The sequence below is a fragment of the Podarcis filfolensis genome, assembly GCF_964270895.1.
Source record: "Podarcis filfolensis genome assembly, chromosome: 16".
In the NCBI taxonomy this organism is placed as follows: domain Eukaryota; kingdom Metazoa; phylum Chordata; class Lepidosauria; order Squamata; family Lacertidae; genus Podarcis; species Podarcis filfolensis.
This window is the reverse complement of record NC_139620.1, coordinates 37,035,400-37,319,487: the sequence shown is the minus strand read 5'-3', so window position 1 is coordinate 37,319,487 and position 284,088 is coordinate 37,035,400. Positions and strand designations below refer to the sequence as shown.

Genomic DNA, 284,088 nt, shown 5'->3' with positions numbered 1-284,088 from the left:
GTGAGCAAGGCTTTGGCCAAGCAAGGCTTTGGCAGCGGCAGCGTGCAGTCCCTGCACAGGGCGGCACCTTCCTGTTTCACCTCGCGTGGCAAAACAAGACAGGCTGCCCCTGTCATAATTGATGAAAACATCCAGAACGTTACAACATGAATATTAAGACTGTAGCCCATTAAATAAATCTTAGTTGATTAAGCATGTGGGTTTCAGTCAAACGAATTAATTGTACTTTGTTTTTGCAATGTTTGTAAAAACAATTGATTCCAAAACAAGATTCATGCATACTTTAGTTTTTAGATATATTCACACAGTGCTTTTTTCTGGGGGTACACATACCCCTAAACATTTTGTGAATCTTTGTACTTTTGTCCATTTACTATATTTATTTTTCCCTACTGTATTTGAACTATAAAATGGTGATTTTCTTGAGTCAAAATGAGAGTACCCCTAAACATTTTTTTTAGAAAAAACACATATGTTGTGATTAGCATCTTTCTTAGAAGAGGGTCCTTTGATGTGGCAAACATCCCCCACCCCCACAAGGCCTCTTGAGAAAATGCTTGCTACTGGTAGTGTTTTAAAGTTTTTTTAAATTTTAAATTAAAACACCTCCCTGCTTAAGTAGGGACACATTTTAAAGAGTTCAGTTGTGTCCATGGTCCTAAACCTACTTACTGGGGAGTAAGCCTATCTGAATTCAATATGATTTTCTTCTGAATATATTATTGGGATTGCATTGTTACTAGGGCCACAGTGGAATTTGCTTCTCAGTAAATGTGCAGAGGATTCTGTTGTAAATGCTGCAGCCCTAAAGACAGTGGTGCAGTAAGAACTCTGGACTTAATTACTTCAGGGTTACCTGAGGCTGCAGTGTGTGTCACCTCACTTCAAATGATGATGCGCAAGCCCTGCAGTGCCATTCTGCTGATTGGGGTCCCGAATAAACTGGCCCAGGATCTTGCTCAGGCGGCATCACCGGCCACGTGGGGAGCCCTCGCCTTCCGCAGAGCAGCCGCCCCCAAGGATGGTCGCTGGGAGCTCCAGACAGGCAATTAAACCTGTTCCAGCAGCTTTTGCTCCCGCTGAACTCGTTCCCCATTCTGCCACAGGGTAAGAATGAAGGGTCGGCTTGCCCTCCCCGGCCACCAGCTGAGCGGGGGGCGAGAAAGTAGCAGCTCATTAAAATCTCCAGTGCGTGCCGTAGCCATGGTTTTCGGAGCCCGCGTTTCTTCACAATCCCAGCACTATGCCAAATGGAGAGGGAAATGTGAAAGAGCTCCATTTGTATGCCGGCTCCTCTTTCATTTTGCAAGAGTCTGTAAAAGGCAACGAGAAGCGTTGAACAACGAAAAATAGCTTTCCCCGCGGATTCCTATAGGGGCTCCCCCTCCCCTTTTTAAAAAGTCTAAAATAAATGACACATGTCAGTCATTGGGGCTTTTTCTCGGATGGCACCGCGGCCAGGATATGCACTCGCCCCAACCCTCTGCCGCGTCCTGAAATACCATAATTGCACCTAGAAATCTTAATCGGGCATAGGTGCGGCAAATTCATGGAGGAGAGCTGGGCTGAATGCCAGTGAGCCATGTTGCCTAAATGGAACATCCATGTTCAGAGGCAGTGTACCCGACGGGGAAGAGAATCGGGCGCCCTTCTTTGCGCGCATTCGGTCGGCCACGGGGAGAGCCCGTTCCGCTCCCTCTCAGCCTTTGCCAGCCTGACTAGTTGGCTGGCTGGTGCCGATGAGAGCTGTAGTCCAGCACATCTGGAGGGCGCCAGGTTGACTACCACTACCTGCTCCCCGAGGGAGGCCGCTTCACTACAACTCCCATGACTCCTGTGCCCCGACTGGGGTTGATGGGAGGTCAGAGCACTGCGACCTGGAGAGAGCCGCGCTGCCCCTCAACCCTGGACTCCTTGGATCCGACCCAACAGGGCAGGCCGGCTAAATGGAGCCTCCCTGTACAGTCGCATCTCGCTGCAGAGGGCCTGCCGCTAATGCCCCAGAAGGGGCCGAGGGCCGGTGCTTTCCTGCGCTGCCTGACACTGGCCCTCGCGCGCCCGGGCGCATCTCGGTGCGTAAAAGGCTCCCTGGCGCCGGCAGGCCGGTTGGCTGCCAGGCGGCCCTTCGCTCCCTCCCTCCCTCCCTCCGTGCAGGAGGGGCCTGCGAGGGGAACTTGGCAGCAGCGGGCCGCATCCGGTCTTGGCCCAGCCCCGGAGGGAGGCGCTGCGGAGAGGCAGCCGGGGCGCAGCGAGGCGGAGTGACGGACGGAGGCGCGCCTAGCCGGGCGCCATGGGGGGCTGCTGAGGCGCGCGCGGCGGGGGCCCGGCGAGGGCGAGCGGGGCGAAGCAGCAGCCGGAGGAGGCCGAGCAGCCGCCGGAGGTCCGCGTTGCGCGCCGCGCCCCGCCGGAGCTCCCCATGAGCCTCAACGAGCACTCCATGCAGGCGCTGTCCTGGCGGAAGCTCTACCTCAGCCGGGCCAAGCTCAAAGCCTCCAGCCGCACCTCGGCGCTGCTCTCCGGCTTCGCCATGGTGAGCGCTCCCCCACCCGCCCTGGACCGCCCTCTTTCCCTGCCCCTGACCGGAGGGGAGCTCCTTTGGGGGCGCCCTCCGGCGGAGAACCGCTGCCTGCCCCCTTCCGCTCTGCGAACGTGTGAATGCTCTGCTCCGAGTTCGGTTCAGGGCCGCGCGCGAGTGGTGCCGGCGGAGGAAGCTGAGAGCGCAGTAGGTGCTTTCGACAAACTGCTCAGTCTCTCTGCCCTGGCATCCTCTTCCCTCCTGGAGAGGACAACGCCCGGCCTACCTTTGTGCGAGGAGGGCAATTAGCTTGGAGCTTTATGCCAGCCCGTTAACCGGGAATTAAACCGTGCAAGGCCGGCCAAGAGTTTTGCTCCCCAGTTGCCCCAGCTTCCCTTCCGCAACTTTTGAATTTGTGCAAATGCTTGTTAGACCGATCCCGAGTTAACTGATAGCGCTGCGGTGAGGCTTATACCTCCAAGGGGTCGAAATCGCCCCCCTCCAAAAAGTATATATTTGAGGAACCCCCACCCCCAGTTGATGCACATTACCATTCCAATTGGGTGTGTGTGTGTGTGATCGATTATGCAGAGTAGGGCTTACCTGCCCGCCCCCCAATGTTTTATTCAGGTTGGCACCCCAATATAGAATCGGGCCATTTATCCACAGAGCTCCATATTGCCTGCTCTGAACAGCAGCCACTCTTAGGCCTTCTTCCCCTGCCTGGAGATGTCTGGGAGAGAAGGGGGGGTGCAGATGCTCTGGCACCAAGCTGCAGCCCTCCCATAGGAGTCAAGGGCAGGACTAGGTACCTGTATGTATGAACACCCAGCCACTCTCCTAGTCTGTTGATCTATGCCAGTTCCAGATACCCGCCTTGCAAAACTATCCACATTTACACAGCAGTAAATTCCACTGAACTTATTTAGACTTCTCAGTAATCGTGCAGGGGGGTATTGTACAATTTGCACTTCAGTGTGAGCAAAAGGCCGAACCCAGGAGGAAAGTGTGCATGTAGGAATGCGGTTGGTTCTTCATGATGCCACAAGAGAGGAAGATTTGCATCTCCTTGAACTTTCCTCCCATAGTAGGAGTGAACTGTTGCCAGCCTTGTTTTGAGTGTAGCTGCAGAGACACCATTACCCACAGGGACAGAAGTGGACCCCTACTCCACCCCCACCTTTCCCAATGAGGATGTGTGTTTTGGGGGAAGGGCTCAGTGGCAGAGACCTGCTTTGCATGTAGAAGGCCTTGGGTTCAGTTCCTTGGCATCTGGTTCGGTTCCTAGGGCTGCAAGTGCCTCCTGCCTGAAACCCTGGGAGCTGTTGCCAGTCAGTACCAGCATGACTGAACTAGATGGACCAAGTGTCTGACTTGATATAAGGCAACTTTCTAGGTTTCCTGTGCTAATAATAATAATAATTATTCATAACTTATGCTGCACGTTTCTTAATGTGTAGAGTGCACCATTTTGTAAGTGAAGCTGCTTTGAGTGATAGAGATAAATTCTTTGTCAATGTTACTGGTGTTGTCCTGGTGTGGATTGATTTGTAGTTGTATTGTTACAGATTCTGCCTTAAGTGCCCAGATGTTGCTGGGCTACAGCTCCCATCATCCCTGACTGTTGGTTAAGCTGCTGGAAGGGGGGGGGCGTGCGTCCAACAGCGTCTGTGACCCAAAGTAGCCAAGACTGTTAGCGTAATCTTCCAACCTTGGGGCATTGCGCCCTGTGGGATCAATGAGCAAGTAAATGCACAAAAGTGTTTGCCTGCTGCGCCGTTATCTGCAGTGTGAATAAGCCTCCAGGATGACAAGTTAACTGCGCCATGCACACCCTTCTTTTCTAAACTGTTGTGCTTTGTGAACTCTGGAAAATGGGCAGAGGGACATGGACAGCCATCATGTTAAATGGTTGCCCAACTTCCTCTAACCTTGAGGTCTTGCATCTGCAGTAGCTGCATTTATACTGCTTTAATTAAAGCCTGTGCATTTCCACCCCAGTGGCCCTGAAGTAAAACCAAAGCATGCTGCTAAAATTCAGCCCAAGCTGCTGCAATTGAGTTGTACAGCAGTTTACATTTGCTGTCTAAAAAATAAAACAGATCATAACAAACATTTTGTCTCTGGGAGGGAATTCCACAAATGAGGCATATTAATGAGACTGCAAATGGTCAGTTATTACTTAGGTCTGTACTTAAACCTTCTCTTTCCATAACTTTCTTTGTACTACCCACTTGGCTGTGGCGAGTCAGAATCTCTTCCAGATAACATAATGGGGAAGGGTTTGTAGCTAAGAGCCCATTGCTTGTTCCCAGTTCACAATGAAAAGCAGGCAGCTTTGACTTATTGTGACTTGCCAATGTGCCTGTAGCATTCAAAGTACTTGCTGTTCATTACCCCAGTATGCTACGCCCCCCCCCATTGCAGAAGATGAAGAAGAGGGGCTGGCCTCTGCCCACCAAATCAGTTCATGGCAGTTGCAGTCCAAAATATTTAAAGAGCACCAGTTGATGAAGGCTGACTTTGGCGTAATTTGAACTGGGGTCTTAGCATATATTATGTCTCATGGGAGCTTCTGCTGACTAAATCTCCCCGCAAAGAATTCCAAAAAGTGGGGCTGGGGGGGGCACAAAGTACATCTACTGTTTTGCACCATTGGCTAAGGTGGGTGGTGTATAAACCCTTGGCATCCGTTTGTGTGATTAGGAAGGGGATAATGGACCAAACCAGGGCCAATTTGTTCTGCCAGCAACTATTCCGGACAAATCTCAGACACAAAAGCAGTTAGAGCAAAAAGATGTTTTGATTTTCGTTTGTCACCCCTGAAACGCAGAGGCGTAAGATTTGGGCTGCAGCCCCAGGGAATTAGCCCCACAGAAGTCAAATTGGCAAGGCATCGTAGCTAAGAGGATGAACTAATCGAATCTCATCCTTGCTGCAAAGTCAGTGCACTATTTTAGGCAGGGCTCTCCTGCACGCTTTCTGTTAGCTTCAGCCTCCCATTTGCTGTATGAGGATAAAAATACTGACCTGCCTTCAGTAATGTGGGTGGAAAATTTTCCAGGGCTTAATTTTTCTGCAGAAAACGTTCCTTTATTTCATCAGCAGCGATGAGTGCCTGCCAACAGCAAATGCAACATCAGGCGAGGCTGGCAGCTCCAGAGTTTTAGCTTTGTTTACTAAATTCAGGTAAAATAAAAATGGGAAACTAGATCGCTCTCTAGGGGAGCATTTTTTAAGCTGCAGGGTGGCATTCCCTTCTGGGCACCTTTCCAGGGATACATGGGGAGCCAGTGGTCTGTGGGGCCAGAGGCAAAAATGGGCAGATTGAGACCCTTTTCAGAGGCCCCCTCCCTCAAGGCAAACAAAGAAACATTATCCCCATTCAGAACATACCAGCCAGGTAGAAGGCCCAGATCAGAGCCAGAGAGAGGGGGAGAGAATCCCAAAGGCTCAACAGGGAGCGGAAACCGTGAGCTGCGTTTGCCGCCCCCCCCCCCCGCTCCACCCTCCCCCACCTGAGGTTCTCAACTCCTGCTCTTGGGCACCAGAAGGTTTCCTGTGCAAACTGAACAATTTCCAGTGCAATTTCTTTGAGCATATAACTCAAATTTGCACAGGACCCCCCCCCCCAAAAAAGCTCACATCACTACCCAACCTTAGAAGGCTGCTGTGCAGGTGGTGTGAGATAATGAATTCAAATTCAATCTGCTATGTTAGGTTTAGTTGGCTAATTGCACCTATTGACTAGTTTTTAGGTTTGCTGTAGCAGAAACCCAGTGGATGGTATTGTGGGCCGCTGTGCCTTGTTTAGCAAACTGCCTTCAAAAATGAAAGGGGGGGGGAAGCTTGTCAGCTCTTCACACTTCTTGTTCTGTTTTTAAAATACTGTGCAGGCTTTTTATTTTTTTTAAGGGGGTTTGAATTGCAACTTACTGACTTTAGAAAAAAGAAAATACTGCAACTCTCAAAACGGGAAGAAAACACATGAGGATGCTGTTTCACAGCACAGCCTCCTCTGCATGGCAGACTGCTACTGTCCAGATAAATGTCAGTTGTTCTTCAGCTAAAAACAGGTTGTGGCTCTTGAAGGGTCTTTGCAGAAGGCTGGCGTCTGCTTGATTGACGGGTGACTTGTGTTGCCTTGGGAGCCGCAAGCTGAACATGTGATGCCTCTGGAGCAAAGCATTTTAATTTCACAGCTGTGCAACCATTTAAAAACCCCTTCGCTCCAAGTGTTGCACGAGAGCTCTTTCCCGGATGCATGTTTTATAAGGGCAGGCGAGGAGCAAGGGAAAGGGCAATGGATCTGGGCTGTGCTTTCCCCCCCTTACCTGATGTTCTAGCACAGGGATGGGCAGAAGGTAGATGAGGATCTACCTGTAGATCTCTCGGTGATTTGCAATAAGTAGATCACCAAAGGCATCTTGACTCCCAGTTGTTTAAATGACTTTTTCCACCAAAATCGAGAAAAGGAACTGGGAGGTGGACTTTTGTGTAAAGGCAGGATTGTGATCTCAATTCAGTTCCAGTACCAGAGACAAACATCTAGGCTCAGAATGTTCACAGAGCCCCCTGTTCTTTGGATGAAGGGTGGTATGCAAATAATAATAATAACAACAACAACAATAATAATAATAATTCTATCTCTGACTGGCAGAAGTTGCAGCTGATGGTTTTTTTGTTTTACTAAAACCCCATCAAGGCTGACCCCTGATATAATTCGTTTGGCACATAGGTGGTTGTTGCAGAGATTACTCTGCCCCAGGAGATGTGCTGTGCCTGAGAAAGTGGCCTAAAAGACTCAACCTGGGGGACTCCCCCCTCCCCAGAACCTGATTTTAAACTGCAAAGGCAGAGATTGACCATGGAACCTTCTTTCTTCAAATGATGTGCTTCCCCACTGAACTGTTTAGTTGCAGGCTGGAGTTCAGCGGTAGAGCAGCATGCAGAACATCCCAGATGCAATTCCCAACATCTCCAGTTGGGAAGCATGTGCGTGCACATGCTGTGCTCTGAACCTCTAGAGAATTGCTGCCATTCAACGTAGACTGTACTGCGCCGGATGAGTATGTGCCATGTTATGAAAGGGACTAGAGGCTATTTAATGAACTCAAGTTATATCTGTGAAAAGACTCTCATAGTGCAATTGATGAATGCTTTTGGCCTAATTGGAAGGTATGGGCCATTCCAAATGGTCAAAATGAAGGGAACATGTCCCACCACCACCATAAGTTCTCACACACATGTGTGCACACACCGTGTTCCCCCATTGGTTAACCCCTCTGCTCACTTGAAGGCACTCTTCCCATACAATTGCAGTCATGAACAGGAAGTTCATGACCGCAACACTAAGGACTCAGCTACATTAGTCAAAATGTGTTATAAACATGTAACACCAGATGGCACTGTTGAGCACAAAACTTTTCTGTACGATTTTACATAGGGTATTTTTCTTTAGTCATAACGATTTAATTTATGACATATTTATAGTGTTTTCCCTGTTTGTAGATCCACCCTAAGCACTCTTGCAGGAAACCTAACTGCATCAAAATCAGGCAGAACTTACTTCAGAGAAAATGTGCTTAGGATGGGAACATTAATGTGAAATTATTTCTGCTTCAGAAAACCGAACAATAATACAACGTTAAAACTGTGGAGTTGCAGTTTTTTAAAAAAACAAACCCTGCAGCAGTGTTAAAGATCTGGAAGATTTGCACAAAAAAGAACTTGGGAGAACATGAAATTCAGTCACAGGCAAGCCTTCCTGGAGAAACCATGAAAAAGGATAAATGGTGCTGCTACTCAAAGCACCCTGTTCCTGATAAGATATTCCTGGTCCAAGGGATTTTGCTGCTTGAGACAGAGAACAGTCAAGGTGTGTATTGCCCAAGGCCAGGTTCATGCGGGAGAAAGTAGAGCTTTGGACACCCAGGACCCCCAAGCGCTGGAGGGCTTTGGTGGTTAATTGACTTTGATGGCCATTGACTTGCTCCCGAGTCCTGCAGCAGGGAGCCAAGGGGCAAGTGGGACCCAGAATGTAACTTTGGTTTCTGATTAACTTTGTTGTCAGTTGGCTGGCTTCTTCTTTTCCAAGTAAATGCCTCTCCCTTAAAGCTGGTTTCGAGAAGTTTCAGTTGGTGAATTGCCTGCCTTCTGACTGATGAGTTGCTTAGTTAGTCTGTTTAGATTTAAATGTCCACAGCAAAATCTCCGTCTTGTTCCCCCTGGAGTTTTGTTTTTGTTCATTTTGCTTCTGAGATGTGGAAGGAAGTGGGAGGCATTTTTGTGTTTCAGAAACCAAAGCAGCCGCTCGTTGTTGGAAAGAGAAGCTGTCTTCCATTGATTTTTTCATCCCCTGAAGCAGCAGCATTAAAAGATCCCTGGGGGAGTGGGGGGACCCATCGATTAAACCAGCTAAAAGCTTTATTTGTCTTCTGATTGAAATCATTAGCAGCTTACAACTCTGCTCCCCATTCAAGCGAGATGTGGGCAGACTTGATAAAGTAGCAGTCTATGTCTGTTTTCTTTGCCCTAAACTAGTATCCTTCAGCTTTTTGCATCCTAGATGCACCCAGACATGCACTGGGGGCCTTAATTCTATTTTTATTAATCGTATATTTGTATAGCTGTATTGCTGCTGTTGTGATTTGCCTTAGATCAGGTCACAGCCCAGTAGAGCAGACAACAGGAGTTGCCTCTCTCCACTTACCACGGGCCAACTTTTACAGGTGAGCAGGGCCACCCTCCTGTCAGTCACCTGACTTCACATGTTGCCAGGTGACCTGTTTTGAGACTTGCACAGCACTGCGTATGGAGCTATGTAAGCCCCAACAAAGCTAATCTTTGAGTGTTGTATGGTGCCCCGTTCAGGTCCCTTTGGTCCACCGCATATAGGACATTGGGACGCAGGTGGCGCTGTGGGTTAAACCACTGAGCCTAGGACTTGCCGATCAGAAGGTTGGTGGTTCGAATCCCCGCGACGGGGTGAGCTCTCGTTGCTTGGTCTCTGCTCCTGCCAACCTAGCAGTTCGAAAGCACATCAAAGGGCAAGTAGATAAATAGGTGCCGCTCTGGCGGGAAGGTAAACGACATTTCCGTGTGCTGCTCTGGTTCGCCAGAAGCGGCTTAGTCCTGCTGGCCACATGACCTGGAAGCTGTACGCCGGCTCCCTCGGCCAGTAAAGCGAGATGAGCGCGACAACCCCAGAGTCGGTCACGACTGGACCTAATGGTCAGGGGTCCCTTTACCTAGCTTGGCCAAAATGGCCCTGTGAGCCAAAAGGGGACAACTGAGGGGGGCTTAATCTGGCCTGCAGCCTGGATGTTCTGCCCCGCACCCTGCAGTAGAAGATCCTTTCCCACCAGTCAAAGACCATTGGCTTAAGCCAGCCAGGTAACCTCATTCTGTGGAGTACAGAGTTATCCAGCCTCTGGGAATGAGGCCTACTTGGGTTCTTCCAAATCACCAAAGAGCTTGTTGGTTTTTCTCAGCAGAAACAACGGAAGCATCTGCCTGCGTCAGTTTTGGGAGGTTTCAGTTTCCTGTGCTTTTTACTCTGCGCAGCCAATTATTGTCTGTGGTTGGAAATGGTCTCTGCCTGCTTCCCGGAGGGCGCACTTGTGATAAGTGCGTCACATCCCAAACCCCTCTCCAAGCAAAGTGACACTGGCTTTTGTCCAAGGCACCAGCAAACGCTTGTGCCCAAAAGCGTCCTTAAGAAGTGTTTTCTACTTTCTCAGCTGGCGCTGCTGGTTGAGAGGCCCTGTTGATGCCAACTGGAGGGTTTCATTGTATAATACTTGTTGTTCCACATGGAAGTGAGCGTGAGTCGCTGGCAAGGAGTCCTGTAAGAGGGAGAAATGGTTGCTGTTTAGCCAACTGGAGGCTGGCCTTGTTTTGTTTTTAAAAAGGATGTGCGCTATGATACAGCCCCCCCCCCATATCCTATATTCTTCCTTCCTCCAATAAAATATAGAACATTTTAAAGGAACCAAATGTGATTCATTGAAGCATAGAATTCTAGAGCAGGAAGGTGACGCAGAGGTAATATAATCCCACTCCCTAAATCATTGATTGCCACAAAGGCAGGCACCCTCCTTCTGGGCATTTTAACCATTTTAACATTACGTTAATGGTTTCAATATCAACTACCTTGTCCTCAGTTTATTTGGTGGCGATTGGGTTTTGGGGCTCTAGAGGGCTTCTTATATTCTCTAGCTCTGTAGTACTTGGACTCCGCTGTGTTTTATTAAAAGATGTATTTGCTGTTTCATGTTTTGCTCAGTGTTTTGTCTATGTCACCTGGTAGTTTCGGCACATGGCAACTAATAAATTTTAATCCCCTATATATTTTGGAAAGCGATTTGTTTCTCTGCTCACGATGCGTTTGGACAACTCCTGAGGTTTTCCATGATAAACCATGATGGGAGGTGCAACTTCAGTTTCAAGCTCCAGATCAGAGGTTGTTTAAAAAATTTTCTTTTTTTCTTTTTCTTTTTTTTAATAATTTTTTATTGATTTTCCAACATATATTAAAACACAATACAACTAACAACTAACAACACATAAACAAACCAACATATAAACACGTATAATTTCTTAACCTCTTTTTCTTAGACCTTGTTTCAACGACTTCCCCATACCTCCCTTTTCTGCATCCCTGTTTTAAACTCTTCCAGCAACCCCTAATTTCAATTACTTATAATTCAATTTCTTTAATCTTTTTCCTCTTACCCAAATATTTATCACTGCAATTCTGTTTTACATTACCCATGACATTTTAGCACTCATTAATTTTACAACAGTTCTTAAGATAAACTTTAAATTTCTTCCAATCTTCTTCCACCGTCTCTTTCCCTTGGTCACGGATTCTGCCAGTCATCTCAGCCAGTCCCATATAGTCTATCACCTTCGTCTGCCACTCTTCCAGCGTGGGTAGTTCTTGTGTCTTCCAATACTTTGCTAAAAGAACTCTTGCTGCTGTTGTAGCATACATAAAGAACGTCCTATCTTTCCTTGCCACCAATTGGCCTACCATGCCCAGGAGAAAGGCCTCTGGTTTCTTATGGAAGGTACACTTAAGTACCTTCTTGATTTCATTATAGATCATTTCCCAGAAGACCTTGATCCTTGGGCATGTCCACCAAAGGTGGTAGAAAGTACCTTCAGTTTCATTACACTTCCAACATTTATTATTGGGCAAATGATAGATTTTTGCAAGCTTGACTGGGGTCATGTACCACCTATAAATCATTTTCATAATGTTCTCTCTTAAGGCATTACATGCCATAAACTTTATACCGGTAGTCCATAACTGTTCCCAGTCAGCAAACATAATGTCATGACCAATGTCTTGTGCCCATTTAATCATAGCTGATTTAACCATCTCATCCTGTGTATTCCATTTCAACAGCAAGTTATACATTCTTGACAAATTCTTAGTATTGGGTTCCAACAGTTCTGTTTCTAGTTTTGATCTCTCCACCTGGAAACCAATTTTCCTGTCCTGTTTGAAAACTTCGTTTATCTGGTAATAATGAAGCCAGTCTCTTACTTTTGACTTCAGTTTCTCATAGCTCTGCAATTTCACTTTTCCCTCCTCTTGTTCTATAATTTAAAAATATTCTTTTTTTCTCCCTATAACAAGTTATATTTGTTAACTCAAAAATTATATTCCTATTCAACAAAACTAGTGACTTCCTGCTCATCCAACATCAATATTTATTACCCAAATTACATACAGTTGCCTTTTAAGGTTCCGTCTTATCTAATTTCATCCTTTTTAACACGTTTCTTAATATATTGTTATTTTCTTACACTCCAAATCCCGTTTCCAGTCTTGTTTAAAAGATTTTATCAGTGCCATCACTTTTGCTCTCTGCACGTTCCAAGATTTTCACCAGCCATGCTTCTTTTGAAGGTGTTCTCTCCTTCCATTTCTGTGCATAGTGAATCCTTGCCACTGTAGGCTCATACATAAATACCGTTGAGGCTTTCTTTGGGATTTCGCTGTCTGGTATCCCCAGCAAGGAGGATTCTGACCTCACTTTTTAAAAAATCTTATTTCATTATATATCATGTCCCAAAAGGCCTTTGCTTTCCTGCAGGTCCACCTCATATCATAGAATGACCCCTCACAGTCCTTACATTTCCAACACCTGTTTGATCCATTTTTGTACATATGAGCTAGCTTCTTTGGGGTTAACTACCACCTAGATATCATCTTGCAATAGTTTTCTTTTAAGGCATAACATGCGGGAAATTTCATTCCTCTTTTCCAAAGCTTTTCCCAGGCAAAAATCCAAAAATACTGGAGGAAAGTTTTTGAGGAGTTACCTACAACAACTTCACAAGTGGTTATCCTGTTTGCAGAATTGGCCCTTCTGCGTCTGTTCAAAGACTGGAATAGAGAACCGAAACACCATGAGCAGATTTTGCATTTCCTTTTGGCTGCAAGGGCCACCGTTGCACATTTTTGGAGCAAGTTTAAAACCAGAATCTGAAGTATTGGTATCAGCAGATCTACAGAAATTGTTTGTTTGTCTAGGCTTAGCTGTTACAAAATACATAAAACAGAATAAAAACCGGAATAGAATATATGACACAGTTAAAATAATTATTCAAACCAGACATTCTGCCAGATAGGTTTGCTCCCCTGAAGAATTTAACTTGTCATCCCCACAAGTTTTCTCCTTCCAAACTGCCACTCTAGAAGCAAAACAGACCACTTTTTCAGAGGTATAGGGCGACTTGTCCCCTAATAAAAAGTTAAATCAAATATCCAATCTGTCTCTCAACTGAGAGATGTAAATCTTTAAACAAGACTGCTCTTAAGTGCTCATAGATCGGACAAACCAGTAAGTAGTGGGGTAAATCTTCAGGCACATTACCCCATGTGGGCAAACTCTCTCTTCATAGGGCACCTGGCGATAGCGTGGAACCACAGAGCTGTAAAGGCTTTCCTCCATTTCGCATTTGAGATGCTGATTACCGTATTTTTTGCTCTATAAGACTCACTTTTTCCCTCCTAAAAAGTAAGGGGAAATTTGTGTGCATCTTATGGAGCGAATGCAGGCTGCGCAGCTATCCCAGAAGCCAGAACAGCAAGAGGGATTGGTGCTTTCACTGCGCAGCGATCCCTCTTGCTGTTCTGGCTTCTGAGATTCAGAATATTTTTTTTCTTGTTTTCCTCCTCCAAAAACTAGGTGCGTCTTGTGGTCTGGTGCGTCTTATAGAGGGAAAAATACGGTACATAGTGAGGGGACTGAGGGCAAAGGATCTGAATGGGTAGTTTGGCATACAAAGCACATTTGGAGAAGCTCGCATACTAAAATGAAGGTATTGTGCAAGCAAAGGGAACATGGCCCATTTCTGTCAATATGGGCAGTGGTGTAGCGTGAGTTGCCAGCACCCTGGGCCGCACGGAGGTGGAGGTGGGAGGGAGGGAACCAGACAGAGTACACATGCGCATTCAACTGTCTAATGGTGTCCATGTCCCCCAGGAGATTGTAGCCACAGAGATGGGGGGGCTGTTCTGTTGTCTGGAGAAGTCACTTTCTGGTTTGCATGGAAAAGAGAATTGACTTTGATTCAGGATCGGGAGGGGGGGGCACTTAGTTTTGAAATACTTTGAGCCTGGCTGGTGCTCTTGTGGTATTTTGCAAATAAAAACTTAATAAAGATCATTTATATGTATGTATAAAAGTTTTCGCATGATAGTTCCTGAAATCAAAGAGCAGATTTTGGAAGATGTTTGGGTAAAACTGGGTGCCATTTTGAATCGCCCTGAAATCTTTTGATGAAGGGTGGTATATAAATCAAACAAACAAATAGGAAGTATTAATTTTAAAGGCAATTTTTTAAAAAGGGCAACTGATTACTGCTCAACTCAAGAACGTAATTATGTTGGGAAACGCCTTGGATGAAAAAGGTTTCCACTTGCTGCTTGAAAGCCAGTTGGGAGGATGGCAAGTAAACTTCCCTGGGCAGGGAGTTCCATAGTTCCAAGAAGGCTCCCGATTTGTTTTGCTACCTTCTTACACTTCTGGCAGTGGTATTCCATAAATGAGCAATCTCCTGGCATTTACTTAAGGTTTCCAGGCTGTTTGGAAGTCCAGGAGATGCCGTGCTAGAAACTTACAAAGCAAACCTTGCCCCCTCCTGTTCCACCCTCCACCAGGACCTCCCTGCCTTGCTGGATGGGCAGGAGGGGCCCTTGTGGAATGCCAAATATTCCCTCTCTGCACTGGGAGGGGCACTTCCTTTCATAAACCCAGCTTCTGTGCCAGCTGTGGCGAAAGAGACAATTCTTAGCCCTTCACTGTGGAGCTTTCAAAGCAGACGGAGGTTGTGTTGATGGATGATGGGAAAGTATTCCTTAAGTTTGCTTGATGTGTGGCTTCCTTTGCAGAAAGCAGCCTTTGCCAACCTGGTGCCCTCCAGATGTTTTGGGACTGCAGCTGTGCTGGCTGGTGGGAGTTGTAGTCCAGGCTGGCAAATGCAGTTGGGCATGAGAGAAAGTACATGGCGTGGAAGATGGTTGGGTGTGGTATCTTCCGAGGTGCAGTGTAAGACACGTGTGAGAGCCTCTTTCAACTATGTAAATATCCTCCTTTCTGTCAACTCAAAGGGGAGGGTTAGGGCTAGGGTTAGTCCCAACAGTCTTCTCTCCTGCCACTGGCCAAACTGCAGCCTCTTTGGAACATGGCATGCCTCCACGCCAGGCTCTGGCACAGCCCAGGTTTCATGCTGTGGCCTGGATGTGGCCCTTGAGGCCCCTTTTCTTGGCCCTCCAGACTCCCTGCAGGCCACGCCCTTTGCTAGCTCTGCACTGGACCTTCCTTGAGTGCTTCTCCCAGGCTGGAGTGTGTCTTCGAGCTCTGGCAATTCCTCTCGCTTGCCCGAATGGACAGAGGCATGCGTGGAAGCTGGCCTGCTGGACAAAGGTAGGGTCGGCCCAAGACATGCTGGCGCCTGAGGCAAACCACCAAATGCCTTCCTCCCCAGGAAGAAGAGGTGAGGGAAGATGTACATCAGGAACAAGGGAGGAATAAAGATGTACACCGTGAACATGGGTGGGAGGAGACCAGCAGCGCCTCTTATTGGCCAAGAGGCTTCTGTAGAGGCAGCATGGCGGGGGTTGCAGAGTAGGCAGCCAACCAGTTTCCAAAGTCTTTTTATTTATTTTTCCAAATTTTACGAAATCAGCCACAAATTTAATACAATTTTTCCAAAAATTGGTCTCCCACACTCCGTTCCTGGTGCATCCAAGGTTTCCTCTTGTTGCTGCTTTATTCTCCTAGTTGTTTCTAGTACACATTCCATTATATTACCATCTTTTCTTTTTTTTAAAAAAACCCTTATTTATCCTTAATCATCAGCTATCTCCACAACATATTGTTGTGAACAGGGATTTTGGGAATGATTCGTGTTCTTCTATCCTTTCCGGATGTCTCATGACCATATTATAAAGTTGTTGTGTTCCATGTTACAAACCAAGCACAGCCAGGAGTTGCATCTTTCTGTTTCCCAATGCCTTCCTTAGCAATAAAACAATTCAGTGTGGCGCAAGCAAATTGTTAGCCTGAAATCGCACCCCAGAGAAAAATGTTTGAGAACCTCTGGCTTAGGTCCAAGGGCTGAACTGCTGTCAGGATGCTCTGTGACCTGTTGCCTTTTCTCTCCCCTGCCTCCCAGGTGGCCATGGTGGAAGTCCAGCTGGATGCTGAGCACGACTACCCACCAGGGCTCCTGATCGCCTTCAGTGCCTGCACGACGGTGCTGGTGGCCGTCCACCTCTTCGCCCTGATGGTCAGCACCTGCATCCTCCCAAACATCGAGGCCGTCAGCAACGTCCACAACCTCAACTCGGTCAAGGAGTCCCCCCACGAGCGCATGCACCGCCACATCGAGCTAGCCTGGGCTTTCTCCACCGTCATTGGGACTCTGCTTTTCCTGGCCGAGGTGGTCCTCCTCTGCTGGGTCAAGTTCCACCCGTTGAAGAAGAAGAGCCCCGTCGAAGGCGGGAAGCCCAGCAACGTCACTGAGAGCTTCTCTGCCGGCGAGGCTGCCGCCATCACCTCGACCTCCATCATGGTTCCCTTCGGGCTGATTTTCATAGTGTTTGCGGTCCACTTCTACCGGTCCTTGGTAACTCACAAGACAGACCGCCAGTTCCAGGAACTGAACGAACTGGCCGAGTTTGCGCGTCTCCAGGATCAGCTGGACCACAGAGGCGACACCCTCCCGCCTCCGGGCAGCCATTTTGCGTAGATACTCAAACTATGAAAGTTTTTTGTTGTTTTGTTTTTTAAAGCCAGCCCAAATGTTTCTACTGTGCTCTCTTGACTCCCTTCTTTGTGAACTTGGCTGGCCTGGAAAGACAGATTAGTAGTACTGCATCCTAGCTCTCTAGTGCTTTTAAAAAATAACAGCAATGATTCAATGTGCTGTTCTTGCAGTGTTTTGAAGGATTGGCACCCGGAGGTTCAGGTGCTGGAGAGAGGAATTCGGAATCTCTCCTCCTGCCGCCTCCCGTCCTGTGGTCCACATCCTTGTCTTTCGACGCTGATTCATCATGAGGGGAAATGGGTGTTCTGTGCTGTCAGGTTGGGGGGTGGGCCTGTGGGGAGAAGGGAGGAAGTTAACAGGTTTGTAAGGAAGTGCAGCATTTTACTTTGAAATGTCTAGTAACTAGCATTTGAGGGGGGGATTGTTTGCTTGTCAGATTCATGTTGCAACAGCCTGAATTCAAACCTGCTTGAGAGAATCGAGCAATCTTTAGTTTTTGGCGTGATCCTGGGTTTCTTAAAACCCCAGGAGACAAGTAAGACGTGGACACAGAGCTGTGTAGGCAACATCTCCCTGGAGGACAGAAAAGCTCTTAGCCAGAAAATTCAGTTTCCAAGTACCATGACTTTAGAGAGAGAAAGAGAGAGAGAGAGAGAGAGATTTCTAGGCTGCAGGATGAGCACCCCTGTTTAACTCTTCAGTTCACTTGTGTTGAAGCAGAATTGAATAGGAGAAACTGAGCACATTGGCTTTAAGTTAGCAGGATTTATACAGAATTTGGCCTTCTTTCCTGAAAAACATGGGTCATCTTTGAACACATTTTGGCTTTTGTTTGTTTTAAATATATCCAGCTCATTTATATTCCAGGCCAGCACATCCTAACCGTACTTACCTTTGAGTGAGCCTCTTTGAACATAATGAGTTTACTTGCACATAAGCATAGAAGATTGTAGAACAGGGGTGGAGAGACCTGGCCCTCTGGCTGCTTATTGGGTTCCAGTTCCCATCATCCTCAGGCAGCACGGCCCAATGGTCAGGAAGGATGATGGGAGTGGGAGTCCAGTGACATCATCAGGACCCCCCCCCCGGCTCCCACCCTACCCCTGGGTTATTGAGGAAAGTAAGAGTGATCCTCCCCCCACCCCCACCCCAGTGTTAGAATGGAGAATACCATGGCAGCAAGAGCGCTGTCCCTGGGGCAGAAGTTAATTGTTCCCTTCATTAAGGCATTTGCATTTTGGAAGTGCCCCAAATTCCTTTTGAGTCTTGTTGCTTGGAGGTTTTGTTATGCTAGAACTTTTATACAGGACGCTTGCAGTGGCAGCTAGTAATGGCATCACTTGACCACCACGGCAGCTGCGCTGCAAATAGCAACCATTTTCACTGCCTTGGTTAAAATAGCTTTGGCAAACTGGTTTCTTTTTCTGTAGTGTGTGCAGACCCTTGGTCCTGTGCTTCCCACCCGTAGACCCAAGGCCCTTGTTTTACTTTGGGAGAAAGTGTGTTTGGCTTTCTTCTGCCTGTTCCCGAGGGCCAGGTTCAGCTCCCAGCATGGCTTCCCTAGGAACACTATAACCCAGAATTGAACACTGTTGTTGTGAGTCATGTTGGGGATTTGAAATGCAGTGTTTAATTTAAAGCAAAGAAATAAATGCAGGAAACTACCTTGTCACTGGGCAGAGTAGTTTTCAGTTTATCCCAGTATTGCTCTCTCTTCCTGGCAGCAGCTCTCCAGAGTCCCAGGGTTTCAAACAGAAGTCTGTGCCAGTCCCAGATGGCGGGGATTGATGCTCTGCCACTGAGCTAAGGTCATTGGACCTCTATACATGGTGCTTTAGAGAGCCCTGGGGGGGCAGGCCCCTTTGCCACGGGGCTTTTCAGCCCAAAACAGGCACAGGGAAACAGCAAGGAGGCCATGGCAAACAGGAAGAAAATATGAATATGTGATTCTTTCAGTTGCACATACTTGGTTACGGCAGGTGTTGTGGGTTGTTCCCAAAGGTTTGACTTAACCCCCTGATGACCCACAGCAACCTTCGCTAACATCTGGTGCCTTCCAGATGTTGTTGGACTGACATCTGGGGGTGGCTCCAGGTGTGGGTGGAGGCTGCCTGTACAGGATGGGTCCCTTGTCAAATTCTGCCTAAAGCAATTTCTTGAAACCTTTTTTCCAGAGGGACCCATGTTCATGTATTGGCAGCAAAGCAACAAACAGTGTTGTGGCTGCCTAAAGCAACCAACACATTTATTAGGACAGAAGCTTCCAGGAACTGCAGTCGGCTTACTCAGATGCAAACCTGGTGTTTGCTTTGGTGTGCTGTGCCCTTTGAGGGCAGGAGGGAAGAAAGACAGTGGATGAGCTTTGTCCTCTCTCTCTCTCCCTCTCTCTCTCTCTCTCCCCCCCCCCCCCATTTACTGCTGGACTTAACAGGGTTTGCACTTTGAAGTGGAAGGTTTGGTGTTAAAATTACTGCTGGACTATCTGGGACTAATTAACTGCTGTTTATTTCTGCCTGGGATGCTTGAAAGACAGTTCTAAGTGGGTCTGGAGCAGCTTGTCAGCGTTGCTGTCATCCAGTTTGAAGAAATCGGGGAGTTCCACTTTTTGTTTTGGGTCTGTTTTTTCTTCTCTTCCAGAGTGCCTTGCATTTCCCCTCAGCACCTGAGGATACAGGGTGGCTCTTGCTGTGGCAGTTTATTCTGGCAGCAGGTTAACCTGCAGAAGTGAAGCACTTTTACTACTGAAGTGAACGCTGGAGTGAAGCTGCCCTCCTGAGACTGTTGGACTACAGTCGGGGATAATGGGAACTGTAGTATCTAGAAGGCGTCAGGTTGAGGGAGGAAGTCTGCTGTAACCACAGATGTTTCTAGACCATTCACTTGGCTCCAGAAGTGAATATATATTATTTTTTTAAATATCTTGTGGAAATGGTTCCGAAATGAGAGTACCTAATTTATATATCATTTATATGCCACTCTTTAAAATAAAAATAATAACGAACGAATCAGATTCTAATCTGTAATTTGGCGAAGGAAATCTGGCCCTCTAGATGCTGCTTGACTACAGCTGCCCTGGCCATTGGGCATTCTGGCAGGAGTTGGAGTGCATCAGCATCTGGAGGGCCACATGCTCCCCTTCCCTGCAGTAAGGGCCGTGGTTGGAATCTGAAAGCTACTAGCTGTATTTTTTTCCCCTTCCTTATGCAACCTCTTCTGTGGTGTCTTGGAAAATATTTTCAGGTTCTTTAGGAACATTAATCTTTTGGAACTGATGTGCGTTTACTTCTGGCACGTTGAAGTCTCTCTGTATAGACGTGTTTATCAAGAAGGCTTTGAAGTGTATTTTTGTGTTCTATTTTTATTTTATTCTTAAGGGGCAATCCTCATTGCTTCATTTTTGGAGTGTCAAAACACTGCTGTGCTCAGAGTTCTTCTCTGGGCAAATGTCTTCAGTGCTTGTGATGGGAGCCTGGAATGCGGGATGTGTTTGAATTGGAGGGTTATTTCAGGATGTGTGCGTGTGTTATCAAAGTACTGTGTTCTTTGTGTGACGGTGTTGCGTCTAGAAAAGGGGCGAGGAACCAGAAGCCCTCCAGATGTTGCTAAGCTACAGCTCCCATCATTCCTGACCCTTGGCTGTGCTGACTCGCTTACATATTCTTTTTTTTTTTAAAGTCTCTAGCCCTCATCGTTAACCATATTTTTTTCACAAACAAAATGGCCCTCGTCACGATGCGAGAGATATTGGAAAATGCAAGAGTCGGATTTAGATAAAAGGTCCCCACCTGTACTAAAAAGGAGACGCCCTGTATTACAGTATGTGCATCTTCACTGAGCAAGTAAACTTCCCTATACAGGGCTGGGAAAATACTTGAAATCAGTAGGTGCCAGCATCAGTTTTTTATGTACTCAAGTAGGGGAGGGGCCTTAGCTCTGTGGAAGAATACTTGCCTTGCATGCAGAAGGCTGCAGCTTCAATCCCTGACACCTCCAGGCGTTGCTGCTTAAAACCCCAGAGATCCTCTCCTGGGCAGCGTAGATCAGGGGTTCGCAGACTCTGTTCAGGTGGTTCTGCAGCATGACTGTGGCTTTGTGACTAAAGACAGGAGGCGTCGCACTGAATATGTATTTTTATGGCTGCTTTTATTTCTTATATACTGCATTTTTTTGTATTACAATTTGCATTCTTTGGAATCGAATTGCAATACCATTAAATACAATATATAAGGGCAGGGAAAGAGGCAATAAAAATGCAAGTAAAACTCTTACAGCATTTAGCACAGTGCATTATGATTGCTACAACAGGCAGAAAAATCATGTCAAGATGTTCCGCAATCTTCAAGGGAGCGGGGGGGGGGGGCGAGACCACTGATGTAGACAATACAGAGCTAGTTGAAGTGACTCTTTCTATGTTCTTTTAGAAGCCACCTGAACTCATTTTTATTTTTTGCCTTCATGACAATTTACCAACGAAGGCTGTTGTAGAATGTGGCTGTGGATCTTGCACATTCCTCTCCTAGGCTGGGTTTTGCAGAGAGAGCAAAAAGGGAGGAGATGAGCCCAGGAGGAGAAACCTTCCCCAGCAGAGCATCTGAGGGACGCTGCAGGTCTCTTCCTACTCCCCAGACTCCCGTTACCCAAAAGGAGAAGCAGGTGCCCTTTTTTTTTGCTAAACTTGCTGGTCGCCTGGCCCGTCCCTTTTAGCAGCAATGAGAAATTGCAACAATGACCAGGAAACAGACCCCTCTTCCTTCCTTCAATCTGTGCGGGGGTTTTTTAATCCTAGCTCTGTATCATCTGTGTAGCTGGGGGTTGAAGGAGTTTGGACAGTGTTATATATGCATTTTTTAGCTTCCTAAAGAGCTTAGGAGGAGCCATGTTAGCCTGCAGCAAACACAACCAAACGAGCAAGTTCACAGGACACACAGCCCAGGAGGGGAGTTTGCACCCGCTTTGCCCTTCCCTGTCCTTTGTGCTGCCACGCCTTGAGCCAAGCCCAGGTTTGGCTGAGCATGTCACCCACACGGAGCCTTGGGGTTCAGCCCTCTTCTTGCTAACCATGACCTCTAGCCGAGAGCAGTAGGTCTGCAGCGAAATGTACCAGGGAGGAGGAAAGTGGCTGCTGGCTTCTTTCCAGGACGGAGAGACCTGCACGGTCTTGCCAAGCCAGCCAACAGCAGCCAGGTAGCTTAGAGATCTTTCAGACTACAGCTCTCACCAACTGCCAAGCCAACATGGCCAAGCGATGTCTTCACTGGTGCGAGTTGTGGTCCGAAAAATCTGGAGGGCAGCAAGTTGGGAAGGCTGTGCTCTGTACGACGCACTGCACCTTTTGAATCAGGTCACAGCCCTGTATCGTAAAATGTTTGACAGTTTAGTTTTGGCAGAAGCACAAACCTGATGTTTGAAGAGACAGATGCAGAGGGAAGAAATATATAATCTTTCTTCAGAGAGAGTCGAGGCAAAACAAGTGATGGATGGGGTTGTCTGGTACACATCTGTCCTCTGAAAAGGGATACGGCAGGGGGCTGTGGCCAGCAGTGTGTCGGTCTTTTGGCTTCACTTTAAAATAGTGATTAACTCCTGCTTTCCTTCTGCATGCAACGTATGTGTACCTACCTACCTACCTACCTACCTAGCCTTTTCATACACCTGTTAACTTTGAAGGTGCTGCCAGGGACTTCTGTTGATTTCAGGAAGCCCCTTTCCCTCTTTCATGATGAATATTGGAGGGTGGGGGACAAAAAAGACTCTGATTTCAAGATGCTGTATGAGCTCCCTTTTACACTGCAAGAGACCGGTGAGCCAATATGGGGTGTATTTTGAAGGTGTTGAGATCATCTTAATGAGCTCTGCCTTTCAGATTAAGGCTGTAACCTTTTTTAAAAAAGAAATGCAGGGTGTTTGGAATGCAGACTTCCAACACAAAATCATAGTAGTTCTGTTGCTGTTCTTCATGCCATGTAGCAATGTTTTAACGGCTTATTTGCACAACTGGGTGATGGTAAGCCGCTTTGGAGCTGAAATCCAACAGCAAAGCGAGTTACAAAGAGCCCCAAGATAACTGGAGACTCTTGATTCTCCCCTTTGTTCACCTTGAGGTTGTTGCTGAATATATTGATAGTCAGCGGAACCTGGAATTTGCCTCAGGTGCTTGGCACCCGAAGATGCTGCACCAAAGGGGTGATGCAAAAGTTGCTGCTTTATACAAGGCCAGCAATACACACAGCACCTGGGAACCTAGCTGCCTGGACATGCCTTGTTTTGAGTCAGACCTTTGGTCCATCTAGCCCAATATTGCCTGCTCTGGCTGGCAGTGGCTCTCTTTGCCAACCACCTGGCCTTTCTCCTGGTAATCTTTTAATTGGAGGCGCTGGTGATTGGACCTGTGACTTTGCCTATTCAAAGCCTGAGCTTGACAACAGCTATAATCAATATTTCTTCTACAAAAGGCTGGACCTTCCTCTACTGAGAGCCATGCCCCCCCCCCCCCGCATCCCTTTTGGCCCAGTGACTGCTCACATCAAGAGCCAGCTGCCCGTCGGTGATGGAGGTCCTCTGCTATTATTATTATTATTATTATTATTATTATTATTATTATTATTATTATTATTAAATTAATTAAAGTTGTATGCTGCCCTTCATCCGAAGATCCCAGGGTGGTTCACAACAGAAAAATGCAAAATGAGAATGCAAAATACATAATAAAACAACAAAACAAACAGATTGAAAAAGCCCTAGAACGTTAATCAGCCAAATGCCTTGTTGAGGAGAAATGTTTTTGTCTGGCGCCTAAAAATATGTAGTGAAGATGCCAGGCCAGCCTCCCTGGGGAGAGCGTCCCACAAGCAGAACTGCTACCCTCTGTACCTCTCGACGAGGCACGTGAAAAAGGGCCTCCCTGAATCCTGACCTAGTTCACCTGAAATTTATTTTGCACGGAGTTTCTCACACACACCAGGCACCCACTGGGTCACCCTTACTCCCAAGGCGGGGGATCTCTACACCAGGCCAGGCAGCCAAGACATTGCAGCATTCGTGGCGCAGGGGTGGTTTAAAGCCCGTCTGCTGCAGCTGCAATCCTGACCCCACTTACATGGGAGCACGCTCGAAAGATTTCACTGGGACTCAACTTCTGAGCAGATCTGGTTAGCAAACTGACATCACTAAATCCCGAATGAAGAGTACCTTGAAATCCTGTGTTGGAAGGACTGAGGCGGCAATCCTAAACACTTGCCTGAGGCCAGATGACTTGGGGTCGTGCTGTAAGCTGTCCTGAAATGTAATGCAAAATCTGGGGTGGGGGAGTCTGGGGTGTTCCAGATATTGGACTCCAAGTCCCATCAGCCCCAGTCAGCAAGGCCAGTGGTCAGGGGTGATGGGAGTTGTAGTCCAGCAACAGCTGGAGGACCACAGGCTCCCTGTCCCTGGTTCACAAGGTCAAAGCGGTGGCTCTGGTGGTGGTTTTTAATAAGTCCTCCTCTTGGGGTATAGGACTGGAATGTGGACCTCTCTCATTTCCCCAGAAGCTGTGCAAAATGTGCCTGGGCAATCTGGGCCAGGAGGGGGCAGAATCGGGTCCAGGGGCCAAAGGTGGGCTTCCAGAACAGGCTGTGTGGGCTCATCACAGGCCCCACTCCTCACCCACCCTGCTGTGCTTCTGCCTGGCTGGAATATGTCCTTGAATATGGTGAGAAAGCACCTTTGTTTGTTTGTTTGTTTTGTTTGTTTGTTTGCATGGATGGATGGATGGATGGATGGGAGGGAGGGAGCGGACAGGGGTGTCCATGAGGAACTGCACTGCTTGGATTGGAAAGGTTTCTCCACTCCTGGTCTAGACAAACACACACAGAGTTCTAGCCCTAATTAATCAATTAATTAATGAGTCATTATGATGGTAACTTATTCATAAATGTAACTCTTTTTACATGAGTGTATAGATGTGTTAGCAACGGGGGGGGGAGAGATTTTTCAAATGTGCAAATTTTTATGAGTTGATGGTTTTGCCAAAGATGGGGGGGGGGCGTTCCTTTGCAAGTTCAGTGGGATTTTGTCAGCAATTTATCGCCATGTGCACAAATATTATTTGATGTATCTTGGGAAGGACAGAGTTGACAACTGTCATAATAAGTAGACTTGGCTCTGCGATGCGTACTACCTGGTTTGGGTGGGCTGGTTGCTTGTTTTTTAATCACTTTTCTGTTGAAGGATTTTTACCTATTCTAGTTTGAAAATAATTGCTAAGATGACTAAAAATGAAACTAGAAAATTAAAATTATTTTTCCAGTTTACTCTCTGTGCATTTTGTATGCAGTCTCTTTCTTCTGGGGAGGAATATTTGTATTTTTTTTCCTTTTTGGGGCTCATAATGTCTAGTGCTTTGCAGCTCAACAAAGGAGGAAGAATTCCTGCTGCTTTGTACATCACCATCAACTGTGCAGGGTGCTTGCAAATTAACTAAACGGGTATTAGAAGTCACCCCAGGACTGGCCCTACTGAACACCTTCCAAGATTGTAATGGCCACTCAAATTACACAGAGCTCATAACCCACCTACTCTCAGCAGCTAGAAGCCTCATAGCCAGACACTGAGGAGACCTGTCAGGAGTAAGCATGGACCAATGGTACCAAATTGTATGGGAAACAGCCTTACCAGAAAAATTAACCAACAAACTGAAGCTGACACAGGAACAAATAGAAGAGGATGCCTTCACCCCAGTATGGCTCCTCTTTATCGCACACACAGCCCAACAAGACAACTATAGGAACCCACCGACAGTATACGAATCAATCTGGCTTACCTCACCCAACAAGCCCCCCCCCAATGCAAATAAACCCCACTGCAACCAACCACACCCTGGGGCTCCAATCCCTCTCACTACCAACAAAATGTAATACAGTGGTACCTCGGGTTACATAAGCTTCAGGTTACAGACTCTGCTAACCCAGAAATAGTACCTCGGGTTAAGAACTTTGCTTCAGGATGAGAACAGAAATCGCGCAGCGGCAGCAGGAGGCCCCATTAGCTAAAGTGGTGCTTCAGGTTAAGAACAGTTTCAGCTTAAGAACAGACCTCCGGAACAAATTAAGTTCTTAACATGAGGTACCACTGTAAACAAATAGAAAGAGAACCTACCCAGTTGACCCTAACACAAAACCCCACATGCACACTATATAAAGCATGGGTAGGCAAACTAAGGCCTGGGGGCCAGATCCGGCCCAATCGCCTTCTCAATCCGGCCCGCGGGTGGTCCGGGAATCAGTGTGTTTTTACATGAGTAGAATGTGGTCTTTTATTTTAAATGCATCTCTGGGTTATTTGTGGGGCATAGGAATTCGTTCATACATTTTTTCCCCTTCAAAATATAGTCCGGCCCCCCACAAGGTCTGAGGGACAGTGGACAGGCCCCCTGCTGAAAAAGTTTGCTGACCCCTGATATAAAAGAATAAGCCTCCCCCCTCTTCTTCCCCGACCTTATACTTTACACTAATGTCTCACAACAAATGTAACTTATTTGTAAGAAAGACTGTACAACCTGGAAAAAAGAGACAAGGCATGTACTTTTGTAAACCAATAAAAACTTTAATTAAAATAAATTAAACATACATTTTTTAAAAAAAAACCTGTGCGGGGTGCTTTAAACTGGGATCAAAACCCAAGGCTGAACAGTCTGATTCAGACATCATGGCAGGCCAGGGATTCATTCTAAATTTCGTTCCTGGTTTCTCAGGATCACAAACCAGTTTGCCAGTTTTGACAAGCATATGACTTGCCTCAAACCAGGTGTGGTGGCAGAGTTGGGGTCCAGGAGGGGAGGGGAGAAAGAAGCCCACCATTCCCTTGAAAGCTCATTCTTGTAACACTAGATCATGGCTTGTTGTTTCTGCATGAACCAAGCGAGTGTTAGTTTACATCAGGCAAAAGGGGAGGAAAGTGTGGCAGGTCTCTGCCCTGAGGAGATTACATTAAGGAGTTATATTTCCAGACCCTCCAAGTGTCCCTTGGCATTACATTAAGGAGTTATATTTCCAGACCCTCCAAGTGTCCCTATTTTCCAGGGACAGTCCTGGATTTATAGAAGCCACCCCAGTTTCTGATTTGATCCTGGAATGTCCCGCTTTTCCTTAGGATGTTCCTATTTTCATCAGAGAGACGCTCGAGGGTATGGAGTTATGTGACCCCTTCAGAATAATTTGCAGCAACGGCTGGTTTAACTAGTAGAATAAGAGACCAGGAAGAAAAAGCTTTTAAGGAATATTGGAAAAAAATTGTAAATATTTGAAAAAACTATTGTAAACAAATCAGGATGTTAGCAAGATTAGAGTAAATTCAGCAGTATAAAGTAGATTGAGATAAAACGGGGGGGGGGATATGGAATAACCACAATATGCAGCAGTAAAAGGTAATTAAAATGAACCATGGAAGAGAGGTGGGAGGGAAGTTGATGTTAGATGTGTGGTTTGTGATTTGGTAAATGTTAATGTTCACATTTTGTAAAATTGAAAACGATAAATAAAACTTTTTTTAAATAGCAACAGCCTCACACGAAAAGACAGGTGTGTGTATTATGACTCCATTTGACATTTTAGGTTAGCAGTGGGCAGGTTGTTGACCAAGGGAGAAGAGTCTGTGCCCCTCCTGATGTTGGGCTGAGGAGAGCTGTAGTCCAAAACATATGAGGGGGGCACCAGGTTGGGGGAAAATTCTCTTGCTAACATTGTGCTAACAGCAGGGGCTTGGGGAAGATGTCTTGCTGGTGCCAGTACCATTCTGATGGAGCCTACAGCTGTATCTGCTGCTTGGTGTAAACCTGCACACTAGCAAATTACCGTATTTTTCGCTCTATAGGATGCACTTTTTCCCCTCCAAAAATTAAGGGGAAATGTGTGTGCATCCTATGGAGCGAATGCAGGCTCCTTGGCTTCAGCGATATCAACGCGAAGCCTCCAATGCACAGAGGGAGCGCTCCCTCCGCGCTCCGGGGCCTACGCGTTCCTTTCGCTGAAGCCGGGAGAGCAAGACTCTCCTGGCTTCAGCAGAGAGGGAGAGCTGCGCAGCGCCCCTTCAGCGAAGCGGGGGGAGAAATGGAAGGGGCTCCGTTTCTCCTGCCGCTTTCCTGAAGGGGCACTGAGCAGAGAGGGGGATAATTTTTTTTCTTGTTCTTCTCCCCCTCTAAAACAAGGTGCGTCCTATGGTCGGGTGCGTCCTATGGAGTGAAAAATACGGTAAGCAAGTTCATTTGCTTCTAATGAAGATACATCATTGGCTTCCGAAGATTTCTCTCTCTTTTTCCTTCTTCCTTTTCTGTGAAGGTTTCCTTACTTGGAGAAGGGAGAACGTGATACTATGAATAGCTTTGGTTCAAAATGTGTATTTTAGAGAGTCTTGAAATAAGAAGCAATCATGATGGAGAGAATCTATGAGGGACTCTTTTAGACTCCTTGACAACACAATTTGTGCCTTATGTGGCTGTCACTCTCTTTGCCACCCCCACCCCACCCCCCTGCTGTGGTGGGTTACAGGCTACAGTGTCAATCATATTTATCCCAGTTTCAAAGTCTCTCTCCTTGATGGTACAAAAAGGTGGTTCAAAATAAGACAGAAACTTTTCTGAATTCAGGAAGAGGAGAGAATTGCAGCCATCGCCCCAAATCTTCCCTTTGCTTTGTATCCCCACCTTGTGCCAGAGCTTCACTCAGGAAGGAATTATAGACCCTCCTTCCTTGGAGGTATTCAAGCCCCTCTCCACCCCTCAGCACCTGCCATCTGAGGTGTGTGCCACTAACATCAGGGCTGGCTCTGGGAGGTGCAAAGGGCAAGTCGCTGCTTCAAGAACCCAGAGCAAGCAACTTGCAAAGAAATGTGCGGTATCTTGTATTTTTGAACTCACAAGGTCTCTACCATGTCCCTCTTCCCTGTTTTTCTGCAGCTGCTAAACTAGTGAGCAAAGGGCATAACCAGGAACAGAGAAGGGATCGGAATGGGAATACTTGGGAATCTCTTGGGAAAGAACTCTTTGTACATTGCTGCTCAGCCTTCAACGGGAAGGAACCCCAGCTTTGGAGGGCAGGATTGTCAGCCGTCATCGTTCCTTCTGAGGCTGAGAATTCGCTTCTTCAGCATTTTCTAGCAACACAATAGCATTTTCCAACACACCCTCTGGGTCCGCTAGTTCAACCTGAAAGAAACATTGGGAGGGGGGTTTGCAATTTAATACATTGCCAAAAAACAAACAAAAAGGGAGACAGATTTGCATAAAACTTTCATATGCTAATTTAAATATACAGATGCCAACTTAGAAATAGTTAGGTAAAGGTAAAGGGACACATGACCGTTAAGTCCAGTCGCGGACGACTCTGGAGTTGTGGCGCTCATCTCGCTTTATTGGCCGAGGGAGCCAGTGTACAGCTTCCAGGTCATGTGGCCAGCATGACTAAGCTGCTTCTGGAGAACCAGAGCTGCGCACGGAAGCGCTGTTTACCTCCCCGCCGTAGCAGTACCTATTTATCTACTTGCACTTTGACGTGCTTTCGAACTGCTAGGTTGGCAGGAGCTGGGACCGAGCACCAGGAGCTCAGCCTGTCGTGGGGATTCGAACCGCCGACCTTCTGATCAGCAAGCCCTAGGCTCTGTGGTTTAGACCATAGTAAAAAAATAATTACTACTGAAATAATAAAATAAAATAAAATAATTAGGCCACAGTAATAAAATAATTACTGCACTCTCAATAGAAATAGCAATGCCTTTCTGCATAGTGGGGAAGGCTGTGGCTGGGAGAGGCGGGCCAGTCTGCTCTCTGATGACGGGACCCTGGGGCTCCATAGTAATTGCTGCCTTTAAACTGGACTTAGACTGAGCAACCCTTCAAACAGAGGGTAACTCCAAATACAGGACAGTCCTCTTACTGCTCCTCAAACAGAATGAGGGTGGGAAATGTCAGGGGGAGAAAGAGGGGATAGCCTATGGAAGTCCTCCTGGCCAATACTTAAACTGGCAACATTCCAGCTCCCCACATAGTCTTTTAAGCCCCATTCCAGGGATGGGGAATCAGTTTCAGCCACAAGGCCAGACTGAAAACTGGCCACCTTCTGGGAGCTGCACAGCAATGGTTTGCAGAGCAAAAGCGGGTGTGGCAAAATAGCAATAAAACACACACACACCTGGCAAAAGGGGTGGGGGAATTGCACACCCCTCTATTCCCCCACCTCACCCCATTGTTACTAACACAAACACATGCACCACACAGGGTTACAGCACACTCTCCCTGTCTTTCACACACACATATAGATTGTTACAGGTTTTTTGGGGGGGAGGGGGTCAGTCAGGATGACTCCTGTGGGTCCCTTCCATGCCCGTGGGAGGCTAGTTTTGTGTATTGAGTCAAAGGATTTTATATCTGTATTATTATTGTCTGTATTTGCATTAGGGTAAAGTAACTGCCTTTTGGTTCCAGAGGGTCCAGCTACTATTGGTTCATTTAAGCTGCTGTATTTGGATCCTCTGTCTTATTGGTTTCCTCCAAAAGGCAGGACTGTGATTGCCTGATATTGTTCCCTCCAAAATGTATCCTTTCTAGCTAGTTCCCTGTCCCTATAAATGTAGCTCTCCCCTCCTCAGTTCTCAGTCTTGTTTGCTGTAATAAAGAAGCGTTACTACAGAACTGTCTCCAGCATATTATGTCAAGAGAGCTGAAATCACAAACCCCACGTCACAACAGCTAGAATCTATAGGAGGACGCTTGCTGCACTGGACAGCCCAGTTCTTTTGTTAAGGTAGTGGCCTTATCCGCCATTCGCATCTTCAAAAAGTGAGTTCTGTTGCTATAGAAACTAATGGGATGGGTCCTTCCCCACTTCGTTCCTTCATTCATTTACAGCACTTATATACTGCCTTACAAAGTGATTTACATAAGATTATTACACGAATAAGCATCAGATTCTGATCTTTGTTTGTTTTTAAAAAATCAATAGACTGGAAAAGACAATTAGTTTGTTTAGAAAAAGCTGCTTCTCTGCTCCCTTTGGGTCATCCTGCCGTACCTGGCTGCAGACTCCCATCTACTTTGCTTCTGACCCAGCCTACTTTTGGCTCCCACCATTAGCTGACTTTTCCTGTGGGTCAACCGCCCTTCATCAGAAAAGCTTCCCCACATCCAGCTATTTGCACTCTCCATGCTTAAGAGGCCAAAGGAGCTGAGGTGGGCAAGTCCTGGGGGCAGCTGGAGCAGAGGCGGAAATTGCTCTTCCCTCTCTGCTCAGGTGTTGGCTTGCAGGAAGAGACAGTGGAATCCACCCTTACGCACGTTCTGGCCTTTGGGCCTGTGGGGAGCCTGTAACCTAGAGATTACCTTTGGGATGGGATACTGAGTTGGTGCAGGGGCTTCGTCGCGGCCAAAATCAATCATGGTTCCGCAACGGGGAATGTCTGCCACCCAGTAGCCTTCATAAAGTTGCCCCGTGTCCAAGTAGATGAACTTCCCTGGACCATGCCTCTTCCCGTCCTTCCAGGAGCCTTCATAACGGTTTTCATTTTCTGCAAGCGACACAGAGATTTTTGTGGGATTGATGCTTTTTAAACACACACACACACACACACACAGAGAGAGAGAGAGGCTGGCTTGTGTTTTCACAAGGCCCTGCAGCATCTCCTAACAAATGGTTCTATCATGGTCTAGTTTGCCCCCCACTCCCCGGTCATTGTGGCTGTAGACTTTGCCCCTGAAGCACTCCGTGCCTGGCTTCCAAATTGAAAATGCACAGAAAAGCTCAAGGTACACGTTGATCTACCCACACATAGTTGTTATCCCTGAGAAACGTAGAAAATAACCGGATATATTTATCCAAAAGTCTTCAAACTTACACAACCCTTTAAAAATTAGCTGATGAAGGTGAATACATCGAAACAGGGCCCTGTCGGCCTGAGTTCTTGGTGTGCTTTTTTCTTGGAAGTAAATGCCCCACTGAAATGGACAGAACGGAACCTGCTTCTGACTCAATGGTCAGGAGGCAACTCAGATTGCAGAGAAGTCCTTTTGCTCACACGCTCCTAGGTATGGTGGAATTCTGGATGGGGCAGTTCTGAGAACAGACTGGAGAGCAGGAGCTCCCTCCCTCTTTGCTTATTCGGAAAGATTCATATACAGTACTGCTCTTTGGTGATGCTTCCAAGACAGTTTATGAAAACATTAAGAGTGGAGAAAGAATAGCATTTGCCTGGTACCGAAAATATATTCATGTGGGTGCCAGGCAAATTTATGTGGGGAAGGAATTCCATCAATGGGGCAGCACATGTCCGTCGCAAGGGCCCCACCAAGCTGTGCCCTTCACAGTTTGGATGCTGTGGCTAACTCTCTTAAATCCTTTTGCAAGAAAGGGAGGAGCCAGCAAAACTGCATGAATCCTACGTTTCAGTTTACCCTTTCTGGGCAAGAAGCCAGTATCAGCTATTTGATCTTGGATGGTTGTCCATCGCGAACCTAACAGAAGGCGCATTTACCCCCTGCCTTGCAAAATTTCCAGTTACAGAGCTGACTATATTAAACCCGCAGGCACAGGAAAATAATAATCTATTAATTAGCTAATTTTAACCTTAGGAAAAATCCAGCCCGTTCATGATCAATTGGGCAATGTCTCTGGAGGACCAATTATTCAATTTGTGGTGGTGGCAGTGGTGATTTAAAATCCATCATATCCTTAACAGCCAGAACATCCCAGCAGGTATTAATTTTAACCCCATAATCTTCTTTTCAATGCCTCGCCTCAGTTTTGGAATAGGTGATATTACAACAAGAGCACCTCTGAGCACATGCAAAGTGAATTTGCACCTCTGCTGAGGAAGTGTCACCTTCAGGTAAAGTGATATCAGGTCTGAATCCTCTTGAAATCTGTCAAGTCACAGTCATTACCTGTCCTTTTAGAAACTAAAGACATTTCTAGATAACCACCAAGACTCTAAATCTCAGCAATTTCCTGATGCTGGAAGTTAGATACAAACAGATCCTGGACAGCAGTGTAATTAAGTGTACCTGGCCTCGGCATAACCTGGGCAGGACTTCCAAACTGTTGCTTTAACAGTTCGTGTAAATATACTGTCAGCTATTAAAACAGCAGTATATTATGTGATTGCTCAGCATGGCACAATAATAATTTTTAAGGACATTTTAATCCTCCCTTTCCTCTCAGTAAAGCATATATGGGTCTGTCCCACATTTTACCTGCACAACAACCCTGAGAGACGGGGTCAGGATGAAAAGGAGCAATCGACTCAGAGTTCCCAAGCTACCTTTGTTATGACTTAGTGGGATTTGACCCCAGGTCTTGATGGCTCTAATTAGTCCAGCCTGCTAACCCCAGCACCACATTGGCTCAGCCAAGCACAGCATGCTTTCAAGGCGGTAGCGCAGGGCTTGCAACGTCTGGCCCAGGAGACCAATGCGCCTCTCCAGGCCTTGATCTTTTGCCCTTGGGATTCTCCCCAGGCCTTGCCCCCTCACTGGCCCCAAACCTTTTTGCCTGGCTGGAATACATCCATGAACTCCGGCCTCCCTGGATGGAAGAGCAGCTGGAGAAACTGGCCTACTGTGCAAAGGCAAAAACCTACATTTGTCGCTCTGCCCACTTTGCCCTGTGACCCTCAGGATGCCACCCAGAAGGGGGGTAGTGTGACCCCCAGACTGGAAAAGTTCTCCCATCAGAGCCTTAGCCAGAATGGCATGGCAAGGAGAGTTTGGGTTTTACGGGTGTCTCCCTGCCACTGACATTTGATCAACACACGTGTGACTGCATATACACAAGGGGACAGGAAACTTAAACATAAATTTCTCCAGAGCCTGAAGAGGGTGTCAGTTCAGTGAGGGTGGAGGAAGCCCCAAAGAGAGTGGGGGCTCAGCAGGGTTGTGGTTGTTGTTTTTTACACTGATGTGTGGGGTAGCACAGCCATCGCCCCCACTTTTATGCGCATCCTCCAGGGTGCTCCCAACTTATGTGATTTTTGCTTCTGTGCGCAGGGGCCCTGAAACCACTAAAACCCATTAAGTCTTCAAAAGACTACTGGTGTGAGCTGAGGCAGGGTAAATGGAGATATGTGGCACGGACAGCAACAAACCGTTGCGTTGTTGTCATTGCGCAGGCCACCTTTTGAGCAGCAGCGGCAGCAGCAGTCTATCTGAGCAAAGGGAGCTGAGAATGTCGGCGGCGGCACCATCTGGCCAGCCTTAACGTGCCCCAAGTTCTGTTCTGGGGGGTGGGAAGGGCTGGGGCCCGTTCTAACCACTGCCCAAAGGCATAGAGGACCAGACCTCTCAAGCATCATGGACGCAGCAGGGAGGTACTTACTCAAGCGGAACATGCCTTGCCCGCTTGGCTTGTCCTCAGACCACTGGCCTTCATAGATGGAGCCGTCCTTGTAGTACATCCGGCCCCAGCCGCTTCTCTTCCCAACGGCCCATTCCCCTTCGTAATACTCCATATCTGAGTAAAATTTTATTCCGTATCCCTAAAATCAAAAGATATTCGTGTGGATGATCACAACAGCAAGCTTTCTCTTTAAAATGTTTAACTTTTATGTTAATTTTCTTTCTTTAAAAACTCAATACAGTGGTACCTTGGGTTACATACGCTTCAGGTTACATACGCTTCAGGTTACAGACTCCACTAACCCAGAAATAGTACCTCATGTTAAGAACTTTGCTTCAGGATGAGAACAGAAATCGTGCTCCGGCGGCGCGGCAGCAGCAGGAGGCCCCATTAGCTAAAGTGGTGCTTCAGGTTAAGAACAGTTTCAGGTTAAGAATGGACCTCCGGAACGAATTAAGTACTTAACCCGAGGTACCATTGTACTTGTTGCTGATGCCCATTTGATTTGCTCCCCACCCCCACCCCACTTCTGGAAGCAGGACAAATCTGTCAATTTATGTTTTCTCTCAGCTTCTCATTTCTCCGTGGTTGTTGTTTTTTTAATGTCCTCATAAAACTCACCAGAGTTTTAGTGTGAATTTCTCCTTTTTGTATTCAAGTTTGCCTAACAAATATTTTTTTTCTTGCTATAATGCTGTCTTCACCAATAGACGCATCTTTACGCACACAAGTATATGTGTGTTTGTGGACATTACTGGGCTGGAGAACTTCACTGCAACGTTAGGGGAAGTGCAGATTTTGAAGGACGCCTGGGTTGTGGTTCAACAAATTGTTTTGGAAAGTGCAAGCTAGCTGGGTTCACCTTTAAATCCGAAATGGTTTGAATTTCTGAGCACCACAATTGAAGGAGGATATTGACAAGATGGAACGTATGCAGAGTAGGGTGATCAAGGGTCTGGAAATCAAGTCTCATGAGGAACAGAAAGAGCTGGGTCTGTTTAGCCTGGAAAAGAGGAGGCTGAGAGGAGATAGGATAGCCTTCTTCACGTATCTAAAGGGCTGCCCTGTTCCAGAGGCTAGGACAGAAACCAAAGGCTTCAAGTTACAAGAAAGTATATTCTGATGGTAATGGTAAGAACCATTCAGCAGTGGAATGGGCTCCCTCAGAAGGTGTTGGACTCTCCTACCTGGGAGGTTTTCCAGCAGAGGTTGGATGGTCGTCTGCCAAGGATGCTTTAGTTGAGATTCCAGCATTGCTGAGGGTTGGACTAGATGAACTTGGGGTGCCTTCCATCTATGATTCTATGAATTTCTCCTCCACCCCTACTTTCTGGGCTGAATCCACACCACCTCCCAAAGTGTGAGGACAAAGTATGGTGAGGTACCTGGCTGTGTTCACTCCCCTCATGGCTTGCCCTCTTCCTGACACTCAGAGACGGGAACAGAATTAAGGAAGCCACGAGGCTCCTGGAATTAAAACCGGGTGTGCCAACTTAAATAAAATATTGGGGGAGGTTGTTAAGCTGCGCCCCACATAATCCATCACATGACGCAGTGCGCACACACCATTTGAAGAGGGGAGGCAACAGAGCTTTAAATTTTCACCTCAGAAAAAGGAACAAGGCACTTAGTGAATTTCAGCAGTCTATTGTAACAGGCCGAAGAATGCAGCAGCTCAGAGCTTTGGCAATTCCACCCCACCCCCACCCCTTATTTCTGATATTAATGCTGATCAGATTCTGGCCCTTGGCTCACTTTTAAAGGCATACATTCGCATACACCATTGCAAAAGAGCACGACTTACCCACATTTTGTCATTCTTCCACCAACCCGAGTACACTTTCTTGTAGTCTTTTGTGATGGGATCAGGGAGGCTGTATGTCCCATATCCATCCCGTTTTCCAAATTTCCAGTCTCCGCTGTAGATGGCCCCTGTCCTCTTCCATGTCTGCGTGCCCTTGCCTGGCCATGGGGACAAAAGGCAGGAACTGGTAGCACAGACTTTCTCTCGTGACCAATAAAACTGCCCGTGCATTATGGTTTTAATTTACTTGAGCCAATCGTTTCCAAACTAGATAAATGAATAGTTCTCTAGTTCTGAGAGAAGTGCATGAAGCAAATCCATGGAAGACTCCTGTGAGCCCAAATCGTGCACCTACAGAGGAGGTTGTCCTCAGCATCGCTGCATGATATTTATTTATTCATTCATTCATTCGTTCGTTCGTTCATTCATTTCATAAAATTTATATGCCGCTTGATTGTAAAAAGAAAAAGAAAAATGATTTACAAAGGCACCGCCCTGTACTGTACAGTGGTACCTTGGGTTACAGACGCTTCAGGTTACAGACGCTTCAGGTTACAGACTCCGCTAACACGGAAATAGTACCTTGGGTTAAGAACTTTGCTTCAGGATGAGAACAGAAATCGTGCTCCGGTGGCGCAGCAGCAGCGGCAGGCCCCATTAACTAAAGTGGTGCTTCAGGTTAAGAACAGTTTCAGGTTAAGAAGAAACCTCTGGAACGAATTAAGTACGTAACCCGAGGTACCACTGTACTGTTCTGGACATAGACAAGGGTTCACCAGCGCAGTGTCCCAGGAGTGTGATGGCGCCCTTGAGGTCTTCTTCGCCTGCACCGTGGTTCTCAAAGGGAGCAATGCACGGCACTGGTGTGGCAGGAGAGGGTGGCAAGTGTGGCTGGAAGATTCCAGGACAAGCAAATGAACATTCAAGAATTTCAGTGTCGCATAGTACAGTATCAACTTGTTATTTTATTTATTTGCAGAATATGGACAGATATCTTTTCAAAACGAGAGCGAGATCAGCAAGTGATACGGCAAAGTTACACCTTTCATTGAGTTAGTGCACATATTTAAGGTATGTATATAAGAGGCTCGTTTATAATTGTATTTTGGGAATGATTCATGTTTTATATTTTCTGCGTGCCTCGTGATCATTTTATAACGCAGTTGTGCTCTGTGCACTCCTAGCACTGCTAGAAGTTGTTTCTTTTTGTTTTCCATGGTATATCTTATCAATAAAAAGATTGGTGTGCCACGAGTAAATTTTTATTCTGAAAGTGTGGTCCAGAGAAAAAAATTTGAGAGCTGCTACCCTGACACCTGCTAAGCTTTTGAGCCTATCTTGCTGCCCCCTTGGCCTCAAGGTGGTTGAAGGTAGCTTTCTCTCTCTTGAAAAGTTACCTAGTGCTGAAGGAGGAAGTTGGAAGAGCGTCTCTCTTCCACACTTCCTCTTTCCGTTCTATGTGCTCTTCAGGGGTCAGATCGATTCTACTGCTCTGTTTACATCTATCCCTTGGGAAAGCAAAGTGTGCGCGCACAAGCGTATATGTTCCTTTGCCTCTCAGTCAGGAAAGGGGAGTGAGGCAAGCGAGAGGAAAGAGAAGTTGCTTGCGGGGATGGCACCTACAGCACACGCTCAGAGCTAAAAAGACTGATGACTCCCTGCTAGGTCTATCAGCAGCTAGGAAAGCTTTTAATGTTTGATGCATTACTGTATTTTAATACAGTGGAACCTCGGGTTAAGTACTTAATTCGTTCCAGAGGTCCGTTCTTAACCTGAAACTGTTCTTAACCTGAAGCACCACTTTAGCTAATGGGGCCTCCTGCTGCTGCTGCGCCGCCAGAGCACGATTTCTGTTCTCATCCTGAAGCAAAGTTCTTAACCTGAAGCACTATTTCTGGGTTAGCAGAGTGTGTAACCTGAAGCGTATGTAACCCAAGGTACCACTGTATTTTGTTGGAAGTCGCCCAGAGTGGCTGGGGAAGCCCAGCCAGAAGGCCGGGGTATAAATAATAAATTATTATTATTATTATTATTATTAGCCATGGCAGTTAATCACATCCTCCTTTTCAGAAGCAATTTACCTGTTGTGAATAGCCGATTGCAAGTGAGGGGGGTTGTTTTCATGTTCTGGCTTTACTCATTTAAAGGTTGATCTCTTTACATCTCTTCTCCCAAGCAGTGGTGGAACAAGCTGATCGGGCACCTGGGGAGGCACCTGCGCCCTGCGCAAAGGGGCGAGGCCAGCCGCCCGCAGGGGGGCCAGCCGGGGCAGGATGCTCCGCGGGGCCTCCAAGGAGTCTGCCTACCTCCTCCCACTCAGCTGCCCTACAGCTGAGGGGGGAGACATTAGGCGGACCGTTTGGGGCAACACGGAGCCTGCGGGCGCCCAAGCCACTGCGTCACTCCCAGGAGAGTCGCATGGCTCGGGCGCGCTGCAAGGCCCCGCAGTAAGTGCCGCCCAGTATTTTGTCACCCCCTCAGTGGTGACACCCGGGGCTGCCCACCCACACCGCACCCCCCTTCCTCCGCCCCTGCTCACAAGGGACCTGCTTGCCTCAACATGCATTGGAGAGGGATCCAACCTGAGGATAGTTTTTACGTTTTCAAAATATGGAGGAACAGCCTTGATGTTTTTCTCCCAGGTGCCCTAGCAGCCTCCTGAAATAGTTTGTGTGGATACTAATTAAGTCCTCTTGCATGCAACTGTAGACTTTTTTATTTGAGGGAATCACTGGGCCTCTCCAGGCTGCTGTTTTGTTGCCTGCAATATCCTGCAACATATTCTATTATTCTTGCTCTGGATTGTCCTTACCGTGTTTTAGGTTGTCCAGCCATTCGCCGGTGTACCGATCGCCATTGACAGCGTAAACGGTGTGTCTTAATCCGCATTTCTGGGCCTTCCTATCCCATTCATACCAAAGAGGGTCAACTGTCCTGGGATACTTAACAATGGGCATACTTTCCTTGCCTGGAAGGGGACAAATAAAAAACTTAGGGATATCTGAAATACAATTAGAGAGACAGTTTTCGTAGCCATGGGTTCTGCAAGATGACTGACTGACTTTCCTCTTTTACAAGCAGTGTTTTTATCACCTGCGTCATCTGGTTGCTGATCTGAGAGTGGAGCTTCTCATAAATTAAATACCAGGCTAAACAAGCAAAGGTAATAAAAGGGAAAATTAAAGCAACAATAACTGCACAGCAACCAAGTTATAAAAAATGGAATAAAGAAGTCGGACAGTTGGAGCAATGAAGAGAGCAAGCTGACTGACTGCAGGTGAAATGAGTTCACAGGAAACATATTATTTCCCTGCGCCCGATAAATGCTTTAAAACTTGTCAGAAGAAAACACCTCTGAGCATGTGCAGAGTTCTCTTCCATCACCCAACACCCATCAGCAGGCACACACATTTAGGACTGGAGGGCAAGGTTTCCAAGGCAGAAAGTATACATTCCAGACAACTTTAAATCTCTCTCTCTCCTTGCAAATTCTACTGTCAGAGTAAACCTCTACCTTATTGTGGAAAATACTAGGTGTGACTATTTTAAGGATACGATGACGTCGCACCTGTTTCCTGTGTCACTGCACCCAGGTGGTAATGCACCTGATTTGCATGCGCCTGATTTGCATGAAATCTGATTTGCATGAAATTCACCTGATTTGCATGAAATCCCCCTTCCTGAAACTCTGGGGAGTTGCTACTGGTCAGTGTAGACAATCCTGAGGTAGATGCAGGATAAGGGCTGCATCTGAAGGGAAGCAACAAATCACACACACAACACCAATTCAAGGTGCACAGTGTCCAAAGCCATTCAAGTTAAGTTTGCACCCAAGGCAGAAAATCCTACAAGTGCTTCTTCCACTAACAACGTGCTGCCCTTTTGTGAACCGTAAAACCAGCTGCCTGAGGCACCCTAATGGTAGGGCCGGCTCTGGCTAGATGAGTATAAGGCAGCTTTTAAAGAACCTATTCTGTGCAATAGATTATTGTAGTAATGGGAAGCGATAGACCTAAACATTGTCCCCCTTTACTATGAGTTGGAGCCAAGTCTCTACCCTTTCAGCTTGCCTTGGTAGTTACTTTCCTTTTCCTGTGGATTTGTTTGTTAACTTGTTCTTCGGTAAACAGCCTCTTCTTCTGGGCCTACAAAGCAGCTAAGCCTGCCCTATATTAAATAAGAGCTTAACAATGACCTCGCCCCTACCTCACATGAGCCACCTTGGAAACATATTTCAATTGTGGTATATGCATTTTTCAAACAATAAATGAGTTACCTTAATAGTCCTATTCCTATGGCCAGATAGCAGGCGGAAGTTCACATTGATGTTATTCTCTCGGACAGCCCTGTTGGTCCACTGCCTCTTCCACCTGCCTCTGTTCCTTGAAGCATCCTTTGGCTAAGCTATTTTGCCCAGACTTTATAAGGTCACGGTGACATCACGGGTGACATCAAGGGCAAGGGTGTCCATATTGTGAGGCACCAATTGCCCAGGAGATCTTGCCAATTTCCCTCTTGGTCTCTGCTCTGTGTATTTTGTTAGCCAGCAGTGGAACAGGGTGCAAGACTCCGGGGCTGGCAAACCATGAAGTTGTGTGTAGATTTAACAGTTAGAGGCCCCCCAAAAAGAAGCTGAACCCTGAAGAACGAGCCTCTTAGCAACTCCTAAGACCAGAAGAGCCCTGCAGCTGAATCAGACCAAAGACTAATTGAGTCCCGTCAGGGAATAAGGCAGGGTAGAAAGAAATACAGAATAATAATAATCTAGCATCTTGTATCCTACATTGGCCGTACAGATGCCCCTGGAAAAGGCCAGCCCTACCATTAGGCCAAGTGAAGCAGCTGCCTCAGGCATCAAGATGTTGGATGACAGAACTGCAGGCATCCCCTGTGCACATGTGCACAATTGTGCAAACGTGCACATAGCCGGACCCTTAAAGTGACCCTGAAACGTCATAAAAGATGTCACTAAAAGGGTGGAACGGGGGCTGGGCAGGGACAGAATGGGGTGTTTCAACTGCACACAATTTCACACAAAGTGGTGGGCTCTGCAGCCTGAGGCACACCCACTAGGTAAGTCTCACTGCCATCCAGCATCCCATCACCATGGTTAATGTAAGATTCAGCTGCCCGTCCAACGGGACTGCCATCTTATCCTCAGGCGGAAAAATACCTTGGTTCAGCCCATAAACTGGGTGTGAAGGCAGTAGCTTCTACCCACGACTGGCATTTGAAGGTATTAATTACACTTTTCCATCGTAAGTTATCCTCCATTAATTTGTCTAATCCCCTTTCATTTGATAATCAATCCCTCTTCCCAGGGTATTCTGATAATTGTAGCTTCATGAGGAGAATAAGCGTCCTCTAACAAATCTCAACACGCTTAGCAAGCTCTAGTTCTCAGGATGGCGGAAGCAGCAACGGGTAAAGTGGTATCCTGGTGCTTTAAATGCATTGTTATTATTGTTATTATTTAATAAGTTTGTATACCACCTTTCATCCAAATAACACAGGGTGGCTTACATCAAAAAAACCCGAAATGAGAATGCCAAATACCGTATTTTCCCGTCTATAAGATGCCCCCATGTATAAGACGCCCCCTATTTTGGGGGACTCTGATTTAAGAAAATGGGGGGAGATGGCCCCTGCGTATAAGACACCCCCAAATTTAGGACATTAATTTTTAGGGAAAAAACCTAGTCTTATACCCAGAAAAATATGGTATATAACAAAGACAAATGAGAACAAACCGATAGCCCTGCCGCACACATTTAAAAGGCCACGGATTGATTGATAAGCCTGGTTACAGATAAACGTTTTCACCAGGCGCCTAAAGATATATAAAAGGAAGGTGCCCACTGAGCCTCCCTGGCGAGAGCATTCCACAAATGGGAGCCACCACAGAAAGGTCCGTGTTTGGTGTGGATGTGGCCTTACTCTCTAGAACGTGCGCATGGGACTGCAGCGTCTGCCACTGGATTACAATGGGCCCCTCCTGGGCTGCCCCTCCACAGGGCTGGTGATGGTTCAAGCTGCAACTTGTGGCATTCCAGATGTTGCTTGTCTTCAACTCCCATCAGCATGGCCAACAGCTGGGGATGATCGAAGTTGTAGTCCAACAACATCTGGAGGGCCTCAGGATCCTCATCCCTGGTTTAAAGGTGAGAATGAAGCTCTGTGTTTGGCACTGCATTTAATCCGCCTGAACCATTGTTCTTCTGGCGTTAAGAAGATGAGCAGGGAGATGGATTACGGATTGTGATCCTCTCCGTCCCCTCACCTGTACACCTGTATCTAATGTCCTCCTCCTCCTTCTCCCCACCTTGATATGCTTCCTCTACTCAAATACTCACCCATGGTTGAATGAATTCAATGCTGGAAACTCTCTATAGAATTATATAGATGAACATCTGCAGAATTTGGCCTGTAATAGAGACAAATGCTTTGTTTTTCCGGTTGCAAAACAAAAACAAAATATAAATGCCAATCAATTTTTTTTATTTTTTTTTTAAACCCAAGTTGTGATGTGAAATACTGATTCTTATCTATATCAGCCTTTGCCAACCTGACGCCCTCCAGATGTTCTGGGTTACAACAGCTGTCCTGGCTGAGGCTGATGGAAAGGCATCAGGTCAACGAAAGCTGATTGGTAATGTGCTTAATTAACTGTGCCACGTGATGCTGAGGCAGTGTGCCCAAAGCATTTTGAATGTGTTTTGGTTCTGCTTCCATTCACTTGGGTTATGGTTGGCTCCAGAGCCCAAGGAGGTGCTATTCCTCCTAGCATCTTACATCCTCAGAGACCAGGCAGCCCACAAACAGGAAGGTGGAGGGCCAGTTTAGTAGCAACTAACCACCAGAGGTAAACTGCCTCAAAACCTAGATATATAACTGTCATAGCTAATAGTCACTCATCAAGCCATCACCCTCTGGGAATGTGCCTGATTTTAGAGCCAGTGTTGTTAGTAGGCACTGACAGACTTATCTTCCATCAATATAGATTTACTCCACCTCCCACAAACTCACATTGCTGAATTTACATGTAGTTTGTAACTGAATCCCTTCCCAAAGGCACCTGGGGCAATGCCAAGATCAAAACCTATGTATACTAAAATTCATTCTGATCCTAAATTTTAAGCAAACATGGCCTCATAATCAAATGCCGTCTCATATACACTTTAAAGCAGCCAAGCTCCAGATCTGTCTATCTAAGGGGGCTCCTTGCTCATGGGGTTGGGGGAGAAGTTCAATTCTATTTGGTTTCACACAACATGCAAACTGAAACACAGATATTGTCGAAAATTCACGCTTCTCTGAATTCTGCAATGCAAAAATCATGCATAGAAAAATGCACAAACAGAGGCAACTTGCACATAACAATGCATGTAGCCATAGAAACAACATACAAAATGCACTGTATTAAGGGAAAGAATGGTGCATATTATGGGAAATTCACGCTAAGACACTGATGAATTTTCTAGAGGATTTTTTTAAAAAAAGAACAAGCATTCAGAAACAGATTTGGAAGTGCAGGGAAATGAATTTAAGTTTGGTACAATGAGAAACTGGGCAAGAGAAACCAAAACAGACGGATTTGCCTATCCCTGCTCACACTCCCCCCCCCTACAAGTCCTGCAGGAAACACTCCCACAGAGGTGTCTTCTGGGACCCTTCAAATAGGAGACCAGGTTTCCTCTCTCTTCCCCTTCCATAATTTAACGCAATTAAAGACTGACCTCAGATCCACCGCTCTAGGTCTGGACTGTCTTGGGAAACCAGAAGCGCTGCCCAAAAGCAACTGAGGGGGGTTGTGGGGTTGGCATTGGAGAGTAGGCTGGTCACATCAGCTTGCAATGTGGCAGGGTAGCCATAGCAACACGGGCAAGCCTCTGCAGGAGAGCAAGCCCAGAGACGGACTCCAAGGGTGCCCTGCCCTCCTGAGGACTGTCTGATGAATAGAAGTTGGTCAAATCCATCGGAATCTGTTCACAGGGAACTGCCTCTCTTTTGGGGGGCGACGCATATGCAGCTAAAGTGTGGGGAGGAGTCGACACAGTGGCCCACTGCCCCTCCTCACACTGGAATTTGGCTTTTTTTCTGGGTTTGTTTGTTTGTTTGTTTTGCAGAAATAAGTATATGTTTAGCATCAAGAAACAACTGAATAAAATTTATATACTACTTAATTCTTAGGGTGCTTAGGTGTTGTTGTTGGGGGGTGTTGCTGTTTTGTTTGTGGCTTTTTGTTTGCATTTTTATTATTATGATGTGGAAATTGTTCAAGTTGGTTGTGTACTTTTTGATGTTTTATTTATTGTTTATGTGTTTTGAATTGTGTATTTTCCCCCATGTTGTAAGACAACTTGAGCATGGTTTTAACTGTGGAAGGCAACATAAAAAGAAAATGATGTATTTATGTATGTATGTATGTATGTATGTATGTTGACTGTAGCAAAGCTGCTAAGCAATTTACAATAAATATTAAAACTATCATTAAAACAGTTAAAAACAATTTAAATCATTTTAGAAACAATATCAACAACAAGCTAAAAAGAGGTTAGAACATGTCAGCATTTATTATTTTATTTTATTTAACAAAATTTATAAATAATGTATCATTATCCATTTATACACACATGCACACTCAAAATAATAAACTGCTTATTTTATATTGTTGCAGCTTTGGGGGCAGAGGGGTATCAGTCTACGTAATGCCTCTGAGTCCAAGGTACAAGACCAAGCTCACCAAACCAGTGCCGTTATCTAGGGAATTGTAAAACAATTAGCCAGTCACATAAGGACCATGATTGGCATAACCAAAGAAGTTGCTTGATGCCACGGGGCAAATGGGTGGGCCCTTCCCCATCCCTGGCTGGTAGTTAGGAATACAAGAGCTAGAGCTGTGGTGTGTGATGTGAGCAGCAAGAAAGCAGTCTGCAAAGCTGGACACAGAGCCATGCTTGATTTCTGCTGGAATCTAAGACTGACTAAGGGAGAAGTGAGACCTTTTGGAGTGTTAATGCTGTGGGCACCTCATTCTTGGCTCAGTTGTGTGTGTGTACGTGCACACACATACATACATACATAAAAAGGTAAAGGTAAAGGACCCCTGACAGTTAAGTCCAGTCGCAAATGACTCTGGGGTTGCGGCACTCATCTCGTTTTACTGGCCGAGGGAGTAGACATTTGTCTGCAGACAGTTTTTCCGGGTCATGCGGCCAGAATGACTAAGCCTCTTCTGGCGCAACAGAACACCGAAACCAGAGCAGCACACGGAAACGCCGTTTTACCTTCCCGCCAGAGTGGTACCTATTTATCTACTTGCACTTTTTGGGGTGCTTTCGAACTGCTAGGTTGGCAGGAGTTGGGACCGAGCAACGGGAGCTCACCCCATCACGGTAATTCGAACCGCCGATCTTCTGATTGGCAAGCCCAAGAGGCTCAGTGGTTTAGAACACAGCGCCACCTGCATCCCTATACATACACACACACACACACACACACACACACACACACTATTACCCTAAAGACATCACAGTCTCTGTTGACTCTCAGTCCCAGGAAACCAGGCTCTTGGTAAACACCTGGAACCCCTGGAATATCTCACCACTAGGAGATTGGGTTGGTGTGCAACACTGGTGTTAGAAGTGGGATTCACGTTTCCTGCAGGAGGACCTCTGAGTGTTGTGTGTCTGAGGTGGAATGGAGGGAGGAATAGCAATAGCAAACAGGTGGAGTTGATGATGGAAAAACAGAGCCAGTGATTTGACAAAATGGAACAGTGGTTTGATGGTGAAATGCAGCAGCAGAGCCAGCAGTTTAATGGAGCAGTTGCAAACAGAGATGGCAAAAAACATACTTGGAGCAAAAAGGTGACTCCATGCAAGGTGAGAACCCTGCCTGATCAGATGCTACTAGAAAAGGTTGAAAGTGACCCATACCTGCTAACTTCCAGGTGTCTGAATAAAACTGTTTTATTCCAGGAAGCTTTTCCGGGATATACAGTATCTAGCCTCATATAACCAACACGCTTAAATCTAATTAATGTTGAAGGGGTTAAGACCATAGAGCAAGCTGTCCTGCCAGGCTTAGCTAGGTGACATACCCTCACCTTGGGAGGAAGGGTTACCAAACACTCTTTCCACCAGGTGAACCAACCAGTAAGAATGTCTGGGCTGGTTGCTCCAAGCCCAGACCACATGGCTTTAGCAAGCCATCTTGTTTCTATGCAAATAATTTAGAAACATTTAGAAACCAATTTTGAAATTAAGTTGTACCACCTGTCTTTTATTGCTGCTGTATGGAAAAGGACATGAATATGATATTTGAGGAGTTTGTAAGTAAACCATTTTTTACTTACCAAATGTGTGGTCTCTTTCTATGTTGAGGGGAAGTGGGAAATTTTGGAAGAAACTTAGAAGGGAATAGTATAAACTAACAGCCTATATTTCCACACTCTACTTTGCTGCAAGTTTTGCGATTTTAAATCTCTGCTGGGGCTCTCTCACCAAACCTGGATCTATGCATCCAAGGAATTCTCATTTTATTCTTTTACCAAATTACTCAGAAACCAACAGTCTTTGCATCTCCAATGTTTTGATCTCTGCTGTTTAATTTATGCTTTAAATGTTGTATTCGGCATAGATATATTTAAATAAATAAGCAATGCCAGACTGGCAGGGGCTTTCCAGGCAGAGACAGAAATTCTTTCCCTGCAATTGCGTCTTTCAGCTGGAGATTCCGGAGACTGAATTTGGGACCTTCTGCGTGCAAAACAGGTGCTCTCAGCCTTGGCCTAAGCTTCCCTCCTTGATTTTGTTGGTTACAGAGTGAAAATCTGGAGACAGACAACTGGGTGGAGGCTCAGCAAACCTGTAAAGACTGTGTGCAGTGCTGCCATCTGGAGGCCATAAATAATAATACCTCTTCTGATTTTAGTTGTAGAGTTATGATTACAACAAATATTATCTTAGATTGTGTGAATTCTCAGACTTCTGCCACAGTGTTTTATCAAGCTGACTTCTGCTTGTGTTTTATCAAGCTGAAACTAACAGCAGAAGAGCAAGCCGTATATTATCAGAGCAAGTCAGATGGTACATTTTGGAGAATGGGTTGGAGAGGTGGTGGGGGCAGACGTAACCCCGCCCCCCGGCTTGTCTACATTTTAACATTATCTAGCTGTTAATCCCATTCAGATTAGACCAGAGTAGTCCACACTCACACATATTTCGTATACTAGGAGCAACTCTGGTATTTCCCATTTATACCAGCAGGGGTTTTCTTTCCTTCCTGGACCTGCCTTCTAAATTGTTGACTCCATTATGCTACAAATCCACCTAACAGTTACCTCGTTCAACCCACATTTTATCAGTTTCTCTGTAAGAAGATAATGGGGGACTTTGTCAAAAGCCTCACTGAGATCAAGATACACTATATCCCCAGCATTCCCCTGATCCACCAAGCTGGTTTCCCCATCAAAAAAGAAATGAGGTTTGTCTGACATGACTTAGTCTTAATAATCACAGCTTCCTTTTCGAAGGGCTCTTAAGTTTGTTTGTTGTTTAATGATTTTATTAAGTTTTTCAATTTTATCATATTTCACACAAAAGGGGGGGAAATAGAATATAAATCCCCAAATCCCCCCATGACTTCCCTCAACTACCTTTTCTGGTGCTTTATGTCACCCTGCTTATTGGTTCTTTCTTATTCTTTAAGATAATTATTACTCTTTTCTTATCATTCTAACCTCATATTTCTATTTCTACATTTATTTTATTAGTTTGTTTTGTTGGGTGCAAGTGTTTAATCAAACCCTGCAAGTGTGTCCACTTCTTTACATTGATTCTGTAGCTATAATAATAATAATAATAATAATAATAATAATAATAATAATAATAATAATTTATACCCTGCCCATCTGGCTGAGTTTCCCCAGCCACTCTGGGCGGCTCCCAATCGAGTGTTAAAAACAATACAGCATTAAATATTAAAAACTTCCCTAAACAGGGCTGCTTCAGATGTCTTTTAAAAATAGGATAGCTGTTTATTTCCTTGTCATCTGATGTGCATAAATGGTTCCCAGTCCTTCTTAAAATCTCTTAAGCTTTTGATAGCATTGACATGTTATCCTCCTGAGGTGGGACTTGGAGGTGCTGTGTTACCATGGTTCTGGTCCTACCTCTGAGACTGAGTCCAGAGAGTAGCATTGGGAGAATGCTTTCCAGTCCCCTGGAGGTGACGTTATGGGGTGCCACAGGGCACTCCCTTATTCCCAAGGCTATTGAATATTTATATGAAGCTGCTGGGAGTAGCCATTAGGAGTTTTGGGGCAAGGTCTGATGCGTATGCTGATGACACTCAGCTCTATTTTTCCATCTGACTCAGGAGAGGAAAGACAAGCTGAGCTTGAATCCTGACAAGATGGAGGCCCAGTAGATGAGTGGCTCCTGTGTCCAAGAAACTGCTCAGTTGCCTCTCTTGTGTGGGGTTGCTCCCCTGAAGGTGCAGGTACACAGTCTGCGGGTGCTTTGTCCCTGGAGGTCCAGGCAGCCTCAGTGGCTAGAAGTGCCTTTCTATCAGCTACGACCATTCCTGGACTGGAAAATCTTGGCCACAGGAGTCCGCGCACTGGTTACTTCCAGACTTGCTGCAATGCACTCCTTATAGGGCATTTCTTGTTCTTGATCTGGATGTTGCAGTTAGTGCATAATGCTGTGGAACAATTGCTGACAGGAGTGAGACCCCCATCAGCATATTACTGCTCACAGACCTCCACTGCTTGCCAATTTGCTACCAGGCCAAGTTCAGTGTGGTACTATTAGTACATAAAGCCTTCAACAGCTTGGGACCAGTTTACTTGCAAGATCTATGCCCACTTGACTGCTTCACTCTGCAGAACTTGCACTGTTGTGGTTGGCATCCTTCTGTCTTGGAATACTCGCTTTGCATCTGTAAGAAACATAGCTGTCAACTTACAGATTTGAAAATAAGGGACTAGCAGCCTCGAAAATAAGGGATCAGCAGCCAAAATAAGGGATGTTCCGAACACAGGTATGTTCAACTTCTGAGCCCCTCCGAGCCAAAGGCAGAAAGCCCAGCCAGCAGCCAAACGAAGCCTCAAGCGGTGGTTCCCACAGCGCAGCAACCCGGCAAAGGGGATGCAGCAAGGAAAACCACCGTCACCTCTCTGCTGGGAAGCACTGAGCAAAGGCGAGTCCCCAGGCAACGCGGCTGATTTGATCGGCACAAGGCATGCAAGCTCCACCCCCCAGTCGTTCTTAGACTCCTTATTGGGTGAGCAACGCAGCCAAGCACCACAGTTGGAGCCTCCCTCCTCCCTGGCTGGCAGGGAGGGAGGGAGAGGAGCTGCTTCCTTTGAAACCCGGGAAATCTAAGGGACATCATCAATAAGGGACAGCAGCGGGACATGGTGCTAGGATAAGGGACTGTCCCGCCAAATAAGGGACGCTTGACAGCTATGGTAAGAAATCAGTTTTTTTGTGTGACAGCATCCACACTTCGGAACTCCCTGCCTATTGACACCAGAGATGTCTTCACTGTACTCTTTTTGGTGCCTGCTGAAAACAGTTTTGTTTAGGTTAGGCAAGCCTGTCTGGACGTGTAGAATGTTGACATGTGCTTTAATCTGAGTTTTAGCTTAGGACTGATTTTAATTATGTTTTGAATGTTTTAAACAGTTGATTTCACAGCTTTCTACTGATTATTAGTCTTATGCTTTTTGTAAACCACTTTGAGGTTTTATTACAATCAAGCAGTATCTACATCTTTTGAAATAAAAAAATAAATCCACATAGAACCAAAATTACGTTTTAAATAACTTCCTGTCCCCACACTGTTGTTGGGGGGTGGGGATATCCCAACTGATGTTGCAAAATCTGCTGTTGAAACTGTAAGAGAGGCTGGGCAGCCCTTGCTGGCAATTGTAATTCTTGCGTTTTATTATAATGTAAGCTCCCCTGGAATCCTTGGAAGAAAGGCAGGTTAGAAATTCGCTCATGAATAAAAATTGCAGTGGGAGACTTAAAAAGCATTAGTTAGCAAGCTGGGAGCAGACGTCTGCCCAAGGAAGTTGCTTGTTTGTGTGCAGGTGTCATTCGGAATAAATAACAAGATGAAAGATCTTTTTTAATAATTCCAGTAATTTAACTTTAGTATGTATAATGGGACATGAATCCAATATCTCCATTCAGTTCAGGTCTCTCCGTAGTTTTTAGTTTGGTAATGAGTTGTAATTCAGCAACTTCTCCTTCAAGTGTATTTCTAAAATTCTTCTGCAATAAGACAGCTACTTTAAGATCCTGTATAGAATGCAATTAGAAGCTAATTTTGGTCATCTATCCCTTTAAGAATCCCTTGCCCTTCCCTGTGGAACCAACTGGCCATAACATTCCTCAACAGTTATAAGGCTGAAGTATCTGACAAAGTGTGTATTACACACGAAAGCTCATACCTTGAAAACTTATATTGAGTTGATCTTTAAGGTGCTACTGGAATTATGAAAAAAGATCTTTTCATCTTGTTATTTATTATGACCATGACAGATCAACATGGCCTTCCACCTGAATCTGGTGTCATTCGTAGCTGACCTCTCCCACGCACACTGTCTTAGGCGACTTATTCCGGTTTTCAACTTCGGCTTTTGATCTCAAAACATTCTGTTTATCACAGCTGATTCCTCTGTTCGTCTTGATTGGAATCGGAGGGACCGGCCTGCGCACCATGCGCCTTGCTCTTCGCAACCCTGATGGTGCTGACAACTGCCATCCCTGCAAAACCACGTCACGTGCTCCCCAAATCCCAGTGGCCCCTGGGTGTCCTTCACTGATGGATGCCAGGCAGCGCTTTTGAATGGGACCTCAGCTGGACTCCCATCCGTGGCAGCTGCCCACTGTTATGATATGAGTGCTCAGCAGCTGCGAAGAAGCAATTCGATGTTTACATCACATGATGGGTCTAAGCGTGGGACAGTGTTATGTACTGAGTTGAATAGGATCCAAACTGCAGCAGTCTGATTGGTCCTAGAACAATAGGATCCAAAAGGCAGCAGTCTGATTGGTCCTAGAACAATACAGCAGTATGATTGGTTGGCAGGAACCACCCAATCATGGTCCAGATAGAAGTGAATCCACAACCTGATTGGCTTAAAGTAGAATTCCGGAATTAGCCAATCATGTGCAGCCCATTGTGTAAATAATGTATATAAAGCAGATACTTTGAGGGGACATTCATTCATTCCTCCTCACCACTATGAGCTGAATAAAGAGCATGAAATCACTTTGCGACTCTGAGTATATTTCAGACAGGAAGTTCCAAGCTATTCTCAGTGTTGTGTTCTCAGTGTAACATGAAACCTTCCTGTTGTTTGTGTCTGGGAGGAGTCAGTGAGTTGCTCGGAGGATTCTGAGTGAGAAGTCATGCTTTTGTACAGTGTATAGTCAGGAATAAAAGTAGCAATGAAATAGACTACTTTCTGACTGTTTTCTTTCTCCTGCTGCTATGCAAGGGGGAAGGGAGCGTGCACCTTTCATGAGGGAGGTGTCACTTATCCAAGACCTTCCTGGTCTGTCTGGATGCCAGCCAGGGTAGGTCACCGGCAACAGGCCCCAAGAGCCTGGGAAGAGGAGCCAGTCTTTCCCGATGGGGCCAGTTTCCAACTCCCACTACTTTACGCAACTCAGAATTAATCACAGGGATCCATGGCCTGAGAGGATGGGAATGAGCTTGGCTTCTTTTCAGAAGCGACACTGCCACTGAAGAGCGTCTGGGGACCCAGTGGCAGGGACTGGTGGCCTGGCTGGGCCAGGCTGATAAACACCCTTCCAAGCTCCTTGGGGGCAGAGCTTTTGCCACTTCTTTAAGTGTTGCATCTTAAAGCGCAACCTGACTAAAATATGACCTGCTGTGCTCCAGAGGCAGTATAATAATAATAATAATAATAATAATAATAATAATAGTTATAAAACAAATTATAAAACTACAGTAAAACATGAGCGTCAGCTTCTTAGCTTTAGAGTAAGAAAACCAACCATATAAGCATTGCCATTCCTCAGCCGAGTTGTATCCAAGGCATTGCAATGAGCGGTACAGCATAGCTAAAAGAGTATTTGGGAAGAGAGTAAAGCCAATGAACTGTCTGAGCAGAAAGCACAAAGTCTATCAGGAACCTGTCATGGAGAAAGTGTAGGATTGGGTTGCCGGCATCGAGTTCTGTCCAGCACTGCCTCACAAACTTGCTGCTGTCTCTGGTGCAAGGCCCTTGCATTTATGTAACTGTGTGTTAACTGGCTTTAAAGGGCTTTTACAAATACTTGTGGTACATTGGCGTTTTTTTACATCCCACATTATAAAAGAAGTGTGCTCCTCTGGTGGCACTGAGGAGGCCATGATTGTTAAATTTGGTGGGAACCATGTGCCAAGAGTTGGGCAGAGCGTTACGCTTTATGCTGTATGTTTTTCTTCTTCTTCTTCCAAAGATGTACTCCTTGCTGTCTGCCTCTTGTCACGTTTCTCTGCCTGGCTGGGACAAAAAGAGCAACCCAGAGCCTTGGAACAAGCTGTGACCCAACGACCAGTACAAGGTATGCTAGGAAATACTTAACTAGGTTATGATGCTGGTTATCCTATAGGCCAGGGATGGGGAGCCTGGTGTCCAGCAGAGATTGGTGGGACTCCAACTCCCATCAGCCCCATCCCTGAAATCTACGGAAGATGGGCTAATAATAATAATAATAATGGCCATTTGGTGGGAGGAATAATAAGCTTCAGCTTTGGAAGACCTGGTCTGTGTGATCACAGCATTTGGGGTTGGACTAGATGACCCCTGGGTTCATTCTATGATTCTTCATTCTCCTCTCCAGTTTAGTCTTCTAAACTCTGACTGAATAAGCAGGATAGATCTCTGAATTTCTGGCATTGACAAAATTGCTTTTAAGTCCAATAAAGTTGAATGATTAGAGATCCTTTCCTTCCACTTCCGAGTCACCTTCAATGGTAGCCCCACGTAGAGCGCATGGTAGTAGTCCAAGCTGGAGATAACGCTTAACCGTGCTGCCCTCTTTCAGTTCTATGTGGTGAATGCAGACTATGACAAGCTGAAAAAAGGAGCACCCAGATATCTGAAGAGCAAATGAATCTGGGAGCTGTAGTTTGGGTCTTTGGGTTTGATGCTTTTGTAACTGGATCTGTAATGGCTTTTACTCAAATACAATAAATGATTGATTTATTGATTGACTGATTGGTGAAAAAGTGCTTTTTTACTGAGATGCTAACTTTGTCTCTCCATGCCATTCCTTGAACAGCAAAGATAAGGCTTGCTTTCATTTCTCTGTTCATTTGTGCATTTGACTAGTGTTATGTGGAGGGAAATGCAGCCCCTGGGCTGAAAAATGTCCCCCTCCTGCCCCCTTGGGTGTCCGGTGTGGCCTTCACAGATATAGACACAACTTGGGGAAGGGTGTTTTGGCTGCTGAGCTGCGCCCCCCCCCCATTGTGAGGGCTGAGGGTGTGATGGTGATGCCTCCCCAGCTGCTGCCATTGTCTGTGATGCCACAAACACATTTGGCAGCTGAGCAGGTATAAATGTGGGCCAAGGCCATCTGCTGCATTGCAAGTGATGGGGCAGTGGGGAGAGAGAAGAAAATGAGGGAGGAAACATTAGGCCACATTAGGCGCACCATCCATTGGAAGTGCTATGAAGACGCTTTGAACAGGAATGGCTTCCCCTCAGGGATTCTGGGAACTGTAGGTGGTTAAGGGGACAGAGAGTTTTTAGGCGGGTTAGGCTTAGGCTTAGGGATAGGGATAGGGATAGGGTTAGGGTTAGGGTAGGGGTAGGGGTAGGGGTAGGGGTAGGGGTAGGGGTAGGGCTAGGGGTAGGGCTAGGAGTTGGGTAGGGTAGGGTAGGGTAGGGGTAGGGGTAGGGTTGAGTTGGGGTAGTGTTAGGGTTAGGGTTCCCTTCTTGTCAGGGAACTTTGGGAATTGTAGCTCTAGTTAAGGGTTAAGGGTTAGCGTTAGGCTTAGAGTTAGGGTTAGCGTCAGGGGTAGGGGTAGAAGTAGGGTTCCCTTCTTGCCAGGGAACTCTGGGAATTGTAGCTCTTGGAGGGGAACAGGGGGTCTCCTAACAACTCCCTGCACCCTTTTCAAACTATAGCTCCCAGATTCTTTGGGGGAAGAAGCCATGAGTGTTTAAAGCAGCTTCATAGCACATGAAATGGAGCGGATGCGGCCCTCGCCTCCCTCACCCCACTGCCCCTTATTATTGAGGAATCAAAAAGATTTCCCCTGCAAATCTCTCGGAAACAATGTATTTCATCTGGAAAACTATTTAATAAAGATTACTTGTTATTAAAACCGTTGAATGTGTTTGAATGCCTCTTAAAATACCTGTGCAGACCACTTTCTCAGGCAGGTTTGTCAGCAGCGCTGTGTTTCTGCCAGCACCTCCTCAATTTTGCTAGCCCCCGCTGCCAAAAGATACCCAGCAAAGAGCCTTATAGCAGCCGTCCCCAACTTGGTGCCTTCCAGATGTTGTTGGCCCAACTCCTATCATCTCTGACCGCTGGCTATGCCAATGGGAGTTGGATTCCAACAGCATCTGCATTGCTATCCTGTGCAAACGAACCTGTTTGCCTGGGATTTTTGGGTGGGCAGGAAGGTGAAGGGAATTTTGTTGCTGCTGCTGCAGATGAAAGTCCAGGTGGTTCATGGAGCGTGCTCTGCTTTTATCTGTTTTGTATAAGCAATGTTGGATCGGTTTTATTATGGTATATTATGCACATAATTAACCAGTGCAGCAACCTGAAAGCACACATTATACTCTGTATGAACATTCTAGGTTGGTCTTAATAAATTATGTTTCCTTCTGGCCTTGTGAGTTTTGTTCTCATGGGCTGAAACATGCAGTTCTTTCCCTGAGTTGCAAATCAGGAAAATCCAAGTTTGCATCTTGCCTCTGCTCTGCCACGTGGACTAAACTTCTCCATCTGCAAAATGAATATTTTAATACTGACACCTCTGTAAACATTGCAACAGATTGTGTATGTGAAACCCTTTGAACAGTTAAAAAAATGCTATGTAAATATTAGAAGTTTTTATAGTTTTGGTCTGAAAAAAGAGTCCTGGAGAACTTGAAAGCTCGTTTGCTATTTTGCCAGATTTTCATAGGTCCTCAGCTCCTGGAAGCAGGGAACTTTCCTCTTATGCTCTACACAGGACTAGGCACACAGAAGCTGCTTAATATATAATAAAGATCATTCTACCGTGGCTTCCTATTTTCACTAGAATGGCAAGATAAAAATTATCTAACAAATAATAATAATAAATCCATATACAGTAAATACAGCCATGCTAATTTTGCAGGTTGCTTTGCTTCCCCTGCCATTTATAAAGATTTTTAATTGATCTATTGAGATTAAAAAGAAATAACAAACAAAAGGGTTATCCAGAGGAAAGAAAATGGTAATATTTGTTACATCACATCACAATACGTTATTCTTGCGTTTCTAATGGCTTCCTGCCACCCCATCATGCACCTACCATTTAGTCTATCTAGCGTACTATTTATTTCCGTTTTCTTTTGTTAATTTTCATCAATATTATATTCTCTTATAATTATCCATCATACCACAGAAGTCATTCAAGGCCTGCCACTGACATCATGTACAAAAAATACCTTAAGGATTACTGTAATAACATGATGTCACTGCCATTTATAAATAAATGTGTGTGTATATATAATTTACATGATTTACATTTTACCCTTCCAGAGGGAATTCAGGGTGGAAGACATGGCAAAGAGAGGGTATTAAAAACAGTTCAAGACATTCTCCACCAGCGACCTCAAGTCTGCCAGGAACGATGCTTCCTCCTTTCTGCCGCCAAAAGCCTGAGTAAACAGGGATGTTTCAAAGTCAGGGAGGCAGATGGAGCTCACTAGCGAGGGCATTGCGCAAACACCCCGTCGCGGGTCACCAACAAAAGGGCAGTGCCCGGCGGTGCCACCACCACCAAGGCCTCGCCGGCTGTCTGCGGGGTCTGAGAGGGGGTGGCCCAAACCGGCAGGCAGGCAGGCAGTCAGGCAAGCTGAACCAGGAGGCGTCGCGATCCCGCCACTGCCCGCCAGGGGCTGCTGCGCTCCTCAGGCATTTCTGAGTCGGGCGCAGCCGGGCAAGAACGGGTTAACTGAAAGCGCAGCCGGGCGGGGGAGGGCGAGATTTGGGGGGGGCGGAGCCTCCGAAGAGGCCAGGCTCGGCTTCGTCCAATGGGAGGCGAGGAGGCGATGGCCAGAGCGGGCAGGGCGCGCGCGCAACCGGCGGGGATCGATGCGCTCCCGTCTGCGGCGCCTGCCAATGGCCCGGGAGGGGGGCCGCCTCCGCCGCCGCCGCCTCTGCCCGGTCGGGTCTCCGCCCGAGGCGCCGCCGTAGCTGCCGGCTTCCCGCGGGGGCCGCCTGCCCAGCGCCGAGGCTCCTCGGGAGGAAGCGCGCGGGAAGCCGGAGTCGGATTCCGGCCCCGGTGACGTCAGGCGCGCACGTGGGACCGGGACCGGGGGGGGGGCGGATCTCGCTCGGCTTCGTCGCGCGCTCGCCCGGGCGGCAGCAGCGGGAGCGGGAGCGGGAGGAGTGCGCGCTGGGCCCGGGCGCCATGGCGCAGCCCCTGCAGAAGTGCCGCGCGGAGTGGCAAGCCCTGGAGGAGGAATTCCAGCAGCTCCAGGTAAGGCCGCGTTCTTTGGGGGAAGGGGCGGCCCTTCGCGGGGGCTGTTCCTCCCGCTGCGCTTTTGCGGCGATCTCCGCTGCTGCGTAATCCGGACGGGGCGGGATCCCCGGGGAAGCCTCGCCGGGGAGTTTGGAGCCCCTCCTCCGGTGCGGCGGCAGAAGGGGCGCCGTCTCCGCCCCTGCGTAACTTCCCGGGGGGGCCAGGGCAAGCCACTGCCGGGCGGCGGAAGGGAGCCGGGTTCGACGGAATGACCCCCAGGCGCGCCTGCCGTGCTGTCATTCAAATAGGCTCCTTCTGCGCTGTCTGGGTGCAGAGGTCTTTCGTAGGATTTCCTTGCTGCTTGAGGGATGCGCTTCTTTCGCCTGCTCGGGGATCCCGCGCTGCCCGCGGGGTTCCGGGGTTCTCCCTGGGAAGGGCGCCCTTTACAATGCCAGCCCCCTCCCGGCGGGGTTCTCGGGGCCAGATCGGCGGGGAGGGGTCGCTGGTGGCTGCGGGAAAGCGAGCGGTGCTTTCGGGTTGCGCGCTTTAAGCAAAGCAAACTGTCGTGGGGCGGAGGAGCAAGAAGTTAGGGGTCCGGGGGTGGTGCTGGTGGCCTCGAGCAGCCACCGCGCGCTGCGGTCGGAAAGGGGCCTGGGCGCCCCAGAATCCTTTCCAATGTCGTAGCTTTGCGGGGAATCCCAGGGTGGTCGCCCCAGCACCTTCGGGGACCTTGCAAAGGAATGGGAGGGAGGGGGTAACTCCGCCTCCCCACCTCTGCTGATGCATCTCAGGGCTCCGTTCATAAACTGCAATACTTTTCTGGCGGCACCGCCTTGCTCTTTTGCGATGCTCTGTTTTGTTTTGTTTTTTTCCCTTAGGGAGCTCCAAGAGAAAGAGAATGGCATTTTTGCACGGGGGAGAGGAAGAAGCCTTTCCATTGCCATTCCTCCCCGCCCCCTGGAGATTTTACACATCATTGGTACAGCCACCACTTCCAAGTCAGGGGAAGAAGTAATTTCCCCCCTAGGAAAATGGGCCATAGTGATAGACCATCTTCCCTGCATGCAGAAGGCCCCAATTTCAGCCCATTTTTGGGAATGCCCCCTGCCTGAGTCCCTGGAGAGTTGCTGCCAGTCAGTGTTGGTGCAACTGAAGGCAACTTCAGATGTACTTGGGATCTTGTTGCCATTTAGGGGCAGGCAAACTGGAGCAGGTTCAGAGGAGAGCAGCAAAGATGGTCATTGACCTGGAAAGCAGCTGCTGTGAGGGCAGGTAAAGGTAAAGGGACCCCTGACCATTAAGTCCACTCGTGGCCGACTCTGGGGTGGTGGTGCTCATCTCACTTTACTGGCCAAGAGAGCCGGCGTTTGTCCACAGACAGCTTCCAGGTCGTGTGGCCAGCATGACTAAGCTGCTTCTGGTGAACCAGAGCAGCGCACGGAAACACTGTTTACCTTCCTGCCAGAGCGGTACCTATTTATCTACTTGCACTTTGACGTGCTTTCGAACTGCTAGGTGGACAGGAGCAGGGACTGAGCGACCGGAGCTCACCCTGTTGCGGGGATTTGAACCGCAACCTTCTGATTGGCAACCCTAGGCTCAGTGGTTTAGACCACAGCGCCACCCACGTCCTGTGAGGGCAGGTAAAACCAGCCAAAGGTGTTTAGCCCAGAGAAGAGATGACCGAAGGGCTGAGGAGGGGCTATCAGATCCACAGACAAGAAGGCAAAGTCTCGTTCTCTGTTGCTCCAGAGGACAGAATTGGATCTAATAGGCAGAAGTTACAAGAGGGAAGATTTTGTTTGAACATTGTGAGAAACATCTTGAGAGTGAGAGCAGTTCATCAAGGACATGGGTAGGCAAACTAAGGCCCAGGGGCTGGATCTGGCCCATTCGCCTTCTAAATCCGGCCCACGGACGGTCTGGGAATCAGTGTGTTTTTACATGAGTAGAATGTGTGCTTTTATTTAAAACGCATCTCTGGGTTATTTGTGGGGCATTGGAATTCATTCATTTCCCCCCTTAAAATTTAGTCCAGCCCCCCACAAGGTCGGAGGGACAGTGGACCTGCCCCCTGCTGAAAAAGTTTGCTGGCCCCTGATCAAGGAGGCATTGTTCCTTAGAGGAGGGGGGGGGCTCCCTGGGGCTGAAGGGTCTTCAGGCAGAGGCTGGCCAGGCCTGGCCAGGCCCCAGCAGGCTCCTTCATTGCCTGCATTGGGCAGGAGGTAGACTAGAGGGGTCACAGCGGTTATGCTCTTGAGCAGCAACAGAGACAGATTTAAACAGCCATTATTCATGGCGACTGTTTCTGGAACTGTCAGTGGTATGTGATGCTTCGCCATCTAATTTTATTCTACACAATTGCTTTAAAGTTGCAGATTCAATTTTACGTTATTATTATTTTTAATCGCTTTAACTTCTTTGCACCTCTTTCTCTCTCTTTAAATGAATGTTTTCTCTTTTTTTCTTTGCAAATCGCTTAGAGGACTTGAATCGAGTAAGGTATATAATATTTGTTGGGTGGATAAATAAAATACGAAGAAGGGGCTGCTCCAAGATTTTTGCAGTCTAAAATTCAAGTGCAGGGAGCAGAGACTGAAGAGTAAATGGGGGAAAGATTCTTTATTTCAGAGGTCTGTATTTATGCTTAGTTTCAAGAAGGGACAGAGCCTCTTTCCCTGCGTCCGCCTGTCTCTCCAAGGAGGTGGAGATGGGGCAGATCCATCCTCCTAAGGACAAGGAACTGGCTTGTATCTGAGGGAGAAAGAGGAGCCACCCCATATCCTCCTCCTGTGTCCTTTCTGCAAGGCTTCCTTTAGGTCAGTGCTGGGGGGCTGATGTCATTGGACTTCGACTCCCATCTTCCCTTGCCACTGAGCATGCTGGCTGGGACTGGTGGGAATTGGAGGGTGCCAGATTGTGCAGGTTGTTTTAGCCAATGCTTTGGGCAGTGAGAGAGGGAGGGGCTTGGCAATGGGGGCAGGAGGAGAGGCTAGTTTGCTGCGAGGCTGCAGTTGCCAGTGCCAACAGCAGATTATGCACCTGCTCTCCTATGTGGGTGGTGGTGAAACAGCCCACAATTGCTCTCCCTCTTTTCTTTCTCTGTAGTCTATCTCATAGCATAGGAAAGATTCAATTGGTCTACAAATGTCTTAACCTAAAGCTTTTCTATTAGTGTAGAAAGCCCTTTCAGGACCCATGACTGAGTTGCTTCCTGACCTCTAGGGCGTCTCGCCAGTGTCATCACTGTACACCAAAAGGGCTTTAAAAATTAGAAGTAAAAGCCATAACGTATGTTTGGGTTAAACCGGGATCTGAAATAGTGGTCAAACGACTCCCAACAGGTATATTCCAGGGCCGGGTAACTATCTGGTGACAGAACCCACAAAACAGTATGATCCAAAACTGTTCCCCAAGGCAGCTGCCAGCGAAAGAATAATAGCAGTGAACCTTGTACAGTGGACGCTCGGGTTACGAACGTGTTCCGTGTGGGATGCACGTTTGCAACCCGCAGCGTTTGCAACCCGCAGCGGCGCGTCTGCGCACGCACGGGTTGCGATTTAGCGCTTCTGCGCATGCGCAACCGCCGAAACCTGGAAGTAACCCGTTCCGGTACTTCCAGGTTTTCGTGGGTGTGTAACCCGAAAAAACACAACCTGAAGCGGCTGTAACCCAAGGTATGACTGTACTTCACAAGGACGTGCTGGAAAATTATAGACAGTAAACCCCAGCTGGTGGTTTGATTCAGCAGGTACTGAGAAAGTGCCTTGAAAACCACGTAAACATCTGGGAGAAGAAAAAGACCTGGCACCAAAAGTGAAGTCGAGTGGGTGCCAGGCAGGTCCCCTGGGAAGGGAGCAGGTGCCACCACAGAAAAGGCTTATTGCTTTTGCTTGCTTTGCTTCACTTGGCAGGAATGCCCAAGGGGGGGAGGGAGCCTGCCTTCTAACAGCTCTGTCTCGCTCAATATTCCTCTTTACCAGGTTTGGAGAATATTGCTTATTCCAATAGCAACAAGCCCCAAACTCACATTCCTTCTTCTTGGGCCAGAGGCAAACGCGAGTGGAGCAACGAATGTAAATGTTACCTTTATATATACAACCTCTGCTACCTTGTGGGATGCCTTTGGAGAAGCCAAGGCGAAGGAGTAAACCCTACACAAATCTGGAGTGGATGGATGGCACTCCTTCCGGCAACTCCTGGTGCCAAACATATTACCCTGCTTTTCTTTGGACCACATCAGTGAGGCTGAGGAGGGGGCCTTGTTGTCTAGACAGCCCCCTGCCCAGGCTTGTGCCCCGGAGAAGTCATTTTGGTGCTGCTATCACAGCTGTTTGGCTTCACCCCTGGAGGTGCGCTTCATTGCCTCTCGAGTCAGACAGATGCCAACAACAACGTCATAGATTTATCACGTTCCAGTCGGGCAAGAGCATTTGAGGAGGCTGGGAAGAAGGGCTGTACCTTGCAGAGAGTCCCACAGGCAAGGGAGAGGAACCTGTAGGACCTCACTGACGTGTTGAGGGCAGCCCAGTTGAGCTCCCACTGAAGATGTGATTGGCACAGGGTGAGGTGATCCAGTAACAGATTTCCTTACTTATTAACCTTTGCAAGATAACCATTTGCAGGATGTTGGAAGAGTAGGCCAAGACCCTCCAGAATGGAGCTGTTGGTGGAACCTGAGAGGGCGTTCTGTTTGTCAAAGCTAACAGCCTATCAGATACCTAGTGTTAAGTGCAAATAAATAAATTAAGGACGTTTGGGAAACTACAGCATGACAAACACCGCTGTGACATCCCTGTCCAGTTTTTGAATACTTTGGTTTGATTGTAAGCCAATTGTAGACCTTCAGTTGCTGGACTATCAGCTCCCCTTTCCCCTGACCTGCAGGTTCAAACCAACATTAGCGTTACTCCAGGTTTGCAAGGCTGTCATAGGGACTGCAGGGCAGGGGTGGCCAAGGTGGTGCCCCCCGCTTGTGACCCAGCAGTTGGTGCTGAGAGGCAGTACTGCCTGTGATGGTGTAGCTAGGACATAGCTATTGCGGCAAGAAGCTGTTGATAGGCCTATCCTCTATAAATGTGTCTAGTCTGCTTTTAAAGCCACCCAAGTTGGTGGCCAGGGACGTGGGTGGCGCTGTGGGTTAAACCACAGAGCCTAGGACTTGCCGATCAGAAGGTCGGCGGTTCGAATCACTGCCACGGGGTGAGCACCCGTTGCTCGTTCCCAGCTCCTGCCAACCTAGCAGTTCGAAAGCACATCAAAGTGCAAGTAGATAAATAGGTACCACTCTGGTGGGAAGGTAAACGGTGTTTCCGTGCGCTGCTCTGGTTTGCCAGAAGTGGCTTAGTCCTGCTGGCCACATGACCCGGAAGCTGTACGCCGGCTCCCTCGGCCAGTAAAGCGAGATGAGAACCGCAACCCCAGAGTCGGCCACGACTGGACCTAATGGTCAGGGGTTCCTTTACCGTTACCTTTAAGTTGGTGGCCATCCCTGCCTTTTGTGGAAGCGAATTCCATCATTTCACTAAGCACCACATTATGAAGTCCTTTCATTCATCTGTCCCTGCATCTTGGGTGTCCCAGATAAGAACTGGTTGGATTCTATGGCTTTACATCCTTCTGCAAAATCGCAGCACATGTGCTCATGCCCATTATGGTTCCAAGCAGGGCACATGATGTATCCCATGACTCTTAGCTGCACTGGAGCTGTTTTGCCTCTGCCTGCATCGGAACATGCTTGTTTTTCAAAACAGCTCCGGGACCCAGGAGAGCAGAGCCACACAGTTAGGCACCTTAAACATTAGCAGGCTCCTGGCAAAGCTTCTCAGCTGCTGTTGCCCTTTGTCTTTGCCAGTTATTTCTCTTGTGGATCAATTTCCGCCGCGTGCCCCACCTCCATCTGACAGAGAACTTTCTTTTGAGGCCACTGATCACGTTTCTTCTGCCTCTGCTTTCCCTGCCAAGGTTTTGTGCTTGTGAAGTGAAACCCACTCAGGTGATTTTGTGTGTGAGTCACAGGGTGCCCCTCTTTGCGGGTGTGGGTGTGTTGTTGTTGAGCTCTGCGCCCCTTACCCCGCGGTAAGTAGAAGCAACATAAATTGTTGAAAAATCAAAGCAAATCCATGTCATTGTGTTTTATACAAGTTGTAACATCCTTGTGATAGTGGGCTTTGAGTTATGCTGACGCAGGATTTTTACTTGTACCTTGTAAGTAGAATGTATTTTTAACCCTGCCCTTGAAACAGAACTTAACCAGGGTGGCTTATATAGCAGACTAAAGGGAGAGATACAGTCAGAAGGCGCATGAATCTGCTGCCTTGCTGGAGCTAATCAGGTCTCGTTCTGGTCAGTTCCTGGATGGGGGACCATCTGAGAAGCACATGGATCCTCTGGGTTCCGTGCAGGAAGAAAGGACTGAAATGCAGGAAAGTAAATAAATAAAAGCACTACAGATACAAAGCAGCAGATCAAAATATCAGGATAAAACTAGTCATGATTGGACTGAAATTTGCAATCAAGACTCTGAGAAAATAAAAAGGGTTTTGCTAGGTGTCTGAAGGATATCAATGTAAGCCTCCCTGGAGGACAGTGTTTCATAAACGGGGGGCCACCACTGAGCAGGACGTGTTTCCAGTTGCCTCCTACTGCACTTTGAATGACCTTGGTGGCTATGTTGAAACCAACAAAGGCTTGGTTTCTTTTCTGGCTTATCTTGCTGTGTGTCTCTGTCGTTGGCGAGCATCTGAATTGCGGGTGGGCAAGGAAACCATGGCAAAGCAAGGCTGTTGGGTTCTGCCACAATGCCAAACCATAGTTAAGGCAAGCTGTGGTTTGTAAGCCAACAACTAACCATGGTTTCACGTAACGGTTTGTTGGCAGATATCAAACGATGGTTGGTTCACTGGCCTGGGTGTACCTGTTTGAACAAACCATATTGAGGCTAAACAAACCATGGCTTAGCATTTGGTGTGGACAGGCTCATGCAGAGATAGATGGCGCTACTCTGCTAAGGGTTTTAAAGATAACTGCTTTGGACTTAACTTGTGCAAACAGTCCCTTGCCTGGTGGACCATAGGAGAACAAGCTTAGTTCTTTAGGGCTGGTGAACAGCCCCATGATTTTCCCTCTTCCTCCATGGTGCCCTGAGTACTTGCTTTTATTTGTTGAAATTGTATCCTGCCTTTCCTCTTGAAGGAGCCCAAGGTAGTTATGTAAGACAGGTGGTGGATGTGGGCATATGAGTGCCCTGGAGGTGCGGCAAAAACTGATTGCACTGATTGGCTTGCGCACGGAACTCTTTTGACGCTCACTGATGTGGGCGTCAAAAATGCCTAATTACTTTCAGATACAGACAACCTTTCTCCCCTATGTCTCCCTTCTTTCCTGGCTCTTGAATTTTATCTTCCTCCTTACCTTCCTGTCTATCTGATTGAAAACAGGATTTTCAATCATTTCCCAGAGTTCCAAAACCATTAACAACAGGGGTTTAATTTAGTTAAAGATTCTAAACCAGGAAGATTCTTCCTGTTAGCCCTGTAGTACCGAAAAGAATGGGACACGGGTGGCCCTGTGGTCTAAACCACAGAGCCTAGGGCTTGCCAATCGGAAGGTCAATGGTTTGAATTCCTGCGATGGGATGAGCAATGGGTTGCTTGGTCCCTGCTCCTGCCAACATAGCAGTTCGAAAGCACAAAGTGCAAGTAGATAAATGGGTACTGCTCCGGCAGGAAAGTAAATGACATTTGCATACGCTGCTCTGGTTCACCAGAAGCGGCTTAGTCATGCTGGCCACATGACCCGGAAGCTGTATGCCAGCTCCCTCAGCCAGTAAAGTGAGATGAGTGCCACAACCCCAGAGTCGTCTGCGACTGGACCTAATGGTCAGGGGTCCTTTACCGAAAAGAATGAGACACGCTATTTTTGAAAATGTCATGTTTTTGTTTTAATTTCAACGTTTCCCTTCATTTCTGTTTTTTAAAAAGAATATTTATGGACTCTATCAATGAAAAAAATATGCATATGGCTACATATAGTTCTATTTTTCTTGCTGTAGATAATGAAGTATTTTAAATTACTAATATGGGGAGGGGTGGTACTTCTGCAACATACTTTGGCCTGCTAATGTCCTGGCTTCCAAATAATGTATATTATTATTATTATGAATATAAATAAGTAAAGCATCACTTGGAAGAGAATTTTGAGCTGCTGTATAGAGTCTTTCTCTGGGTATTTAAGAACATATGTTGGGGGGTCACAAACCCTTTTCAACCAGTGGGCACATCTCAAATTTTGGGAGAGTGCTGTGGGCGCCAGTCACAACATGGCTTCCATGGGAGGGGGGTGTCATAAAACAAATATCGCATTTGGGAAATGTTCTAGAATTTCCATGCTAGGAAAGACTTTCTCTACTTTTGTTTTTATTTTATTATCACAGCTTGTAACAAACCTATGTAACAACAAATAAACATAAACTGCAAACCAAGACAAAAGCAGCTGATAGTTCCTTCTGTCAAGAGAATTGCAATAGATCGTCTTGTATCTGTGAAAAACAATGATAATTTTAGTCCTTAATCCAGTAGATCTCTCCACAAGTTTCCATGTGTTTGAGCTGGCCTTTTCATTTGGTCTTTGTGGCATATAAGGGAAATAAGTGGTAGCCATACTGCATAAAAAGACAAAGTGTTTGATTTGCCTCTGGCTGTGACAAATTAACTTTTCAGCTAGGGCAACAGACCAGACTTGTGCATACAAGTGCAGCGATAGCCCTGTACACGGGGCCAGTACAGTGGCACCTCAGGTTAATTCGTTCCGGAGGTCCGTTCTTAACCTGAAACTGTTCTTAACCTGAGGTACCACTTTAGCTAATGGGGCCTTCCGCTGCCGTGCGATTTCTGTTCTCATCCTGAGGTAAACTTCTTAACTCGAGGTACTATTTCTGGATTAGTAAAGCATCTGTAACCCGAGGTACCACTCACTATTCGGCAATTTCTAGCCAAGGTATTTCTGCATCACAGGGCTAAAAACTAGTACAATGAGACAGAATTCTAGGAGGGAGTTGACGCTGAGCAGACAGGAGTATAACCAGAGTTTGGCAACCTAAGGCCCATGGGCCAGAAGCGGCTGAGGAGGGTTGCTTAACAGGCCCGTGAGCCGCCCCCAAACCAAGCTGCCCACTCAGCGAGTCCCTGCGCTGTGCTGCGCTGGTTTAGCGGCTCCAGAAATCGCTTCTGCGCATGCTGGAAATTATGTCTGCGCATGTCTGCGGTGCCGGAAATCGTGTCTAGCGCATGCCGAGACACTGAAAATCGCTTCTGCGCAGGCGCAATTTCTGGCGCTGCGGACATGCACAGACGCAATTTCTGGCGCCACGCTGCGCCGGCCCGGCCCACGGAGAATCTCCGCAGGAGTGATCCGGCCCTTGCCCGGTAAGCTTTGCCGATCCCTGAGTATAACTCTCAACACAATACATGCCACAAATTCTGGTCTTGTCACTCGCTCAGTTTTACTCGGGAGCAGGGCTGGCACCAGCAGCCAACTGCAGACACCCTCAGTGGATGCCCGGTGATGAGTCCCCCCACAGCTTGTGCCCAGCTGTGTGCACCACCCACCATTTTGAAATGCCCCTCCTTGTGCCAGAGCCCAACTTAGCACTGCTTGAGTTTTAGGATGGTGGGCAGGGGCTTCCAATATTGGCAAGGCCCCCCTAAGCCCTGGTCCTGGCAGTGCCTTCTTCTGTGCCTCCAAATCTGCTGCGTAAGCAAGGGCGCCCGTCTCTGGCATGCAGAGTTACAGCGTCTGCAGGAAATTCCACGTTGCCTTGCAGCTAAACCCTTGGAATGAGCCTGCCCTTTGGAAGATGACGCCTTCCCCAGCGTCGCCCCCAGTCATTTATCCACCTCAATGAGAACAGTCGCTCTCGAGTGCTTGACCTTTCAAGAACATGCAAATAAAACTTTGCAATCAAACCTTCATTTTCGTTCGTTCGAGGGGTGCTGGTGGGGATTTGATCTGTTCAACTGATCCACTTTGTGTGGTGAAGGAGTTCAGTCTTAGTTAAGCAGCTAAACTGGATCTGTGCACAGCTTACTTGAAATGGTCTTTCACCCCCCTTTTTTTATCAGCAAGTTGGTTTTATTGCAACTGCAAGCATCAAAAGTGCTGCCTGCAAAAGTAAAAGGTGAAAGGGTTTTAGTTAATGTTTAATAGGCCTTTTATTAAGTGACTGGCTTGTGCCTTCCTAATTTCATTTCCTGTTCTGTTGAACTGAATGGGTGCTGGGCAAGGGGGTGGCATGCTGTTCTTTATTACGCCCCCCTGGTTGTTTTTAGTGGGATTTTGCTGAGAGGTAGGGCCCGTTTTGAGAAAATGAGAGTCAGGCTCATCATTGGCCCATTTAGCCCAGGGTTGCGTGCACTGACTGGCAGCGGTGGCACTCCACACTTTTAGGCAGGATTTTCCCAACCCCACCAGGAGGTTCTGGCGATTGGGCTTGAGTCCTTCTGCACCCACAGCAGGTGCCTTGCCTCTTGACTAGGCCCTTCATTGGGGTCCTGTCTGTGTTGGAAGTGCTTAACGACCCTGACCACCCCTTTCCCAGGGAGTGATAAGAGGGAGATCTGCAGAGTTTTCGGTTGTCTTTCATTCGGAAGGCCCCAGGTTCAGTTCTCCAGGTAGGACTGGGAATGTCCCCAGTGCGAAATTCTGGGGAGCTGCTGCCAGTCTGTGTAGGTGGCACTGAGCTAGATGAGCAAATGATCTGACTCTGTATAATAAGGCGGCTTTCTACATTCCTCTCCATCTAGTTCAGTGTTTCCCAAGCTTGGGACTCCAGCTGTTTTCGGACTACATGCCGAATAAGGCAGAGGGAGTCCTGCAAATGGAGCCTGTCAGGCTCCATCGCAGGGCACCCTCCACCTTGGGGAGTCGGTGGGCTCGCTTAGCTGGGGGGGGGGGGCAGGACTGTATTGGCCCTGGCCTGCGAGGCACAGGGGTGAAAGCTTCACCCAGCAGGCTGGGGCCAATGCAACTTGTTTCAACATTGCGGTATATCGCCTAACCACGATGTTGGACTGGTGATACACCGCAATGTTGAAAGCCTAACATCGCCCAGCCCTATTCATGGCCAAGTGGGGGTTCAAATCCTGGCCTCCCACTTCCTGGTCCAGCCCTCCAACTGCCACACTGCCTCCTTGTATGGGGTGTATTGAGGATGCTGGTGTAACGGGATGGCACAATTCCTTCTCCTTGCACACTCACTTCCCAAAGATCTAAGGTACCTTTGAAGCAGAGATGGGGAGCCTGGGACCCTCTGGATATTGCTGGACTCCAGCTCCCATTAGGATCACACTGACTGAGGCTGATGGGAGTTGGGAATCCAAGAACATCTGGGCAGCCACATGTTCCCCATCCCTGCTTCACGTGGAGAAGCTTTTTCAGTGAGCGTTGAATAGGGGGCTTAAAAAAAAAGTCTCCTAAAGTCATTGGACACGTCTTCCTATTCATTTAGCTATTTATTCATTTATTCATGTGGTCATGGCCTCTCTTGGCGCGAAGTTGTCCTGGAGGGGCTGCTTCACCAGCTGCTCCAAAGGAACAGATGGTGGGTGCCGTGTGGGATTAGGGCTAAGTTGGAATGGGGTCAGAGGTGCTGGCCAGGCAAAGGGGGAAAGCGGCTTAGAGTGGATCCACGGGGGCTTTCTGGGGATTTTTGAGGGGTGGCGGGTGAGGAGGACATTTGTGTCCTATTTGGCGTTTCGGAAAAGCGTGGCCGTCTTCCATAATCCATATTCATCTACAGTAGCCGCTCAAAATCCACTTTGATGGAGGAATGGGCTCAAGGCTTGCACTGGCCTTTGTGTTGGCCGTTGCCATCAAACTACAGCTGTAGCTACAAACAATTACGAAGGGCAGCGTCTGTGGGGGTAGTTGGCGCATGGACGTAGCTGATGATGCTGAATTATTTTTAATTAAATTTGTATAGCATCCTCCATCTGAGGATCACAGGGCAGTTCACAACATCCCCCAATATCTGAAAGGCCACCCTCTTTCAGTCCCACTCAGGTGTTCAGATCGATGGGAGGGGACCCTCTTGGTTGCTCCACCTCTCTCTGAATTGGGAGCGGGCAGGACAGGGCCTTTTCTGTGGTGGCCCCTAAGCTGTGGCTCTCCCCACAGAGGTGTACCTCACATCTTCATTATAGAGCATTTAGTGAGGAATGAAGACACACCTCTTTACTGTGGCTTTTGTCACCTGAGCTGTATATTTCCAGTACCCACCTTATTTTTGTGATTGCAGGTTGTTTTAACCTGCTTTTGAGGTTGCATTTTAACTGGGATCTGAGGGTGTAGGGTGGGTAATTAATAATAATGATGGCTGTCATTCAGACGCTGCCCTCCATCACAGAGCTGACATGGGCCCAGGCTTTCCTATGGAGCGGCGGCCTGGGCAGCAGCTGTCAGGTGAGGCAGCCCACATCCCACCCCTCCATTAGGTGAGTTCTGCCTCATCCTATGAGCTCCTCTGGGGAGCTTTCCAGCTGCACAAAAATAGAGACAGAATTCCTCTTTGTGTGAGGCTTTCCCCAGGTTGGCTGACCTGGATGACGTTTCAACCTTATTTTCCCAGATGCTTTAGATGTGGAATTTTAATCTTCAACTTTGTGCTTCTGTCCTGCCACTGCTGCTGCTTTTGGATTTGATTGTGCTGCTGCATTGTTTGTGAGTTGTCCTGGGACAGCTTTTTGGGCTCAGGAGAGGGAGAAAGCAGGATGTAAACACTTCAAATGAACTCTACAGTGCCCCTCCCCTCCGCCATTAAGCTGCTTTAGGGTTCTTTGCGGCTGGCTCTGTTTCTAAATTTATTCCTTTTTTAAAAAGTGGGGTGCACTGTTTTGTCTTTGCTTTTAACACTGCTTTAACACTTTAATTCATAATGCTTCTTATGGATGCTTGGTCCTACAAGGCAGGTTAATATTAAATAAATAAGATACATTAAGTGACGTTACCCACCGAAATATGCATGTGGTCAGTGCTATAGTTAGCTCTGCGTTGTGTTGCATGCCTGGGAGGGTCATCATTCACAGGTAAAGCACTGCTTTGCAAGCAGAAAGTCACAGGCCTTGGAGCCAATAATGTCAGTGTAGGGACAGTACACTCAATGGTCTTAGCGCATGGCACTTTCTGAGGCCTTTCCAGGCGATTTAATGTGGAACTTTCCCCTTCCTGTGGAAGAAACTACATAACCTGCACTTTCAGCTGCACGTGGGTGTTCTGTTTGCGTATTGTCCCATTTTAATTTCCTGCCACTTAATGCATCCTTTTTGCTTATCTGTTGTAGGAAACTCACAAAGTCTACAAACAGAAGCTAGAGGAACTGAACAACTTGCAGGCCACCTGCAGCAGCTCCATACAGAAGCAGAAGCGGGGGCTGAAAGACTTGCAGAATAGCTTCCAAAGGTAATGGCAAAGCACAGCACTTGGTCACCTGCTTGAACTGGGAGCTGCCTGACCTGCCTGCTCTCCCCTCTAACCAAAGTGGGATGAGGTTGCTGGAAGGGTGCAGGATTATTCTCTGTCGCCAAACCGCAGGTGGGTGCACGAATCCACCTGTCCCTCGGCCAGTGTTAGTGTGGTGTCAGGCAACTGCTGTTGCTGTTTTGCTTTATTAGCTGCCCCCCCCCCCCCGCCGCCAGGTCTCAGGCCAGGTTGCAACCATTTTTAGTACAACATGAAAAACAGTTTAAAATCAATTACAATCTCAAAAATAGGATTGGGCCCAGATGTCCAGGACCAGTGTGGTGTAATGTTTAGAGCACACTTTTTCAATGTTGCATCCCCAGATGTTGTCGAACTACAACTCCCACCATCTCTCTAGCTAGCAGGGCCTAGTGCTCAGGGACGATGGGAGCTGTAGTCCCACAACACCCAGGGAACCCAAGGTTGAGGAAGGCTGGGTTAGAGTGCCGGATTAGGGCCTGGGAGACCCAAATTACAGTACCCGTTTGGACATGAAGCCTCCAGGGTAACCTTGGGCCAGTCACCAACCCTCAACCTAACCAACCTCACGGGGTTGTTGTGGGGCTCAATTGAGGTGGGGGAGAGTTGTGTACATTGCCTTGAGCTCCTTGGAGGAAAGGTGGAATATAAATGCATTAAAAATTAGCAACAACACAACAATAATTTATTTATACCCCGCCCATCTGGCTGGGCTTCTCCAGCCACTCTGGGTGGCTTCCAAAAAAAATATTAAAATACAGTAATGCATCAAACATTAAAAGCTTCCCTAAACAGGGCTGCCTTCAGATGTCTTCTAAAAGTTTGGTAGTTGTTGTTCTCTTTGACATCTGGTGGGAGGGCATTCCACAGGGCGGGTGCCACTACCGAGAAGGCCCTCTGCCTGGTTCCCTGTAACTTGGCTTCTCTCAGTGAGGGAACCGCCAGAAGGCCCTCGGCGCTGGACCTCAGTGTCCGGGCAGAACGATGGGGGTGGAGATGCTCCTTCAGGTATACTGGACCGAGGCCATTTAGGGCTTTAAAGGTCAGCACCAACACTTTGAATGGCCAGGGTGAAGGGGAGCATCTTCAGTGTCCTACGAAACCCGCATGGTGAGGGTTCCTGGGGGTGCTGGGCATAATGCACTGCTGTGTGGAGAGCGCTCCACAACTTAGGGGCTGACACAGAGAATGCCATCCATAGCATTCCTCCCCCCAAGCCCCCTGAGGGCAGTGGGGCTACCGGGAGGCCCCCTCTGCTGCTCTTCACACCCAAGAGGGGAAGGGGCCAGTCTTTCAGCTATTTGGCTCCTGGGTCATCTGTTTTCAACTATCTGCATTTGTGTTCCTCTTCTCTGCCCCTTCAACTTTTCAGATGCAAGCGTGATTGCAGCCTGGAAGAAGTGGAGCTCATACAACAAATCGGTAGCCAGATCAAAGAGCGGCAAAATGTTTTCTTCGACATGGAAGCCTATTTGCCAAAGAAGAATGGGTAGGTGCTTCTGTAAAACCGACATGCCCTCTTGTGTGAAGCCTGGTCTCTTAAGGACACGAAGAGACATGCTTTTCTTAAAGAGATGGAAGCATGTGACTCCTCTTGTTGGAATCCACACTGCACGCTCTCAGGGGCCGACCTGCTGGCCTCTTGGCACAGAGTGAAACGTTTGCCTGGGAATGCCTGGCTCAGAAGCTGAATGCAGGCCGCGTGTCACACTCACGCACATAGTTTCCAGCGTTAATCTTGGTGAGGTGACACCTCTGGAGAACAATCCTGGGAATCTATTATTAGCAGAGGAGGAGAAAGGTCCAGTGACAGAGAGGAGGGGGAGTCTTTTCTTTCCCCTGCCCTGAGCAGACGAGAAATTTAAATCTGGGCCAGGACTGCAGAGATTGGTTTGTTTTAGTTATTAAATTTATGTACTGCCTTTTGCCAAAAGGGCCACATGGCCACTCACAGCATGCAAAACGAATGCCACTGCATAACATAATATCTGTGCAACATGAATTGTAATCCGGCCACATCTGAATGGCTACAGGTTAGCCACCTCTAAGAAAGATAAAACAAAATTCAACAGTAATGAAATCATAAGGCCAGCGCATCAGCCCCAGCAGAAGCAGCAGTAAAACAGACTTAATTGAGGTCAAGAGCTTAAGGGACCCCCAGAAGTGACAGAATTTTGAATCAGGGATTGCAAAGTTCTGTTAGGCTAACCGATGGACAGTGACATTTATAAATGTCTACTTGGAAGTAAGTCTTATTGAGTTCAGTGGGGCTTACACCCAGGTAAGTGTATAGGGTTGCTGCTGAGCTTGTGCTGACTACAGTTTGAGAAGGTCGTACGAAGAGGGATTTGTGAGCGCTGCACGTTGTGGCAAAAGCAGAGGAAGCTGTCATCTGAACATCTGGCGATAAGATTCCGGCGGAGTCTTTCGTTCAGCTCATGCCTTGCTACAATGCAGCTGAAATGGGTGATCTGGGGCAGAAACGACAACCAACAAATGAAAGAAGAGTTACCCCTGTGAAAGCCTGATGTGTTCTGCCCTTTTCCTTGCAGTTTGTACTTAAATCTCGTGCTGGGGAACGTGAATGTCACTCTTCTAAGCAATCAGGCCAAGTAAGTTGTTTCTCTTCTATGACTCTCTGAGCTGCTTTGTGTGACACGGTGAACCAAATTATGGGCACCTCCAGACTGGGGTTTTGTTTTGTTTTGCCACTTTATTCTGCCACGTGTCACACCACACAGTGACAGTGTTTGAGTGGTGCGTTTATACTGGGCCATCCACTTACCATTCTGCAGTCTTTCCCCAATGCTCCTGCATTATTCCTGTCTTGCTGGGTGTGGGGGGATCTTGTGCTCTAGTGCAACAACAACAAAATCCTCAGAACATTTGTGGTGTAAAAAGTTACAGGATTTCAACAGGAAACTACAGGACATGCGCTGGGTGGAAATGAAGCAGTAAATCTGCCTCAAAGCCTTTGCAGGTGCAGAGAGTGTTGAACGCATAACTGGCCCAATGCCGTCAGGAGCATCACAAGTGCATAACAGAAAGAATGTTGCCCTATGGCTCCACAAGACCCTGTAAATGCATTTGGGCTCCCAGATAGGCGCTCACAACTGCTTTGCTCCTCCTGGTTGGGGAGCTCTGGCCTGCAGGCCTGACTACACCAATCATCCATTTGGGGCAAGCCAGCCCCGTCTTTCCTGTATCTGATGTTGTGTGATGTTGCTTGTGGAAAATTTCAAGTTGCAGCTTCAAAGGAAGAACCAGCAGCATGCACTCGATTCTTCCTTTGCAGCCAAAATTCAGCACACATTGAATCTAGCCCCTGACTAGTGACAGAAAATGGTGCCCCCCGCCAAAGATTCAAGCTCTGGTTTGATTTGTTTAAGCCCTAGTTTGGTGAAGCCATAAGTTGTCCCATAGTTGATCAAACTAACCATGGTTTCCCCTCAGCTGCTGTTGCCTCCTGCGTTTGTAAACTGGTGAGACTCTGGTGTCAGGTAGGCAAATAAACCATGGTTAAGAAGGGGAGGAGAGTTCTCATGCAGTGCTCAGCCCTATTTAAAGCAAACCAAGATTTGTAAGCCAACAACAAACTGTAGCACTAAATTGTGGCTTGTTAGCAACCACAGTTAAATTGCTGGGTAGAGTTTGAATATAATGTTAAGCCGTGCTATTAGAAAACATCACTTCATAATTCACGGTTTAGCATTATGTGTGAACCAGATCAATGGCCTTGGCCCAGTATACATGAAGGCGCGTCTCCACTCCCATTGTTCAACCCGGACACTGAGCTCCAGTTCTGAGGGCCTTCTGGCATTTTCCTCACTGTGAGGAGTGAAGTTACAGGGAACCAGGCAGAGGGCCTTCTCGACAGTGGCACCCGCCCGCCCTGTGGAATGCCTTCAGATGTCAAGGAGATAAGTAGCTATACAACTTTCAGAAGAAATCTGAAGGCAGCCCTGCATTAGAAAGTTTTTAGTGCTTGATGTTTTACTATGTTTTTATATGTGTTGGAAGCCGCCCAGAATGGCTGGGGAAGCAGGCCAGACAGGTGGGGTATAAATAATAAAATTATTACTATTATTATTCCCTGATTTAATCCTTTTGCTCCAGGTTTGCCTACAAAGACGAGTATGAAAAATTCAAACTGTACTTGACAATAATCTTATTCCTTGGAGCAGTAGCTTGCCGATTCGTTCTTCATTACCGGTAAGACTTCATCTTTGTTTGCCGAGCAACATTATCCGTTTTTACCATGGAGTGGATTTGAAGTGGCTCTGCTTGCAAGCAAATCTGGACTCCACTTAATGTGAACAAAAAGCATCATTTGTTGACTGCTGCTTCTGCAAGTTAATCCAGTCCTGGTGCAGATTTTCTCCTTACATACACAAAGGTTCTCTGTCGCTGGAGAGACACTTCCCCTATAATACTTTGCAAATGTTCTAGGTGCACACTGGGTTCATATGTGACACTGGTCGGGCTTGTGAGATCTAGGAGCTGCCAGCTGCTCGTAAGGGGGACGGCCATAGCTCCATGGTAGAGCCTGTGGAAGGTCACAGGTTCAATCCCTGACAGCCTCTCCAGTTAAAAGGATCAGAGAAAGGTGTTTGCCTGGGAGCTTAGAGAACTGTTTTCCAGCAAGCGTAGATAGATACCAGGGAAACGTTGTGCTGAGACCCACAACAGAACATCACAGTGTGGAATACTTCTGTGGAGAGCTTGTAAGGCTACAGTTCTGCACCCTTTTAACCTGAGTATAAGCCCCATTGAACTTGCTGGGACTTAAGTTCTGAGCAGACATGCCTAGGATTGCCCAGTCAGCCTGCTGTGTCCTCCAGGACTCTCTCTTTCCCATCCTGTCTGGTTTCCCACTGTTTTCTCCCTCCCCTTGTCGTTCAGCGTGTTGTGGCTGCTGACCATGCTTGGCTCTCATTGGGTTGTCTTTGTGGTTTCTACCTTAGAATTGTTTTTCCTCTTCTTCTAAAGTGTTTCTGTAGTTGTTCTTACCTTGGGGTTCCCCTGAGTCTACAAATATCTCCCTCTTGTGCACAGGAGGTGCTGTTTTTTAATGTCACTCTCCCTCTTATTTCCAGTCTTCAGGGGGAATGAGTGGGCTAAAATAGTTCTTTAAAATTAGCTGCCAAGTGGGTAAATGGATGTGTTATCAAGCGTCTTCTTCCTTTAAGTACAAGATTGGTGGTGTCAAAATGTCTTTTCCTGCAAGGCTGCTTTGCCCACCCGTTCTACCAGAAATCCTGGCAAAATGTTGAGGGTCTCCATATTCCCAGAAAGCCATTTGAAATTGATTGCCCCACAGTGAGGTTGTCAAAAGTTCGTAGTTGCCTGTCTCGTCGTGCAAACTTGGCCATTGTTGTGATGCTTTCCGCTGACTTCGAGGCTCACCGCCACCAGCATGGCTTTTCCAGTTGATTGGATTTATCGAGATCTAATGGAATCCTTTCGCTGAATTAGTCCTGAGGCGCCTCTGCAAATTGGATCATGTGCATCTCCTCTGGCCCAAAGGCCTTTCCCTCGGATGGAATTAGCGCTGCATTTGCAAACTTGTCCGCCTGCCTGGGAGCTTTGTGTCAGCGAGTTCCTAAGTGGAGTCCCTTAAACTACGTGGCTCTGCTTTGCCCTCTTCCTTCAAACCTTGGTGAGGGGGGTGTGCCAAAAGTGTGCCTCACACTCCTGGGAAGACCCTTAACACAGTGGGACAATTTTAGAGAGCAGCTTTGGTTCAGCCATATTGGAAAACGGCACTGTGACGTCTCTTTGCTTGGGTATTGTTTACAGTGGGGATTCCCTTCATTTGTGAAATTGGGCCTTTTCTGCTCTGTAAATTCAAAGCAGCACCCTACACTTTAAACAGGCATGGCGTTGTCTGGGAATCCTGGGAGGTAGTTTGTTTAGGTTGCCGAGAGTTGTTAGGAGACCCCATTCCCCTTGCAGAGCTTCTTAGAGTGGTTTAACAGACCAGCTCTCTTCCTGGGGAACTGGGAATTGTAGCTCTGTGAGGAGAACAGGGGTCTCATAACAAACTCAGCACCCTTAGTAAACTACGGTTCCCAGGATTCTTGGACGGAAACCGTAACTGCTTAAAGTGGTATGATACTGCTTTAAATATATAGTGCAGGAGCCATGACAAAAACAGTTGCTATATAAAGCTTTTCAAATTAACCACAATGCCTTAGTCTGGGCGTCTAGTAGACTGAGGTTTTCCAAGTATGAAAATTGGAGTTGACGAGAGTATGTGTACACCTTTGTTGGTATCTTTCCACATAAGCTTAAAGGTAAAGGTAAAGGTACCTCGACTGTTAAGTCCAGTCGTGGCCGACTCTGGGGTTGTGGCGCTCATCTCGCTTTATTGGCCGAGAGAGCCGGCGTACAGCTTCCGGGTCTTGTGGCCAGCATGACTAAGCCGCTTCTGGCGAACCAGAGCAGCACACAGAAACGCCGTTTATCTTCCCGCCGGAGCAGTACATATTTATCTACTTGCACCTTGATGTGCTTTCGAACTGCTGGGTTAGCAGGAGCAGGGACCGAGCAACTGGAGCTCACCCCGTTGCGGGGATTCGAACCGCTGACCTTCTGATCGGCAAGCCCTAGGCTCTGTGGTTTAGACCACAGCACCACCCGCATCCCTCCACATCAGCTTAGAAAGCAGCTGATTATTTACAAGATCAGAACCTCAGTATTAGTTACCTAAGATTACTCTTTTCTTTCGCCTTAGTTAATGAGTTTTGAAGTGTGTGTACTTGATCAATGAAGTTGGAAACTCTTATCATTTTTTATTATTCTTGCAGGGTGACGGATGAAGTGTTCAACTTCCTCTTAGTTTGGTATTACTGCACACTGACAATAAGGGAGAGCATCCTCATCAGCAATGGCTCAAGGTAGGCTGAGGGGATATATCCATAAATTGCCTAAGGCAGACCGCGATGAAAGCTTCACTCAGGGGTATATCGCAGGTGAAACTGCTGCCTCCTGAGTCTCTCTGCTACAAGCGCCCAGCGCACTGAAGGAGAAACAAGCTTCAGCCATTGCTAGAGGCAGAGGCGCTCAGGAACAGCAGCAGCTTCGCCAGCGATATACCGCTGGGTGAAACCACCATCTTTGTCTGCCGCTCATACCGGCAGAGGGAGAAACAGGCGCTGATACAGCTTGTTCCTCCCTCTACTTCTTTAAACTGCCCAGTTGAGGAGTATGCCACTGCCGTCGCCTCAGCCAAGCAGGTTTATGGAGCCCCCACTTGCCACCGGCGCACATGTGGGGGGGGGCGGCCTCTGTGAAACTGCTCCAATGAGGGGTACACGGCTGCTGCCCTCAGCCGAGCAGTTAACGGAGCCACGTTTATCAGTGCAAAATGGTAGGATAGACGGTCTGAATCGATAGCTTAATTACATTTGTGTGCTCTTAATTATGTCCACTAGTTACAAACTTCCTATGTTTATTTTCTGAGACAAAGTACATCAGAAAAAGGAAAGAACAGAGAGGAGGAGTTAACTGCATATAGACTCCAAACTGTGTGATTAATAAAACCATACAAAACAGCATGAAAAATGTCAGGGAACAGATATTTTGTATACGTTATTCATTAGATTTAGGTGTCCACAAAATGTCTTGCATTGCCCCCACTTGGGCCCTCTTCAGGCGTTCCAGCTGTGCTAAAACTTAACATGCAAGGGGAGGGGACTGGGATCAAGCGCCCTGGCTGGGCTGTGCAAAACCCTCTGGCTTCTGTTTCCATTTTCCTCCATGAGTTGGAGGGCGAATGTCTGACACAGGGAGACTTCTGTGCCCATAGGGGCTTCCTGCGTGATTTAGAACCGTGCTTTTCCCGGGTTCCACACTCTGCAGGGAACTTCCATGGCTGCAGGAGAGTCTCCAGTTCCTGGAAGGCAGTCAGAATGGGAACGGGGGTGTGGTGCTAGCTCTCATTCCCACATTTCCCCATTGTGAGTGAAGTTGATGCTAAGCTATTACACCTCAAGGGGGCTTATAGGTTCATATGCAACACGTTTGTTTCCTAGCCTGTGTCCCATACATGGAAGCTGTGATCTGGCAGCCACTCCCTTCTGGGTTTGCCTCGGTTTAATGTGTGAAAGTGCACACATTAAAGGTGTTCTTTTTCTTCCCAGGATTAAGGGCTGGTGGGTATCTCATCATTACGTTTCTACGTTTCTATCTGGTGTGATGTTAACATGGTAAGTTTCTACATTTCTCCATAGCTTAAATGTTTGAAATCAGCAGAGTGCTATAGTTTGAATATAGTTAGATGCACAATATATAATAGGGTTGTAGGATAAATGAGTCCCCGTATTAAAAACGTTTATTTAGACTTCCGAATGTCATGCAGTCCAGCCTTTCCTGGACCATTGCACTTCAGAGATTGCAGGTAGGGATCAAGTCTGATCCTCCCATTTGAAGTAACTCTGTAATGAGTAAGTTAATGAGCCAGGATGCTGGGGTGGGTTAGCCCTCTTCTGCTAATTTTCCATGTATTCTGTCCCACCCACCCCCAAGACATGGGCTGCAGGCGACCTCTGACATCTGCAGCCTGCTTCAGTCCAGTCCAGGGTAGACTGTGCTATAGGATACCTTCTGCCTTTGTGGAAATGAATGAAGGAAATTCCATCCTGCATTAGGCTGGCTTGGATGCGTTTGTTTAATTTCCTATATTGGGGTACAGAAGGGCACTCTGTGTGTGTTGAAAACATCACTTCTGTTTTCTTTTGTCTTCCTCCCCTCCCTACTCACACAGGCCAGATGGTCTCATGTACCAAATGTTCCGCAATCAGTTTTTAGCATTTTCAATTTTTCAGAGTAAGTATGCTTTCAGTATCTATATTAAAACACAGTGTTTTCTTGTCTGCATCCTATCTGGAGTAATGCTTTGAATGCTGCAAGCTGTGCAGCAGATTTCAGTGCGGGGAGAGCAGTGCGCATTTTACTGAAACCGGGAAAGGTCACAAACTGGCCGCCTTAGGCAAGTTCCCACCAGTAAGCACTGACAGTGTCCCAGGAAAGAGAAGTTACATTTTAGGGATTTTATTGGCATTGTAAGCCAGCGTATGGCTCGGATAGAGCCTTTAGGACAAGGGCAAACTAAGGCCTGCAGGCCGGATCAGGCCCAATTGCCTTCTGGATCCGGCCTGCGGATGGTCCAGGAATCACTGTGTGGATCACCAGTGCGTGCGTTCTTTCCCTCTCCCTCACACGGCGGCAGCAGCAGCGCCTCCTCCCTCCCTCCTGGCTTCTCCCTGCCCTGCCTAGAGGAGGAAGGGGACTGGGCTTTGTTGGTGCCAGCAGCAGCGCTTGAGCAGCTGCCATTTTAAGCAGCCCCTCTCCGGAGCCCTTTCGCATGCCGCTCATCGTCCCTCTGCCACCGCCAGCCCCTGCCGCTCGCAAGACACAGGTAAACAGCCACCAGGGCTCGTCTGGTGCTGTGGAGAAGGGAGGGGAGAGTCGCTGGGGGGATGGCTTATAGTCTGCCCCCCCTCAAGGTCTGAGGGACAGTGGACCGGCCCCCTGCTGAAAAAGTTTGCTGGCTCCTGCTTTAGGACAAGCTCAAATTAAATGCAAAGTAAAGAAGGTGCTCCTCCCTCCCTCCTCCTGGCTTTTCCCTGCCCTGCCTAGAGGAGGAAGGGGGCTGTGCTTTATTGGTGCTGAACAAAGGATGGCTGGAGCAATGTGGTTTTCTTAGGGGGTGTACAAATTGTAGAGTGGCAAATTTGGAACATGCAGGAGGAGAGCATTTAAAAGGGGACGGGCCATAGCTCACGGGTAGAGCATCTGCTCTGCATGCAGGCAGTCCCTGGTTCAGTTCCTGGCATCTCCAGCTAGATCTGGGAGAGACCCCTGTCCGAAACCCTGGGGAGCTGCTGCCAGTCAAAGAAGGCAGTATGGAGCTGGATGGAACAAGGAGGTGAGATGGTGTAAGGCAGCTCTCTGTGTTCCTGAGCATGCCACACTTCACAGATACCTGCAACCCTGCCAAGTAAAGCAACTCCTTTTATTTCTTCCAGGTTGTGTCCAGTTTCTACAATACTACTATCAAAGTGGCTGCCTTTACAGACTCCGTGCATTAGGGGAAAGAAACCACTTAGATCTCACAGTGGGTGAGTTGTGTCTCTTGTTCGTCACATCAGTTTATTTCAAGGTGCAGTGTGTTGCTAGCACCTGCTGGCACCTGTTAGCCTGCCCCCCCACCTGCCAGCACCGGAGAAATTAACTGCAATTGCTGATGGAACACAGAGGATGCCTTTTTGAATGGCTTGACATGAGGGTGGACCCAATGTCCTTTATGCCTTGATAGCGATTCTGGATTCACTTTCACTGAGGAAATAAGCAAAAAGGCTTTAAACTTGGAAATAATGTTTTCAAAGTGGATTTATTTCTCTCTCTGCTGAAAAGATCTAAGGGGGAGATACAAGATTCCCCCTTATATAATCTGTCTTCTGAAAAATCTATACAGTGGTACCTCAGGTTAAGTACATAATTCGTTCCGGAGGTCCGTACTTAACCTGAAACTGTTCTTAACCTGAAGCACCACTTTAGCTAATGGGGCCTCCAGCTGCTGCCGCCCGACCAGAGCACAATTTCTGTTCTCATCCTGAAGCAAAGTTCTTAACCTGAAGCACTATTTCTGGGTTAGCGGAGTCTGTAACCTGAAGCGTATGTAACCTGAAGCGTATGTAACCCGAGGTACCACTGTACTATGTGTTTGCAGTTCCAGAGTCATGCTAGCCTTTCGTTTTCATGAACAGAAGCAGCAATTTCAGCTTCCTTAGGTCAGGCTAGCTCTTCAAAGTACTTAAGAAATTTTATATTAAAATTGGCCTTCGCCAACCCCCCCCCGATGGTTTGGACTACAACTCGGCCCCTGGCAGCATCACAGCCATGTTGTAGTCCAAACACCTGGAGAACATCAGGATGGTGACAGCTTATTTAAACACCAATATTTGTAGGTACTTTATGCGAGAGACATTGGTGTATCACGTCTCCGCTACGTAACCTGACTGTGCTTTTTCCTTCTTCCCAGAGGGATTTCAGTCTTGGATGTGGCGAGGGCTGACCTTTCTGCTCCCCTTCTTGTTCTTTGGGCATGTAAGTTGGACATCAGAGCTTTGTTCACCAGTGCATTGTCAGAAGATAAGGAGAAACCAAAGAGAGTGGTAGTTTGCTGTTCATTGTAACGCATGTAGGCAAGGTTGTCTGTTCAGCTTCATTCATTCTATGAAGCTGCATTCCCCAGATGCCCACTTGACCACTTTGGTCTGCTGAAATGGCTCCGCTACAACTGCTTATGCAATATCTGTTCTGCATTTGTTTAAAAAAAAAAAAAAGATATTTAGTGTAGCAACAGCCACAGTTTGGAACTCCCTGCTTATTTACACCAGGCAAGCACTTTCACTGCACTCATTTTCATTTAGGTTTTAAAAATAATAATAAATAAAGTATTTTTTTACCAACCACCAAAACACAAACAGTGAAACCCCCTAGGCGGCTGATACATTGGGTATACAATATTCAATAATATACATATTCAATAATATTCAATATTCGATAATAACATATTCAAATCAACCATATGTACACTTTTCATTTAGGTAAGCCTACCCAGATATATGGTGTGCTGACAGGTGTTTTTATCTGGCTTTTAGCTCATCGTTGATTTTATTTAGTTTCTAATGTTTAAAATAGTTTTTATTGATAATTTCATTTTTTAAATTATTTTTGTAATGGGTTAAGTTTTTTAGAATCAAGCAGTATATCAATTTTATAAAATAAAAATAACATACAACATAACTACCGGCAGCGACCCAAAAACACGTCACTAAAAGGACGTAACAGGGGCGGCGGGGTGCGCTTATACGCACTCTGTCAACACGTATGGGGCCTAGGAACAGAACTCCATGCGAAGTGGTCTTTGACTGTCCTCCACTGCAAGTACCTCCCCCTTGCATTGGCCTGTCCAATCAGACATCCATCTACTCTGATTGACAGTCACACCAGAGTCTCTTGCACAGAAGGCCTTTCTCATCAGCTGATCCTTCTTCCTCAGCCTTTGCCAACCTCCAGACATTTTGCACTTCAACCACCTCCCACCAGCCCCAGCCAGAAACCTCTGGAGGGCCCCCGTTTGGCAAAGGCTGTTCTAAGTGGAGCTGCCACAGATTGAGTCCAGAACCTTGTCGAAGCAAAGCTGTTGCTCTGCCTCAGAGCTCTCTGTGGTTCTTCATTCTGACCAGTGTAAGAGGAAACTAACGTGAACATGATCCTCAGGCCCTTTGTTTGCTTCGGTGTCCTCTAGTGCTCGTTTTAAGCAGATGCCAATTTAGCCATCTACGAGGTCTAAAATTAGTGCTTCTGGATCTTCACTAAGAATTAACTGCTTAGCTTTCTGCAAAGTTAGCAGATTCTTTCTTAAGTCTCCCTTTCTTCTTTCCCCTCCCTTTCCTTAAGTTTTGGCAGCTCTACAATGCTATCACACTTTTTGAACTGTCAAGACATAAGAAATGTAAAGAATGGCAAGTAAGTGGTTTTTCCCCTCAAGTACCAATCAAAATCTCGGCAAACGGGGAGGGGGGCATTGACTGAATCCCCTTATATCAGCTGGGAAAAGGTAGCAGATGGAGAAGATGAGAAAATAGCTATCCACATTTTACTACCCATGGATATCTTGTGTTACTGTGAAAGGGGCAAAGCCAACAGCTACCATGGCTCTGCTCTGCCTTCGCAGGTGGAGGCAGGAAGTGCCTATTCTGAATACTAGCTGCTGGAAGCCACGGTGGAAGGGGGGGTACTCTGGTGTCTTGCATGTGAGGGATTCCCACAGGAATCTGGCTGACCACTGAGAGAACAGGATACTGGACTAGATGGGCCATTGGCCTGATCCAGCAGGTCCTTCTGAAGTTCTTATGTACTCATACAAGTGATCTTACAGTAGAGAGAGGAAGCTGTATATGCCATTCTAGTAATGGCTGGTTCTCAATACACTTAGCTGCTTTAGCTGGCAGCTAATGCTTAATAGGGTTAACCTATTTAAGGGGTAGCCAACCTGGTGCCCTCTGGGTATTTTGGACTACAACTCCCATCATACCCAGCCAGCATTGCCCAGTGGTCAGGGATAATGGGAGTTTTAGTCCATAACCTCTGGAAGGCACCAGGTTGGCTACCGCTGGCCTATTTCACCATATCCTTATTGAGACAGCCTTAAAGCTTTTCCAGTGGGCTGCAAGAATGTCCTCCTATAACGTCTGCCAAGTGCATAGGTTTGAGTTTGATTTCTTTATTTTTCTCCTGGTCCCATCTAGGTTTTTGTGCTTGCACTCACATTTCTGGTGCTCTTCCTTGGAAACTTCCTCACCACCCTGAAAGTTGTGCACGCTAAATTTCAGAAGAACAAAATGAAGAAATTGTGAAGACGGAAAGTCGTGCATGCTGGATGCTAGAACTTGAGGTCTGGTTTCATTTTTTCCTCTGCTGTGATTAGACTCATGTTCCAGACAGTCCTCCTGCTTCACCAGTGGCCCTACAATAAGGGAACCACGGAGGAAATTCCACCTGCGTTATACTGTGAAGTCTTCCTCATCAGACTTGCGAGTGCTTGCGCTCTCCAGCTGGTAACCAGACTATTTATATTTAATTTAATCCAAAGCCCCTCTGGCCTTTGCTGGGATATAGCCATGAGGTTGATCCATTCTAGGAAGAAGATGGATTCTCAGGAGAGAACAAAAAAGAGATGAACTATTCGGGAATAAAGCAAACTTCGATTAAATGCTCTCTTTAAAGTTCCTGGTATTGGATCATGAAGGTTGTCTCTCATGGGGCCAAGTGCTGAGTACTGCTTTTTTTCAGAGCCCGTCTTGGAAGCTGATAAGGCAGCCTGGTTACCCCCCCCCCAAATGTTTTGGACCACACTTCCCACTATCCCTGACCTTTGGTCAGTCTGGCTGTGGTTGATGGGAGTTGTAGTCCAACAACAGCTAGAGGGCATCACGTTGGTGAAGGCTGGAGGGCAGGGGGAGCTAGTCTGTTGCTAGACCCCCCCCCCATTCTTCACTTGCAACCAACTGAAAATGTTTTCAGTGGGCGCATCTGTTTGGGGGCAGTGTGTGTGTGTGGGGGGGGTACTCTTCACTGTAACCTATTCCAGCTAGACTAGACACAGGAAGAAAACCTGATTGAAATCCAGTGGAGGATACCCTAATTTGTCATTAGCGGCGTTGGCATGAAGGTTGAATGGATGTTTCATTTTCAGCATTCAGGTCTGTTGAGAAAGGGGGAGGAAGAAGAAAAGGGGGCAAATAAAGAGGAGCTGCCTCAATTCTTTCCCCTGTCTTAGTTTGTGATACGTCATCAAACTATATACATGCAGTGCTGGCTCTGCCATGAGGCAGAGTGAGGCAGCTGCCTCAGGTGGCCAATGCTGGAGTCCATTCGGCTTCTATATGTGGGATGGGGAAGGGGGCGCCATCTTATCACTGAGCAGCAAGGGCTGGCTCTGTATACATCCTTAGTTTCAAATGCATTTTAACGCTGGCTGTGGGTGTTGCGAAAGGCTTGCGAGGTGAACACTGACGGCGTGGCTCCTTGGTCATTTTGCAAAAGTGCCAAACCATTGAGAACAGACAACTTGGAAGGTCGTCTGGTTAAGAAAGCAAGTTGCAAGGGGGAAAGACCAAAGGAGCCACTGGCGTGCATTTAGGGGCTTGTAGATAGGTTGGTAGGGGCAAAGTGTACCCTCGGTGGACAGGATGAGAAGCCAGTGGTTAAATAATAGGCAGGTAGATGGAGGTGGGGGAGAGGAAGCAGGTCAGTAGCAGAGCTGAAGGCTCCCTCCTCCAGGACATTTTCTCAGGAAATAGAATCTGCAGCGTACCATATTCTTTTTTTCAGCGTTGCTGTTGTTGTTGACAGCCAGTTTTTAATGGGAGACATCTTTTGAACCGACCGTGAGCCAGCAATATTGGCTTGGTTCAGTCCCTCATAGGCAGAGGCACTGACCAGGTTTGTTAACTCTCTCCGTGGGTTTACAGAGGCCCTTGCACCCAATCGTCTCTCTCCCATATGGCTGTTTCATGGCTGGCATTATGGGAGTGGCTGTTCGAAGGCAGGAGTGGCAAAGCTATGACCCTCTCTGCCTATTACTGCTTCCATCAGACCTGACCACTGATCATGCTGGCCGGGGCTTAGGGGAGCTGGAGTCCACAACTTCTGGAGGCCCACAGGACGGTGCGCCCTCCACATCCCAAGGGAATCCACTCTACCAAAGAGCCGCTCTTTTTCTAGGTGGGTGGGTTAAGGAGCCCGTTGCCTGTGTCTGGTGTGTAGTAGTTGGAGAGGGGAGAATATTGACAGAATGCTCTGATAGGAAATGTTTAGGGGCTTGAATGGTCTGCTGCACATGTAGGGAACTTGGCCTAATTTCAGAAGCTCATGGCAAGCGGTCAGTTTACCTAGTCCGCACATGGGCCCACCTATTCTGATAGGTCAACCCCTGGTATCTCCAGATAGGGATGGGAAAAACCTTGCCTGGAACCTGGAGAGCTGCTGCCAGTCAGTGTCAAGAGTACTGAGCTCAGATGGCTCCAGGGCCTGCCTTGGTTGAAGGCAGCTTCCGATGTTCCTGCCCCTTCCAATTCTTTTGCTTTTCAAGGAGCTCTGTATTAATGATGTTCACGCGTGGAGTGGGAGATCTGCCAGGGCCACAGGTGTGTTTGAAAGCAAAATAGGATGCAGTGACAAAAGTATTTCACTTAGGGTTTGGCATTCTGGAAATGACAGGTGAAAGCAGCATCAGAGACAAAATCCTGGAAACCCCTTCAACCGACAGGCTGGTTCAGGAAAATATTTTGCTATGCCTTTTGCTGAGAAACTTCTGATAGCTCTTTGCTCCGAAAGCAACATTGTCCATTGCAAGAAGCCCAAATACTCCCTGTTTTTTCATGCCTGCTAGATATAATTAGCTGAATTCTGCTGACTGAAATCTTTTAACGAACTCTTCCCTGCACACGGTATAAACTGAGGCCGACTTTTGCCCTCTGGCACAATAATCTTATCCAGGATATCAAGTGACGCACCTGCTACAGCTTTACTCATTTCTTCTCCCTACCACCACCAGCCTTTCAGATTAATACAACTATTTGTTGGTGCATTGTATAAAACCCCATTTCATATTCCAGTTAAAAGTTTTTGAAACAGAAGGAAACCAAGGGAGAGTGAAGAATCTGAATTGGCTTTCAACTTAAGGCAGCGCTGTATTTTTAGAAGGGCAAATTTTGAGGTAGATAGTCAGCACAAAGTGAAATAAACAAAAGCAATTTCAAAAACCAGTATTTATGGTTTACAGAAGGTGGATTGCAAGAGTATCCTATGCGGATCCACAGCTGCTTAGCAGACCAAGAGACTTCTAGATGATGTTGGCGTGCAGCTTCCAGCATCCCTGACCATGTTGGCTGGGGGGAATAATGACACGGGATGAGCCACGGGATCCCCATCCCTGTCCTAGACCATTCATTGGACCTGAGTAATCTGTTACTTAGCCACATAGGTTCTTTGATAGCTGGAATCTTGCTACAGCTTCTTCTGAAGGGTTTCCAATATGCCACAAGGTAAGGTTGTGGCCGCTGAAAAAACCACAATACCTTTAATGTTGCCACCACAAAAAGGGTAGAAAATGAACTGTTTAATTCGGCAAATGTTACAGCTGTTTTATCAGAGCAGAGACTGAGTTGTAGCCAATGTCAGTCCTGCTCAGAGTAGCTCAATTGAAGTTAATTCACATGACTAACTTGGGTCCATTAGTTTCAGTAGGTCTGTACAGAGTAGAACTTTTATGGCTACAATCCATTATTTCTAGTTTGTTTTTGTTTGGTTGTTGTTTTTTTAAGCAAGCAAGAACTTGTGTATTTAAAAATGGCAAAAAGTTGGACCTACAATACCTTACCTTAATTGTTCCTCAACAAGTACATTTGAAACACCCTGGAAATTTCTTCCAGAATCTATATACAGAAGAGCTTGTTCCACAGTTAGCTAAAAGCTCAACCTTCAGAAGAGAAGGTTTAACAAGAAGAACTTACAGCATGAAAACAAGTTGATTTTCTCATTAATATCCAAGTAAAGAGACAGGAGCAGTCAATTTAAAAGGTGAGGGGGAAGGGTTTAAAATACTGAAGAAACAGTCTTTTGTGTTCTGTAGTCTGAAAATACCAGATAACATCATAATATGGCACATGGCCTCGATTTTGTCTGACGCTTTGCCTTTTTGATAGCATTCAGTGCAATGTTAGCTGTTTCTCTAAAAACATCCTCAACATTTTCACGAAACTTGGCAGAGCACTCGAGGTAAATGTCTGCGTTCATCCGGCGACAAGCTTCTTCACCCTGAAAGGTAATAGTAACAAAAGGATTTCAGGATGGAGTCAGGCCGAAGGTAAGCAACCAGAATAAGAAATATGCATTATTTTAACTGAGTCTTATGTTAATAACAAACAGGGAGCTTGTGTGTCTGCTTATTGCATATTTGCCTAGTTGTAGAACTGTTTTTGTTTGGTGCTTGCTGGCTGCAACTGTTACGTTTTCTACTGCGTAAACACCAAGGAGATAACACTCTCTCTCTCTCTCTCTCTCTCTCTCTCTCTCTCTCTCTCTCTCTCTCTCTCACACACACACACACACACACACACACACATATATCCCCAACAGGTTTGGAATCTAGTTTACATAGCTGTATTTACCTGAGTATAAGTGATTGGCTCCTGCTGAGCTGAGCGGAGTTTCCGTAGATGTTCTTTGTCCTTCCGAAGGTCTGTTTTGCAGCCCACAAGTACTATGGGGATTCCACGGCAGAAATGGTTCACCTCATGGGACCACTGGCAGAGAGAGATCAAAGTGTTTAAACCGCTAGATGTGACAAACAAAACTGTAAATAGAGAAGGAAACATTTCTGATGCTGAGCCATGAGACACAGAGAGAAGGCAAATGTTCAAGGAGAATTTGTAAGGAACAAATATACAACCTGGTAAAAAAGCCATCAAAATAATAGTAAAATAAGACAGCAGATTTTTTGTTGGTATCCATCTGTCTCGAGAGATAATGGAGTGAGCGTCTGGGGATGAAGTCAAACTGCTGCATTAGAAGCACGGAATTGACCTCTCCAGGGCGCAAACCTGGGCAATGTATCTGGAGGTCCTGGACTGCCCAGATGTCAAGACTCCCCACTCGGCCTCACTGATGAGGTCCAAAGGAAAACAGAGCAATATGTTTGTCACCAGCTTGGCTGCAGGAGTTGCTGGAAAGAGTCATACAAGATATCATCCAACCACCTTAGGGACTCCAGATTTGTGTAGGGTTTACTCCTTAGCCCTTTCTTCTCCTGAAGATGTCCCACAAGGCAGCAGAGGATCAGAGTTTTGCTTCTAGATGGGCTACCTTCCCAGGTTGAGGAGCCTTATCTGCCCAAACCAATGGCTTCAAGTTACAAGAAAGGAGATTCTGACTGAACATCAGCATGAACCTTCTGATGATAAGAGCTGTTTGACGGTGAAATGCGCTCTCTCATAAAGTTGGTGCGCTAAATCCACCCCACTCTCACACACAAACAAATTCACTACAGCCACCCTAGGCCACCCCCAACCTCTCTCGCCACCAAGGAAATATAACAAGTAAATAGTAAAAGAACCCACACAAACGATGCTGACACAAAACCCCACACATACACTAAGTAGAAGAATAGAAGCATTGCCACCCAACCCCACCCACTCACCATTTTCCCCTCCCCCTCTTTCCCCCTTTTCTTCCTAATGTAACACTAATGTCTCTCAACAAATGAAACTGATCTGTAGAAACCACAACTGGAAAAAAGAGACATTGCACATACTTTTGTAAACTAAGAAATCTTTAATAAAAATGTTTTTTTTAAAAAAACCAAGTAGCCAAATTACTAACTGCAGAACCATCTACAACAAAGGTCTCTTACCTTAATTAATACATTATCAAAGCTAGTAGGGTTCATGACATCATAGCATATTAAAACCACATTGGTACTCTGGTATGAAAGTGGTCGTAGGCGATCATAATCCTCCTGCCCTGAAAGAGAGGGGAAGTAAATAGCTCTTTTTTTAACTTTCTCTAAGGGATAGTAAGAAATATCATAAAGCAGGAAGCAGCATCTATAATTAATCCTCCCTGTGGATTAGTCCGGCCTACCACATGGTCTGAGGGACAGTGGAGCGGCCCACGGCTGGAAAAGGTTGCTGACCCCTGCCCTAGATTGTAGGGGAAACTAGGAGGTAACTGCCTCATGTAATTATTCCTCAGCTGCCCTAAATGATTTAACATGGGCTATCACTGTGATGTCAAACACAGAAGACAACTTCTGTTGGCCAACCACTGACAGTGGCAAATTACTGTAGAAATTGAACCTGTATGTGTTGTGTTGGATCAGTTGAGGCTATCCTAAGATTTCCAGACAGTGAAATAATAATAATAATAATAATAATAATAATAATAATAATAATAATAATAATTATTATTATTATTATTATTATTATTATTATTATTATTAATTTATTTATACCCTGCCCATCTGGCTGGGTCCCCCCAGCCACTCTGGGCGGCTTCCCACAAAACACTAAAATGCAATAACCTATTAAACATTAAAAGCTTCCCTAAACAGGGCTGCCTTTAGATGTCTTCTAAAAGTTTGGTAGTTATTTTTCTCTTTGACATCTGGTGGGAGAGCGTTCCAGCAATTAAAGGAGGGGAGGAGGAAAACATTCACCAGGTATGTTATTTCCTTTGTGTTCCTGTGAAGCTCTGAAAGTTGCAAATCCACAGGGCGGGGGTGTGTCCACTGCTGAGTCTTTCTGCGGAACAACAGTATGCACAAAATACAGGCAAAATTGCATCGGTGCCCATGTGCACTTGTGTTAGTCATTTGGGGATTTAAGATGTGGGACGGGGAAGCTGCAGCCTTCCAGATGAGATGAGACTACAAGTCCCATCACCCCCAATGATAAGAAATGGTGGAAGCTGGAGTACAGCATCCCCTGAAAGGCCACATGTTCCACATCCTCTGCTTAGAACCAGCTTTTCTGAAGTTCCCTTTGCCTGGTTGTCTGAAGGTAGTTCTCACCCTCCACAAGACCCACAAATTGCCCTGCAGAGTCAACCAAGAGAAAAGTGAATTCTGCAGAGAGCATAAATGGGTCCCTCATGCCTCTTCTCTTTTCTTGTCCTCCCCATTCCAGACCTTTGCATAATAATTGAGGTGGGGATGGGGAATTGCAGCAACATAAATCAAGCAAAGCACTTTCTTGCTTGCTCTCCCCCACTCCTGTGACTAATACTTTGCCTTCCTTGATTTTCAGATATGCACATAGCACAGAGCTTTTATTTCCACCTTGATTAAGCCCCAAGTTATGTCTGCCATGCCATGCTGTATTAGCTTAGTCAGCAGGAAAGCAAAGGTCAGACGATATAAACATGTAATCTGTGAAAATTGCACAACCCTGAATTATCACACTGTTATAGTAGGAGGTAAATAGCATAGCACAGCCTTTCCCAACCTGGTGTCCTCCAGGTGTTTTGGTCTACAAGCCCAATCCGCCACAGCCAGTGGACACCAAGTGGGAGAAGGCTCACATTTCAGGAGAAAGGAGATTGGTCAGGACCATCCTCCTTCCAGCTATTGGCAAACACTGCGAAAGCTGCCCTAAGGGTGCCATTTGTTAGGTGTTACTAAAAATGCTTCTGTCCGCCTTTTTATGCATGCAGTCTGCAGCAGTAGTTCCTTTTGTGGAGCTCATTAGGTGGCCTTTGGGAAGCCACTGCCTCTCTGCCTCAGTTCTCTCATTTGCAAGTATGAAAATACTTGGCAGGGCTGTTGAAAGGTTTACTGAGAAAAAGCAAAACTCTTTGAACACTCAGAAAAGAGCTGTACAAAATGCCAATGTTAGCAGTGAGAGGCTGAGAGCTCAGGGGTTTTACCTTGATGGGGTCTGTGTGACTGCTTGTTTTTAGAGGCTATGCATGGGCATCCCAGGCTGCACCAAGCCCCGGGTAATCGGCCCAGTAGATCAGGGTATAAGTTGAGTAAAAGCAGACACTCAGTGCAGCAGCAACTCCCACTCCACCACTTTAGGTCATTGGCCTCACAGCAGCAAGAGGTGCAAAGATGATGGTGAGGAGAGATAAAGCTTGACACATAGGCCAGAGATCTTGGTGCAGAGATCTTGTTTGTGAGAGTCCTAGATTATTAGCACACATATGCGCCACTCATTCATTCTCGCTTTCTGTGGGGTCTGGGTAAAAGCTGGATCCAGAAGAATTAAAACAGAACTCATGGACTTGCATTATATTACACAGGGTCTTGCCAGAACCCATAAAATTCAAGTTTGTACACTGCACAGTAAAAATTGCAGATCCAGTGCATGCCAGCACCACACAAACATTAAGGTGTGGAGCTTCATGATTTTGACATAGGATGACCACTGGAACGTGGGCTTTGCACCAAGGAAATCCTCAGTGGTGCCACCGTGACTGTGAGAATCCTGTTAGTTTCCCCAGCCATTCATCATCTCCCACCAGCCCTCTCTTGATCTCTTTTCAGCCACAGCAGGAAATAATTGATGTTGTGCTGATACATGCTTTGGGGAAGGGGGGGGGGGTGAGATTACCTGCAGTGTCGTATAAGTGTAGGATCACTTCTTTTTTGCCCAGAGTGATGCTGGTGGTGTATTTCTCAAATACTGAAGGAGCGTATTGCTGTCAATGAAAGGGAAGCACAGTGCTGTTTGTAAATATTGTGATGTTCCACACAAACCTGTCCCTGCTTAGCTTAATGAGCAAGGTACTTTAAAGTTCATATTTTCCTTCTTTTTTGCAAAAATTAATAATAATAATAATAATAATAATAATAATAATAATAATAATAATAATAATTTTTATTTATACCCCGTCCTCCCTGGCCAAAACCGGGCTCAGAGCAGTTAACATCAAATGTATAACACATTAACATAAAATCAGGCAATCAATTAAAATACTGTACATCTTAAAATCAGATCAGGATCAGAATAAAATCCAATCAGATGGCAACCCGCAGATTAGGGTTGGGGACCTTAAATACTCACCAGGCCCAACTGTTTGTGCTAAACTTATATGGCCCTGTGAGGGAAAAAATCTCATCCAGATTTTTAAACCATAGTAACTGAGTTTCTGAAAATAATATGCTGCATGTGTCTGTTTTTCCTCTACAGATCCTCAACCTCTTGAGGATATAACTTGGGTGTTTAGGTTTAGGAATCACACACATCCATGGCACTGAAATGGAGCAGATTTCTAGACCAAAGTACCCTTCCTGCCAAGATAAACAGCAGCTTTCTCTGGTTGGCCTGCAGGGAGAACAAGAAGTTGGGCAAAGGAGCACGCCCTCAAAGGGGAGACGGAGGTGGCTGCTTCCTCTGGACTAAAATAGAGCCACACATGCACAGGGGCTGAGTGAGTTTGCATCCCACATGGTGTTCCTCCTCCTTTATTTGGCATAAGCCTTGGCTGCAGGCCATAGCATGGTACACTGGTTCTGCCTCTTTAATCTCAGCCTTTACATACCTTATTGATCACTGTTCTGCAGATACCGTCTTATCAAGAGGTCAATTCCACACAATGCAGGAATTGAGCCTTTAGTGTTGCGGCACCTGCCCTTTGGAATGCCCTCCCATTGAACACCAGACACACACAGTCTCAGTTGTTTCAGCACCAACTGAAGAACTTCCTGTTTCAATAAGACTTTTAAGTTGAGATCTTTCTCAGTCTGCCTCTGCACTGGAATTGTTTTTAATGTTTTTGTCCTATCGCTTATTGTTTGCTACCCTGGGCTCCTTTGGAAGGAAAGGTGGGGGTATACATATATATATATATATATATAATTAGCTAGCAAGCAAGCAAGCTGGGAATTCAGCATAACCTCCTTCACACACTTTACAGCCTCCAGGATCTTTATCCTCATTCACCTATTGTTCCCATCGGGTCTTTTTAACACTGACATTTGCCAAAATATCTGGAGGGGATTGGGTTGGAAAAGGTTGCTAAGCAGATTTACTTGTGACTAAATTTCATTGGGTTCAATAGGCCTGGGAAGTTTTTATATTGGGTTGCAGCCTTCATTGCATTTTGTGAAAGACACATAGCAAGACTTTCTGGGTATTTGCTGATGGAGTGAATTTTGAACTTGAAATTACTATTCTATTACTGTCAGGACCTCCTTCAACCCACCAAATTGTACAATAGTGACATTTATTGCAAAAAAACATTATTTATGTAGCTTGCAAACTGGCACAGTATGTCCTCAGGGTGGGGAAGCAGTGCTGGAAAGGGTTTTGTGACATCTGAAAATTACTGTAACGCCTGTACGCAACTCTAACCTTCAAATGTGCTAACAGCTAAAGCTATAACAGGAAGGACGTCATCTGCACATCCTGCCACTATGTGGTTTAGATATGAGTTGAAGAGCTTCTTGAGACCAACTCTAGCGGAAAACCCCCAACTTATACTGAAAGCTGCAATTCTGGCTGCCATCCTATGCAATAGCCTTTGCCAGCCTGGTGCTCTCTAGTTGTTTTTCATGGGGCGGATAGCACTTGTAGTCCAAAGCAGCTGCAGAACATCAGGTTGGCAAAGGCTGATATACTAGACTAACTGCCCTAACACAAGCTATTTAACTGCTCTGTTTAAGGGATTTTCCCATCTGAAACCAGCCTTCAAAAGCCAACTCAACTAAAACGGGTGATGGAAAGGTTACATTTGGGGCTTTTAGTTTTTTAAAATGAATGTTATGAACATTCTCTCTGTTTTATATATGTTATAAAATGAGATTAAAAAATATATTTACAAAAAAAGATTAAGAGCACCTCAGAGATTGAAGCAGAGTGTAAGATGAAGGTAGGTAACGCAGCCACAAAGCCATAAAGATGAGAAGGCAACCAGTTGATCTAAACCCAGGTCAGGGAGAAAATAGAACTTGGGAAAGTGACCTGGTGGAAGTAACATCTACTCCATGAAACGTTAGAAGCAGTTGCTGCACATGTAATAGGCCCACTCTTCAGTGGCATAGCGTGGGGGCTGCAGGGGGGGCCGGCCGCACCGGGCGCAACATCTGGGGGTTAGGGCAAATCCACGGGTTAGGGGGCGCAAATTACTTGCCTTGCCCCGGGTGCTGACAACCCACGCTACGCCACTGCCACTCTTTCAGAGTGAATGCACAGGATGTGGAAATGTTTGTAACACTGGATGGAATTGCCCAGCTAAAGAAACTCAGTGCAGGAAGTGTTTTTTAAAAATAGAGCATTTTACTATCACGTGGGAGATTCTTTTCGGTATTTGCCACTTGCAATTGTAAGTGCTATTGAGATTGTTCAAAGAAAGGTGACATGTCTCAGAGATGCAAAAGGTGTCGTCGTCGTAAATGGATGACATCCATGGCACTTTATGCAGTAGACCATGACAAAACACTGGCCGCCATCTTTCAGACTCAAGCTAAAAAAGTATAAAAAGAATCCACCACGTCCTTATTTGGGGGACCAGAACATGAAATGGCATTATTTCCAGTGGCCCAATCTCAAGAGTATAATGAGGCTGACAAACCCACAACGGTTGGTGCTGATGTATCTTTAGCCATGAACAAGGTGGAGTGCAATGACAACTACATGGTTCAGAATGGATGTCTGTTGAATTGTGCAACTTAATTTTTCCTTAATAGAAGAGACCTTCCCATGAAGCTCCACAATGGCCACTGACGCTTGTGAGTGAAAAGGACATAAAGATGTACTCGCTCGCATTCCTGCTGTGCAGACGTCTCTGCCAACAGCTGAAAATATGCCGTGACCCGCCATCTATGGACGATGGGCTGTATAAAAATTTAATAAACTATTTTTTAAAAAAGGCTTCACTAGATCCATGGAGATCCAGGCCTTCAAGAAGTCTTGCTTATGTTAGAAAATATCAGGATGTCCTAAACACCTCTGAACTACTTAAGAGATGACTTGAAAACACTTTGCAGAATATGGAGCTCTGTGTCGTTGTGCCACAATCTAATGGCATCAGGGTCTAACTAGATGCCACAAGCAAGCCAAGCTGACAAGTATGGTGGCCTGGCACTGGAAAGGACATAGAGAACTCTAATCCTGTGGGCATGAGGGATCTACTTCTATGCTTGTTCCAATCTACCTGAATTGTGTTGGGATGGAGGGTCTAGTGAAGAGGGAGTTTACAGTGGTACCTCGGGTTAAGAACTTAATTCGTTCCGGAGGTCTGTTCTTAACCTGAAACTGTTCTTAACCTGAAGCACCACTTTAGCTAATGGGGCCTCCTGCTGCCGCTGCGCCTCCGCCGTGTGATTTCTGTTCTCATCCTGAAGCAAAGTTCTTAACCTGAGGTACTATTTCTGGGTTAGCGGAGTCTGTAACCTGAAGCGTCTGTAACCCGAGGTACCACTGTATTTGTTGCTAACCCTGAAGAATGATTTCCATAGAAGACTGACTTTGGGCAGGTGTCTAGGATGTGAGATTTTAGGTTGAGGGGTACATCTTAGTGCTTCACTTTGCTAAATGACAAAAGCTGGGTTTGGTTTTTTAAAAAAACTTTCTAATACATGCCCTGTCTCCCTTGCCCGCCCGCTCAACGGTGAACTTGCAGCCCATCCATCCTGGCCTTTGGGCAGCTGGGTAAGGTAGCCCTCCCTCCTCGCCAGACCCTAATGGAAGGTTCCACCCCTCACTTTTCCTGCTATTGGCCCCGTGGGCGAGACCGGCCTGGTCCAAAAGGTTCTCTCGCGGGGGGGAGGGGGGTTCTGGCGGAAAGTTCTGGAACCCGAGAGGGAGAAAAGGCGGGAAGGGCGAGCGGGCTGCGATTGGCTGAGGGAGGCCCCCTACTCACCTCAGGGAAGGCGCCTTCAGCGAAGACCAGGAGCAGGGATGTTTTCCCGCAGCCCCCGTCGCCCACCACCACCACCTTCAGCTCTTTCTTCTTCTTCTTCCTCCCACCCTCCGCAGGCGGGCGCTCGCCTTCCTCCGAGTCCCCGCCTGGCACGGAGCCGTTACCTTCGGCCATGGGGCGGCTTCTCACGCCGCACCCCTTGGAAGCGCGGGAGGGAAGGGGCGCCTCTGTGAGGGAAAGGCAGCCCGGCGGAGCCCCTCCGTCCGTCCCTCGCTCCCTCCCTCAGCCCGGCAATGACAGAAGCCGGCTCCGCCGTCCTTCCTGCCGGTTAAGACGACAGAGGAAGAGGCGAAGGATGCGGTCAGGCGCCCTCGGCGCTTCTGCGGGGCGGCCTCTCCCTCAGCGCAGCTCTTGCCTCAACCGCTAAAAAACACACATTAGCAGCAACCCCAAACACACACACACATTGAAAAAGTTTTATTGTTGGTGGTGTGACATTGCGGCCCCAAATGCGCGCAGGAAAAAACGCCAGCAAGGCAAAAGTCTCCGCTCCCGAGGAGCTTACAGTGTAAATGCGACTTTGGAGAGATGGAGGTGAGCGGTAAGCGGCATTTCACTTTAAAATGTATGCCCACATACCTGAAAGCCCATTAAATGTGTGGAATTTGTTTTTAGCTAGCAGCAGCACTTTTAACATGCTCAGAGTAACTAACGTGGGATTTAAAAAAAAATTTCCAAAAATAACATACAATTACTGTAGTCAAACATTTTCCAATATATGTTTCCTTAGTAATCGACTTCCCTTCCATGGTTTCCTCAAAATTATCTATTGCTGCTGCATATTATAATTAAGCTATACCTTTCCCCCCTCCAGTTTATTCTCAGAATAACAGTAGCTGTTGAGCTTACACCAAACCTACTAGAGTTTTAACATCTTTACATTAATATTTTTAATAACCTACAAACATTACCCAATCCTCCTTGAAGGCTGTCTCATCTTACTAATTCAGCATATTCCATAAATTTCAACTGCCACCCCTCTTTTATAGGTACTGCATCCTCCCACCATTTGGGGGCATATAGCACTCTCACTGCAGTAGTCACATGCAGAAATAAATTCCTTTGAGTCTTTGGTACATCTGGTCCAGTTATCCCTAGGAGAAAAGCTGGGGGTTTTTTTGGGGGGGGGAGTCCTCTTAAATATATTTTTTTATCTCATTAAGTTATCATCTCCCCAAATCCCTTAGCTATTCTGCAAGTCCACTGCATACGAGATATGATAAAGAAACCTTTTGTTTCTTTACATTTCCAACACCTACCTGATTCTGACTATACATCTTTGCTAGTTTACTTGGTGTAAAGTACCATCTATGAATTATTTTAATTTGTGGAACTGTTTGACCACAGTATGTAATGATGACAACTAGCACAGTTAGCTTTCAATAAGGATTAAGATAAATTCCATTGAGGTCTGTCTGTGACTGTTAGATGTTTATCTAAACTAAGGTAACTGGTGACTCCACCTTGCTTGATCTGATCTGCGTGAGAGACCACTTGAAAACCCCATGTATGCCACCTTGAGCTCCATGGAAAGGTGGGGTATAAATGTATGAACTCAAGTAAATTCATTGTTTAGTGTGGCAAGAGAGTGGATCTGGGATTAAAACAGGATGGGCCTCTCTTTGTGCTTATTTGTGAGAACCACTCACCAGGCTTGCTCTGCTTTGAAAACAGGTTCATAGTTGGGGAGGTGATATACAAGGGACTTAGTATCCCCATATGTGTTTCTCTGTAAAATTAACTTTACCCCTTTGGAAGACTTCCTCACAAATCCAAATATTCTGAATTTCTAACTGTTCAAGATAATAATATAAATAGGGGAAGTTGTTAACACTGAAATGTTATGTAATGGCTACAGAAAAAATAGACCCTAGTTCTGAAAACACAAATTGCAGATTTCAGAAACATTGGTTGGCAGCTACCTTTGGAAGCTGTCCAGACTTGTACTCTTGAAATAATAGGCAGGCGGGTGAGGGGGGGTGATAGGAATCACACCTCTTATGAAGCTGCACCACCCAACAGAGTGTAAAAATAATTGTGCACATTTACATTCTCCATGTGTGTTAGCCACTTTTTGTTCACACCATTAAAATGCCAATGTGTCAATATATTTTTTATTTCTTCAGCAACAGAATGTAACATAACTTTGACAAAGCACCAACCATTCTGTAGTTACTCAAACCTCCACAGGGGGTCACTTAGGAACCTATTCAGCTATGTGGTGGGTAGTTGGGATCATAAACAGTAGTGATCCAAACTAGTGCTACTGAAAACCCAGATGTATGTTGTCTCATTTCTCAGTATAGGAATTTCTAACATGCTGTTTCTGCAATATATGCAGTGTTTGAGGCAATTTAATCTTATTAAGCCACATAATAATTGGTAAGTTCCAGGATGCAGTTGGTCAGAATGCATGAGGTTTTTTCCTACTCAAGAAGGCTAGTACCCAGTATGAAGGCATTCAAAACTCACCTGTTCCAGCAGGCTTTAGACCTAATTGGAACACATTTAATTGTGTACATTCCCTTGCTTTCTTGAAATTTTTGTTATTGCTTGCATTTTAGTATTTAAAGGTTGACTTTATTGTTAACTTTCTTTGATGTTCCTATTAATGCAGAAAGCTAGGATATAAATATTTTAATAATATAAAAATAATTAAGGTTTTGCATTAGAGGATCACTCATTAGGCAGAATTGGAGCTGCAACCTTTTTATCGATTTTAAAACTGCTTAATTTATTAAAAAGGCACCCCAGGTGAATCGAGGAACTTAAAAAGTCTATGTTTTTCATATAACTATTTATGAAAACTGTTGAAAGTCAACTGCTGAGAACGCATTTAATCACTTGTCTAAAGAAAGCTTGGTTGATAGGATGGCACCATAGAAACATGCCCTCCCTCCAAGTCTCACACCAGGGAAGGGGTCTTCTGGGATGGCATCTATCAAATAAATCTTCTTAAACAGATGAATTAAGTGAATTCTGAGCTGCAAAGACTCATTTTAGCCACCCAGTTTGCTGTGCTGGAGGCAGTCTGCATGGGGCAGAGGTGTCCCTTAACCCAGCCCTGCCTGGCTTCATATGTGTATTGTACTTGATTTACTCTGCATCACTGGCAGCTCTATGTATGAACAGACTCCACTGATAAGATACTGCATTTTATGGGGACAGCAGATTGACATTTTGATCACTGGTGCTGAAAGTGCTGAATTAATCATGTTATTAACTTGATGCTGTAGTCACAATCTGATGAAGATACATTGTGAATAAGTGCATATGTGTTCTCTGAATCACATCAATTTAACAGCAAAGGTGGTAAATGCAAGCAGCAAGGTATTCTAGCCACAATCCAGAGTCTTATGTGTTGCTTATACAGTTGCAAGTGACATTTTTCAACCCCAATTGCAAATCTGGTTTATTATCAAAATTTACGGACTTTCAGCTGTTTGCAATGAGCAAATCAAACAAAAGCAATTTAAATAGCTCAACACAACGGATGCTTCAAGTGGTTTCCCCAAATTCAGCTGAAAATGCAACTTACAGTGGCTTCTCCACTCCCACTATTATTCAACCCCCTGAATAGAATCCCTCACAACAGCATAAATATAACAGTTGTCTCAAGCACACCTGATGCAACTAATCAAGGGCTTAATTAGTTGCACCAGGTGTGCGTGAGCTGTAACACATGAAATACCCAAGCTGGCTAGGGGTTTGCAGAGTGTCAAATTTGGCTGCCTGCTAGAAATATGGTTAAGTAAAGACAATGGTCCAAGAAGGTAAGAGAAGAGATCATCACCCTTCACAATAGTGAAGGCACTCCATGTTCATATAGACCAGGGGTAGGCAACCTAAGGTCCATGGGCCACAAGCGGCCCACGGGGGTCATTTAACCAGCCCATGAGCTGCCCCCAAACCAAGCTGCCCAGTCAGCGAGTCCCTGCGCACTGCACTAAACCGGCGCACCACAGGGACTTGCTTTCACGGTGCCGAAAATCGTGTCTGAGCAGAAGCCGGAAATTGCGTCTGCGCAGACACCAGAAATCACAGGCGTGCACACTCATGCGCACGCGCAATCCGGCCCAGAGAGAGATCTCCGCTGGAGTGAACCGGCCCAGGCGAGGTAAACCTTGCTGACCCCTGCTATAGACACCGTTGGAAGCATAGTTCACAAGTTTAAAGTTAAAGGAACAATGGTTACACTACCTGAATGGAGCAAAAAAGGAAGCTATCTGCAGCAGCAACCAGATTTCTGAGAAAGGCAGGCTGGGAAAAATCCTCAAGTGGCTGCAAAAGAGCTGTAGCAAGAGTTGGTTGCAGCAGGCACTGAAGTTTCAGTGAGCACAGTAAGGCGCATACTAAATGCAGGAGGTTTCCATGCCAGAACTCCAAGACGTTAGTTGGTTCCAGTATGCTCAAAATCATATAGATAAGCTACAGTAGCTTTGAAGCTCTGTTCTGTGAAGCGATGAAACAAAATTGGAACTTTTCGACTTCATGGATCAGCCCTATGTCGAGGAAGAATGAAGCATTTGTTGAAAAGAACATTGCCTACAATGAAGCATGGTGGTGACTTGGTGATGCTCTAGGGCTACTTTGCATCCTCTGGCACTGAAAACTTGCAGTGTGTGGAAGGCAGGATAGATTCATTGAAGTTTCAGGAAATCCTAGGAGGAAACATCATGCTGTCTGTGAGAAAGTTGAAGTTTGGGCATAAGTGGACCTTCCAACAGGACAATGATCCCAAGCATACCTCAAATTCCACCAAGGCTTGGTTGCAGAAGAAGTCCTGGAAGGTTCTACAGTGGCCATTACAGTCACCTGACTTGAACCCCATAGTAAACGTCTGGTGAGATTTGAGGAAGGCAGCTGCAGCACGCAAACCCAAGAATATTACTGAACTGGAGGCCAGTGCTCATGAGGAATGGGCTCAGACACCTTATGAGCGCTGCCGGAAGCTGCTGCCTGCTATGCATCTCCTTTGCAGCAGCAAAAGGCTGCTCTACTAAGTAATAAAGATGCTTGTCATGAAGGGGTTGAATAATAGTGAGATTGGATAAATCAGTGTAAAGTTGCAATTTAGCTTAATTTGGGGAAACCATTTGAAGCGTCCATTGTGTTGAGCTATTTCAATTGCTTTTTGATTTGCTCATTGCAAACAGCTGAAAGTCTAAATTTTGATAATAAACTAAATTTACAATGAGGTTGAATAATTTCAATTGCAACCGTATGCATATCAGGTCGTATACCTACACACACATTCAAAAAGATTTGTTAATTACTCCAGTGCTATTTTTCTAGAAAAAGAGGTGTCAGAACTCACCGTGAACACCTCCCTTGTTCTCTTTCAATGGCAATGGTGCCCACCTGAGAGGTGCTGGAACTGAGTTCCAGTGAGTTTTGGCTGGGAAAAAAGCCCGGCCTATTACTAATAAAATCCTGCCTAATATGAAATAACGCAGCACTTCTCTCCTTAACAGATAAAACATTAGGGGTTTGCATGTTCTGCTTCTACATGCAATCTGCCATTCTTTAAAACCCTGACATTTTATCTCTCATTTTAAAAGTTTAGACTTGCATGGTTTTCTAGTATATAATTTATACTTCTCTCTGCTTGATTGTGCCACTAGATGGCCTTCAAGATCTGAACAAAAACACCCAAACTCATATACAAGTAGCTGTAGTCTATTTTGACAGGTAAATCAATACAAAAAGAAAGGTAGTACCTGGGCAAAGGAGCATGTTAATTGTCCAGAAAGAGCAAAGGGCCAGAATCCAAAGTACTATGTACTTTTCCGATGGGGCTTTAGACCTGTTTTTCTTGAAGAACTGCTCCACAAGCAGCATGCAAATCAGTTGATTTTTTTGCTGGGGGGCAGGGGGTTCCAAAACTAGCTTATAGTATTTGTCAAAAATCTATTTGGCACACATAAGTATGCCGTTTGGATTCCAGTAACAGCAAAGAGATAGAAAGTAAAATGAGTAACACTTCTCTCTTTTTTTGCCTCACCAATTGGAGTTTTTATATAGAAATATTTAGTACAGGCATAAGCAATTTTTTCCCAGTACAGTATTACTATCATGTATCATTCATTTCTTATAAACTGCTATAGTGGTGGTGGGCTGCAATTTGCTGAGGACCCAAGATAAGTAAAGGGCCCATTTTCCTACCAGAACCACCATTCACTTTGCAGACAGCATGGTGAAATGAATGAAAGTGTTCAGCTAGGACCGGGAGACCCGAGTTCAAATCTCAATGCATCTGTGAAGCTCAGTACGTGATCTTCGCCAAGTCACTCTCAGTCTAAGCTTCCGCACCAGGTTATGAGGATAAAAGAGGTGGTAGGCTCTGTGTTACACTTTTAAGACCCTGGGAGAAAAAGTGTAAGACAGAGCCTACCACCCCTTTGATCCTCATAACCCTGTATGGAAGCTTAGGCAGAGAGTGACTGGGTTTGAACTCAGGTCTCTCAGTCCTAGTTAAACACTTTGATCCGTATCATGTTACATGCAGTGTTGTGGTGCTAGTAGGGCAATGGGCCATTTACTCATGTTGGGTCCTCAGCAAATACAGCCCACCACCATTATAGCAGCTGACCTTATTTTATTTATATATAAGGAAATTTGCAAACTTCAGCTGCACTTTTTATTCAGTATTGGTAATATGGAGACCAAATTCATGATGTTCACTTACCCTTATTTCTGAGAAGCAATTTTTAAAGGACTGATATTTTAAAATACTCAGGAGGTTACAGTCATATGTACACTTAAGTGTGAACTCAGTGGCATCACTTCCAGAACAAACAGAGACATCAGCCTGCACAGATGCAACCTTCAGAAATATTTTTTGTACTTAGGTATGAAATAAAGAAATGCAAGATTCCTAATATCTGCCTTAAAATATTTGGTCATTGTTTTTTCAACCCCTAAAGCATGAAGCTATAATGTTGGATTTTTGAAACAACAAGTTCTTAGAATTGGAATTTAGAGCCCCCAAATCTATTTTTATAGATAGGCTTTTAGTTACAAAACCTAAAGTGCTCCAATTTTGAGTTCTGCATAGGGGCTAGAATCGTACAGGTACTATCTATGTAGTATGTAGTAGTTGGTTTCAGAGGAAAATACTTGTCTTCAAAACCAGCAAAATAAAAGTTTAAATGTTTTATTTGCTCTTCATAATAAATAAAACCATCAGTATAATCCAGATCTCATTCAAAATAGAGGGGGAGGGACTTCCCTTAGTGTCAATCTAGAATAAATTTACAAATTATGATATTGCACAGAACTAATAGAAACCTAGCCTTCAATAACAATATATTTATAACCCTCATCCCTCCTTTACTCTTACAGTACTCTCGAAACAGGACATTTTGGCACAAGTCGACTTACAGGCAGCGTAAGTACATAAGGCCTTCTGATTTGTAAAAAAACGAAACAAAAACTCCAAAGCCAAACTCTAGTTATTCAACTTGCATTGCTCCACTGTTGTGTTACATGTAACCAAAATATATTGGAGGTTTATTATACTGTACATGTATGAAGGAGATAACTGTGACACAGCCAGCAGGTCTATTCTAAATAATAGTTCACGAGAGGCTAGTTTTTATGTGATTTTGTTCCATTCTGTTCTTCTAACTTTGCAGCTTTAGGGCAGTCTTGAGTCCACTGCTGAAAGTCTAGTCCTTTTCACCATCTCCATAGAGTTAGTGGAAAGGCCCCAAAGTTAATACCACTTGAGACTAACCATAGAGTCAGCTTTAACAAAGTCTGTGAGGCAATTCAAGAGTAAAATATTTTTATTAGAAAAATGGGGGAAGAATACAAGAAGCTGTAGAAATCCCATTTGGTTATGTTGCTACAACTATTTTCATTCAGAGTCAGGATAGGCAGCACCCGGCTTACACGGAGGTTGTGTTCCAAGGCACCACACGTGTCAATGAAATCACACATAATTGAAAACAATTGAAAATGCCTGCAAACATCTGTCTTTATGACATTTCTGGATCAGTTCTAGGTTTGGTGTGATGCATGGTAGGGCTGGGTGATATCTGGTCTTCAACACTGCAATATATCACCAGCTGAACATCACAATATATATCACAATGCCTGAAATAAGGATGGAGTTATGTAGAGGCATTGGCTGGCTTCACTGTTTTTTATGCATCATGATTTTTGCAGGTACCTGCTCTTGTGATTCACTGCCCCCTTCATGAGGCAGGGGAGAGCTGAGCTGGCAAGAGTTAACAGGGGCTGCAGGAATCAAGAGAAGCATTGGCTGGCTTCAAAGTTTTTCCCACATTGTGATTTTTGTATCACACACACATGATGATTTGCAATATACTGCCACATCAAAAATTATGAAACGGATATCATATGGACTTCAAACCAGTTTTGGACAATATATTGATATATCACTCAGCCCTAATAAACGGTTGCACACATACTGAATGCGTGTAAATGGGGGCTGCCTGTATCATGTCACACTTGCTTCCATTCCGTTAAAGTAACACTATTCAATCATTAACCCATATTAGGAAAATTTAAATGTTGCACAAATCATACCAATAGTACAAATAGTATGATTTTTTTTTCTTCCATACTAGCTGGTTCCTTCAGCTGAATTTCCCACATCTTTTCTACTGGATACACAAAGTTGGGTCACTATTAGAATCAGTTTCCAGTGATTCCAATTGTAGAAGAAATGGTCCTAACAATTAAGATATTCAGTCAGGCCCTAAAATCATAGTATTAATACATACAGGTATTATAATATGCTACTTCCAATGATAACTAAACAACATGAGATACATTTGTTTCAGGGTAGTGCTAATAGAGCACACAGGAAATGAGCTGTGGCCTCTATCATAAAGCATGTAAGAGCAGGGCCCCAAGTTTCCTGTGTTACGTTAAGCAATCTGGATCACACTACTTCCTCATTTATTGCTTACATGTCACAAGATGACATTCTTCTAAAGCAGGCATTCTGAAGCAAGTATGTGTGATTTTACCACTCAGTATTTTCAGTCTTACACAGGTTTTTCCAACCTACAAATACACAGGTGTTTATGCAAAGGAGTTTCCTAACACTGATTTTAAAAGGGAAGGGAGGACTTGCTCACAAAGAAGCAAGTAATTATCCAAGGGTAGGGTGGCCAAATGGTGACCGTATTCTCAACTTATTTCAGAAAATGTAGTGCAAACTAAAAAGATGACTGAAAGCAGATAAAGAGTCAAAATCTAAATATTTACATAATTTTTGAGTGGAATGATATAAAATTCAGCTCCTCCCACCCCCAAGTTTTTTGTTGTCAAGCTACTGTGCTACAGTGATAAAAGCCATACTAGTAAGAGTTCCCTTGTAAGGCACTAGGCCCTCCTCACAGTGTAATCTCAGCCCTATTTGCAACTCACAAGAACAGGTGGTCTTCTGTACCAGAATAAGATCTACCTCCTCCTCACAGTGGCTAACCAGATGCATGAAGGAAGCCTAGGAAGGCCTAGCATCATGATCACTGGCTTCCAATCAATCTTGTTTGCATTTACTGACATATTTAGTGTTGCTTACACTGTAACACTTTATTGGAGGTATGTATGGTGATTGTATAGGCAGTTGTGTATGGTCCCAGGAAGGAATAGAATATACAGTGGTACCTCGGGTTAAGTACTTAATTCGTTCCAGAGGTCTGTACTTAACATGAAACTGTTCTTAACCTGAAGCACCACTTTAGCTAATGGGGCCTCCTGCTGCCGCTGCGCCTCCGCCGTGTGATTTCTGTTCTCATCCTGAAGCAAAGTTCTTAACCTGAAGCACTATTTCTGGGTTAGCGGAGTCTGTAACCTGAAGCATATGTAACCTAAAGCGTATGTAACCCGAGGTACCACTGCATTAAGGCTGCCCAGTGTGGCTGGTGCAACCCAGTCAGATGGGTAGGGTATTATTATTATTAATTATTATTAGCTATCCCTCTTTAGGATCTGCTATGCAGCTAGATGCATGCCAACCATCCTAGTTTGGTGTTGGTGTTACCATATGCCAGGTCTGTACAGTATAAGCCAGCGACTATCCATGATTTGATTGTGGATAAGTAGGCCAACCTGGACTCATTATTGAGTCTTAGGTAGACAAACAGGGATCCAGTATTCACATAGCTTTGTCCCTTCAAGTACTTGTTGCAGCACTTGTCCACTCCCCTCTCCCCACTGTGATGCTGGGTGAATGACACCCCCAAACTTACAGAATCTGAAGCATAGTTGAATACTCATGGGGATTTTCTGGTTGACATGGCACTCATATTAACACTGGTATTGCTTTGGTCAGATTCATCAATAAAATTGCTGAGTGTCCTTGCCAACTGCAGAGCCCATAGGGCTTCCTTGTATTCCAGTGAACTATGGGCAGTGAAGCAGGAAGGTCAATAGCTGATAAGCAGATGTTTAGCATAAGAGTTTGGAGGGAACATCCAGTAAACTAATAGGACAGTAATTGGGGGAGGGGAGTTTTATCCCCTTTCCTGTGAATTGGCACCAACAAAAAAGAGTGGCAAGAGAGATTATTTGTTACCTTGAATTGGCAAAAATGACGGATGCAATTAGGGGACAGTCTAAACAAAAATTTCAAAAGTGGGGAAAGTGCAGAGATTATTTAAAAAAACAGTGCCCTCAAATTAAAACCTGGACTTGCTTCGAATAATTTTTGCAAAACAAAATATGGTTTACAAATACAATATATTGAGAAGGGTAGAAAAGATGAAATGAGAAAGAAACAGTTTATCAAATTTAATTCAGACCCACATTGAGGAGGAAGGAAGTGTATTAGAATAGAATAAGAACTAAAGATTGGATAACACAAGTCCGTGTGCAGAAACTTTATGGATATATGTTTATCATTTATGTGGTGTTTTCTTTTGTAGTTTGTTTTCTAAGTGTTGTGTGTATGTGTTGTAATAAGTTAATAAAAAGCATTTGCAAAAAAAAAGAAAGAAAAAAAGTAGTGGTATTCCCCACTCAAGAGGACCACCCTGAACCCAGAATTATTGAACAACTAGTGCCCGTAGCGACCATGGCCTTTTTGGGCAAGATGCTGAAGAGGCTGGTGGCAGCCCAACTGTAAATATGTTCAAAGGAAACAAACAATCTAGACATATTTCAATCCAGCTTCACTGCAGCATATGGCACTGAAATTGCCTTGGTCAGTGACCTATAAGTGAAAGGGACAGAGGGAGCACAGGCTTGTTAGTTCTCCTTAACCTCTCAGCAGCTTTTGATACTGTTGACCATGGTATCCTCCTGGAACAGCTTTGGGAATCAGGAGCGCTGTGCTGCAGTATTCTTCTCCCAAGAGAGCATAGCCACAAGAGACTATTCTTTAGTGCCTTGGACGTTAAGCCTATGAGGTCCTTCAGGGGTCAATTTTGTCTTTCAAGCTTGTTAACATTTAAATGAAGCTGTTGGAGGATGTCATCAGTGGATCTGGAGAAAGGTGTCATCTAATTCCCTTGGTTGAAGAGGAAAAGCCCTACATACCAAGGAAAAGCACTCAAACCCCTTTGACTTTAAGCTGTGAAAGATTCCAGCCACAGCATATTGATGACACCCAGCACTATATTTTCATCCCATCAGAATTAGGAACTGTTCACATGCTTAACCACTGGGTGGAGCTGGTAATGGGCTGCAGATAGATACCATGTGTTGCAGGTTCTCAAATCCAGGAAATATGGAAACAGCCTGTTCTGGATAGGTTGTGTAACAGGAGTACTCCTTGATCCATTTATGGCACTTGAGGCCCAGGTGGCTAGGACTACCTACTTCCAGCTCTTGCCCTTCCTGTACAGAGATAGCTTGGCCACAGTGATCCATGCTTTGATGACTTCCAAGCTGAACTATTGCAATACACTTGGGGTCAGCAAACTTTTTCAGCAGGGGACCGGTCCACTGTCCCTCAGACCTTGTGGGGGGCTGGACTATATTTTTTGGGGGGAATGAACAAATTCCTATGCCCCATAAATAACCCAGAGATGCATTTTAAATAAAAGGACACATTCTACTCATGTAAAAACACGAAGATTCCCAGACCGTCCGCGGGCTGGATTTAGAAGGTGATTGGGCCAGATCTGGCCCCCGGGCCTTAGTTTGCCAACTATGCTACAGGGCTGCCCTTAAGGACTGTTCAGAAGCTGCAACTAGTGCAGAACACAGCAATGAGACTGCCAGTGGGTGTTTCTGGTCAGACACACATCATACCAGCCAGTCTTCTGCAATGGTTGCCAATTGACTGTCGAGTCCAATTTAAGTTGTTGACATCGACACACAATGATTTGGGCCCCAATTATGTGATGGAAAGCCTTCTCCCATAAGGAGAAGGAAGATTTCTTACCTGCCCTTCACAATAAGATCCCAGGGTGGATTACAATAATAGAAATGCACAATGATAAAAACAGCTAAACCATTACAATGATAAAGTGTAAAACCATTCCAAATGGAACAGAACTGTATAAATTGAACAAAAGAAGTGAGTCCCACAAAACTAAAAACTGCAACTACCACTGTGGAGAGTTCCACACTTTAGGGGCTACCACAGAGAAAGCCCTCTTCTGGAGGTGCTAGAACTACCAGGAGAGCCCACTCCGCAGATCTTAACACCAAAGAACATCAGTAGGAATGGAGACAGTCTTTCAGATATTTGGGGCTCAAATATTTTAGAGCTTTAGACATCAACTGAGTACCTCAAATTGGGCCAAGATAGGAGTTTGCAAGTTCTGAAGTCTGGGTTGTGGGGCGACAGCCTGTTTTGGACGGAGTTGCACTCCCAAGAAGGAGCAGATTCCTATATTGGGGATGTTCCTTAACCCAACACTGACTCTAGAGGCTTAGTTAGCCTGAGAGGCTAGGGGTGCCTATTTCTGGCTATGACTGGTTTGCCAGCTGAAATTATTTGGACACTGTATTCCACTCTAGTAACCTCAAGATGAAACTACGGTACTTTAGTGATTTGGAAACTTCAACTGGTCCAAAATGCAATATGAAGAGAGCACTATCATGCAGTTATGGTTGCTGCATTTTGGATCATTTGAAATTTCCAAATCATATTCAAGTGCAGCCTTATGAAGAAAACATTACAATAGTCCTGTCCTTATGAGCTCCAGGTTTCTGTAACCTTGAATCCTGGGTCCTTTTCCCAATTCTCAGCCACCTCCCATATAAGAAAACCATCCCAGCTGAACTGACAGCTTTCCCTTTCCTCGCAAGAAGCTCATTTGCAAATCACTTGGTCTTCTGAAAAACTGACCATTAAGCCATTGAGTATGGGCACAAAGCACTAAACAATATTTCGTGAGCTGAATACAGGCAATCAAAACCCACATGAATTTATTGCAGCCTTACAGTCTCCTTGCATGTTATTACAAGGGCAAAAACAAAACCCAGCATTTTACAAAATGGTAGTCATTATTTAAAAGTAATTTAGAAAAGGCCCTTTTCACATATAGAACAAATACAAGGAATGTATCTCAGTCCTTCTCACTGGAAAATTAGCAGTGTGGTGATGGGTATGCTCACAGAAAAATACCCCAAGAGGAAAAATTGTGATCTCCTTTACCTTCAGAAATTCATGATCTCAAGAGCAAATAATTCTTGAAACTTTAATCTAGACCCATCTTGTAACATTTTAATGACTCAGAAAATGTAAAGTTTTAAGAAAACAATGTCTCTTTTAAGTCTTCAGATTAACAAATGTAGGAGTGAGAAGTGAGGACTCCCAAAACTATTGTTAACCCACAGCATTCAAGTATTATTTTAACACATTTCTATACCAACCATCAATTCAAAATTGCAATTAGTCAAGGTCCAGACTGAATTTGATAAGCTCAGGAGTTTTTACCTGCAGCTTAAAGTATTTTGTTTTTCAGAGCAAGCATGATTTCAGGAAAGCATGATTACAGTTCATAAAAAGAAAACCACTACATGTTTTCAACCCAGGAAGAGAAGGCAAGAATGGGGAAGAAGTTAGTTATCTTAAGTTAGTTGGATAGTGCTAGATGTTCTACACACACAGACTGACCCACAAAATGTTTAATTTAAAGCAGTGAGGAAGAGTGAGTGGCTTTTGTTTGCAATTTTTGCATAACAGAAAGCTGAATCTAAAATCTGAATGACGTGAAACACACTTGATATTTTGAACTATCTGCTACAGGCAAATAGCCAGCCACATTAAAGGGTTAAATTACTGTAATCCAGGGACAAGAGGAGCACTAATGCTTTTTAACATTCTGTCAAATCAGCAAGTTTCCTCCTGAAGATTCCCGCCAAAAGCTGCAAGATATTCAAAGCAATTCAAGCATTCCATTCAGTTATGCATTGTTTCTTTAAAATATGCCAAGAAACAAACTATCGGGCTAAATATATGGAGCTAACCCCAAAAGTCCATTTTCATAAACTGAGGATCATTTGCCACAGTGAGAATATACCAAGAGACAAAACAAATTATATAGCTTCTTCCACCTGAAGCTATGACAAAACAAAAGATTTTTAGCAATTCAGTGGTTCCTATTTGAAGCAAATCTATAGGGAAGTCCAAACACAATGGGTTGCAGCCAATGATAGTCCTACACATAGTAGACCTATTGAAATTAATGGACCTAAGTCATGTCCATTAACGTAAATGGGTCTATGTTTGAGCAAAACAGGATACAAGTCTGTAGCACAAGTCTGTGTAGCACAGTGGTTCACTGCAAGCTAGGAAATCCACAGTTCATGTCTAAGCTCAGTCTTGAAGTCACCATGGCTGTATACAACCCTCTATCTCTCAACCTAGGCCCCAACATCTACAATATGGGTATAATACTAGCCTACCTGTATAGGGCTGTAATAAGGATTACCGAGCATGTACATTAAGTCATACAAAATTTCAAAAGTACAGTAGATAATGTTCCGTATCCTTCAAACGGGATGCAAATCCAGCAAGTAAAGGAAAAAGATTCTCCTGGCCAGAAACACAAGGAGGATATGCATGGTGACCTACATTATATTGACTGTAATGGTAATGGAGAAAGGAGGCAGGATGTGCACACAGGATTTGGCTTTGGGAAGGATGTGGAGCAAGCCTGATCTCTCTAGCAACCGCTTGTGCCTCCTTTGTACTCATTTGAAAGGCATTTAAGAAGCCAACCACTTCAATTGTAGAACACAATTGCAGCAGGAATCTCAGGGATACAGACGCCCACAATTGGCAGACTTAACCTTACTCCTGTTGCCACATCATCTATTTAACAAGGTATATATAAGGACATTTTTCACTTAAGTCACCTACTGAGAGGAAAATGTAACTAGCCAGGGAGTTTAAGATGTCTTAGGAAGTACACACATTCACCAAGTCTGTATTCCAATACTTATTTGTAATCAAGTAGCTTGCAATTCAACAGAGTTGACGTATTTAGTTCAGAACACACACAAAAAGCCACTTCCCAACATCACCTTAAAAGAACAAAGAACACATATGCAAGTGTGTTTACTCTGAAGTAATATCACAAATCAGTAGCATTTACTTCATAGGAGGGATACTTAGGCTTGTTTCCCTAGTCTGCCAGCAAATGGCAAGGCACTTCACTTAGGCAATCTCTTTATGCTCTTTCCTCCCACAAAGACCAGAAGCATGACATTGTTCAGTGTTTAACAGGCAGTCCGCTCCTCCAATTTGTTCCTGAAAAACAGGTTTTACTGTTGGAGCAGATCTTGGTACATGGTGGAATGGGATGTCTTCACTCTCCACAGAGACTGAAAAGACAACACCCGCCTCCTGCTGCTGAATATTTTACAATAAGCCAGCAAACAGGAGACTCTTATAATAAGCCAAATATTTTAACCACCTATTATGGGTTATTGCTATGGTGGGGAAGAGGAATGTCACAAATTGGGATTTCACCTTTATATATTTCCATTAAAAGTAGAAGACATCCACCCCTTAAATCAAGGCATCCGGATAATACATCTTTAAAAAAGAGTTGTTATTTTTTGGTTAGCCTTTTTAATAATGCTGCACTAAAGTTTCCCAGAAAGGAACTCAAGGCTTTGCCAGATTGTTTTCTTAAAATTTCGAGTAACAATGCAGCAAGGAAACTACTAGCAACCTAACGTCCTCAGTATCTCCTGTCAGGGCTGTCGGCTCATTTCTTCAAGGAGAGCCTCCAAAACTGGCTGTCTGAAAAAAGCGACACCCAACCCCACTCTGTTTGGAGGGGGTGGTGGTGCTGCAGTGTTAAGGAAAATCCTTTAAGCAAAGCCAAGCCATTTAAACGGAAATATGCCTGGCAAACCCTACCTACAGTAAACAAGCAGGGAGATGCCATCAGAAAGCCCACTCTCGTCTGACAACAGACCACGCATTCCCTTGTCAGCTCCTCCTCCTCGATCATCGTCGAGCTCACCCTTTCTAGGGTTCATGGGGGGGCGAGGAAAAGAAAAAAAAGATTAGCAATGCCGGGAGACCTGTTTTGAGACACGTGGTAAGGAGTTAGAGACCTGTTCAAGAGATCAGTCCCAGGACGGCTTCTGCAGCCACTAAGCCAGCCAGCAACGCCATGCCTGAGAAAACAGTCTCACTGCACTGCAGAAAGCCGCTCTTTGCATTTACCAACTGATTTAGAGCCTTTATCGAGCTGCTTGGGTTGTGCAGCAGCTGCCTGCCCACCATAGTCTTGATTATTCGCATGCAAAAGAGGAGGGGAAAGCCCGTTTTCAGGTTTCTAGACACAAAGGACCAAGGCCGCCTTTGTCTTCTGCTAAACCACAGGAGCGCCCTGTGTCTTTAAGAGCCGGGCTGCTCGCCTGCCCCTGGCCTCCCCTCCCCCCCCCCCGCCGTCTTCCCCCTCCCTCCCTCCCCCACCCCCGGGAGTGCCGAGCAGAGCAGCAGGCAGGAGCTGGAGCCGCGCCAGGATCTCCTCTTACACGCAGCCTCGCGCTCGCTCCTACGTTTCTTCTCGCTGCTGCAAAAGCACTTGCACGAAATGGCAACCGTCCTCTCTCTCTCTTCCCCACCCCCACCAGTATTAACAAGGGGGGGAAAGCAGACAGAAGAAAACCGACCCTCTCACTCCTGCTTTACTTTTTACAAACCTCACACACGTTTTTAAAAGGGGGGCGGGAGAGAGGAGAGAGAAAGGGCTCTGTCCTGCATTGCCCGATAAAAACAGCCTTGGCGAAATCAAGCGTTGGTGCTGCCCCAAAAGCAACAGCCGCAGCAGAGAGAAGACAGCCGCCATTACGAAACCCGGCTTGCTCGCCCTCAATATGGAGCAGGAACAGCGAAGGCTGCCTTGAAAACGAGCCTCTTTTCACGGCACCAAAGCCAGGGGGTGACTTGGGTGCAAGAGGCAGTGGCTATTTCTGCAAATTAAATCTCTCTATCAAAGCCAGCTGGAAGTTTTGTTGTAGCTGTAGCTCTGGAAAAATCTGCTGCTGTGAAATAGCAAGCGCGTCACAAGCTTTCCCAACAAAAACAGTACAAGGCTGCCAAGCGACTCTTCTTGTGCAGGGAAAAGGAAACCTCCATTTTGGATTTTGTTTTTCAAACCAGGAGCCTCAAGATAAAAGAAAACTCCTTTACAGTACATATTAGCAAACCAGGGTCTCCCTTTACTGCTCAAATTGCTGTTGTCCCCGAAACGCCTCTGTTGTAAAATGAAAAGAAAAAAAAGCCTGCAGTAACTAGAGGGAGAAAGACTTCAAACTAGTTCTCTACCACTTGCGTTTATTTGTTGGTATGCCTTAACAAAAAATCCCACCTCTGCCTGCAGATTGACTTTAGGGGAACAGTTTAGCATATCTGTAATGCCATTATGGATTTGCAGAGAGAAGCTCTTGAAATCAACAAGGATGCAGCCAAGCAAAGCACTTTGTTACAGGAGGCTAAAGAAAGGAAGTAGCTTTTGGAAATAGATATAAAAAATAGATTCTGAATATGTACTTTCAAACAAGAACGTTAGCTACCTTTCCCCCCCTCCGAAAGTAACTCGGATATCCGCCTTGGACGAAAACATTTGCTGCATAGGCCTGCTCTGTTTCACTGCAAGGGCAAAAGGCTTTACTTACCCGCACACCATAGTTGAATGCAGTTCTGAAGGTGAAGTTGTGGGAGTCTGGGGTTGGGATTTTTTGGGGGGAGGGGGGATAAATAAATTTCTAAATACTGTATACGTTAAGTTCTGTATCATCATTTCTATTTTATAAGCTTGCAAGTTATTCGATCTCGTTCAGATTTTTGTATGGCTTTTGATTAAAAACAAGTTAATACATTTACTTATTTCGACTAATAACATATAGTTAACTTTTTAAAAAGACTCCGGTAAATTCCTCTGACAGATTTACTCTGCACATAAGGACGCTGCATGTCTTTCCTTCCCCTCTCCCACTCACATTTTTAACATGATCTCAAACATAAATCGCTACATGTTAGTGTGAATACACCTGGTTAATAGTTACTGTATGTAAACATTTTAAGCATCTCTAGCTAAATATTTTTTATTCTTAAAAAGTATCTCAGAAGCAATTGGTTTAGATAAACAAGACAAAAAATGACATGCAGATGAAGGCTGGAAAAATAAATTAAAGGAGAACTCCAGTAACATTTAACATGAAAAACTACACTTAGTAAGAAGGACAGAATGGATTGGGTACTTACAATGTAAAAGGAAAAAAACTTTTCCTAATGATTTTTTTTGCAAGAATTCACGTTTCCTACATCTATATTTAAAACATTACCTTGTTAGCACGAAAGGATTTAACTTAAAAGATGGCCAGGAATTTAGTGTTTAATACAGGAAGCTACATCTAGAGATGTATTTGCTCAGGCAAAGAAAAGCTTTCAAAAACAAACACCAAAAATACATATGTATTTACTTTTTTGGTAACTCAAAATTGTTACTGCTGACATAAGGGCGTGCCATGACCTAGTTATATACAAGACAAAGATGGGTTCCAAATCAAAGGGAAAAATCCAGATCTTTTTATAAAATCTTCCTTCTTCCTTTTAGTCCTCTAAATGTTGTCAGACATTAACACAGACACTGAGAAGTCCTGAAATGGATGGTTGTGGATTCATTCAAATCAAGTATCCCCTTTTGGAACAAAGGAAAACCCAGTTGGCCATTTAATTCCATTGCAGAAAAATGGCTGCCTGATCTGTTGGCCTCTCCTTAGCTGTCTGCTGAAGGATGTTTTTAGATCAGCGTCTAATAACTCAAGCCCAATGGAAGCTGCGCGCTGATTGGCTGCGCCCGCCTGGTGCCTTTAACCAGCCAATTACCTAAGCACGGCCAAATTACAAACCAAAAGCACAAGTCGAGCTAAAACAACACGCAGCCCCAACAAGGCGACCCCGGGAGGAAAGGAAGGCGAAAGAGGGAGAAGGGAAGGGAAAGGAGGGGGGGGGGAGAGAGAGATCCAAGGGAGCCTCTAGCTGAAACAAAATGGAAGGTCCGACCTGATTGGCTGCGCAGGACCTTTAATAAGCAAAGCTGCTACTCTCCTTCCTCCCTCCTCCGAAATTGACAAATTGTAACAAAACGGGGGCGCCCCCCGCTTCTCCCCATTCATCGGAGGTGGAAACATTGCTGCGGCTTCTTGCAAAAGTATCCCTGCCAAGCTCGCTGCCCCGGTTAGCTCCCTGGGATGTAACTTGCAAAAGAAAAAAGGGAAAAAGAAAGAAAGAAAAGAAAAGAGAGGGGGAGGGGGAAAAAAAAGCTCGAGCCTTTTGGAGCGCCGGGTGTCTTGTGGGGAGGGGGTTTCTTTTATTGCCCTCCCCCTTCCCCGTCCAAAAAAGAAAAGGAAAAAAAAGGCGGGGGGGGGCCTTGTCCCACCTATGTCCATCTTGTTTAGGAACAGTTTGGCGCTTAGGTAAATGTAGCCAGCAGATTCCAAGGGGATTTGGCCCCGCCGCTAACTGGGAGGAAAAGCCACGGCGGGGCCACATCCTGCTGGGAAAAATGCATGGCCCTTTATTTGGGGCGGGGAGGCGCGGCCGGGCGGCCGGGCTGGGGGCTTTGCAGCGCGATGCAGCTGCTGTGAATGTGCATTCGGTTGAGGGCGGTTAGCCATTAGCCGAGCTCCATAGCGGTGAATTGTGGGATGCCTGAGAAGCAAGCAGAAAGCACACACACAATATGTGTTGGCTCGCAAAAAAAAAAAAAAGAGCGAGCGAGGAGGCAGGAGGCTTTCAAAACCCATGTAATGTAGCCAGCCCAATGTGAGCAGAGGAGCTCGCCTTTCGCGGCCAGGAGACGGTCGGGCACCGAACAGCGATGTCTTTCAAAGAGATCAAGGCAGGAGAAAAAGCCAAGCACCCCGAAGACCATGGCAAAAAGCAGAGTTCAAGTGAGATGGGTATTTTCTCTCCTCCTCCTCCTCCTTTCTCCCTCGCTCTCTTTCTGGTCTCGCTGCCTGCACCCGGGAGGGGGGACACGGGGGGACACCCCGGCTCGGCGTCTGGATGTGCGGTCTTTTCCCTTCCCTTCCCCCCACCCAGCTTGACGGTATTGCGAGGGGGGGAAGGAAGCAGTTCTGAAACGGGAATCTTTCATATATGTCTTTTTTTTTTAACTTCGTTGGTTGCCCCCGCTTGCTTTCTCCTCAGGTTGGATCAACGGAATGGAGAGCAGCTCCCAAGCAAGCACCTCTGCCGAGAAAAAAAACCACCATTGGAAAAGTTACAAGTTGATTATTGACCCAGCTCTGAAAAAAGGACAGCACAAACTCTATCGTTACGATGGGCAGCATTTTAGCATTCCTGTAAGCGGTCGTTATTTTTTACAAATGAAATGTATTGTGATATTCTCTTCCCCCAAACCTGGTTTGTTTTATTCTAGTACCTCGCCGCCCTTCTAAAGGGTGGGTGGGAAGGAGGAATTCTTAATGACCTGAAAAATGAAGATTGCTACAAAATGTTCAGGAAACATATTAAAGTTACACCCCCTGACAACGTAGTCTGTCAGAATCAGAAGATAAAACCTGCATCTTTCTTTTCCTGTGATTCCCTGCAGAATTGCTATTTGACATGTGTGTGTCTGCCCTGCCTGGAGAACATTCTCCTCAGTTTTAAAGGCTGTGGAGTAAACTTCCAAATTTCATGGGGTTTTGGGTTTTTTGTTGCATCTGTGGGTTGTGTCTTTTTTCAAGCTTCATTCAATTTACTCCCCTCTCCTCCTCAGAACCCGGGTCTTGCCCCAGTGGATTGTGTCAGAGATCCAAGGATAGGGCGAATATGGACCAAAACGAAAGAGCTGGAACTCTCTGTCCCTAAATTTAAGGTACGTGCATTGAGAACTGTGGTGTCCTTGATATAAATATAATTGCATCTTTATTCATATTGTTGAGTAATTAGTTCACCGGTGTTATAAAGTTGCAAAATACAATTGAGCTTTCTGCCTGTCAAAAGTGTGTTTTATTAATAACTCAATGGAGTTATTTAAAACAAATTTTTAAAAGTTATTGCTCAGGCAAAAGTTCAGTGTTTGTCTGTAAATTGCAGTGGAAGGGAAATACCTTGAAAGTTCAGTAGTTGCTTCTTAACCCTCTCTGCTCCAGGTGATGTGATTGCTTACAATCCTTAATTTTGCTCTCTCTGGCTTTTAATTTCTTACTACACTGTGTGCAAAAACAAACCTACAGATTGATGAGTTTTACGTGGGGCCGGTTCCTCCCAAACAAGTCACTTTTGCCAAGTTGAATGACAACATCCGTGAAAACTTCCTGGCTGACATGTGCAAAAAATACGGTGAAGTGGAAGAAGTGGAGATCCTCTACAACCCTAAAAACAAGAAGCACCTGGGAATTGCCAAAGTGATCTTTGCCACAGTCAAAGGAGCCCGGGATGCAGTGCAGCATCTACACAACACATCGGTCATGGGCAACATCATCCACGTGGAGCTGGATACGAAAGGTGGGGAGCTGGTTCTGAGCATCATCTTCCTTCTGTTTGCTGCTCTTCCCCGCCTCTCTCTTGTCCCGTAGTGAGATGCATTTGCAGATTGGATGGGGAGGGCTAGTAATTAATTTAAGGATGGTGGTGGAAGCTATTAAATGACTGTCACTGCATTTCCCCCTCAATCTCTCTGCTTTTCTCTGGGCCTTTGCTAGTCACGTGGAGCTGAATGTGTTGTCTGTTGCTAGGAGACAGTCCTGTAATTTACAAAATGCTGCCATCCTCTCCATTTCACTCAGTCACTCATGCTGACACTTGGCTTGCCAAATGGTCCCCCTTTGCCCCTTTGCCAAAAGTACCTTTTGCACTTAGCTGATAACACACCCACCCACACCTATAGTTATAGAAAAATGAGGCTAAAAATCATTTTAGAAAATGCCTGAAATTTATCCTAAAATAATACTCTAAATTAGATTCCAGCAGTGTTCTTGCTTTTATTTAATCATCCCATTGCGGGCATTTACATATGTACAAGAGGCTCTGTAAAAGTGTATTAATTTTTCTTCCACTGTCTCTTAAAGGGACAGTAACACTCCAGATATTGAAAGTAACTGGTCTGTAGTGCTAATACCTTCAGACAGAAGCAGTGTAGCTAGGAACTTAGGTTTTATTTATAAGTTCCTCAAACCATACTGAGGCTGCAGTCCTAACCCCAGTTACCTGGGAGTAAGTCCCACTGAATTCAGCACAACTGACTTCTAAGAAGGCATGGTTAGGTTTGCTTCAACATTTAATTTTTTTTGTCTTTTTTTTGCTGTATTTTTCTTTTTTGCTAAAGCAGTGAAGCATATATGACCAGCATGTTACTTTTAGCATATAAGTGCTAATTTGTTCCCCACCTCTGCCATAAGACACCTTTCAGTTTTGCAGCTTAATTATAAAAAAAACCTAAAACTATTTTAACCCTTTAAAGGAACATTTTGGAAAGTATGAATAATTAACGTGTTATGCACAATGGGATACTTTCTAGTCCCTTATCTTTAAAAGTGCTTATGCTAAAATTTTAAAACTGCATGTGTTCTGAACTCCAAAACACATTTGACTACATCTTGTTTTTTTAGTTAGTGCACTGCTGAATCTCCAGCTGCAGTTAAATGTTCCTCTGCATGGTTTCTCATATTGTGAAATGAGGATTCATCTATGCATGTTAGATAAAGTTATTAATAAAATGATAAGAAAAAATTGTTAGAACAGGTCAGTTATAATCCAGTCCTTTATCAACATTTATTCTGAGTTACTACCATATCAGGGCATGAGAACCACAGCTTAACTATTTGTAAAGTGGTATAATCCTAAATTTTATTAGAAATATATTTGACTGAACTCAGTCAGGCTTACAGCCAAGTTGAGAATCAGGAAAATTTAACGTAACTGCTTTATAGTTTGAGCTGCAGCTGTGTTAAAACCTGTGTTGATTTTTAAATGTATTTTTAACAAGTTTTCTGTAAGCTTCCAGTGCTAGCCTTTGAAATCCTTATGATCACATCCTTCTCGATTTCTGACATTTCCACTATTTGTGACTTAACTAGTTTCCAGACTATCATTGTTTACATGTAATACTAGATATAAAAAAGCAGAGGTATAGATGAACAGCTGTTTGGCCCACTCTAGCCAACTCTTTTATAAAGGTCCTTTTTTAAAAAGAAAACCTGATGTTAAAGGGAGTACATGGCATCTAAACAACTATTTTAACTGTGATTTGATGAACTCAGAAGACTAAATCCTAGAGAACATAAATTCTGTTCACAGGCCTTAGAATAAAGCTCTGTAGCTTTAAGTGAGTCATGTGAGGTGAAATTTAGACCTTGGTCTAAGAGCTCTGCTGCTGCTGCTGCTTGCTGCTGCTGCTGCTTTTTGTGTGAGATAAGGACTCTCTTGTGTTGTACCTTAGTTTTTGTAACTGGGGTAGTAATTACCAATTACAACTAAAACACAGGATCAAATAATTTAACTGTGTTAGGAGCTAGTGTAGGCGGAGGGACCAAGCAACAAACAAGGAAATCTCCACTTAAATTAATTCAATCATGCAGACACCTACCCCACCCTCTCCCCAAGCCTCAGTCCTTGTAGCTGCAAGATGGGGATAAGAATGCTGGCCAAAGGATAACTAAGATAATGTATGTGAAGCCCATGGAGCACTTACATGCAATATAAATAAGTTTATTTACTGCACGTCTGTACCAACCAATAAACGAAGTTCTCTGGGTGATTTGCAGTAAAGGCTAAAAGAATACAGCAAAACCTCCAAAACAGAGGTTACTAACAGGTTCTTACACTGCAAACCACTGGGTGCCTGCAGGGGGCTGCTTTACTACTAGCTTGTTCAGCACTTGCACCCTGGGGCACTGGATGCTCCTGTTTTATTACTGCAACAACGCACCAGTGGATGCATACAAACCACCCTGTTAACTCACATCTGAGGCCCCCTAGTGCCGCTGTGTCCAGCCAGGTGCCTTCGAGGCTCCCAGGCAGAGCATGGTGGCAGTAGCCTTCTTGCACTGTTGTTCCTGAGTGGCTGGGATTCAGAGGTATGCTGATTCTGACCCTGGAGGTAAGACGTGGACAGCCTTATCATGACGTGGACAGCCTTATCCTCCATCAATTTGTCTGATCCATTTTTAAAGCTGTCTTAAGTTGATGGACATCACCACATTATGTGGAAATGAATTCCACAGTTCAGTTATGCATTTTGGGAAGAAGTACTTCTTATTGTCTGCCATGACTCTCCCACCATTCAGCTTCATTTGATGATCCCATTGGGTTCTAGAAGTATGAGAGAGGGACAAAAACTTAACTCTCTTATAAACCTTTATCGTGTCCTACTTTTACACACCTTTTTTCTAAACTAAGAAGCCTCAACTCTTGTAATCTTTCCTCATAGCGAAGGTGCTCTGTCCTCTTGATCATTATTGTAAGCCGCGTTGAAGTTTTATTACAGTCAAGTGTTAGATAAGTATTGTGAAATAAATAAGTAATAAATAATTGTCGCTGCCCTTTCCTGCACCTTTTCCCAGCTCTACAAGTATTCTTTTTGAGAAGTGGCAAAGAGAACTGTCCACAATACTCCCAAGTGTGGCTACACCATAAATTTGAATAAATGCACTTCAATATTGACAGTTTTATTTCTTGCTGACATGAATAGAACTGGGCCTAGTTATGGTGTGTGTACCCTCATCCCCAGCACAGCTCTGCTGCTTGAATGGCATTGTTCCGGTTGTACTGGGTTGAGTTATTGTCTGTATAACACCATAACTTTGAAGAAGGAACTGGTTCCTGCTCTGTTTTCTCTTGGCACAGCAGACCCTGGGTTTGAGCTGCTAGTGTCTTGGACCCTAAAATTCTGGCAATAGTTTGCTGGCTGCACAACAAGGCTAGCTGTTTAGCTGTGCAGACTGACTTTGTGTTCTTTATGCAGAAGTAAGTCATGCTGATTTCAGCAGGGCTTGTTCCCAGGTTAGTGGGCATAGGATTGCAGACTTCATTTTAATAAATAAATAAAGATATATCTTTTGTCAACACTGCTACAAGGGAAGAGGACAACATAAAATGAACAACTGAATTTATAGATGAACAGCAAAACCATCAATAAGCTCATCAAAATACATACGTATGTACTTAGTTGGCACTGTCAGGGGAAGCAGGTGCCTTTTTTAAAAAAGACAAATATTAAAACATTTTTACTGATCACATACAATGTGCCTTTTATAGAAAAACTGATTTGAAGTTCAATTTCTAGTGAGCTGGGCTTGCAGAGTTTGAAGATTTATCACATTTTACCATTGAATGCAGACACATTTTTGCTATAAAATAGTTTTATCCCTACAGCTGTTAAACTATTTCTCCTCCCTTGAGAGCATGTTGAGGAGAGGGAGGCTAGTTCTGTGAAGAAGCAGTCCTGAGTTGAACACACATGCTCTCCTTGATAAAATGTACCAACATGGCAATAAAAGAGGGGGCAACTTTGTCTTGTCCAACCTTTTTCCTTTACTACTTTGTGTTCTGTTACCCCTCCCCTCCCTTGAAGCAGGCGATCTGGAATTGGGTCATCTGCCTTTGGAAGTAGGGAGCCAGAGTGGTGTAGTGATTAGAGACTTAAGGCTAGGACTGGGGAGACCCAGGTTCAAATTCATGCTCAGCCATGAAATTCACCGGATCACCTTGGGCTATTCACTCTACCTGGCAGGGTTGTTGTGAGGATAGAACGAGAAAAGGACATTGTTCCAAGTCTGCTCCAAGATAAAACTCAATCAATGAAGCACTCTTGTGCTTTTGTGTACCACAAAGAGGCATTTTTTGCTTCACTTGGCCTAACAAGCTGATACTGAATATTTCAAGAGAGTCAGAACTGGCGCCTGTTCAGGCTTGGTTTGCAGAGAGACTTGGTAAAATGTGGATTCTAGATGGAATTGTGGTGTGTTCTTTTTAATAAAGTTGTTACTGTTTGTCCAGGTGAAAAACGCATGCATTTCTATCAACTTCTTGTGAATGGACTCTACACCCCTCAGACTCTACCTGTGGAGAATGAGCCGGACGTATCGCCCACCGTGAATGAAACTGCGCAGGTACCTTTTCGCTTACTTGCGATTTAATGGCACGCACTGTGTCTGTTGGGGAATTCTGAGATGATATTCATTTACAACAAATGGTAGTTTGCCTGCTGTTGTCCGTCTCCTCAAGAAATTCATTCTTGACATTCCTGTCCAGACATCTGTCATCTCCAGCCTTCCTTTTCAGGGGACTCTTGAATGGAGGGCAAGTCCTTGTGAAGTTCCAGATACCGCTAGACCTTTTACTAGATCCATGGAACTGTTCCAAGCTGGAGTCTGATTCTGGACATGACAGTTGTGTGTAGGTGCTATGTATGGAGATCGGCAGGCTGGATTGCTTCCTGTTTGTCCTTATTAGGACTTCATGTTTTATTAAAATATTTTGAGTCAGATGAGTTAATGTAACAGGAAATGAAAAATAAGATATGAACAATGACCCAAGTAATAATCATTTTGATTATCAAATTTGTAAGCTTTACATTTAACCTTCATAGAACTGTAGAGTTGGAAGGGACCCCAAGGGTCATCTAGTCCAACCCCCTGCTATCCAGGAATCATGTCCATCCACCTTCTGCTTAAAATCCTCCAAGGAAGGAGAGTCCACAACCTTCCCCTGTGGGAAGGAAGCAGCGAGGGTGGGAGGCACGCAGAGACAATATCGAGGTCTGCTCCAGTTGGACTGTGTTTTAGTAGTTTAAAATTGTAAACCACCTTAGGTGCATTGGCAGAAAGGTGCTATATAAAATTTAAGAAAGAAATAATAAAACTAGAGATCATGTTCTGGCTTCTTTCTGTTGTTGGGCATTTGAGCTCATGAGACTTGAAATAGGTGTGTAGGAACCAGCTGTAAAGGCTGCCTCCTTCCCAGTGTCCTATTTTGCTCCCTTAAGATCAAGTTGTTTGTGTGGAGGAGGGGAAAAATTTCTCAATGATATTTAAGTAGTAGTTAATAATTGAAATTTTATGCTGCGGATTCAGTTTTTGGCACAGAATGCCAACAAAGACAGAATGCATGAAATGCTAAAACTTCTTGTTGAGTAATTTCTGTCATGTTCCAAAAAAATCTCTACTAATGGAACAAACAGAATATGATTTTGTGACACGGGGAGTTCTAGGTGCAAAAGTGGCTGAGTTTGAATTTAATCCATGTGGCTGCTTGTCTGGCCTGCTTGCGTAGACTATTTTGCGGTACCGGAAAGCCCCATTCAGTGCAGTCAAGCAAGCTGATGCAGGTGTAAATTCAAGTAAGTTTTGTGGGATGTGCTCCCTCGTAAATGTTTGTAGCACTGTGCCCTTTCTAAGTATTTAAACATTTTCTGTTGAGGCATATGACGAGTACCTTGAAATATCCATTCATTTCTAGTTACTTTTATTTAGGAACCTACTTCCTAGTTCAGTAAAGTGTATTTTGCCCAAATTCTCTGCTAACATTTTCTGTCATTTGCTCAGTCTATTTATTCTGAATACTTAAATTTCATAACCTTTATTTTTATCAGGCAAATGTAAAATAAAAGAAATCTGCTTGCTTTTGGTTTCTTCATTTTCATTATCACTTTTGTTTCCCTTAACATTTCTTTTGGATGTTTGAATAAGAAAACTGTAATGATTGCACCAAAATAGACCTACAGCTCGTGGCACTGAGCTCCCTCTGTTGAGCAAGGTTCTGCCTTTCATTGAAATCCATCAAGTGAACTTAGGGAATGTTCACGTTTGTTTGTTTATTGACATGGGAATTGCATTTCTTCTACAGTCCTGAGTAATGTCACAAATTAAAGGCTGCATTCAGACAATCCTCTGATCAATATTCCTTTCCCCTTTCTCTCGTGTAGGGATCATAATTCATTACTTTGTCCATTGTTCACCATTACATCCAAACCCACAAACTTGAGTGAGCCCTCCAAACTACAGGATTGTCAACAGTGCTTTAATACTGGTTGTTTTTGGTTTGGACATAATGACAAATCCTGGCATTATTAAATCAAGTGGTACCAAAATTAAGCCCTACCTGTGAGGGTACAGGAGGAGTGTGTTGGGCACAGTGCTCATTCCTGATCCTACAAATTATGACTTGGAAGGTTTTCTGAATGGGCTGCTAGGGGTTGGGACACCCTTCTTGACCCTGGCACCACTGCCTGCTTGCATTCTTTGAGCCCTGTCCACGCAGCAGGAAGGGGAAGGCAGCTGGAGGCTGCACTGTGAGCCTTGGCAGGTGCCCTGTGATGCCGATCAGCCAGCCATGTGCCAGCCTGTCGCTGTTTATATTGTGGGCAGCTGATCTTTCAGCCATGCCACACTCCCTCACTTTGTGTTCTTCCCTTATCAGTCGCTAGTGTTCATTTTTCTTTACTCCCCCTCAGATTTATCTGCATCAGCCACCACACACTGGGTTTATTTACACAGGGATTGCAGGGAGTTCTCGCCATCAACCGCTTGCAACAACCACTTAAGCAGATGGTCTAATCATAGGCATTTGTTTCTTCATCTGAGAATAACAGTGGGCTAACAATGTCAAGTCCTTTCTGCTGAGTCCCACGGTTACTTGATGTCCTGATTCCTTTTTAGTGTTTGATCTTATTGGTTAGGGATTTACTGTTGCCATGTTAGCTTCAAGATCAATTCCATGGCCGTTCATGAAAGATGGGGATACAGTCATTTATTTTTTACATATACTTTCTGGTCGAATATGTATTAGGTTTACTGTCGTCATAGTTCTCGAACCTTTCATTTTATTTTTCTGTGAACTTCAGAACTTGGAAATGGTCTATTTACAATAATTGAAGAGGACTTCAAAGTAACTATTAATTGACAGTGATCAGTTGGTTGTGCATGTGGTTCTTAAAAAATCAATAGCTGGAAAAATTCCAGCTGCCCCGGTATGTTTTTGTTCAAAGATTCTGGGTTTGTTTTTGCTTTTTTTACAACTCAGCCAAATTCTCTTATAGATGGTACATTTCATTAACCCCACCCCACCCCACACAAACATGCACTAGAGGTTAGAAAATAACAACTGGTAGATTAGATGAAAGGATAGTTTCAGGAACCTTTGTCCAGTGTAGGGCTAGTAACTGATGCCTGCCACTCTTGATCATCTTTCAGCAGCAGTGTTTATATGTATGCTTGTCAAGTGGCTCCTTAAGTGTTCCTTGGATGTGTGCATTGCTAGGCCCCCTGCTCATGTTTCCAATGGAACTTCAGAAATGTATGCATATTTTTGTTTTCCTTTTTTGCAGCTGGCTGAAACTCTGAAACAATTAAAAGACAACAGTGCTTCTTCTGTGGGATCATCAGCTACCCCAAACAGTGGTACCCCATTTTCCCATGATACCGCCTTTTCCAGTTGTCGGCAAGATACCCCAAACTCTTACAGCCAATTCACTCCTCAGTCCCAAGGAACCCCTCTTACCCCACGCCTGGGGACTCCATTTTCCCAAGATTCTGCGTACTCTAGTCGTCAGACAACACCTGCGTACCACTTTAGTCAGGACTCTGGGTATAAACCCAGAAGACATGAAACAAAATTTACAGATGCTTATAACAGACGCCCAGGCCACCATTATGTTCATAATTCAGCTGGTGTTTTCCGAGGGTCAGAACATCAGTTCAGTGCATTCAAATCCCACTCTCAAGAGGCTGTGCAATTTTCCCACACTCCTCCTTTGAGCCACACAGGTTCTTCGACTTTCAAGTCTGCTTTCTCCCCATACCAGGCACCCACAACGTTTCCCCAGCCTGAAGAGCCACAGTTTCCCCAAACTTCTAGGGATGCTGAGTACCGTCGGCCGCCACCAACACCAACGGAGATGGCAGCTGAAAGTAGCGCCGCTGCCACTGTTGACTTTGTTCCTGTGAAGGACAAACCTGAGGAGCCCCCAGCCCCACCTGAGCCCAACAGTCTCAATGAACCACCTGTGGTACCCTTCACACAGACTCCAGAAAGGAGCGAGACCCCAGGCACCCCAACCACAGAATCTGAAATTCAGCACAACAGTTTGGACTCAAGAATTGAGATGCTCTTAAAAGAGCAGAGAACAAAGCTATATTTTCTCAATGAGCATGACTCGGACAATGAGATTAGAATGGAAGGTAGCCCCATCTCCTCCTCCTCCTCCCAGCTTTCTCCAATTGCAACATTTGGTTCCAACTCTCAGCCCAACTACAGAGCACAAACCCCTTCCTCCCGTCCTTCCAGCACAGGCTTGGAGGACATTAGTCCAACACCATTGCCGGATTCTGACGATGAGGAGCCAATACTTGGAATAACTTCTCTCTCTCAGAATTCGAAAGGAATGCCCGATGCTAGCCTGACTCCCCTTGACCAGCTGAGTAGGACTTCCAAAACAGAGTCCTCTGAACCTAAAGAAATGTTGCCTGATAACGATAGTCCAACTCCAGAAAAAATGGAAGAGGTAAGTGGTTCAGATAAGCCTTACTTACATATGTGTAAGCAGTGTGGAGAGCTTTGCATTTCTGATTTTAAACAGGTGCAACCTCCAATTCTCAGCCCGAGAATTGTGTGTAGTATGCGTACAGGCTCTGACCCACTTGTGCACGATGGGCACGTGTGTGCCATTTTCCACACTGCGCAGGGGCTGGGCAGACTTATGCATGTCCTGCTGAAGTGCACGGTGGCCAGGAGTTGCCTGTGTGCATCTGTGGTGAACACCCATGTGCTATAAAGTGTTTAACTTATAAAACAAGATGTGCTTAATTTGTAAGATGGGAGACTTAGCCCTGCATGGATGTGATTCCTTTGTATTGGAATTGGTTAGGAGTATTCCAGAGAAGGTGTGGTGCATGATCCGAGGCCTTGTGATGAAAATTCCCTCTCCACATCAGCTGGGTTGACTGCTGGGACAAGAAGGGACCTGCTGCTGTCTCTTTTCCATGCTGCTGTTAAACCTCCCATGGGAAACAATTTTTAGCCAGGTTGTGCTATTGTCACTTGGAAGCCACCACCTTATTTCAACCAGCATTTGGTCTGTCAAGTTGTAAATGTTTTTAGGCTCCCTGGAGTTGTAATATTGTCTGTTATCTGCTAACTTTGTGCGATATTAAAGTAGTTTCCTCCCAAGCTGTCATGCATAGGATTCAGTTGTGCATCTGCTTCAGAGTTGGATCTCATGAAATGCACTCTTCCTCACTGCAGTATCTTTTCAAACATGTTGCTGTTTGTGCCTTCTCCTTGAGTCTCTCAGTCATTCTACAGGGGCTTATGACCTTTCCTGCTCCATAATTAAATATAAACAATTGGCCTTTTTAAAAATTCATTTTAAAATGTGTATAAAACCGAGAACAATTATAACAGATAAAAATTAAAAGATGACAAACAAAACTATAAAATAGGCACATAGAATGAGTACAGTTGCACATGAGTTAAAAGAACACTCATAGTGTTTTCTTGAACTTTGTTATCAGATTGTCAAGTATAGTTCCAAATTTGCCAGCTTGTAATGAAGGTTGTCTTGAAAATGATGCTGTCTATGTAACACAAGAATGCAAAATCATATAAAAAGTGAAATAAAAACAGTTAGTGAGCTCTCCCTTTTTAAGTGATTGCAGATTCCAGCTTAATAGTTTGCTTTTTGTTGTTGTCATCTCCCCTCCCCTTTCTGGTGGGACTGAATCTGAAATAATGATGTATTACCCCTGTAGAAATGTGAGCTGTTGCTTTTCCAGCTTGCAAATGAGATGGAGAGGAGTGCCAAGCTTTAGCCTATGAAGAGGCTGGGAAAGCAGAGGCTCATGTTTCAACCTATTGTGAGGCTGTTGTTCATAGCCAGGCTTTCAGAGAATTCCTCAGCAAGAGGAGGGAAGCAGGGATAAAGGACGTCTGGGCAGGAAAGAGAGTAGGCACTTTCAGTGTCTCCACCTTTCCATCCAAAAGGAGATTTATTTCTCCTGTTTTTTAAAAGGAGATTCCACAATCTGCATTGTCTTCTTCATAATTCACATAAAAGAGGAAATGTATGCTGCAGTTTTTCTGTGGATAGCTGTTTCGGTAGCTGTGAGAGTGTTGGCTGTGACGTCTAGGATATGTTATTCTAAAATGAAGTAACAGCATTGGGGTGCAATTTTTATTGTCTTGTTGAAGCTATATCCCCACTCTTCATTGCATAGCAACCCCAGGGTGGGGTACTGTAATACTCTTTCCTATGTAGGACCCATCCCATGCCTTTTCAGAGCTTTGTTTCTGAACAGGAACATTGCCACAAGAAGCATCCTGCAGCCGGATTGGGCCAATGACCCTTCTAGTCCTGCATCCCAGTTCACAGTGGCCAGCCAGATAGGAACTCTTCTGCTCATGTTCCCCCAACAACTGGCATTCACAGGCATATTCTGAATGGTGAGGGGCTGTAGCCCAATGGCCAGGCATTTGCTGTGCACGCAGAAGGTCCCAGGTTCAATCCCTGGTATCTGCAGATCAGACTGGGAATGTCCCTTGCCTGATGGTTTGGGCAATATTAAGCAAAATGGACCAGTTGTGTGATTTGGTGTAAGGCACCTTCCTGTGTGCTGCCTCCAAGACCTCCCTGGAGCGAAGGGTGGGAAGATAAATCAAAGTTACCAGGTTTTCTTCTCAGTGCCTGCATTCTATTATTAATTTCGTTTATCCTTGCAACAAGAGGCTGAGGTTGCTCTGTCTGACAGGCAGAGAGGGTGTCATTCTTTGGACCACTCAATGAGATTTGCTGCCAACAGGTGATCAGAATATATACTTACCGTATCTAGGGCCAGTGGCCTATTCCACACCAATATCTCTCTCTCTCTCTCTCTCTCTCTCTCTCCCCCCCTCCTCTCTCTCTCTCTCTCACACACACACACTTTCCATAAGCTATGTATTGTTTCCAGGGCCAGCCCACACATGAGGCAAGGTGAGGTGACTGCCTCAGGCAGCAGAATCCACAGGGGCAGCATATCCCAATGCAGATACTTATTTCCCTCCTTCTTCTTGATGTAGATTTTCATTCACCCCTTCTTCCCTGGTGGGGAGCAGGGTACCATTTTGTGGTTCGCTTCAGGTGTCAAAATGCCCTGGGTTGGCCCTGAATGTTACAGCAGTTAAGCAGACTGTTGTGCTCGAAGGTCAGGGGGCTTTTCTACAACTGACCACCTGGTTTATTTTTTTAAGAGTTGGATTCTAACCTGGCTCCCAAGAAGGCAAAGAGGCTCTACAGTCAGCTCTGGAAGTAGACAATGTAGTGGACTTTCTTTATGATCCTTTCTTTGTATGCATCTCAAAATTCCTGCTATTGATCCCTGAAATGGCATCACTGGAGGCTCCAGTCCAGTACATACTTACCTGGCAGTAAGTTCAATCAAACTCATTGAGACTTGCCTCTGAATAAACGTGCACTGGATCAGGCCACAAGTGTCTTTTGGTCAAATGGATGCTGTGGTAACTAAGATTAAGAGAGGGAGCATCTGTGTCTAAGGAAGCACAGAGATTCAGTATGTAGGAAAATAATAATAAAATTTTATTTATATCCCGCCCTCCCCAGCCGAAGCCGGGCTCAGAGCGGCTAACAACAGTAAAATAATACAACATTCTAAAATCATTTCATTATAACATCAGTTCAAATCAAATTAATGGTAACCATTGGGCTAGAGTTCTGTGAGGATTGCCAAAGGAGGAGGTCACAACAACAAAGGAACCAACGACGAAGGAAAAGTGGGAATACATGAAAGTGGGAGCATGTTTTATTCTGTGTTAGTAAATCCAGTCACAATGGCAAATGTGTTAAAATTGCCACTTGTGGAGTCCATTGTAACTGTCCTTTTTATGTAGAGCTATGTGGTCACATATTGAGATAGAACTAAGCTGTGTTAAGCCATCTTGAATATGCACATTAGGAGAAATAACCATTCTGAAAGGAATGATTAACTAAATAACCCTAAAATGCTAGGCTGGACAATAAATGATCCATTCTGCACTATTACAGCTTACTGATTCTGTTTAAAATGGTAACCATTACATAGGAGGTTATTCTAGGCTCCCTTATGGCAGGGGCTCAATATCCTCAGGTTTCCCCATGTGCTGTCCTGGATGACCTGCTCCAACACAGTTTGGTTTGCCCAAAGAATTGCCCAGTTCTTGTTGTCTCCAGGAAGGAAGCTGGCTAAAGTATGTGGCATGATCTGTTGAGCAGATCATAAAAGTGGGTATGACCCTTTAAAAAAAAGTCATGATTCCATCAGAGGTGACTCCTTCCTTGTTTGTCTGTTTTTACATGGTAGTGCTTGGTACTAGTTGCTCTGTGAACTGCATGAGATCTGTACTTCAGAAACTCTCCTGGAATATTACCTTGCTTTGAATTTTGGCAGTGATGGTTATTTTTGCAAGGAATTAGGAAATTAATATGATAGGATATGGGTGGCCAGCCCTTATGCTGGACTGGTGTGGTCCTGTCTCCCAGGTTCAGTAGACCAGAGACAAATGCCCCAAAGTGTGGGAGCCCTTTTGGTCTAAACCAAGTGGCAGGCAGCGTGGTGAGAGTTCAGTACACCACCTCCTGGATCAGTCAATGTCAAAGCCGTTTGAGCTCCTGTTGGTTTCTTTAGCTGTGAACTGCCAGAGTTTTCCCACCCATGGATGCTACTTGCTAGCTCCATAGCCCCGCCTCTTGTCTGCAGGAGCCAATGTACTTTTTATTGGAGTTGCTTATAATGGATTTTAATTATTATTTGAATGTTTCAGATAGCTGTTTTTAACTGTTTGTGCAGTTTTTATTGTTTTATTCTTTTTTAAAACAATGATTTTTTTTAACAATAAAGGAATATATAATTGTATGAAATAAATAGTTTTGGAAAAACAGGGTTCAGATAAACAAAAATAATGCAAAATGATTGGTATTATAACGATTGATATAAAGAATAGCAGACCTTTGTTGTGTGCAGTAATGCCCTCTATTTATATTCAGACCGTGGGTGCCGTTACTTATGTAGCCAAAATAGCACTAGTCACACACAAGAATGATGAATCGGCAAATTTGGGGGATCACAAGGTGTGCAGAAATACAACAGATTTTTTTGCAGGGGGTGGACCCTAAAAGTTAGGGCTGAGCCTGCTCGGTGGCCTCAGAACAGTTTGTTGTGGCAAGAAAACAGGGAGAATGGAATGGCATATCGTGTTGAAGAGCATGGCTGGCTTAGTGGAGCAGGAACATGTGGCACTGCAACATTTTGTTGCAAGGTCCATTTTTTCTCTGTCAGCATCTTAACTGTTGTACATATTCAGTACAGGTGCCCTCCTGCCTTACCGGTTAAATACAATTCCTGGTTCTGTAGCAGTTAACAAATCAGGTTGAATTCCATATCACCATTTTTATTCCTGCTCTTCCTTTCAAACATTATACTAATTCAATTTGCAGGTTCGTATGCATTCTTTCATCCACTTATATCTCTCACTTTGCTTAAAATTATTATTGGCATATATTTGTGTGGATGGACGTTGCCACAGTCTATGGGAAAAGTCTGCCATATAGCCAGTGAACTTGCTTCACACATTTTGATGTACTTGGAAGTGCTCCCCATTAAGTTGCATCTATTATTGGAAGGAATTGGTGTCGCTATATTGGATGAAGCTCCCTCTGTGTTCTGCCTCCCTGTTATCCCTTTGCAGTTCCAAATGCATGTGATATTCTCTCTTTGCCTCCTGTTGTTTAGTGTTGTGTCATTACATGCTGTTTAACAGCTGCTGCAATTCTGCTCTGAAATCGGTTGTTTCAGTTCTTTGGTAATAGATTCCTCTTTCTGCATAGACTATCTTTATCTATTAAAGCTTCATGTGTGCTTTTTGAAGTGCCCTTCTCATACAAACTTAATTTCCACAGTGGGATTCTTGCCCACCCCTCCCCCAGTGAAAATTTTACAGGATTGGCTTCAGGCAGTGGGTTGTCTTACGTCCATTCTATTAGCAAGAGGGAGCAAGGCAAGAACATACAAGAATTTGGTGATTAGGAGAGAGATGGGGAGTGTGACCCTGTTCTCCTTGATCTCTTGACTCCTTTCGATACCAGGGTGTCCTTCTGGAGTGACCATGAAAGTTGGTGGAGGGAAGTTGTTCAGCCTTGTGGAGACATCGTTGTAGGGTTTCACTTTTATACTCCGCAGTGTTTAACATCAGCATAAAACTGGCTGGGATCTTCTGTAGATTTGGAGTCATCAGTATGCCAATAAACTGAAGCTTAATCCAGATAAGACTTGAGGCACTATTAGTGGATGCTTCCCTGTTCTGAATGGGGTTGCACTTCTCATGAGGTAACATATGTGCACATTTGGGGTACATTTGGATTCATGACAGTCCCTGGAGGCCTCTGTGGCTCAGAGTGCCTTTCATCAGTTTTGGCTGGTGGTCCAGCTGTGGTTCTATCTGAAGGGGGATTGTCTAGCTTCTGTTGTCTATGCTCTGGTAACCTCTAGGTTGAGACTGTTCAGAAACTGCAACTGGTGCAGAATTCAGTAGCCTGTTTGCTCACTTGGGCAAGACAGCTTGAGCCTATAATACTAATGCTGGCTAGACTGGATTGGTTACCATTGGGTTTCCAGGCTTCGCTCCAAGTTTGAGCTTTATGCAGCTTCAGGCTCCAATACATTAAGGACAAGCGCTTCCCATACGAATGCACCCAGACCGTACAGTTATCTTTATTAGTTCTATGTTCCCTCTGACTATTGCTTAGAACAATCTGTGGTCCTCCTTCAGCCCCATGCAGCATGGCCAGTGGCTGTACTCCAGCAACATCAAGGGCGGGGTCAAATATTCCTCTCCCTGGCTTAAAATGTAGCAGCCTATAACACCTTAGGATTCAGCAAGGAGGTATTGTCATAAAATTAAATGATTCAGCTGCTATTTTGCAATAAATGGACCATTGGCCTGCAGGCTCTGGCTGTACCCACTTCTGGATCTCACCCTGGACACTGCTTGCCCACAGTCCCTGGTGGATTACTCTCAGGCAGCAAGTAATTCATCAGTGTGGTAATATAAAGACAGCCCAAATAACTGCAAGGTCAGCCAGAATGGTCAAGACCTAATCCACAGGCTTTCTGTCCAGCTGGGGGCCACTCTGAGCCCTGAAATGGGTCCCTCGTGTGAGGTGTGCCTCTGTCCCGTTGACTTGGCCAAGGATGTCCAATTAATGTGTGAAGATAGATTTGAACCTGGCCTTCCAAGGCTACATCTGCCACAATAGTAATTGCAACACGCTGATCCTTCACTGCTCTGCTACAATTTAGAGTCATGTTCAGCTTCATCCTCAGTGGATCTCCCATTGGACAGATTAGAGCTGTTCACCCATTGTAAGAGGCCATGTGAGATTGAGAGATTTGCATAGCCAAATGCCTTTCCTCTTTCATCTAATTTCTTATGCACTTTCCTAAATTTGACAAATTGCATGCCACACTGATAAAAATCCATGTGAGACATTATGCAGCTTTTGGCTATTAAATGATAGATCTCTACCTGGGACTTAGAATCAGGAGCAAAGTCCTAGACATGTCTACTCAGAAGTAAGACCAATTGAATGCAGTGGAACTTGCTCTCATTTTAACTGTGTATGGGATTGTAGTCTACAGCTATCTGAAAACAGTCTGCCTGTAGGTTTGATCATGCAGTGCTTGTTCATGCTTCTACAGGATTGGAAAGTGGGAAGAACTTGCTCAGCAATGAAGCTGGCAGGAGGATGGCTCTCTTCTATCATATTAACTGTAGAAAGTGTAGAAAACCAGTTGTGGTTGTAGGCAAGAGTACCTCTTTCACTCTCAGGTGCCAGATTAGACTTTGAGGCTTTCAAAGTTTGCATATTACACAAAGTCTTCTTACCGTACCTTCTTAGAAAGCAGCAGTGTTGGCTACATATCATTTCTGCCTTTTCTAAAAAAAAATATTCTAAGTAAGCTTGAGGGTAGTGATCCCTGGAATTGTTCTTGCTGTGGTTTTTTTGTTCATTTGGTTAAATTAGTTGTTTTGGATGTATGTATTCATTTTATAAATAATATTAAGCATATGTTGAGAAATTAATTTGTCACAAACACATTGACCATCCTATTCATCTACTTTCAGCCCAGATTATTATGAATCCAGATAGCAGAGCTTTTGAATGTGATCTCAAGGTCACCCCTGGAGTACAAGTTCCATTGAAATCAATAAAACTTGCTTCCATGTAGAAGTGTCAAGGAATCTTATTTTGCTGGGTGTGGGGGCTCAGTTTCTAACAAGAGAAGGTCTGACACCACCGTGGCTCACACCTCATTGGAAACTGCATCCTCTGACCTTGACATCCTTATATCTGCTGCATGATGGGCTACAATGTGGTAGTGAGGGAACCACCCTCTGTACATGTTTAGGAGCATACTTGTTTTTATTATGACATCATCCTGAGTCTGCGCCTTGTAACACAGAATAGGTTCCAAACCTAAAGTCTGTTTGGATTTTTTGCAAACCTAGTAAGAGGGAACTGGTTTTATGGCTAAGCGGAGTGTTCTTTTATACGATCTGCAGAGAAACCAGAGTATGTGAAGCGGAGTGTTCTTTTCACTTGAGTACCCATGGCTTAAAATGTAGCAACAAAGAAGGAATAGTTATTATTATTATCATTGTGGTGGGGATTTTTTTAGCGGGGGCAAATATTACCAAGGCTCCACTCCTCCAGCATCTGAACAGGGATATGGTATTAAAGTTGCAGGCTTCCTCTGTTCCAGTCACCCGGTTCCAAATTAGGAAAACATGGGGTAGCAGGAGACCAAATGCTAAATATTGCCTTGCCCCATCCTATGTTAATGGCATGGCAGTTTTTTGCAGAGAAGCGCAGCTATTGCCCAGCTCTCATGGCTCAATAGAGCAGCAATGCTGAGAGGCTAATGTGGTTGAGAATTTGAGATACTTCTTCGTCTGAAGGGGTTTCATCCTAAGTGTCTTGTTATCGTGGTGTTGCAGACTTCACAATCTGAGTCGCAAATCATCTTGCAAATGTGCAAGCCTTCATTGCTGGTCTTCTTGCTATCCTTTTCCAGAACTTAATGAAATGCTGCCTGCTTTTCCTGACACCCACAAAGTTGCTGAGCTTTTTCAAGGAAACCACCAGAATTGTTCGTTGCCATACACCCAGGTTTTCCATGACATTTTGCCACATTCCCCGCCCCCCCCATTTTTACACCTGAAAACCAGAACGTGTTGGGAATTTTCCTGATGAATGGCAAGCCTATGTCTGGTGGAAGTTGTTCTGCAAATGAGACGGCTCATTTTAAAATTCTGCCCTTTTGACTTGGAGCCTGTTGGATCCCTTTCAGAATCAATGGGAGGGTCTGTGTATGCTTTGTCTCAGTTTCTTAAAAAGAAATGTTGCAACCCCTAGAAAGTTTTTAAAAATCAAAAACGGATTTGAGGAAGAGCAAACCAACAGAGGTGCTGAGTACCTCTGAAGACCAGTTGCTGAGAGACAAGCAGCTGGGGGGGGGTTGCCTTCCTTCCCTGGAGGGGGTGGGCAGGAATGTGACAGAGCCATCTTTGTTAAAAAAGGTCTGCCCCAGCAAGGCAATTCTGGTGCTTTTGCATTTCCTTTGGTTAGCTGCTCTGAATGCCCCATTCGTGCTCTCTGGTCTTTATGTGCAGTCCCTGGGTATCCACGTAGCATTGTCAAGGTGCCAGTTAATTCTGTTACGTTAGAGCAAAGGAGGATGGCCCATGGCCAAAATTAGAGTACCTCCCTCTTCTTTATCCCTCAAGAAGGGCTTTGTCATCCCCAGGAGTGTGGATATCTCCTCTCCAGAACAACAGGTGTAAGAAGGGCATGGACCATAAACCAGAGTCTTAAAAGTCTGTCTCTTGCTTGAGCCTCTGGTGCAAAACAAAGTTGTTGTTTACGAACAAGGGGCATTTTGCATCCCTTGGAAATTCCCTCTTTTGAGAGAGGTGAGTGGCTTTGCTCTCTCTGCAAGTTCCCCGCTGTGATCAACTGATTCTCTCCCTGCTCCCCGCCCCACCGGCCCCATTTTCTCACTTGCCCCTTTTACCAATTTCTCTTGGTAAGAGGCGATAACTAATTAGGAAGCTGCACCTGAGCCTGCCACATTGTGTGGCACAAACACCAGCACGGTGGCATTTCTTTACAAGCCAGTAGTCTTGGGAGTGTGTTGCAGTTTTCAGGGGAATATCTCCCTCCACCCCTCTGCGTCTGGAAAGCTCAGTTTAAATTTCCTCTCGTGAGAGTTTAATAAAGCACTGTAAACGAGGCCTTTTGTTGTTCAGTTTTCTCTCCTTCCAGCAAGGTGTAGTATTGTATTTTAACAAGCATTTGGATTGGGGTGCAGCAGCAGCAGCCCAGCCCTGTAGGTAGATGGCAGGTGGCAGTTGCAAACCATGTGCTTTGGCTCAAGAGGGCCGGTGTGCTTCAGAGCACTGGTGAAAACAACCCTAGATGGAGAGGACACACTGTCTGGCTGCTTCCTGGAGAATAAACAGCAGATATTTGATGCAACATCTGCTCTGGAAGTTGCTGCTGGTCTTCTTTGTTTTCTTGCTGCATGGTTCCAATTGGTGGTTGTTGTTGTTTAGTCATTTAGTTGTGTCCGACTCTTCGTGACCCCATGGACCAGAGCATGCCAGGCACTCCTGTCTTCCACTGCCTCCCGCATGCTGGTAGCTTCTTTAACACTGTCCAACAATCTCGTCCTCTGTCGTCCCCTTCTCCTTATGCCCTCAATCTTTCCCAGCATCAGGTCTTTTCCAGGGAGTCTTCTCTTCTCATGATGTGGCCAAAGTATTGGAGCCTCAGCTTCAGGATCTGTCCTTCCAGTGAGCACTCAGGGCTGATTTCCTTCAGAATGGATAGGTTTGTTCTTCTTGCAGTCCATGGGACTCTCAAGAGTCTCCTCCAGCACCATAATTCACCAATTGGTACTATGCCAAAATATATTTGATATCTGGATAATGTAATGCAGGCTTCCCCAACCTGGCACCCTCCACATGTTTGGAACTACAACTCTCATGAGGCTCCGGCAGTGTGGCCCAGTGGGCAGGGATGTGGGAGCTGTGGTGTAACTGGAAGGCATCAGCTTGGAGAAGTTGCAGAGAGACTTGTTGGACTTTGAGGGAGGCCTGCATTCTGGCCTCCCACCTTGTACTGAAGCTAACTGGATGGCTGTGGGCCAGGATTGATGGATTGCATTTATAGCCCACCTTTTCCCCAAGGAGCTCAATGTGGTATACATGGTTCTCCCCCTCCTCATTTAATCCCCACAACAATCCTGTGGGGTAAGTTAGGATGAGAGGCAGGGACTGGCCAGAGGCCACCCAGTGAGTTATGGCTGAGTGGGGATTTGAACCCTGGTCTCCCAGGTCCTAGTCCAACACTCTGTTATGCTCTACTACAGGGGCCTTTCTGCAGGGGCAAAACTAGGCACATTATGTAAAATAATGAAAAATTTACTATCCCCCCTTCTCTCTTCCCCACCTCTCTTCTCCCCTAACCTCATGCTGTCATTAACATTAGTGTCTCACATTGAATGTAACATCCATTAAAAAGACGATGAACTGAAAGTTTATTCTTCAGTTAAAGCAATTTTAAAAAGCTAAGCCATAGCATTTTATTTCTACATTCACTCTCTGCCTAGACCCTGTTTTTCTTCCTCCCTGGCTACACCCTATTTCTGCATTTGTTCTTTCTTACTCTCCATGATTTCTCTTGTCTTGAACAAGCTTTTTATCCTTCTGAATTTTATTTTAATTGAACTCTGCTTAATTGACAGCCCCCTCCTTCCAGCTGGCTTTCTTCTGATTTTTGGTATATTTCCCCACTCCTGTTTCCTCTTCCATTTCCCCATCATATTTCTAATGTATTGCTTAAAATAAATTTTGGATTGCAAAACTTGTCGCCTCTATGCATGCAGGTCAGTTGCCAGCCATGAAGCTGTTGGAGGCACAAGGGGCTTTTGCAATGTTGCCTCTGCATAAAGTTCATAAGGTTTTGGTGGTAGCTTTTAATTCACCCAACTTGTCTTCAACCCATCTGTGATTCCTATTTCCTATTTCAGAATACAAATGGCAAATATGCCCATATATTTAAATATTGGTTAAAATATTTCCTGTGCACTTCCCACGCCCCAAGGTACTCTGAGCTGCCCACAGAGCTGGGGTGGACTTTGGCTGCCATGTGTTATATGGGGAGGGTTGCATTCTCATAGACCAAGGCCAGCAGTTTTGCACTGGGCTTCACCTGATACATTATGATCTTGCCAAAAAAAGACACAACTTTTTGTGAGGGAGGGAGAGAGGCAAAGATGAACCAATCTAGAGTACAGCATAAGTAAAATAAGTCAGGAAGGTGTGCCTTTTGCCTGTTTATTGACCCACACTCTGTGTATCAGTGCATGTTATCCAGGCTTTTTCTTTTTCTATATTCAAGTTATCCTCAAGTTCCACTTTCCAGCAGAGATGGACGGAGCCTTTCTTCCCACCCAGGGCCATCCCTGGAGGGGGCAAGTAGGGATGATTGCTCCAGGCCCTATATTCACAGAATCATAGAGTTGGAAGGGATGCTGACAGTCATTTAGCCTAACCTGCTGGATTTCAGGAATGCTGAAGCATCTATGACAGGTGGCCACCCAACCTCTGCTTTAAAACCTCCGAGGAAGGAGAGTCCACCACCTCCCGAGGGAGTCTGTTCCTGTTGATGAGCTCTACCTATCAAAGTTCTTCCTGGTGTTGAGTTGGGATCTCCTTTCCTGTAACTTAAAGCCATTGGTTTGGGTCCTACCATCCCACTCTCTCCTGGCACTGAGAGCCATGACTAGTGGCCCTGCCGTTTTCTGTTCAACCAAGAGACTTTCCACCTCCTCTTGCTAGAGCAAGGCAGGGAGGGTGGAAGCAGAGGAACTCAGCGCTTGAAATGTGTGAGAGAGACTGTTGCTGCTAAATTGGTGGCAGAAAGTAAGCCAAGAAGGAGGGGGTGGCACTACTATCATTGCCATGAAAAGGAAGAGAGGCAGTGGGGCTCTGCGTGTCATGTGCTTGCCCATTTTGTAGTGTTTGCAGCATGTTCACTAAAGGGCTTGTTGAACTGAGCAACAAACACCACAACCCACCTTTTTTTCGCAAATGTGCCTTTTCTCCTCTCTTACTGCTATTTTATCATTTTAATCTTCAAGCTGATATGCCAACTTCATTGCACTTTGCTCTGACATGATAGACCAGGCATGGCCAAACTTGGCCCTCCAGATCTTTTGGGGCTACAATTCCCATCATCCCTGACCACTGGTCCTGTTAGCTAGGAAGGATGGGAGTTGTAGTCCCAAAACATCTGGAGGGCCAAGTCTGGCCATGACTGTGATAGACTACTGCTGCAAGAAACAGCAAAGGGTGGTTTCTCCATTTTTGCGGGGGACAAACTGAGCATCTCTTAACCTGAACTTGTTAGGTAGCCTTGGGCAAAATTGGGCAAAATCTTGGGACTTCTCCATCCAAGATGAAACTTCCATTGACAGCTCTGTGTGGCTTCTTTCCATATTCAGTTTTATATTCTCTCAGTTTCCTATGACTCCTGAGTTGTTCCTAAGCAGAATCAAGAATAGGTAAGGGTTACAGGAGAGTTTCTTGTGATTATATGTTGTCCTTTGCTGATTTAAATCCATGTTCTTTTTCATTTAGCCACAGGCTGGTAAAGAGCACATTTCTTTCTGTAAACTTTGCTTTTTGGAAGCAACTGCCCTCTGGTGGTAGTAAATTGATCAGTAGATACTTGATGAAAACCAGATTAGATTTCTAGATTGCTTTTTGTGCTACATTTTGAACTGGGGGTGCTCATAGTTAGGGGGAAAGGTCCAAATAGTATTAAGATGGCCTTGTGGTAAAGTTCTTCAGGTTTTAATATACAAATACCCCTGACAGTTTGAGCACCTCATAGGAAGTGATTTTACATGTTTTGTGGAACTGAATGTCTCCCAAGAAAATACTAAGTTGTCTTGGATGCACATGACTTGAGGAGATAAAGTTACTCCCCCTCCCCAATTTTTATTTACTTGTCTTGCTAATGGGACTGTAATCCTAGACTAAGCAGAATATGTTTCTCTCTTCCTCACAGTGTCATCAGTCTTCAGGGGAAGACATGGAGATCTCCGATGATGAAATGAACCAATCTCCAAGCACAGAATGTGCTAAAAACATTGTGGTGAATACTTCTGTTGGCAACTCAGCTGTGATGGCTCCCTCAATTCCTATGCCTCCCCATGGTTTTCCTCCCCTGCCTCCCCCACCCCCACCCCAGCCGGTCTTCCCAATGCCCCCTCCTCCGCCTCTTCCTCCCCCGCCTCCCCCAACTCACCCCGCAGTCACTGTCCCGCCTCCCCCCCTCCCAGCGCCTCCTGGGGTTCCACCCCCTCATATCTTGCCTCCACTTCCTCCCTTCCATCCTGGGATGTTTCCCCTCATGCAAGTAGATATGATCAGTGTCTTGGGCAACCAATGGGGAGGCATGTCAATGTCTTTTCAAATGCAAACCCAAATGCTGAGCCGCTTGATGCAAGGGCAGAACACTTACCAGTACCCCCCGTTCATGGGGAACCGGATGCAGTTTGTCAACCTTCCTCCTTACCGACACTTTTCCATGGGAGCAGCTATCAACCGCGGACAGCAGTGGCCCCCTTTGCCCAAGTTTGACCCCTCGGTTCCTCCTCCGGGTTACCAGCCCAAGAAGGAAGATCCGCATAAGGCCACTGTGGATGGTGTCCTCTTGGTGATTGTGAAGGAACTTAAAGCAATAATGAAGAGGGATTTAAACCGGAAGATGGTGGAGGTGGTGGCCTTCAGGGCATTTGATGACTGGTGGGACAAGAAAGAGCGTCTGGCAAAGGTAACCATCAAATCTCACCCCTCTTTTCCAATGGCTTTGCAATGACAGACGGTTTGCTCCACCTGCCTCTTTGCATCTTTCTGTGTTTCCCCCAGTTCAGGCTTGGACATACATAAAACAAGTAACATGACAGGTGTATGGCAAGGCATACACCTGTCATAATAAAGCTTAGTGCATGCATGCATGTATAAGAGCACAGGTCTGATTCCTTATAACTCAAGGTTATTGTTGTTGTTTTAAAGGGATCTCTAGTGTAGGGGGGGTGAAAGTCTTTTATCTGAAACCCTAGACTAGAGAGTCAGCTGTGTTTGGAGTAGGCAGTATGGAGCTAGATGCATGACTCCATTTGAGGCAGCTCTCTGTGTATGTTTGTGTGTGATTGCTGTGTGACTTCAGACATGGCTTAGAGCAGGCATAGGCAATCTCGGCCCTCCAGATGTTTTGAGACTACAATTCCCACTGGTCCTGTTAGCTAGGGATGATGGGAGCTGTAGTCCCAAAACATCTGGAGGGCCGAGTTTGCCTGTGCCTGGCTTAGAGTATGTCCATGTCTTTACAAATGGCAAAAGTGTACTTAGCACTGTCTGACTGTCGCAAATTCCTAAAACCCATAGTGGATATTAGGCTACAGCCTACATGCGAAAACCTACATGTTTTTTGCACCACAAAAGGATCATGCCAAATTAAGGTTGTTTTCTGCCAGGCAAGGTGGAGAGTTTGCAGTGTAATCGATGGACACTCTGCAGTAGGGAAAGTAGGCACATCCTTCTGGTGTTTTTGACGTTTGCCTCCTCCCTAGAATTTGTTCAGGCTGAACTTTTCCAATGGAAGTCAAGCAGAGATGTTCCATAAGTGCTATTGATGGATTTGAGCACCTTAAGTCTGTACTTGTTCAGGGAAATTAGAGCTTTCGTATGAGTAGATGCTGCTGCTTTGTTCAAGCACCCAATTTTTAGCGTCTGCACCAGTGTATTAGTGTCCTCTTTTTCAATCCTCCTTGTCTTGCATAGGCATCACTTACTCCAGTAAAATCTGGAGAACATAAAGATGAGGAGAAGCCAAAACCAAAGGACCGCATCACATCTTGTCTTCTGGAGAACTGGAACAAAGGAGAAGGTCTGGGTTACGAGGGGATTGGCTTGGGCATTGGGTTACGCGGGGCCATCCGGTTGCCATCTTTCAAGGTAAGAGCAGTCTTCAATATCTAGTTATTCATAATATGAACCCTGCTTTCCTATAGTACTGTAAATAATGTTAAAATTGAGTCACAGTTTTAATGTCTCAGCTGTTGCACACTTTTTGCCCAATAAACTGCCTGTACTTTTAGCTCTGTAACCTTACAGAAATGATTAATAACCCAGTATTGGCTCTTCACACCACCACCAATGCTATTACTGGCTGATTTATGGTGGTGCAGAAGGATTAACAGTTGCCTCTATCCCCATGTGAGTTTTAGAGAGCACACTGGAAGACTTGAAGGATGGGGAAAAGTTAGGGGGGAGAGTGTTGTTTAGAGAAAGTATGCAAACATGGAAAGTGGTTGGAGATCTGTAAAGAAGAACATCACCTTTATTTTATCATACATCAGAAATCCTTTAACAGATTTAATAAAAGAGGTGATAAGACTGTAAGGTTTCCGTCTTATTCCAGCTTTCCTAATTGACATGTTTGCCCTTCTGTGTATTTAGATGATTGAACTGGGTTCAATGGCAGTGCCTCTTGATTTTCCCACTGGTCTAATTGTTCTGTTGCCCTTTAAATTACAAACTGAAGTCAAAATGTTTTCACAAAAATAAAAAGGAAAGCAAACGTAGGCACTCCCATGTAGTCATTTTTGGGTTGGGGAGTAAGGTTCTTGTATGCTATGAAGTGGGAGCACTTGTAAATCTAAAAACAAGTACATCTCCCAAAATTGGTTAATTCTTTCCTTTCTGCAGGTGAAGAGAAAGGAGCCACCTGAAGCTGCCTCAGCTGGAGACCAGAAGAGAATCCGTCCCTCTACTTCAGTAGATGATGAAGATGAAGGTTTGTGAAGCCATATTTTCCTCCAAAACACAGTAAGGGTTTCACACTGCTGAATCCTCTAATCTTCACGCTGGTGATTTGTCTCTCAATCTGGACACTCTATGCAAAACTAAGAGTTCCAAATTCTCTTTGTCCTAATTTTTGCAATTTAATGTCATATTTGGGACCAATCTGTAACACAGATAAGACTCCGTGTTCAGTGTTGCAGTTAAGATGGGCACTGTTCCATAAAGTAATGTCTAAAATCACGGTAAAAATATTTTTGTATCATGGAAAGAACAAGCTGTTCAGTGTTATAACTGGTTTAATGCTATTTCAGTATGAAATGAAAGACACACACCCCACAGTTCTTGTTAATTGTCATTAAATGCTTTGCCCTCCCAGAGCTCCTTGGAGAAGGCTAATAATAATAATAATAATGAATTAATTAGTCATATAATTAATTATATGACTATTATAATAATTATATGACTAATATAATTAATTAAGTAGTAGTCATCTTGACATAGTGCACTTCATTAATCTGAGCACCCACAGTTTTTTGTTTTTGTTTTCTTGTTTTTTTCTGAGCACCCACAGTTGTTCAGTATTCAAGCACCAATTTCTTGCCAGCTTTGGAAGGACATAGCCTGACTGGAGTTCAGTAACCTAACTAGGAAGAGAAACTGGGAGTTCCTTCCTTTGCTGTGCATTTAAGCCCTATTGACCGGGATAAAGTTTTGGTGTACTTAAACTCTTCCTAGATTGCATACCATCTTCTTGAAAGATTTAAGGAAGCCAGATTGCAGCTAACAAGCAAGGCACACTCTCAACCTCTTTGCTAAACTCATAGGGTGCAACCAGCCAAGTTAAGCTTTGCAGTCCCATGGACCTTGGTGGCAGCAATAAGCGCAGGCTTACTTGTCCCTAAATGTAATCAGTGGTTAATTTTTAGCATGGACTGGATCGTGCCACTAATGCACTGAAAACATTTCATCATATTGAATGTATTGGATTAAAAGCTCTGAGGTTCCCAAACATTCAGCTACTGAGGGATGCAGATTTCTTCCCCTATTTCTTAATGTGTCAGAAATGGTGTCTTGAAAAATAAATCCTTGCATAGGGTGCATGTCCAGAGATGCAGATCCCATGTGCACAGAAGAACCAAATGTTTCCATCCGCCACAGGCATTCTCTTCCTTCAGATCCATCCCTCAAAAACCACCTTTTCTGTGAAGCCTTTGGAGTGAGTCCCTTTATCCTCCTATAACTAACCTTCACGAGATTTAACCAAGACCCTAAGACTCCTAAGAAAAGCCAAAATGCTAGACTTGAGGACACTGCTGCAGTGATAGCAAAGCCTCCTTCCATGGTTGCCTTCTTTCTTCTAGAGAGAGAACTCGGATGTGGGGTACAATGTGGCATTCAGCTGCTCCTTTCCCACCTAAACCCAGGGCCCATCATAATGACTCCCACTTCTCTGGTGTGTTATATACATGGGCGATAGAATAACGCCAAGTATGTAGTTTCTCCTAACACGTAACATATTTTCAAGGTGACACAAGTATCAAGCACATTTCCTTAGCTGCATTTTCTTTCTTCTTAAAATCTATTTATTTAACAAATGAGCAAGCGAAAGAAAACACTTTTTAAAAACCCGCCTACTTTCAGTTTTCTAAGGCAGGAACCCGTTTTTGTCACTTTGGGAATGTCATGGCTGGCTGCTGCTTCAACTTTTTCATGCATTTTCACACTCCCAGAATCAGAACGAGATCGAGACCTGCCGGATGCAGCCTCAGACCTCTCCAAGAAAGATGGCGAAGTGGTCGGCCTCAGGAGGAGACCCGGAAGGCCGCTGGAACTAGACAGTGAAGGAGAAGAGGAGGATTCAGGCAAGGAGGAGGAGTCGTCTTCTGAAAAGGAGGCCGAGCAGGAGGAAGAGGAAGGGGAAGGGGTGATGAAATCCGTTTCTGACAAGGTAGGTCCCACGACCAACCTGGGCTTTTTTCTCTTGGCTGTGTATGTGTGAGTGAAAGCCAGCACCTCCCTCTTGTAGTAGTAATAATAATAATAATAATTTATTATTTATACCCCGCCCATCTGGCTGGGCTTCTCCAGCCACTCTGGGCAGCTTCCAAAAAAATATTAAAATACAGTAATGCATCAAACATTAAAAGCTTTCCTAAACAGGGCTGCCTTCAGATGTCTTCTAAAAGCTTGGTAGTTATTTTTCTCTTTGACATCTGGTGGGAGGGCGTTCCACAGGGAGGGCGCCACTACCGGGAAGGCCCTCTGCCTGGTTCCCTGTAACTTAGCTTCTCGCAGCGAGGGAACCACCAGAAGACCCTCGGTGCTGGACCTCAGTGTCCGGGCAGAACGATGGGGGTGGAGACGCTCCTTCAGATATACCGGACCGAGGCCGTTTAGGGCTTTAAAGGTCAGCAGCAACACTTTGAATTGTGCTCGGAAACGTACTGGGAGCCAATGTAGGTCTTTTATGTGGTCTTGGCAGCCGCTCCCAGTCACCAGTCTAGCTGCCGCATTCTGGATTAGTTGTAGTTTCCAGGTCACCTTCAAAGGTAGCCCCACTGGGGCTAAGTTGCTAAGTCAAAGGGAAAGATGAGTTTTGTGGCAGGCTGTTCCCCCCTAGCCACAAAGTTTTCTTTCTTCCTTGCTTACATTCTAGATATTGCTTGGAATCAGGGCTGAGTCAAGACCTTTAGAGGCCCTAAGCTCTTAAAAGTTTCTGGTGTCCCCATACATATCTAATTCAAAATATAAAAAATAATAAACGGTAAAATAATTTTTTATTTTTCAGAATGGAACAAAACCTGCATTAAGATGGAAAAGAATGTTTATTTTTGTATACTTTCACTTTATATTTGAAACATTTTCTCCTGCTTTTACTAATGTCAAAGTCTTTGATCAGATCCTAAAAACTAATCTTATGTAACACATCTGCTTCTATCCTTAGTCAAGATAAGGCATCCAGCCTGTCTTGTTGCATAGTTGTTCCGTTGGGATTTTTAATACACTTCAGTTGAGAAAATTGATGCTCAGCAGAGCAGTTTGTGACCATTAATGTTAAAAATCTGGCAGTGGAAAATGTCTGTGGTGCCCCCTTCCCTTGATGCCCTAAGCATGTACTTATTTCACTTAATGGTTAATCCAGCCCTGTTTGGGATATCCCTTTGTGTAGCTGCAATTGATTAGATATGTTCGTATGTGTTGCTTTTCTGAGTTTTGAAATATTTCTGTAGCTTATTTCCCCCCTTAAAAAAACTTTAAATGTGTCTTCCATTCTATAAAGAAGTGTCATATTGCATGTCCTGAGTCCACCAGCCTATCTTTTTATCTAGACATTATACCAGATGTGCCACAATGGCACTGGACCTCTTTCTTATGTAATAATATAAGCCCTCGGTCAACATGCTCCCCCACCTGCAAAAAAATGAGTGTTTGTTGCACTTTTAAAATATGTTCTCTCTCAAGGAACAGGAGGAAGACCTCAATGAAGAGGAAGGGGAGGAAGAAGATGAAGATGATGATGACGACGACGATGATGATGAAGAAGAGGTTGAAGCAGAAACAAGTGGAAAGGAGGAGGAACAAGATTCTGAAGAAGGTATGATGTCTTGCTAGCTCTAAGTAAATGAGATCTTGATGTTTTGACTAGCTGACTAGATGAGGCATTGTCCAAATCTCCAGGTAATATTTAACTGGTGCTCATTAGAACAAAAGCTCAGCAGGACCTCCTGCAATGTGTGAGGCAAGCTCAATTTCATGAGCTATCCTGAAAGGGATTGAAGATAAAACAGCAAGTATTGTCATATAATAGTATAGTTTAACAGGCACTCAAGTTTAGAATGCCATATTCAGTTCTAGGTGTCCCACCTAAAAGTAAGAATGAAATGCAGAACATGAAATACTCACTTAAAGCAACTGAAATTAAAAGTGGGGAGGTTAACATTGTCTTACGAAGAGATGTACAAGAAGTTATGGCTGTTAATATGAGATAAAAAATTACTAAGGGCAGGTAAAATTCTGTATGGTGAGACGACAGCTTCTCTTCTTTTACTCCTACATTAAAAAAAACCCTTGAACCTTCTACTGTCCAGGTAAACTATGGTACATTCAGGATAAAAAGTGTTTTCACACAGCGCATTGCTTTGGGCCATTTCAATGGCTACCAGAACAGATGGTTTTATAAAGACTTAGGGAGCTCTCTAGCATGGATATGTGACAGGGAGGGAGAGAAAAAACAAGCAAATGGAAATCTTATGCTTCTAATTAATTTCTCTTGCCTGTCCTGACCAAAATGTGTTTTTTTTGTGTTCCAGCAGAAGATGTAGGAAGTCCTGCCTCCTCTGGAGCAGAGATTGAGTCATCTGATGAAAGTGAGGAATCCTCAGAATTTGGGACGAGCTCTGATTCTGATGAAGACGAGGAGGAGGAGGAGGAAGAGGAAGGGGAAGAGGAAGAGGACTATGAGGAGCAGGTGGAAGATGAAGAAAGAGTGTCTCTGCAGCAAGAAACAGAAGCCCTGCCTACCCAGCTGGCCCCTGAGTCTCTCACTCAAGAGGCTGAAGACGATGATCAGAAGGAGACCATCCTGGAATTGTTTCCAGTGGACGATTACATTGAAGGGACTCCTCTAGTTCTTCCGGAGCCTTTGATGCCAGAAGGAGAGGAGCAGAAGGAAGAAGTCAAGCATGCAGAGGAGGAAAGTGGGGAACTCCTCCAGCAGTCTGTGGCTGAAGTACTGGTGGTGATTGAGAAAGCCCATGAGGAGAAGCTACAGTTGTCACCAGTGTGCGTGCCAGGTGAGGGGCAATTTTGACCGTTTTGCAAACTCTCTCCTCCCAGTATCTGGTGAGTAAGGGCTCTGAAAGCCTGTCTCTGCTCCTGCCTTTCCTCCTGGAGTAGGGGTCCCTACCTTTGGAGGGGAAAGCTGATAAAATATTTGGAGGTAGGCCTTGCATGAGTGCAGAACCTGTCATGAAAAAATGCCCCTGGCTCCACAAAGACCTGTGAATCACAGAGCAGCTGAGCGTGTAGCTCATTCTGAAATAAAGTTTGGGCACACGTGCTGATGTGGGAGTGGCTTGTGGGATTTAGGGCTGAACAGGATCACATCAGAAGCAGCTTTAATGTGTCTTGTGCTGGTTTCAAATTCTGTCTAGTTCAACAGCATCTTGATTTAAAGGCCTCTCTTAGCCCTACTCTTAGGATTTCTTGTTCAAGTTCCTGATCTGAATACCTCCACATTTAGTTTTAAGCAGGGCTGGGCAATATCTGGTTTTCAGCATCATGATATATCAGCAACTAAATACTGTGATATGCTGATATCTCATGATGTCTGACTCTGGAATGTATCTCGGCTACTTCTTCCTACCCACCTTACAGGAGGTAGAAGCAGCTGAGATACATTGCCCAGCCCTACCAAACCATGATACTGCTCTGGTTTGCATGAGCTGGGGGGAGCAGGAAGCTTCCCGCCCCTCAGCTGAGTGAGCCCTGATGCCGCTCTGATTCGTGTGAGCTGAACGGGCAGTGCAGGGGCTTCCTCAAAGGCACGTGCAGGCAGGCAGACGGAGTCCGATAAGGTGCTCTGCCTGTCTGCCTGCACCTTTGCTGTCTGCAGGCAATTTGAACTGGTGCAATGTATTGCCAGCTCAAATTGTTTGGATGCAGTATTGTGATCTGAACAGCATACCAGTTTCAGACAATTTATCAATATATCACCCAACTCTAGTTCTAAGACCAAACAAAGTAATTGATAGCGCTGTGGTGTTCCAGTGACATGGCAATTAAGTCATAATAGTTGTTCCAGCTTCTTTTTTAAACGTGAACTCAGTTCAGATGTAGCAATGTGGCTTGGCATTTATGAAAATGAGTTTCAGCCTGGTTTCTTCTGTAGAACCATGGTTTCCAGTTATGTGGTTTGCACATAAACAATGGTTTGCTGGTTCAAATGTCATGGTAACTCACAATTTGTTGCGAAAGAGGAAGGGAATAAGCACATGGGTAGGAGAGGGGAAAGGACACACAAGTCCGATCATATGGTGGCTCGTTTACCAGAAGTAATGTATTTAGCATTAACTCTGGAAGTGTATTACTCTAATCTGACCAAACTAAGCGTCAAGCAACCATAGCTGTTAGAGAGCCGTAAAAATTTGTGTCCTGGGCTTTTAAGACTCATCTACCCATGTATTATCTGAAACCCAAGGGGTGCATTGGTTGTCAGATGTGAAATTTATTGGCATTATTTTCAGCTCTCCTACCCCACCACATGGTTCTATGTGCTCTATGAGAAAGCACTCCAGGTTTCATCCTCAAAGCGCCCTCTCAAACACCCCTGTTCACAAGTCCTCCGATCAGCTAAATAGAACTGCTGCTGGCTGCTAACTCCTCCCCCAACTCACTTCCTCGTTCAGCCTGGCTTCTCTGTCCACTGGGTTTGTCACTATGTGGTGGCAAAGATGATGTAGAAAAACTGCTGAAAATAAAGATTGTGTGCACTTTGTGCTGACTGCCCAAGTAGATACCAGTGGGTATCTGGCGTGAAATTTGCTTTTTTAATGGCACAGTTCTAGCCATTGTGATTTTAGACAGGAATTTGAAAATGTGTTAGCTGCATCCTTGAAGACTTAGTGGAGCTTTGCAGGGGTTTGCAAGTGGGTTCTTACCTCGGTGCTCCATGAACATCCTTCAGTCTGCCGCCTGTATAGATCCTGTTTCTATTCCCAGCCCCAGATGTTTGGGGTAAATGCCCTTTGCGTCCCCTCCAGTCTTCAGGCAGTTTTGTAACCACGGTGTGTTTCCTTAAAGTGTGTCATTTGCTCCTCTGTGTTTTTCTTTCTAGAGGAGGAGTCTGAACCCGATGTCGAGCTGGAGCCTGAGGCGCTGGTCAGCCCACAGCCAGAGAGTCAGGATGAAGAAAACCTCTGTCCACCAACGCCGGTGGGGCTTTTTGGAGACATTTTGGCCAGCAGTACCTCCTTTTTCACCAAGCCGGACAACAACATTTCTGAAGCCCCAGCAAAAAGCCGACAGTCCCGCTCAGCCGAGGAAGAGGACCGTCTCCCTTGGACTCCCGGAGGAGAGCGGCAGGCTCACTTGGAGTCTCCTGGGCTTCCGCGCAGTGCGGTGCCACCCTCTTCGCTTCCCCTCCCCTCAGTCACATCTGGTAAAGAGGAGCCATTCCTCCTTCCAGAGCAGTTCCCGGATCAGTTAAGCATGACCAAACCAGCCCTGGAAGAAGAGCTCCCTCGGACTCCTGGACGGGACATTGCAGCCAAGTGCTCTCACACTTTCTCCAAGTCCCAGAGCACGGACACTGTCCCAGCCACCCCTGGCAATGACGCTCCTCTCACAGGAAGCAGCTTGACCTTAAGTTCCCCTCAGGTCCCAGGAAGCCCCTTTTCCTACCCATCCCAGTCCCCCGGGATCAACAGTGGCGGCATTCCTCGGACGCCTGGGAGGGATTTCACTTTCACCCCGACTTTCCCAGAGCCTGGTGCTACCCTTCCTTGCCTTTCGTCAGGCAGGAAGCCCTCTGAAGACGAACCTGATGAGAAAGTCTTTAAAGAACCTCTTGGTGCTTCCTTACTGGCTGGCATGAACAGCGTTCCCTCCCCCATTCCCTTTGCCAGTCCACCTGTCCCAGCTTTCCTTGCACGTCTCGACTTGCCCCCTAGCCAGCCAGTACCTCTTGCTGCTCTCCCCAGCTTTTCTGTGGACTCAAAGATGCCTCTAGAGGAGTACACCACAGAGGCACGGCCCCTTTTGCCCTACCCAGAAGTCTCTGTGGCTTCCCCTCCTCTCCTGCCTCAGCCTCCCTCCTCTGTCTTGCCCATCAAAAGGAAACCAGGGCGGCCGAAACGATCCTCTCCTTTGGGCCCTATGTTGGATGCCTATTCTGGCAAGCCCATTGAGCCTCCTCTTCTTCCCATCCCAGTTGTCTTGACTGAAAGTGCTGTGAGCAAAGATTTGTTGAGTAGCCACCCAGAGGCTTTCTATGCCCTGAAAGATCCGGAAGCAGTGACCCTGGATTTCCGGAATGAAGGCTTCCATGACAAGCTCCCCCCAGATGTTCTAGCTGAGAAGCTTCCCTTTAAGGAGCTGGAGAACCAGTGGAACGAGGACTTGAAAGAAGAGGAGGCCTACCTGAAATCCAAAAGACAGTGGAGGCGACAGAAAAAGAGGCCGGAGGACGTTCCAACAATTCCTTCCCCTGAGTATTCCCCTCATCAGTATCACTTCAGGCCCCGCTCTGAGTTTGAGGAGATGACCATTTTATATGACATTTGGAATGGGGGCATTGACGAAGAGGATATCCATTTCCTGTGTGTTACATACGATCACTTGTTGCAGCAAGACAATGGCATGGACTGGCTCAATGATACCCTTTGGGTATACCATCCTCATATCCTTTTTTCCCTTTTTCTTTTTTTTCTGGATTACCAGATTGGGCTTCCTTGGGGACGTATTGTTTTTGAGGAGCTGGTTTTATTGGGCATTGCTGTACTTGGTTGGTAATTTTGTTGTAAGCAATAAGCCTTAACAATACTGCAGAAAAAATATGAAAATATATACACTGCATATGGTACTAGCAGGTCAGTTCCAGAAACTGTTTAAAAAGTGGAATAAGAAACAGAACTTAGTCCAATGCACGGTTGTCCACAAAATCCTTTCTAAGTTTAGTTGCTAAAACAGCAAACTTGACTACTTTTTAATATTTCCTATTTATTAATGTCATTCAGCAAATATGTCTCTTCAGCAATGACTGGGCCACCATCCTGGCCAAAAAAGAACCCAGTTATTCCTCTATAGGAGCAGAAACAGTAACTCATGAGCAGGCTTCTCAGCAGTTCCTGAACCCCCTTGACTGGGCAAAGCCCTGTTTCTAAAGGTGTCTGGCTGGACTCCTGAACGTAACTGACAGTGCCATAACTACAGTCAAAAACAATAGCAGGAAACCACAGGAGGTCCTGCTTGCAGGTTTACTACAGAAATTTGGTTCCCCACTGTGTGGGCAGGATGCTGGACTAGATGGGCAATTGGTTGGCTTAATCCAGCAGGCTCGTCTTACATTCTTATAAAGGGCCTTTTACATAAAAAGAGTTGGGCATTGCTGTAATGATTATTTGCAGTCATCAGATACAAATGTATTTTTGGCCCTAAAATATTGGGCTAGTTTTTATATGACTTGTAGCTTCTAGAAGCGCATGAAAACCTGCTTTTGTTCTTACTACACACGTCTGCAGAATTTCAAGGTTCTTCTGTGCAACAGGCTGGGGGGCTCAAAAAGCAGTTCTGACATTAAGCCCCCAAACTTCCTAATATATCCCATTTGTTGACATCATCCTGTTGAGGTTAGTCTTCCCTTGTCCCATGGAGTGTGCTGAACTCCTGTTTCACATCGCAGCAAAACCTCTTGCTCTACTTAACAATTCTGCCAATTGAGTTGACTGTTTCATACTAAAGCAAGAGTTTTTAGAGACGCCTGCTGTGGCAAAGATTTAAAACCCCTATTTAAAGTGCTAGCCTCCTTGGGAGCACTGGAACTGGACCAGACATTCAGACCTTTTCCTAGTCTACAGTCTTAGAAATGGAATGGTGCTGATGACGATGACATATAAATCATTTTTGCTAAGCATTGTTGTGGTAGCAACTGAAACAGTGATGAATAACATAACTAATTCAAAATACAGGTGATGATTAGTAATAAGCAAGTGCAGCATCTTTTATTTTAAAAGCATTACTAAATTTTAAGCATTGTAGCCATTCTGCTACTATTATTCTTATTCTTATTCTTATTCTTATTATTATATCTATATACCACTAACATGCCAAAATGGCTTCCAAGCTGTTTACAAGTTTAAAATAAATTATAAAATCCATACATAATTAAAACACCAACAAATTCAACATCCCATCCCCCCAAAAAAATATAATAATGAAAAAATAAAGGCAGAACACTAAGTTAAAACTGTTTGCTTAGTACCATCTACTGACATCATTTTGTTTAGTAAAAATGATATGCAACCCTAGCATATCACAGAACTCTTTGTCAGGCACAATTCAGTTCTGCTTGATGAGTTTGCAAACTTAACAGGCTCGCATGCTCCTCTGCCAATGGTTCAGTGGAAGATTACGTACTTTTGACATGCTTTGTGTCTGGCAGTTGTTACATAGTGATCTGCCTAACAGAGAAAATGGGAAATTCCACTCCCTTACCAAATACATATTGGAGAGATTCCTCTAGCTAATGCCTGAAAAAACACCTTCCCCTCCACTGCTAGGTAAGAGCATTAAGATCAGCAAATGATACCCAGCTAGCTTTGACATGGCTGGATGATGCTTGGCTTGCGGTAGCACAAAGGTGGGCTCTTCCTCTGGTGCCTCCAGTGTTGTGGAATGCCCTCTCTGCTGAAGAACAAGAGGCCCCATCGGGACTGGCATTCCACCAGGTATTGAAGACACCCCTAGGTAGGCAATCATTTTACCTCTTCTGATTTTTAACTCGCTTGTTTGTTACATATTTTCATCATGAAAGTTTTTAATGCTTACCTAGATGGAGGCTGTGTTTGTTTGTGTGTGTGTGTGTGTGTGTGTGTGTGTGTGAGAGAGAGAGAGAGAGAGAGAGAGAGAGAGAGAGAGAGAGAGAGAAACTCCCGACTTTCTTGTGGCCAGAATGTAGCAGACCCTGCAAAGGTAAAAGCCACACCTATTTCTCCACCTACTTTCCCCTCTGGCCCTGCCCACCACTGGTATTCAGCCCCAGAAAGTGGCCCAGGTGGCAAGGAGGCCCTTGGGCTAGAATATGTTGCCCATCTCTGGCTTAGGGCCAAGGGCCCAGCAAGCTTTGCTGGCATAATTGCAGGGCCTTGCCGCCCACATCTTTCCTGGGTTTTTCCTTAACGTGGAGTCCACCAACCAGCTTTTCTACTCCAAAGAAGAAAAAACGGGACGATGGGATGCGGGAGCACGTCACAGGCTGTGCCCGCAGCGAAGGCTACTACAAGATCGACAAGAAGGACAAACTGAAATACCTCAATAACAGCCGTGCATTTGCAGAGGAGCCTCCTGCCGACACGCAGGTAAAGGATGGCCCCCTCTTCTTTCTTCTGGCTGGGAGTTCTGCTGGCACCTCCCTCCTCTCTGAAGTCCACCTGAACCCTTTTACAGTTTGGGGGCAGAAAAGACATGGCGATTGAATTGCACCCTTGAGTTGCTGAATTAATTGTAACCGTCTGGAGAAGGTGGTAGGCAGGGATATGAGATGTTAGGGGGTATAAATGGGACAATGTGGCCGGCAAGTCAGCTGGGGTGCGTTCTCGCTTGCCAGAAGAGTGGAGCAGAAAAAGAGCTAGGAAAGGCAGAAGGGCAAACTTGTGGGTGGGGAGCATTCAGTTTGGGGGTTAATTTTTAATAGGATTTAATATATTTTATTAGCTCACTTAAAAGAATAGAATGTTCTCTATATAGAATAGCATCATAGAATTGTAGAGTTGGAAGAGACCATGAGGGTAATCTGGTCCAACTGCCTGCAGTGCAGGAACCTTTTTGCCTAGTAAGTAACTGCCTTATGATCAAGTCAGCAAAAAACAATAATATATGAATTTACATTACACCACTTTTTGCCAGTTGGGCCAGTTGTTTTGGACCACTACATGGCTGTGTTGGCTTGGGATGATGGGAGTTATAGCCCAAAACATCTGGAGGCGCCAGGTTGGTGGGTGTGTGGCTGGCTTATGCTTTGTCAGGCCATTGTTCTACCTCTCCCACTTCTGGCTCCTCTGACTGGCTATGGGCATCCAGCCCTGGTCTTCCTCGCCACCTTCCCTCTTCCTTCAGGCCGCAGGGATTGAGCCTGGCGCCCTCTGCAGGATAAACATGGGCTGCACTCCCCCTTGGCTATGGGCCAGTTTGCCATCTTTGAGCAGCTCTCTGGGATCTTGAGCAAAAATATTTCTCAGCGTGCAGATGCTGTGTCACTGAGCTCACCCCAGCCTTGAGGCTAAACCTGCCTGAGACCAGTTCCACTCTCCTGCTTGCTAACTGCTATGCTGTCCTGTTTTTGGTCCTCAGGGAATGAGCATCCCTGCCCAGGTGCACGTTTCCACCCGGGCTGGCTCCGAGAGGAGGTCCGAGCAACGCAGGCTTCTGTCCTCCTTACCCGGCAGTTGCGACAGTGACTTGCTCAAATTCAACCAGCTCAAGGTAAGTTGTGCAGCTTCCCTCTTGGAAGCCTCCATTTACTATAACCCCTACTGATCAGTGAACTTGTCTGCCTTCCAAGTGACGAAGTATTTGATTGAGGAATGGCAGGAAAGGGTTAAAATCATGTTGCTGTGGTCTTGGGGCAAGCTTTGCAGAAGGAATCTGCAAGTCCCTTTAAGAGAAGGCCTGAAGGGTAGCAGGAATTCTGGGATGTGACATTTCAAGAAATTCCAGATATTGAGAAAAGTAGCTGGAGAAGGAATGGTTAAAATCCCTCAGTTGGCACCATTACATTTACTTGGAATTGCATAATAAAACTTAATTGGAGATACATTTGTGGCAAGTAGAATGATGGTTGCCAAAATTTGGAGAGATTTAAAGGAGTTCCAGGGAGTTCCAGGTGGCGCTGTGGGTTAAACCACAGAGCCTAGGGCTTGCCGATCAGAAGGTTGGCGGTTTGAATCCCCATGACGGGGTGAGCTCCCGTTGCTCGGTCCCTGCTCCTGCCAACCTATCAATTCGAAAGCACGTCAAAGTGCAAGTAGATAAATAGGTACTGCTCTGGCAGGAAGGTAAACAGCATTTCTGTGCGCTGCTCTGGTTTGCTAGAAGCGGCTTAGTCATGCTGGCCACATGACCCGGAAGCTATACACTGGCTCCCTCGGCCAATAAAGCGAGATGAGCGCCGCAATCCCAGAGTGGGTCACGACTGGACCTAATGGTCAGGGGTCCCTTTACCTTTAAAGGAGTTCCAATTCAACTTATTTGTATACTGAAGTGTGGCAGGGGCCCTAAATGAAAAACTCACCCAAAATAATAGAACTGTGGAATTGCAGAGTTGGAAGGGATCCCAATGGTCATTTGCAATGCAAGAATTCCAGCTAAAGCATCCATGACAGATGGCCATCCAACCTCTGCTTCGAAACCTCCAAGGAAGGAGAGTCTACCAAGCGAGTCCTTTCCACTGTCAAACAGCTCATACTGTCAGAAAGTTCTTCCTGCTGTTTAGTCAGAATCTTCTTGTCGAAGCCATTGGTTTGACTCCTTCCCTCCAGAGCTGAAGAAAACAAGCTTGCTCCCTCCTCCATATGAAAGCCCTTGAGATAGTTGAAGATGGCTATCCTATCTCCTCTCAGTTTCCTCTTTTCCAAGTTAAACGTACTCAGCTCCTTCAACCATTTCTCATAAGGCCTGGTTTCCAGACCCTTGATCATCTTGGCTGCAAATCTTGAAAGGACAAAAATGTTTGAACCAACAGTTTTATTATTTACACAAGCAGGGAATAAAATGGCAATTAAATAATCTAAATGACTTTGGAAAACTCATGACTGTAGTTTGTTCCGAATTACCATGTTGGCTTTAATGCAGTTCCTCACACCCTGGAGATGGCCTGTGAAGAACAAGTTATATCAAACAGGATTGCCTGTGCTCTTCAAGTAACTCCATATTAGTTTTTACGGACTGCCATTATTTTATATTCTACATGCCTCTCTGTTTTCTGTTACTCTGATAAAGTAGCATTAAAATGGGAAGTGTGGCAGGAAGGGGCACTGGCTGCCATGGCCCAAGCTAAGCAGCCTCTAAAACGTGGTTTCGGCTTATTTAGAAATGGATCTTCTGAATGGCATGTTGCTGGGTTGTAAGCCCCGTTGTGCTCGGTCTGCTTCAGCACTGTGCCGGTTTTCGAACAAATGGCTTACAGGCACCCTTTTTATTGTCTCTCTTCCCCATCGCACAGTTCCGGAAGAAAAAGCTAAAATTCTGCAAGAGTCACATTCACGACTGGGGACTCTTTGCAATGGAGCCCATTGCTGCTGACGAGATGGTGATTGAGTATGTGGGGCAGAATATCCGGCAGGTAAGAGGAGAGGAGCCACGCGTCGGAGTTCCAACCCATAGAGCAGCTTGTAAGGAGTGGCGTGAGCCCCATGTGGCCATGCAGCAGAGCGAGGGGGCAGAATGTGTTGCCCCAGCTCAGCCTGCAGGCGGGCAATACTGTCCCCCTTCTGTCCCATTTAGTCCACTTACAGCACTCTGTTTCTTTTTGCCCCTCTGGCAATAAACAGACCACACATCGTTCAGAAAGTTTAAAATGCTTTATTTACAGATTGAAGGTCTGATACATGCATTGTTCTGTACAGCAGCAATGACAACCCCAGAACTGCCCCCCTTTGGCCATTCTTACTTTTCCAAGTGGGCCTTGCCCCCCCCCCATGCAAAATGGAGATCTTTTAAGCTTTCTGCCTTCTTAGCAGCATGGGTGGCCCACCCCATTTTGACACCTGATGTGAAACAGGAAGGTGCTGCCCCTCACCTGAAATCTCACCAGATGATGCAGAACTCTCACAAGATCTCACGTGAGATCTCACAAGCTCTGTGAAAAGTTCTGCGAGTTCTAATCAGAAGCTGCTGCTGTCAACCCTGAGCTGGGTGGGTGGGGTGCCGCCCTACAAGTTTTTGCAGCCCAAGGTGGCTGCTTCAGTCCTGCTCCCTGGGCTCTGGGAAGGTATTGCATGGGATTGGCACGGAAAGAGCTTTTATGCTGTCTGCCTTGCTGTGTTTAATTTGTGTGGTTGAGTTCTGGCCAGCTGCCAAGCACATACAACTGCAACCACACTAGTCAAATGCACACAACTTGTGAGTCGGCTGTATTGCCGTCTCCTGTGCCAGTATCCCTGTGAAAATGGTGCTCTCTGTGTTTACCTTTTGAAATCTTTCTACTTTCAGCCATGGAGGGTCTTTATAAAATGGTGAGCAGCAAAATTCTGACAGGTGTCACCTCTTTGGTTTGGTCCCTCTTCTCTCCCTTTCTTAATGTGGCTGCTCTTGGAAGGTAGCTCTTGTGACCTTTGGCTTCTTCTGCAGGTAATTGCTGACATGCGAGAGAAGCGGTATGAGGACGAAGGCATTGGCAGCAGTTACATGTTCAGGGTTGACCACGACACGATTATAGATGCAACAAAGTGTGGAAACTTCGCCAGGTTTATTAACCACAGTTGCAATGTAAGTGTTGCTTTGCCTTACAAGCTCCACCACTCACTTGGTGGCATCAGACTTTATTCCTGTACTAAATGTGAAAGGGTTTGTAGCTACACACACAGAGAGAGAGAGAGAGAGAGAGAGAAGTGCTTTTGCTCTCTGCTTGCTCCCCTTGCCAGCCCTACCTGGTCCGGTTGTGGTGTGGCAACTGGGCTGCATCTGGGCTTCCTTCATTGCTGCCCAGGCAGTAGGAGCCACCATTGTCACTGATCTCACTGCATCAGCAGCTGCTGCTGTTGTTCGCAGGGGCAGGCGGGGGATGTCATCAAAGCAAAGCTTCCAGGACACAATGCTGCCATCCCCAACACCACCTCTTCCTCTGCTCTCCATTACCAGCTGCTGAGGGCTACCCTGGTCCTGGTTTTTTCCCTCACTGCAGTTGCTGCTGCCAAGCCCACAATCTTGTTGTGCCAAGGCCTCATCCCCATGTGCAGAGGGATGGAAGACACCCACCGCTTTGCCATAGGCTCACCCTGTGTTCTGGCTTTATCTCAACTGCAGGCAGGGGCAAGTGGATGGCCCTGAGAGATCCATTCAAAATTGGGCGCTTCTCCCTGGCGTCACCTGGGTCGTGGCAGCGTCTCCCCTTTCCAAGCCCCTGTCACCTCCCCACCCCAAATTCCTTTTTGTGTCCCCTGGTGGCTCCAACTGTCATCACAGTGGGGCAACAAACTTGTAGGGGTAGAAAGTCCACGTGGGTGGGTGAGTGGATCTTCCCACTCCTGTGGCCTCTCTGTTTCCCACAATCCTCAGGCTCATACTGTCTTATGGAAGGAGGTGACTGATTGTTGGCTCTTCAGTTTTGATTTCCCTCCCCTGCTCCTCATACCTGTTTATCAATAATAATAACAAAATTTATTTATACCCCGCCCTTCCCGGCCAGAGCCGGGCTCAGGGCGGCTAACACCAGTAAAATTACAATAAAAACATAATGGGGGAGGGGACAATTTAAAATAGAGGTTAAAATGCAATTTAAAATGCAGCCTCATTTTAAAAGTAGCCCATGGATCAAAACCGTAAGGGGAGGGAAAACATAAGGGTCAGACTGAGTTCAAACCAAAGGCCAGGTAGAACAGCTCTGTCTTGCAGGCCCTGTGGAAAGATGTCAAGTCCCACAAGGCCCTAGTCTCTTGTGATAGAGCTTTCCACCAAGTCGGGGCCAGTAGTGAAAAGGCCCTGGCCCTAGTTGAGACCAATCTAACCACCTTGCGACTTGGGACCTCCAAAGTGTTGTCATTTGTGGACCTTAAGGTCCTCTGCGGGGCATACCCATAGGTACGTGGGTCCTAGGCCGTGTAGGGCTTTAGAGGTCAAAACCAGCACCTTAAACCAGTGATCTTTGCAACTTCTTTAAGTTTTCTCTGTGCCTAATGCTGTGCTTATCATATGTGCTTCTCAAGTATATTAAAAGGTGGCTAGAAAGAATTTTTTCTTTTGTTTCTTCAGCCTCCCTTCCCAGAAACACAGAACACACACATGCACACACATACTAAGACAGTGATGGGTCCGAAATCTAAACAAGCGAATCAACATCTTTAAGCCAAAGCTTTTAATTAACTGCTTCTTTTGTTTTAGCCCAACTGCTACGCTAAAGTCATCACAGTGGAATCTCAGAAGAAGATTGTCATCTACTCGAAGCAGTACATCAATGTGAATGAGGAAATTACATACGACTACAAATTCCCCATTGAGGATGTAAAGATCCCCTGTTTGTGTGGCTCCGAGAACTGCAGAGGGACCCTGAATTAAAGCCCAAGGTTTTTGCCACGTGGTGGCTGTGTCCAAACTGTGGTAGCCGAGGGTGGTTGCACTTTTGCCAAAAAAAAAAAAAAAGTAAGAAAAAAGAGAGATGAGGTGGAAGAAGGAAAATGAGGAAGAGACAGGGGAACCTATATGGCACTTTCTATCCTTCTGTCAGGAGAAGTGCAAATTGAAGACACGCACACTAGGACTCTTCAAGCTGCAGGTGCTTTTCATCTTCAGATTCACAACCCCACCTCTCTCCACCCCTCGTGATCGTTCCCCTTACTCAGTGGCACCATAAATCAAAACACTCTCTCTTCTCCCCGCCTCCTGCTCTGCTCGCTCCTTTATGGTGTAGCTCTCATGGGTAGAGCGAGGTACCCTTACTATCCTTTAAACACGTTCCTCTCTCCATAAAATGCTGCTACCTTTTACTCATTTGTCTTGTGGAGGGTCAGGAGAAAGACATTCAAAAAATGTGAAGCAGAGACTAAAGACACAAGAGGCCATGAGTTGAATGGAAGCTGGCTGGGATCGCCTGCAGTGAGCGCTGGGACACCGACGTCAAGTGGAGGCTTTCTCAAGCAGGCAGGGAATTCTGTCTGGGTCTGCGATGCACAAAAGGACATACCTCCTCCCTTCTGTGGATCAGAGTTGTGGTTGATGTTGTCACCTTGGTGCCCACCTGGGCTTTCTGCACACTGCTGGTCCTTGTGGGGGAGGGAGGGGGGACTATAGCTTTAGGAACCCAATAATGAACCCACTACTTTTCTTTTTAAAAGCAGAGCTGGATCCCCCCCCCAAATTTCCCCCTCTATTGTAGCACTTGCTATGCTGTAGAAACTGTTGGTTTGGCAGCACTCTGAGTGTGCTCCACCAAGCCCTGTTTCCATACGTCCTCCACACACTTGAGGCTTGCACAGGAAACCAGGGCAAACATCTCCCTCCCCTCCAAATGCACAGAGGCTGTGCAGATGCCAAGTGGGGGGTGAGCTGGGACAATATCTGTCCTACCCAAGTCAGCGGCTGCTTTTATCTCCTTGGTTTTTCACCCTCATCATCCCATCCCCTTTGGCAGAATGCTCTTGTCCTTAAATGACAATCTTTTAGGTTTCTTCCTTCCCAAGTATTGAAGAGACTTCTGACGAAAGAACCAGGTCTTGCCTGCCTCAGCCCAGTGGAGCCTAGTCCTCATTTAGCTTAGTTTGGTTGAGTAAGGCAGGGAGGGTCCCCACGGGGTGTGGATGTTTGTGTGTGTGTGCTTTTTGTGTGTGTGTGGAGAGCAACTGTTTTATGGCCTGAGAAAGCAGCACTTTTTTGTGGTCAAAGCTTATTTTCAGTAGCAAGCAGATTTCTTGGTCAGACTACATCCTCACTCTCAAATGCCTGTCCTATAATTATGTAGTGCTTGTTTGCACTAGAGAGATTAGTGGGGGTTCTTCTTTTTGATTAAAACCCAAGCAAACATTGCAGCAAGAAAAGTGTGTGGGGTGTGCCTTAAAAAAAAAAAAAAAGAATTAGCCTCAAAACTGTTAAAAGAGTGTTGAGTCGGGCAAATATTGAAATATATGCTCATCTTCAGTACTCCTCAGTCTTTTGCACCTGGATTAAATTTACTGGACTTTAAACTTGGCTAAACTAAGAATTAATTTCCCAGAGAAAAAATAGGAAGATGCACAGATACTCTGTCAGGCCTTTTGCTCCTTCCCGCAGCACCCGCACCTAATTACTGACATTTTGTGTGTGGTCTTGATGGCTTCCATAGTAAGGCAGTGGAATTTTGCTTGCAAAATATAACATCTAAAAGTCAGCGGCTTTCCGCCCTTTGAGGTTCAGAAGCCGAAAGGAAGAAGCAAGCCTGGTGTGTCTTTCTGGGCAAAGTGTCTCTGCTGGCCTTGTGGGTTGAGGAGCTTGAACAAACTCTGGCCATTGAGTATGGAGGACCATGTGTTCAGTTGGTTAGATTATCCCAGCCTTCCCCAACCTGGGTCTCTTCTGTTATTTTGGACTACAACTCCCATTGTGGTCCAAAACTGGAGGGCAGAAGCTTGGCAGTGACCTTGGTTCTTTAGCCAGTCCCCCTGCTTCCTTACAGGTTCTCCTTGGCATGTCTTTGGTGTGGCTTTTTAATGCTTCCAACCTTTTGAGAAAGCCACATCCATTTCATGTAACACAGAACATAGTAAGCAAGCTGCCTTATCTACAGGCTCCCACCCTTGCCCATGCTCTCTCATGCCAGGAGTATAATCCAGCATCTCCTGCAGAAACACCAGCTGGAAATGTAGGTGAGGGCGTGTGCAGGAAAGATGCCTCATGCGGCCTCTCTGTATTTATTAACCCTGCATATTTTTGTGTGTGTTAAACGAATTGTTTTCTTAAGGAAGTACAGCAATACTAAAGCTACTCGTATCAGTGTGGTTCTGCTGGATAGCCTTAGCTTGGAACTTGAAGCAACTTCCTGGCATAGAAGTTGTGACTACACACACACACACACACACACACACTTTCAAAAGTGTTTTCTTTCATATACACAAGCGTGGTCGAAATTTTTAAATTATGACTGCTCCAGATCCGGTTATTCTCTTGTTCCTTGAAAGGCTCTGCATTGAAGGGAAATAATTTTGGGGCACAGGTGATCAGCTTCTCTGTCCCTGCTCCAAACGAGGGGAGGATTTTTATGTTCCTTAAAACAAGAGAGGCAGATCTCTGGAAGGAATAACGGCTCCAGTCTAAGTCTAGAGATACAATCCTGATCCTACAAGTCTCCCCTCTAACCCCAGCCACCCAAGAGGCAGTGCCAAAGTCTCGTCGGCCCACCCACAAGCCTTGACTCATCCACTCCAAATGGAGGGCCTGGCAAGGTGGGTGTGGGATTCAACTTGACTTTCATTGAGTTTTCACACCGGTATTATCTAGCAAATAGAAACGAACTTTCCTGTGCTTTCAATCCCAGCCTGCTTGGTTTCATACAATCATTTTCCCTGACTCTAGTTTCCAGTTTCAGATTAAATCTTGGAAGGAGCCAGTGATGTCTCACTCTGACAGATATTTATATTGTCAAAGCAGCTTATTAATACAATGGGGGAGAAAATAATTTGTAAACTCTGATGGAGAGCTGTTTCAGTTTTGTCGTTTGTGACCTATTTTCAGGGATCATTTCAGTGCATTTCTGTATAAAAAGTTTTTTAAAGGGTGGGGGAGATGAAATTTTGACATTTAAAATGGACACATCATCTGTGCATAGCAGCCGTTCAAACTCTTCTCTTCAAACACTGTTTCTTGTAGAAACATGTTGATTTTTGTTTTGTATGTTTTTGGCTGTTTTCTTTGTACTTCAGAAGCATGTAAATAATTTGTTAAAAGTGACTATTGTAGTTTGGAGTTCTTTTTTAAAAGATTGTCAGCCCAAGACCTCAGTAAGAGAGTGGGAGATTGGGGTGGGGGGAGGAGAGCTGGCGCCATTTACAGCTTGTGTCAAGCTATGTATAATGTAAATTCTGTACAAAATATCTTTTTTTTTTGTCAAATACGTAGATCAAACTAGAAGCATTAAGAAGCTGAAGATTTAAAAGAAAAACCCTGCCAAGTTAAGGCTTTTTAAAATTTGCCTTTCTGATACCTTAATGTGCAAAATCTATTTATTTCAGACAAGAAAATGTGTATAGTCTATTAATGACAACCTAAAATGTATTTAAGCAAATCTATAACTTTGACCCTCCCCTGGCAATTTTATTTTATAACGTTCCTTCTCAATTACCAACGTAGTATTTGTAGCGATTACAAAGAAAATTGCATTAGCCACGGTCTGGAGCTCCAAGGTGCTCCAGTGCTTCTCTGTTGCTCCACATGAACAGGGTCTTCGCCAGCTAGCAAAGTCCTGCTCATCCGAAGCTTTGTCTGTTCTCATGAAGCTCTCACCTCACTGGAGCTTCTGGGACAAGGCAGTGGTGGGGAACAAAGGATACTATGAATTTGGGAGTTAGTTCTTAAAATGAAACACTGTGGAGGGGAAAACCTTAGTCCTTGTACCTGAATTCTGTAAAAATACCGGTTTTTAATTCGCAGTGTGAAAAATAAAGAGCTCCTTTAAAAGGGGCAAGGAAAATGGTTTGCAATAAATGGCATCTATTTTTTATGTTCCTTAAAACAAAACAAAAAAAGACAAAATTAAATCTCTGCTTTTGAGATTTGGGATTTTTTTAAAACCTTTTGTTCCCTTTTGTTTTGAACAGCTGTATAAGTTTGGGACTGTTCTGTGCTCCGTCTTCAGTATACCTTGTTTAGAAGAACGTGGTTTTTTTTTTTTTTTGTTGTGGGCATGTCATGCTGTAAATATTTGTTCATAATTTTTTTGTGAATTGAATACTATGTACCATTGTATTATAGTAACTTTTATAAAGCAAACCATAAATATACTGACTTTTCTTACAGAAGAGCTGTGTGTTTGGTTTATTAGGCTCCAGGAATTGTTATTGAGGACTGTTTGGAAGCACATAGAAAGAGAAAACTGGTATTTGAAAATACCTAAATATCCACGAAGATGTGATGTGTGAACATGCATCTTTCTCAAAGAGAAGATTCACATATGGCAGAGCTTCTGGAAATGACACAAAGGTTGCATGGGCTTCTGAGATACTTGCATTACATTAGTCATGAGAAATGGGAGGCAGAAGCAAGGCTGTGTTGTGTTTTTACTATTTTTTGTTAGGAGCCGCTCAGAGTAGCTGGGGCAACCCAGTTAGATGGGTGGCATATAAGTAATAAATTATTGTGAGGCAGCCAGTTACGGTGTTGCAAGCTGGGATGACACACAGCAGTGGCAAGATACTGGAAAGTAGAGCCATGTATGCCCTGTGGCTTAACCTCTGCCCTCTCAGTCTGCTTGCTGCCCTGGAGGACATTGACCGCCAGCAACTGCTGAAGTGCCAAGATTGGGGCTGCAGCAAGGTGCTATCTTGTCCGTTGTGTCATTCAGAATATTTCGGGCCAGCCAAGCACAGGAGAGGGACCATTGCCCTCACGCTCCGCTTCAAACTTCCTGGAAGCGTCTGGCTGTGAGGAAAACAGGTGGACCTTTTCACCAGATCCAATACGTTCTCTTATTGTTGCCTGCAACAAAATATGGTGTAGAGTTCTCTATTTCGGAATGCTAGCCAGCCAGCCAGCCACGCATTCTTCCAGAGCGCCCAGCTTCAGACAAGACTCCCCATTGCTTTCCACCCTAACGTTCTGGGGGCCACTGGGTTTGTTCAGGCCTTAGCAAGCTTTGGGTTTCTCCCCATTTTGGTCTTGTTCCGCCAGTATTTTTTTTTATTTCTGCAAAGCTGGGGGTTCTCCTGAGCCTGCTGCTGCTACTTCTGTCTTGTACATAGATTGTGCTATTCAGGCCACTGATCTGATGGCGGCTGGAGAATGAGTTGCTACCAGCCTGAAAGATGTCCTAATCTTTATGCAGAGAACATTTACAGACCTAACATAACCATTGCCCTTAATATATAGAAAGGAAAATATGTTTAATGGCTTTCATCCTAAACAAGCGTATTTTCACTGCCCCCCATAAGGACTAGGAACTTGCTTTTTAAAAGTTTTTATCCTTGCAGGGTACAACTGTGGAGTATATGCAAGAGGTAGGACGGTACAGGATAGGTGTGATGGGATTGGGCAGGTGTGGTGGGCAGGTGAGCACCTCAGCTAACCTCTCTAACCTTAAGCAATGCACCAAGACAGGGACAGGAGTCTGTGGTTCTCCCAACTGCTGCTGGACTCCCAATAGCCCCCAGTCAGCATGGCCAATGGTCAGGGATGAGCAATATCTGAGGGGTCACAGTTTGCTACTCCTGTCCTAGATAAGGGACCGGGTGGGGGAAGTGCATTGAAATAAAATATGCAGTGAATCCCATCAAGCTTTGCAGAGATCTGTGTGGCTTGGTTCAAATAGGAAGCATAGTATTGGAGGCCAGTGAGTTGGGTGTGTGCTGCTGGCCCTTCTGAAACTAGTTATGTCTCTTCTGGGGAAGAGAAGCACCCAGACCCCTAGAAGAGGCAGGGTCGTCTTTGTATTTTGAAATGCATTTTTTTACTTGAAAGGTACATTTGATTATTTTTGAGCCAGTAACTCTTTGGCAAGCACAAAAGCCTGTGGATAAGTAAATTCCTATCCTTGTGTCAGTCCAAGAAGTAGAGATTGGGGCACTTTGTACTGAAGTATGAAAAAAACATAATTCCTCAAGCACTGAGGGAGCTGTAAATAGAGAAATTCATCTTCCTCTCTCCTAATACAGTGGAACCTCTACTTACGGACATAATCCATTCCGGAGGTCCGTCCACTGGTTGAAACAGGAAGCTAGAAGAGGCGTCTTGTGTGCATGCACATTCGGCAGTAGCATGCTTCTGCGCATGTGCATGCGGCGGCCGCTTCTGTGCACGTGCAGATGGCAGAAGCCGCTTGCGCGAATCGCGGCAAACCCAGTGTTTACTTCCGGGTTTGCCGTGGACGCAACTTGGAACGTCCGCGAGACAAGGCCTATGTAAGTCGAGGTTCCACTGTACCATGTTGATTTGCCAGGACATACTTACCATTGTGTTGATTCATCTAACATAATGTCGTACAAGGACTGCTTGTGTTTTAAGATTATTTATTGCTTTATTATCTGATCCTGACTTGTAGCTGGCTTTGTTTACTTATTGGTACACCTGGTCCTGAAACCTTTTGACAGAGGCTGGGTTAACAATATTTTAATAAATGATGTGAAGATAGCCACTAAGTTTGAAGGGCTTTGAGCAAAAGTTACACAAATCTCAGGGAAGCCAAGTTCATCTACAGAGGAGCAGGTGGAACCTGCAGTCCTCTATCTGTTGTAGGGCAGGCTACAGTGCTTATCATCCTATACCATTTGCCCTACTGGCTGGGGCTGGTGGGGGTTTGAGGTCCAGCAATAGCTGGAGGGTACCAGGTTCCCCATCTCTGCTCTACAGACGTGGTAGATAACAAGAGCCTCCTTGGACAAGGGCAAAAACCAGAATGGGAAAGGCTACTTATCACTGGCTTGTGAGCATCTGGATCTTGCAGCTGGGTGCTGCTGCTGCTGCTGGAAGCAGACTGCTGCACTCGGTGGCATGTAGGTAGTCACCTATCAACAAAAAATGGCACAAGGAAGGGTTCCTGCATCGCCTGGAGTTTGGACTTGATTCATTTTGAGGTCTCTGATTCCATGACTCAAAAGTTGCAGTTTTTACATGGCCCCAAAACTGTGTAGCTGTTACAGTCCTTTTTCAAGTGCCATGCCAAATACTGGGAAGAGGAACAGACAAATTCATGTTCGTTTGTTTATTTCAGCCAACCTGAGGGATCTCTCCAAAGTGGACATGGAGGAAGGCTCCCATGGTATTAATTTTTTTTTTAAAAAAATAGCCAATGGAGGGAAAAAGGAAGACTTTAGAACCGCCTTCAGGAAAGCCTGAACTGGGAGGAATTATTCCAACCCTTTCTTGCATAGTGCATCCCACTTTCAGTATATATCCATACTGTTTCCTCCTGAGCATTACACAAAGTCTGATTTTCCGGTGGGTGTCAGGACAGTGAGGTTTCCCCGGGCATCTTGGTCCAGTTCAATAGCTTCAAACAAAGATTTGAAGTTTCCAGCACCGAATCCCTAAAGCCACAGGAGAGAGAGAAATGTGTAAATAGTGCAAGCACTTTCTTCCCGATACCCCAGCTGGAGCTCTCTTCCGTGGCAGGTGGGATCTCCACTCCGCCTCAGATGGAATGGGTGATACGGCAGAGAAGCCAATGATCAGTCACAATGTGCCTCGTATGAACACAGAAGCATGATGGTGACGACGATGATGATGCATTCCCATCAGCTCAGATTTAATAGCCACACCAGCAACATTGTTGTTATTATTCCATCTGCCTTTTGAATAAGCGTTGCCAGGGTCAGACCTGCAGACAGCCCCTTGGAACTTGGAAGGCACAGAGTTAAGTCCCTAGTTCAGAGTAGACTAATGCCAAATTCCAGAGCAGTAAACTCAGAAATCGGGAAGGCCAGAGGCAGGTACCTAGCCAAAGTGAGCCAGGTACTCTGTTTTCAAGGGGCAGGAGGTGAGGTTAGTAGCAATGAACTGATCAGAAAGAGGAGACAATAATTATTCACAGTGTCAGCCAAGCCCCTACTGCAGACACAGGCAAACTCAGCCCTCCAGATGTTTTGGGACTACAACTCCTATCATCCCTAGCTAACAGGACCAGTGGTCAGGGATGATGGAAACTAGTCTCAAAACATCTGGAGGGCAAAGTTTGCCTATGCCTGCCCTACTGGTTGCTCAGATCATCTAGCCTGCAAGCCGCATTACCCTCTGACAATTAGCTGCAGCATAGTAAAATCTGGCCAACAGCTCATTCTAGTGGTTGCAATACAGCATCTGGATTGTCCAAGTTGAGTCCCTTTTGTGCCTTAAAAAGGTGGTCATTTCCCAACTTTTATCATGCAAGGTTTTTTTAAAAACAACTGAGCAGGGTAGAACAGAAAGCCATCTTCACACCAATCTGTAAGAGTTGATTTGTTTCCACTGAGCCTGGGGTGAGCCCCGGCTGCCCAACAAACCTGGTGATTGTGGCGCTGGATGACCTCAAGGAAGACAGTCGGTCTGTCCTGAACAGGCTTTGTGAAGATCTGAAGCAGGTATCCCTTCTCGTCAAAGTCAACTAGGATTTTGAGTTCCTTTACAGCAGAAGCAAATGAAAGGGCAATGATAGAAGTTGCCCAGGGAAAGGATGAGGTGAATAATAATAATAATAATAATAATAATAATAATAATAATAATAATAATTAATTTTTATTATACTCTGCCCATCTGGCTGGGTTTCCCCAGCCACTCTGGGCAACTTACAGCACATAAAAAATTGTAAAACATTAGACATTAAAAACTTCCCTAAACAAGGCTGCCTTCAGATGTTTTCTATAAGTCATATAGTTGTTTATTTCCTTGATTTCTGATGGGAGGGCGTTCCACAGTGCAGGTGCCACTACCAAGAAGGCCCTCCGCCTGGTTCCCTGTAACTTGGCTTCTCACAGTGAGGGAACTGCCAGAAGGCCCTTGGTGCTGGACCTCAGTGTCCGTAATGAACGATGGGGGTGGAGCTGCTCCTTCAGGTATACAGGGCCAACACTGTTTAGGGCTTTAAAGGTCAGCACCAACATTTTGAATTGTGCTCAGAAATGCACTGGGGGCCAATGTAAGTCTTTCAAGACCAGTGTTATGTGGTCTTGGCAGCCATTCCCAGTCACCAGTCTAGCTGCCACATTCTGGATTAGTTGCAGTTTCCGGGTCACCTTCAAAGGTAGCCCCACATAGAGCACATTGCAGTAGTCCAAGTGGGAGATAACTAGAGCATGCACCACTCTGGCGAGACAGTCCGCGGGCAGGTAGGGTCTCAGCCTGCGTACCAGGTGGAGCTGGTAGACAGCTGCCCTGGACACAGAATTGACCTGCGCCTCCATGGACAGCTGTGAGTCCAAAATGACTCCCAGGCTGCACACCTGGTCCTTCAGGGGCACAGTTACCCCATTCAGGACCAGGAAGGGCATGGATCAAGGAGACAGGTGGTTAGTTTCACTCATCCAAGCAGCCTGTCCACATCCTCGAAGGTAACAGATAGGAACTGATCCCATGCCACTTGACTGGACAGGACTCTAGCACTCTCTCACCCCGGCCCTGCTCCCACGGTGGAGTCTACCTCTTTCCGAATCTGAGCGACTTTATCTGCAAAAAACTTTGCAAAATCATTTCAGGAGATCTTGGGATCCCCACCAGGCCCTGATGGTGGAGGTTGTTCTGCTAGATTGTGAACCACTTGAAAGAGTCTGCTGCTGCTGTTTTCTACAGATGCAATAGAGGTGGTGAAGAATGTCCTCTTTGCCGTCGCTATCGCCACTTGGTAGGCTTGATACTGAGCTCTAACCCGTGTTCGGTCTGATTCAGAATGTGTTTTCCGCTACCGCCCTCAGCTCTGGGAAAAACCACAGGGCTGTCCAGACTCCATACAATTGGAGAGGGTGCTTCGGAACCAGATAGTCAATAGTCCTGGTTAACTTTGCATTCCAGCGAGCCAACAGGGAGTCAGCTAAAAGGCCATCAACATGGGATAAAACATCCCCTACTACCCTTTGGAAACCATTTGGATCCATTAAGTGGCGGAGTCTGACCATCCAAATCAGTCCCACCTCCCTGCAGAGGGAAAGGGTCATGGAGAACGCCAGCTGCACCAGGAAGTGATGCCCTCAAAGCTGGGATGGGGTTAACCTGTGGCCCTCCAGATGTTGCTGGACTCCATCTCACATCTCTCTCCAGCGTTGGGCCATGCTGGCTGGGGCTGGTGAGAGCTTGGAGTCCAAGGGCCTTGGGAGGGGGGTCACAGGATAGCCAGCCCCACCTTAAAGGTTGGTGGTCTTGCACATTACATTGGAACTGCCACAACCCCCTTCCCAATATGAAACTCATCAAGTTGAGCAGCTGCTAAAGTATTTGGTTGCATTTGTATTGAATTTCTATCCAAGATCCTCCAAGAGGAGTATCTGGTTCTTGACCTTTCTGTTTTGCTCCCACAACTTGGAGCTAGTAGTTATTTCAAGGTCACCCACCAAGCTTCACAGATGAGTAGGGATTTGACTTCATGCCTCGCCAGTCGGTAAGAACATAAGAAAACCCTGTTTCATCAGGCCAATGGGCCATCTAGTTCAGCCTCCTGTTCAGCCCCCAGGACTAGTAGCCGCTGAATTTGTCCCATCCTCTTTTAAAGCCACCCAAGTTGATGGCCATCACTGCCTCCTGTGGCAGCAAGTTCCATAGTTTAACGATGCACTGCATGATGAAGTCCCAGTCTAGACCAACCTTCTGGCCACTAAGGCAAACCGCAAGATGTAGGGTAGCCCTGGTAGCCAACTCACCTCCAGTTTATCCATGTTCTCCTTCACCTTGATCTTGGCTGATTTCAAATTCTCCCTAAGTTTTTGGTAGTAGGTGGGGGGCACCACCAGGAATTCCGTGCCACGTTCTTTCAGGTTTGTGACCTGCAACCCAAAAATGTACACAGCAGTGACAAAGGCCACATTCCCAAAGGTGGCCACTTATTGGTAGACTGATCAGGGAATACACTGTCTTACTGAAGCAATAATATCCGAGGTATTCAGAGCGATGTGTTGGACTCCAGGGCCCCCGTAATAGTCCACGTATTCCTGCAGAGCAGAAAAGCACACAGTGAGCGCAGGAAGGCACCATGTGAGTGGTGAACCGCCGGCAACAACATCACAAAAACACCAGGCCAAGACCAGGACCTGGGAGACCAGAGTCCAAATCCCAACTCAGCCATGAAGCTCACTTTGTGACCTCAACCTAGCAAGACTGTTGTGGGGATTAAGTGAGAAGAGGGAGAACTATGTAGACCACCTTGAGCTTGAGGGGAGGAGAGAAAAATATGTCATTGTGGGTAGTAGTCTTTAACAGCCTTCATCTCCTGCCTTACCCTCTTGTAATCCTAGGCTGTAATCCTTGACACACTTACTTGGGAGTATGTTCCATGGAACTCAGTGGGTCTTATTTCTGAGCAGAAGTGTGCAGGATTGCATTGTGATTAGCGCTTGTCTCACTGCATCCAAACACGGGAGGAATAGAAACAGGGTTTGCCCAGAGTGGTGGGGAGGGAACATGTGCTCTTACCACTGTTTTGATGAATCTCTACATGGCCATCACTAATGACAGCTGCTCTAGTCAGATTCTTTTGTATTTTCACAGTACAGGAATTTTTTACCGTATTGTGGATTTTTAAAAAATCAAATCAAACACACACACACAGTCCTCATCTTAAAATCACAGGGCAGTTTACAGCATAAAAATACAAGATGAGAACACAAAATACCTATTAAAACAAAATCAAACCAATAACCCCCTCCCATAAACACATTTAAAAGGCTACAGAAGAATAAGAGAAGAAGAGTTTGGATTTGATATCCTGCTTTACCACTACCCCAAGGAGTCTCAAAGCGGCTAACAATCTCCTTTCCCTTCCTCACCCACAACAAACACTCTGTGAGGTGAGTGGGGCTGAGAGACTTTAGAGAAGTGTGACTGGCCCAAGGTGCAGCTGCATGTGGAGGGGCGGGGAATCAAACCCGGTTCACCAGATTACGATTCCACTGCTCTTAACCACTACACCACGCTGGCTATAGAATGTCTATCAGCCAAAGACCTGATTATCGAGAAATGTTTCCACCTTGCACCAGGGGAGAAGCAGTCCACAAAGTCAGCGCTCCTTGCTTAAAGGAAATCTACACCACAACACAGTCTCAACCTCCTTAGAGGAAGGATTCAATAGGCAAATGCATTGGGATGGGCAGGGCTTGTACTGAAGAGGCCAAATAACTCAGGCGGTCACCATCATGGCACACCATGTGCCCATAGAGACCTTCCTGGGGGGAGGTGTCAAAGGGTCCCCCTCCCCCAATTAAATGAGGCTTGAGGCATTCCATTGCAGCCAATAGAATATGCATCTCTCTCTCTCTCTCTCTCTCTCTCTCTCTGTGTGTGTGTGTGTGTGTGTGTTGCACCCCAGAGTTTCCCCAGCATGCCAAGTGCCCAGAGCCCCCAAAGCAGTTGGCACCCCCTAAAACAACTTTATGCTACAAGCCACTGGAGTTAGAAACTGGCACCTTCTTCTCTAGGGGGTAGCTGCACCTGGTAGCATGCAATCGGAATTGCAGGTGGCAATGCCTTCCCAAGCATCCTGAGGCTCCGAGATGGAACCATCTCCCCAGGTTGGCCACTGGAGGATGGTGAAAGGCTTCCTGTTTGGCCGGGGACTTTCCACAGTCCTGGTGTGTCTCTGCCTGTTCCTCTGCCCTGGCTCGAGGCTCAACTCTGGCCACTCAGCCCTGACACAAAGGACCCAGAGAGTCTCTGCTTTCACCTGGATCTGAGACTTCCTCTTCCCCATTGCAGGCTCATTGATGGGCATTTTAATGGTCTCTTCATAATTGGCCATCACAATGGACCGGAGGGCACTGTACTCTGTGTGCAGCTGCTTGTCATCCACAGACCAGAAACGGTGAAAGAGGAGGTTTCTCTGGTACCTGCAGATGTGCAAGAAGCGCCACATGTCAGAATGAGTAGGCTGAGGGCTTTAGCCACGATTATATTCTTAGAGAACATCCTGGGTGGAGTCTAGATGCATTCACAAACATTCTTTTGAAGAATTAATGACTGAAGAATTAAAAAGTTGCAACAAGGAGAGGCAGCAAGGCAGCAAGAGCTACCTGAGCAGCTTCCTGCTCTGACATCCATCTGTTTTTTTTTTTTTTTGTGAAGAGCCCATAGCTCAGGTGTAGAGCACCTGCTTTTGCATCCACCTTCAAGCCCTGATATGTCCAGGCAGAGAGTCACTGCCAGTCAGGGTTGCACAGTACCAAGCCAGGTGGATGGGCCAGCGGTCTAACTCTGTCGAAATCAGTTTCTATCTAATTCAATCCTTTATTCAGAACAGTGAGGACTAGAGACCTCCTTTGTTTTTAGAGGAGGCACCACACACACTTTGCTTACAAAGACCCCAGGCTCAGTCCCTAGTATCGTCAGATATGGCTGGGGAAGACTCCCATCTAATCCCCTGGAGACCACTGCACAGAGGGAGACTGGCCCATGGTCTACAGAGGCTGTTGATCTTCCTTCCAGAGTTGCAGCTCTGGGTCTATGGAACCATGGCTGGAATGGAGGCTGCTTGCTTGGAAGCTCAAAGAAGGAAGGGAGAGGGGATCTGCTCTGTGGGTGTTTATAATTGGATTTGTCTTGGAAATTCCATTTAAAAATCAGCTAATGGGAGGGGGAGCGGGGGGGGGTGTGGATCTCCAGGCAGCTAAGCGAGATCACATCAAAAGTCCATCTACTCCACTCTTCTCCAAACCTCCAGATGTTTTGCACTGCAACTCCCATCAAGCCCCCGGCAGCACAGCTGTCCAACATAATGGTCCCACCAGCAGTTAACCAGATTATTCTGGGAAATCCTCACGCAAGACAGGAAGCCAACAGCTGGCATTCAGAGGTATAGAGTAGATCACAGGTGTCAAACACAAGGCCCGTGGGCCGAATCCGGCCCGCCAGACCTCGTCATGTGGCCCATGTAGCTGCCGCCAGCCTTCACCTTTTATTCTTGCTTTTTTTTTTTGACACAAGAAAGCTGCCTCTTCAGCGCATGCGCGGCAGCCTACAAGCCAGAGAACGTCTGCCCTCTAGCGGCGCCGGCCGTTCTACACAGGAAACCTCCACTTTACATGTCCTTTACATAGTCCTACAGATACAACCGGCCCTTTGAGGGTGACCAAACTGCTGATGCGGCCCCCAATGAATTTGAGTTTGACACCCCTGGAGTAGATGGACCTGGAGATCAATGTTAGCCATCATAGCTATTGCCCTTTGATATCCCCGCTGATAAAGCCACAGTCGAGGCCCAGCTGCCCGCATCCTCTGGGCCACGTTCCCTTGAGCAGAGCCAAGGAGAGGGTCAGCCCCCCTTCCTTCCTCCCCACCCCCCACATGCTGAGCTGGTGGGTCTGCAAAGCCCCAGGAGAGGATGGTCTATGAGCAGGGCCTAAAATGAGGCTTTCTGTCACCTGGATCAAAGAAGATTCAGTTGGAGACCCCACCCCCTGGATGCATGTTTGCGTACGTACATATCATGTTGTAAAGGCCACCCATAATAAATGTCCTAAAATCAGTTCCTCTGAATCAGGGATTTAGATTGATCAGGCCCACAACATCCGGGGTCCCCATGGCTGCTCTAAATGTCCTGTGTTGTCATCGAGGAAATTTCATGTTCTAGAAGGAAAGCAATTCTTCCCTTAAGTTGATTTCCAAAAGCAATCTTTACCATTCTGCCACAGAGTTCATCTCCTGGTCAGGCTGGTTCCCCACTAAATGGTCAATGAAGTTCAGTTTCACAGGTGGCCTGAGAAAGAAAAAGGCAGGTGAGATCAGGGGTTTTTACCTCCACAGTGTTTTTTGTGGGATGAGTACTTCTCATGCAGACAAGCTGGCCTCAGATCCTCCCACCCCATTAACTCTTTCCAGAGAAAAACATATGGGCAAGAGAAGCCTGTTGCCAAAGGCCCATCTGAAGTATCTCAGCAACCCATTTGCAAATTAAGCTCTTGTCCGCCTTTCAGGGGTTAATCTCCCTTTACACAAAGGGTTCCCCATAAGCCAGTGTGGTGTCCTGCTAGAGTGTCAGCATAGAATCTGGGAGTCCAGCAACTTGGTCATGAAGTTCCCTGGGTGGCCTTGGGCCAGTCATTCCCCTCAGCCTAGCCTACCTCACAGGGTCGTTGTGAGGATTAAATGAGCAGCAGAGAGAACAAGGGATGCCACCTTGAACTCCTTAGAGAGAGAAAAAGTGGGATGTGAATGCAATAAATAAACAAATAAAATCAGTCAGGAAATGTGGAGTGATGGGAACATACAGTTATATGTGGTGGGATTGTCCGTTAGTTAATGAATTTTAGAAACAGATTGGTATAGAAATATCGGGAATTGTGGGTAGGAAGGTGGGGATAGCTAAATTAATGGTTCTTATTAGTCTGAGTAGCACCAAGTTAAAAACAAAAGAGGAATGTAAATGCGTGAAATTGATGGTAACTGCAGCCAGACAGGTTATAGCGAGTAATTGGAAAAATGCAGAAGAGCTGGGGTGAACCAATGGAGGAAAAAAACTGAATAATATTATAATTTTAGAATATCTACAGTAACTGTGAAGATACACAGCATGCAAGGGTTTAAGGCCAGTGAGAAAGAGGAGGATTGGTTTGAGAAGCTATTGAATTATTTGGGTAGGTTTGAACAATTTGGGGCAATAAAAATGTAAATAAACCTTGTGGATGGAGGAGTGTTAACGTATATAAAATTGTACATATGGTTGATTTGAATATGTTATTATTGATTAGGTATACCCAATGTATCAGCCGCCTGGGAGGGTCTCACTGTTTGTGTTTGGTTGTTGTTGTTTTTTTAAAAAGCAGACCTCAAACTCTCTCTGATGAAAATCACCTAAGGTTCTTTGAGCATGATTTTTGTTTTGATTCAGGTGTACGCTTAAAGCTTGTCTGAAGTGTGTACCTAGAAGGATAACAACTTCCAGTGGGGTCACTGTGCTAATCTGTGTGCAGGGGGAGGGGGGCGGGGAAGAGAGAGAAAAGATTATCTAAAAGTGTAATGTGGGAATGGCACTCAGAAATGTCCAGGACTAGCTCCTTGCTGGTTGAACAATCCCAGTGGCAAATCTAAGTGTGTGGAATGGCACCCAGTCTAAAATGAGACCCAGATCTTTCACGCTAGAGTTTAAGCAGAGCATTAAGGGCTGGGTACTTACAGTTTTTTCAACAGAGGGTCCCTGAAGATGGGTGGCTCAAACCCAGGCAGGAAAAGCCCCTTGTAGCCCATCTTCTCTATCAGGGTGTGTGTGGTGTCTCCATACTAGATGGAGGAGGAGGAAGAGGAAAGTGCAACGCTTTAATATCACTCTAGTGAGCTGAGGGATCCCACTGGCTCCCCACCCCCAAAACTTGCTTTATTGGTTTTTGCCAAATCTCAGCAACAGTTGTTTTAAATGACTTCCTTTTGACCCCAAGTGCTCAGGAAAATCTGTCAAAATCTTTCTACAATTTCTACTTTTAGTTAGGTGTTTTTATTTATTTACTTGATTGGGGGGGGGGGAGCTGCTTCCTTGTTCCCCCCTTCCCCTCACTTCTCTCTACAGCATGTGCAGAAAGTGATTTCTTGACTGTTGGAGCCACTCCTGGCCTTGTCCGCTCCTTTCACCAGAGCCTGTCTTCACACTCAGGGGAAGAGTTACGTATTAGGAGACTCTGATTCCCCTCACAGGCCTACAACTCCCAGAAATCCATGGGAAGAGGGAGGGATGATTTAATTGTGGAGTTGAGAATTGTAGTTCTGTGAGGGGAATAGGCACCTCCAAAACAGCTATTCAACACCCTTAAACTACACTTCCCAGGATGCTTTTGTAATGGGGGGGGCATGACTGATTAAAGTGCCATGATACTGTTTTAAATGTATATGGTGTTATGTACTAAGCTTGTGGGCAAGTAGGATCCTAGAATGCAACAACTGATTGGCTTGCAGGAAAAGACCAATCGGGCTCCAGGAGGGAAGCAGAATCAGCCAATCAGACGGGACTCATTGTGTAAATAATATCTATAAAGGCCTGAGGTTTGGGGGGCAATTCAATCACTGTTTTACAAGCTGCAATAAAGAGTATGAAATCACTACAGGACTCCGAGTATATTTCAATGGCAAACAGGACCTCTGACTCTATACGTTGATCACTGCCTTTGGCTAAATGCATAGCTTCTTCTTGAGGCTGAAGAAGTCTAGTAATTTCTCTCAGTCTCCAGTTCAGAAACATGAGGCTAATAAGATAGGCTTGTTTTAAGGGTTTTTGATAAAATAAAAACAAAGTGCCTAGAAAACATGCTACATAAATCCTATTTATTTATGAATCACTGTTGCAGAGTTTAGTCCAACCCCCTGCAATGTATCCCTGACAGATGACCATTTAACCTCTGCTTAAGAAACCTCCAAGGAAGGAGAGTTCCGCTGTCTTAACAACAACTGCCTATTAGTAGTATTATTTCCTGAGTCTGTCCAAATGCAGTTTATAGGTGAAAGCCCTCACTTTCTTACCGTCTGAACGACTGCAAATTTCACCTTCCCGTGTTTATCTTCCTCTATCCAGGGTTCTTTAACAATCAGAGCTCCACGCTCTCTAGCTTTCTGAGTGGGAAAAATAAAAATAGCACTTACTAGATGAAGCAAGGCGAAAGGCTAGCAAGCCTCTCAAGTCACACAGAGACCCTCCTCAGGAGAGATTCACCTGCACGATGAAATCACAGTCCTCCACTTCAAAGGCAATATCTTTGACTCCGTCCCCATGCTTCACTAAGTGGGCTCCCATTTCTGCATAATGAGAGAGAGAGAAAGAGGAAACACCAAGACAATTTAATGGAGGAAAAGTTTGTCAACTGCTATTGGCCAAAAAGATGAAACCTCCATAGCCAGAGGTGGTGTACCTCAGAACATTGTGAATTAACTGCTAGTGAATTAACTGCATTGTCCTTTAAGAGCAAAGGAGCTTCCATCTCTCCCCTGAGACAAGGAGAAGCCTGCGTTTGAAGTCCTGACAAGGGGCTGCATATAACCCTGGTAAAAACTCCAGCTGAGGAACTGGCAGACGTGGTGACCCTGAATCCAGCCGTCAAGGCCCATCAGAGAACGCAGAAAGAAAAAAGGAGGGAGAGGCCCACAGCCACCATGCCAGGTTGCTCAAGGGCAGGGCTGTCCTTAGTAGATGTGGCGCCGGGGTGCAAATATCTGCCCAGCACCCCCAAATTACCATGGATAGTGGGGTGGGGGGTCTAAAGCTGCGCACTGCCAGCCATCGGGGGGCACAACTCTCCCCCATGCCACTGCAGGAGAGCAATCCTTGCGGAGGCTTGGGAGGCAAGCTGCACGCCCGCCAGCCATATGGTTGGTGGGGTGCAGCTGGCGGGCATGCAGGGAAAGGGGAGGCTACCGGCAAAGCCACGCAGCCCCCCCACTCGCTGGGGCGCCCCTGAGAAGCTGGCGCCCTGGCGCGATGCACCACTAAGCCCTATGGGGAAGACGGCTCTGCTTGAGGGCTTCTGTTATGTACTGAGTTGAATAGGATCCAAACTGCAGCAGTCTGATTGGTCCTAGAACAATAGGATCCAAATTGCAGCAGTCTGATTGGTCCTAGAACAATAGGATTCAGAATGCAGCAGTCTGATTGGTCCTAGAGCAATGCAGCAGTATGATTGGTTGGCAGGAACCACCCAATCATGCTCCAGATATAAGTGAATCCACAACCTGATTGGCTTACAGTAGAATTCCGGAATTAGCCAATCATGTGCAGCCCATTGTGTAAATAATGTATATAAAGCAGATACTTTGAGGGGACGTTCATTCATTCCTCCTCACCACTATGAGCTGAATAAAGAGCATGAAATCACTTTGCGACTCTGAGTATATTTCACTGGCGACGAAGGTGGGATCCCGCTGAGCTGACTGCCACACACAGCACCGCAGCACCGCCGCCTGCTGCACCGCTGCCTCGCACCGTGTATCCAGGCTTCAGCTCCGGGACACAAGGAACTCAGAATGGCAACCGACAGCAGCTTCTCGCCATTCAACCCAGCATCTGGAGACTGGGAAGCGTACGCCTCCCGTTTCACCTTCCTCCTAGAAGCCAAAGGGGTCACCGATGAAGAAGACGCCAAGAAGAGGGCAATATTCTTAAGCGTCTGCGGAGAGGAGACGTTTGAAATCGCCCGGGCTCTCCTTGCGCCTGAAGACGTTGCTAGTGTTCCATACAAAACAATAATGGAACAGCTGAAGGGGCACTTTTCGCCACAGCCCTCAGTGGTGGCTCGTCGAAATGCCTTCTACGCAAAGCGGCAAGCCCCTGGGGAAACCATAACTGGGTTTGTGACCTCTCTCCGCCAAGCTGCCCGGTTCTGCAACTTCTCAGAGCTGGAGAACATGCTTCGTGACCGCCTCGTCGGTGGCCTGAAGGACGAGAAGTTGCAACGACGCCTCTACGCTAAGAAGAACCTAACGTTCCAGGTCGCTCTGGAGGAGGCCCTGGCAATGGAAGCTGCCAAGAGGTCGACGCAAGAAGCACGGCCGAGCCAGCCGTCCCAACCAAGGGTCCACCACGAAGACCTCACCGACGACTCAGGATCCAACAGGGAGGAGGTGCACCGAGTACAGCAGCGCACTCAAGCAGCCCACATACCACAGCTGCCTCGACGAGAAGGAGGGAACTGCGCAAGCTGTGGAGAAAGTCACGAGAGGAGGACCTGCCGTTTCCGCAACGCAGAGTGCAGGCAGTGCAGAAAATTGGGACACATCGCCCTGGTGTGACGGGCTCGGCCCACCCGACGCCAGGCATCAGATGACCAATCCAAGAGCCCCAGGTCCCGGGGCCCAACGCACCAAGGCAACTCGACGGAGCTCACGGACTTCCAGGTATACCAGTTGCCCCACCCCAACGTAGAGAAAATTTATGTAGAGGTACAGATAGAGGGGCCCCCATGCCGCATGGAGCTTGACACGGGTTCAACTCTATCCATAATCTCGGCAAGGACCTTAAGGAAACTGTGTCCTACTGGGGGTCCCAAACTCAGGCCGGCCCCATTCACCCTCCGGGACTTCCAGAAACGTAAGGTCCCCACAATGGGGGTGGGGACCTTCAGGGTGCAATACCGAGGGCGGACGCGGCAACTGGACTTGCTTGTGGTCAAGGGCCCCTACATTAGCTTACTGGAATTGGCATGGTTTGGACCACTGGGGCTAGCCGTCACCGGGGTGAACCACACAAACTTACAAGTGGACGTGGACGCCATATGCAAGGAATTTCCGGGGGTTTTCGATGGGAAATTGGGACAGTATACGGGCCCTCCCATTGCTCTACAGCTTGACCCCGCAGTACGACCGGTCAGGCTCAAGGCCCGCCAGGTCCCGTTCGCCCTGAAACCCCGTATAGATGAGGAATTGGACCGACTCGTGGAGCAAGGAGTGCTGGAGCCGGTGCCTAATGCCCCCTGGGAAACCCCAATCGTCACACCCGTCAAGCCTAATGGTTCGGTCTGCATCTGCGCAGACTACAAATGTACCATAAACAAGGCCCTCACGGCCCATGCATACCCAGTGCCAGTGGTCAGCCATGTCCTTGCCACCCTGGCAAGCTGGACTTGGCCCAAGCATATCAACAGCTGCCAGTAGATGAGGCCACAGCAGAGGCACAGACGATTGTGATGCACAGAGGAGCGTTCAGGGTAAAGCGGCTGCAATTCGGTGTCAGCGTGGCACCAGGCATATTCCAGAATCTAATGGACTCTCTCCTTAAAGGGATTCCTGGTGTCACCCCCTTCTTCAATGATGTGTTGATTGCCGGGCCCACACCCGAGGAGTTTGAGGACCGCCTCCGCACCGTTCTGCACCATTTCCAGACGGCTGTCTCAAGGTGAAGCGGGAGAAATGTCTACTAGGAGTGCCTCAGGTGGACTTTCTGGGATTTATGGTGGACGCAGAAGGGGTCCACCCGACTGGGGACAAGGTACGGGCCATTTGTGATGTGCCAGCGCCCAAGAACAAGACTGAACTTCAGGCCTTCTTGGGACTATTGAACTTTTACCATTCCTTCCTTCCCCACAAGGCGGCGGTAGCGGAGCCCCTACACAGACTCCTGGACAAGCGGGCCCCTTGGGTGTGGGGCCAGCGCCAGGAGGCCACATTCCAGGCAGTCAAGGACTTGCTTGTCTCAAACTCGGTCTTGGCACACTTCGACGAAAGGCTGCCGGTGGTGCTAGCATGCGACGCCTCACCCTATGGCATTGGCGCTGTCCTGGGACACCAACTCCCGGATGGAAGAGAGGTACCGGGGGCATACCTTTCCCAGACACTCAACGCAACCGAGCGGAACTACTCGCAAATCAACAAGGGGGGTCTGGCAATCGTGAAGGGAGTAAAAAAATTCCATGATTTCTTGTATGGGCGGCCCTTCACCATGGTGACTGACCACAAGCCGTTGCTTGGCTTGTTTGCCCCCGAAAAGCAGACCCCCCAAGTGCTGTCTCCTCGCGTCCTCAGGTGGTCAATTTTCCTTGCCAGCTACCAGTATGCACTGATTCACTGCCCTGGGAAGGCGATGGGCCATGCGGACGCCCTCAGCAGGCTACCACTACCAGAAACAGGCCCCGACCCAGCACCTGCACAAGAGGTTATGAGCCTGGAGCTGCTTCCCAAGCGCCCCATTCAGGCACAAGAAGTTGCACACCATTCCAAGAAAGATAGGGTCATCTCCCGGGTCCTGGACTGGGTGTGGAGGGGATGGCCCAGCAGCAGCCCCGGGCCAGAATTCGCCGGCTACACAACCCACAAACATGAACTGTCGGCCCACAAGGGGTGCCTGTTATGGGGAAGCAGGGTCATTGTTCCCCAGCCCCTCCGCAAAAGGGTCCTCACAGCCCTACACGAGACACACCCAGGGGTAGTAAGAATGAAGGCCCTTGCCAGGAGTTATGTGTGGTGGCCGGGGATCGACGGAGAGATAGAGGCCTGGATAGAGATAGAGAGAAACACTGCCAGGCCTGCCAAGAATCCCGCCCAGATCCCCCAAGGGCCCCAGTCCAGTCCTGGGAGTCCGCCCGAGCACCATGGTCACGCCTGCATGTGGACTTTGCTGGCCCCTTTCAGGGGAAAACATTCTTCATAGTGGTGGACTCCTACACCAAATGGCTGGAAGTTGCACTGGTACCGTCCACTTCCACGTCCGCAGCCATCCGAGTACTACGCAGGCTGTTTGCAACCCACGGGCTCCCTGACACTCTCGTCTCAGACAACGGGACTGCATTTACGTCAGGAGAATTCCAAACCTTCACAGCGCAGAACGCCATCCGTCACATCCGTTCGGCGCCATTCCACCCTGCCACCAATGGCCAAGCAGAACGCATGGTGCGGACCACCAAGGACACGCTTCGCCGCATGACGCAAGGGGATTGGGAGTACCGCCTTGCCACATTCCTTCTAGCACAGCACAGCACCCCCAGCTCAACGACTGGCCGGAGCCCCGCTGAACTACTAATGGGTTGGCGCCTTGCAATCAGATTGGACCGCCTTCACCCCGATAGAGCTCAGGATGAGGTAGTGGTGGGGGAAGGCAGGAACCCCCGGACCTTCGAGGCCCAGGACCCAGTGTACGCAAAGAATTTTAGGGCAGGCCCTGCATGGGTACCCGCCACAGTCACCAGGGTCACTGGCCCCGTGTCTTACGAGGTGCTAACAGATTGGGGGCAATGCTGGCGCCGCCACTGTGACCAGATACGGCGACAATTCCCGGGAGAAAACCAGGAGGAGGAGGACAGGTCAGAGGAGTCCCAAGGGAACAGTGGGGCAGTGAGGCCCATAGAGCAGCAGGGGCAAGCAGGAGAGGCAGAATCAGTAAATACAGAGAGGACCCGTGAGGCCGAAAGGATACCGGAACCAGAACCATGACTGAGCGAGCTGGTTGCACCAGACCAAACAGCCCCATCACAGCCAGCATCCTTGGAACATGAGCCAGAACCTGAACCTCGGACCAGGGAACACCCCAGGCCGCAACGCACACGTAGGCCTCCAGCGTACCTTGAGGACTATGAATGCGACCTCCCGGGCAGGACTGGAACTTAGAGGGGAGGGGTGTTATGTACTGAGTTGAATAGGATCCAAACTGCAGCAGTCTGATTGGTCCTAGAACAACAGGATCCAAAAGGCAGCAGTCTGATTGGTCCTAGAACAATGCAGCAGTATGATTGGTTGGCAGGAACCACCCAATCATGCTCCAGATAAAAGTGAATCCACAACCTGATTGGCTTACAGTAGAATTCCGGAATTAGCCAATCATGTGCAGCCCATTGTGTAAATAATGTATATAAAGCAGATACTTTGAGGGGACATTCATTCATTTCTCCTCACCGCTGAATAAAGAGCATGAAATCACTTTGCGACTCTGAGTATATTTCAGGAGCCATGGGTGCTTCAGTACCCACAACAATATATTTGGGGGACTGAGCCACTCCAAAGTCAATGGGCGAAGTCGAAGCCCTTTGTTGCGGGCACCCACAATCTTCGGTGCGAGAGGGCACCTATGGCACCGCTGATGGGTTGTGAAGAACATGGAAACATGAGAAGGGCCTAGCCACTGGATCAGGCCCATAACTCCTCTAGTCCAGCATCCTGTTCTCACAACGGCCAACCAAGATGCCTACAGGAAGCCTGAAGGCAGGACATGAGCACAGCAGACGATTCCCCGTTTGGGATTCCCAACAAAGGTGTGCTGCCTTCAACAGTGGAGGGAGAACAAAGCCACTGTGGCCAAGAACCACAATGCAGGCCCCTTCCATGGCTCCATGGAGCAAAAGGCGCCAACACTACAGGCTGAACAGAGGCACCAAGTTGTGCCCAACACTGCCGGGGGGGAGGGCATTGCGCATGCATGACATCACACATACGCCCCCCCCCAGACATGCCAACTTGGCCTGCCATCCCCTGCCCCCACCCTACTTTTTTATGCAGCCTCTTGTTTTGGTGTCTTCCGGGAAGGGGCCCAGGCGATTCTCAAAAGGACACGCCAGGGTGAAGATGCTTTGCCTTGCCACACCCCTGGCAGAGACCATCAGAGAGCTTTCAGTGCGCAGGGTCACTGAATTTTGAGGGGGCCCAACCCACCCCTTGAAAATTTGGGTGGAGCCTTCAGCCACCCAGCTCCCCTAGATGGCACACCTGGGCTGGAAACAACGAGATGATCTGTGTAACACTGGGATATAAACTAACTCGAAGCACAGTAAAATAAACCAGTGAACTGCATTGAAAGAGACCCTGGGAGGGCATTGAGCCCCACCCCCCAATGCTCACAGCAGAATCTGCAATGCAAGACACAATCCTGCAGCAGCCCCTTACAGACGGCTGCCCAGCCTTGGCTTAAATAGTGCTGCGGAGGGAAGTCTGCCAGCTCCCCCTGTGGCAGACCTCTGTTCCACCTTTTATGCAGCAACCCTTCTGATATTTGAAGACCACTTTCACATCTCCCCTTAAACTGCTCTCCTCCAGGCTAAAGCACAGCCAGCAATTTAATGCATTCCTTATTGAGAGTTCAGAACCGCCCGCCCCCCCATCCTGTTCGCCCTACTCCTGACCTGCGTGAAGCCAACGCCTGTCTCAAAATGTGGCCCCCAGAGCTGGACACAGAACTCCCAGGGTTTCAAAAGGAACTCGTTTGGTAAGAAAAGTTACAACAGGACCAACTCTTGAATTACCTTGATTTCCAGGGTTGAGAGCCGAGGAGAAGATAAATATGATCTGTTGGTAATCAGAATAATAATCAGAATCACTACAAGCATTCGTTTTCTTTATGACAAGGTTAAGTGATGAGTCAAAGGCTGAAATGCTGACATTGGCATTTATTTAAAATGTTGATATCCAAGATCATTGAGACAACCAACAGGAAGCTAAAAACAGGAATATTCCGTAACATCTGGAGGGCACCAGGTTGGCAAAAGCCTGGATTAGAGAGTTGGTCTCTCTTTGCTAAACCCAAGACAGTCGTGGGTCCCCCTCCCCAATTCACAATACTGTTACACTCCAGCCCAACTCTCCAAGGGTAAGAGAGTCCAAGGGTTGCAGGTTCAATTTCCTTGGAATCAGGGTCTTTAGGATATATGGTTTATATGTGGTTTATCTACACACATATATAACCTGAGCATAGGATGAAGGGGCTCACAGCATGAACACCCCAGGAGATCTTGCTTATCCTTTGAGTTACAGCTTGGCTTTAGCGCAGAGCAAGCATGTCTCTGTCTCCAGCTTTTCAGCCTGCCCCCTGCCCAGCAAACGTCTATTGTTCCCTTCCCCTGGCAGCTGGGGGGGGGGGGACAACAGGGAGACCCACTCATTTGCCCAGAGGGCAATATCACTTAGTTGTAGCCCTTGCAGCTCAGCTTATCCCTTTGGCATGTGGATCATGGTGCTAGTTGTCAGCTACAACTGTTGCCTAGACAAAGGGACTGGTTTTGCAAGCTTGCTCTCACACCTTCTACCTCTAAAGGAAATTTCCTTTTTTTTAAAAAAGGTCAACAATTTGTTTGTCTCCGGATTTTCACTTCTTGCAATATGGCAACCCTAGACCCCCCCAAGCCTACATCAATGCAGTTTTCTCTCCTCCTTACCTTGTTCTGTTTGACCACATGGGACACCACCTCTCTGCTTCCCGTCTCCAGACCTTTGTAGGCCAGTTCTTCAAACCCCATTTTGTTGCAATAAAATGAAGCAGCCTTTAAAACACACGGGCGAAAAAAAGCAAAATAGCCTTTTTAAAAAAGCATGTTATCAGTAAGTCACCAGACATAATATTAAGACTATGGGCCATAATCAGCTCCCTCCCCCCCCCCCGCACATCTTACGCCATCCTCAAATCCACTCTGCAGGGAGGGGAAACCCCCATAGCAGGTGGGGGACACAGAGGGGAGATGGTTCTGTTGCACAAGGAGAAACCCTTGCTCTGTGCAACGAACTGCTCAGTGCAACATTGAGTACAGCGTTACCTGTTTATCCTACTGGTGTAATGTTTTAAATCTTGGCATGACACTTGGCAAGAACCGGTGTGACATAATGATCAGAATACTGGGTTTGGACTAAGGTTGAAATCCCCACTCTGCCCCTCAGCCTTGCCTAGGAGGCTAAAAGCGCTTAGGGAGCTGCCTCACCCCTTTCCCCTTTTTGCCCCACATCATACCAGACTTCAAGCCTGAGAACAGATCTTTTGGTATAGCTTAAATAGACCACTCTGGGGGCATCTTCCATTGAACTACAGCTTGCAAATGACATCATTAAGAAACAAAATGGCGGGGGGGGGGGACGACGTCACTTTCAGTTTGTTGGAGGAAAGGTGAGGTTGATGGGACTCATCAACCTGGGAAGGGAGTCCATCTAGGAGAAGCAAAACTCTGATCCTAAACCTCTGCTGCCTGGTGCCTGGATATCTTTGCGAGAAGAAAAAGCTCAGGGGCAACCCCTCCACAAATGTGGAGTGGAGTTCCTAAGGCGGTTGGGTGACATCTTGTATGACTCTTTCTGGCAATTCCTGCCGCCAAGCCGGTGTCAAACATATTGCTTCCCTTTCCTTTGGAGCACATCAGCGAGGTTAATGTTGTCTGGGCAGCTCAGGACCTCCAGACACACTGCCCAGGCTTACGCCTCAGGGAAGCCACTTTGGTGCTGCTAGTACAGCAGTTTGACTTCATCCCAGGAGCTGCACTCCATTGTCTCTCAAGACAGACGGATGCCAACAGCCACATGGAGGGGTGAGGATTGGCTACAGCAGCCCTGTGGCCCTTGTAGAAAGATATGTGGCGGCAGCAAACAAACCAGGGAGGTGTGGAAGCACAGGGGGCTACAGTGCACAATTCAGAATGGGGAAAGGTGGGCATTCAGCCAGGGTGTGGGTGAGCCCTCTGTGCACGGTGTGTGTTTGGCTCAGTACCTCCCTAACCCTGCCAACCAAGCAAAGAATCTGCCTCCCCTCTCCCCTCTCTCGGTTGCATCAGGCTAGTCCAAAGACCATTCCAGCTCCACATTCCTGAGAGTGCAATGCCCCATCCCCCATAGCCAACAAGGCACAAGCCATTAATTGAATGCAGCTTACCCAGGAAATCTGCCCCACTCCCACCCCGCCTTTCAGATGGGTCTCCACCCCGTCTCCAGCATCCAATAGCGCAACAGCCTGAAGCACATCCCCTCCACAGCCCTCCGTATTGCAAACAAATGCAGGAAGAGATTTGCAGCTGGATCTGGCCAAAGGGGGCCCATGCAGTCCAGCACACTGTTCTCGCAGAGGCCAACCAGATGCCCCAGTGAGGTGCCTGGGAAGGGGACAAGGTTGCAACAGCAGCAAAGCCAACAACATTAAGAGGAAGGACTCTGTCAAGTCTGGCTTCCCCCTCTTTCTCATTTTCCCAGCCTTTTCCGCTTGCCATATCTCACATGTGAGCTTTTCTTTTAAAGTCCTCATGGAAACCTGCCACATTTCATGAGGCCCTTCTCCTTTTTGCAAGCAATTTGACCCCATACAATGCACGTTCGTATATGGTTTTCACTAAACACCTGCATTCTTATAACACATTCCCCAAATGTACACACTTTGTATACACCACAAAATTCAGAGAAGTGAACATTTCAAAGTTTTGTCGCATTGCAGTAAGCATCTTGTCTGGGGCACTGCGAATCAGTAAGTCTGCTCTGAAATCCGAGCCAAACTGGTTTCTTCTCTCATCCTTTCTCGAGAGTCAACCCCCCCCGCCCCCGCACCCTGGCAGACCTTCCTGGTTTTATCAGCATACTCACCTGCTTTGCATTACCAACCCAAAACGTCAAGGAATGGAAGTGAAGGAACCGGCCTCTTTCGGGCTGAATGGGAGAAAAGATAGTTGGTTATTATGTGACACACTCAGAGGCAGAGCAGCCCAGTATCCCCAGCACAGGCAGGCAGTAGCGTAGCATAGGGTGGCAGCACCCGGGCCGTGCAGAGGTGGGGGTGGGAGAGAGTGAAATGGCGGAGTACGCATGCGGATTCAACTGCCTAATAGCACCCACATCCCCCAGGAGATTGCAGCTGTAGAGAGAAGAAAAGAAGAATTGTTCCGTTGTCCATAGAGGTAACTTCCTGATTTGCAAAGAGAAGCCATTTTCAACAGAGCCCAGATGTTGAAATTTTGTACCCTTAAGAAGAAGAAGAGTTTGGATTTGATATCCCGCTTTATCACTACCCGAAGGAGTCTCAAAGCGGCTAACAATCACCTTTCCCCTCCTCCCCCACAACAAACACTCTGTGAGGTGAGTGGGGCTGAGAGACTTCAGAGAAGTGTGACTGGCCCAAGATCACCCAGCAGCTGCAGGTGGAGGAGCGGAGACGCGAACCCGGTTCCCCAGATTATGAGACTACCGCTCTTAACCACTACACCACACTGGCTCTCACTACACCACACTGGCAACCCCCCTGTGCCCCCACATGCTGTGCCACTGCAGGCAGGATCATTCAAACCCCTCTCAACAGAGCCAGGTGAGGCAGGATCGGAACTAGGATGGCAGAGGCAAAGATCCTTTAATGTTTTTGCTGGGACACAAACTAACACAGCTACCCTCTGTGGGGGACAATGAGGTTTATTTTGGAAGCAGGTCCTATTGGGTTCAATGGAACTCCCTTCTAGTAGCTTAGGATCATAGCCTTGGGCAAATGGACCAGGCACACACAGTAATTAGTGAATGTACCACTTTTTCTTAATCGATTGAGAACATAAGGCACCAACTAGCCAAAATTAACCACCCTCTCATTTTAATGAGGCTGAAAATTGCTTAATGTTGGCTGAACTGTGCCCTCATTGTTTTGTTTTATTTTTTAGCTGAGATGGGGGAGCTTTTGTTTCTTAAATACACCACTTTTGTCAGCTATCGCAATATTATGAAATATCAAAAAATATTAGACAAGAAATTGGTGCATATTTAGTACATGAACACCCAAAAAGGGTGAACATGTTGTTTGTAAACCCCTGTATCATACACACACCCATGACAGGCAGCTGGGATTGACCTGGAACGAGAGTACACTTGGTGGCTAACCCTGGTTTCCCTTAAGTAATGTGTGAGTCTATGAGACTCACACACTTCTGCTTTAAGAATTACAATCATTCAGTTAAAATACAAAACGATTGCATCTTGCAGAATGTAAGAATGTGACTTTTGTACAATGCTTTTAGGTTTATCGGGTATTTGCCAAATGCACAGCCCAGTTCTTCTACGCAACAAGAGAATATTCATTTCAAAAAGGCTTTTGCCGTGGTCCTTCTCGCCAGCTTATGCCCTAAGACATTAATCCAAAATGCCATTGACACCATAGACCATATTTGGGGTGGGGCGGGCGCATGGATATTAGACTGCATTGTGATCTTACCTTCAGCCCTTTATCCAAGTAACTCGTCTAGTGGTTAAGGATCAAAACAGAATAAAACAGAGACATTAATTTTGCAAAAAGTTACTCCAGAAGTTTTAAAAAACCCACCTCAAAACTAAGGCTCTATGCAAGTCATGAGAGTTTTAAAAATACATCTAACACCACCACCAATACTAGAGGGATGAAACCAAAATAAAAATATACGGTAAACCCATGTCTAACTGTCCGCACAAATTAGGTGTTCACAGCATATTCACTCACTCCAAGAAATTGCTTGGTTTTCATGCACTGATTTAGATGTTTGCAGGACAGTCCAAACGTGAACAACTAGGAAGTGTTTGCAAATTTCACAGGGTCAAAAACACTTCTTGTTACCCTTAGAGTGACAGCAACAATATATATATATAATTTGATTAAGAGCTATGAAGCCTCACCATTTTTTCTTCTCTGTGGCAGCAAAGCGATGTCACCAAGAGAGAAAGAAAGACAGACAGGGAGAGAGAGAGAAGGGGAGAGGGGCAGTATCCGAAGCTTTTAATAAAGCAAACATGGGAGGGCGAGCTCCTCCCTCACTCCTCCTACTCCAGATGGAAATTTTAAACACTTTAACCCCAGATATATGCTGTCTTTCTCACAAGCATTATCTGTGACTCAGGAGAAAAGGCGAGGGACCAAGTGACTCCAAAGTCAGTGTGTGGGTCAAAATGCAACGTTTTCATGCAGCTGCAGTTTGGGGCTGGACTATGGGCAGCTCTGTCTTTAGCATATGCGCCGCCGGGGTGCAAAGATCCACCCAGTGCCCCCAAATTTAGTTTAGCCCCCAAATTAACTTTGATTATGCTTATGTCAAACACCACACTTTATCTCTCGTTTACGAAAGGAAAAAGAAACAAACATTTTTATTTGCTTATTTATTTACAATACACTTATACTAAAGTATACAACACCACCACACTTAATAAACTTATAAGTATTGTTTAGGCACCTACTTAGGAGAAACATCAGTCGGGTCAAAGGTGCCGGTGACCCCGCTGCCGCATAGCAGCTCAATACAATACGTAACATAATATTTTGATGTAAGAGTTAATTTTGCATACACAGCACCATTGTGAATGACAAGCGCCGCCGCTAGCGTGGCATGTCTTTGGTAAATGAGCGCACAAAGTTGAAAGTCCTTTAGTGAAACAGTAGGTAGATAGTTAAGAGCTTAGGCGGCTTCAGCGGTGGGCACCTGGCGCCCCCCAGAATTCGGCACCTGGGTGCCCCACACCCTTTGCACCCCTGGGTAAAGATGGCCCTGACTACGGGGTCTGTGCCCATGTCCCTGCTGTCCAGGAGGCACTAAAGGATGCCAGGGAGGCAGTGTGGCACTCTAGGGGGCAAAGTGTTGCACTGGCAGCCAAGGCTGCTGTCACCCTTGTTTTCATTTCAAGCAACTAGACTTTACAAGGCAGAGTGAAGCTGCTGCCTCAGGTGGCAGATGCTGAAGGGCAGAGAGCAGCGAAGGCTGTGTGAGCTCCAGAGTCTGCTCTCTGCCCTTCCCAAGGGAGTTTGCTGCCCTCAGGTGTGATGGAGGACGTGGTCGCTTTGCCAGCGTTGAAGTAACTGCCAGTCTAGTAAGCTTTTGCGCCTATAACAGTGGACGCACCATGACGTTCTTCATCTTGGGCAGCAAAATATCTTGAGCAGGTCTTGGCAGCCAGTCAGATGCAGAAGTGCTGGGGTGTGTGTGAAGCCAAGATGCTCCCCCCCCCAGAAGGCAGCTTGCAGACCCTCCAAGTGTCCCTAAAAAACACTGGTTGTTATTATTATTATTGAATAGGACATCCCTATTTTCATCAGGTGGGAAGCGGGTGGCGCTGTGGGTTAAACCACAGAGCCTAGGACTTGCCGATCAGAAGGTCGGCAGTTCGAATCCCCATGACGGGGTGAGCTCCTGTTGCTCGGTCCCAGCTCCTGCCAACCTAGCAGTTCGAAAGCACGTCAAAAGTGCAAGTAGATAAATAGGTACTGCTCCGGCGGGAAGGTAAACGTCGTTTCCATGCGCTGCTCTGGTTCGCCAGAAGCGGCTTAGTCATGCTGGCCACATGACCCGGAAGCTGTACGCCGGCTCCCTCAGCCAATAAAGTGAGATGAGCGCTGCAACCCCAGAGACAGCCATGACTGGACCTAATGGTCATGGGTCCCTTTACCTTTTTATTTTAATCGGATAACTGTTGAAGGGGATGAGCTTGCCCAGCAGCCCCTGAAACCTGGCAGGTCTTCTGCTTTTATTGAGCTGCCCTCCGTGACTCCATGATGCCATTCCTGGCCAGTCACTGCCAGATCAGACCTCATCTGTGTATATGTGAAATCATCAAAATAATCTTTTATTTATTTTCATTTATTATTACATTTCTACCGCCCACCACTGACGCCGCCCATTTCCTCCAAAGAACTCAAGGAGACATACATGGCTCTTCCCTCACCCCACTTTATGCTCACTATAACCCTGTGAGGTAGGGCTAGGTTGAGAGACTCTCTGTCTGACCAAGGAGCTTCCAGGCTGAAGTCCTGGCCCAACACTCTGACCACTACCCCCCACTGGCTTCATTTCATTTTATACCACCCTTTGTCCCACAAGAAGCCAGAGCATTGACCAATGTGAAAAACACACTCCACAAAGACTTTGAAACATCGATAAAATGCACCTCTAAAGCATCTGAGCAGGGAGATCGTACTTTTGGTTACTTGTGTAATTTTGCTTGCACTTTAGGATAACAAGTCAGTGTCATAAACCATGAGCTGTTGTTGAAATAAGCCAACAGCCACTACTTATCTGGATTCAGGTATATTTATTAACCAGAATTGAGAAAGACGGTGCACATTTGTGGGGGAAGAGAGGAGAAGGAACAGCCCTGAAACTTGTGCATGCAATGATAAACCGTAGTTTAGAGTTACATGTGAATCAGGCCATGGAGTAAGTAAGAAAAAACATAAGTTCTGAAATGCATTCTTGGGACTTTATCCTTATTAGGTCAACCGAAATGCTATAAAACAATGTGCAAAGTTTCAAGTTCTCCAGAGCTCTCAATCTGCCTAGATGGTGACAATAAACATCCAGAAAAATGGCAAAAATAGGTGTGTCCCCCCAATAGATTTTATCTTAAACAATAGCAAACACAGTAAATAAAGAATTCACTTGCAATATACCAGTGGTTCAGCGCTAGGAGTCATTCTGGTAATCCAACGTTTCATTGTTAAAGAGCTTAGCCTTACAGTGGTACTTAATCCGTTCTGGAGTCCGGTCTTAAACCAAAGTGGTCTTAAACCAAGGCATGCTTTCCCATAGAAAGTAATGGAAAACGGATTAATCCGTTCCAGACGATGAAAAACAACCCCTAAAACAGCAATTTTACATAAATTTTACTATCTAACGAGACCATTGATCCATAAAATGACAGCAATAGACCAGGCTGCAATCTACTACCCAGTATATAAACCCTGACCCCGCCCATGCCATCCTGCGAGGGAATGCCGTGGCAGTCACTTCTTGTCAGCGAAGCTCAGGTGCTGACAGGAGGAGAAGAAGCAGGCATAGGGAGAGAACCGTTAGCAGTGGAAGGCAGAGAGGAGGGGGAGAGCAGCTGTAATCTGAGCTCGTTAAGCAGGGAGGGGGGGGGAACCAAGGTGCCAACAAAATTCTGCTTTATTTTTTAGCTATGCTAGAAAGACCAAAGCAGGTTGCAAAGAATTTCGTTTTATTTTTTTAAGTAACAGCAACACTCCTGAATCGCCCTCCCTCTCTGCAGCAGCTGGAGAGATAACCCTAACATACAATAAGTCATATAAAACTTGTCAATAAATAATAGGCACAGATAAATGAGCAAACAGGCTTTAATCTAAGGGGTTAGGATGCAGCTTTTTTTAGGGCAATGTCCCCTCCCCTCTCCACAGGTGGTTTAGAAAAGACTGGATTCCTCCAGGTCAGAAATGGATTACTTAGCTTTCTGGGCCTTGCAGAGCCTGGGAGCTGCTTCCCCTCCATCTCTTGGCCTCTGCCATGTTGACTCCTTTGAGCTCTTAAAATGCCTGTGCAGACCACTTTCTCAGGCAGGTTTGTCAGCAGCGCTGTGTTTCTGCCAGCACCTCCTTAATTTTGCGAGCCCCCGCTGCCAAAAGAGACCCAGCAAAGAGGCTTGTAGCAAGCCGTCCCCAACTTGGTGCCTTCCAGATGTTGTTGGCCCAACTCCCATCATCTCTGACCGTTGGCTATGCCAATGGGAGTTGGATTCCAACAGCATCTGCATTGCTATCCTGTGCAAACGAACCTGTTCGCCTGGGATTTTTGGGTGGGCAGGAAGGTGAAGGGAATTTTGAGAGTCCAGGTGGTTCATGGAGCGTGCTCTGCTTTTATCTGTTTTGTATAAGCAATGTTGGATCGGTTTTATTCTTGCCTTTTATTATAATGTAAGCTCCCCTGGAATCCTTGGAAGAAAGGCAGGTTAGAAATTCGCTCATGAATAAAAATTGCAGCGGGAGACTTAAAAAGCATTAGTTAGCAAGCTGGGAGCAGACGTTGTCTGCCCAAGGAAGTTGCTTGTTTGTGTGCAGGTGTCATTTGGAATAAATAACAAGATGAAAGATGAAAAGATCTTTTTTAATAATTCCAGTAATTTAGCTTTAGTATGTATAATGGGACATGAATCCAATATCTCCATTCAGACCAGGTCTCTTCATAGTTTTTAGTTTGGTAATGAGTTGTAATTCAGCAACTTCTCCTTCAAGTGTATTTCTAAAATTCTTCTGCAATAAGACAGCTACTTTAAGATCCTGTATAGAATGCAATTAGAAGCTAATTTTGGTCATCTATCCCTTTAAGAATCCCTTGCCCTTCCCTGTGGAACCAACTGGCTATAACAGTCTTCAACAGTTATAAGGCTGAAGTATCTGACAAAGTGTGTATTACACACGAAAGCTCATACCTTGAAAAATTATTGAGTTGATCTTTAAGGTGCCACTGGAATTATTAAAAAAGTTCTTTTCATCTTGTTATTTATTATGACTATGACAGATCAACATGGCTTTCCACCTGAATCCTCAACTGGACTCCCATCCATGGCAGCTGCCCACTACTTTACGCAACTCAGAATTAATCACAGGGATCCGTGGCCTGAGAGGATGGCTTTAAAGGGCTTTTACAAATACAAATACAAATGGTGTCCAGCAGAGATTGTTGGGACTCCCATCAGCCCCATCCCTGAAATCTACGGAAGATGGGCTAATAATAATAATAATGGCCATTTGGTGAGAGGAATAATAAGCTTCAGCTTTGGAAGGCCTGGTGTGTGTGATCACAGCATTTGGGGTTGGACTGGATGACCCCTGGGTTCCTTCTATGATTCTTCATTCTCCTCTCCAGTTCAGTCTTCTAAACTCTGACTGAATAAGCAGGATAGATCCCTGAATTTCTGGCATTGACAAAATTGCTTTTGAGCCCAATAAAGTTGAATGATTAGAGATCCTTTCCAGCCACTTCCAAGTCACCTTCAATGGTAGCCCCACGTAGAGCGCATGGTAGTAGTCCAAGCTGGAGATAACGCTTAACCGTGCTGCCCTCTTTCAGTTCTATGCGGTGAATGCAGACTATGACAAGCTGAAAAAAGGAGCACCCAGATATCTGAAGAGCAAATGAATCTGGGAGCTATAGTTTGGGTCTTTGGGTTTGATGCTTTTGTAACTGGATCTGTAATGGCTTTTAGTCAAATACAATAAATGATTGATTGATTGATTGATTGACTGACTGATGGGTGAAAAAGTGTTTTTTCTCCTGAGATGCTAACTTTCTCTCTGCATGCCATTCCTTAAACAGCAAAGATAAGGCTTGCTTTCATTGCTCTGTTCATTTGTGCATTTGACTAGTGTTATGTGGAGGGAAATGCAGCCCCTGGGCTGAAAAATGTCCCCCTCCTGAGAAAGGACGGCCCTGAGATTAAGGGTCTCGTGCTCTACTCAATGAGCTATATGGATTGATCTAAATAGCAAACACCAATTATTTATTCTTTACAATTTACAGTGGTGTAAAATAAAGGGTGTAGGAAATGAAATAATTGTTGCCTTTTCATTGTTTAAGGATGTTTTGTTAAGACTTTTGATTCAACACACTTATTTCAATATACAGTTGTACCTTGGTTTTCGAACTTAATCCGTTCCGGAAGTCCGTTCTTAAACCAAAACGTGCTTTCCCATTGCAGCAGGGGCCTCAATTTACAAATGGAACACACTCAACAGGAAGCAGAACATGTTCTGCTTCCAAGGCAAAGTTCACAAACCAAAACACCTACTTCCGGGTTTGTAGCGCTCTTAATCCAAGTTGTTCATAAACAAAGCTGTTCTTAAACCAAGGTCCCACTATATAAGCGTCAATAGACTGACCTTTTAAATAGGAAGCTACTCTTTATGTTTCTAAGCAATTTTTTACCTTTCAATTAATTCACCAATTTTATAATGGCTCTTAGTACCATTATTTACCAGCTTTGTAGTAAACAATCTACAAGTGAAGACAGTGAGTTTGCAAACAACTTAAAACAGGGGTATATCTGTCCTTTATCTGTTTACAAATAGTTGCCTTGGTGATATTATCTTGTGTCAATTGCTGTAGTCATTGTTATAGATCAGGGGTCAGCAAACTTTTTCTGCAGGGGGGCAATTCACTGTCCCTCAGACCTTGTGGGGGGCTGGACTATATTTTGAAGGGGAAAAATGAACGAATTCCTAGGCCCCACAAATAACTCAGAGATGCATTTTAAATAAAAGGACACATTCTACTCATGTAAAAACACACTGATTTAGAAGGCAATTGGGCCTTAGTTTGCCTACCCATGTTATAGATGGTAACCAGAGCAATGGCAGGGAGGAGAGGAGTTGGTTTATGGTGAGCCTATGCAGTCTGCACCTCCCTTTCTTTGCATGATGAAGAGCTCTGGAGAACTTGAAAGCTTGCACTTTTTTTTGACATTTTGATTAGCGTAATAAATGTGTTGTAGCCCTACCTAATGTGGATTTGGGAACTTTTCTTACTGGTCAACATGGCTAACTTCCTCTGCACTATCTGTATAGATGAGTGACACAACCACCCCTTTCTTCATATTTGTATTTGTACCTTGAAAATCAGTAAAAATATATTAAAATTAAAAAATATGAATTCCTGGAGCAAAAGGCTGTCAATGGCTTTTACCAGTCCCAATGGCTATGTTACCTGGCTGAAGGCAGCAGGTGCCTCTGAATGGCACCTGCTGGGGCTGACAAAAGGGACAAGGGCGGTTGCTGAAAAAGTTTAAAACAGGGATGCAGAAAAGGGAGGTATGGGGAAGTCGTCGAAATAAGGTTTAAGAAAAAAAGGTGATGAAATTATACGTGTTTATATGTTTGTTTGTTAATGTGTCATGTTGTGAAGTGTCTGTTTTTGTTTGTTAATATATGTTGTAAAACCAATAAAAATTTATTATAAAAAAAAACAACAAAAGGGACAAGGGCTCTGGAGCTCAGCTCTTCCTTTTGGGCTTCCTGTTAGAGCAGCGGTTTCCGCTGGGAGGGTAGATCTTTTCAAGATGAGAGCAAGAGCCCTGGCTGTTCTTCTACAGTTCTCCACAACCTTTTGTTGTGAACAGGGAAGGTCAGAGAAGAGAGACGTTTCTTTGCGTTGATGAGTTAGCTTATCTCAAATTAGACCTAATATAAATGAGATTACAGCGGTACCTCTGGTTACGTACTTAATTCATTCCAGAGGTCTGTTCTTAACCTGAAACTGTTCTTAACCTGAAGCACCACTTTAGCTAATGAGGCCTCCCGCTGCTGCAGCACCGCAGTCACACAATTTCTGTTCTCATCCTGAGGCAAAGTTCTTAACCCGAGGTAATATTTCTGGGTTAGCAGAGACTGTAACCTGAAGCGTATGTAACCCGAGGTACCACTGTACCTGGCAAAAGCAAGCTCACACCTCTCTTTGAATTTGTATACAGTGGTACCTCGGGTTAAGTACTTAATTCATTCCGGAGGTCCGTACTTAACCTGAAACTGTTCTTAACCTGAAGCACCACTTTAGCTAATGGGGCCTCCTGCTGCCGCTGCGCGATTTCTGTTCTCATCCTGAAGCAAAGTTCTTAACCCGAGGTACTATTTCTGGGTTAGCGGAGTCTGTAACCTGAAGTGTATGTAACCCGAGGTACCACTGTAAATGGAAAAACTTAACTGAGGTTCTGCCCCCCCTCAAACCCCATAAATCCTGGCTACACTCATGTGAATGTCCCATGATCATATTATAAAGTAGTCGTGTTCCATATTATATAGAACAATCACTGCCAACAGTTTTTTGTTTCTCAATACAATTTTTTTTTTCCTTCCAGTAGCACCTTAAAGACCAACTAAGTTAGTTCTTGGTATGAGCTTTCGTGTGCATGTGTATCTGAAGAAGTGTGCATGCACACGAAAGCTCATACCAAGAACTAACTTAGTTGGTCTTTAAGGTGCTACTGGAAGGAAAAAAAAATTTTGTTTTGACTATGGCAGACCAACACGGCTACCTATCTGTAATTGTTTCTCAATGTATTTCTTACCAATAAAAAATTTGGTGTGGCGAGAGCAAATTTTTATTTTGAAAGTGTGGTCCAGAGAGAAAAGTTTGAGAACCCCTTGATGACGGGCAGAGGATACCCCCCCCCCAGGCCCGGGACCTCCTGGTTCGCCGGCGCATGACACGTGTCTATATAAAGCCACCTCGCTTCGACATGGGGGCGGGGTTCAGGAGGCGGGGAAGCACCCACCTTCCCGGGCCCTCTTCACACGTGCACAGAGCCTTCCCCGGCCGGACGCTGCGGCCGTCACGTGTGAACCGCCCCTCGCCGTCACGCGCAAACCCCGCCTCTTCCTGCAGAGGCCCCGCCCCCCAGCCCGGCCGTGACGAGGCTGTTTCGGCTCCTCCGGCGCGCCGTGGCTGCTGTCGCGTCTGGAGAGGCGCCCCTGGCCGGGCCTCGTTGGCGGAGCCGCGCTTCTCCCTCCTCCCGGGATGTCGGCGCAGGACGAGGCTCCGGAGCCCAAGGGCATCTCCGTCAGCGACGTCCAGCTGCTGCTGCGGAAGAAAGACGAGCTGGAGGCCCAGATCCGAGCCTATTACGGAGTCCTGGAGGACGTGAGTAGCAACTCCCGGGCCGGGCGCCTTGGGGTCTCGGCAGCAGCAGCAGCAGCCCCGCGGTCCTAGGGCGACCCGGGGAGCTGCTGCGACGTCGTGGCCTCGCCCTCACGGCCCTGGTGAATTTGCCGCCCTGCCCTCTGCACGCCGTTGTGTTTCCCTCCTGCATTCCCGGGGGTTGGGATGGATGACCCTCGGGGTCCCTTCCAACCCGATGGTTCCATGAGGGTACCTGTAACATTGCAGCGGTTGCAGCGCTTGGTGTCCTTTAATGCTACCGTGGTCCCCTCTTGTTTTTATTATGTGTTTTGATCTTGTATTTTAATCTTGTGTACTACCCTGAGGCCTACGGATAAAAGGCAGTATGAATATTATTATTATTATTAATAATAATAAACTTGCAAACTAAGATCTCTGTTAATAGCAATGCTATACCTATCTGGAAGTCTCATTGAACTCAATAGAACTTACTTCTGAGTAGACAGGTGTAGGATTTTAATCTAATGCATTATATGCCCTATTGGGGAAAAGGTCTCAAAGGGGTAATTGTGTTTTTTCTTTATATGCTGCAGCAAAAAGGTGTCGGGATGAACGAACCGCTTGTGGATGTTGAAGGTTATCCACGTGCTGATGTGGATGTCTATCAAGTCCGGACGGCAAGGCACAACATCATCTGTAAGCAACAGTCCACAATTTAATTGATTTGCAGCCCGGGTACGTTTACTTGGGTATGTTTACTTGGTAGTCAGCTGCACTGTTTTCAGTGGGGCTTACTCTCAGGTAGCATTCAGTGCTTGGGATTGCAGCCACAACACATGAGTTCAGAGGGGCTTAAGGTTTGGCTTGCCCAACAATCTGAAAGGAAAATATTAATGGGGTAGGGTGTTCTATATGGCTGGACAATATCTGCTTTTCAGCATTGTGACATATCGCCAGCTAAACATTGTGATATACCAATATATCACAGTGTCTGAAATAAGGATGGAGCTATGCAGTGGCCTCGGTTGGTTCATGTTTTTTCCTGTATCATGATTTTTGCCGGCGCCTGCTCTTCTGTTCGCTGTCCCCTGCATGAGGCGGGGAAGAGCTGAGCTGGCAAGAGTTAACAGTGGCTGCAGAAACGAGAGGAGCATTGGCTGACTTCACAGTTTTCCCCACATTGTGATTTTTGCATAGCACATACACACAGAGAGAATGATTCATGATATATTGCCAGGTCAAAAATTACGAAACCAATATCACGATATGGACTTCAAACCGGTTTTGGACGATATGTCACCCAGCCCTGGGGTTCTATAATAAGAAGCCTATGATCAGCAACCTGTGGATAATGTTGTAATTCTGGTACAAGTGCAGATAAGGTCTAATATGTAGAGCATCTAATGTGTAAAGGTTTTTTTTACAATCAAGTGGTATATAAGTTTTATGAAATAAATAAATCCACTTTTCATTGATTGAAATAAGAAGTAACCTAGTCCCAGTCACCATGAAGCCATGTTAGAAACTCAGATATATAAGCTAATTGCCAAACGACACTTGGGTTGCAGTTGCCATAACTAATTGTCTAGGCGCCTCTTTTAACGAGGCCATTTATTGCTGTTGCTATTGTTGTTGTTAATTTAAATTCTATACTGCTTGATATTTTAAAGAGTTTACAACACATTAAAACAACAGCAGTTTACAACACATTAAAACACCATATAATCCAGAATAAAACAAAATCAAGTTTCAAGGAAAATATTTCATATCCTTCTCTAGGTGAGATTTTGCTCTCCCCATGTTTATTTACCTGCTTAATAGGGGGTGAACCATGTACTCCTTGGAGAAAAAGGTGAGATATAAATGCAATAAATCAGCTGTTCTGCTTAAGAAAGCTGGAGGGGCCAGCCAGTTGGAAATGTCAGTTGCCAACCTGGCATCCAGAGATCTCCACAGGGTCACTGTTGGAGCCCCAGCAGTGGTAAAACACGCCTGGCACCTGGCTAATTTCTAACACTGCTGTGAAGATAGGATTCAAAGCGCTGTGGGCAATATCCTCAAAGCCACAGGGAAAGGGGTTTTGTAGGCTTGGCAATGGGAGGCTGGGGCATCAGCATGTGGCCCAGGTCTTTGTCCTTCCACTTGATTAATGCAATAAAATAAATCACATGAATTTGGGAAGCATGTGAACATTTGCATAACCTTGAAGGAAAGACCATGTGTCCATGGGAGAGTATCCGCTCTGCATGCTGAAGATCCCAGCTTCCCGTTGTGGCAGCGTTTCCAGGTGGGCCTGTGACCAGGAAAGATTCCCTGGAGAGCTGCTGCCAGTCGGTGTAGGCAGTACTGAGCCAGATGGACCCAGAACAGATTTGGTACGAGGCAGCTTCCTATCTTAGGAGAATCCAGCTGTTCTCTGATCAGATGTATAGTTCAAGTAATTTTGTTCCCATTTTTTGAGTTAAATATTATTTTGTTATCATATATAACAAATGATTAATATTTTATCATGTTTGTTCCTCACTGTGCACCAAAAAAAATCTCTAAGCAGCAGTATTTTATAGATTTGTTGGTGGCTTAGATACATCATCATCATTATTATTATTATTATTATTATTATTATTATTATTATTATTATTTATATGGAGTGTGCAAGCTTGTTTTCTGCTGCTGCAGAGGGCAGGACCAAACCAATGGATTCAAATTACAAGAAATGAAATTCTAAGTAATCATTAGGAATAACTTTCTTGGTGGTGAAGGCTGTTCAGCAGTGGAATGGATTCCCTTCGAAAGTGGTTGGCCAGCCACCAGTGGTGGTTTTGAAGCAAAGGTTGGGTGGCCTTCTGCTAGAGGGTCTTTAGCTGTGATTCCTGCATTTCAGGATGTTGGACTATATGGACCCTTTGAGTCCCTTCCAGCTCAACAATTCTGTGATTGTTGCTTGTAGACCATTTGCTGAGATCACTCTGCCATTTCTCCTTTCATCCTTTTCATTCCTGTACTGTACATTATTGTACCGAAGCCTCAGTACAGATTTCAAGCCAACTTGAAATCGTTGCCTATTCTTCCATTTCCTCCCCTCCCCTCCATTTCCTGCCAGGGACCCCTCATGCCTGTTCATCCCCAAGCGCATGTGTGTTGATGGCGTTGCTTAAAGAACCATAATAACTCAGAGAACAGCTTTCTGTGCAAATACATCTTGGGCTTACAGGCGCTTCCCCCTGCTTTCAGGTTTGCAGAATGATCACAAAGCCTTGATGCACCAGGTGGAACAGGCTCTGCACCAGCTCCACGCCCGGGAGAAGGAGAAGCGCGAAAAGGATGAGGCGGAAGCGCGAGCCGAAGCCAGGAGCCAGAGTCAGGTGTTGCCCCAGCCTTTTGCCAGGGTGAATGCTGTCACGCAGGGGTCTCCAGCGAGCTTCTCGGCAAGTATTGCATCTCTCTCACCCGTCCAGACCTCTGTGGGTTTGTTATTTGGCGAAGTGGAACCCTGCTGCTTTGGGCCAGTAGCCATTGATAGCCTTACCATCCTCGGTGAATTTGTCTAATCTGCTTTGGAAACTATCCAAGCTGGGGGACTTTATCACATCTTATTTGTAATTTAGCTCTTCACTGCTGTGTGAAGAAGTCCTTCCTTTTGTCTGCCATGAATCTTTCATCCCCAACTTCATTGGATGATCCCACTGGGTCCTGGCATGATGAGAAAGGAGAAAATGTGTCCACACCATGTATAATTTTATTTACACCTGTCACGTTGCCCCTCTCCACCTGTTACTCAGCCATTTTCATTTGGGATATGACACTGCTACCAGCTCCCCCGCCCCCCCCGGCCATAATCCCTGCTGAGCCGTGCACAGGATTTCAGGTGTCTGCAGTTTGTATTTCTCTTTTTGTATCCCAAATAATCATAATCTTGCTGTTTTTAAATTTCTAAGGTTTGGGCGGTCCCCTGCCAAACTTAAAAAGGTAAAGGTAAAGGGACCCCTGACCATTAGGTCCAGTCGCGACCGACTCTGGGGCGCTCATCTCGCTTTATTGGCCAAGGGAGCCGGCGTACAGCTTCTGGGTCATGTGGCCAGCATGACTAAGCCGCTTCTGGGGAACCAGAGCAGCGCACGGAAACGCCGTTTACCTTCCCGCCAGAGCTATTTATCTACTTGCACTTTGATGTGCTTTTGAACTGCTGGGTTGGCAGGAGCTGGGACCGAGCAATGGGAGCTCACCCTGTCACGGGGATTCGAACCGCCAACCTTCTGATTGGCAAGTCCTAGGCTCTGTGGTAGAACAATGCTAAAGTACCAGGTACTGACTTTGGCTTCCCAAGGGGAAACCAGGGTGTATAATGTGTTCTTTGGTTCTCTCTGAAGGGGTTGCAAGTTGACGACGAGATCGTCGAGTTTGGCTCCGTCAACACTCACAACTTCCAGTCGCTGCAGAATATCGCCACTGTGGTCCAACACAGTGAAGGGGTGAGCAGCTTTCCCCCCTCCCTGCATGTCTGAAATGGGGTCTCGCCTTCATCCCCACAAATGCTCACAGAGCCTGCCAGTATCAGTGACCAGGTAGAAGGCAAACCAAGCCACAGTATGGAGCATGTGCAGAGCGACACTTGCCTGAAGTCACCCGCTGATGCTGCAACAGGGCAGGAGACTGATAGCTGCCATCCTCCTTAAAGCACTTGTGTCACACCTACTTTCTGGCGCCAAACTAAAAAGGGGCTTCCATGCTACTCCTCCTTTGAACACTGAATCAAGGGGTTTATTCCCTTTGGAGTCAACCCTTCAGTGATGACCTGTTGGTGGAAAACAGCACCAGCACTTGCTGTGAATCTGTAGCCCAGCCTGGAGGCACCAGTGACACAGTTCCCACCTAGGAAGGCACCACAGTCTGACTAATCATAGACATTGGTGTCCCAAGCAAGTCTACCAGGATGCATGGGGAGTGGTGTCCATTGTCCTTTACTTCTGTGGCTGGTTAATTTGTGTGTGTGTGTCTGTGTGTTTTTATGTTTTTTTCTTCTTTTTGAATTTTAAATTCTATAAATCTAACCCCACCTGAACACGTTATTAAAAAGCCTTTTAAAACTTAAATGCCATTTAAACTGAGAAAGCAGTGGTTTTAGAAGCCTTTGAGTAAAGGTTCTGTGATCAGTCAGTAACGTGAAATGTAACACCAAGTGACTCAGAACTTTAAATCCTATAAATTCCCTTGCCCTTTACTTCTGTGGCTGTATGATTTGTTGATTTGCGTGTGTATTTGTATGACACAGAGTCATTTGATGTTTTTATCTAATCAAGTTTACTTGCTTCTTAATCAGAAGAGACAAAGAAAAGTAGAGCTAAATATTTATTAAAAATACCATTAAAAGAAGAGAAAGAAACTTAAAAACAAGTACTGTTATAAAATGACATGTCTAGGTAGGCTTCCCCAATCAAGGTCTTTTAGCAGGTGTCTAAAATGATATGGCTAGGGCCCCTACCTGACATTAATAAGTCCCCACTTTTGGCTGTGCCATAAGCTCAGCAATGAGGCACGGAAGACGTGGGGGCCTCCCCTCCCTCCTTGCACCTACAGCTCCCTTGGTCATTCCACAACATATTCAGACAGTTATGAAAAGTGTCTTGGGTGCAGTGAGGACTCTCTTGTTTATTTTCTGCCCCCTGCAGCAGCCGTTAAGTGTGACCGTGATCCGCAATGGTGAGAAGCTTCATTTGGGGCTCACCCCGAAACGCTGGAGTGGAAAAGGGCTTCTGGGGTAAGCAATCCAAAAATCAAAGGCAGAACTGACATCAACACCTTTGTAGCCGGTCCTGCGTCACACTTGTAACCTCAGTTCTGAACTCGGTGGCCAGTAATGATTGGAATCTCTGCCTCTCCCTTCCCTGTGCATTGATGTTTGGCTGCACTAAGGGGAACATGTTGGGAGAGGGCCCTCCTCCTCCCCCTCCCCTGTGACACATGTGCCTACCTGTACAATCCTGCCCAGGTGCCAAGAGCCTTCACATGTTGCTGGTGAATGAGAGAGAGGGCCTTCCCTCCACAGAGAGGCTAACCTGGCTCCTGCTTGGTTAGGCTTAGGCTTCCTGTTCAGACGGGCCTTTGGCAGCTAAGGGGCAGACAAATACTGTGCATTTCATAATGCTGTTTTTCAGTGTCTGAAATTTTTTTGCTATTCTGACATTCCTTATCTTGGTGAATTCAAGCTTGAGATAATGGTGGGATGTAAATAACTGAGTGAGGGAGAATACTCCTGCCTTTCAGAAGGGCTGTTGGGCTCCCAGTTGCCATCACCCCTGCCAACATGGCTGATTTGGGGCGGGTGGGAACTAGAGTCCAGCAGCGTCCTGAGCGCTACAGCTTCCCCTCCCCACCTGCTCTAGAGGTTCATACCCAGGGAGACTCCTCCCCCAATGAAGCAGCTGTTTGTGTCTGTGTCTCCTTCTCCAGGCAAGCTAAAATTGCATCCTGCAAGCACAAGGAGCTTCTGACCATTCTTGGCCATTGTGTGCAGAAAGCTGGGTTCTGCATGTAGCAGGAGGGTAGCCCTCCAGGTCAACCTGATGCCCTCCAGGTGTTTGGGACTAAAACTCCCACCTGTGCGGGCAAGAGCTGATGGGAGTTGTAGTCCAAAAGGTCTGAAGAGCATCAGGTTGGCCCAGGGTGTAGGAGTTTTTGCGCAGCCTGTTTCTGGACAATCTGGTGGCTGCCTCTTGCATGAATTTCCCAGGTTTTTTGTCCAATTGCTGGCAGCCCCCTTCTCAGGGAGAGTCCTGAGGGGTCTGGTGTCCTGGCCAGTCCAGGATCTAGAATGGGTGTTGCACTTCTTTCCTTCCCTGCCCTTGTTTTGGGGAAATAACCCCTCCCCCCGGTTTTTAATGAGAATCTGCAGTTCTTGACTAGCCTTGCCAACCATTTTACTTGTCCAACTTGCTCATTTTACTTGTGCAACTGTCAAGCAGATGCTCTTGTGGGTTACAACCCTTCCTCAAATAAAAAGTGCAAGTCTATGAGAAGTATGATCCTCTGAGATTTCTTATAATCAAAATATTAGAATTGCAGAAGGTCTCATATCTTTCTCTTTTCTTTCCCCCAAGTTGCAATATAGTCCCTCTGCAAAGATGATGTTTTTCAGTGAGAAAGCTCCAAAGTACTTGATGGCATCTCAACCTGGGTTTGAGCCCCTTAACATCTACCCGAAGAAGCCAGGATGTGGAAAGACGAGCGCTGAGGCTTTGGTGTTGGCTGTCAAAAGGGGTTTGAATCTGACACACAGATGCTGTTTTGAAAGAGTTTAAAGGATTTAAAGGATTAGTTAGTCCTCCTCTTATGGTGTTTGCCCCTGTTGTAAATAAAAGTTGGAAAGGGGAGCTTGTGGCTTTCTTACAGAATTGGATGACTTAATTCTGTGACATTTTGGTTTGCTTGGGAATTTGCCAATAAAAGTTTTACACCAGTACTCATGGTGTCTTTCCATTTTCTTTTTTGTTTACTGTCGCATATCTGTTGTCAGACCTGGAATGTTAATTCATGTTGGACTTTGTATTATCAGGTCATTTTGAATAAAGTTTTAAAAATAGGCTGCATGTTCCAGCTTAGATGGGGAAGCGACATAAGCTCAGTGGCAGAGCACGGTCCCAAGTGCACTTCCTGACATCTCCAGGTAGGGCTGGGAGAGACCCCTGCCTGAAACCCCCAAGAGCTGCTGCTGCAGCCATTGTAACCAATACTGAGCTAGATGGACCAAAGGTGGTCTCCCTTGGTATAAAGCAGCTTTCTTTGCTCCTAGAGTAACTAGCAGTATAGCCCTGTGCACAAAGGCATACTTGGAAAAGTCTCTGCAGAGGCTCTAACTAGCAGTGGACACAACCCAACTGTTCTAATTTATATAGACAAATACAAACCATCTCTGTGAGAAAGTATGTGGCCTGATAGCCTGTGTGCCTGTTTAGTTTGCGTTCCAGGAGCTCACTGCTGAAGGAAGGGCAGCTTCAAGGTCCTGCTCTCTTTCTTGGGCTTTTATTTTTATTTTTTAACCAGACTGGGACCAAGCTGTTCTGCATCTAGAGGGTGCCTTTTAATGACTGTTCTGCATTGTTTTTAAAGGTTTCTTAAATGCTGCACACTTCCATTTTGGGTGTGTGTGTGTGGGTGTGAGAGAGTGAGAGAGAGAGAATGACTGACTGAATTCCCTCAGAACAGCCCTTCAGACATTATTTTGTAAAATAAAAATAAAAATGGCCACCTTATCTGTTGGAGGACAGAGATGTAAATGTCACATGGGCTGCCCTGGGCTGACTCGGGTGCAGAGGGCACTATCCTGTCACCAGAACTGAAGAAAGAATTAACTGCTAGTCCAGTCAGGTTTCTGAGGGAAGAACCATCATGTCCTCCAAATGATGGTTGAAATTAGGTCAAGGAGCTGGGGTCTGCAGTAGAAGGATAATTAATTAATTAATTAATTAATTAATTAATTAATTACCTGCCTTCAGAAGATCCAACAGCAGGGGAGAACAATAGGAAATACAAAAACCATATAAAATTAAAATGACAGCTAAAGTGGGACATTATATAATCTCAAGTACCCAAGACCAGGGTAAAGTAGAGTGTCTTTTGTCATGCAGTATATAAATATTGTGAAGTGTAATAAAGAAAAATTATGGTGTGGTGAAACTATTCAAAATGAAAATTATGGATGAGAATAAAGACACATGGGAGAAAAGCCTTGAGCTTCTCTTCAAGATGCCAGACTAGTTCAAAGCAGAGTGACATGCCAACGGGTAGAAAAAAACAGGTAAGATTATTGAAGAAGAAAATAAAACTTGTCACACAGACAATAAAATTAGATAACCATATAGAACATGGGTGTCAAACAAAAGGCCCGTGGGCCGAATCCGGCCCGCCAGACCTCGTCATGTGGCCCGTGTAGCCGCCGCCGCCGGCCGCCAGCCTTCACCTTTTATTCTCGCTTTTTTTTTTTTGACACAAGAAAGCTGCCTCTTCAGCGCATGCGCGGCAGCCTACAAGCCAGAGAACGTCTGCCCTCTAGCGGCGCCGGCCGTTCTACACACGAAACCTCCACTTTACATGCATTCAGGAAACCTCCACTTGTTTTTATATTGAGCGCATGCCATCCTGTGATGTGACAGATCCAACGGCTGCCTGAAACCTTCTCTCCTGTACTGTAAGTCCTACAGATACAACCGGCCCTTTGAGGGATGACCAAACTGCTGATGCGGCCCCCGATGAATTTGAGTTTGACACCCCTGATATAGAACTTTCGTATCATGGGCCAAGGGAGCTGTGTATAGGCAGAAAGCAGAAGTATTTCAAAAATGCGGAAAAATGGCAAAAGTGGAGAAGATGCCCTCCGTGATTGTGGATGTGTATATGCTAATAAACAAAGTAGAACAGGGAAGAATTCTCAAGGAAATCAGACTCGTGACAGAAAAGAAGGTAATAAAAAACAACCTTCAACGGATGCATGTTTGTGAACTAAAGGTAAGAAACAAGCAGCATAGCATAGTAAGAGGCTCAAGCTGGAGGCGTCCCGTCCAGCTGCACCCACATCTGGAATAGCAACGCCCTTCGAAGCCTGGAAAAGCTGGAAAGATAAACTAAGTAGATAAACTAACAGGAAGGATTTGAAACTGGCGAGACCAGAAATTCACGGAAGACTGGAGTAAATTTATGGACTATTTGAAAAGTAATTGTGAAGAACAGACGACGTTTGTAGGGTTGCAAGAAGTTTTGTGAGTATTATTAGAAGTATTGTAAAAATGGATAAGGGGGAGGATGACTTGTTAAGAGACGTAAAGGCAATGTAAAGTTAAAAAATGCATAAGAAGTGGTTAAAACGGTGGATCATCAGAGGTGCTGATGGAAGTCCAAAAAGATTGTATAAGTGATAAGTTCTGTGGTACATTTTATAATTTATATGTTAAAATGAATGAAAATATTATTTAAAAAAAAAGGAAAAGCAGGAAAGCGGAGGAGGTGTTGCGAGAAGTCTGGCCCCATAGGATCCAAATCCCAGGGCCCGAGGGGTCTTCGCCCCCCGAAAGTGGATGGGCATTGCCACTAGATTATGTGGGCCGGGCTCACCTTGGGCTCCCCCCAAGTATTTTATTCAAGTTGCCCCCCCTGCAGAAAAGAGAGCGGACTTTCAGCCCTCGCACAAAGCGGAGCAGCGCCCACGTCCCCTCTCAGTACCCAGGACCCCTTTCCCGCCGCCTTCCAGGTGCGGGCGAGCACCTGTGCGCTGCCAAGGGCGCACCTGCCAGGCGCGAGCGGCGCTTCCCGCGCTCTGCAAAGCGCACCTGGCTGCTTCTCTGCTCGCGCAGCCTCTGAAAGGGGAAATGTTAAGCTCCGCCCTCCTTCTTTTCTCGGACCGCCATTGGTCTTTAATTTGCATAGCCCCGCCCGTCAACTCCCGCGCGCCGGCGAAAGGAAAGGGCCCAGGCTGCCGCCGGTCGCTATGGCAACAAGGGGAGGAAGCCAAACAGCTGCCGGTCCCGCAGGAGCAGCTACGCGGCGGCTGACGAGGCCCGGGGCTCCTGGGGGTCTGTTGCAAAGGGGCAGGGGAAGAGGTAGGCCTTTCTGCTGCCTCTACTGCGTTGCATATTCGCGCCCCTCCCTTTTCTCCCCAAGGAGCTCAAGGGGATCCCTGCACGGGGTGGTTCTCCCCCCCATCTCCAATCCCCCACCACAACAACCCTGCGAGGTAGGGTAGGCCGAGAGGCAAGGGCTGGCCCGAGGCCCTCACTCTGTGGGCAAAGTGGTGCCCAAGTGGGGGATTTGAACCCTGGTGGGTGGCGCTGTGGTCTAAACCACAGAACCTCTTGGGCTTGCCGATCAGAAGGTCGGCGGTTCAAATCCCCGCGACAGGGTGAGCTCCCGTTGCTCGGTCCCTGCTCCTGCCAACCTAGCAGTTCGAAAGCACAAAATGCAAGTAGATAAATAGGTACCGCTCCGGCGGGAAGGTAAACGGCATTTCCATGCGCTGCTCTGGTTCGCCAGAAGCGGCTTAGTCATGCTGGCCACATGACCCAGAAGCTGTACGCCGGCTCCCTCGGCCAGTAAAGCGAGATGAGCACTGCAACCCCAGAGTCGGTCACAACTGGACTTAACTGTCAAGGGTCCTTTTTTACCCTCCCGGGTTCTAGTCTGGCGCTCTTCGCCACTGTGCCACACTGGCTCTCTCTGCACTCTGCTCTCCTTGGTAAGTGGGGCTAAGATTGTTGCCTAGAATTTGAAAGACGTAAGAGCAGTCTGGAGTATTTTTTTCCTCATTAGTGGGCAATCTCGGGTGCTTGCTTCATAATTATATATACTACATGTACTGTATATTTTACAAAGTCGTTTTTCTGTTCTCTGTCCCTATGGACACCTCTTAAAGAGATGATGGCCAAACTTTGCATGGAGGTTTGTGACACCAAGGAACAAGTTGTTATTTGTGTTTGGATACAAATGGGCACCACTGAGAACCAATATGGTAGATTGCGCTGTTCAAAACTGCACTTATTTATTTATTTGTTTCTTAAGAGTTCCTGAGTCGCACTGGGCACAAGACTGCTTGTTTCCGGTAAAGTTCCTTGGAGATGGAGGAAGACACGAATGAAACGGAACCCCCTTCTCAGGGAACAAAAGGATCGGAGGAAGCGACTGAGGCGCCAAGAGAAGAGATGGAGGTTGTGGGTGCTGCTATGGACTCGGAACCAAGCCTTCAGAGCCAGCCCAGTCCGCAGCCCCAATTTTCAGCAGAACCCATGGAAGTCACTTTTGACAGAGAGGCACCAGTGCAGGCCTTCCAAGATGTTCTCCCAGCAGAAACCAGCAGCTCTCCAACCCTACTGGAAACTTCCAATGACACTGCTGCCACCAGTTCACCTGGTGTAAGTATTCACACAAAGCATTTGTCATGGTGAGTCCCATAAATCAGCAGAGGTGCCCCAGTGGACCAAAGACACGGGGCTCTTTGTTCTGCAGTTGGGCACACAGCATGCAGCGTCCTAGGAAGCTCACTTTTCATTTTGAAAGATTAATAATAAAAACATCATGTTTCTAGTTCTCATGAAAGTATTGATAGGCCTGGAAGTTTTTGGAGTATTGCCGGGTGAACACCAGGGAGCAGAGATTCAGGGCTTTGCAGTTTGGGCTCCTACACATGAAATTGATAAACTATTCAATTTTTGCAAGCACTTAAAGCAAACTGAAAATGTATAACCTGCAAAGATCTTCACAGCTGGACACACCCTCTCCCCACTCTTTTTCAAAACTTTGGCTTTGTGAAGGTGCTTTCCTGAGAGGGATATTGTTGCTTATTCATAGGCAGGCAAGGAGACCAAAGTGGATGGCAATTTGCATTGAACTTGCAAGTGCCTGTTTATAAGTGCGTAAGTGCAGATTTAGGGACATGGGTAGTGGTGTGGGTTAAACCACAGAGACTAGGACTTGCCAATCAGAAAGTTGGCGGTTCAAATCCCCGCGAAGGGGTGAGCTCCCGTTGCTCGGTCCCAGCTCCTGCCAACCTAGCAGTTCGAAAGCACGTCAAAGTGCAAGTAGATAAATAGGTACCGCTCCGGCGGGAAGGTAAATGGTGTTTCCGTGCGCTGCTCTGGCTTAGCCAAAAGCTGCTTAGTCATGCTGGCCACATGACCCGGAAGCTGTACGCCAGCTCCCTCGGCCAGTAAAGTGAGATGAGCGCTGCAACCTCAGAGTCGTTCGTGACTGGACCTAATGGTCAGGGATCCCTTTACCTTTAAGTGCAGATTTAGCAATGATTGCCATAACTTAAATAGAAATACAAATTAGAATGAATTATTAGTCCATTTTCATGCATTTGTATGTATATATTATTGGTTCCCCCCCGTGGACCTATTATATACTTACCTGTTTATCGTAACATTTGTACTCTGCTAACATTTATTTATTTATTTATTTATTTATTATCTATTTATGTCATATGATTATACCCCTTGATTGCAAAAAAACTCCTCAAAGTGGTTTTCAAAAGGAATAAAACAATAAAATAATCAATAAAAACAGCTAAAACATTTTTAAAAATCAGTGATAATCTAAAAGCAAATAAAAACACGTGTCATCATTCTACATGTCTGAACAGACTTCGCTAAAGAAAATTGTTGAAAAGAGTACAGTGAAGGCATCTGCCTGCGGTCAATAGCCAGGGAGTTCCAAAGATCGATCCTTAAAACTGCGAAACGAGCATTATGTGGCACCTGGGCCACTTCTGGTAGTAGTAGCAATGATGATAATACTAGGAATATGAAACATCTCATGATAGTGTGGAAATCTAGCCAGGGAACTTCTGATGGTCAGTGTCAAGAGCTGTGGCCTCTCCATTCTTTTGCCTCTTTTCTGGACTTGGTTTCAAAGAGAGAACAGCCCTCTCTGACAATTTAAATTGAGAACTCTCCTCTGCAAAGCAGAGTGTTCAACCCAAAACTTTGTTTTGCCTCTTAGGAAATAGCAGCTAAGCAGCCTTCAGTGGAGGAAGAGCCTAGAGTCCCAGAAGACGAGACCAGCAGCAAAAAGACTCAGGAGTCCCCCGCCAGGGAAGCAGCAGTAGCAGATGACCAAGGTACAGGTCCTGCTCCTGGTGCAGAGGAGGGACGTGGCCTCATGCGCACCCAGAGTGTTGCCAGGAGAGAGGAAGCTGGGAGCCCCAGAGAGGCAGCAGTGAGCTTCAGAGAGCCCCTTGCCTCGGGACAAGCTGCAAGCTCCGCAAGCAGTGGTGGGCCTGGCAGTCCGGCCACAAAGGCCGAGGCCGAGGTGAGCCACGAAGTCAACGCTGCCCTTGGAGGCACAGGGCCCTCAAGCGAGGATGAAAGGGCCAGCCGGGAAACGGAGGTGAAAACAGCCCAAGGAGAGAGTGGCCCTTCCCAAGCACCGACTGCAGCCAGCAGCCTGACTCCCGCAGAGGGGCAGGAGGAGTCCGCTGTCTCTTCGGCCCTCCCTGGCATGACATTAGAGGAGACCAGCAGGCCACTCTCGGCGCACCCACTTGTGAGTATTATATATATATATAAAATGATCATGGATTTGCCAGGCAAACACGTACATAAATGTATGAGGCAGCACAGGAGGGCAGTCCTGGAGCCATTTTGGCTCCCAAACTGACCAAATGTTTTCTCTGCAAGGTCAAAGGAAAATAGAAAAGCCTCCCCATTGTCTTTTTATTCACAAAACCTGTCTTAAGGGTATATCTGTGTATGAATAAGGTGAGCCTGTGACCTGACTCAGGAACTATTTGTCACTACAAAAGACTGGACAGGCTCCCCAGGGTATCCAGTCAAGTAAGCATTAACAGGTAACCTGCCAGACAGGAGATAAACAACGACAAGAGATATACAATGCACTCAGATTTCTGCTGTAGACCACCCTTTCTATGATGTATGTATGATGTTTCTGGGGCTGGTCTTGAACTCCAGGGCGGGCGATTTAAAATGTTTATATAAGGGCGGGCACACCTGGGTTCTGGGTCCTCCTCCTTTCCTGCGTGTGAGGGGAGCACCCTGTTGCAACAGTTCCATAAAGATCAGCCTTACTAGCTGCTTTGCTTCTCAATATTCTCTGGTTGGCCTCTGTTCTTTTCTCCGACCGATGGAGAACCTACAAAGGGCTCTTATGTCCCCCATAAGGGAATAAGGGCAGATTTTCATTTATTACACAGTAAAAGACAATCACATTTTATGCACATGAAACTTGTGCGACTTCACGCATGCGTGATTGAAGGCTGGTCAGTTTGAATTCCACAAATTAAATGAAGGCAGGGTTTTCACTGTGCGAAAAGAGCTTTTAAGCTCTCTGTCCTGCTTACTGGGACAGGCCATCTCATTGTGCCATCTGTGGAACTGTGGGGATGTTTGCACAATAAGATCTTGTGGAAACTCGGGCAGCCTTGTGAGATCTCGTGAGAGCATTGCCAAGCCGGCAGGCTGAGTGGGCCTTGCCCAGTAAAAGCTCTCTGTTTTGCTTGGGAGACAAGGCCCTTGTGGCATGCCAGCTCTGGAAAAGAAAGGTAGGAAGCAGTGATGTGACTCAGTATAGGGCAGCTATCAAAATCCAACGCTCTAAACCATGGGTAGGCAGACTAAGGCCCGGGGGCCGGATCCGGCCCAGTCGCCTTCTAAATCCAGCCCGTGGACAGTCCGGGAATCAGTGTGTTTTTACATGAGTAGAATATGTGCTTTTATTTAAAATGCATCTCTGGGTTATTTGTGGGGCATAGGAATTTGTTCATTTTTTTTGTCTAAAATATAGCCTGGCCCCCTACAAGGTCTGAGGGACAGTGGACTGGCCCCCTGCTGAAAAAGTTTGCTGACCCTTGCTCTAAACAGCTGTGCTGCTGTTATGTACTGAGTTGAATAGGATCCAAACTGCAGCAGTCTGATTGGTCCTAGAACAACAGGATCCAAAAGGCAGCAGTCTGATTGGTCCTAGAACAATAGGATTCAGAATGCAGCAGTCTGATTGGTCCTAGAACAATGCAGCAGTATGATTGGTTGGCAGGAACCACCCAATCATGCTCCAGATAGAAGTGAATCCACAACCTGATTGGCTTACAGTAGAATTCCGGAATTAGCCAATCATGTGCAGCCCATTGTGTAAATAATGTATATAAAGCAGATACCTTGAGGGGACTTTCATTCATTCCTCCTCACCACTATGAGCTGAATAAAGAGCATGAAATCACTTTGCGACTCTGAGTATATTTCAGAAGGAGTTAGGATTTGATATCCAGCCTTATCACTACCCGAAGGTATCCCTTCCTCCCCCACAACAAACACTCTGTGAGGTGAGTGAGGCTGAGATACTTCAGAGAAGTGTGACTAGCCCAAGGTCACCCAGCAGCTGCATGTGGAGGAACGGGGAAGCGAACCCAGTTCACCAAATTACGAGTCCACCGCTCTTAACCACTACACCACACTGGTTTGCATTTTTGCATATATGCACCACACCCAGAACATACCCCATTGTAAGATCCGGCTGTACTGAACATTTCTGAAAACCGATAACAATTAATTGGCCCAAAAAATTCTGATTGTACTGTCCAAGCGTTATTGGGAGTCACCCAGTCAAACATCAGTTTCATTCAAGGTCCCATCTAGACATTTTAAAGTTGTGCATTCATGATGGTTTGTGCTTGTGATGGTCTCAGGGCAGCTCTGTGATGGGATGTAAGGAGGCATTTTTCTCCATTCTGTCCTGCATCTCCCCCCCCCCCCCCCAGTTTCTGTTCCACTGCCAAAAATGACGTCAGAGTACACTCGCAATGGAAGCACATGTAACTTGTGCACATTCAGCTTTATGCACTTGGCAAAATTAAAAAGGGGGCGGAAAGGTGGTGAGTGTGCAGGGGGGAAATCTTTGGCAATCCCACCCCCCATCGCAGTCAGTGTGTTTTGTCTATACACGGTTTTGCTTTAGGTGTGATCCCCGGAATGTAACCCCCGTGTAAGTTACGGGCTTACTCTATTTGTATCGTTTTCTGCTGTAGTGAAATAACTTAATTTACACAATTAATTATGTAAATTACATAAGCTACGTTGTCATTACATTATTCTACCACATTTATTCCACAATGTAAATGTTGTTGCAGAAGACACCCAGACCAAAAAACAAAGTCTGGAAGGGCACAAAATTCATGGTTGCATGCAAATTTAATTTATGGCATTTGTGGTCACAATATGTTTTTGATTGCCGCCGGGGTGGGGGTGGGGGCCTTTCCACACTTTCCACTTACTGCTGTGCACGCTTTACGACAGGAACACTTAGCATATTGCTGCTGTATGATGTGATCTGACTCATCATTTGTAACTCCCTCCCTCTGCCCCGCCACTCTCCCTGGCACAGCCGCTCCCCCTCCCCAGAGTTGCCAACAGGTAGCTCCTTCAGCGCCCCCCCCCCCATCGCTGTCCTGCTCTGACCAGACCCTCCATGATGCTTCCTCGGGACTCATTACTTGCACCAGTTGTGCTGTTGGGCTTATATCAGTAAAAAATGTTGATGTTGGGGTGTGTTTGTGTATTTTTTTTTACTAAGCAGAGCCTCCCCGCTCTGGCTTTCTCTTTCAGAGTTTGTCTTGGGTCTTTGGCTATAACAGCGAACTCCCGGTTTTCAACCTGCTTGATGAAGACTACCGAGTGATCTTATACGTCTCCTCTCACACGGCCGTGATCCATGATGTCCTCAGGAACAGGCAATATCTCCTCCAGGTACGGGTCAGTTCTGTACCGGTGCTGGAGAACCCATTTGTTCTCTCCTCTCCTCCTCCCATCACGCCAAATGAGGAGGCGGCTTCAGGCCGCAGAGGCAGATGGCAGGAGGGAGGAGGAGCGGTGACCTGGTGCTGGAGGACAGAGCTGAGTGTGGCATGTGGCCTGTTTTGTTTTTGCTCTGCCAACTTGACAGATTTTTCTGCCTGAGGCACAGAACAAGATGGCGCCCCATCCCGTTCTTCGCACAGAAGCTCACCAAACGGGCAGCTGAGACGTGGTTCCACGATGGCTGTTAGGGCAGCCATCTTGTGGTACCCCTCAGGGCAGCAGCTGGGCAGATTTCAGGGCACACACAGAGCTCTCCATCATCCCAACACCACTCCCCTGCTGCCCTATACTAGGTTCCTTCCGCTAGTATGCTGCCCTCAAGCACGGCGGAGGAGGTTTCCCTTCTGCCAGCGCTTCTGTCTGGTCAGCTTCTGCACATGAAACTGGATGGGGTGCCATCTTGCCCTGTACCACAGGCGAAAAAGGTCCTGTGTCAGAAGGGTTTTTCCTGTTTGCTCTTCTTGTTTCAGCCGCTTTGCCCTACCACCTGCCTGCTTGGTGGCGGCACATCTTGCCTAACAGAGAGAACTGTAATCTGAAGTCGCCATGATGAAAACTGAAGGGTGGAGGGTTTGACTGTAGACGACTTAATCCTGAGCATGTTTCCCTCTGGTGCTGCTGGCCATTGGCAGGGAAGGACCTTGGTCATATGGTGGTCTGTTTGAGGCCAAAATTTGTGGCCTGCAGCTCTCACGCTGCCTTCCCAAAGCTGGGCAAGCACTAACTAGGCTGGGGTAAGGACTCCAGGACCCTGTCAGAGCCCTCACGCCTCCGTCCCAAAGTACAGCGCTTACTAGGCTTTGGAAAGGCCCCCCTGTGTCCCATGTAGGGAAACCGGGTGTGCTGCCCTAAGTATGCACCTGCCATTGGCAGTGGCCCCATTGAGATGCATTCCTTGGCAGGTTACCCACAAGATTATGTCCCCAATAAAAAAACGGTCCAACATTTAGCATACCGGCCTGAGTGAGATTTCCCATGAGCTGCCTCTGCAGGGCTCGCTCTCTTCCTTTGACTTTCCAGGGACACACAGACTGCATTTCCTGCATCTGCATAAGTGAAGACCGAAGGTGGATAGCAACAGCTGACAGGGGCCCCCAGAGCATGGTGACTGTTTGGGATGGATACTCTGCGTAAGCATCTGGTGGAGGAGGTTTGCTAACCATTTATTTCTGCGTTAGACCTCTCCCGCATTGGCCTTAGCTGCCACTAGTGTTGGTGTCGCGACTCTTAAAACTTGGTGGGTAATTGGGCAGCCATAAAGCCAAGGTCTCGGCTGCATCTGTCCCACCAGGGCAGAAGTGAACCTGCTTCAGTTTCAGAGCGTTCAGTGTGTGCTGTGTTCTCTAGGATTCCTGTGCACACCATATTTGACAGCCATCCAGAGGGCGGAGTCTGCGCCATCGCAATTTCGCATGATTCCAAGTTTCTGGCTACCATCGGGGCTGGGGAAGTGCAGGTAAAGGAAGCATTTCCTGTGCTGAATCCTCTAACTAGGGTGCCTCGAATTCGTGAAGGAGAGAAGTGAGGGGGGCACTCTCGATGGTGGGAGGGGAGGGCATGAACAGTTTTGTTTAATGGGCTATAAGCAGTCAGGATTTCCCAGAACATGGACTCTTTGGGCTCTGCAATGGTGGAGCTTCATGCTTCGGCACCGGGGGGAGGCGGAGACCAGGCGGGGGTGGAGCTGGCGCGCGTCCTGGGGGCGTGGCGCACCACCTGCAGGGGCGGGCAGCCACAATGGCACCCCACCGGGATCACGCTGCCAGGGGCGGTACGTTCCCCTCGCACCCCTCTTTCTCCTCCAGTGGGGCTCCGGGGTGGGTCTTCTAAGGGAGTGTGTTCTGGCACCTTTTTTTCTGGAAAAAAAAGCACTGGGGGTGGTATTAGAACAAGTATACACCCTTTGGGGGTGAGGCAATCCTTCAAACAAACTGGTCCCAAGCTGTTAAGGGCCTCAGAGACCTAACAAATGGGCAGTCAGTGCAGGTCTTTGAGACAAAGTGTAACCTCACTCCTGTCCATAATCACGCTTTCTTCATCACATCAGAAAGTTTGCATATGGAGGTGGACCTCGCCTGAGACAAAGCCTGTCTGCAGCGCAGAAATCCAGCCGCAGTTTGGCTTCCAGGTGAGACATGAGTTTGGTTTGTTTTATTGATGGGTGGGTGGATTGGATTTATATCCCACCCCTTCCCCTCCAGGGAGCCCACATCCACAATTTAAAAGCAAAAACAAAGTAAAAGCATTTCATCTAAGAGCAACTGAGCAATCCTGCCGTGGTATCCTGTTTGTGGTGGTGAAGCTGTTCTTAGGATCTCTTAGATGACTCCTTCATCCTCCTTGCTTACTTACTTTGTATTCAGCCTTCCCTCCACAGAGCTGTAGGCAAGGTACATTGGATCCCCCGCCCTCTTTACCTTCTCGTCAGCCTGTGAGATAGGCCAGGCTGTGACATGCCTCTGGCCGCTGCCTGAGTACCTGGGGATTTGAGCCCAGGTCTAGCCATTCCAAATGCTCCATTCACTGCATCACACAGGCTTTTCTCATTCTTTTTTAAAGCACCACGTATGTGTGACTGGTGAGATAGATGTGGACATTTGTGTGCGTGCACACACTATATTGATTCTGTGAATCCTTACCTGTAGACACAACAACAATTCATCAGTGTAGCAGAAAAAAAGTGTGTGAACTGACTCTTAGTTAATACTTAGGCATCAGATTTCATTAAAGCAGCCTTTCCCAACCTGGAGCTCTCTGGATGTTCTGGACTACAACTCCCATCATCCCTGCCCATTGACCACACGGTCGTGGGGTTTGAGACATCTGGAGGGAGGCATCCATTTGAGGAAGGTCGACTTAGGGGTCAAACTCTATGTAGGCTTCCAAATGAGAAGAAATTATAAGTGCCATGAACTAAAGCATGGGTAGGCAAACTAAGGCCTGGGGGCCGGATCCAGCCCAGTTGCCTTCTAAATCCAGCCTGCGGACAGTCTGGGAATCAGCGTATTTTTATGAGTAGAATGTGTCCTTTTATTTAAAATGCATCTCTGGGTTGTTTGTGGGGCATAGGAATTTGTTCATTCCCCCCAAAAAATATAGTCCGGTCCCTCACAAGGTTTGAGGGACAGTGGACCGGCCTCCTGCTGAAAAAGTTTGTTGACCCCTGAGCTAAAGTGTCATTCTGCTACTGCTGTCACCTCTGAGCTTGTTCATTTTCCAGAATTACATTGCCTTTAATTCCCGAGACCATAATGAGCTGGTCAGCAACAGTAAAATTCAAGTCATCTTCTACATATGGGTAAGTTGGAATAAAAATGTCTGCTGTATGTTGTTGTAGCTGGTAATAAATCCACGGGGGATGTAGGTGTTTTCTGTTTTATGACTGCACAGCTCCAACACAGAAATGGTCAGAATTCAGCCTCCTGGAAATCCCAGACAAGGTTCAAGGGTGCCTTTGGCCTGGGTAGTGCCGGCACGCAGAAGGTCCCAGGTTCAGCTGTTAAGCAGCTTAGCGGATCAGCTGATTAGCGGCTTAGCGGATCAGCTGATAAGCGGCTTAGCGGCTTAGCGGATCAGCTGATAAGCGGCTTAGCGGCTTGGGAGAAAGGGGGGGAAAAGGAAAAAAACCCCGCAGGAACTCGCAAGACATTTTCGTCTTGCGAAGCAAGCCCATAGGAAATTCGTTTTGCGAAGCACCTCCAAAACGGAAAACCCTTTCGGACTTCCGGGTTAGCGCGATCAACTAATGGCGGATTCCCTCCGAGCTCCGGAGGGAATCTGCTCAGTAGGGGACGGGTCCTGCCGCGGCGGCGACACGGGGACCCTCAGAAACCACAGGCGCTGAAGCCTGTGGACTTGGTGACTCGGCGGGCACCATTTGCGCCCCCCCGACCCGCGAAGGAGCCTTTTTAAAGGCTTCGGAACGGGGGACGGGGAGCGGCGCGGTGCTGTGAGTCGACTGCTTCCCCTATGGAGTGAAGCCGCATGCCATGGTCGGAGAGCGCTGACTTCTTCCTTTGAACATTTGGACTAAAAGTAACAACCCGTGAGTAATACGGAAATTGGATTTAAAATTTCTTTTTTGGATTTGGCACGAGCGGGGAAGGCGCAAAGAGGAAGTCCGTCTCCCCGTCTTGTAAACATCTTAAAGCAAGGACTAGATAACTAAGGTTGAGAGAACACCTTCTTCTTGAGAGGATAAAAGTAATTAATTTCACGTTTTGGCAGTATAAGTGAATTTGCTGGAGGATAAGAGTTAATTTTGAGAGTGGAACTGTCACCCCCCCCCCCAGGACCCGGGAGCGATCTGTGAGAGAGCCTGTTGAAGAGACATAGAAGATTTTGACAGCTGTCAAACTAGCTGTCAAAGCTGGGGAAAAAAGAGAACTTTGTTTCTGTTGCCTTTGCTGGTTATATTTGTTACATTCAGGTAATAAATTGTTGAAAATAAAGAGAAAAAGTTAATTTGACTTTTGGATTGGAACTGAAAGGAATACTAAGTAACCAGAACTCCTCTAGAGGGGGCTCTGGGACATTACAAGAATGGCTGCAAGTGGAAAAATACTGACTGAACTGGAGAGGACTTTCCTTCTCCTGGGAAAGTTACAAGAACAAAGCAATGTTTTGGCTACAAATGTCACAACATTGAATGAAACAGTAAATAAACTTGCTGAATCTGGAAGGGACTTGATTCAAGTCTTTGTATCTGAACAAAAAGTTTTTGTAACTGAACTAAAAATCTTTGCAGCTGAACAAGAAAAGAAATCTGAGAAATTTGAGAAAGTGGGGAAAGAGATATATGACGATTTAGAGGGAAAGGAAGGAGGAGCTATAATGCTGCAGATGATTAAGGAGAGCCAGAGGCCTGCTAAGATGGATATAAAGGAAAAGAAGAATGAGATTATGAAAATCTGGTTTGAATGGAAGAATGAGGAATGGAGAGATCTCCTCATGTGGAGATCTGAAGACTTATGGATTACAAACTTGACTAAAGTGGAAGCTGGAGTTTCTGGGACATTTGGACTTAAAAGAAGTAAGAAACAAGATTTGGACTACACTTTTAAATATGGAGGTCTGGCTGGAAGAAACATGGACCTTATTGGGACAGAGCTTCTCTGAGATTTGGTGTTTAATATAAAGGACTATCAAAAAAACCGGCAGAGAGGAATTGAGAGAGAATTAAGAGCCTCGGACGTGAGGTCACCAGGCTGACAGCAGATAGACTGATGGACATTTGTTGGAGCTCGAAACCGGGAAAGGCGGGGAGTGGGGCTTTGGGAATCCAAAGGGTGTACAATTATACTTTGGGTTTTTTTTGTATTTTGTTTTGCTACTTATATCAAAATGGGGAACTCGTGAAAGGGAATTGGGGTCGATCTTAGAAAAAGATATTAAGAATAAGTACTGACGTATAAAGACTGAGGTTTATGTTAAAATTGGTTAACTAAAATGAATTAAATATAATAAGGTAAAATTTGGGGATAAGAACTTGCTGAATTAAAAATTGAATTGGAATACAAGAAGGGGAGGTGTGGGGAAGTCAGGGAAATATGTTATTGAAAGTAAGGAATGCAAATTATATGTGTGTTTTTTCTGTTTTTTCTTTATTTTTATATTTTTTGAAAATTTCAATAAATATCTTTTAAAAAAACAAAACAAAACGGAAAACCCTTTCGTCTAGTGGGTTTTCCGTCTTGCGAGGCATTCGTCTTGCGGGGCACCACTGTATAAAGAAATGGCATGAAAGGAAAAAGTGATGGGGAGGAAAGAAGAAAATGATGTTAGAAGGTTCTCAGAATAATAAGCTTACTGGAAATGGGTGGCTCACAGTGAAGTGGAGGCGTGGGAGACAGGCCTTGGTGGTGTCTGAGATTTGATTCTGTTTTTTCCTTCATGTCTTCTTAGAATGCCGACATCTTGCACTACCATGCTCCGCCCCTGACAGATAAAGTGAGTATTGCATTGATCACCTTAGGAATGTACAGAACTGACGCCTTTGGAGGGCCTTTGGGCAAGGCGCCCTCCTACTCTTCCTCTATGTCGCCACCACTGTGGTTGCCAACTGCTGCCCGTCGTTGTCTTCTTCTTTCGCATGGTGCCCCCTGCTTGCTTGCCAGGCAGAGAGCCAGTGGGCAAGCACGCAGTGGCATCTGTTGTTGCTCCTCCTCCTCAGCACCACCCATCAACTGGGGGTGGGGCTCAAATATATTATGGGGAGGCAAAGGGACCACAGCCCCTAGGAGTTGGCTCCTATGTTTTGTGTTATGGTTCTGCAGCAAGCAAATCCAAAGTCCTTCAGCAAAAACAGGTGACCAGACAATCTGTGTGCAAACTCACCATGGCTAGACACCCAGAGGCCAATTCACACAATTGGCTGACCCTGGCTATCTCCAGTCCAAGGCCAGTGTTGTAAACAGTTTAAAGACTTGCCTGTTAGTACCTTGATGGTGCAATTAAGCTGAAAGCAAACCTTTAAACTGGAGGGTATGTCGTCCCTTCCAGCCCTGCTGCTTGTGTTCATGTCATTTGACTCATTCTGTTTTGAATGTGTAATTGCTGAAAGAAATAATAATAATAATAATAATAATAATAATAATAATAATAATAATAATTTATTTAATTTATTTCTACCCCACCCATTTGGCTGCGTTTCCCCAGCCACTCTGGGCGGGTTTCAACAGAACATTAAAAGCAGAATAAAACTTCAAACATTAAAAAGTTCCCTAAACAGGGATGCCTTCAGATGTCTTCTAAAAGTCGGATAGTTGTTTATTCCCTTGACATCTGATGGGAGGGCCTTCTACAGATCTTGAGACTGGCGTGCTGCGCGCTCTGCCCATCAGCCTTCCCAGCCAAGCAGCGGCAAATGGATTATGAGGGGCTTGGCTGGGTTTGCGGAGAGCAGAGGAGGGCAAAAATGCTCTACAGTTGTGCTCCAGAGTATATTTTGTGTTATGTATTGAAGTTCTCACCCTGTGCCTGGTCCTGGTGGTAGAATGCATGGTGGTCAGCAATTTTGGATGGCTTTGAAGCGCAGTGGTTTTTAAGCTTCTCCTTTAGCACGTCCCACGGCGCTGCCTGGACTGCTAGTGGCACGATCAAAACTTGGGCCGTCTTGAACACCTTGGGCCTGCAGAGGCTGAGGAGTAGTGGGTGGACATAGCAGACGACACAGAGATTTCTCCAAGTAGTTCTTTATAAGTAAGCTGGAACTGAACTGAACTGAACAGCTCAGCCAGCCTGTTTTTATAGGCTATCACATTGTAACAACAACAACCCAGGGTTTCCCGCCTAAAGTAACTGACATGGACCTGAGTGAAAACTATATACACAATACCCCTGGTGGCCAGGGTGAGAACCTCAATACTGTACATAACATTCTGAACCGGCAGCTCAACACATTTTGTGCAGTGGGAACAAAGGGCTTTGTGCTGCTGAGAACCCGGAGATTAATAAGGAACATAGAACACAGAAAGTTCTCTCCCCTCCCTCCATTTTCATAACCTTGAGTCACTATTTATTTATTATTTATTAACTGCATTTCTATCCCACCTTTTCCTCCAAAGAGATCAAAGCAAGTCCAGCTCATCCATGAGGCAAGGTGAGGCTGCTGCCTCAGGTGGCAGGATTCACAGGGGCAGCTGATCTGGCCTCAAAGGAACATGTCGCCCGCTGCCGCCGACACAGTGGCAGCGATGGCTGCGCCACATGCTTCGAAGGGCGGATCTGCCACCTTCTCAGCAGCCTCTTGGCAAATAGGAGGCATTGCTGGTCTCCTCCTACCCTTGTTCCCAAAGGAGAGCTTCACTCGCCCCTTGTTCCCTGCCGGCGGGGGTGTGTGTGTGTGTGTTTCCTTTTGTGGCTCAGCCCAAGTGCCAAAATGTCTTGGCTTGAGGTGGCCTACATGGTTCTCCTTCAGTCCCCACAACAACCCTATGAGGTAGGTAAGGCTGAGAGGCAGTGACTGGCCCAAGGCCACCCAGTGAGCTTCGTGGCTGAGTGGGAATTCGAACCCTGGTCGACCCAGATCCTAGTCCAGCACTCAAACCACTACCTTACACTAGCATATGACAGTCTCTCCTTCTTCCTCTCTTCCTTTCTGATGTTTCCCTCTTTCCTTCTTTCTTTCAGGAGTGTCGTAAGGGGGTGGCCTGGGGTCTTTGCCCTGGTCCTCAGAGCTCCTGCCCACTATCCTCCTGCCTTTTAAAAACAAAACAAACAAACAAAACTTTGCTTATAGGGCTCTTATGCTGCTAAGTGCAGGGGCCAAGAAGCCTTCAGCCACATAACATCACAACAACAACAACAACTTATTATTTATACCCTGCCCATCTGGCTGGGTTTCCTCAGCCATTCTGGGCGGCTTCCAACAAAATATTAAAATGCAATAGTCTCCTAAACATTAAAAGCTTCCCTAAACAGGGCTGCCCTAAACAGCCCTTCTCATCTTGCAGACTCATAAATATGAGCAACCTAAAGTAATGGTTGACTCCATTGAGTACAGCAAATATAATAAAATTAAGCATGTGTGTTTGATAACTGCTGAAGGAGAGCAAAAGTGTGTTCTCTTCTTCAACAGCCCTCACCCCATTTCCTTTTCTAATGAATAAAAGTATATTCCAGTTTAGTTAAATAAAACCTTCAGTCAGCACAACAAATACAATCAACATTTATAAATCACACAGGGCATTTCCCCACAAATGTACGTGAAAGTGCCTTGGGGAGAGGGAAGGGGAAACAATTTTAGAGGATATTGGAGGTAGGAACTGTTTCCTGATAAAAAAGGAATGCACAAGTAATACATTAGGTTGGCTCAGAGGCTTAAATCTGAATTTCACGTAAAAATTAGCATATGCAAATTGTGCCCTGTGCCTATGCCCAAGTCTTCCTTCCTTCCTCTCTTTCTCTCTTCCACCTCTCCCCAATCTCCTCTGTTTTTCTTAGTTATATGGATGGGGCAGAGGAGCTGCGCTTGCTGTTTGTGCAGCGCTGGGGGTGGGGGTGAGAACCACCGAAAACACACCCACCCACCTTGCCTTCTCTTATTCACTGGTAGGGACAGGTGAGGAATTTGCTTCTAATGCAAGTCCACTTAATTCACAGTCCCTGAAACAGTATGCAAACTGAAACAGTGTGCTTGTGTCTGAATTAGGTGATGCAGTTTGGCAAGCAAAAACCTCATATATTATGGGACACAGGTCATAAAAACGTGTATGTTATTGAAAGCGATGTGCAAAATGTGTTGTGTTGGCTTGCAAAAATGTGTCCATTGGAAGGATTGTGCAGGAAAATGCAGCTATAGAATTTTTAAAATAAAGATTCGCCAACTGATGCAGAAATGGGGTACAAACTGACCTTAAAATTGGGGGGGGGGAGAGAACTGGAGAGAGAGAGCTCACATTCTTCTAGCTCTGTTCTCTGCCCCTTGTATGCATTTGGAAGCTCTTCTGTCGCCGGCTGCTTTGTGTTTTGCTTGGTGGCGAAGGGCATCTTTCCCTTTCTCCCTTCTCCAGTCGTTCAACAAGGTCGTGGGGATCTTCAGCCAGACCATTTTCCACTTCAGCTCTACTCAAGCCATTACTGGGACTATGGAAGGGAAGCTGGTGGTCTGGGATGCTGTTTGCCCTCCCTCCAAGTCTTCTGCCGTGTGCGTCAAACCCTACAACATGAAAGCCATCAAGCTGGTGCACTTGCAGCGGGATGGGATCACAGTGCTGGCCATCACAGACAAGTGAGCAGCTTATCTCTCAGGTTTACGTATCACATCTGCCTTGTCGCCTGGGCATCATGTTAGATCTTCAGGTACCTAGCCATGAGTGCACCCATGGAAGACCAGCCAGGCCAAGAGGAGAATCCACAAAAGTATTCAGCAAATCCTTAGATTCCATATGTCTCTGGGAGAAGGCAATCTTAACAGGCCCATCCTGCCCCTATGGGCAGGGGGGAGGTAGGGGAGAACCTGTCACCAGTAGCCCCAGTTAGGGTTGCCAGACTTTCCAGGGCTGACCTGAAGTCTTGGGGCTTGCCTGACCCCCTCCAGGTGGCAGGAGGAGGGCTTGAATCTCCGGGGGGGGGGTGAAAGGACCCTTAATGTAATGTAATTTATTAAATAGGAAGACAATGTGTGCAGCTTGCAGGCATCAGCCCAGCAGTAGCCAGCTGCAAATTATTGGATTGACTCTCAGGGCACGGGGTCTGCCTTCCTTCCTTTGTTCTTCCCCTGTCACATTAACCCCCATCTCTACACATATTGCACAGACTTTCCAGGGCCCATTCCCTATGACATCACTGGGGCCCCATGACATCATCAGGGAGTCTCAGGTTTGGGCCCTGAAATCTTAGGGTCTGGGATGCTGCTGACCTAGCAACCCCAGTCCAAATGCAGCCTGCCACTCTTCTGATCCGATTCACCCCTCCTTCCGCTACTGCGTTACTGTACTGTATTTAGTTTGGCTGTCATTTATGGGACACCTGGTGAGTGTTAAGAGGAGTTCCCCAGTTTTACCCAGCAGAGGGCACTGCTGCATTCAGGAACAGAGAAAAGTGCAAAAGCAAGCGATGGATTGCATCCCATGAAAGGGTTGGTTGTATCAAGGGCTTCACAAGAGACCTGCCATCCTGTCTCACAAATAGCACACAGTGCAGCAGCTCTACGAGAAGACCAAGGCAGCACTAGATGTGGTTGCAGGCCAAGCAGCTGCCCTGGCAATGCAGGCAACATATTATTTATCACAGGACCTGGTCTGTCACAAGGGCCAGAGCTTGAACATCTGTGACATGGGCTCCCTGGATCTGAATTGCTAACTGAACCTCAGAGAGCCAAAGAATCCCAAGAAACATAGTTTAGTGCAAAAGCAAGGAATTGTTTTGCCAAATTCTCCTCCTTCTCTGTGGTTCTACTAACTGATTGCCAGCAATTTTTCCTCTCCCCTGGAAATAAATATTTGGAATGAGATTTCCAAAGCACACCTGCTCACCCGCCTCATTCAGAACAAGGCCTGGCCAAAGATGTTTTGCTGCCTGAGGTGAAGGAAGAGATGGCAGCCCTCACTCCATCCCACCTACCAAAACTATTTGGCCTCAACAATGGCTGCAAGACGGTGCCCTCTCCCCCAAGTGTGACATTAAGCTGCTGGCCAGACAACACATTTTCTCAGACTTTGGCAGCGTTTGCCAACCCCAGCTTCTGCCTCACTCTTCCTAATGACAGGGCTGGCCCTCAAAGGATAAAAGACAGACATGCTCTGAACAATATACATGAGTATAATAGAATATAGAAAACTGCTTTATGCTGAGCCAGATTATTAGTCCATCTAGCCCAATATTGTCTACACAGACTGGCAGCAGCTCTCTAGGGTTTTGGCAGGGGACATCGCCACTGGGGATTGAAGCTGGGACCATCTGAATACAGCTGCTTTACCACTGAGCTATGGCTTTTCCTATCTACTTTCAATGCTCGGTTGAGGTAGAGCTCTTTCTGATGACGGACATTGGTCCCGATAATAATAATGTCCTGTGCTCCCTATTTTGTGGCCCTTAGCTGCCGGTAGAAGCCATTCACATTATGTTTGTCCAGCAGGACAGATTGAAGTGTCCACTGCAGGCAGCAGGTGTGGAGCAGAGCTTTGTGTGTCTTGCGCCCTGTTCTGCCCCCTCTGAGCTGGTGTGCTGCACTCAGGTATGGCAGAGATGCTCCCCACTGCTTGTCTTGGACATTCAGCTGCAGTCTCGCTGACTTGGGTACAGAGAATGGGTGCCAAGGCATTGTGGCACCTGGGGAGAACCACAAATTGGTGCCCCCCTTCCTGCCAGGGAAGAGGGAATGAATGAAGATCTACATCAGTGACAAGGGGGCTGGTAAAGATCTACATCAGATTCTGCTAACCTGTGGATCCAGCCACCTGAGGCACTCCCCTTTTAAGAGGCAAGTCCAGAGCAATAGTATATTACCTATTTTAGGTTTTAATATTATTCTTTGTGGCCAGTGTGATGCCATATCTCTACAACAAATTGATTTTCCTTTCAGGAATTTTGTGACCTGTGATGTCAAAGGCCATGTGAAATTCTATGATGGAGACCTGCAGCTTCTTCACTGGTACAGCCAGTTTAAACTGGGACGCATCCAATCCATATCCTTCTCCAAGAAACCAATGTGTCCTGAGGACACCACCAAATTCCCCACTTCTTGCACTTTAACAGGGCTTCCCTTTGTTGTCAGGTGAGAACTGAAGAGAATCGGGTTTGGTCCCACCCTGCAGGGCTATTTTCTTCTCATGGTGATGTTGTCCCAAAAGCTGCCACCACTTAAGTCCATCTGTGCAGCTTCGCATTCATTTTCTGTGTATATATCGGTCACAAAGAGGTAAGTTATATAACAAACGGTATGGAAAAACTGAGAACAATGGTAGGCATCCAGTAAATATCATATTCACTGTCTCAGCATGTTACTCCAGAGCAGGCATAGGCAAACTCGGCCCTCCAGATGTTTTGGTACTATAATTCCCATCATCCCTGACCACTGGTACTGCTAGCTAGGGATCATGGAAGTTGTAGGCCAAAAACATCTGAAGGGCCGAGTTTGCCTATGCCTGCTCTGGAGTATGAATCAAAATTCTGTTTCTTTTTCATGGTGCAGGAATTTTATTATTTCCACGGCGGATGCGTTGGTGATCCACGTCAAGACGGAAGGAACAAAGGTCAGCAAATGCCTAGAGGAGCCCAAGGAGGCCGTCCATGCCGTCAGCTGCCACCCGAGCAAGCCTCTCATGGCCAAGGGGAGTTTCTGCGGGCTCCTGAAAGTGTGGAACTACAAGATCAATAAATACCTCATTAGCCGAATCTTTAAGGGTGAAAGCATCCAGAGCCTCTGCTATGACTCCAGTGGTATTGATCCATACTCCTTCCTTTGCAAAAGGCAGACCTGTAGCTACAGGGGGTGTGGGCAGGCTAGCCAGGCTTTTTGCCCCGTGTGAAGCCTCCAGAGGGGTGCCATTGAGACTCCAAGCCTGTGTTTGGGCATGCAAATGCCTGGGGGTGGGGGTGCCAAACTGGGTCTTTAACCTGCGTGAAATAAAGCCTAGTTTTGCCCCTGCAAAAGGAAGTCTGGGGAGGGGGGAGATTTTTGGCAGGGTGGGGGTGCAGGGTTCATTTCTTTTGAAGGGAGAGTTTGAGTCTATTGATGCCTTTGCAATAATTCTTTACACGCATACAGCTTAAGCGATGCTAGTTCTGTCGTTATGGATCCTCAAAATCAAATTGACTCTTTCTGAGGAAGATTCCAAGGAAGAGGCCCCATTGCTGGCCATTAACCGTGGATTTTGTTTGTTCTTATTGCTTCTGCACCAGCAGGGGTTTTTTTGGAATTGTAATCCTTTTAATTCACATTTTAAAGGAAACACTATTTCCAGCTAGCTGCTTTCTAGCATTCTTTGTGTTGTCCTCCCATAATTTTTCAAACCTGATTTGCAGGTATTGACCAATAATAATAATAATAATAATAATAATAATAATAATAAATGAAATAAAAATAAGTGCACTTGCAGTGCCAAACTACTGAGCTTTCGGGAGCTACTGTGCCTTTAATCAGACGCTTCTTCCTTGTGGAGTCTCCTGCTGTAGGCTTCCTGTTCAGCATAGCTGAGGAATTGCCCTTTGAGTTGTCTGTTCCCTGTTGAGGGATGAAGAGTCGGTTCATTGGTGATGGCTCTATCTCTTGAACAGAATGCAGATAAGACTCAGAAGTCACAAGCGGGCAGTTTTTAATTAAAATTGCTGGACAGCAATAATGTCTTAGATAGCCCTACGGAAAGATCTTGTCCTTGCCAATATAGCATTATATTAGTTGCCCCGAGGAACCAACATTTTAATTCTTTCCCACCTAATTGTGAGAAACCACCCTCTCACCAGTAGAAAAAGATGTTGCCTTATACCAGCCATCGCTGACTTGGTTCCGTCCAGAGGTTTTGTGCTGCAGCTCCCGTCATCTTAACCAGCACAGAGCTGATGACGGTGGTTGTCCAAAACATCTGGAGTAAGCCACGCTGGGGTTGGCTGCCTTAGATCATCCAATCTTGCTGGGATGAGAAGTTTGCGGAACAACTATTTCTCCCATGCACTTTTTAGGTTCATTATTGGCAGCCGGATTCATTGATGGAAGTGTTTACATTTTGGATTCTATATCTTTGGAAAACGACTGTCCAGAGCCTTTCCGATATTCCAGCACTCCCATCACCGTCATGAGCTTCTCTCCTGACTCCCAGTATCTTGCGACCGCAGTGAGTATTCCTACCCCTTACGACGTGTGAATCACATAGTGCTTTACTCCTACAGAAGCATTTATTGTATCTCCCCACAAAACAGAAGCAGTCTGAGGGAAAATGGAATCAATGTTTTACTGCAAATACAATTCGGCCCTTTCCCCGAAAAGTTCAGAGCAGCGTCCGTGGCTCTCTCACCCTGCCCCCTTGCCCCCATTTTATATTCCTAACAACCTTGCAACAGGCAGATAGTGACTGCAATGAGCTTTCATGGCCAAGAAGGGCTGTGAAGCCAGATCTCTCCATGCTGGAAGCCCAGGGCAGAGCACCAGCCTTGCCTGCCATTGCCACAGGTCCTGGGTTCAAACCCCGATGGCATCTCCAGGTAGGGCTGGGAGGGACCCCTGTCTGAAGAAGGACACTGACAAACTGGAACGTGTCCAGAGGAGGGCAACCAAAATGGTCAAAGGCCTGGAAACGATGCCTTATGAGGAACGGCTAAGGGAGCTGGACATGTTTAGCCTGGAGAAGAGGAGGTTAAGGGGTGATATGATAGCCATGTTCAAATATATAAAAGGATGTCACATAGAGGAGGGAGAAAGGTTGTTTTCTGCTGCTCCAGAGAAGCGGACACGGAGCAATGGATCCAAACTACAAGAAAGAAGATTCCACCTAAACATTAGGAAGAACTTCCTGACAGTAAGAGCTGTTCGACAGTGGAATTTGCTGCCAAGGAGTGTGGTGGAGTCTCCATCTTTGGAGGTCTTTAAGCAGAGGCTTGACAACCATATGTCAGGAGTGCTCTGATGGTGTTTCCTGCTTGGCAGGGGGTTGGACTCGATGGTCCTTGTGGTCTCTTCCAACTCTATGATTCTAAGTGCCGCTGCCAGTCCACGTAGGCAGTACTGAGCTACACGGAGCAGTGATGTGACTCAGTATAGGGCAGCTATCAAAATCCAACGCTCTAAACCATGGGTAGGCAAACTAAGGCCTGGGGGCCGGATCCGGCCCAATCGCCTTCTAAATCCAGCCCGTGGACAGTCCGGGAATCAGTGTGTTTTTACATGAGTAGAATATGTGCTTTTATTTAAAATGCATCTCTGGGTTATTTGTGGGGCATAGGAATTTGTTCATTTTTTTTGTCTAAAATATAGCCTGGCCCCCTACAAGGTCTGAGGGACAGTGGACTGGCCCCCTGCTGAAAAAGTTTGCTGACCCTTGCTCTAAACAGCTGTGCTCCTGTCATGTACTGAGTTGAATAGGATCCAAACTGCAGCAGTCTGATTGGTCCTAGAACAATAGGATCCAAAAGGCAGCAGTCTGATTGGTCCTAGAACAATAGGATTCAGAATGCAGCAGTCTGATTGGTCCTAGAACAATGCAGCAGTATGATTGGTTGGCAGGAACCACCCAATCATGCTCCAGATAGAAGTGAATCCACAACCTGATCGGCTTACAGTAGAATTCCAGAATTAGCCAATCATGTGCAGCCCATTGTGTAAATAATGTATATAAAGCAGATACCTTGAGGGGACTTTCATTCATTCCTCCTCACCGCTATGAGCTGAATAAAGAGCATGAAATCACTTTGCGACTCTGAGTATATTTCAGCTGCTGTGGCAAAGGAAAAATGAAAGGAAACGATTCATTGATACAAAGTGGGGTTTTTCTTTAATTGTCTTTCAGGATGAAAACATTTCATTGAACCTTTACAAACAAACCATGGTTGAGGGGAAGAAAGTCTGGGACCGCCTGGCAGCCTTGCACTCCCATTACAAGCCCATTCGCACCATTCTCTTTGGGGTTCACTTGGACAGTGATGAGCCTTGGCTCTTAACTCTTGGCGAAGATCGACTCTTGGTAGGTGCTGTGAGCAGGACACAGTTTCTGGTCATGCTGTATAGTTGCATAGAGATGTGTCAGCCTGGAGAGGTTTCAGAGCGGAGCCATTGGAGGCTGGGAATATGGGACTTGGGAGGTCAAGCCAGCGGTGCAAGTCAGGTTGCCCAACGCCCATAACTGGCCTCCACTCTTCAACTTCAGCCCTGTGGAGGTTCAGCAAGGGTTGAATACCAAGCTCATTCCACCACACATTCGGTCAAATGCACCAGCGTTTCTCCTAATGCACACATTTTAGTATGCAGTTTTCTTAATACTTTTTGCAAAGCATCATTTCCTGTCAGAAGCAAGCCAGCAGTAAACCACACCATGCAAGTTGGGCTTTAACTCTTTATTAGCAGAAACAGGATCTGCCCAGGACTGTCAGGCCAAATGAGTGCAGCAACGTATCTCCGGTTGGTCTTGTCCCCATGAAGCAATTGCTGAGACTGAAGGTCCCTGCCTCCCTGGAGCTGCCTTAGTCCCTTCCTTTCGTGGGTTTTCCCCCAAGCAATCGGAGACTGGACTCAGCTATACAGCTGCAAATAAAACCTTTTAAGTGCGTTTTAAGTGCAATATACAATGTGACACTAGATGGCGATGGTGAGCCTTATGGAAAACGCAATATACTTTTTTTAAAAAAGCATTTTCAGAACGTTTTTTATATGTGTGTAGATTCCATCACTGTGTCTCTGTGGCAACATCTGTCCTTTTCATGCCTCTTCTGGTTCTGGGAGACAAAGTGAGAGGGGAGCTTGTTGCAGCAGGACGGGCAGACACTGTGACTCTTCACCAGCCCAACTCATCTGTGCCTCGTGGCCTCCCTGCTCCCCTGCTTCTGCTTCTACCTCTGCTTCTGGGCTTATCTCTGCCACAGACTCTCCCAGCTCACTAAGCCCAGTTACAGTACCTCCTCAGTTTTCGACACCACCTCCTCCCAGTCTTCTCCCTCTTCTCCCTCTGACCACCCATCGTTGTCCCACCACCAGTCCCCAGGCTCTGAGCCATCTTTTCTCGGAGATTCCCTTGAGGGTTCCCCAGTTCACTCCTCCCACCATTCCTCTTTGTCCAACAAATCCATGACATTTCCCTCCTAAGGATGCATCATGGTTTGTTAGTTTCACTAATCTGTGCATTTTTTGCATGGTTTACTTTGGCGCGTGCATTTCTATACACATTACTTGGCTGGAGATCTGCATTAGAAAAGTGCAAATTTTGAAGGAGGGTTCTGTTGCAGTTTGCCTATTGTTTCAGAAAATGTAAATTTGCTAGATTCACCTTTCAACGTTAACTGGATCGAATTTCTCTCACGTCCCTAGTTCAAACACAGTTCCTCCACACCCCCAGTAGAGTCACTTTCACACATTCAGCTTCAGGGAAACCAAGTGATGGACACAGATGTTTGGACCCCCCCCCCATCACTGGGTCTCTGTTACCTTGTTTCCAGGTGGAATATGACCTGGAGAAGAGTGTCAAGGATGAGCTGGTTGTCATCCGAAGGGACCGCATCGAACAACATGCCGTCCCCAAGTGCATCACCTGGTACCCACCTCTCACCACAGAATATTTTTTCCTCACTGCCAACGATCAGTACAAAATGAAAATGTATAATGTAACCACAAGATTGTGCAGGTAACCTGGTAAATCTCTTCCGTGTCTCCTGCAATTATCCCACTCCTATATCCCTGTAAGTGCTGTATTTGTGTGTCTTTCCAAGTGCAACTCCAGACAACCAGGGTCCAGACCATCTCGCCACCTGCACTTCCACCAACGCACTGTTTCACAAAGCCGATTGAGCTCTGTGTGGCAATGGCCCCACCTCAGCTGCAGTGTCAGCCCTGCCACCTGCTCAGTTGCAGTCTTCTTGAGCTTGACCTCCTCCCTCTCCTGAGCTACAATATCTTATCTCTGGTCCATCTGACCTTTCATAGCTGCTTCTGAAACACAACCCTTTCCTTCCTGGTCACACAGCTTGCTGACGACTAGCTTCCCTGTGGACCCTGGTACCTTATCCCCTAGACAAAGTCTGAAGAACCTGAGGTCTGTCAGATGTTGTTGTACTCCAGCTCCCATCATCCCTGACCACAGGTTCCTTTCGCAGTGCTGAAACTCCTTCCTCCATTAGGAGGTCTATGGGAAGATACTGTAACTAGGACTGTAAGCTTTAATTTGTAGATTAATCAACTGAAATTTCAGTTGATTAATAAGTAGGAGCCCATTGTTATCAGTAGGGAGGAAAGTTCAGAGCATGTGTTTCCTTTTTTATGGAGGCACTTTAGTGCAAGGAATGAAAAGCAGCATACTAGGCTTTGCCTACCCTTTTATTCTGACGTGGAGTGGTAGTTTATATTTATTAAGTTATGAGTTAATTTGACCTATCTCCAAAAACAATGCATTCTATACCCGGATATGCATATATTAATGTATATTTAATAGATTGGGTAGCGCAGGGGTTACTCGAGAGAAACTAGTCTGTGGGGAGTGAAGGTGGCAAGGATTTATTAGATGACCATGATACAGGATTTTAATATATGTGGGGCAGGGGAGAAGGTGGAATGCCTGCTATCCTTCACTTTCCTTAGGTGTGATCCCTGGATTAATTTGTTAAAGGTCAGGTGCTCAAGCGCTCCTGTTGTTGCTTTGTTTATTTTAGGAAGACTGTTGTGGGACCAGCCTATGGCTCCCCCCTGGAGAAGATTCTGGTGCTTCCACTCGCAGAGGGACACGATCCTCAGAGACGGTACTTGGCCTACATCACAAAAGACAAGGCAGGTGAAGGTCTTTGGACCAGCCCCATCCTGAGTCCCTCTGAGGCCTGGGCTAGGCTCCCAGTTCGACCTCTGCCCTCCTCAAACATTAGGGAGGCTTGCAACCGACATTGGCGATGGGTCAGGAACAGCTGCGGGGTGTTGAGCACATTATTGTACACAATCCCAGGCACAGGCACAGTTGTACAGAACAACCACAAAAAGTGCTACAAGGAACATTGCCGTGATCTTTTGTCTTTATCGTAAACTACTTATTTTTGTCCATATATTGTTGTCAAAGTCATATGCTTTGAGGCACATTGTTGTGACATCCCAGGTTCTCCCAACCCAGTCTGCTCCTTTTTCAAAGCCAGTATGGCAGGGAATACCCAAATCTGCTGGTTTTTGTTGGCCTGTTGCACGACTCCAACTGTCCCCTCAGTTCCTGAACTGCTGACAGATGGCCAAAGAGATGTGGCAATCTTCGACTGCCCTTAAAGGTAAAGGGACCCCTGACCATTAGGTCCAGTCGTGACCGACTCTGGGGTTGCGGTGCTCATCTCGCTTTATTGGCCGAGGGAGCCAGCGTACAGCTTCCGGGTCATGTGGCCAGCATGACTAAGCTGCTTCTGGCGAACCAGAGCAGGGCACGGAAATGCCGTGCACTTTGAGATGCTTTTGAGCTGCTAGGTTGGCAGAAGCAGGGACCGAGCAACGGGAGCTCACCCCGTCGCGGGGATTCGAACCGCTGACTTTCTGATCGGCAAGTCCTAGGCTCTGTGGTTTAGCAGGCCTCTAAATTCCCCAAAGAGGTCTTCTCGCTCAACTTACCTGCTATGGTGGGGACACCAGTGGAGAATTCCTTGGCCTTAACGCTAAGGATGGGGGAATTCCTGGCCTTCCATACATAGAACTGAATTCTAGAATTGTAGAGTTGGAAGGGACCCTAAGGAACATCTAGTCCACCCCCCTGCATTTCAGGAATATGCGGCTGTCCCATACGGAGATCAAACTTGCAACCTTGGCATTATCAGGCACCATGTTCTAACCAACTGAGCTATTTCTCCATGTTGGACTTGAACTCCCATCAGCCTCAGCCAGCCCGGCCAGTGGCCAAGGGTGATGGGAGCTGTAGTCTGGCATCATCTGGTGGGCGGCAGGTTCCCCATCCCTGGTGTACACTCTAGGCTGTGGAGTGGGAAGGCGGACTAGGTGAGTCCTTGGGGAGAGTCACATCAGGTTTTCTGGATTCTTCCCTAGGTCGGCCTGCAGATGCTGCCCATAGATGGGAACCCGCACAAGTCCTCAGCTTTCATTTGCCACCCTTCAGGCGTCACCAACTTGGAGTGCTCCTACGACGGGTGCCACCTCTTCACGACGGGGGGTAACGACTTAACTGTGATGAAGTGGGACATTAATTTAGTGTAAGTCGCAGCAGAGCTTTCACTTCCCCTGATCAATGCTGGGATGGCCAGCAAGATTGACTTGCAGAGCAAACCACTGAGGGTTCTGGGAGGAGGGAAGCAATTCAGTCTGATTTACATTTAAAGGGGGACTTAACTAATTCACACTTACCGAAACACAGCCATCCTTAGAAATTTTCACTTCTCCAAATTTTGCAGTGCAGTTCTACAGCCAAGTAATGTGCACAAAAATGTAAACACAAGGGGAACGTGTGCATTAAAATACATGTCTTAATTAAAATACATATATTAATTTCAGTTAGAGGGAAGTGCTTAGCCTAAGTGTATTTATTAGAAGAAATCCACAAGAAATGCTGATGAGGACTTAAAAAATTATTTTAATGCAAACTGATGTGGAAATGTGGAGAAGTGAACTTATATTTGAAAAATGAGAAAGTGGGAGAAATTGAGATGAAATTGAATTGTCCCTCCCCCCACCTGAAAGTGCTCTTGAGGCTAAAAGGCATTATCCCAAACTGTCTAGGAGGCAGGGCTGGCCCTATCTATTTACTTACATGTTTGTTTATTAAATGTATATACAGTCATACCTCGAGTTGAATGTGCTTCATGTTGAGCGCATTCAAGTTGCGCTCCGTGGCAACCCGGAAGTAACGGAGTGTGTTACTTCTGGGTTTCGCCGCTCGCGCATGCGCAGATGCTCAAAATGACGTCGCGCACATACGCAGAAGCGGCAAAATGCGACCCGCACACGCACAGGCGCGCAGGCGCGTCTTGCGTTCCGTCCGGGATGCGAACGGGGCTCCGGAACAGATCCCGTTCGCATCCCAAGGTACCACTGTACTGCCCTTCATCATAAGATCTCCTCAGGGCAGTTCACAGAATAAAATACAACAATAACCCTACCATTAGGCAAAGTGAGGTGGCTGCCTCAGGCCTTGGGGGCAGCCCCCTTGCTGTTTCTTTCCTGAGCCTCTGCTCCTGTACCCACCTGTTGGAGGACAAAGCTGTGTATGGCCTGGCCTGCCCCCACATCATGAACCTGCTGTCCTTCAGCGCAGGGGAAACCCTCCCGTTGGTAGAACTGAAGTCGGATTCCCTTGCCAGTCCAGTCGCCACTTAAATGGATCTCAAGTAGCAGGGTTAGGAAGGATGCTTATGTGCCTGAGATTTTGGAGAGAACATGGGCCCCAGCGGCAGAGCAAGCCCCTTTTTGGGGCACCGCTGGGCCTGCAGGGGGCCCAAGCTGCCACATCCCTCCCAGGCACCTTCCTGCTGGAGGGCACCCAGGAGGGACACGGCAGCTTGGGCCCAGTGCCGCCCAGGACGACCCACCCCTTGCGCATCCCCTAGCTACGGATAGGTGGTAGCTGAAAGCACTGCAGGAATCGTAGGATATTTTCAGCAGGTTGTGTGTGCTATGCCCGGGCATTCTGGGATGTGTTTTTTGTAGGGGGTGTTCAAATGCTTCTCACTTGGCGTGGGAGTAGGGTACAAATGCTCCCCAGGACACTCCTGGCAGTCAGCTGTGGGGCCACTGCTGTCGGGTAGAGGTGGGGAACTTGTGGCTCCCGATAGGTGGTTGGATTCCAACTCCCATCAGCCCACAGTCAACATGGCCAGTCGTTAGGGGTCATGGGAACTGAAGTCCCGCAACATCTGAAGGGCCACAGGTTCCCTCTCTGCACCCTGCTTTAGGGCATCTGGCTAACTAGCATCAGAGCAAGCAGAAAAAAACACAATTGCAGTGGGACAGCTGTACTAGTAATATTTTCTCCATGCAGGTGCATACATGCACACTCTTTGTCTATGTGACTTAATCGGTTGGAGGTCCAGCCTGAGCAAGATTTAAACGAAGGCACTAGAATATAAATGATCCTTCTTTGTAATTGTTGGCTGGAGTCCAGGCAGTTTTGAACGGCTTTGTAGTTTGTTTATGGAGGAAGGAGCTTTATGAGCTAATTAGTGGTTTACTGCTGCCTTTGGCATCTTCTGTGTGTCTGCAATATTTTGTTGATATCAAGCCATATATCAGAGCCAGTCCAGCTCTTAGTCCAGAGGAATTTAGCCACCCTCCAGGTGCCCGGCTTGAATCCTTATTGACCCCCCCTGCCAGCGACTCCCGGCAGGATCAAGGGAGGTCTCCCTCGGCGATTCTTCCCAACGTGAAAGAAGAACACACCATTCCTCCCCCTCCTCTCCCAGGGAGGGGGAAAGAGATAGACAGAAATATATTTACATGTCTTTATTCCTGTCTTTCACCAGTACAGAGAAAACATGTCTGTACACTCTCACATCAGCAGCCAGAGAGAGAATAACTCCACCCATGTACTTCCAGTACAGGGTCATGTGACACTCTGAGCTAACATCCGGTGCTCAGTGCACATAATAGACTGTCCCTTGTTCCCACGGTACAGTCCCAAAACATCAACATCCTGTTTGGCTTTCCAGCCATCTGGAGCACTCAGCAGCATTGCTCCTTTTTCGTAACAACCTCCCCCAAAAGAATCAATGCATGTTGCGGCAAGCAAAGCGTGATCCAGAGAAGAAAACAAACAGTTGTTATACACATAACACTCCCCTGTTGTTTCAGTTCCACCCTTGGAACTACCCGCCACTGGTTTCCCCAGTGTACCTCTCTGGTTGTCTGGCTTCCAAGGAATGAGTGCATCTGCATTACCTTGGCTAGCAACTCTCTGTTGTGTCTTTGTCTCTGACTTAGACACAGCTCCAACCTGTCCTCGGTTGTGTACAACAGCAACACATGCAACAGCTAAGTTAGCATACTCTTCTGAGTACCTTTTGGGTGGTTCACCCTTTGTGACTCTCGCAGACCTGCGTATGAGGTGCTGATCCTCTCTGCTCACTGGTTCAGTCTCAGGACTCCTAGGAGAACCAGTTCCAACAGTAAACAGTGGTTCAACCTTCACCTGTGAAGGTTTTTCCATTGTGTGAGATTTCCTCTCAATGACTGTGACAACAGAGCTCTCTGAGCTATCACTGTCGCTCTCAGTACCACTGTACTCTGTGAAATCATCATCATCATCTGAATCGTCCTCAGTGGGAAATGTGTGTACAATCACTCTCTCCTGTTCAGGAGCACTCTCTAGAAATTTTGTGAGAATCACCTGACCAGATTCAGACAAAATTACTCTGTAGAGACCCTTTTCATACCCCACAAAAATGCCTCTGGCATTCTTTACTCCACCTGGAGCTTCTGTCCTCACATGAGACCCAAAAACCTTGAAATGGGCAACAGAAGGTTTTTCTCCGGAACAGTTTCTCAAAAGGAGAACTTCCCAACTCTTTCGACACCTTTCTCACCCATGCATGACAATACGACATGAGTGACTCCGCCCAGAACTCATGTGGCAGATGTGAACTAAGCAATTGCGCATTCATTCCCTTTTGCAATTCTTTGTTCACTTTTACACAGACACCCCTGTTCCACGCTTCCGCTGAAACAGCAATCTTGTGTCTGATCCCCTTCTTCTGCAGGAACCTCTGGAAATCCTGTAAAAGAAAAATCTGCTTCTCATCTGTCAAAAGACAATCAATGTTAGCATCATGCATATCTTTAACTTTGTCACAAAACTCCTGAAACCTTTCTAAGGCTTCCTGTGGCCTCTTTAACACATAAACCCAGACAAAGTTAGAGAAATGATCCACACACACAAGATAAAATCTTGCATTGCCTCTAGATGGTTCTAGAGGACCAATCACATCAGCATACACCCGCTGAAACGCTCTGTCGACCCTGGCCACCTTCTTGATGCTCGTTTTGGTCACACCTGCAAGAGAAATCAAGTTAGACTCAGAATTACATTCCATGTAATCACTTTGCTTAAAGTCCAACAAATACAGTCCACCTTTCTGTCTGGCAGAAAGATATAACTCTCCATCTTTGAAGATCTCGCAGCTCTTATCATCATAGGACAGTTTCAGTCCTTTCTTTGCAATCTGCGAAACACTCAGCAGATTGAACTTCAGTTCAGGAACCAAGTAAACATTGTTTATTGTCAAGTTCAGACTCTTAAGATAGACAGTCCCTTTTCCGGTCGCTTCCAGCTCCTGACCGTTGGCCTGTGTCACAGCGAAGCTTTGCTTCTTAAACGATGAAAAGAGTCCTCTGTGTGGGGACATATGAACCGTCACTGCAGTGTCGATAATAAACGCGTTCCCAACATCTGGCGTGGTTCCTTTCGCCATCAAAGCCCTTGCAGGTTCCACCATAGGCTTGGTATGACCTTTGCCTGACGCCTCAGGCTTTGCTGAGCGGCCCTTCGCTCCTTTCGGCTGGCGTGGCTTCTTGCAGCTCCGCTGAAGATGCCCAGCCTGTCCGCAATTATAACATCGAACAGCGTTCAAAGCTACAGCATCCTCTCCAGTAGCTTCATCAATGGGGGAATTAGAACTCCGTTCTTCCTTCCCCCTGTCCTTGGCATCCATTTTGAATCCAAGCCTCAGCTCTCCACTCTCGAGCTAGTTAAAATCCAAAAGCTCCTTTGAGCTGTTTTTCTGCCTCTCTCTCAGGCAGACAATCTCCAAGCTGTCTCAAAGTCAAAACAACTTTCGCTTTCCCGGCTCTGACTGAGCCAGCCCCAGGTGTCAGTAGTTTTCCACTTTCCTGACTGTCGTTGCTTAGCAACTGTGCATACTTCTTCGTTATCTCACCACAAAAATCTGTGGTATGCAAGCCTTTACACTCAGAGCTGTTTTTTTCAAACGCAGCTCTCGTGAACCAGAGAATAAATCAATCTGCATTCACACTTTTAACCCGATATTCAGCATACCTTTTTGGGGCTCCGTTGCTTGGAAAACACCCCCTCTTGGTGTCCTTCCGTCTGTTTAGCTTCTGGCTGCAATGCAGACGTTATCTTCTTTCCTTGGTGCAGAGGATGGCACACGATCCATCAACCTCTCACCTCTCATGCTGATTCCCATGGATCAGATAACCAGCAGCGTATGCTACCATATGTTGATATCAAGCCATATATCAGAGCCAGTCCAGCTCTTAGTCCAGAGGAATTTAGCCACCCTCCAGGTGCCCGGCTTGAATCCTTATTGACCCCCCCTGCCAGCGACTCCCGGCAGGATCAAGGGAGGTCTCCCTCGGCGATTCTTCCCAACGTGAAAGAAGAACACACCATTCCTCCCCCTCCTCTCCCAGGGAGGGGGAAAGAGATAGACAGAAATATATTTACATGTCTTTATTCCTGTCTTTCACCAGTACAGAGAAAACATGTCTGTACACTCTCACATCAGCAGCCAGAGAGAGAATAACTCCACCCATGTACTTCCAGTACAGGGTCATGTGACACTCTGAGCTAACATCCGGTGCTCAGTGCACATAATAGACTGTCCCTTGTTCCCACGGTACAGTCCCAAAACATCAACATCCTGTTTGGCTTTCCAGCCATCTGGAGCACTCAGCAGCATTGCTCCTTTTTCGTAACATATTTAATGTCCAAGTTTAACTTAATTATATAGAGAAGCATCAAGCGTTTTGATCGCAGAAGGCACAGCCACATCCAGGGTGCAGGCGCATGGATCAAAATTTATGCTGCTCTTTGAGGTTGAAGCAAGAGGAAATATTGGAAATCACTCTGTGCATGCATGACACCAAGCCGTGGTTTTTTGTAACTATAGTTTGTTCAACAAGCCACAGACCTTCACGCAGGTGGGCAAAGGTTTCTTTCCCCAAAGCATGGTTTGTTTTCCAGCTTGGCAAATGTCTGGGATGGGGCACTAACCAAACCATGGTTAAGCATGGCTGTTAGTTAAGCGTGGGCAGGACTGGAACAACAACATATTGATAAGGAGAATAAATTTACAATAAAGCAGGGCAAAATACCATTGCAATTACAAAGTGTAGAACTTCAGCAAGGCTTGCAAACAACCATACAAAAATAATTTGTAAGCCTTGCTGCAATTTACACTTGGTAATTGCAATGATTTTTTTTTGTCTAACTTGAGCTAATGCTGAGACCATGTGCTGATTTATTGAATGAAGCTTTTGGGTTTCCTGAAGCGAAGAGTGAGAGCCAGGACAAGTGGGTTCAGGCTGACTAGAATATGCATCCTTGAACTCTGGTCATGCTCTCACTTGTCTGGATGGAGGGTAGAGAGGGACGTGCTGAGATATGCAAGGATTTTAGTTGCACAGAACTCCTCATCAGGTGGTGGTGGGGATATGAAGCACTCTTCAAGCAGCCCAGGCTCCACCCCGGTTCAGTTATCACCTTTTCATTAGTTTTGTGTCTCCAGTGAGATGCTCGGATGCAAAGAAGGCAGCACGAACTGGATTCTTGCCTTGGCTCCTGTAGGGATGGGCTTGGAGGCTGAAGGATTAAATTAAATTAATTGAACTGCGGGAATTGAGGGCCTTCATTATTTCTGTGTGAGGTATGTGTGTGTGTGTGTGTAATGCCTAGAGTGAGACATGTGGACCTCTTTTATATATTTATTTTATTGTTTCTTATGGATGGTGCGGGATTGCTATTTCATGTGCTCAGACCAGAAGGGGAGGAGGGAGGCACACAGCTGGAAAATACAAAATCAGTACAAAACTAGCATATGCCCCCAGCCTCCTTGGAAATACCACCTGTAGCAAGCAATCAGAAGCTTCTGTTTTTGTTGTGATTGTCAGTATGTTTTTAATAGATCATATATACGTGTGTACAGATGTCTCCCCACTTACACGCGTTCAACTTGTGTGCGACCTCCTTCTATGTGTGGTGCTGGGAAATAAATAAATAAATTGATTTAAATTGCGAAAAGGGAAAAAACGGTCCAAAAAGGGGGGGAAACTGCAAAAACCATGGGAAAAGAGCTAGCAATCCCAGGAGCCTTTGTAACTATAATCCTATTGCGGCTTTGCACCAACCTCTGAGACGTGGAAAGTTGGAGATTGTGAAATCAGGTTTGGAGGGAGCGATTATGGTGGAGTTTGGCAGATTTTTGTGGATTTCCAGAGGTCTGGATGATGTTCTCCACATTCTATGCGATTTTACGTACATGTGTGTGACATCGTACACCCAGGGGGTGTGCAGCTGCCCCCCTAAATCAAGTACCAGGAAGGCGAGAGGACCCACACAGCTCCCACATGGCCCAGCTCTCCTGGAACAAGGGTTCAAGTCCCACCTAGGGGTGGCAAGATTCTTTTGCCAAGCAGCCAAGGGGATGGCTGGGAGAGGCAACAATCACTGCATTGGTCACAAGGTCAGAAATGAGAAGATGGAGGTTCAAGCTCACCCAGGTGGTAGAAAACAGCATGGTCCCACTCAGCTTTTGAATGCCTGGCAACAAAGTACAGTGGTACCTCAGGTTACAGATGCTTCAGGTTACAGACTCCACTAACCCAGAAATAGTACCTCAGGTTAAGAACAGTTTCAGGTTAAGAACGGACCTCCAGAACAAATTAAGTTCTTAACCCGAGGTACCACTGTAAAAGGGGTGGAAATTGGGCCCATTTCTGGGGCTGGTGCAGAATTCTGCCCCCAACAGGGTGTGGCTTGAAGGGGTAGAAGATTCAGCGTGGTGGTGCTCCTCCCCATCGCTTTCAGCTGTTCCACTTGTATATTTGATGTATTCTGCTGACATGTCCGTCATGCTTATGGTACCGGTATATCTCAAAGCTCCTCCTCATACAGCAAAACTCAAGTATAGGATTGCATCCTTTAGGCTTTTTTGGAATTGCACAGGATAATTTTAATTTTAAGGACCTGTTTTTCAGTGCAGTAGGTGGCAGGGGCAATGGGGATGTGTGGGGCTCCTGTCTCACCCCTCTCCTCCAGCCGTGTCTTTGTTGCTCTCCTCCTAGTGCTCTGGAAGCAGCTTCTTTTCTGGGGGGTGAAGATTTGATCCCATTCTACAACCTTCTGGAAGGTGGCAGAGAGGGCGAGTTTTTCAAGGTAATGTAAGACTTGCATGCTTTCCTTATTTATAGCTTTGCTCCTCTGCCTTTCCGCGTCCACACCCTCAAGGCAGCTTACAATAAGTTGATAAATGAAATATAGATCACCAAAAAGCAGCAGTAGAACTGCATGGATAAAAAGTGACAAGAGTCCAGCGTCAGCCCAAGATGCATTGCTGCCTGAAGCAACTCATTCCATGCAGAGAAGCTGACTGGACTGGTGGCTGAATCTTATCCCAGTGCTCCAACCCCTTCCTTCGGCTTCCTGACCCCATCCATGCGCCTGCTGCTTCACCCTGGAGAGGGCCAGCCCTGGTAAGTCAGCAGGTGAAAGCAGCAGTCAAAAATAAGGAAAAGGGCTGTGACTATAATTAAAGCAGAAAATAAACTTCACCTGACCCCTTAATGCTAACAGAAGTGGTACCAAGCAAACTTATCTGGGAAGAGCTTCCAGCAGTTTGTTCACCACTGTAGAGAAAACTTTCCGGCAGCCACCTCCCTAAGCTCAGAAGACAGGTATACACAGATATAGGCTTTTGTAAAAGGTAAAGGGACCCCTGACCATTAGGTCCAGTCGTGGCCAACTCTGGGATTGCGGCACTCATCTCGCTTTACTGGCTGAGGGAGCCGGCGTACAGCTTCCGGGTCATGTGGCCAGCATGACTAAGCCGCTTCTGGCAAACCAGAGCAGCGCACGGAAACGCCGTTTACCTTCCTGCCGGAGCGGTACCTATTTATCTACTTGTACTTTTTTTGTGCCTTCAAACTGCTAGGTTGGCAGGAGCAGGGACCGAGCAACGGGAGCTCACCCCGTCGCGGAGATTCGAACCGCCGACCTTCTGATCGGCAAGTCCTAGGCTCTGTGGTTTAACCCACAGCGCCACCCGCGTCCCTGACGAAGTTCCTAATCAGTGGGAAGCTTCATTGAAAGAAAGTGCTCCTTTAGATACCTCACCCCCATATTGTTTCAGGTTTTAAAGTTCAAAAGATATCAGAGGAGCCTGGCTCCTGGATAAGACCCAAGGCACATCCTGTTCTCAAAGGAGCCAACCAGATGCTCATTATGGGAAGCCCAAACGCAAAGCAGAAGCACAATGGCACTCTTCCTTCTCATGTTCTCCAGCAACTGATATTCAGAGGCTGTCTCAGATACTGGAGGCACTATTGTATTTCAAATCGTGCTTCCAGTGAATGCTAGAGTAATATGTTCCTTGCTGCTGGGTCCCACTAGCAAGTCACGTTCTGCACCAGTTGAAGTTTCCAAATGCTTTTCCAAGGCAGCCCCATGTTTCACCTCCCCCAGATCCAAGTGCCCCATTGAAGGACCCCAGAACTCTGGAGCCGGCACTGTTTCAAGATCCAGCCATTATTGCATGTCCAGTTGGTTGCTTTGCACATGGGGTCATTGCATTTTACCATTTATACTTGATCACTTTCCCCCCAACTACATGTTTTTTTAAAAGATGAAACATCAACCGAATGTCAGGGTTCAAGTTTAGAGGAAATGGCTATTAATGATATCATTTATCTAGCTATCTAAATCATCACCTTTTGTGTTTTCCATGCCACAAAACTCAGTGTGCCTTTCTCATAAAATCCCAAAGCTGGAAAAGATCTCAAAGATCATCTAGTTGACACCCACAGGCCACTGCTGATGCAGGAAACCCATTACTACAGAATCCCTAATTGGGGGCCATCAAACCTTGCGCTTAAAAGCTTCTGAAAAAGAAAGTTGGCCATCTTCTACGGCAGTGTGTCGAACAACTCATGTAGCCACGAAATCCTTCAAAATGTTTAGTCTAATCCCAATCTGAGCTGATTGGTTCCATTCCTAGCCTCTGGAGCAAGAGAAAAGAAATGTGCTCCATTATGTAAAGGTAAAGGGACCCCTGACCATTAGGTCCAGTCGTGGCCGACTCTGGGGTTGCGGCGCTCATCTTGCTTTTTTGGCCGAGGGAGCCAGTGTACAGCTTCCGGGTCATGTGGCCAGCATGACTAAGCCGCTTCTAGCGAACCAGAGCAGCGCACGGAAACGCCGTTTACCTTCCCGCCGGAGTGGTACCTATTTATCTACTTGCAGTTTGACGTGCTTTTGAACTGCTAGGTGGGCAGGAGCAGGGACCGAGCAACGGGAGCTCACCCCGTCACGGGGATTCGAACCGCCGACCTTCTGATCAGCACGTCCTAGGCTCTGTGGTTTAACCCACAGCATCACCCGCGTCCCTTGTGCTCCATTATGTATGTGGCAGTAAATGAATATTTGAAGGTGGCTACCCAGTTACCTCTCTTAACCATGTGCTCTCCAGGCTGAACAGACTCTGCTCCCTCACCTCATGGGCTGTGTATTACATTTCCCTCTCCTCCAGGAGCTGGAAGACTATTTTTATTATGCTCAGCTGCGTCATCAAGGTATTGACACCATGGAACCCAGAAAGGTGTCCACACACATCCCTTTGGAGCAAATCCCTTTTGTCATGCGCGCCATGGGCTTCTACCCATCTGAGGAACAGGTCAGTATTACTACGGGGGAGAGTTGCACAAACTTGTACGTAGGAACAGAATGGAAGAATCCGTGCATTTTGGTTCTCTCCCCACACAATGCCCCCCCCCCATGTTGGGCGCAACTCGGTGTCACTGTGTCCTGACATTGCGGGGCGTGCTGGGCACCCACCGTGTGGGGCCTAAGTTTTGGCACCCCTATTTTGGGGGGTGTATTATATATGGGGAAATGGCTTGCAAAAAATTGTAAAGCATGAAAAATATCCTATTAAAATATGTATATGATCAGAAATTTGCACTAAATTTCTCAATGTATGCATACATATACTGACAGTAGTCAGAAACGTTGAGAGCTGAAGACTGGGGAAATGATTCATATAAGGGCCCTGTGCTGGTTTCCTGCCGTAAATTCCACCATTCCAGCTACCGCATTTTTCGCTCTATAGGACGTACCCGACCATAGGACACACCTTGTTTTAGAGGGGGAGAACAAGAAAAAAAAAATCTCCCCCTCTCTGCGCAGTGCCCCTTCAGCAAAGCGGCAGGAGAAACGGAGCCCCTTCCATTTTTCCTCCCGCTTCGCTGAAGGGGCGCTGCGCAGCTCTCCCTCTCCCACATTGCCTTCACCTTCAGTGAAGGCAACCCGAAGCCTCCGGAGCGCGGCGGGAGCGCTCCCACTGCGCTTCGGAGGCTTTGCGTTGCTATCGCTGAAGCCAAGGAGCCTGCATTCGCTCCATAGGACTCACACACATTTCCCCTTAATTTTTGGAGGGGAAAATGTGCGTCTTATAGAGCGAAAAATATGGTATATGCCACCAAAGGTACTGTTCAGGTACTGCAAGCAGTGGTGATTGCAGTGCTTTTTTTCTGGGGGTACTCAAGGGTGCGCAGTACTGGTACCTTCCCCACTCCCCAATGCTAAAAGTGTGGCACTTACTGCAACACTTCATGCTGAGTACTGACAACTTTTTTCCTTAAAAAAAGAGGACTGAGTGGTTGGATATATTTTTGACGTGAAATTGGCACAGATACCTGCCATCTTAAGGTAGGGCTGAGAGAGACAAACCCGGAGAGCCACTGCCAGTCAGTGTAGACAGTACTGAGCTAGATGGACCAAGGGTCTGATTCTGCATAAAGCAGCAGCTTATGTACTGAGCCAGATGGCACTGCATTGAAGAGAAGGGGTTTCCAGGGAGACCCAAAAGCTCCCTTTGTAGGTTTTCTTGTGCATGCCTATTTTTTCAGAGCAATCCTATAGGCAGTTGCTCAGAAGCAATGAAAGTGTGTGTCAGTGATTGCAGCCGTATCTCTTCTGTCACTTAGGGATGGCGGAAACCACCAAAGGGCATTGCTGGCAGGTAGTCCTGAGGGTGGGAGAGACAGGGACAGAGCAGAAATAGTAGCAAAACAAGGTGAACTGAGCAAAAAGTGTCCTTGTGTTTCAGGATTGCACAGGGCTGTGGAGACAGTTCAGCCCAAGCAGCACCTTCCTTTTGCAGGCTCTGTGTGTGCTTTGAAGAGAAGGTGCCTGTTGGTGACAGAAGGACAGAAAAAGCTCTTCAAGGGTGACCAAACATGTAGCCCAGTTCCCTGCACATTGTAGCGTAGCGGGGAGGGTTCATGGCCTATTTCCCTCCACTGAGCAGAAATGCGCAGGCACAATAAGAACAGCGCTGGAGCTGCCCCACTTTTATGAAACAGCCAGAGGGTGTGAAAAGAGAACCAGCTCTTCTCCCCACCTCACTAATCCTTTGAGACTCCTTTCCCCCTATGCATGTCATATCCTTGGGGAAATGCTTCTTGGGGATGATGAGGGTCGTGGAGAGAAACTGATATTTCTAATTTTATGGCAGGAGCAGTAATTATTATAATAGCCTTGCAAGTGGCGTCACCTCTCTTCTTCCTTCTCATTCATAAATCTATTTTCACTCCTAACAGAATCTGTGTTATCAGGTCCAGATCTGATTAACTGGTTATTGTGGCTGGTAAATCACCATCTCTGTTTTTTCTTTTCAGGAGGTTTTTATTGAAGGGTGTGTGCATTTATTTATTTGATTTGATTTCTTAAAACGTATATGCTACTTGGTTGTGAAAAACATCAAATTGGTTTTTTAAAAAATAATAAAGCAATGACATTACCAGTAAAAACAACTAACAGCAGATTAAAATGCACAGCAACCTTCCACATATCTGGGGAAGCTTCTCTAAACAAAATGGTTTTTAGCAGGTACTGAAAAGAGTCTAGTGACAGTGCCTGCCTGATGTCAATATGCAGGGGGTTCCAAAATGTAGGTACTGCCACACTAGAATTTGGATTCCTTATAAATTCAGAACATCTGTAACAGTGCCAGTTCTGCAGTTTAAAGCAGCTGAGTGGGCATATAGCGGGTTACTAGAGAGAGGCAATTCTTCAGCTTCTACCCCAATACCCAAGTTTCTAAAAGTTAAATCTCTAGTTGGGGAAGGTGCATCATTCTCTAGGGTTCATGCCTGTTAATGCATGTACATGACTTCCAAGCTTTCATCCCTTTGAACTCTTTAACACTGCTGAAGTATGGTTTTCCCATAATTATCTGGAAGCAGAATTAAAACAGAGGTTCCACACAGCATTTGCTTGTTCCTATACCATAATATTAAACCATGGTTTAGTGTTATGTCTGAAAAGGCCATTTGTGCAAACAATGCTTTGTGTGGTTTTCCTGCTTTTCTGGACAATTCTCAGATGCTGCTCCAAACAGTGGTCCACAAGAGTGGAGCAATATTAGAAACAATGGTCTGTTAATTCAGATGTAACAGCAAACCAGTTTGCTTAAACTGAACTGTATTGTATTTGTATATTTTATTGATTTTGTAAACCACCCAGCAGACTTTGGTACACAGATGGCATAGAAATGGAACAAATATATATTTGGACATCATTGCAAACAGCGGCAGCCAAATGGGTAAGACTCAGAGGAACATCGTGCAAACCATTTTATTCCCAATCCTTCTGAGCATGGGTTGGAGGGCTGGGAAATGTGACCTCTCTAGGCGGCAAAGTGTTCCTTTTTCAGTGGCCATGAAATGTCTTTTATTGTAGCCTTGGCGCAGAATGTCAAAGCATTCCAGTGGCGTCAGCATCTCTGTTTACAAAGGCACATTTTTATTCCTTTAGATTGAAGACATGCTAAATGAAGTCAAATTCAGTGAATATCTGGAGACCGGCATGCAAGTGACCGACATCAATTTAGGCGACTTTATCAAGCTGTATGTGAATCACCGGCCTGCCTTTGGGCTCTCACTAAAAGAAATAGAAAATGCCTTCCAAGTGCTGGGCTATGAGAATGAGAACAGTGAGGTGGCCATTAGTAGGGATGAACTGCTGCTGCTGCTACAACAGAGAGGTGGGCCTCAACCCAGAGGAGGGCAGCATTGGCCCCAAAACGGATTTGTCACAAAGCTAACAGGTTGTGTTTTTACCTTATTTGACCCAGGAGAGCATTTCACAGAAGAGGAGCTAGCGGAGTGCCTCACCACTTTGCTGGGCGCAAATCCTGAGGGGGGCCGCTCAGAGGTTGGCACCTATGACGCTACAGGTACTTGGCTACAGCAGTGGCGGAGGAACCGTCTCCAGCACCTGGGGCGGGGTAGCCCATACAGAGTGCGCATGTGCGGCATCCCGCACGTGCACATGCCATACAGAATGCCGCACATGCGCATTTCGTATGGAATGCCGCACTCCTTACAGGCTGCTACTCGTGCTGTATGGGCTGCCGCACATGCTGTATGGGTTGTATAGGCTGCCGCACATGCGCAGTCCATAAGAGCTGCTGCTTGCACGGTGTCCATATGGGCTGCTGCTTGCACAGCAACTGTATGGAGTGCGCATGTGTGGCAGCCCGTATGGACTGTGCATGTGCGCCGACCGTATGGGGTGCTGCACATGCACACTCCATACGGGCTGCCGCTCACGTAGTATCCTGTACAGAGTGAACACGTGTGGCACCCCGTATGGACTGTGCATGTGCTGCATCCCGTACGGTCACTGCACATGCACAGTCCATACGACTGCTCTACAGCTGGGGGGAGGCAGGGACCATCTTGTCACCCCCCTCCACCCCCCCCACTTTTTATGCCCCTGGGGTTCACTTACTGTGAAAACATCAGCAAAATGAATGATGTGTATGCAGCCCAGTGTAAGCTGTTGAGGGGAGAGCCCGGTGCAGATGCAACACCATTATCTCCGTTGTCCTGAATCCTAACATCCATTTCAATGCCTCTCGCCTTTCAGGTGCAGATGCCTTTATTGAGGAAGAAATTCCAGAGGAAATCACAGCTACGCACTTCATAACAGACATTCTTGACTTACCAATTCCTGAGCCGAGACTGACAGAGACGGAAACAACAAAGACCACAAATGAACCTGAATCTGGGAGCAGCACTCTGATCATTAAATCTTAATGGCCTCTGATTGTTCTTAAGCCTTAAAAAGAAAACACATTGCTGTAGCTGCATTAAAAAATTATTATTTTTTTGCATCCCTTTAGGAATTGTATTTTCTTTTGAAATAAAAATTATCAGAGCCAGGGTCATGGAAGATGAAGGATTTTTTCTGGTGATAACAGAATAAATGATGGTAAGGAGGGATCTGCAGTCCATGATAGGAAAAGAGGTGGTAAGGGAACACCTAGCTGCATCACTCTCTTGACTCATGTTAAGATTGTGGTCCACCAAGACCCCTCGGTCCCTTTCACAAGCACTGCTAGTAAGCCAAGTGTCCTTCGCCCTATATTTGTGCATCTGGTTCTTCCTGCCTAAGTGCAGAACCCTACATTTGTCCCTCATGAAATTCATTTTGTTAGTTTGGGTCCAGTTCTCCAATCTGTTAAGGTCATTTTGAATTCTGATTCTATCTGAGGCATCAGCTATGCACCCTCAAGCTTGGCATTATCTGCAAAATTGATGAGCACACCCTCAGTTCCTTCATCCAAGTCATTTATTAAGACGTAGAACAACAACGGGCCCAGGAAAGAATCCTGTGGCATCCCACTGGTCACTTTCCCCCAGGATGACAAGGAACCATGAATGAGCCTGGGTTAGCGGGTGCAAAATACTTGTCCGGCCCTGGCAAACCACGCTGCACCACTCCCTCAAAGGACACCGTTAATCTGCATACTTATTAAACTGACTTGACAAGCAGTTTCTATACAACACAAATCTCCCAGATCTATGCATTATTTTAGTTCATTCATCAGCTACCTTCCGTACAACCATCTTAAGGCGATGATGTATATAACAAGAAACTGTGAGTGAAAAACAAAAAATTCAGTAGGATACAGGGATAATGTAAAGTGCATTTAAAAGCGAAACAGGCACCACATGCAGCAGCCCCTTGTCGTAAACCCGCTTTGAGACTGTCCGTGTTTGTGTTTGTTTTACAATCAAGCTGCGTATAAATTTTATGAAGGAAATAAATAAATGCTGAGGTAAACTCATCCAGCTGGAAGAAGCCAGGTGGGACACAAAAGGGGTGGGGGGCGGGAGGAAACCCCCAAGCGCAGGCATAGGCAGACTCGGCCCTCCAGATGTTTTGGGACTACAACTCCCATCATCCCTAGCTAACAGGACCAGTATTCAGGGATGATGGGAGTTGCAGTCCCAAAACATCTGGAGGGCCGAGTTTGCCTATTCCTGGCCAGATGTTTCGGAGGGAAGCGCAGGCATCGGCGCGTCCGGCCAAGGGCGCTCGCCTCACACGGAGCTGCGGCGCAGCGCCGCTTCCCTCAGAGGACAAAAGCGCGGGAACGCCCCTCCCCCCTCCCCAGCCGCGTTCCCGCCCCCCTCGCCTTGGGGTGGAGCTAAGGGCGCGCGGGCGCGCGTCCGCCGAGCTGGCGCCTGCGCAGTTCCCCGCTCGGCTCGCCTTCTCCTCCCTACCTCCCTCCCTCCGGGGCGGAGCCAGCGAAGGCTCCTCCGTCGTGCGTGCGTGCGGGGGCGCTGCCGCGGAGCGAGCCGTGCGAGGACGGAGCTGCCTCCGCCTCCGCCTCCGCCTCCTCCCAGCCTCTGCCGGTGCGGGCCCAGCAGTGCGAGAGGGAGCGAGCGAGCGCGGGAGGGAGGGAGCGCGCCAGCCAGCCAGCCAGCCAGCCGGAGTCCGGGCTCTCCCTCGCGGCGGCGGCGGCGGCGGCGGCAGCATGTCGGGCCGGTCGGTGCGGGCCGAGACCCGCAGCCGCGCCAAGGATGATATCAAGCGGGTGATGGCGGCCATCGAGAAAGTGCGCAAATGGTGAGCGAGGCTGAGCCGCAGGGAGGAGGAGGAGGCTTTGTTTTTGTCTCGAGATTTATTTTTTTTAAGGGGGGGGCTGTGGAGTGAGGGAAGGAGAAAGGGGATAAAGGAAGAGGGGCGGCGCCGGGGTGTCGGCGCCCCCCCCTCCTCAGACAGGCCCACATTTCTCCTTGCCTCCGAGTAGGTGGGTGGGAGTCCCATTGTGAAAACACCCACACCCACACATGGGGCCTACTCATCTTTTCTCCCCCCCCAATATGTCTTACCCCCCAACCCCCCCTCCAACATGTCTTCTGTCTCTCCCCTCACTCAGTTTCCACCAGATACCCTTCAGGGCTTTCTCCTTTTCGCCCCTCCGCCCGCTCATTGTTGAACCCCCAGACTCTCCCCCCATCCCGTTCCTAGTACAGACCCCTTAGTGCTGTCCCTCCTGAGTCACCCCCTCCCACCCCATCTATTCCCCCCAAGGCAGCTTGGGGGCTCCTCCCACCTCCGTCCTCTTGGGAGGCTTCTCCCCTCTTGCACATAAGTTGCGCACACACCGCAGCAGCGTCCCCACATCCTCTGGGCTTTTCTCCCATCTCCTTTTCCCTCGCCTCTTGGTGCTGTGCCCCTTATTGGTTGTCTTCTTTCTATAGATCCCCTAGAGTTGGTCAGTGAGACTCCCTCCATGGCAGCCTTGCAGCCTTACATCTTGGACCCCCTCCCCTTTGTTGTGGTCTGACCCCTTGTGGTCTGCTAGAAGTCCCCCAGGCACCTCCTTTTTCTTTTTGGGGTTCTTTTTCTGGCTTCAGTTTCTTATGCATATATTTCTTTGTCCTTCTCTCCCTCCCCCCTCTCAGTCCCTTGGGTTTTTGTCCCACCCCTTACCCTTGGATGGTTTTTGCTCAGCAACCCCACCCTCAACTCCTTGATTAACTTCATAGAATGGCAAAGTAGACTGTGAGGGTCATCTAGTCCAACCCCCTGCAATGCAGGAATCTTTGGTGGGGTTCTCCAAAACACAACCCTGTGTTTAAGTGTTTCATTCTCTACGGACTGAGCTATCCCTGTTCCTCTGTATCATATCTTAGTGCAATTTGGGTGCCTTTTCTTTTACAGATACCTGGGTCTTTCTCCTTACTAAATGCTTCCTATTTTCCTCCATTGTAATTATTTTAAGGTTTTCTTTACCCATGTCTAGCCCCCCTCCCAATTTTTCACTGTTAGATCTTCTTAAACCTCTCCCTTGGTCTTATGTATTTCCTTCCACCTGTCTCTCTTCTCTCCCTTGCCCCTTTAGACATAAACTCATTTGGCAAATGCGTTGGGATGGATTCCTTGGTTGGCCTCCATGCAAGCATCTTCTTCTGTCAACTTTCTTCTTGTCCTCACTGTATATTTCCCCAAGTGATGCTTCCCAGACCCACTGGCTGTGCGTGCTCCCTGTTGTGTGAAATAGATCGATATTCTCACCATTCCACATCCTGTTCGGCTAAATCTGGCAGCAGGCAGAGGAGGACTTCTCTCTCCAAACTCTTCTTTCCTCTTTGAACCCAATATGACCTCTTCCCCTCCCAACTGCCCCTTGACCTAGATTTGAAGCATTCTTAGACCCAGTCATTTGATTTTTTATATATCTAGCCCAGGACAGGCTCTTCAGTGTCTTGGGCAGAGGTTTTTCCCCTGTAGTTGACATCCTTTTAACTGGATAGAGACTGAATCTGGGGCCCATGACTGTGCTGTAGCCTTTGCAGGTCTTTTCCCTACCATGAATTTTACAGACCCTCTTTACCATTACTTTGTTCAGTGTGCGTGCTACTGCTTTCTGTGGCTATTCACACAGCATATTTCTTAGAATGTGCATGGCAGCAGCTTCCCAATATCCTCTTGGTGAGCTGTCTCCTGCTTCACTGGGGGGGGGGCAGATCCCTCTTCTGCACACTCCAATGATCATTTGCTGGTGTAGCTCCTTTTATCCTTGTGCACCTTCTTTCTGATACCCCCCTGAAGTGCAGTACTGCTTCTGCTTGGCTCCCTTGCGCTTTTGTTTGGTTGGTGAGAAAGATAACAATGAGCTTTGTGAATTGTGATCTGTGGGTATTTCCTTTTTTATTTTATTTTTAATTCAGAAGGGAGAGTATATTATGGTGAATAGGCAGGCGTCAGATGTGACTTGGACTTTCATCTTTCTTTCAAAATCCTCATGCACCTTTAAGTGCGAATGGTTGTTTTAAATGCTTTTCACACATTTCAGAGGAAAATCTTAAAAGTGATAATTCTTGAAATCCTAGGTAAAGTTTAGAATGCATATGTGTTCCAATATTTTAATGGGAATGGGTGAACCAAGAGAATGTATTTTAAAGATTTTTAGTTTTGTGCTACAAATCACATTGGTTCCAGCTTGTATTGTTTAATTCTAAAATCTGAGTGGAGCTATACAGGGAGGGTGTAATTGCTACTTGAATTTGTTTGAAATTATATAATTAAAGGTTGTAACCTTGGTAGAATTGCCCTCTTTTGTTAAATCTTTACAACGTTTTAGCATTTTATTCTTTTGTGGGGTTTTTGTGTAGTTTTTATTGTGAAAATCATTGTGGCACAGCTAAACAATACAGCGAAATGGTTATTGAAGCACAATAGGCAATCAGTGTGCAGTTTGGTATTTTTGGATCAGATAACATAGTATGAATGTAATTCAAGACAGGCTTATTTTGTAAAACAATGTGATTGAGTTTTTGTTACACCAATGCACAGCTCATAAAAAGCAGAAATCATTGGATTCAGGGGTTTTGTGTTGGATAAAATAGTTCTTCTTTAGGTATATATTATAAACAAGCAGAATACAGAAAAATCGGTTAGTATCCTTCTTTTCTTCCCAGAGTGGATGATTGCAGTTTTAAAAGCTGTGATGTTTGTGAGCAGTCCAGTTCAAATTGTAATGGGCAAATAGCTAAAAAGTGTCTTTTCTGATGCAGACTGAGAAGAGGAATTCAAAATAGAAATCCAAGCCATTGTGTTGAAAAGCCGAAACACTGCCAGCCTTGTAGTCTTAATGATAGTACAAAGTTCTAGGAATAATGCTTTTGTTGTGCGCTTAAGAAAATGCACTTTGCTGGCACGCACTTTTAGGAGCCTAACATAATGCAGGGAGAGATGGTGATGCTCTTTATCAGCATCATTGTAGCTGGGTGCTTGATGCTCCATTTGTTTTTTCAAGGCAAGTGTGCATCTTGTTTCCTTTTGTCGTTCTTTGCCAGAAGTGTGGAGAAGAGAAAATTGGAGCCTTGCTTCTTGTTTAACAAATAAGTCAAGTGAAACTTTTTTGCCAGCATCTTCTGTTGTCATAGCAACTATGCACAGGTGATCACACTGGCTCATTCCTCCAAGAGCAGAGTGATGGGGAAAAGCCATAGAAATTTTGCAGACTTCAATCCTGACATAGCAGCCTTCCAGTTGCTGTGGGAAACCTAGTCAGATCCTTAAAAGGATTGTTCATGTCACAAGTTTATGTAGATCTTGCTCTTCAGAAGAACAATGTAGGACCCCCCCCCCTATTTTTTCCCATTGGGGAACAAGAACAAGAAGAAATGTACAAACCTTTACTAATGTGCAGTGAAAGGTTGGTGGATATTTCTGTATTCTGAGATGAAAGATTGTTGGCATGAAATTTAATGTCTTTACATGCCTTCTGTGTGCTGCACTGTGTTGAAGACTTCAAGCTTGCTATTGCTGAAGACACTTTGCGTGATATGGCACTGGGTCCCAACATACGTTGGGCATTCTCGATAGTGGCCCCCCGCCCTGTGGAACGCCCTCCCATCAGATGTCAAGGAAATAAGCAACTATCCTATTTTTAAAAGACATATGAAGGCAGCCCTGCTTAGGGAAGTTTTTAATATTTAATGCTGTATTGTTTTTAATACTTGATTGGGAGCCACTCAGAGTGGCTGGAGAAACTCAGCCAGATGGGCAGGGTATAAATAATAAATTATTATTATTATTATTATACATTGGGTACAGTTCTGTGCATGCATGCACATGTGAGTGCGTATGTAGAATGAGAGAGAGAGATGGCGCTGGAAGAAGAAAAACCCGCCTGAAGCAGTCATGGGAAAATAGCAAAACAGACCAGGCATATACATATATCTCTCACTGCAAGGTTGTTGCAGGCAAAATGTTCTACAAAAAGTTATTCCATTGCTGTTACCAAGTGTGATTAATGAATGCTGGCAAACTTGGGGAACCCAGTAGTTTTAGCAGTCATTGGCTGCCTTTGATGGTTCAGGTGTTTGGATTGCTCTCTGCATTCATTCAGTCCTAAACTTTTGAGAACAGACAAGTCCTTCTCAATCAGCATGGCTACTGACACTGGTTTCTTCAGCCTCCAGTCAAACATCTGCTTGAGACAGAAAGGTTTATTGTTCAGTATTCATGTGGTTTGATGGTGTTGATTGTCTGTGGCTTGATGATTAGAGAAATATTTTTTTCCTTCTGAGGCACATGGATTTCTGGATTTCTGCTTGTTCAAGGTGTGCATCTGTGTCGGCGATGCAGCCTTCTATTTATCAGATGGATACGCTATAGCTTTGAAAACTCTAAAGTCGTATCTTAGGCATGAGGTTAAATAGGGCCTTGAAGGCAACCTATGATGAAAATGATTTATTTCAGTGCCAAAGTCTGTTGAGTATTTCTCATGTGTATGTGTTATGTGCACCTTTTTATTTGATATCTGTTTGCATGGTGCAGGCCAGAGAAACCAGGTGATCCTATTACTAGTAGAAATAGTTGTGTTTAACAATGTGCTTAATCATATTGATGTGAGTGATACTTAGGCATATCTAATTTACTCTGGCTTGTGCCCATAACCAGTTTGTAGAAGGATTTTTATATTAATCTACCTTTTGCTTAGGTCCATATTAAGATAATGTGTTAAACTAGAAAAGTATGTCACTTTTTATGCATAACTGAACTTGAGCTTAAAACATGCCTCGATTTTAAAGAAGCTTAATTTGACCAAGATGTGAAAAATCATTGGGTTAGTTTGCTGACATGGTGTGGTGCAGTTAACCAGATCTATGGGGGTCAGTTTCTGTGCAAAAGAGGTACAACCCGATCTGTTTGCACTGCTGTATACCTGGTAATCCTAGTGCACCCCCCAAAATCTTTATCCACAAGTGTAGCCGTCCCTGACCCTAGTTGGCCTCCTCCAGCTTCCCTGGAAGAAAACAAATGCCATTGTGCCCCCTTATAGGCCATTCACAACACAATAGAGAAAGGTCGAGATAAACTAAGAAACAGAGGTACTGTTGCCAAGTGAAATGCTTAGAGGGTGATGGTAGGTAAAAAGAAGAAATACCCATCTTAAGTAGTCATGGGAAATAGTAAAACAGATCAGATAGCAGCCTATGTGAAGTAGAATCCTAATCCTGCTGGAAGAAACTGCTGATTTTCCCTGTTTTTTCTTTATTATTCAAGATTACAGAAGGCATATACGTCCCTAAGTATCATTCATACAAATTATAATCCATATTGCGCTGAGCAAGCCCTATTCCGTGCATACTACCCCATGCAGATTTTGGTATATCAAAAATGTTTGTAGAATGGGGAACTATGTAATTAAAATAGAGTGCTTCCAATTAGATACTGCTTTTTGAAGGACAGGTCAGTGAAGCAGCATTGCTAAATTGGAGGAACTAATTATCTTTTTGCTAAAATTTGTAAGCTGTCATAGTGGCTGAATAGGACATACTGTTCAGTCGTACCTCGGCTCCCAAACACCTTGGGAGTCAAGCGTTTTAGCTCCTGAACGATCGAAAACCGGGAGTTTTCCAGTTTTCGAATGTTCTTTCGGAAGCCGAACGTCCAACGGGGCTTCCATGGCTTCCTGTAGCCAATCAGAAGCCACGCTTTGGAAGTCGAATGTTTCAGAAGTCGAACAGACTTCCGGAACGGATTCTGTTTGACTTCCGAGGTATGACTGTTCTGGGACATAGTGTTTCTATTCCATATCCTTACCAGTATCTCTATTCCCTCATTCCCTGATTCTTCAAGCGTTCTGTCCCTTGGCCCAAACCCAAAGAACCATGCAGCTAACACTGCATGCTCAAGGGGACTTTGGACTTGTATTTCTTAATAAAGCAATGGGAAACTGCTTTTGAATCTTAAGGAAGTTTCATAAGAGGTTTGTACTGAGAGGCATGGGATACTCAAAGAAGAAGACGTTAGTCTGCTGGGCACATCTCAGGCAGCTTGTTAAATCTTGTTTTTTTCAGCATATGTAGACCTGAGTTCAGTGCTCTTGATCATCTACATTACTGGTGGGGGACCTCTAGCCTGGGGGCCAAATGTGACCTTCCAGGCCCTTGTCACTCTTCCTAGCCACACCGTTCACTGCCCCTTCATCACCTCCTTCTGGAGTGTTTTTGCCTGGCTGGAATGTGTCCTGGAGCCCTGATAATGTCCTCTGCTTACCTGGAAAGAAGACAGAGAGGGATGTGTGAGTGTGTAGACTAGCCAATGGGTAAAATAGCTCCCCCTTGCACTGGCAGGTGACCCCCAGATTGTTGCCCACAAGGGATTGTGTCTCTTGGGCCAAATAGAGTTACGTCAAATCAACATAATTAAATGAAGACTCTCAAATATCAGGGATAACTTTCACTCTAGATTTTTTTTTTTTAAATACTAACATAGGTTTCCTCCTGTATTCTACAGTTGATCGAGTGAAGATGCTGTTTGTGGCTGCTTTGAGATGCTAACAGGTATATTGAACTTTTGGTTTTCAAATGCAGCATCTCTAATACATTGTGGAACAGATTCCGTTTAAATGTTGTTTTTATAACTAGAAATACTTACACAGGTGTCTTGTGTTCAAGAGAACAGCGATAGGTTCATTCTTCCATTGTCTTAATTGCTTAATTACATTACACATGCAGCCTTATGTAAACTGCTGAAGAGCTCTTTTTTGATTAAGCGGTCTATAAATTTTGTTAAATAACAAATTACGTTTAGAACTCAAATTTAGAGTGCGTTCTATGTTAGTGATTTTCTTTCTTTCAGTAGTAGGTCAGTGCATTGGATTTCTGATAAACATTTCAGAGCATTGAGCTTTAGGAATGGAGAATGGCTCTGTTGGATCAGAATGTTATTATAATATATAAAATACATGTTTTCAGAAACACCATTGTAAGAAATGCTGCTGTAAGACACTATACACTTTTATGATGTGGATGGCCCCTGTTTCTAGATAGTCTTTGTCTTCACCCTTTTCTCTATGATGAATAGCTAGTAGGTGAAATAAAGCTATGGGGGGGATTGCTGCTAATTTTCATAGTGTCTCTCATTTAAAAACAAAAACAAGCTTTGTGATATCACAGAAATGATAAAAAGATAATTTGGACCTCTTTCCATTCTATTGTTGTACTTAAAATTCCACTAAACCTCTCACATTCTGTTCTACAGATTAATACTTCTGGCCCACCAGGGAATCTTCTTTATCCCCTTCCAGTGTAGCTGCTTTTGTTACTCATACTTGCTGGGACTTGCAAGGAGTTGAGTTCCAGTTAACTGTACATGTATGTGTGCTATATCATACGGAAATTTAATGGGGTGCTTCAGACATAACACAAGACAGTGGTTTGGCATTGATTGAGTGAAGAGTGAGCAGTTTCTGGTTTGGGTGCCTCACGTGAAGTGACTACCTGGTTTGAGGCATACCAGGGCTTGCTCATTTGCCTGAACTGGCAGGCACTGGTTTAGCATTTGAGTTTCATGTGTCATGTATCCTTCCAAAATTTTCCTTTCTAAGCCTGACAGCCTCCCATTGTAGAAAAGCTCTCCAGCTGCCACCAGCTGCTTGGATTTTGCAGAGGGGATTGGAGGGCACACCTACGCTGCCATGTGGTATTCCTGTCTCTAGGAATTTGGAGTTAGTTGGTATACCTTTATACTTTGAGAAACACTTAAAATTGATTTCGGTTACGTTTCCCCTCAAATTAGATCTTATCTGCCGTTGCGACATACTAAATGACCAAAAGATTGTGTTGAGTGCATGTGCTCTCTGGATGGGTAGGTCTCTCTCTCGCTTGCTTTGTCACTTTTGCTTGTTGAGCTGTGCAACAAGAACCCTCAAAATGGCAGAGGTATCTGCTGGTTTTAAAAGATAACATGTCTCCTGTATTAAATGTAGACCACTCTACACATCATCGTATGTTCTCAGGTCCCTAGAGAACATAAAACCAATTTGAATAGGTTGTTACAGACCTTCCACAATATATACTTCCACATCACTTTTTAATGTGCTATTTTGAAACTAACGTGTGTTATCTTTTTGTAGGGAGAAGAAATGGGTGACAGTTGGTGACACATCCCTCAGGATTTACAAATGGGTACCAGTAACAGAGCCCAAAGTAGATGATGTAAGTATTTCAAGCAGTGTTAGAAACTGAGATATAAAATCCAGGAGCCAAATGGCACCTGGAACCTGGCTTATAGGGGCAAAAACAGCACGGCTAGTTGCCATCTGCCCCCCTCCAAATGCAGCAGCCCTTTTTATTTTTTTATTTTTAAATACATGAACTAATACACAGTTCAGTTGGACACCACAATTAAGAGAGGTGGGCGTGGGTGGGATACTTTACAGTTTGTTTACTTATGAAAGCAGTACCGCAATGGAGTCTCTTGCACATATCAGAAGGCTTCAGGGAAGTAGCATACAAAAGGGGATGATAACAGCTGCCCTAGCTCCTCTGCAGTGGAGATTTGTTTTAGGCTACTGGAAATCTCAGCTTGGTCGCTAGGTGGTACTCTTGAGCTGCAAAAACTACTGGCGACGGCTTAATTTCGAACACTGATTTCAATATGCCTTGCATATAACTGGAGGAAATGCATAATAATCTTCAGAAAACAAGAAGATTGACCAAGTTGTGAAAAAAAGCTAGAAAACACATAGCCTCTTGATTAGGCTTGAGTGTGCGTGTGTTAAATAGGAATAATGGGAGCACATCTTTCCCTTCCTTTTGGGCTTCTGTCTAATCATGTGTTTTAAAATATCAGAAGTTAAAAAGAATTCCTGTTGGAATGAAACTTGCAAAATATTGTATTGCCTAGTGTCAGTGCTTAATTGGAATGCTTGCATCAGAATGACTGTTTGCTGTAATTATAACCACTTTATTAATGTATATATTTTTTAAAAAAGCTGGCTATGAGATCTCCAGAACTGGTACCTAACATGCAACTTTACAATTAATGATACATTAGCATCATGGAAAGTTTATTTTAAAGTCAAAAGTTTCCTGGAAAGATACCCTCCATTTTTCATTATTGCTATTCTGTCTATGCAGAGGCGTTTAGAGATTGCAGTGTTGAAAATTGCGTCCTTTTGTAGGCTGGGTCTACAATACTGATTGCATAGCTATGGTGCTTGTGTGACTACAACATTTTCACCTGTTTGTCTCAACAGACATACAGAAATGCGGGTAAGAGCAAAACCCCCAACATGGAGTCAATGGCTTCTGAAGCGATAGGCTGTCATCTGGCCATCTGCTTGTAATTTTTTAGAGTGTTGCCTGACCCTAATGCTCTCATCTCTGAGCCCTGCCCCTCTCTTTGCCCCCTTTCAAGCATCTGGCTTTTCATTCTCTCCGCAGGCACTGTGTGTGCTTTGAGAGCAGTGCATCTGTCACTTTCTCCTAGGAGACCAATTACGTCACCTTCTAATTGAAAATGCAGCATCCTTTTTCATACATGGATTTTTCACACGGTTGATGTTATCATCCCTCACTTGGTTTTTTTTAGCTTCTGTAGCGCTGTTAGCATTTGAGGGAATGGATCGTGCTCCATGTAGCAACTGATTAGGTTTGTGGTTTCACGTTGATCTTATTGTTGTCTGCACCAGCGTATATAAGAATACCCTCCCTGCCCCAAATCAGATATCTTAATTATTCATTTAAAATTGTGTAATGGTATGAACTATAAAAGAGTAAATTAAATCTGAGTTAAATACAAACATGTTAAAATAGAGTATATTTTATATAACCTCCTAGAATTTAATCCACAACATTCTATAAAACATATTGACCAGAATTAAGTGCGTTAAAAGTGGTTTTCCTATAGAAGGAACAAGCTGCTTGAACTCTAGCATTCAGAAGACTGTGAGATATAGATATAGTTACATTCATAAAGTATGTAAAATGTATATTTATGTTTTATTTTTTAAAATCCAGTGAGAGAGAGAGTGGATTACAACAAATTATGGGCTTGGAAATGGAAACCAAGAACAAGAAAGCTATGGCAGGTGTAAGATCTAGCTTCAGAATCACAATGAAGCTGTCCTTTATTTCTCTGAACTTACCTCACTAGTCTTACATTCCTTTCTTAAGCCAGTTTCATGTTCCTCTCCGCTGCAAAGTTCATTGGATGACTACAGAATCATATACAGTAATTGCAGATTTGGAAGGACCCCAAGACTCATCTAGTCCAACTGCCTCCAAGGCAGGAATTGCAGCTAAAGAATCCCTTACAGATGGACATCCAACCTCTGTTTAAAAACCTCCATTGACTTTCTGAGGTAGTCGGTTCCACTGTTGACCAGGTCTTACATTCAGAAGGTTCTTCCTAATATTAGGCAGAATTTCCTTTCTTGTAATTTGAATCCACTGGTTTGGGTCCTCCTCTCTGGAGTAGCAGAAAACAAGCTTGTGCCATCTTCTGTGTGACAGCCCATCAGATAGCTATCATATCTCCTCTCCGTCTCCTCTTTTCCTGGCTAATCATACCCAGTTTCCTCAACCGTTCCTCATAAGGCTTGGTTTCCAGATCCTTGATCATCTTGGTTGCCCTCCTCTGCATACATTCCAGCTTGTCAATATCCTTCTTAAATTGTGGTGCCCGGAACTGGACGCAGTACAGGCAGAGACTATTTTAGGCACGTCCAAGATATGTGTAACTATGCATGTGTGCATTGTGCCAATCCTGAAAATAACACAAATACATCAGAGAAAGGGGCGGGGCAGGGTTTTTGAAGGCTTTTTCAATGATGTTTCAAATATACACAATTTCACTTAAACATGTGGTGTCTTGGAATGTAACCAGTGCATAAATGGGGAGTTACCTGTACTCCAGGTGGGGTCTGACCAAGGCAGACTTAAGTGATACTATTACTACCTTGATCTGGACACTAGACATCTGTTGATGCAGCCTTTGAGGGAAAAAAGAAGCAGCACCATGTCCCTTGTCCTGAACTATTTGGAGGAAGAGCAGAAGAGAGATTTAAATAGTAATATATGTTTTAATGAGGCAAGCTCTGCAGTTTTTGCTATGAGTTGTGAAAATGTGTAGTTTTATTTCCCATCTCACAGTGGAGAAGAGTATTTGGAGTTTTAGGCATATAGGAAGCTGCCTTATACGGACTCAGATCAGTCCTTATACGGACTTAGCTCAGTATTGTCCATGCTGCCTGGCAGCTGCTCTCCAGGATGCCAGACAAGGTTCTCCTCTTGCCCTACCTGGAGATGTGGAGGATTGAATCTGGAACCTTCTGCATACAAAGTAACTTCTGAGTTACGGCCCTTGACCCAAAATATTTTGGCATTAGTCTGCAGGAAAGTGACATTGCCCAGGTCTTTTTGCAAATACAATGAAATGATCAGAAATCCATGATTTGAAATAATTACAGCCGTATCTCGGAAGTCAAACGGAATCCGTTCTGGAAGTCTGTTCAACTTCCAAAACGTGCAACCAAGGTGCAGCTTCTGATTGGCTGCAGGAAGCTCCTGCAGCCAATCAGAAGTTGCGTCGGATGTTCGGGTTCCAAAGAACATTCGCAAACCGGAACACTCACTTCCGGGTTTGCTGCGTTCGGGAGCCAAAACATTCAAGTCGCAAGGCGTTCATCAACCAAGGTATGACTGCATATGTATTTTAACTATGATATGACACATGCAGTTTAACTCAAATCATGATCAAAGAGTTCTAAGCAATATATTCTGTATCATTTTCTAAAGTAGTGAATATATATATGACATTGTATATATATATGAATATATATGACATTGTATAGCTAAAACATACCTTCCTTACTGGGATTTTCCCAGTTGTAAATATGCTAATTGTACTTTTAACTTAGGGAGTTGTGTGAAGTGCAGATCAGAAGCTTGAGTCAAACATTGGTTTCCCCCCCTCAATAGGTTTCTCCTCCTCAGTTTAAATTAAATAAATTTAAATCAATACACCTTGGTCTCATCAGACTGGAAAATCAGCATTGATAATCACAAGCATCTTCAACAGGATGTAATTGGACAACCTTTTCCACAGCTTTCAGGATTGAAGGAGAATTCATATACTTACATAGAATCATAGAATTGTAGAGCTGGAAAGGACTCTGAGGGACATCTAGTCCAGTTCCCTCCTCTCCCCTTCCGTCTCCTTGGGAGTCCTCCGGGCAGCTAATGCTGCCGTCCCTGGTCTCTGAGCTGCCCTGCCCCAAAGAGAGGTGCTGCCTCAAACTGCCCCACAGCGACCTGGGAACCAGCCCCAGAGGCACCATTTGCCTGGGGAACTTGTAGCCATGGCTGCTACAACAAACAGCCTCACAAGCCTTTGGGAGGCAGAGATGTGAGAGGGCATTAGAGGTGGGAGGGAAGGAAAGAGGGACAGGCCAGTATTGCCTGCGGCACCCCTGACCATCATTCAAGGCACTCTGGTTGAAAACCACTGGGCAACACCATCTTGGATCCTGTTTCTTTGATATCAATACAGTGGTTCCTCTGGTTACGAACTTAATTTGTTCTGGAGGTCCGTTCTTAAGCTGAAACCGTGCTTATCCTGAGGCGCGCTTTCACTCATGGGGCCTTCCATTGGTGCGTGATTTCTGTTTGCATCCTGGGGCAAAGTTCGCAACCAGGAGCAGCTACTTCCGGGTTAGCAGAGCTTGTAACCTGAAGTGTTTGTAACCAGAAGCGTTCATAACTAGAGGTACCACTGTATGTCATTAATTGATTAAAATCAGTGGCACTGAGGGATGCTTGGTTTGCACTGTTATACAAGAGATGCTTAGACTAAAGTTTCAGTTCATAAAACAAACCATATATAGTAACTGGGAATTGAACCTTGGTTGAATGGATAAAAGTACCAAATCCCTGATCATTGGACCTCGCAGTGGAGGCCACACGATTTCATGATTTATTTTTTTCCCCTTCTCAGAAAACCAAGAACAAGAAAAAAGGTAAAGATGAAAAGTGTGGATCTGAGGTTACTACTCCAGAGAACAGCTCTTCTCCTGGGATGATGGATATGAATGGTGAGTAGAGCAGGGAGACAGTTCCAGCTTCAGCAGCTGCAGGTGTGGTGGGGAGAGGGGCCTCCAGACATGGCCGCTTGACTTCCACATGGATTGATAACCAACATCGGTTTAGTATTTGGCTATATAATAGAACCCACATGGGCATGGCTGAGATCTGGGGTCCCTCCTGATGCTAGTATCACCAGACACAGTTGTGGACCACTTTTTGAAGTGTTTAGCACAGGCATAGGCAAACCCCGTCCCTCCAGATGTTTGGGACTACAGTTCCCATCATCCCTGGCCACTGGTTCTGTTAGCTAGGGATGATGGGAATTGTAGTCCCAAACATCTGGAGGTCCGGAGTTTGCCTATGCCTGGTTTAGCAGATTAAACAGTATAATCTAAAAGGCTGCTGGGCAGCGGCTGCTTCAGAGAGAGAATTTTTCAGGCTGGCTTTGTGTTGAACTGGTGCTGGTAGGTTTGGTAATGGTTGGCTTTCGTCTGGCATAGAAAATGAACCAGTAGGAAGGGGAAATATTTGATAAGTAAGGTGTAAGGGAAGGATATCCTAGCATTGTTTCTATAAATTGAAATGAAGCTTGAAGCAAATTAAATAAAGCATTTGCTGAGTGATAATTAATTTTGATCTCCTACATTCCTGAATTCACATGTTCCATACCCAATTTTCTTTAAAGCATAAAACATTGGATGAGATCTGAAAGCAGCAAGGCAGTGCATGGGTTCAAGCACTTCCAAAGTCAGTGTAAGGCCTGAGAGATTTTTCCTCGCTTAAAAGAAGGGTGGGGATGTCTCCCAGATCTTGCTGTGAGCTTGGGAGAATCTTGTCTTGCTCATTTGTGAGACCTGGGAGATTCATTTGCCTTTCTTCTGTCCAGCAGAGAGCAAGGGCTGGTTCTTCCATCATGCTGGAGCTCTGAGGCACTATGAGTTCTTCCAAGACAGGCAAAACCACTCCCTCTCTCAGGAAGGGGTAGCACTGGAAGAAACTGCAATATTTGACTGGCGATAAAAGCTCAGCGGAATTTACGGTCCCTCTAGATTATTTTGGATACTACCCTCTGGCATATTGACTCAAAGCATTTTTAGAAATAGCCTGCTCAGCCTTCTTTTGAAGAGATTGTGCAGCCTTCCTGGGGCACCTCTCCAGTTGCCAGACCATAGTTGAGAATGCTCCCATTAAATCTGTCTCTCTGTACTCTATACTCTGGTTCAGTTTTGTTACCTTGTGAATAATACTGCTTCAGATTCTCATCTGATGTCAGAAGAGATTCTAGGTCACATGGGGGGTGCTTTCCTGCTGTAATATGTGTCCCTGGAAAGCCTTCAAACCTGACAAAAGAGAGTCTGGAGAATTAAGGTTTTCTCTCCAGAAGCATGTACTTGACAGATTAACACTTAAAGTGAGTCATTAAATGTTACCATGGCTACCATCAGTGGAATCTGTAATTTTCCAATTCTGAATGTCTTGGTGAGAGGCAAAGTAGGTAAGGCGATAGCTTTTATTAGCCAGCATCTTTCATCAAGAGTGTGGGGAACCGTTGAAACTCCGTGGAGGAGTTTTTCAGTCGGTAGCTGTGGCCAAAGCCTCTTTCTTACCTATATTAATTTGCCCTGTATTTTGTTTGAGCATCACATGAAGCTGTCCTTACGCTGAGTCAAATCATTGGTCCCTCTCACCCAGCAATGTCTCCCATAACTAGTAACTACTCTTTAAGATCTCAGACCCTTGGGTCATTCCCACCACCTGCTACCATATTTTTCTAGCTGGTGATGATTAGGATTAGATTTAGGACCTTGTACAAATAAATCATGCATTCCGCCACTGAAGTATGGATCTCCCCATATTCAGTTGTGAATCCTTTCCCTAGGAGAGCTGCACTTGGAGAGGGTCTGCATAACCAGGGTGGAGTGGAATTGGTCCTCTTTGCTATAAGCAAGTTCAGGCATCTGGAATGGGTCTAAATCTCTCTGGCTAAGTGCATCCATACACAGCCATGTAGCGCTGACTAGATGTTTATTGGCATGAATGAAGGATGAATTTGCCTGAGATCTAATTACCTGCATTTACCTTGGTGCAGATTTGATTGAACTAGCCATTTTAGGTGCATGCCGTTGTCTGATGCAATTTAGGAGATGCATCTGGATTTTACTCCATAACTGTGATCTCCTTCAAGTGGCTTTTTAGATGAAGCATTTACCCCATGAATGAGGAGCTACTAACTTTCGTAGCAGCCGTGTTTCCTGTGCAACCCAGTATTTGTGACTGTCCTTTTGTCAATAATGGTCAATGCAGTTCATTCCTTGCATGTATAAGAAAGGGAAGAAGGAGCAAATCATGAAAGAACAGTATAAAGGACTAGCCAACACTTGCAGGGAGAAGGTCAGGCGGCTAAAGCTCAAAACAAGCTCAGGCTTGCAAGAGAGGTTATAAATAATAATTAGTGACTTTTTTGGCTATCTTTGAAGCAAGAGTGGGTCCTCTGCATGAAGGATATGGAGAAAATGCTATTGGGTGACAGGGTGAAGGCAGAACTGCTCAACGTCAGTGCCCAACCTGGTGTTAATGGAATAAAATAAACGATGCAGAGAGGGAACTGCAGCCCAGGATAGGAAAAGAGGGGGAAAGGGAACACCTAGCTACTTTAAATGAATTCCGATCTCCAGGGCCTGGTGAACTGCTTCCAAGGAAACTGAAAGAACTTGCAGAAGTAATCTCAGAGCCTCTGACTATAAGCTTATAGAATTCATGGAGAACTTGTAGACTGGAGGTGGGCAAATGTTGTCCCCATTTTCCAAAAGGGGAAGAAAGAAGACTCGGGGAACTTCCGGCTGGTCAGCTTGATGTCAATACCAGGAAATGTTCTAGAACCAGATAATCAAACAGCTGGTCTATGAGCACTTAGAAAAAACAAGTCATGATCTAAAAGTTTGGTGGGTCAAGGGAATGCTATGGATGTAGTGTATCTTGATTTTAATAAGGCTTTTGACAAAGTCCCCCATGATATCTTGTGGAGAACCTGGTTGACCGACTGAACCCAAAGAGTGTTTGCCAGTGGTTTGTCGTCATCCTGGAAAAAAGTGACAAGTAGGTTGCTTCAGGGTTCTGTGCTGGGCCTGGTGTTGTTCAACATCTTGATAAATTACTCATATGAAGGAATTGAAAGAACGCTCATCTAAGAAACAGTTGAAGGAGTTGGGTATGTTTAGCCTGGAGAAGAAAAGCCTGATAGGTGGCACAATAGCCATCTGCAAATATCTATAGGGTTGTCACATGGAAGAGAGAACAGAGATGTTGGGTTTTTTTGCTGTTCCAGAGGGTAGGATCTGAACCAATGGATTCAAATTACAAGAAAGTAGATTCTAAACTTCTAAAGGCTAGGGAGAACTTTCTGATAGTAAGAGCTGATTGCCAGTGGAACAAGTCTAACTTGGAAGGTGGTGGACTCTCAGTCAATGGAGGCTTTTAAACAGAGGCTGTCAGGGATTCTTTATCTGTGATTCCTGCACTGGAGCTTTGGGTCCCAACTCTTCAGTTGTATGATTCTATGTCCAGATTCTGTGGCAGTGGAGCAGGTAGGACATGTGCTTGTGGGCGGAAAGAGTACTTCACTTTCCTTTGTTGTAATTGTGAGCCAGCTCGCACTATGTTTGCTCTCTCCCTCCACCATTCCTTGGAGAATTTTGCTATAATGTGAGTAGCGTGACATCAGCATATTATATAGTCATATTTTTGACAAGTATAATAAGTATTGCATGACTGTACTGAACATTAGCCAGTATGAAGTCCCCATCAATATCACAGATTTAGAATACCTTGTACATCACTTAAGCCTCCACTTTTAAAAAATGGATAAATCCCAAACTTTAGGCAGCTTCTTTCAGCTTTCTCTGCTTATTTAGAGAGCTGGGAAGAGTCAGTGAACAGATTATTGATATTTGAAGTACAAACTAGATGCAACAGAGGCAGCCATGGTTGCTTTTCTGTGACATTAAAAGGATCTGCAAAAAGATCTCTCAAGTAATTAACCCTTATATTGGTCTAGTTTGAGTTGCCAACATAGATACAGTGGTACCTCGGGTTACATATGCTTCAGGTTACAGACACTTCAGGTTTCAGACTCCGCTAACCCAGATATAGTACCTCAGGTTAAGAACTTTTCTTCAGGATGAGAACAGAAATCGCACGGTGGCGGTGCAGCAGCAGTGGGAGGCCCCATTAGCAAAAGTGGTGCTTCAGGTTAAGAACAGTTTCAGGTTAAGAATGGACCTCTGGAACGAATTAAGTACGTAACCAGAGGTATCACTGTATGGATTTGATATGGAATACTGGGAAGTGTCAGAAATGTAGCCATGCACTATCTTGCTGTATAATATTTTCGTAAGAAAAAAAGTTGTCATCCTACAGTTTGCCTGGCTGCCAATAGGTGGCCATGTCAAGTGCCATATGACAACAGAACAGCAAGCAGGCATACAAGCAAGATAAGCTGCAGGGGAACAGTCAGGACAGACAGGGGCTGTTTCCAGAAACTCTTCTCCTCTGCTGCCATTGTATACCTGACACAGCAATTTTGGTCTCTGCATCTGCAGCTGGGGAGGAAGAAAGCAGCTACAAAGCAAGATGGTTGTTGAGGAGCTGCCTTGGCAGGCAAGCAGCCTTGGGGCCAAAAAGGAGGTCACTGCAGGGTACTTTAGACTCTTCACCCCCCTCTCTTCAATGAGTGGTGGTTGGGATCGGAGTGAGATGTGAGGGGATTGGGAATAGCAACAAGAGTGAGTGGGTGGATAGGCAGGGATGTGGGGAGTTGTGAGAGGGAGCGGTTGGAAGGGATGGGGGGCAAAAGGACCCATGAGAGGCTGAAGAAGTGAGGGGATGGGGGAGTTGGGTGAGGTGGAAAGGGGTGGAGGGCTTGGCAGGTCAGCAGCCCCTACCATGTAAATACAATTTTGGGAATGTTCATCGCTTTCATGAAGCCTGTCTCTTATTTATAGATGATAACAGCAACCAGAGTTCCATAGCTGATGCTTCACCAATTAAACAAGAGAACAGCAGCAACTCTAGCCCCCTGCCAGAGCAGAACTCCACAGGGCAGGCAGATGGCCCTGGAACAAAATCTGACGATACTCAAGCAGATGCAAAAGAGGAGCCTGGTTCAGAAGGTAATTCATGTACAAATCTTCCTACTCATAACTGGTAGGTAAGCAGTTGGCATTCCATGTGCACCATAGAAACTTCATTTGTTAGCAGACCCACTGTGTCTCCCACTTGAGAAGGAGATACAGTGGTACCTCCGGTTGCAGATGGGATCCGTTCCGGAGGTCCGGCCAGATCTTGAGGTTTTCGCAACCGGAGAGACTGCTTCTGCGCACGCGTGTGTGGCAAAAACTCAAAAATATATTTCCAGGTTTGCCGCTTATGTACCCCGAAGTTTACGTAACCAGAGGGATATGTAAGCGGAGGTATGACTGTAACTATAATTTAAGATCTGCCCTCCTTCCTACTGCTTTGAAAACTGACACTCCGTTTTCACTTAGTTACTTTTTGCTTTCATTGACCACCTTCACACAGTGCTAAACCATGGTGTAGTTCTATGTGGACGAGCCTCCATAAGACCAAGGAAAGTGTTAGACTCATAAGTTTCCCTTTCCTTCCATGCAGTCAGGGAAGGACTTCTGTCAAGTGTAGGCATGCTTTCTGCTTTCAACAAATCCTTATGTACAAAACAGGGATTGTGATTTACAACAAACAATGGTTAACTGCTAAACAACTCCAAACCATATCTTATGAAGCTGGCTTGTTTAACTAACCATTGTTTGTTATAAACCATGATTCAGAGTTTGTACATTTCACTAACCAGAGAATAGATAATTTGAAAGCAAAGCAAAAGTCAGTGGAAATACAGTGGTACCTCTGGTTGCGAACGGGATCTGTTCCAGAGGCCCCTTCGCAACATGAAAAGCCTGCAACCAGAAGTGTGGTATCTGCGTAGGTGTGCAGCGTAATTTGGCGCTTGTGCGCATGTGTGAAGCGCGAGCAGCAAAACCCGGAAGTAACCCTTTCCGGTACTTCCGGGTTACTGCGGGACGCAATCTGAAAAAACATAACATGAAGTAAACGTAGCATGAGGTATGACTGTACTGTTCCTGATGTGCTCCTTGTCTACGTAGTGCTGTTGTTAACCCTTGGCTTAATGCAAGAGTGGGGAACTTGACCCACCCGCCTGTTAAATTATGTGCCACCAGGTCATTCAGATTTTTAAAATCTGGAGCATGCTTAGAGTTTCTTCCTTCTTAAGTTTGAATCCAGGTTGCGACGGCAAAGATTCTGGCCAAAAGCAGGAATTGCATTTGGCACTGAATTTTAAATTTCAGCAGACATCAGCTCCACTTAGTTACTCCAATCAGGAGTTTAAATTGAAAACATGCTGAATGCAAGTGCTGCCTGCCGAAGAACAATTGGGAGCACACTCACATTAAGGCTTCTGCCTGCTTGCAGCCATAGCTTTACCTACTCACACCTGGTATCATATGGTGTCAGGTGTGGGCAAGGCTGGGGGTAAAATGGACTGCTGGCTCATATTTGACCAACAGACTAGAAGTTCCCTATCCCTAGGTTAGTGATACTGTATATGCAAACAATAAGTCATTCTCGCTTTGTGTAATTACTGTTGGAGATAAATTTTCGCTGAGCTGAATGTAAAGCACAGCTCAGTTCTGAAAGCTGTTCACATTTACCCCTTAATTTCAGATAGCTTTATTAAATTACCTGACTGCTTTAGTGCCAGTTCCAAAAATATATATTTTGCTCCATCTTTCTTGACTCCTCTGCTGTCTTGAATTCAGTTGATTACTTTCAACATGATTACCTTTATATCTAAGAACTCACTGATTCCATTGGCTTACTCTCTTCCTACCTGTTTGCTGTTCTAATCTGTCCTCTCCTTCTTGGTTGAGATCCCTGAGGGCTCTGTTATTAGTCCTGTATGCTTGTCTCTCTAGATTCGTTAGCCCCATGTAAGCACACAATATTCCATGGTGCCTGTTATGCTGATGGTACCAAGCTTTTCCACTCTAGCTCAGAACGTTCTTCCTTCATCCAATTCCAATTCTCCAAGTGCTTTTCTGTTTCTGCTTGGATGCTTCATAGGGGTCTCAAGATGCCTAGGACTGAACATCTTGTCTTTTCTCTCAGCTAACATTCCCATTCCATTTTTGTTGTTGTTCTTTAGTCGTTTAGTCGTGTCCGACTCTTCATGACCCCATGGGCCAGAGCACGCCAGGCACTCCTGTCTTCCACTGCCTCCTGCAGTTTGGTCAAACTCATGCTGGTAGCTTCGCAAATACTATCCAACCATCTCGTCCTCTGTCGTCCCCTTCTCCTTGTGCCCTCCATCTTTCCCAACATCAGGGTCTTTTCCAGGGAGTCTTCTCTTCTCATGAGGTGGCCAAAGTATTGGAGCCTCAGCTTCAGGTTTGTCCTTCCAGTGAGCACTCAGGGCTGATTTCCTTCAGAATGGATAGGTTTGATCTTCTTGCAGTCCATGGGACTCTCAAGAGTCTCCTCCAGCACCAGAATTCAAAAGCATCAATTCTTCGGCGATCAGCCTTCTTTATGGTCCAGCTTTCCCATTCTATTTATATTTCATAAAATGTACGCAATGTTTGATTGTAAAAAACAACAACCTCAGAGCAGTTTCTAAAGATAAAAAATGGCTGTAAACACAGTTTAAAGCATGGGTAGGCAACCGAAGGCCCTGGGGCTAGATCTGGTCCAATTGCCTTCTAAATCTGGCCCGCGGACGGTCTGGGAATCAGCGTGTTTTTACATGAGTAGAATGTGTCCTTTCATTTAAAATGCATCTCTGGGTTATTTGTGGGGCATAGGAATTTGTTCACCCCCCAAAAAAATATAGTCCGGCCCCCCACAAGATCTGAGGGACAGTGGACCGGCCGCCTGCTGAAAAAGTTTGCTGACCCCTGGTTTAAAGCATTAATAAAAAACAAAATAATAAAGGAAAAGCATAAATCAACATTCTACATTTCTGACTAGGCATGTCTCAGCAAAAATGTTTTTAACAGGCTCCAATAAGAGTACAGTAAAGGCGCCTGCCTCATGTCAATAGGCGGGGTTCCTATCATCAGATTGGGGGCTAAATTGAACCTTAAAGCATGCCTTATAAAAGGCACTCATTCAGATAGTAAGCTGTGACATCTGTTTTTACTTTCATAGTTCAACATTTATTATAGGTCAGATAATATGGATGTAGATTGATTCTTCCTCTTCAGAGGAAGGGTCTAAATTATCAAGTTTTTAATCTGAAAATAAGGAAAGACACCTTGTTCAGGTTTTGGCAGAGAAATCCACACAGTTTCTCTTAACTTGTACAAAACTGCATTTACTTAGGCTATGTCTTCTGTACATAATGTTTCAGATTCTGAATTTAGATTCCTCCTGTATGTGATAGTAGGATGACAGTTGCTTATAAGTTTATAAGCTGTGGCTGGATTCCTGTGTAGATCCAATTATGGAGCGTGTGTATTTGCAAGCTGCATGAAATACAAAAGCCTTTCATGTTATGAGATACTACAGTGTGTACTTAAAAACCCTTTTAATGCAAATCTATCCTTTAGTGTGATCAGGTATGCTTAGGTGTGCTTTCAGATCAAGCTCTTACATTGCAGCCTTGAGAATACTGGAGGGGCTTACACCCACACCTTGCAGTGCTCTGCTAAAGGCTTTTCCATGTCCCATAAATACTGTCTGGATCCTTCCCCATATCCATGTGGTCTTGGCCTCCCTCTAGTGGCCCGCTCAAGATTTCATTTGTATGTTGCTTGAAGAAGAGGAATCAAGGCTTTTTTTCCCCAGCCGGAACCTCTTCCGGCAACCCATCTCTGTGTACATCATCCTGGGCAGGTGGCACATTTTCTGCGTGCAGGAATTTGGATGGACCGGGAGTGATTTTTGGCACTTTGCTTCTCTTCCGAAAGAAGCCCTTAAAGGGAGGAGACATGTTGCGTGTTTTCTCTAAAGCGTGCGCTCTCAACAAGGTTGCTGTCATCCTGAGAGAAGCTCAACAGCTTAGGGTTGTCTGTCAAAGAAGGTGGGAGTTGCTGCACCTCTTTTTCTAGAAAAAAAGCACTGATAATAGTAATAATTCATTTTTATACTGCTTTTTAGCCAAAGATCCCAGAGCTATGTACAGCATTAAGAACCTAATTTACACAGCATCATAATGACAACATAATACACAGCATCATAATAAATAATCATAACAGGCCCCATTTAAAAGTCCATAGATTGCTCCAATGCCCAAGTGTCCTTGTGTTCTAATCCAAAATCATTATGTCTCCCTTCTAGATAAGACAACAAATCTGTAAGTAGTCTATAGCTGGGTGGAAAACAGATTAGCAACCTTGGTTAGCTTAATTGACTTTAAAGCCCTTTTTAAAGTTGGGCCAGCACATCTTGGAAAACATAATTTAATAGCCTGCTATCTGCACTTTTAATGCCTTAAAGGTGTTCCATCTTCATTCTTATACAGAAGGAAATACTTCCCAAAATATGCCACCTATCTATCTATCTTCTAAGAACAAGTAAAGTGCATCTTTTTCTTCAAAACTATTGTTTGGCAGCATGCAAATTTATGCAGATTAAATAAACTAAAATTAATTTACTTTGCTATGGAGGTTTGTATGTGATGCCAATAAAAGGTTTGATGATGATAAATTAATTTAGTTAAAATCTCTAATTTGGTGAGAACCCTAATGAGAGGTACTATAATACATTGGTGATTCAGTGCAACCTTCTTAACTCTTTCAGATGCTTCTGATGAACAGAACTCACAATCTTCAATGGAGAATTCCATGAATAGTTCAGAGAAAGTGGAAACTCAACCTTTGGCAGAAAATGATATAACCACAGATGCATCTAAAAACTCTCAGGTAATTCAAAATCATAGATAAGCAAAGAGGTATCGTCAACAGTGTGAATGAAAGTTTGACCTGTCTTGTCCATTGGATTAACATCTATGTGTTCCATGCTTTCTAATTCTGTGAATGCTTTGATTTCTTCCCACTTGAACATTGACAGTGAGCTGTTGTGCTTTGCACTTGGTCTAAGCAGCAAGTTGTCATTAATATGGGAGAACTTGTTAAAATATTTGAAGTATGTTCCGTAGTAAACCGTGATGATCCTTCTAGTAAATTGCTAGGTGATCCTTTTAGGACTGTATGTTCCTTTCCATGTAAAGTGTTAATAGGCTGGAAAGATGGTAATGTCACCAGTTTGAAGTGAACAAATTATGGCAAGGTAATGCAGCATGTTCCTTTTCTTCTAAAATCCCAGCCAGAAGGTATGAAGGTTGTACTCCAGCCTCGATTATCTTCTGAGTCCTCACATTATCCCTTCTTTCCCTATGTGTCTGGGAATTGATATAGCCTTAACAGTCCATAGCTGCAAATATGTCTCCCAGGTGCTTACTGATACTTATCTTAGTATGCCTTGCAAGGATCATAGAACTGTAGAGCTGGAAGGGACCGAAGAGATGTCTAGTCCAACCCTCTGCAATGCAGGAATCTTGGCTAAAGCATCCATGACAGATGGCCATCCACCTTCTGCTTAGAAACCTTCAAGGATGTAGAGTCCACAACCTCCCAAGGGGGGACTGTTCCACGATCAAGGAGCTCTTATTGTCAGAATGTTTTCTCACATGTCTTGGTGTGTCTGATCTTACAGGGTGGGGCTAAATGTGTGTTGCCATTTTGGGAACTAGGACTTGCATGGGTAACTATGGTGGCAGCTTTTGTGTTGCTTTGTGGCCATGACACTTGCTTCCTGGGGTTGTCTTGTACCTCTGGAGCACAATTATTATGCTTTTATTCAGTACTGATGCTGATTCTTCTTTTCTCTCTCCTCCCGTTAAGGACTCTGAAGGAGTGCCACCTTCTAAAAAGATGAAAGTAGAGGCTCCCTCTCAACAAAACATTGATGAAATATAGACACTAGATTTTTCCTGGCCAGTTTTTATGTAAGGTACATCAGTGGGCTAAATTATATAGAACAACCATATTTACGTATATTCTCTTGGATGAGGACAGAACTCCTATAAACTTTTCAAGTTACCAAGCAAAAATCCAAGAAACCAAGCAAAGGCATAATCTCTTCAGACACTGAAAACTTTTCTTTTCTGTGAAGCAAAACGTTGAGAATTTAAGTTACTGTCTCTGAAATGGTTGGAGTAAACAACTCAGGAGGGGTCTACGCACTGTTTCTAATGTCAAAATTACAATTATGTTGCTGCTGTATTTTATCACATTCTCTATTTAACATTATAAGATATTTAAGGATGGTACAGGTCAGGTCTTCTCATGTGAAGTTCATCCTTCTGATGTGATGTCTGCTTTTTTCTTTTTTTGTGTGTGCCTTGTGTTCCAAAACAAAAAAAACAAAACCAGTGCTAATTTTTTAAACTTGTTTTTGACAGTTCTCTCCTCTGCAGAGTGGCCTACGGTTTGTACAATGCCATATAGGAAACTTTTCATTGTGTTTGTTTCTATTTTATACCCTGGTGCTTACTATTTTAACATAAGAGCTATTGTGAGAGAAATCAGGAAGCCATTTTCACTGTTGGAGTCCAGAGAGAACCATACAGCTGACACTTGATTTTTCTGCATCCACTGGCATGACTTATTTTTAATGCACCAACTTGAGCCACCAAGACCCTCTTCTGGCAACCTCCACAGAAATGCATGCAAGTTACACAGTAACATAGCTTTGAATAATTTCCTGATGGCACGCCTCCCCTTGGCTGAATAATGTAGTCTTTTAAAACAGATATACCTAAAGTGAACATGCTCTGCTGTTTACTTAAATTGCTGCTGGTTTGGAAAAGTATTGAAGCAAATTAGGCATTTTAAGTACTAGATCTAGGTAACTTTATCAGAGTCTTTTTTTAAAAGTGGGTCAACTATAAATACAGGTACAAATAGGCATATGTGTTATGACAGATGTAGTTTTGATTGAAATGAATTTCATTGTACTGTTCTTTTACAATCAGTTTACTGATACTCCAGGCAATACTGTACTTGAGGCTTACTTTTGTTTCAAGAGTAGCTTGTAAATACAGTCTTGTTACTTCCATAATCTCTTCTTCAGACATCTCTCAGTTTTTGAAAAGTTCAGTTTTATTTCTTGCATGTTTGACTTGGCAGGAGGCAATGTGTAAATCCTATCTATGCTACATGGCCATTGAATATGCTGAACCATCTATCCATATCAGATGCTTTGATGCTACTTGTAATCACCGGTAGAACCACACAGTCGTGACTAATTCCTTTTGAAATCAGTGCAACTTTAGTTGTAACATTTTAGAGATTCCCAATGGGGCTTAATTGTGACTAGAACTTGATGGGTTCGTCTTGTTATGTTTTGCACATCTAAAGAGGTGTTGAGCCCTTAAACCTCCATTTGATGGCTGGGGAAAATATGTGTGTGAATGGAAAACACAGAGGTGGCATAAAGAAGCAATGAGTCTTGATAACTACGAAACTGCAACCTGCAGCTGTAAATGTGGTTGCATTTAATTTATAATGGAAGTACTGGGTGACCTTTTTTTTAAAGGAAAACAAACCTGCCTCCAATCAAAATACTGCATAAAAGTCACTTACTAAGCTTTATTTCTGATTTCTCCAGCGGTGAAAATGGCTTGAGCTTTAACTACTGTATTGCATTTGCAATGAATTCCGAGAAAAGTTAGAAGAGGTGGAGGTGCCAATTCTGACCTTCCATCACAACATTTGTTAAGCTGCAAAGAAGCTGGCTATACACTCAAGGCTGATATATTTTTTATGTTGAAATAAACATTTTACATCTCGTCAAAATTAAAATTGGTTGCAAATTGTTCATGAAAGCAGTGTGCTCCCTCCAAAGTCTCTTTGTGCTTCGATCACAAAATTCATTTAATATCAGAAAGAGGTGTTATATTTGCACAGTATACATAAATGGTAAACTGATTTCCCCACCCCTTGAATTGTGTATCTGCTTCAGAAATGTGGGTTATGACTGGTTAAATGGCAATCGGTATGGACATTAAAACCATATTTAACCAGGGTTCGTTTTTTGAAAACATATTGGCTGATCTATGACATAGACAAATATATTTTTGAACTTTAAAAAATTGTAATTATGTAGCTTTTAATTGATCAGTGCTAAAATGTCAGTGGGTTGGAAACCACTGTTGATATGTTGTCATGCCCAGTAGTTGCTGTCTGTAGAAGCTTCAGTTTTGTGGTTGTGTGTTTTTGATTTGTTTTACACAGTTTCCAAGGAAGTAGATAGGCTTTTTAAATTTCAGAGCTGAATCCTGTACTTAATAAAATATAAATAGCACTAAAATACCTCAATTTTTTTCATTAGGTAGAAATGTTTATTGGCATTACTGACACTGATAAGCTTCGTGATGAAACTGGCTTCTTAATTCCTACTGTACTTTCTTCAGTTATGTGTCAGCCATTCACTAAGGCCTGCTGCCGCCACACAATTCCCAGTGTCTTTCAGTTGGGCTTGCTTGTGCTTGACTTGTGAATTGAGATCTGCAAATGAAAGGTGGGTGGCAGTAGCCTTTGATGAAGTGTGCAATCATTTTGCTATTCCATGACTCAAGAAAAAGAAAACCAGCATAACCACAGTGGTTAGTGGCTCTGCTTTGATTTGCAACGTTAGATATTTGAATCCTCTGCCAACAAATAGGGGTTGGAAAAAGCAAATGGAATTGGACTCCTTGCACCCATTAGTGTCAGTCTGCACCCTTTTATCAGGATAGAGGAGGATCTTGATGCTATTTGGTATGCAGAAATTTAAAAACGTGCACACTGTAACTACTCTGCCTTTTGATAGGCCATTTGGATGTGCAGTTAAAACACATTTTTAATGCTTGAAAGTTATAGTTTAAATTCAACCAGCAAGGAAGGGATCTTGCAACCTTTGAGATTTGGTACTGGGTCCAGCTTCTTGGTTTGCTGCCATCTTTAGGGATTTTGTTTTATGGGCTTGCATGGAAAAGCCTGTATTGATAGCAGTGGGGAAGGGGTGAGGAGAGAGAGCGCGTCAACACATCTTGCATCTCAGTGACTGGAAATTCTCAGGCAGGCAATAGTCGGTGTCCACCACACACACAGCTGTGCAATCTGTGCTCATTTCAGTGGAGGTCATGCAGCATCAGTGGTTGGTGGGTTGAATCTGACATTTTTTTTTAGAAATAGCGTGAATATCAAGAAGTGCTTCCTTATCGACACTCTGGGCATTTGGACACTCAGTTACTCTCAAACTACATCTGTATACATAAGCTAGCAAGGTAGCTGATCTTTGTGGGTTATGGGGTGAGGCAGGCCTGCTAGCTGGGCAATTTACACAGTCAAAACATTTTATAGCAGAACTGTTCATTTTGGAGTTCTTATGGGTGGGGGAATAGTTGTTAACATTCCAAAAAGTGCTGGCACTTAACAACAACAACCAATCGGTGAGGCAGCATAAAAATTACTGGCTTTTGTGGTAGCCTGCTTCATACAGAAACATTGTCATGTTTTAGAATGTTCTTTATATCTAAAGCCCTGCTAGAAGGTGTAAAGAATTTTGTGGGTTTATTTCATTACCTAATTGTTTTTCCATCTTAATGATTTTGTGTGTTGTACAGCAGTATCATTTTTCACTTATTTATTCCATCAGTAGCTATGGTTTGTACAATGTACAATGGTTTCATTAAAAAAAATAAACTTTAAAGTCACAACACAAAATGCTGTGTGAACAATCTTTTGAATAAGATATTAGTTGATTCAAAAGTTTGAGTGTGATAGCTTTCACGTGCCTTAGGAAAGGACTGTAGTAAGCAACATACAGCAACATTATTTGTATCCAGAATGTCCTAGATTCAGTCTTTGGCATGTTCGGCTGGGAAGGAACCTGGTCTGAAAAGCTGGTGCCATTCTGTATATGGTTAACTGAGCTAGATGGGCCTGTGGTCTAGCTACATTAAGGCAGTTTCCTGCAGTCTAAGCACTTGATAGTAAGGCATTTATCCCAATGGGACTTCTGAGTAAACATACCTAGGATCTCAGTGTTGACCAAGCCTATAAGGCTACCTGTAGGTTGGTGGTACAGATCACTCAAAGTCTTGTGGCACCTTGGCAGGCTGACAAGTCTTTTGTGTTGAAAGCTTTGGGGGACTAAAACTGGTGCTTTAATAAATTACCCTTTGAGGTGCTCTAAGCCACTATGTCCCTTTTCTTTTTGCTGCAAATAGACTTAATAAGGCCGCTTCTGCGGAACACTGTCCCATGAGTTGTGGCACAAACTTACTGACAACTGGAAGAGGTTGCTTTGCCAACACCACTCCTCCTAGTGAGACACTTAAATATTAAGTTTTATATGTGCCACCCTTCACACAAACATACTTCAGGGTGATTCACAATAAAAAAATACAATAAAATAACGATAATTTAAATACTACAAATAAAGGCACCTTCCATATTCATAAGGGCACCAGGACCCATTCACACAGCAGAAATAAAATAGATGGAATTCTTTGGACAGGCAAGATAGCTTATCCCCCACCCATAGGATCTTTTGCCCTAGGCCAACAACCTTCCTGTGTTACAATTCAGCTAGTGCCTTTTTAAATCTGGCTGGGTTGTGTCTCACTGAGGTAACATTCACACCATGCATTAAAGGTGCTATGATTCCACATTAAACAATAAAGTGTTCCCTCAGAGAATTCTGGGAGCTGTAGTGAAGTGAGAGTGATTAGGACACCCCTAGTTCCCTCCCAGAGCTAAAATTCCCAGTTTCCTGGAAAGGGGGGCCAAGTGGGGGAAAGAGAACTGTAACTTTAATGTGGAATCCCAGAGCTTCAAATGTATGATGCGGATGCGGCCAAAGTCATACTTTGAGCAGACCCATTAAAATGGATGGCGCTAAGTTAGCACATTCTGCATGCAAGACTGCATGCACATTCTCCCCTCCCTGCCTCAAAGTGCTCTGGGCATGGTAGTTTGCTGAAGGGTTGCTGGGAGCTGCGACCCCATGAGGGGTAAACTACAGTGCCCAGGATTCTCTGCGGTAAAGGCACTGCTTCAAATATGCTTTAAATGTAACGCTGCGTGTCCTAGATCAGTGGGGCTGCTGCCAATGATAGGAGCCAATTCCAATATAATATTTGAGGGGGCCGCCTCCCCCCCAGTTGATGGACATTGCTGTTCAAATGGGGTGTGTGCACCATTTCATCTGCTCGATTATGTGGGGCGGAGTTTACCCCCGCCCCCCAAAAAACATAATTTATTCAAGTTGGCAAGTGTGGCATCAAGCCGCCTGTTTCCATCTACAGTTTCCATCTACTGTTTCCATCTACAGCTAACTATCTGTCAGGTCTTCAGGTACCCAAATACAGACGGTCTTTTACCCTCGCCAGATTTAACGTTCTCCCTTCTGCCTTACTTCAGGGCAGATTTGAGGGTAAACCATACACAGCACGGGTCTGTCCTTGTGGTTCGTTGGAAGTTGAAACTGCTTCACATGTACTATTACGTTGTTGTCTTTATGAGGATATATGTTTGACTTTTATTACACCTGTTTTGCAAAAGTCTAGGAAAGAATCGGAATACTATAGTCTAAAACTACTGCTAGAGGACAAGAAGCCCAAGACTACATTAAATGTAGCTAAATTCTGTGCGTCTGCAATCAATCGCAGGAAGCAAGTGGTGTCCCATAATGTCCAATCCCCTGAATGTTAATTACAGGGGGCACGCTAACAATTAATTTTAATTTTTATATTTAAATTCTTGTTATTGCATATTGTCCCTTGTATTCCTGATATTTTTTATGATCTGTGATATTGTGTGTGTTGAAGCTGGTCTAGGACCGTATTAATAAATTCATTCATTCATTCCATCTACAGTCGCTTTTCGAGTTGCTGGGAGTTGCAAATGTGCTTCTGGCTGGCTTTGGGGGCGGGGAGGTGATGGGTCCGCTTTGTTCTTGTTTCCCTCTTGTGTTTGTGTGCTGTGAGCCGCCCTGAGATCCGCGGAGCAAGGGCGGCATGTTGTTGTTGTTTAGTCGTTTAGTCGTGTCCAACTCTTTGTACCCCATGGACCAGAGCACGCCAGGCACTCCTGTCTTCCACTGCCTCCCGCAGTTTGGTCAAACTCATGCTGGTAGCTTCG

General features: G+C 45.8%; 9 protein-coding genes and 3 long non-coding RNA genes across 23 annotated transcripts in view; 8 read left to right on the top strand and 4 right to left on the bottom strand.

Annotated features, from left to right (window-relative positions):
• Positions 1-21,208, top strand: part of LOC310751339 (calcium release-activated calcium channel protein 1) — a 25,850-nt gene extending 4,642 nt beyond the window's left edge. For 2 of the 3 annotated variants that reach the window (XM_083590650.1, XM_083590649.1), the window contains exon 3: positions 16,214-21,208. In XM_083590650.1, coding sequence (XP_083446776.1) covers positions 16,220-16,789 — 570 coding nt within the window. In that variant the 5' untranslated portion in view covers positions 16,214-16,219 and the 3' untranslated portion in view covers positions 16,790-21,208. Of the gene's footprint in view, positions 1-2,316; positions 2,531-16,213 lie in introns of those variants that run through there. The other variant, XM_083590648.1, reaches the window with a different exon arrangement.
• A 7,449-nt stretch (positions 21,209-28,657) lies between these two features.
• Positions 28,658-40,392, bottom strand: MORN3 (MORN repeat containing 3). The gene is made up of 6 exons (XM_083590621.1): positions 40,242-40,392; positions 38,778-38,933; positions 35,966-36,123; positions 34,141-34,300; positions 31,155-31,339; positions 28,658-28,985 (listed from the first exon to the last, which is right to left on the bottom strand). Exons 2-6 carry the CDS (start codon positions 38,920-38,922, stop codon positions 28,890-28,892), a joined length of 744 nt encoding a protein of 247 aa, XP_083446747.1. The 5' UTR covers positions 38,923-38,933; positions 40,242-40,392; the 3' UTR covers positions 28,658-28,889.
• Positions 40,393-50,481: 10,089 nt separating this feature from the next.
• Positions 50,482-52,569, bottom strand: LOC310751468. The gene is made up of 2 exons (XR_014542531.1): positions 52,462-52,569; positions 50,482-50,739 (listed from the first exon to the last, which is right to left on the bottom strand). It is a non-coding gene; the product is annotated as an uncharacterized lncRNA (long non-coding RNA).
• A 3,712-nt stretch (positions 52,570-56,281) lies between these two features.
• TMEM120B (transmembrane protein 120B) lies at positions 56,282-83,951 on the top strand. The gene is made up of 12 exons (XM_083590524.1): positions 56,282-56,689; positions 70,008-70,126; positions 71,538-71,654; positions 72,718-72,777; positions 74,282-74,377; positions 76,975-77,064; positions 78,310-78,375; positions 78,933-78,994; positions 80,197-80,289; positions 81,213-81,277; positions 82,637-82,705; positions 83,488-83,951. The coding sequence occupies exons 1-12, from the start codon at positions 56,621-56,623 to the stop codon at positions 83,593-83,595; spliced, it is 1,014 nt and encodes a 337-aa protein (XP_083446650.1). The 5' UTR covers positions 56,282-56,620; the 3' UTR covers positions 83,596-83,951.
• Positions 83,952-86,408: 2,457 nt separating this feature from the next.
• Positions 86,409-116,032, bottom strand: RHOF (ras homolog family member F, filopodia associated; the record flags this gene model as incomplete). Of its 3 annotated transcripts, none has more annotated exons than XM_083590504.1 (8): positions 86,409-86,562; positions 86,663-87,559; positions 87,913-88,047; positions 89,154-89,263; positions 91,855-91,942; positions 112,477-112,583; positions 114,242-114,288; positions 115,632-116,032. In XM_083590504.1, the coding sequence occupies 7 exons, from the start codon at positions 116,015-116,017 to the stop codon at positions 87,395-87,397; spliced, it is 1,038 nt and encodes a 345-aa protein (XP_083446630.1). In that variant the 3' UTR covers positions 86,409-86,562; positions 86,663-87,394. The 3 variants fall into 3 exon arrangements, with proteins under 3 accessions (XP_083446630.1, XP_083446632.1, XP_083446631.1); XM_083590506.1 differs by lacking the exon at positions 115,632-116,032 and adding an exon at positions 114,831-115,577 and having other exon boundaries at positions 86,497-86,562; XM_083590505.1 differs by lacking the exons at positions 112,477-112,583; positions 114,242-114,288; positions 115,632-116,032 and adding an exon at positions 96,107-96,280 and having other exon boundaries at positions 86,497-86,562.
• Positions 87,527-95,067, top strand: LOC310751505. The gene is made up of 2 exons (XR_014542572.1): positions 87,527-87,608; positions 94,932-95,067. It is a non-coding gene; the product is annotated as an uncharacterized lncRNA (long non-coding RNA).
• On the top strand, positions 96,680-164,956 carry SETD1B (SET domain containing 1B, histone lysine methyltransferase). 5 transcript variants are annotated; one of them, XM_083589678.1, is made up of 19 exons: positions 96,680-96,700; positions 103,511-103,556; positions 116,781-116,935; positions 117,355-117,453; positions 117,815-118,085; positions 122,577-122,689; positions 125,905-127,080; positions 140,743-141,510; positions 142,521-142,694; positions 143,448-143,535; positions 145,274-145,491; positions 147,006-147,138; positions 147,854-148,336; positions 150,379-151,941; positions 154,452-154,618; positions 155,610-155,741; positions 157,480-157,599; positions 158,607-158,744; positions 160,356-164,956. In XM_083589678.1, exons 1-19 carry the CDS (start codon positions 96,695-96,697, stop codon positions 160,527-160,529), a joined length of 6,024 nt encoding a protein of 2,007 aa, XP_083445804.1. In that variant the 5' UTR covers positions 96,680-96,694; the 3' UTR covers positions 160,530-164,956. The 5 variants fall into 5 exon arrangements, with proteins under 5 accessions (XP_083445804.1, XP_083445803.1, XP_083445802.1 ...); XM_083589677.1 differs by lacking the exons at positions 96,680-96,700; positions 103,511-103,556 and adding an exon at positions 116,245-116,521 and having other exon boundaries at positions 147,857-148,336; XM_083589676.1 differs by lacking the exons at positions 96,680-96,700; positions 103,511-103,556 and adding an exon at positions 116,245-116,521.
• Positions 103,566-108,449, top strand: LOC310751448. The gene is made up of 2 exons (XR_014542508.1): positions 103,566-105,807; positions 106,052-108,449. It is a non-coding gene; the product is annotated as an uncharacterized lncRNA (long non-coding RNA).
• A 2,879-nt stretch (positions 164,957-167,835) lies between the features above and the next one.
• HPD (4-hydroxyphenylpyruvate dioxygenase) lies at positions 167,836-190,809 on the bottom strand. 2 transcript variants are annotated; one of them, XM_083590416.1, is made up of 14 exons: positions 190,569-190,809; positions 190,135-190,161; positions 188,532-188,594; positions 186,359-186,463; positions 185,450-185,492; positions 178,450-178,532; positions 178,260-178,349; positions 176,929-177,032; positions 175,435-175,512; positions 173,485-173,647; positions 171,686-171,757; positions 171,470-171,592; positions 169,127-169,243; positions 167,836-168,175 (listed from the first exon to the last, which is right to left on the bottom strand). In XM_083590416.1, exons 1-14 carry the CDS (start codon positions 190,569-190,571, stop codon positions 168,065-168,067), a joined length of 1,182 nt encoding a protein of 393 aa, XP_083446542.1. In that variant the 5' UTR covers positions 190,572-190,809; the 3' UTR covers positions 167,836-168,064. The 2 variants fall into 2 exon arrangements, with proteins under 2 accessions (XP_083446542.1, XP_083446543.1); XM_083590417.1 differs by lacking the exon at positions 190,135-190,161 and having other exon boundaries at positions 190,569-190,593.
• An 8,239-nt stretch (positions 190,810-199,048) lies between these two features.
• On the top strand, positions 199,049-206,735 carry PSMD9 (proteasome 26S subunit, non-ATPase 9). The gene is made up of 6 exons (XM_083590686.1): positions 199,049-199,300; positions 199,873-199,975; positions 202,511-202,704; positions 203,647-203,748; positions 204,946-205,034; positions 206,374-206,735. Exons 1-6 carry the CDS (start codon positions 199,178-199,180, stop codon positions 206,399-206,401), a joined length of 639 nt encoding a protein of 212 aa, XP_083446812.1. The 5' UTR covers positions 199,049-199,177; the 3' UTR covers positions 206,402-206,735.
• A 2,975-nt stretch (positions 206,736-209,710) lies between these two features.
• CFAP251 (cilia and flagella associated protein 251) lies at positions 209,711-251,856 on the top strand. Of its 3 annotated transcripts, none has more exons than XM_083589806.1 (22): positions 209,711-209,865; positions 210,821-211,170; positions 212,759-213,301; positions 216,373-216,513; positions 217,645-217,754; positions 217,972-218,080; positions 218,672-218,752; positions 219,845-219,922; positions 222,529-222,573; positions 226,137-226,354; positions 228,650-228,841; positions 229,259-229,506; positions 230,746-230,897; positions 232,566-232,739; positions 234,205-234,389; positions 235,411-235,525; positions 236,765-236,928; positions 244,748-244,838; positions 247,207-247,350; positions 250,494-250,722; positions 250,813-250,914; positions 251,610-251,856. In XM_083589806.1, the coding sequence occupies exons 2-22, from the start codon at positions 210,877-210,879 to the stop codon at positions 251,777-251,779; spliced, it is 3,585 nt and encodes a 1,194-aa protein (XP_083445932.1). In that variant the 5' UTR covers positions 209,711-209,865; positions 210,821-210,876; the 3' UTR covers positions 251,780-251,856. The 3 variants fall into 3 exon arrangements, with proteins under 3 accessions (XP_083445932.1, XP_083445933.1, XP_083445934.1); XM_083589807.1 differs by having other exon boundaries at positions 210,821-211,174; positions 212,784-213,301; XM_083589808.1 differs by lacking the exons at positions 209,711-209,865; positions 210,821-211,170 and adding an exon at positions 211,188-211,203 and having other exon boundaries at positions 212,784-213,301.
• Positions 251,857-253,260: 1,404 nt separating this feature from the next.
• BCL7A (BAF chromatin remodeling complex subunit BCL7A) lies at positions 253,261-281,667 on the top strand. Its single transcript, XM_083590687.1, has 6 exons — positions 253,261-253,598; positions 261,913-261,994; positions 266,778-266,874; positions 271,867-272,034; positions 276,698-276,819; positions 277,801-281,667. Exons 1-6 carry the CDS (start codon positions 253,507-253,509, stop codon positions 277,873-277,875), a joined length of 636 nt encoding a protein of 211 aa, XP_083446813.1. The 5' UTR covers positions 253,261-253,506; the 3' UTR covers positions 277,876-281,667.
• Positions 281,668-284,088: the final 2,421 nt, after the last annotated feature.

Coding starts and splice junctions, on each gene's coding strand:
- MORN3 (XM_083590621.1), bottom strand. CDS start 38,922: ATGCCCATTGTTAAGTATCCCAGGACAGTTGACCCTCTTTGGTATGAA. Junction 36,124..38,777: donor GCTGGACAACCTAAAACACG/GTAAGGACAATC, acceptor CCCCATGGCCAG/GCAAGGGCACGCAGACATGG. Junction 31,340..34,140: donor GCAAGGCATGTTCCGCTTGA/GTAAGTACCTCC, acceptor TGTCGCTTGCAG/AAAATGAAAACCGTTATGAA.
- TMEM120B (XM_083590524.1), top strand. CDS start 56,621: ATGGCGCAGCCCCTGCAGAAGTGCCGCGCGGAGTGGCAAGCCCTGGAG. Junction 56,690..70,007: donor AGGAATTCCAGCAGCTCCAG/GTAAGGCCGCGT, acceptor TATCTGTTGTAG/GAAACTCACAAAGTCTACAA. Junction 78,995..80,196: donor AGCATTTTCAATTTTTCAGA/GTAAGTATGCTT, acceptor TATTTCTTCCAG/GTTGTGTCCAGTTTCTACAA.
- SETD1B (XM_083589674.1), top strand. CDS start 116,449: ATGTCTTTCAAAGAGATCAAGGCAGGAGAAAAAGCCAAGCACCCCGAA. Junction 116,936..117,354: donor GGCAGCATTTTAGCATTCCT/GTAAGCGGTCGT, acceptor TCTCCTCCTCAG/AACCCGGGTCTTGCCCCAGT. Junction 141,511..142,520: donor AGAAAGAGCGTCTGGCAAAG/GTAACCATCAAA, acceptor TGTCTTGCATAG/GCATCACTTACTCCAGTAAA.
- HPD (XM_083590416.1), bottom strand. Junction 173,648..175,434: donor ATGAACTCTGTGGCAGAATG/GTAAAGATTGCT, acceptor GCACATCTGCAG/GTACCAGAGAAACCTCCTCT. Junction 171,593..171,685: donor CCTCGGATATTATTGCTTCA/GTAAGACAGTGT, acceptor TTTGGGTTGCAG/GTCACAAACCTGAAAGAACG.
- PSMD9 (XM_083590686.1), top strand. CDS start 199,178: ATGTCGGCGCAGGACGAGGCTCCGGAGCCCAAGGGCATCTCCGTCAGC. Junction 202,705..203,646: donor GGTCTCCAGCGAGCTTCTCG/GCAAGTATTGCA, acceptor TTCTCTCTGAAG/GGGTTGCAAGTTGACGACGA. Junction 203,749..204,945: donor TGGTCCAACACAGTGAAGGG/GTGAGCAGCTTT, acceptor TGCCCCCTGCAG/CAGCCGTTAAGTGTGACCGT.
- CFAP251 (XM_083589806.1), top strand. CDS start 210,877: ATGGAGGAAGACACGAATGAAACGGAACCCCCTTCTCAGGGAACAAAA. Junction 219,923..222,528: donor AAGTCATCTTCTACATATGG/GTAAGTTGGAAT, acceptor ATGTCTTCTTAG/AATGCCGACATCTTGCACTA. Junction 235,526..236,764: donor CCTACATCACAAAAGACAAG/GCAGGTGAAGGT, acceptor ATTCTTCCCTAG/GTCGGCCTGCAGATGCTGCC.
- BCL7A (XM_083590687.1), top strand. CDS start 253,507: ATGTCGGGCCGGTCGGTGCGGGCCGAGACCCGCAGCCGCGCCAAGGAT. Junction 253,599..261,912: donor ATCGAGAAAGTGCGCAAATG/GTGAGCGAGGCT, acceptor ATCTTTTTGTAG/GGAGAAGAAATGGGTGACAG. Junction 272,035..276,697: donor AGAGGAGCCTGGTTCAGAAG/GTAATTCATGTA, acceptor TAACTCTTTCAG/ATGCTTCTGATGAACAGAAC.